The sequence below is a fragment of the Phaenicophaeus curvirostris genome, chromosome 2 (genome assembly GCF_032191515.1).
Source record: "Phaenicophaeus curvirostris isolate KB17595 chromosome 2, BPBGC_Pcur_1.0, whole genome shotgun sequence".
Classification (NCBI taxonomy): domain Eukaryota; kingdom Metazoa; phylum Chordata; class Aves; order Cuculiformes; family Cuculidae; genus Phaenicophaeus; species Phaenicophaeus curvirostris.
Window position 1 is genome coordinate 77,433,402 of NC_091393.1, and position 288,358 is coordinate 77,721,759.

At 41.2% G+C, this 288,358-nt stretch overlaps 2 protein-coding genes across 6 annotated transcripts; one reads left to right on the forward strand and one right to left on the reverse strand.

Annotated features, from left to right (window-relative positions):
- Positions 1 to 288: 288 nt before the first annotated feature.
- DAAM2 (dishevelled associated activator of morphogenesis 2) lies at positions 289 to 212,496 on the forward strand. Of its 2 annotated transcripts, XM_069852533.1 has the most exons (27): positions 370 to 504; positions 20,471 to 20,609; positions 87,160 to 87,362; positions 107,494 to 107,583; positions 128,129 to 128,203; positions 135,205 to 135,299; positions 141,865 to 142,198; positions 151,922 to 152,032; positions 153,025 to 153,128; positions 157,287 to 157,353; positions 158,269 to 158,386; positions 159,857 to 159,995; positions 161,464 to 161,522; positions 161,920 to 162,104; positions 163,041 to 163,358; positions 170,437 to 170,544; positions 173,287 to 173,319; positions 177,467 to 177,573; positions 186,301 to 186,385; positions 187,879 to 187,985; positions 188,655 to 188,743; positions 189,530 to 189,698; positions 191,305 to 191,412; positions 192,785 to 192,845; positions 197,347 to 197,478; positions 205,590 to 205,760; positions 207,681 to 212,496. In XM_069852533.1, exons 3-27 carry the CDS (start codon positions 87,189 to 87,191, stop codon positions 207,894 to 207,896), a joined length of 3,255 nt encoding a protein of 1,084 aa, XP_069708634.1. In that variant the 5' UTR covers positions 370 to 504; positions 20,471 to 20,609; positions 87,160 to 87,188; the 3' UTR covers positions 207,897 to 212,496. The 2 variants fall into 2 exon arrangements, with proteins under 2 accessions (XP_069708635.1, XP_069708634.1); XM_069852534.1 differs by lacking the exons at positions 370 to 504; positions 20,471 to 20,609 and adding an exon at positions 289 to 337.
- A 12,316-nt stretch (positions 212,497 to 224,812) lies between these two features.
- Positions 224,813 to 254,483, reverse strand: MOCS1 (molybdenum cofactor synthesis 1). 4 transcript variants are annotated; one of them, XM_069852548.1, is made up of 11 exons: positions 254,361 to 254,483; positions 244,936 to 245,068; positions 244,258 to 244,425; positions 240,413 to 240,577; positions 236,680 to 236,741; positions 235,271 to 235,382; positions 234,923 to 235,035; positions 234,127 to 234,237; positions 233,206 to 233,326; positions 232,174 to 232,221; positions 224,813 to 228,143 (listed from the first exon to the last, which is right to left on the reverse strand). In XM_069852548.1, exons 1-11 carry the CDS (start codon positions 254,481 to 254,483, stop codon positions 227,272 to 227,274), a joined length of 2,028 nt encoding a protein of 675 aa, XP_069708649.1. In that variant the 3' UTR covers positions 224,813 to 227,271. The 4 variants fall into 4 exon arrangements, with proteins under 4 accessions (XP_069708649.1, XP_069708650.1, XP_069708651.1 ...); XM_069852549.1 differs by lacking the exon at positions 254,361 to 254,483 and adding an exon at positions 249,608 to 249,646; XM_069852551.1 differs by lacking the exon at positions 254,361 to 254,483 and adding an exon at positions 249,608 to 249,646 and having other exon boundaries at positions 228,005 to 228,143; positions 232,159 to 232,221.
- Between the last annotated feature and the right edge of the window lie 33,875 nt (positions 254,484 to 288,358).

The following is a 288,358-nucleotide window of genomic DNA, read 5'->3' on the forward strand; positions in this document are numbered from 1 at the left end:
CTTATACAACCACATCTGTAGTTCCCCACCATTTCCTCCTTGACCCCCTTTGGAAGGGTTTTCTATCCAAAAGTGTAAAAATTACAAATTCCAAAAAAAATGTAATCTGGGCTCTACCTAGAGAAACTTTTAGATCGTTCATTCCATAAATAACTCTTAGTGGCTGTCTGACGTCAGAGGATTTGGAGAGAGAGGCTGGTCTGAAAGTGAAAACAGCAGCAGTTCCAGTCTCATTACAACAGCACAGCCAGCGAGAGGAGCAGCACAGACATTTCTCTATGTGGATTACGGGACTGCAGAGCCAGGAGGAACTGCGCAGAGACACGGGCACAACAGTGTAAGTGCAGCTGCTGCAGTAACTCTTCCTGTGTTCTTGCTTGTTTTCAAGAACATTCCCTGCAAGCACTGCTTGTCTTTCTTTTCTTTGTGTTCTCCTCTGAAGTATCCTGAAGCCAGCTTGGCAGAACGCAGGATTCAGCTTTAGCTTCATTGCTTCTCCCAAAGGTATGCGGAGGGGCTGACGGTGCAGGCTTTTGTGCTCTTCTGTATGTGGATAGGGGAGACAGGGAATGAGGGAGGTCAGAGGAGGAGAGAGAGGGAGGTAAGGCTATATCTCTGAAAGACTACAAAACTAAATGAAATTCAATTCCTTCATGTTCTGGTAGCAGGATAGCAAAATCCCAAGTAAACCCTAGGCAAAATCCAACTTCCTTAAGCAACTTGACAATGCAGGATTTCTTTTTTAACTCTTTAATCCCTTGTCATATTGCACAGCAAGCAGTTCCTCTATCCTTATGATGATGACAGACAACTGTCTTGCTCCCTGACAGTGAAGTCCTGTTCCACACTGTCTGCCAGGCTACTAAGAATAACAGATCCTATCACAAGTATGTGGTATTGCTTGCTAAATCTGACAAATTTAGCACCTTGAGCCTGTACTAGCTTGACACTGAGGACAGAAAGAACTCACTGCTTCTGCAGAGGAAAAAGGCAATCTCTCACATCCAAAAATTAGCTCTGACAGGGTTGTACATGAAAGAGGCAGTTACTACAAGGACAATCTCCCTGTGAAAAATGTTCAGAGGTGCTGCTACAGACACAGATGCAAGTCCTAAAGAAAGCTAGTGATTCTTAATAATTTATTTAGTTTATTTTTATTTTAATCTCAGCAGACCAGAGATTCCCAATCCTACTCCATATTCTCTAATAAGACCCATGACAGAAAGCTCATTTCTCCAGGCAGGTGGAAAAGTTGATGCCTCTTGTGTGAGACTGACATACTTAGCTAGCACTTGTAACTTTAGAAAGCTCTTTGTCAAAGAGAGGGTGCTTGGAGATGATGCCCTTGGACATAAACACAAAGCTAGGCTGAGAAGCAGGAGCTGTGTGAATTGCACAACATAATGCGCTGTGCTATTAGTAATTGGCTTCAGCCAACAAGCACTCACAGGAAAAGTTGTTGCGTTCAGTGCTCCCTAGGTTGAGTTGTTTTGGTACTGGAATAAGTCTGTAAATACTTTTTCTCCTGAGGGTGGCAGAGCATGTTGCTGGGGGAGGAGAAGGAAGTAAAGGAGGAAAGGTGAGGATTGGGAGGAGGAAGTTTTGCAGGAATCCCACCTTCAAAATGACATTGAGCAACTCTAGTTAGCTGTGCTTAAAGGAACTGCAGGTTGATTAATCACTGTGCTGGCTAACGTAATGGGGGTAGCCTTTACAGGGCAGGTGTTCAAGGTCTAATCCCCACTAAGGGATTCTGTGCCACACCAGGTAAAGCAACCTCGGCTGAGCTGAAGAAAAAGCAACCACACTGACTGCATGCGTAAGGAAGCATGTTTTCTCAGAGTCAGATCCTGCAGGGATAGATTGTGGTAATGAAGTCTCCAGACTTGGAAGGAATCAGTTTGGGATCTGGGCTGCTTTACCATGACATATCAGAATCTTTTCCCACTCCCCATTTATTTCTTATTAGATTTTGTTTCCAGTAGCCTAGCAGCTCCTTTTCCAAGAAAGTGCTTTATTTTCTTAGCAACAGCCTAATCACATTGGCTGGCAATGTGAAAGAAGAAAAATCCTTAAGAAACACAGTAACTTATTAAATATATGTATGTCCCAACAAAAGTTTGAGAGCTGTCACAGCCAAGATGAGTGTCTGGGAGTCACAGACACTTTTATGTGGTTCAGTAGTTCATCTGTCCCGAGTGCACTTGGCAATATGGAACTAATACGTACAGAACTGCTGAAAGCTGAGAGGGTGAGAAGAGGAAGTAAGAAAATAATTTGAGATTTGGGGTGTATTAAGATGACTACTTCCTTTCTGTCTCGTGAGTTCTGTCTCTGTCCTCCAGCTCAGCATCCCACTAGTGAGTGATGCTACCTGCAGGGGTCTGCAAATCTGGAAGTTCCCTGTGGGCTGTTAGTCATGATTCACGGTGAGAGCTGCACACTTTGTGAAAGGGTGAGAGGAGAAATGGGGAAGGAGATACAGATCTGGCAAGAGATAAGCTTAGTGTGAGAATGCATGTGTCATCACTCATCATTTTTGAGTTTAGATGAGGTTATAACAGCTAGGAAATTGCTAGTTCTTCTACTGGTGGACATGGACCCTGGAAGCAAGAGAAACAAATACAATATGATCAGGACAAATGTCTTTCCAGTTTTGCTTTGTGGAGCAGAATACAATTCCCTGTTGGAGCTTATGACAGTCACAGTGCAACCCTGAGGTTTTAGAAGTCTATATTATGTGTTACGAAGTGCAATCTCATGGTTTCACAGAGCTGAGTAAGCAAATTCTCTGGATATCCTAGTGGCCTTACCACACTGTATAACTTGTCTGTTGCTATCACTGCTGTTTATTTTAGCTGTACTCCTTATGTGTAATGAAGATCATTCTGTTCATCTTGCAATCAGTCAAAAACATTTTTCTTGCCATGTCCAGATGGAATGTGCACTGACTCTATTTTATTGGCAAGGAGGCACAGCAAAAGTTAACAGTACCTTGAAGGAATCTTCCAGATAATATGTTTTTGCTCCATCTGCCTTAGTTGACATAAAATTCCCTCAAGGTCCAGTGGAATCCTAGAAAGCCATCTGGTCCCTCCAGGCCAGCCATCTGACCTAGAGATTGAGCAATCAGGGGACACCATTTCCTGACACATTGGAGAAGGATGTGTGGGAGGTTTGACTTTCAGCACTTTAATTGCTGGGAATTTTCAAACCTGGGTCAGTCCTATGGAGATCTGACCCTTTCTCTCTTTCGTATCCCTGCAGCCCCCAGGCAAGCACAGCATGTTGTTAAACCAGAAGAAAGCTGACTGCTCTGATTTTCGTTGGATGAAAGAGTTTACATGTATTTTGCTGTGCTTTTTCTTGTGTTGATGATTGACATGTTGTGTCTCTTAGAGATTTTCAGTTTTACCAGTTGTGTTTCCTAATATCACACCCCTTCAAACTGACGCATTTGCAGAAAACTGGTAGTAGCAAGAATCAGTACATATACTAACATGGTAAATCTGATAATTTCTCATCTTACCGCAACTCCACTTAACTTCTGTTTGGCAGTACTCTGAGTCATTATCAAACTTGTTATCTTCCAAATTCTGTGAAGGTATTAAATTTCATAGTGGCATGTAAATTATTTAAACGGGATTTATTGGATTGGATTCACAGCTGGTGCAAACAGGTATGGGAGCTCCAGTGTAGCTATTACATATGTATCCAGCTGAGGATTTGGCCCAGTCTCTTCAGACTGGTAATGAGTTACCTGAGGCACAGACAGTGCAAGTCTTCTCTCATTTGTACTAGTGAAAGTTTTTTGTAGCACCATATTGTTCAAGAAACTTTCTTCAGGCTTTACTTATGAGTAAGTTCAAGTAGCATCAGAATTTGGTCCAGAGAAACTGAGGCCCAAGTTGTGCAAAGCAGCCTATAATTTTGGCTCTTTATTTTTAGTGTCTTTTTAAGGCACCAAGACACTAAAAAATTGAGACAGCCAAAATTATAAGCTACTTTTAAAATGCTGGTTGAGTGACTTGGGCAAATCTACACATTGGATTTCATTCGTCACATACTTTTTACAGCAGTGTAACTCTCTAAAGGTCAGTGGAGCTACTACTGTTTTACAGCAATAGAACTCACAGAGGAATGTGTCCCATGTTTCCAGAAGTTCCCATGGGCTTTGGTATGCCAGTCCTGTACTCATGTTCTGTTTTTTCTTGACATGTCCAGGCTCCGTCCCACTTTGATTTGCTGAGAACCACATAGCTGCATGCCCATGAAAACATTACATGCTGAGCAGTGCTATTGGTAGTGCATCCTCAACTTTCCTAGTGCTGGCTATTAAATCTGCACCTGATGATGGTCAAACAGGCTTTTCCCTCCCTGAGGCTTTGTGTCCAGTTTTGTGTGTAACCCAAAGTTCATGTTCCATGTTACATTTATATTTTCAATTAGTTTTCCACATGGTATTTTAACACTTGAGATTTTGGCTTCTCTGGTGATCTCTGTCATGTCAGGTAACGTTTTCTAGTACTAGGAATTTTCTACACTTGGGACAACATGAAGTAATAGATCTGAAGTCGAAAGGCTTTGCCAAGGAGCAGAAAGTTGGATCGCGGCTGGTGGTGGTGTCACTGAAGTTGTTGTGGAAGAAGGAGGCGCTTTCACCAATTAGTTTTGAGAACAGGAGGTGCTTTTCTCAGTTTGTTAGGAAAAAAAGGTGACACTTTCCCCAATTTGATATGAAAAAAGGAGATGCTTTCCCCAATTTGTTCTGAACAAAGGAGGTGCTTTAAGCAATTCAATATGAAAAAAAGGAGACGCTTTCCCCTGTTTGATGTGAAATGTGAGGTCTGACCATGACAAAGTCATAGTTTTTGGATTTAGTGGAAAAGTTATTCTGAGAGTATCACAGACTTATAGCAATGAAATGGTTTCTCTGGAGTTAGGAATTAGAGACATTTATGATGGAAAGAAGGAAGCAGATAAGAAAGAGAGGGGATCAGAAGGCTTGCTGGAATTCAGAGTGGGAGCTGGAGATCTAAAGGATGTGTTTAGACTGTGTGAAAATGGAAATAGAGGTAACCTTGAGGAACTGAAAAAATCTTTGGCAGCAAGAGAATAGGCTCCCTCCCTGAATAACAAGTGCTTGCTCACTTCCCAGTTTTGCTGGCTTCAAAGTAATAATCACTGAAGTTGATATTTTTGCTTTGAAGTTTGCATTTGTTTTTGTTGAAGAGTATTTTTTCTCTTCACTGTGTCCCAAGATTACTTAAATTCAGGCAATGCTTGTGCCAACCCAGCTCTTCTTTAAACTGGGGACAAAGCTGACTTGTGAGATCCAAGAACTCTATTCTGTCTCCTTGGTATATTATATTTTTTTAGAGACACATAAAGAAAGACTAATTTTTACTGTTACGACTCTTATTATTCAAGGCAGTGACCTAGTCTGATCTGGGAGGCTTTGTATTTTGTTTTCTGTTTGGAGGGTCAATGTTTTTAGCTGCTTAAACAATGAATTCCCAAGGGACAAAAATTTACACGCTGCCCTGTGCATCCATTGAAGAAAGTGGTCAGGCCCAATTTAACTTTAAGATCTGATCTGAAGATCTGTTCCCAGGGCACTTTCATAAATTAAGTACACAAACACACACACACACAAAAGAGGAGGAACCTTTCTGCTGAGGAGCACAGTCCACATTAGATTTCATTGTGAAGGAGTCATGCAAGGATACATTTCAAGGGTTTAATATCATATGGCAAGATTCCCTTCTCCCAAGAAAAAGCTGTGGGAAGAGATGAAAAGTCATGGAGGATGGGTCCACTGATAGCTATTAAAGATGATAATCTGGCTGTACTCCCATCTCCAAGTCCTAGACAACTAAAAGCATCGAGAAAGGGTAGGATCAGACTATATATGATATTTTTATATGCTTTCTCTAACCATCTGCAGCTGACCATTACTTGGAGATAGGATGCTGGTTTAGCTGGACTTCTGATCTGACTCTATGTGCTCATTTTATATTCCTGTGGTCTTCAAGGGAGAAACCACTGTGAAGATCCTCTGATGTTTCATCTATTCTGCGAGGAAGAAACAGTCATATCTGTAAGAGGAACTTAACCTGAATATTACAAACCTCCAGAAACTTATTCACATTTTAGAGTCCCTGTAAGTGTCAGTAATGCACATGAAGAAATTACACCTTCATTTTTACCACTTTCTGTGTCTTCTTGCCAGTGAAAAATTGATCAGTATCTTTACTTGTTCCCTTGTTCAAAAGTGAATTGAGAACAGTGACAATTTTTTTCCAGAAAGGATTTAATTTGCTGACCCCCTTCCAGTTACGGAGAAATGTCTGGCATTTTCTTTTGCATCTCAATATTTCTCTAAATCTGAAAATTACAAACAAACAGGCTTACTTTTCAAGAGTATAATTCCTGCAGATATTTTCTTGAATAATAAATATTTGGAGTGCTTCCATTTTCCAGGAAATCTCAGTGCTTAAAAAAAGTCAGGCAATTTTTAGGTGTTTCAGGCTGGTCTTGAAAAATCATTAATCTCTTTGCACACACTTGGTCCTGCACTGTCATCTGTTTTCTTTCAAATCTGCAGAAGGCTGTGACAGAAAAACATGGGAATTCCACATTGCTCTGCATTGGCCCGCCAATTCTGTGCCTTTCCTTGTCAGGCTGAAGGGAACAATCTTTTCAAGACAGAATGGAATTACTGTGGATCTGTATAGTCACCCTTGCCTCTGCTGATACGTTTGCAGATGTTTCCCAGATTCTTGCAGAGGTGTAACATGATTTCGCTCTAACATGGAGTTATTTTTTTTCCCCTGTGAATGTTACAGCAGTTCAGTCCCTCTGAAAACATGTAATCAATAAATCATTAGCCTACAATACAGTAACTTCTTTAGTTTCCACTAGGTTAAGATCAAACCCTGAATGCTGTAGGTACTGTATACTCATTAGCCAGATTGTTTCTGGTGGAGCTAGGACAAACTCAATGGGCTGTTCCTATTTAACCAGTAGAAGTTAAATGATAAGAATATTTTCTTGTATGCAATCATAGACTATACAAATATGTAAAGATAAGTCATGTATATATAGGTAGAAAAATTTAGAAATTTAATGTTTGCATTTAACACTTTCCTATGGAAAATGTCAAGAAATATACAAACATTAATGGACTTACCATTCGGGGAAGCTGAGGCACAGCTTTCTCAGATGCCTGCACCCTCTTGGGGACTTGTGCTATCATATAAATACTCTCACTGCAGATAGGTTAGAGACCTATTTTCTTTTAGCTATCTTTATGTCCTCTGAAGTGTTAGTTTAAAACAAATCTGTAGTAGTTTAACTAAAATATTACATCATCTTTATAATTATGTTGCATTTAGCCTCCTGCATGGTAGACAAGCCATATATTCATCAAAATCATACTCCTCCCAGAATGCAAGTGTATCACACTGCTGCAGAGTGTGTATTCCTCCCCTTTTTTCTGCCTCCTCCACATCAGTGTTGTGGCTTCCCAAGGCCTCAAGTTATAATCCTCAGTTTTTCTTCCTACTCTCCACCCTTTGTTTAGTTTTTTGCCTAAACTGAGAACATGAAAATTAGGTACTGCTGATAATGATCATAAGAAATCTGCCCTAATTATGTGAAATGCATTTATTTGTTAGGTTAAACAGCATACATCTGTAGAGAGGGTTTGCCAGAGCACCATTCTTCTTTACAGATGTTGTCAGGAATGGAGCCATCCAATAGTGCAGACAGTCTTGATTTTCTCACTGAGTCACTGACCATTATCTGGGATGCCTGGACAGTGAGTACCCTGCTTAAATCCATTTGGCAGAATCCTGACCCCCTCTAGGCAGGTGACCCCATCAGCATCTGCACAACAGATGAAAGATAGCACGATCTTGACCAAACACGAGGGGACTTTGGTCCTTTGCTACTTTTGCAGCCGTGTATACAGCGGGAACCAATTAAACTATGTTTCTAACAGCTGAATGCACAGAGAGACAGTTGGTTTTGTTCTCGCCTGTGTTCTCATCTGTCAGCATCCTCTTGCACTGCTATGTAGGGATAGAGTAATAACCATGCTAGGGCCCTGCCAATATGAACTGTCTTCCAGCTGTGCCCTACTGAGATATGAACTTGCCCTCACTGCTTGTTTCATACCTTTACTGCCCTGTGGGTCAGGCATCTCAATGAGTGAATCTCTCTGGCTCTGTTGCAGAGGCCCTGAAATGTGTTACCAATGACAGAAGTACAAAGCTTGACCTTAGCCTTTCATTGTCAGCAGGATTCAGGCAGTCTGTGTGAATGTTACAATGCCTTTGGCACTCACTATTACTAAGTTATAGGGAGAAAAACAGATGCATTTTCTAAATAGGTGAAATTTTCCTTGGGGGACCCTTGAATTGTTTTCCAGCTGTGTTTGAGCTTATCTAGAACAGCTTCATGTACCTGCTGGGGGACATGTGTTACGCTATAAGTGTCCTACTGTGCCCTTCATGATACATTTTATGTTTAAATAGACGCAAAATTTAGCAACCAATTCCTCACTGCCTCATCCCCTGCTTACTTACAGTGATGATGTTTACTATGTTCACATCTATTGGGACATCTCCAGAGGCCCATACACTTTCTGAGTTACACATCTGTCAGTGTAGCTAAGCTACTGTGAAATGGGAGCTTTACCTTAGAAAATACTGTAAATACATTTAAAGTTGACCTAATATAATAGATTAACATTTTCTTATAGTATCCCTATACTTTCAATAAAAAGCAGTTTAAGAATGAGGCTTCATCAGACTTGAGAGTCAATTTTTCAGTTACTGGCCTTGACATTTTGCAAAGTATATCAACAAGCAATTCAGATTGCAGATATATCAAAGTTTTATTTTTTCACACTGACCAAAAAACCATCATTTGTAGCTGTATGTATTATCCACAGAGCATGAATATTCAAGTAAGTGTGATCTAAATTATGATCTCTAGAATCAGATATCAGAGGTCAGGGATATGTCATTATACCGCTGTAAAACAAAATACCTCATTCGTCATTGCCAACGGCTTTAAACTAAGAGTGGAAATGTCTGCCTCATTTTCGACTGAAAAACTTATCCAAATCTGCTTCCCATTGGTCCCTTGAAAAGTCTTATGTATGACAGTATTGGAATAAAAGTGCTGTGGAGTCTGCTGGACTACATGTCTATTATGCAGTTGTCTCTGATTGTAGGAAACAGGACTTGATGACCTTGTAGTCCTATACGCCCATGAATGCACATGACCCAGAATCCAACTGACCACACTACAGGCTCTAGTGACGTTTGGGAGTGCAGCAGCAAATTAAAATGGAAGCAGATGGCTAAAAAAGTCCTCTCCGTGTTTTGCCTTGTCTTTTCTTTCAAGGATGTTGCCTGAAGTCTTTGATCCAAATAGCCTGCTGAGGAAATATGTCTCAGAGCTATAATGAAACAACACTAAGAACACTGTCTTCAGTTCTGGATACTCAATACTAAGTGGTTACATAGTGATGGGGAGAGATAGGCAACCTTCATTTTTCCTTTGAGCGGCCATTAGTCATGGTTTCTTGAGATTCTTTAGCTATTTCAGGAATAAACTTAATTCACAAAGAAGCTAGAGGAAGCTGGGCACTTTGGTACCTAATAGGGGAGAAACATCTCCAGAGAAATGGGAAATACTCTTTGACTTCCATCAGAAATTCTCCCATTGTTAATTTTGGACTTGCTTCTTCTGGCTGGCCGCTGCCATTAACTGCCATTAACTGTTCGTGTGACTCAGAGTATATGCTTTCAAGTGTGCTATCTATCTACCTATCTGTGTACCTACCTACCTGTTTGTTTGTTTGCTTGCTTGCTTGTAGTGGAACAGCTCAGGCTGCATGGATGTATAAGCTTTATTTTCTGTTTCCTGTTTAGGCTGTGTGACTCTTAAGTCCATGAGCTTTCCACATTCCTATATTTGTTGCAGTTGGGCTTTTAAACCTGAAGTTCTCACCAACATTTTGGAGGGACCATTTGTTTTGGGGGCTGGATTTTACCATTTCATGTGGTTCATACACACTGCATCTTGTGATGTTAATATGGTAGGGAATAACAGGCCCTGTAGCCACAGTGAAACTCCCTGAGAAATTAACTCATGAATGCCACAAAAGCAGTTCTCCTAGTTCTATGATACTTAGAAGCAGTCTAAAAAGTCTCCATGTAGAATAAGATGCCATCATTGATTTCTTTAGTATCTTTGCACTTCAGTTATGTTCCAAGTGTCCCATGAAGCTATAGGGTCACAGCAAATGATGTACTGCTCCTAGGCAAATGCACCCAGACTTGAATTTGTTCATCAGTCTTTGTGCATGATTCTTAAAACACCAAGATCACTTTTACATACTTACTGAACAGAGACACAGTAATCACTGCATTATATTAACGTCTGTATATCTGACACACCCAGTGATTTGTTTGCAGACTTTCCCACACCCTCAGAGTTGCCACTTCTTAGTTTGGGTCATTTTTACCATGGCTGTGTCAGATGTCATTTTCTCTGAACATACTTTTGGGTGTAGCTGATTGCAGCAGGGAAATAGGAAAACACAAGTCTGCCTTTTGCCGCTCACTTGAGTTGCATCATTACAAAGGATTAAACATTGAGGCAATTCATTAGGTGATCATTGTAGGTACCTTCCAACTGTTGTGTTTAGGGTTGTTTTTTTGTTGTTTGTTTTGTTTTGTTTTTACTATGGATCTTCTCTCCATATAGTTACAGTTGTACAGTTGTCCTTTTTTTTCCACCCTCTTTTCTCTACGCAGCACAGGAACACGACAGCCTTGTGAATCTAATATGCACCTAACTAGACCTCACCACACTGAACCACTGGGCCAATGCAGTCCTTTCATATTGCCATTTGGTATCAGCAGGAGGATGTTGTTGCATTTCTATTTCATCAGGCCTGTCTCGTATGTTGAAAAGTCTGTGTGACTGTGTTTAGTAGTGTTTTATGACTTGTTTGCCTTGCTTGAACTGTGTCAGCTATTGGAGGTCCTGTGCTGTAAAATGTGTCACAGAGCTGACTAAGTGGCCCCTTGTCCTGCCTGCTTTGCTAATTGTGCTGAGCCACATAGTATCTATTGGATATGCAGGCATGGAAGGTAAGGAAGAGTTTTGTTAACTCAGGGGAACAAATGAGTTGTAGATGAGAGCTATGCTGGTGGTTTGGCCAATAATTACAGGCTACAGAGTTAAACAGGTTCTAAATGCCAAACAGCCTCCACCTTGCTTAATACTTGGATAAGATACCAAAGTCTATATGAAGCAGTGCCAATCATTAGGAGGCATGTATCAATTTTGATTTGGGTTCAAGACCAAAATCTAAGGAATTTGATATTAAAGGATATGAGAATTTCTCACTTGTGTTCTGCTTAGCATTTTTTGAGTGCTAAACTATTCATCTTTGAGGAAAAGATTAAAGAGCTCAGACTACTGGGAAATATAACTTCCAGAATAACTTAACAATTTTTTTCAGTGCTTTATCTGGTTCAGGAAAATGTATAGTTCTCAGATACTTTTCATTAGGTGCCCTAAGAACAGGACTCAATCTAATATAGCTGGTTTTCATTTCAAGTTTGTCTTTGGGCTGCTTGCTTCTGACTCTACACAGACCCTTAATAAACTGTTCTCTTCCAAAAAATGTTAATATAGATGGTCCCTTAGAATCTGTGTCTGAGAGTTGTGTTACACTGGGCCAATTACAGGACCACATTTACAAAAATATTTGTTCGCTGGGTTAGCTTCAGGTTTTTTCTTCAAAATTTGTATGATTTATGATATGAATCAAACCACCTCAGCTCTAGCAGACATTGGCTTTGACATATAGGGCTTATTTTTTTCAGAATCATTCAGCATGCACATCACCAATTGTTGTGTGTGAGTTGTGGGTACAAAGACATTCAATGACTTTCCCAAGGTCACAGTGACAATCAGGATCAGCGCTCCACAGAGCAGTTCGTGGCTCCAAGTAAATAAACACACATGAAAACTAGTAGAAATTTGAGAGCTGTGCAAGGATCCTGTGTAGCTGCGCCTCCAAAAATGGGTCTTGTCTTTCTTAATAAGATTTAAACAGCTACATTTTCATAATTAAAGTTATCACTGCCTGTGCAATGACAGTATCTACGAGCTGAGTAGGAGCTATTGTCCACTACTGAAGTAATCTCTTCCATTGTATTGATTGTTTTTAAAATACCACAGCTTGGGAATTGCTTGGAATGTCCCTTCTTATGTTAGCTTGGCACTGACGTACCTGGTTGTAAAGTAACTATGAGGCAGTGATTCTTGGTTTTCTTTTCTGAGGCCTTAACCATGATTGGCCAAAGAGGTGGGTGAACAATGCAACAAGCCCTGATTTTTCATATACAGTGCAGTAAGTTTAAGGTTGCTTGGAAAACTCAACAGGTACAGAAAAAAACCATGTTGGAGTGGTGCCACAGCCTCATCCTTCTTTATAGTGTCAGCTGAATTGGCTAGGAAGTTCTGACTGCACCTTTTCCCAAAAAGCATAATTTCCCTGAGCTCTCATTAGCACACTCCAGTGATCAGGGTACACCATGCTGTGCAAAAATTTCACGTACTTCAGGGATAATGTAATCTAGGTTTTTGTATGAGGTCTAAGCATGATTTGACTAATGGCGATGTAAAGCTGAAATAGAAGCAAGGCTGGAGAAGTAGGCTAAATATTTTTCTCATTTAGCTGAGTTGTCTAAACACTGGGGACTAAGATGAGCTTATGCAGAGCATTCTAACATTAACTCTGAGTCAGGCATTATTATCCCTGTTTTAGAAGTTACAAAGTCAGAAACATGATTTGGCTTGCCCATACCCACACAGAAATGCACAGCTAGTGCATTACAGTTTGGTTACTCAGAAGCACACAGCTATGCAACAGGTATTACACTTCTTCCCACCTGTATTCGCTGTAAAGACTTCTTGCAAGGGATCAGATGCATACTCTGTTCTCTCGCTATCTTTCACAAGCATGGTTGTTCTCTTTTGGTATAATTTTCTTTTTTTATATAAAAGTCTTCATGAATAAATTAATGCTTTTCAATGTGTGTAGTTTCATGATCACTGTATAAATCCAGTTCCTTTAGTCTGAAAAAGTTTGTACCTGTGGAGCTTTCTGTTGTTGGCTCTCCTGGGCAAACTAGTAAATACCAGTGGAGAGTGAAAGAGGACAGTTGCAGATTTCTAGAAGTGTCTGAAGGAAATTTTCCTTTGTTTAGCAAAGCACAATGCTGAAAATGAGAGGACAATCAATTTAAATGAAACCCTGAGTTCTAAAAGGTTTAGAAACCTTCAGGTTGTTGCTGAGGTTGAGACTTAGGTTTCCTGTCTGTTGACAATTTATGAATGCCTTTGCCTCTCCCTAGATGTTGGGCATAACTGTTTGTGTAAACTTCCCTACGGCCTGAAGCAGAATCTGCAGCCCTTTCCTTTAAAGCCTTTGGAATTTACATAACCCTGCAATTGTAGCAATGCAAAATGTGGCTCTGGTTACAATAACAAGGGTTTAGGGAATGGAGGGAGAGATTGTAGAGGCAAAGGCATAAAAGCAAAACAAAACAAAACCATACATGCTGTTTTAATTTTCAGCAGCCACGTGAGAACTGTCCGGCAGTTCCTGGCTATAAATAAATCTCTGCCGTCATAGGAAGGCAAAACCCAGAACAGTTCACGTTTCTCCCAAATTTTCTTAAAGGTCATAAAAAATAAAGGAAAGGTAAATATTTCGAAAGCAGAGTGAGTACTTTCTGAGGAATGTCAAATTATTACTCAACGGGGTTGATACTTGCATCAAATAGTAAAATTTGGTATTAAACCTCTCTCTCTGCTCCATCTCCAACGGGTCTTTTGAGAAAACCACTTAGGACTGCATATGGATAATGTGCCAGGCAATGCTTCTTAAAGCCCCAGGGCTTACTAAATCCCTAGTCAGCTGAGGCAGGAACTTTCTTTGAGATGAATGAAGACTACACAGAAGCTTGCCTGTTGCTTCTTGTCAGATGTTACATCCTATTTCTGTTACATGTTGTGTTAGGAAGATGGGGACTTGGTGCCAGGGGTTTTCCACTTTCCCAGTAACTTGAGGTTAGAATTGTAACTTGCTCCTTTGAAGAGATGCAGAAGTAATGAAAATGCCCTTCAAGAGTTTTCTCCAGCTTTGAGACAGACATAACTTGAGAGACAGGCTGAATAGAAAGCTATGTAAGGTATCAAACATATGGGGTAGAGTTGTGAGGAGTTTCATTGCATTGGCTCTCCTACAAGGAGAGAAAAAAAAATCCACAACAAAACCCATTGCTTCCATGTTCGTGAAACAGAGAGTATCTATTTCTACAGCACATCTGCTTTCCAGAAATCATACCAATAGCAAAAGCTGAAAGAAGAACTTTCAGAAATATCCCTTTTATTCCTGGAACAGCTTTGAGGAGTAGGTCTGGCATCTAAAACCAAATTGTTTGCTGTAGCAAATGGGAACGGAATAGTGACAGGGTTCTAGTGGCATTGAAGCAGAAGAAAGTGGAGGACCAGCTTAATGATATGGACGTGATGAAAAAAAAGGCTTCCTTAATTTAAGGTTTCTATGTTCATATGACTGGTCTTGTATGTGGAAAAATGTTAAAGTTAGTGGAGGCTACTCAAAGAGGCAGCCTTTAAGTGAAAAACTAGGTTTAATGAGGACAGAAGATAAAGTCCATGGCAATAGCTTTTTTTCTGAATGATTTTTCTAATCCCTAAAGGTAAGTCTTATGAAATAGGTTTCTCTTGCAAACATTCAGGCATTGTGAAGGTTGAAAGCTTCAAAGGATTAACCACTGTCACTGTTTCTTCTATCACATGCTGCTTTTATGCAAGACTCAATACCAGGTCTCCAGAACCTGGTATGTATGAGATTTGGACATTTCTGTGAGTGACCTCTGCCATCAAATCTGAGATGTTATTTCTTCTCTTTTTTGAACAAACCTTGCTGTACCTTGCTAAACAGTATTAGTACCTCCTCCCTCTGCCATAAGGAAAATGGGGTGCTGTGGCAGTTGCAGTGCTAGGAACAACAGAGGATTCTGACTTCAAGAACAAACAGACAGAAGCTGGTGCAAATGTTTTGATAAGAAAGGAAAGTCAAGTCAGAGAAACAGAGAAAATGTAGTACGAGAGTACTATGCACATAGCAGGTAGCATGTGTTCCTGTCTTCACAACAAGACCTACCTGAAGGTAACACAAAAGCATTCGCTATTGGTTCTATTTGACTCACTGGGAAATCAGGCAAGAGAAAGAACTAAGCTGCAAAGTAGAAAGGCCAGATGCTAGATTTTCTTACTTTTGAGGAGTACAGTCAATGTGAACACCTGTGCTGTTGATAAAAGACGTTGTACCATGCAGTACCATTATTTGCACTACTCTTTTTCACTGCACAGTTTTGCTTTTCAAAGTCACTTCTAGATTCATAACTTTTCAAATTCACTACACAATTCAGCCGAGGACAGACAAATAGTAACATGCTTCCCAAGACAAACTTTTCCTGCCCTTTTGAAAAATTATTTCCATGAATTTTTTTCAGCAGCATCAAACAGTTAAGGAGTAAACTGGCTAGGGAATCTTAACATCAGGACTGCATGTCATTTGCAATGAATCTAGCCTCCTCCTACAGAGTTTCAGTCTCAAATTACAGGTCTTATTATGGATTGAACAGCTCAAGAAAAAGGAAAATTGATGTATTTTTCTAGGTCTCTGGATTAATTAGTAGAAATACCAGTGGCAGTACCACTGGCTGAAAATGTAAACAGAGTATTTTGATTGTCTCTATTAAAATGAGGAATGGGTTTTATAGACTTGTGAGACAAAGAAAGTGAGTGAATGAATGAATGAACACAACTATAAGGTGCTATAAAGTTTTTATTTCTGTGTGTTTTGGATGACTGCATTTTCGTAACTGGTTGAGCCATGAGTGAATGACTCAGCTCAACTCAGTAAAAAAGCCTCATGCTTACTTGGTATCATCAGAGTTTTTTATTTTTGCTACTTTACTTCAATGATTCACGTATTTATCAATTTTTCTCTTACTTTTATCTCTTCTAGATGGCATCAGCTATTGTGGAAACACTGTCACTAGTCAGGACAGGGTTTAGTTATGTGACCACATGTTGACATGCCCAAAATGTGCACAGAAGGCTTTTGAAAAATGTATAAGCATTGCTTCATTCATAGTGCGATGCTGTGTCACTGACAGATGCAGATATGAATGCAGAATGAAATAGCCAGGCTCCATACAAAAGCAGGGCTACAGAAATAAGCAGGCCTACTCGATAAGTGAGCTTTTAGTTATTACATATGGCTAAAAAATGATTTGTTCACCTGTTCAAAACCAGTTTCAGTTGATCAGCATGAAAAATTGTTACAGTTTCAAGTATGGTAGGGTAAGCTATGTTATTTTTAGGCTGGGGGATGAGAAGATGCAATGCACAACTAAGGACAGCTTTTTAGGGAATATGAGGATAGACTGAATCTTGAAGCTGTAACATAGGGAATGAAAGGAGATAACCTTTAACATTGAACTCTAAGGTAACCAGGATCATGTGAGAGTTTCTCCACATTAATGAGATGAAAAGGTTTAGTTGAAACTTCTTTCTGGGAAGGTAAATGTCCAAGTCTTGAAATGTGGCCTAATGTGTCAGTGTGGTGAAGTCCTAGGAAGCAAAACTGGAGGCTGGGAAAGAAATATTAATGCCAGCAAACTGGAAAAAACCTGCAGTTTGCAGGGAAACTAATTGATTTAAGTTGACCCTGAACTGTGATGTTGCTTTGAATGGGTGTGAGGCCTCCAAGAATATATTTGAATCTGTGAGTGTTCCCTGGAAAGCCTAGGAAGGATAAACTGCAGAGGAGGGGGAGCCTCACGTTGCTGTGAAGTGATTCTCCTGTATATGACATCATCTTCTTGACACTACCTCATTGTAGCAATGGACAATGACTGAATTGAAAGCTTGTGGGTCAGAATCAATGGGCAATACAACAAGAGTAATGCTTTGGTGGATGTCTATTATAAATAGCCTGATCAGAAGAATAAGTAACGAAGGCCTTCTTCAGGCAAATGGAAGAGCTTCAGCATCAGCTCAGTACCTGCTGGAAGGACAACAGATCAGGGCACAAGAAATCCAGGAGTTTTCTGGAGTGATCACAACTTCCTATAACAGATATTGGATGAACTAAAGGGAGAAGTTGCTTTACTGGACCTTGTATTTACAAACAAGGAAGAATGGGTTGGAGATGTGAAAGTCAAGGATAGCTTTGGCTGCAGTGACCATGGGATGGTAGAGTTCAGGATCCTGAGAGGAGGAAGCAAGACAAAAAGCAGGATCACAACCTTGAACTTCAGGAGAGCAGACTGTGTCCTGTTCAGCAACTTGCTTGAAAGAATCCCACAATACACAGCCCTGGCGAGAAAACAGGTCCAGGAGAGCCAACTGATTTTCAAGGATAACCTCCTCTGAGCTCAAGAGTAGGGCATCCTGATGGTCAGCAAATGAAACAAAGGTGTCAGGAGGCCTATGTGGATAAGCAAGGAGCTCTTGACTAAACTGAAACATAGAAAGGAAATGTACAAGGGGTGAGAGAAAGGTTAGTTCTCCTGAGAGGAATATAGAGACACTGTCTGAATGTGTGCAATGGCATAAGGAAAACCAAGGCCTATTTGGAGTCGAATCTGCTAAGGTACCTGAATGGCAACAAAAAGGGTGTCTAAAGGGAGACCGGCTGCAAGAGAAAAATATGGGAAGAAGTAGACCCACTGCTGAATGGTCTAAGGGACCTGGTGATAAAGGACACAGAAAAGGATGAAATACTCAAGCTTTCTTCCCTGTGGTTTTGACTGAAAGTACTCATCTTCAGAAATTCCAGGCCTCTTGAGACCAATGCCAGGTTATGGAGCACAGGAGACTTATCCTTGATGGGTGAGGATTGGGTAGGGAATATTTAAATAAACTGGACAAATAAACAAGTAAATCCCTGGAACATCATGGCATACACCCACAAATGATGAGGGAGCTGTCTAATGTCATTGTGAAACCACTCTTGATTAGCTGCTTTGAAAGATCATGGCCATTTGAAGAAGATCCTGAGGACTGGAAGAAAGAAATTGTCACTTTTATCTTCAAGAGGGACAAGGAAGAGGAGCTGGAGCACTACAAGATGGACCGCCTCATCTCAGTCCCTGGGAATGTGATGGAGTAAACAATCCTAGAAATCATTTCCAAATTCATGAAGGACAAAACAGTGACTGGAAGTAGTCAGCATGGATCTATAAGGAGAAATCATACCTGACCATCCTAATAGCCTTCTATGAAGAGACTGGCTTGGTAGATATGGGGAGAGCAGTAGATGCTATTTACTTTAGTAAGGCCTAGTGGAGGCATCTCAATAGGAATCATCACAAAAATTCAACAAAGGGAAATGCAATATCCTGTTCCTGGGAGGAATAACATCATGCACCAGTACAGGCTGGGGCCAACCAGCTGGCAAGCAGCTTTGTGAAAAAGGACCTGGAGTCCTGGTAGGCAATGAGTTGAACATGAGTCTGAAATGTACCCTTGTGGCAAAGAAGGCCAACAGCCCCTAGAAAAGCATTGCCAGCAAGTCAAGAGAGTGATCCTTCCTTTCTGATCAGCATTAGTGAGACACATCTCAAATGCTGTGTCCAGTTCTGGGGTTCCCTGGTGCAAGAGAGAGATGGACATATTAGAGAGAGTGCAACAAAGGGTCGCAGAAATTATTAAAGGGATGATACATCCAATGTGTGAGAAGAGACTGAGAGACTGGTGACTGTTTATTGGCGGCTTGAGGGGATCTTATCAACATGTATAAATAGTTGATGGTAGGAGGTGGAGCCAGATGTTTCTTAGTAGTGCCCAGTGGCAGTTCAAGAGTTTATGGGCACAAACTGAAATACAGTAAATTCCATTTAAACATGAGAATTTTTTTTTTTTTCCAGTGTGGATGTGATCAAATACTGGAACAGGTTGCTCAGAGAGGTTGTGGAGGCTCCATGTGTACAGATACTCAAAACCTGACCATATGGGGCCCCAGGCAGGCAGCCTCCTTTGAGCAATAGGTCTGGACCAAGTGATTGCCAGAGGTCTCTTCCAACTTCAGCTGTTCTGTGCTCTGTGATACATTATCTGGGTTTTTCCTCATGACTGAGTAAAAATAGCTTAAGAACTGTAATCGCAGCTGGCTCTTACTATTGGGATGTGCGGTACATCTTCTTAAAATAAGTTATGCTAGGACAAAAATCAGGAATTGTGGTGAAAGGTTGGAGAGGAGTAGTAGAATCACTTCCAGTGCTATATATTATTTGAGGTTGGGTAGTGGACTTCACTCTCTAATGTGGTATCTTTCACTAGTATCAAATTCTTAGAGATAAGGAAAAAAAATGAAAAAAAATAATGGCCTGAATTTACTCAGTGTTGATAGACCTGTGTTAAAGTTGATATTTTTAATTCAGTAGAGAATGGGGTTAATGGAGGGAAAACAAGGACCTGTATTTATCTTATCCCCAAAAGACTACAGTTTCTATGAATAATCTTAAGGCATCCATGGAGGAATTGACAACTTTAATGATATTTCTCTTGAAACAGCTTAGTTAAATGCCATGGGAAGTAAACAGTGAAAAGGTCACTTTAATGGTATTTCCTAAAATGACAGTACAACAGCATTTGTGGAATGTCCTGGAGCACAATCATTTGGCTTTAATAAAAAAAAAAATGAAAAAAATTGAGAAACAAGAAAATTAGCTGAATGATAAAAGTAAATAATTCATAACAGATTTCCTCCTAAATCCTGGAAGTCATCTGTCTAGAGCAGCTGATACAAATAATCTAATAGTTCTGTATCAGCTGAAAAATGACTTTGTATACGTTAATCACACACTGCAAATAAATTTGTTTCTTTATCAGTAATCACATATGATCCCTACTCAAAGTTCATGTGTAGAGTGACCAATCAAAAATTTGTCTACAATACAGACGCGCTCACTGTTGAAGATATAATGGTATGTGAGAGACCATATTAGGTTTGATTCTAGAGTGTATTAAGAGCACTGTTGAGTGCTTCAGCAAAGAAGCCTTTGAGTGTTTTCTTGCCTTTACATGTGCAAATAGTACCTACTTCCTGCATCTCCTACCACTTAGTGTTGAGCTTCAAATAATTCTGGTTAAAGACAAATTTAATCAGAACACAGGAAGACCCGCCCTGTACTGAAGTTAACAGAGACAACACAGGAACCTCTGTATATATTTTTTCTGCAATTTCTTTTAAAAGTGACAAAACTTGGAGATGCCTTTTATATTGATTAAAAGGTAAAAGGAACTATTTTTTTTGCAATTGTTTCTCCAGAGGACCATCTCTACACTCAAAACAGCTATACTAACTCATCGGAAGGTGGGCTCTTCCTACACAGTGAGGACCTGAACTGAACAGAGACCTACAGAGAGAGAGAGAGAAGAGCAAATCAGAAGCTACGTGCATCATCCAGGTTAGTTCTGATTTGCTTGTGGGCAATACGAGAAAAAAGGAATACCAGGGAACAAGGTTTTAGGTGTCTTCATTGTTCTCTTAAACTTGTGTAACGTTACTTACATTCACCAGGAAGATGAATCTTCCACCTATTGCAAGGTAGGTGGCTTTCAACTTTAGAGTCAGGTTACAGCACACAGGGTGTCATTGTCCCCAATTACAGACCAACCAGGTGTGTTTAGAAGCAACATATATCCTAATGGCATAAAAATTGTAACCTCCTATGTCATCTGTTCTCTTTACCCCATCACTATTTCAACAGAACAGAACTTGAAACCAAGCTGTGCTACTAGTGTTAGTCACAATGTTACTCAGTCTGCGGGCTAGCATATTAACTTAGTTTTGATTATAATTATAGTCTACATTAGAGGCATTGCTTGTAAGTTAGGAAATGTGGTTACTGGAAATGATACTTTAATAATGTTCTTCATTTTGTGCTGGTTTTGTTCTTCCTTTCTTTATTCTGTCCTCCATTCTTCCAAAGTAGCCACCAATTAGAAAATTTAACTTCAGTACCTTCCTCCTTAGTGCAATTTAGAAACCTTCAGGGCTTTAGTCTGTTACAAAGAGCTCGTGCATTCAATTTCTGCATGAAGCTTAATTACACCTACTGTCTCATTTCAACATCCATTCTATTTCTCTTGCAGTGTTTGCTACAATCACTCACAGAGAAAAAATACTGTGGAACCTTTTCTTCCCATGATATTCCCACTTTATAGGATCTGAAATGCTGTGAAGTCATGTGAACTGCCACACTGCAGTAGTACTTACATGAGTGCAACATAAGCATAAAGTGCAGCTGAATTAAGATGCCTTGTGCTTTACACTGTTGTAAATGAGTACACCAAGCAGCAGGGCAGTGGTGAATCAGTTGTAAGGGCTCAAGCTCAGTCATAGTTCTGCTGAATTGAGCATTAAGTTTCTCGTAGTTGTCCCCATAGGCATGATCCTGCCCCTTTGTGAGTATCCTAAATCGTTCCCACAGCTGTTAGAACCTCATAGACAGCCAGAACAAAAAATACAAATTCTAAACTTTGGATTCTGTTACAAGAAACAAACTATAAAGCTTTGCTCGCAGCTGAAGTTATCTAGCTGTGTATGAATATGTATTCAAGAGAAACACATTTACTCCCTATAATTTTAAAACGTTACCATTTTACATCTTTGAAGTCTTGTGGAAAGCTGACTGATTCATTCTTGATTAGCTAAATCCCTCCAGGTGATCAGTTTCTTCTCTGGCACATCAAGCAGTTCAGGAGCAAACAATAACTTTAGGAGCCCAGTCTCCATGCATGAAAATCTTGCATAGCATCAAGGCCATTACCTAGTTAAGTATGTGCTACTCTCTTGGCACATGCCAAGTCTCCTTCTGGCTCAGACTACCATGATGGAATTAAACCTCACAGAATCTGGGTGTGCCCTTCTTCATATCCCAGTCAAGGGCTTCACAGAGAGCACAGTATATTTATTTTATCTCCAGAGCAACACAGTCTTTCTGGTAATCACACATGTACTACTTAGCACCCCACTGAAGCATAGGTAACTGTGCATTCCCAGTGAACTGAACTGTCTTACCAAACACAACAAACATGGCTCACACCTTTCTCTTCCCCCGTGCTTACCCTCACAATCAAGTAGATTTCCGAGAGAGCAATTCAGCATCCTTTGACTAGAAATAAGGAGCAACCTTTCCAAAGGAACTTTGTCCCATTTCCAGGATTATAAGCATACAGGAATTCCTGTAAAGAAAGACAAATATTCTCCAGGAAATTGCGTGTCACAAAATAGGACAGATTCTGTGTGATGGAAGTTAAGTCCAGGAAAAATCAGGGTGGGTTAACAGTGGTGTAATGGAAGAAGAAAAAGCCTAGCAACAAAACATCAAAGCCCCAAAACCCAGCATAAAAAGCTTGGCCATCAAATACCAAAACTGAACGTCATTTGTAATTAATTGCTATAATAAGGACAGCTGCCTTCCTAATTGATTTCAGCTTCTTAGTAAGGGATCAGTGCTGCTAATTAGTTTGCATGTAAACTTCAGAAGATGCGAATAATCAGAGTTTAGCAAGCCACACCAACCATAACTAATCCTCCTAGTTCTTCTGCAAAGAATACACAGTAAACAAATATTGTCCCCTGCCCAGCACCATAGATGGAACCAGAACTTACTGCTTCAGCTACTTTTTTCCACTGAGATGGTACAAAGCACTCAGAAGCATGTAGAACTGGCAACCTTAAAGTCACTTTTGAAGAAAGTGAGTTTCCTAGGTAGAACAGGAGCAGTGTCATAGCTCTGTCACCAGTACTGCAAAGAAAAGAGGATATTTAGCTGGATCTCTCTCTTTGCTAAGCAGTTGTTTCAGGACCCAAGAGTAACCAGCTAAAACTTATAAACCCCCAGGCTGTTATAAGTCAGCATCAGAGTCTTAACATACCTTGATCAATTTATAGACCACAGAGTCACAAAGGCAGTATAAAGGCTGCCATTACTTCTTAAGTCTGGTTTTGTGCTAACCAGAAGTCAACCAGAGTACAGATCTGCCTAGACCCTGTATCAGAATAAGAAGTGGAAGTAGCCTTTCCCTTTCTGCATGCCTGCACATTTATAAATCCATAAACACATGCACACACAGATATGCACATGCATTATGATTCATGAAGTGGAATATGATCTTGTGGCATTAATATTTTTATTTTTTAATTAATAATGAACATTATTTCTGAAAGGAATAATCCATAACGCTACTTCTTTAAAGTTGAACGCACATTCTTAAACTGCTGTATAACACATTGAAGATGTATGTTAGGATTGAAATCTTTAATCTGAAATTTACAAATCCCCGAGTTGGAACATAGTTCCATCCTTATTCATCAGAAAGTCAGTGGGGGTGGACTCCTGCATTTAGATTTCATGGTGTGGTTTGAGCCCAAAGACAAAAATAGTTTTAGAAGAATTTTAGGAGAATTATGTTAACTAAAAGAACATAGATGTATGGCTGTATTGTATTGACTATATATGCCTCATTTCAGCCCTTTAGCAACAGGGGACAGAACTTCCTGTGGCTCTTTAATAAGTAAGGATCATGATGGTCCCATCACCACATTACATCCAATGTCAGTGTAGAGCAGTAATACTGCTCTGCATGCCATACTCAAGATATGCTCAAAACATTGCATGGTATTTTTGAGACTGGGAGTCATGCATAAACAATCTCTATAGGGAGGGTATGAAAGTCTTGCTAGTTGTGAGTGAGCAGAAGCCTTTGACCCTATAGTTGTACTGGGTGGTGGTGTCAGGCAAGGCATGCAGCCAGCCTCACAGAACCATGGTGTTTAATCTCATTGTCAGATGGAGCAGGCAGCCTGGCACTGGGTCTCCTCTCACAATGGGCACTTTTGTTGTTAGATTAATAAACCCATGTCCTTTTGTTTTGACAAGGGATCTAACAAACAGTTTATATCTCCAGAGGTGGAGCAACATCTCACAGAAGCTTTTGCTTCTGCGTTCTATAAGGAATCTGTTTTTAAGCAGCAAATAATCTATTTGTTTTTGTGTGTCCCTTTCCCCTTGTCTTTTCACTCATTACCGTTAAGGGCCCTTGTACACAGATAATACTACAGCTTTTTTGTTTTTGACCTTGGTCATCAGAGCCTAAAAATGCTTAATAGAAATAGGTGGGTGATTTCTTTCATGGTCTCATTCTTAAATTCAGAAAGGCCTGCCTTTGTAACAATGTTTATGCTGTCTTGAGATATAGGCCTTATGTGATACACTGTTCAGGAAGAGAAATATACCTTTTTTCTTTCTTGTAAACTCTGGGATGACTTCTGTTTTTGCTGTCCCTAATAAGATAAGGCACCAAAACAGCTCCTATTAACTGTCACCCCTGTGCAAGGGGATTGCTCTGCAGAGTCAAGCAGTTTTTTTCAAACTGCAACATTTTTCAGTTTTGACTGAGGTATCTGCAGTTCAGTATTTAATAATAAAAAGCTGGCTTCTCTGTCATCTTTCATCCTAGGCTGTTATTAATACAAGTATTGATTTATGTAATGCCAAAGTTTAATGTACTTTTTTGTTATTTGGGAAACAGTCACAGAAAAAATCAGTGATTTATCTAGTTTCATTTACTGCTCACTAAATATTGAAGCATACAGCAGAATTTGAATTCTATGTCCTTTATTTTATTTAATATATCACACATTTCTCCTACAGTCAGTAATAGAAACCAGGAGTTCTGCTGTAACCATTAGACAATGCACTGTCAATGGAACATCCACATGCTGCGGTGAGGGGGGAGGAGCTTTCATATGGGATTATGAGGAGTGTAAGGAACAACATATGTAAGGAACAGCAGATATTCTTTTTTTTTTTTTCTCTTAACATTTACGGTGGTTAGATCGTTCTGGTCCAGCAGCACAGGGCTTTTTCCTGCTTGGAACTTTCTGGTGTTTTGCATGTTCTTGTTTCATGTGTGCAGAGGAATAGAGCATCACTTTAACTCCTCTCAAGACCTGCTTTCTCTCCTTCATCAGTGTCTTTGCCATTCAAATCACCAAATCACTAAATGAAGAGGATTGGGGGAGGGGGATGGATGGACACACTAAGACAGGTATGTGACGCTTGCAAGGTAGAGATCATCTGCAGAAGTACTTGCCATGCCAAAGGAGGAAACAGGGAGTAAAGGGTCAGGGACTTGGAGGATGAGATGAAAAAAGTAGTAGGCAGAGATGTGAGAGAAGGTGAGGATTAAAGGTGAATGGAGGGAAGAATGGGTGGAAATATAAGATCTCTTCTACTGTGTATTGCATATAGTTTGCATGTGTAAATCATATAAAGGTGTCCTAGCCTTTATGCTGAGAAAGGCAGGAGCTAGTACAGCTCATGCTAGAGGAATACTGATGGTTCTCTGTTTTAATGCACTGCTAATAATGTTGAAGATTATAATTTAGTAATGTGGCTAAATGGCTATTCTGCTTACAGGGTAAAAGCCATGCATGCCAGTAGTTAGTGGATACTGAGGTTGTTTGTGAAGGACTATTACCATTAAAAGGGCAGGAGTAACCTTTTAATTTGTACCCATGACCAAAGAAACAGAGAGACATCAAATTGGCTTACTGGCTGTTTGTACCCATTCTGTACTTACTGTGTATTTGAAGGCAGAGAGGACAGAACAGTGGTGATATTGCATCATTTGATTTGGTTTGGCCTGCCAGTTTCAAAGTGATATTTTTCCATTGTAACTTGCTTTCTGTGTTGTGCTACTAAATACATACTCAATTGTGTATACGTGTTGATTGGTGTTGTCATCATGTGAGTTCAGTTATTCTAATGAAAACAAATGACTTACATGTATAGAGAGCAAACCATATATTTTCATGAGTTAAAAAAAAAAAAGCAAACAATGGAGAGGGAGATATTTTGCAGATGGTGTTACTATCTATGAATTTCAGCGTTAAATGGGGAATGCAGTTTCTTCTACTGCAGATAGCAACATACAGGAGGCAGACAGCTCCCGCATGTTAATCTAGTGATTGATATCAGATAAAGAATGATAGAATCGCCAGGTTGGAAAAGTCCCACCGGATCATTGAGTCCAACCATTCCTATCAAACACTAAACCACGCCCCTCTGCGCCTAGTCCACCAGTCCCTTAAACACCTCCAGGGAAGGTGACTCAACCCCTTCCCTGGGCAGCCTGTTCCAGTGCCCAATGACCCTTTCCGTGAAATATTTTTTCCTAATGTCCAGCCTGAACCTCCCCTGGTGGAGCTTGAGGCCATTCCCTCTCTCCTGTCCCCTGTCACTTGGGAAAAATGAACGTGAAGTCACAGAACGTGCTAGGAACAGTGGTTTCCATGAGATTAAAGGTATCTAGAGAATGATTGAAGAGTGAAAAATGGGAAATGAGGGCTTTCTGTTTGGTTAAGTCATAGCCTCCCCATTACAGCGAATGAAATCTCTTCAGGTGGAAGTGATGCCGAGCTGACGGGGAATATCCCTAATCCCAGCGCCGCTGCAGCGTGGGGAGCGAGGGGCTGGAGCGGAGGCTTCGCACCCACCGGGTGCCGCCCCCTCGGTCACAGCCGCTTACCTGGCGGAGGGCGCGAAGGGAGCAGCGATAAAACCCCGCCACACCTGAAAGCTTCGAGTGAGGAGCGTCGTTCCCGTTCCCGAAGCAGGCAGCGAAGCCGCCTGGTGTCGCGATGGTTATCTCCCGGGGTGGAGGCGGCCAGACCAGCCCTCCCGCCGCTCCGGCTCCAGACGCCACCCGGGGCGCTCCCGGTACCTCCCGGTTCGCTCCCCATCGCGGAGCTTGTCCCTTTAAGAACGCCCAGCAACAGTAGCGGGGGGGTGGGGGGGGGCCGGCCCTGCCTCCCGAAGCCTGCAGCGCTGGAGCAGGGGCTGGGGAATGGGAAGCAGTTCCTGCTCTGGGGCTGAGCGAGCGCACGCGGCAGCCGGAGCAGCGACAGCGGCAGCCGCTCCAGCTCCGCTCGCTCGGCAGCACCCGGGGCTCCCTGGCACGGGCTGTGGACCTTCCTGAGCACCGAGCTCAGCTGCTGGAAAAAGCAAATAGGAAAATACACAGCTGCATAAAATCGGTAAGTCAAACTAAAGTCGCATCCTCTTCCTCGAGCTGCAGTTTTCCAGTCTCTTAATTTGCAACGCTTTTCACAGGCCGTTTTCTTATTTTTTTTTTATTGTCTTCTAAGCAGAGCAGCTGGGAAGACGTGGAGGAAAAAATAAAAGTGTAAAAAAAAAAACCAAAACAAACCTTTGAGGATTTGTCAGTGTTTGCGCTTCTGTTTTGAAATCCTCCTTGCACACTGACGCTTTGCTGCAGGAACGGGGAAAGGGGAAATCAGCAAGTGCTTTTTTTGGGGAAAGAAAGCTTGTAAGAGTTGTAATTGGAGTATCTCTCGGAGATGATTAAAGAGGGAGATTTGAAAAAAAAACCAAAAAACACAACTTTCCAGAAGCTTGAAGTGACTTGTCATTAACTTTTCCAGAGTAAGAACAAATCTCGTGTTTAACAGACATAAAACGTAATGGGATGTGTGTAGGATGGTAACAATATTTTAACAACCGTGTTATCGGTGGAAATCCGCATGCCAAAGTATTGCCGAGCTGATGTTGTATGTGTTTGTTTAAATTTTACTAAATATTTGGGCAGCTCTGGAAGAGCAGAGGCATGAGGTGCTATTCTCTCTGAGTGTGATAGAGGGCGCTGCTGCTGCTGGCATCTGGCAACCCCCTGCCTGAAACAGTGAGCTGGTACAAACTTGAGTGAAAAAAAAAAAAAAAAAACGAGTGGGGAAAAGATGCTGTAAGCGATTAATAAGTAAATTGTTCTCCCACAATGGTGTGGGAGATGAGGAACTCTCATTCAGTGTTGATACAGTTGCAGACCGGAGTTAGACATCTGATGTGGGAGTGCATCCTTTGTATCCAGTATGGATGGGTAGCAAAGGCTGGAGACCTCCACGTTGTGTAATGAGACCTGTGAAGCCTAATGACTAAAATGCATGTTGTCAAGTAGTTTGGGGAAGGTGGAAAGGGATGTGCAGGCAGGCATGCACATTTCTTCATAGGAATCCTAATACCGCGTCTGGTACGAGAGGCTGATAATTGTCCCATAAAATGAAGAGTTAGAGAATACAGTAACAGACTGTCATTACCTCTATATATGTATACTTGCTTATGCATACCCTGGTGTGTATAATAATATTTTGCTGCTTTGTGGAACAGGAGTTTGGGTTTCCTTGAATCAAAGGCTTTGAAAGGAACCAAGGTATTATTTTAACTAGTGCAGTTCTGTTGTGAGTAGAGAAGTATCAGAGCTGTCAAGTTCCTGTCTAGTACAACCTCTATTAGAACTTGAGGTTTCTGTTGTGACCTGGGGCTTTGGTTGTGCCTTGAACAAGATGATGTCTGGCTGCTATTGCTGTTACTTACAAGTCACTTGGAGTGGAAAGATTTGTAGGTTTTGAGTCCTTAATGTGGGACTGCTGAGCAAAGCATATTCAAAGAACGGAGTGACCATATAGATGCACTCAGACTCCCAGTTATCACTGAAAAGTTTTGACTGCTACTACCTCTGCTGTATCAGTGGAGTATGTAAGCAGAAGTCAAACTTTCTTACCTGCAAGAGACAGTTAAACATTTGTTGTGAAGCAGTGCATCATTGAGATATTAGTAGTTTTTTCAGGAAAAAAAATTGTCCACTTCTTTATACTCCTTATAGTTCTTGGGACATCCAGGTATGAATGGCCCTTTGTAGTTATTTACTGGATCTGAGGAAAGATTCCCCTCTTCAGTTCATCTCTGAACTAGCAGGCACTTGTCAGATATTGGACTGCCGCTTCAGTAACTTATTGAGGAATGTTTTTCACTTTCCTTCCAGCAGACTACTTGATGGGATTACTCAACTGTTCCTGTGTGTTGAGCAGGACATACTGGACGCCTGGGTAGTGGAATAAGTTCATTGAGAATGATGGAGCTATCAGACATCCTGACACGCATTTGACCCTAGCAGATGCTTGTCTTGGTAGGGGGATAATTTATTCACTGAAAGTGCCTCCTCCACCATCAATGACCTTCAGCTAAGCTCTTATCAGTTACATCTCCCCATTTCATTTGTCAGCATCACGGGTTTATTATGGTAGTTGGAGTGATTTCAGTTCTGTTCTCCTACTTGCTTGTATTCAAAATTTAAATTTTCACTTCACAAAAGCTAAGTTTGTTGTGCCTGTTTTAATGTGTTGTTTGGAAATTCACTTTAATATGTCTTTTATTTTGGTCCTGAGTATTTTTCTTTGAGTGGCTTTATACCTAAGAGTCCACATTGTAAGTCTGTCTGTGGCTGATGCTGAGGTTGCACAGTTAACTCCTCTGTTTTCCAAAATATTAGCTTAATAAGATGTGTGTGTGATATTTGAAATGTGAAGAAATCCTCCACCTATATTTAAGCTGAATTAAAGAAACGAGAGCTTTGTTGAATAACTCTTGCTCATTAGAGACTGCTCTTTTTACCTGCCAGTAGATACTTAAGATGGTAGTGGTGCTATAAATTCTGTGCCTGCCACTGGACCACTTGCTTACACTGACAGTAACTTCTAGTGAGTGTAGCCAGAGCAAGACTCAATATTACTCAACAAATTACTGATGCTTTGGTTTCAAATATTATTAGTTTGGGTCAGTTTTACAAAGCTTCAGGTTCTCGTTAATTCATCTTTAAGCACCTTATCATAGTCTACTTTATGATGCCTACTGCAAAATCCTTTCTCCTTTCTGTTCCTGGCTTCATGTAGTGCAGGATGTTACCATAAATTATGAAGTCTTGTGATGCTCATGTAGTTGAGATGAATCTGGCTTTATTCTCTGTTGTAGGTAAAGTCTCTTTTTGCTTTATATAACAGAAGCAGGATCCCAACTTAAAACCTGTTTTATATCAAAGACTTAATGTGCTGATAGTGTAGGAACTTGCCTTGTTCTTTGATAATGGATTTCATAGACAATTTTTTATGCTTAACAGTGATAGATGTGGTTTAATGTCTGATTTATTTGCCTGTCTCTACCTTGGCAATCATTTGGAACACCACATTTTCCATTACACAAGGGATATGTTTATCAAGACAAGCGGAGACCTCTCAAGTTGCTGTCCTGTGCAACGTCAAAAAATCATGACTAGCAGAGAAGGTGAAGGGAAGTAAATAAGATTTAATAGCTCTGAAGATAGAGATGGAAAGGAATTACTGCAGGAATGTGTTGACCAAAGAATAATTTCAGTGGAGTAGATACCCACATACAGCTAGTCCTGACTCTTCCAGACAGGCTTCATCAGATCTGCCAATAATACTGTGCATGAGTATCCTCTAAGGAATTAATTTACTTCCATCTTCACATTTACACAACTGTCATCTTGTGTCTGAGACAGCTGGTAACTGACCCGTTCCTTTTTCTTATCTGTAATTCAAAAGTTCTTTTCTTAATCATATTTATCAGAATACTTGGAAACCTTCAATCTCTCTTTGATCTCAGTTCATTATTGAGAATTTATTTCTTAAATGTAAAAAAAATGAACAAGAAGTCTTTAAAAAACTCTTAAGAACTCTACCAGTTTAATTATACTTACAAAAACACAGCAGTGACCTAATATATCATTAAATAATCACGTTTAAATACTTCAATGACCTTGTCAGCCAGTGAATCAAAGCAATGGTGAAATCCCTTTTGTTCTGTTTGCTACACCCTGAAACCTATGAAATAATCTTCTGAGCACTTAGCAGAGGTATGTATCAAGTTGATGTGTTTTGGAGCATGAAATGGGCAAAAGAGGTAGGAATTTCTATGTTCTTAGGGACCAAAAAAGGCCCTGCTGAGATCCCTCTTTCCTTCTTTGTAATTAGACAAGTTCAAGAGGCCATGGATTGTAAAGATTACATATGAAAAAAAGACAAAGCGGCAGCTGGCAGTGCTGTTATTGAGTATAGGCTGCACTAATCAATGCCTTCTTTGGAAAGGATAAGTTTTATACTTGGGGCCATTGCTTACCACCTTGACAAATTGTCCTTTTGGGGTGAGATGAGAAGTAATGGATTCACAGTGCAACTGCTGACTTCTGAAGTGGAGCACAGAGCAAAAAATGGTTCTGAAGTTTTTATCTGCATCAATTTTATTTTCCTGCTCTCATGCATTGTTCTATTTGAGAAACTTGAGATGGTGAGCAGAAGGAATATCAAACACTGAACTGGTTCTAATGCATGTGGTATATAATGCAATATCCATGTGCAGCAGATAGACTAAGGGCACCCTTTGCAACTGCCCTTCCCATTTCTTTCACTTGTGCTTCACTCTTTTTTTAAACTGAGCATTCTGTCTTTTAGTAAATATGATGTGTTAGCGAGTTTGTGTGACTAGCTTTACAGCCTCTTTCTAGATGTATCAAGACCTGTGACTTTACCTTCATCTGTCTATTAACTGGCACGATCATGCAGCTGCATTTATTTGAGGAGGATCAGGTTTGTGACTACCTGAGGAACCTGAACATTTATAAGTCTATGGGACCTGATGAGATGCACCCCAGAGTCCTCAGGGAATTGGCAGATGTGGTTGCCAAGCCACTCTCAATGACATTAGAAAAGTCATGGCAATTAGGAGAAGTCCCTGGTGACTTGAAGGGTAACATTGTGCCCATTTTTAGAAGGGGTAGAAAAGACGACCCTGCAAACTACTGACCTGTCAGCCTCACCTCTGTGCCCTAGAAGATCATGGAACAGATCCACCCAGAAGCTATGCTAAAGCACATGGAGGACTTGGAGGTCATTAATGGCAGCCAGCATGGCTTTGCCAGGGCAAATCCTGTATGACCAACTTAGTGGCTTTTTATGATGAGGTGACCGCAGCAGTGGACATGGGTGAACTGATGGATATGATCTATCTAGACTTCTGTAAAGCCTTTGAAACAGTCCCCCACAACATCCTTCTCTCTAAACAGAAGAGATATGGATTTGATGGGTGGATGGTACGGTGGATAAGAAACTGGTTGGAGGGTCATATTCAGAGGGTAGTGGTCAACGACTCAAAGTCCAGATGGAGATCTGTGATTAATGGTGTCCCTCAGAGGTCCATACTGGGACCAGTCCTGTTTAATGTCTTCATTGATGATACTGACAGCGGAATTGAGTCCACCCTCAGCAAGTTTGCAGATGACACCAAGCTGAGTGGTGTAGTTGCCACATTGGAAGGAAGAGATGTCATCCAGAGGGACCTGGACAGGCTGGAGAAGTGGGCATGTGCAAATCTCATGAGGTTCAATAAGGCCAAGTGCAAGGTCCTACACCTGGGTGGGGGCAATCCCCATTTTCAGTACAGGATGGGGGATGATGTGATTGAGAGCTGCCCCGCAGAGAAGGACTTGGGGGTGCTGGTGGATGAGAAGCTCAACATGAGCCAACAGTGTGTGCTCGCAGCCCAGAAGGCCTGGGCTGCATCAAAAGAAGCGTGGCCAGCAGGTTGAGAGAGGCAATTCTGCCCCTGTATTCTTCTCTTGTGAGACCTCATCTGGAGTACTGTGTCCAGTTCTGGAATCCTCAACATAAGAAGGATATGGAACTGTTGGAACGGATCCAGAGGAGGGCTACAAAGATGATCAGAGGCTGGAGCATGTGCCATATGAGTACAGGCTGGGAGAGTTGGGGTTGTGCAGCCTGGAGAAGAGAAGGCTCCGGGGAGACCTTATAACAGCCTTCCAGTACCTGAAAGGTGTGTATGAGAAATCTGGGGAGGGACTGTTCACAAAGGCTTGTAGTGATAGGACTAGGGGGAATTGCTATAAACTGGAGAGGAGCAGATTTAGGGTAGACACAGATTTAGGGCCAGCACCCTCCTCTCCACAACCTCCTTTCAGATAGTCGTAGAGAGCAATGAGGTCTCCCATCAGCCTCCTCTTCTCCAGGCTAAACAACTCTAGCTCTCTGAACTGCTCGTTATAGGACTTCTTCTCCAGCCCCTTCACCAGCTTCATGACTCTTCTCTGGATTCGCTGCAGAGCCTCAACATCCTTCTTGTGGTGAGGGGTCCAGAACTGAACACAGTATTCAAGGAGTAGTCTCACCAGGGCTGAGTACAGAGGGAGAATAACCTCCCTGGACCTGCTGGTCACGCCGTTTCTGATACAAGCCAAGATGCCATTGGCCTTCTTGGCCACCTGGGCACACTGCTGGCTCATGTTCAGTCAGCTGTCAACCAACACCCCCAGGTCCCTCTCCTCCAGGCAGCTTTCTAGCCACAATTCTCCTAGTCTGTAGCACTGCATAGGGTTGTTGTACCCCAAGTGCAGGACCTGGCATTTGGCTTTAATAAACATCATCCCTTTGGTCTCAGCCCATCAGTTCAGCCTGTTCAGATCCCTTTGCAGAGCCTCCCAACCCTCCAGCAGATCAACACTTCCACCCAGCTTAGTGTCATCTGCAAACTTGCTAAGGGTGCACTCAATGCCTTTATCCAGGTCAATGATGAAGACATTGAACAGGGCTGGACCCAGCACTGAGCCCTGGGGAACCCCACTTGTCACTGGCCTCCAGCTGGATTTAACACCATTTACCACCACTCTCTGGGCCCGGCCGTCCAACCAGTTTTCCACCAAGGAGAGCATTCACCTCTCTAGTCCAGAGGCTGACAGTTTCCTAAGCAGAATGCTGTGAGAAACTGTGTCAAAGGCTTTGCTGAAGTCCAGGATGACCACATCCACAGCCTTTCCCTCATCCAGCAGCCGACTCACTTTGTCATAGAAGGTGATCAGGTTAGTCTGGCAAGACCTGCCTTTTGTGAACCCGTGTTGACTGGGCCTGATGACCCGGTTCTCTTGCATGTGCTTCATGATAGCACTCAAGATCACCTGTTCCGTGACTTTTCCTGGTACTGAGGTCAGACTGACAGGCCTGTAGTTCCCTGGATCCTCCCTGCGACCCTTCTTGTAGATGGGCACAACATCAGCCAGCCTCCAGTCCAGTGGGACTTCCCCAGTCTTCCAGGACTGTTGGAAGATGATGGAAAGGGGTTTGGCCAGCACACCCTCCAGCTCCTTTAATACCCTTGGATGAATCCCATCTGGCCCCGTAGACTTGTGGGTGTCTAGCTGGGCAAGCAAGTCTCTAACCGCGTCCTCATAGGTCATGGGAGCTTTGTTCTGCTCCTCTAACTTCTGGATGTGTACAGAGAGGGAACAGCTTTGCTTGATGTTAAAGACCGAGGCAAAGAAGGCATTAAGTACCTCATCCTTGTCCTCCTACCCCTGTCACTGTTGTTCTTTCTGCATGCAATAGGGACTGAATATTCTCCCTGGTCCTCTTTTTATTGTTAATGTATTTATAGAAAGATTTTTTGTTATCTTTCACAGACTTGGCCAATCTGTTTTCTAGTTGGGCCTTAGCCCTCCTGATTTTTTCTTTGCATGATCTCACTTCCTCCCTGTAGTCCGCCCAAGCTGCCTGTCTCTTCTGCCAAAGCTCATAGACATTCCTCTTCTTTTTGATATCTCTCAAGATCTTCCTACTCAACCAAGCTGTTTTAATTCCCCGCTGGCTCCTTTTCTGGAACATTGGGACGGCTTGTTCCTGAGCTGCTACGATTTCCTTTTTGAGGAGCACTCAGCCCTTGTGGTCTCCCTTGCCCGTAAGTACTATCTTCCATGGATCTTAATCAACCAGCCTTCTGAACTGTCCGAAGTTTGCCCTCTGGAAGTTTAATGTTACTGTTCTGCTAATCGTCCTCCTCACCTCACCTGGAACTGAAAATTCTATCATCTCATGATCACTTCCTGTCAGGCGTCCTCTAGCTGTCACATCCCCCACAAGGCCTTCTCTGTTGAAAAACAGCAGGTCCAGGAGGGCGCATTCTCTTGTTGGCCCGATCCAGTGGGATGTCCCTGCCCATGGCAGGGAGGTTAGAACTAGATGATTTTTTAGGGTCCCTTCCAACCCTAACTGTTCTATGATTCTATGATTTTGAAATCCATGGAAAGTACGTGGGGAAAATCTTGAACTGAATTTCTACAAGAGATTTTTTTTTCCAGCAGCTGATGAAACTCTGGCTTGTGCCGGATAAAAAGGTCTTGTGTTATCATTTTCAGTTAATTAAAAAAAAACAAACCAAAAATCCCTTACAGGGGCAGTTTTATGACTGCTACATATGTGCATGCAGATGTACACGCATGCCTGCACTAGTGCTTCACTCTCATGTTGACAGCAGGCTGAGCATTATACACTTTCAGGTGCAGAACTTGGTGATGCAAGCATGCAGGGGATGGATAGAGAATTTTGGTGTTTGGGTTTTTTGAGGGGGTTGGTTTGTTTGTTCTTTCTTTTTTAATGCATCTTATTATAGGTGAAACAGACCTAAAATAAAGTAAAAGCTTCAGAGTTTGCATAAAAATGGAATTTTTTTTGTCTTTTTTTGAGGAAAGCATGCAAAAGACTGAATTTTATCTGTGGTAGGCAAGCAAAACATTTTTGTGGCAATTTGATGCTTTAGTAAAGTGAACAGTAACTTTATTAAACGTGCCAGATTTGTGTGTGCTAAAAGGCAGGAAGCTGGGTTTGCTTGAATAGAAAGGTACACTGTCAGCTAGGGCTGAACTACCTCTTGGCAGCCACATCTATCAAGCGTAGATCCCAGTAAGCTGAAGGATTATTATCTTTCAAAATTTTGGGCAGTTTGATCGGTTAGTTGGATTTCTTTTGTTTTCACTTTAAGAAGGCACAATTAATTTAATTTGGATGTAAGCTGTGAAACTGACAGCCTTGGAAGACCAAAATCCCTTTGTTCATCCACAGAACAAGTGATGCCTTGAACTGTGGCTGAGTCAGCTTCTCCAGTGCTGCTCTCTAGCTGTGCATTTTGGTCCAGTCAGGGGACCACAAACAAAGTTCAGCATCTTTCTATTCAACTTCATTTTTTTAGGCCAGCATTGTCAGATTGCCAGCAAGGGGCTGGCTAGTTAGATTTGGGATGGTTTCTTCTGTAATCTGTTTAGGTTATAACCACAGAAGTCCTTATCATCCTTTTGTTTCAAGTGACAAATAATTCTGTGGCTAACTCGCTCATTTGTCAGGACAGCCTTGATCGATTCATTTCACACAAGCAACCATCAAATGGAAATGATTTTTTGTTAATTATCTGGAATGGATTCAGCTAAGTGACCTGGTGGAAGGGCATACTGTATTCCATTACCAGCCCTTTGAATCATTCAATTGCCTGACACGTTTTTTTCAGCGCTCCACTTGCGTTACACAAGCCCTGTGTTTTTTAGGGTCTGCATTCTTTGCCAGATTCAGAGGCCCTTTGGCAAGTTGCATGTGGGCTTTTGCCATAATCTCACCTAGAAGTCAAAGACTGAACTGCAGATGCTTCCTTTCAGACTGGAAGGTGGGACAGAGACTATGTATGATAGTGGCAGGGAGGTTGTAGTAGTACCTACCAGGATGTGTAGAAATTTTAAAACAGGTAAAACTTTTTGGCAGGCTTTGTATTTTTTTAAAAAAAAAAAAGGTACTGTTTTTGAACATTATACAAGCTTTGTATTTTCATGTTTGTACGTATGTTTTCTTCCCTTTTTCCTGAGATTTAAACAATAACTTGTTCATCATACTCCCTAGGGGGAAAAAAAAAAAGATATTTGATTTCTGTCTATAGAACATTTAGCCATAAAAATATATATTTGTACTGGAAGCTGTTTTTCAATATGTGCTGGTTATTTTTTAATTGCACATTACTCAGGTTATAGAGTGAAACTTGGCTGGGTAGTTCCAACTTCCTGTTTCTTGTTCACTTCGCTAACAGTTCTTTCATCGTCTAATACTGTACAGCATTTGGATTGGAAGCCCTTCAGGGATTTATTTATATTGAACAACTTTTTTTTTTTTTCCACTTAAGAAAATTCCTGAAAACAAATAATGAGTTCTGGAGAGGCTAGGTCATGCTTAAGGTGGCTGACTTGCAGGTGAAGTTAAAATGGAAAAATGAAAATATACTCCATCCAAGTTATTCTTGCCTGTTTCATTTATCTTTTCAAGACACCTTAGTTATCTGGAAAGATGGCATAGCTTTGACTTTGAGCACAACAGAGAGAGAAAAAGAAATTGTCACTGTCAGGGTTTGGAGAATTATGCTCAGGCTTTCTAGTTTGACTTCCTTCACGTGTCAGGACCCAGACAGTCAAAATAGCTCAGAGTTACATTTTCAGTTCCTCAGCCTGAGAACCAAGTGATATTAATACTCAGGCATCTAGTGTGCAAAATTCTTTAGGAAAATATATCATCTTGTACCTCAGCAATATTTGAACTCTCCTGAAATTCATCTCTTATCTTTACTCAGTGGTTAATAGGAGTCTTTCTGTATTTCAGAAAGATTTGCTAGTCTGCACAGGATGCTGCAAGGTGCTTTATTAAGAGAAACTTTTTTTCTTTTTAATGCCCTTGTATGTTTTAACATTATTGCTTAGGAAACTAGAGAAAAGATCATCAGGACTGGAGTTCTAGTACAGGATACTTGCAATATGGCTGTTTTTCCAATCCAGCCTTTTAAGTTGTGGGCTGGTTTGGTTTTTGTTTTCTTTTTTCCTTGTAAAAAATGACTTAATTTACAAACCACTCTGACTCTAGAATTGTTCTAGACCAACAGGGGATCACTGCATCGTTCTCCGCACTCAGAATTTCTAGTGGGACAGTAGTCACAGGGAGCCAGTGAGTTATCAAACAGGTCTAGTGACTCTTTGAGGACCACTTTGTATGTTTCACAGCTGAAAAAAAACAGTTTAACAAACCTGCAGCATCAATAGAACTTTCTGCATTAAAATCTTCTGTTCTCTCTCAAATGTGGGAGATCAGACCTGGTAAACAGTCTTGGTGTGTGGTGGAGTGAGGTAACTACTGCTATACGACAGTATCTATTAAATAATGTGTATTTAAGAATATGTATTTGGATGAGTAAGGGTATATGGACACATGTAGGTATAAGAGTCATCACTGCTTTGTAATTGTACAGTTTGAGGGGACTTAGATGGATCTGATTCTACACATGGCTACATGTGTGGAAGGGATATACATGAAGTTATCATGCTACTTGGTTTATTGAGCCCCTTATCCCAGTGTCTGAAACTGTGATTTGTTATGCTGTGATATGATCCAAAATAGAACCGCAACTCACTGTAGCGGGTTCTTTCAATCCCCTGGGAATGTTTGTCGGGCTTAAGTGCATAAAACTGAAATGTGTAATACAGTGTTGCAGCTTATAGATCAACAGTGACTCCATTTGTGGGAATGAATGAATACCTCATGTTTGATGAGCTATGGGGGAGTTCACAGATGACTTCTTATGTTACAGTACTATATTTTTCATGCTTTTTCAGCTTCATGTTTTTTTTTCTTCTGTGTGTAGAATAGGGTGGCAGTATCCTGAGTTTTAAAATACAGAAATAGAGAGTGAAAATTTCTCCCTCCTGACTCTTTTTTTTAATGGTTTCAGAGACTTCTTAGCAGTAGAATTTCAGTCAGGTCTAAAAAAGACAAATAATTGTATCTATTCTGATACACAGATTTCACAGCTATAAAACTTATTTGTTTAAGTGGTTATTTTTCTGAATTATTTACTGTTTTAATTGTCTCACTTTTCTACCCATTTTTTCAGTTCCTTTGACAGCTTTAGCCCCTGGATACAGGCCTGAGAAGGGAACTTCTCACAGTCTAATCTAGTGATTGTATGATAGGTGGGAGGGTTCACCTCCATGCTCTTCTTTACAAGCAATCATAGATAGATATATGGAACTTTATTTCTGATTCAGTCTTCCCTTATGATCAATTTTTTTAATTGAAGTCCCTACAAGTGGAGAAATTCCACTCAAAAAAAGCCCCGTAAATTTCCTCAGTAAAGAAAGCAGACTCACCATTATGATCTGTACCTTTCTGATATTCTGGTTCTGTTGTACCTCATCTTTGGATTTTATTTATTTATTTATTTCCTCTCTTGGCTCAGCAGAGGATGAGGTGTGCAGGGCTGGAAGAAGCCTCTTTAGTGACCGAGTACAGAATTTCTGTAATTGCAGGAAATGGTGTTGCAGGATTCCGTTCATAAATTTATCAATCTCTGTCTCAGAATTAAATGGATTTTGCTCCTGTTGTTTTCTGTTGGGAAGCCAGTCAAGAATCTCACTCCTCTGATGTTTAGAAATCTGCTTCTAATTTCCAAACTAGATTTGTTCATAGCCAGTTCATGCCCATTTGGTTTTGTTCCAGTGCTTCTTTAAGGGAAAAACTATTAAAGTTGTCTTACAATTCTCTTGTGATCTGAGAGAGTTTTTGACTTTCTCTCCCTCTGTTTTTCCCTTGGAAAGAAAGATAATTAAAACTGTGCTTCTCTTTGCAACGTTCCTCATTATCAGTGTCATCGTGGCTTGGTTCGATAAATTCTTGGGTTTTGAAAGCTTTTTAGTCTTTCTATTCAGTCTCAAACTGACAGAAGCAGGAAAAGGTGGCTATTCATGTTTTACTAGATAGACAAAAAATATCTGCGGCTTTCTGGTAGTTCTGGGGCCAGGAAGGTGAGATATGGAGAAGGAGAAAGTGGCCTGCATGTTTTGCATCTGTAAAGCTTTCACTGTGGACTTCTTAAAGAATGGCTTGGAACGGAGGATCTGGTGCCTGGACCGGGCAAAGGTGTTGATCCAGTTCTTTGATCCAGTTCAGCTCTCCCATCCCTTTGTAAAACCCTGACTGAAATGAGCCAGCTGATAAAACTTCTGGAGGGAACAGAGCTCACAAATGAGTTTTTGAGGGCAACTTTCCAGCTGTTTCCTCGGAAGGAATGAGGCAAGCGGCTCCCAGAGCCCCAGACGAATGCCTGGGATCATTCTTTGGAGCATGTGGAGAGTCCCTGAGAAGAGCTGAGAGTCCGAAGGCTGATGGAGAGATGAAGCCAAAGGCCTGTAGTGGGAAACTCCTGCTGTCAGGATCCCACGCTAAGCCACAGTTGAGGGCGGGCAGGGAAGGGAGAGAGCTGAGTAAGGTTTGCTGTGACCTCAATACATTCCCATGCAGCTTCCCTCTCTGGGCAGTGCTCAATGGCATAATTTACAAGATTCCTCAAATGCCCTTAAACTCAGTAGAAAAGAAATGTGTAATCCATTCAGTGTGCTACTGTACTTAATACTATACTTATCACCATGCTATTGATCTTGAAATTATATGATTTGGGTTGGATGTCTTTTATAAGACAGCTTTTTTTTTTTTTTTTTTTTTTTTTGAGCAGTGTATCAAAGAATCAAAGGTAGGATTTTGAGTGTTAGGGTTGAATTTTGTGGCAGAGGACAAGTGGTGGAGAGGAGAGAAAGCCAAAAAGATCTGGCTCCTGGATTAGAGCAGATGCTAGGTAGTAAGTTGGTAGATCAGATGGTATGAGAATACTAGGACTTACGTTTGGATCCATCAGCTTAAGGTGAATATAGTGCTGCTGAGCTTTTCTCGAGTTGGTGTCTGTATTTTTCTTTATATGTTATTTTTTTATTAACAAAGGTGTTTGCGATATATTTTTAAAATTCAGCAGGACACTAGCTGGGATAGCTCTTCCCAAGAAATTTTTCCTCTAAGCTCTGTTTTGCTGTCTCTGATGCTTCTGTGGTTAAGAGGCAAGTACACACACACATCTTACTGTATCATGCACTGCTTGTATTCCCTCTCTGCTAGGAGTTCACCAAGTAAGACAGCTCTGGAATCCTCCTGGAATGAAGGTGACTAAGACTGATGCAAAAGAATACTTGAGACGATGGCTGACTAAGTCACAGTGACTATTTCTCTCCTCCAACAGATCTATTTAAAGAGTCTTAATTGCTCGATGCATGAGGTGCTGGTGTTCGGATGACCATAAGTAAATAAATTTTATGTTGCCTTTGTTTGACTGTGTGCAAAGGAGCAGAACTAGCCTCTTTCTTTTTTCTTACATACTAATGATCTTCAGCAGGAAAAGTCTAAGCTTACAGGTAAAGTATGTCTTGAGTCAGTGCCAGCATAGGCTGAGTAGAGCTAGCTGGAGGTGCCCTGCACCTAGTAGATTTTTCAGAGCCCAGCATGCTCTTCTGTTTTATGACAAGGTCTTATAGTCACTCGTTGGTTCTTTGTTCATTTGTAAAATATGAATAGTAATGATTGGCCCTGCTTATGTAAGAAAATAGGCTGGTTGAAAATATTTCATTTTTTTTGACTTAGAGTATACCTTTATGCTCTGACTGCATTTTGCGATGATCTCCCTAGATGAAAAGGAAGTGACATTAACTGTATATACTGATACTTTTGTTCTCTCACTGGAAATGTGTGACAGAACTCGGAGAGGATGCCTGACTGGCCTCCCTATGTTACCCAGGCACTTACCTCCTGTGTAGGTAATGCAAGTTTTGTGCAGCTCCCATGGTTCAGTCCAGAAGGCACAGTGACGACTCTGAGCCCTGTGTGCAAGCAATGGGTGCTGAAGGAGATCTCGGGACACTAGAAGAGAGGATGGTCCTTATGCTGTTGGTGCTTGTTGAGTATTCTTGAGGACGAAGTTTAACCATCCACCCAAATATAGCTGCCTGGAGAGACTAATCAAACAGCAATGAACAGTCCCTTACTGTTTTCTCTTTTTGGCTCCTTACTTCTTGCACAAAACCTGAAGAAGATCATGACAAGCAGAGGTTTCTCAGAGTCCTAGTGGTGATTCTTGACAAGTTCCTTGGTCAGGATTCATTGTACTTTCACCTTCCAGAATCAGACTGGCAAAGCCAGAAATAAATGTGCTTTTATAAGGCAATATAATGTTCATAGAAGGGAACAAATGGCTGGTTTCAGCTTGTAGGAAAGACAGAATTCTTTATTTTTAATACCTTACACCCCAACAAATGTGATATTGAATACATTTTACAGGCTCAAACTTTGAGGGTTGATGCTGAGCATTCCTCCCATGTTTTTTTTTTAATTTCTTAGTAAATATATACATTTTTGATACACGGAACATACCGTGCATGGTACTGTAAGGGTCGCTTGCAAATGCAGCTCCATTATCTGTCAGCAGCTTACAGCTGTCAGTCATTCAGAAGGCCAAGGCAAACGACCAATTGGGCAACGCTTCCAGGAAGCCAGGAAGAAAACATGTACCTCAGAACTCCTAGGCATACAGCACCACTAATGATGGGGAAAAGGGAGTCTCCTTTCAGAAGTAATGCAATAAGTGGTTTATAGCAATGATATGAGGAAGAAGTGTAGTCTGGCTGGAGCAGAAGATACACTCTTTTGAATTTAAGAGCTCCCAATAGTGTTTTGTTGTTTGGTTGGGTTTTTTTTTGTGGATTTGTTTTGGGGTTTTTTTTTGGGGGGGGTGATGGTGGTTTTGGGGGTTTCTTTTTGACCATCTATCTTTTGGTATGTAGCCTTGATGTGGCCTTAACAAGAACTTGATGGTTTGTTTTGAAAGAATAACATCTTCATAGCATTCAATAGCATTCACTAAATAAAGAAATAGTGCTTTAAATTGAAAAGCTAGTTAAATAGGCTAGTTAGTAAAAAGAGTATTTAAAAGTTTCATTGTTAAAAAGACTTTCAGTTACAATGATGTTTTTAGTAGTGTTGTTTTTAGATTGTGTTGATTTGGGGTTTTTTTTGAAGGAGGAGCTGAAGGCTGGAGGTCTCTAATTAGCAGCCTGAGATCTAGTTTCCAGGTGATTTTTGTTGTTCTGTTTAATGGGATATATTTCTGTTCTGAATAAGGACTCTCTTCTAAAATACTTTGTCCATACCCTTCTTATCTTTCCCACTGTGTGTTTGAGATGTGTTCATTTGTGCACAGCTTGGTCACTTCTGACCTGGTTTTGTAACAACACCAAAGGTTTTCAGTGTTTGTAATGTAAAAGGCAGAACTGCCTTTGACATATTGAAAGCAGTCAATGCCTTGTCTGGAATCAGAATGGCCACAACTGTTATCAGGTATGCAGACAGATGGACCTTATGCAGGACTTTACTTAATGTATGCTATATAAAGATTATTCCTCTGAAACACAATTGAATTTCACAGGTAGGTGTGGAATGGACTGGTTCTGTTCATGGTGGCTAAGGAAAGAGCTGGCAGTCAAACAAAGCTGGCAAAAATACGCTTCTACTGCTAAGCTTTAGAGTTTTGCTGCTGACTTTGTTCTGACGATTTGTTATGCAAGACTGAAGTTTAGTTGTTCCAAGATGATTATCTTCTTGATCAGTTATGTGAGCCTGACATTCAGACTTTGCTTTTTGCTCAAAAATATTTCTATAAGGAACCATGAGCTTGCTGTATATACTTAATATGTAAGACTAAGATCTGAAATGTACATAGACAGCACTGTTAGCTTATGAAAATGGCTTTAGCCTGGGCACTGTTCTGATATTTTTTTTTGAAGTGGAAATATTGGTAATTCTGGAAATGAACATGTTGCCATTTCAATATTGTGCAGATAGGTACAATTTCCTTAATTAAGTTCTCTCATAGTCAGCATGTAGCTCTGCCTCTGATTTTTTTTTTTTCTTTTACTTATTACTAGGTCTTAATTTGAGAGATTCTCTTTTTTAAAGTGGTTTTAAATAGAGCTCAGCTTTCCTGAGGCAGGCTGCAGTGCCACTTTCTGAGAAATGTTTACTGAGTCTTTTCTTTATCAACATGAACTATACCCTGCCCAACCTGTTTGAACATAGTATGGTTCTGGGTGTGTTCTGTAACCAGAGAAGTGAAAATTGATGGTACTTTATTATTTCTTACAAATGAATAAATATCTCTCAGTGCCATCTCTGGGTCCAACTTGAAAAAAAAAAAATCTATCTTACCCCAGTTCTTTTGAACAGCCCAAAAGCACCTCTTCTTCCTTTCCTTGTTTTAACTTCAAACATAATTATAATTGAATTATGAACACCTTCTCTTATGCAGACAGCGAACATGATATTGTGATGAGTAACAGATGGTACTACAGTTTTACCTTTCTAGTGCAGCTTGCAGAAGAAGTGCATTACTGAACTGTCTAGTCATTCTTCAAGAGAATAGCAGAGGGACTTGGGAATCCTGACTTGCTGACTGTAGTTCTTGGCTTTTGGATAAGGTAGAAAGAGTACTGTTTATCAGGTAGAGTACAGAAGGGGTGACCTGGATTTCTGGTTCGTTATCCTCTGTGCTTGTCTGTGTGGTATGGAAGGCGGTGAGTGATTCTAAAGACTGTCTTGCTGCCTAACTTTGGTGAATCACTTAATTATTCTGGGTGGCACCTAGGCCTTGTCAGAGTTGGTCCCAGCTGAGAAATATTAGTGCTTTGATGTCCTACCCAGAATGCATTTGAATAACGAAGAGCTTCTGAGGGCATCACTTGAGTGGATGAGTTTACAAAACTTGATTTCAGCAGGCACTTGCAGTAGTAAACATTGGTATAACATAAACAGTAATCTTACTCTTGACTGTTAACTTTTAATCCTGAAGTATTTTGCAAACAACCAATTAATTTGGTGACCTGATACTTGTCAGTGAAATGATATTACTGTAACTGTACAGATGCAGCATAAGTTGGGTAGGGAGGCTATTCAAAGGGATCTGAATAGGCTGAACGGATGGACTGAGACCAATGGGATGAGGTTTAACAAGGCCAAATGCCGGGTCCTGCACTTGGGGCACAACAACCCTATGCAGTGCTACAGACTAGGAGAATTGTGGCTAGTAAGCTGCCCAGAGGAGAAGGACCTGAGGGTGTTGATTGACAGCAACTGAACATGAGCCAGCAGTGTGCCCAGGTGGCCAAGAAGACCAATGGCATCTTGGCTTGTATCAGAAACAGAGTGGCCAGCAGGACTAGGAAGGTTATTCTCCCTCTGTACTCGGCACTGGTGAGACCGCTCCTTGAATCCTGTGTTCGGTTCTGGGCCCCTCACCACAAGAAGGATGTTGAAGCTTTGGAGTGTGTCCAGAGAAGAGTCATGAAGCTGGTGAAGGGGCTGGAGAAGAAGTCCTACAAGGAGCAGCTGAGAGAGCTGGAGTTGTTTAGCCCGGGAAAGAGAAGGCTGAGGGGAGACCTCATTGCTCTCTACAACTACCTGAAAGGAGGTTGTAGAGAGGAAGGAGCTGGCCTCTCCTCCCAAGGTTGAGAGGGAATGGCCTCAAGCTCCTCCAGGGGAGGTTCAGGCTTGACATCAGAAAAAAAATTTTCATGGAAAGGGTCATTGGGCATTGGAACAGGCTGCCCAGGGAGGTGGTTGAGTCACCATCCCTGGAGGTGTTTAAAAGATGGGTGGATAAGGTGCTGAGGGGCATGGTTTAGTGATTGATAGAAATGGTTGGACTCGATGATCCTGGGGTCTTTTCCAACCTAGTGATTCTGTGAAGTTGATTCTGTGTCACGAGTGGTACAGTGCTGAATACCGTACAGTCTCCTCTTCTTTTCTTCCATATCTAACCACTAGCATAAATGGTAGCTGATGGTGAAATGAAGCTATGGAAAGCAGCAGCAACTTACTAGTGTGGTATTTTGTGCCCCTGCTTAGAACAGGAAATCCATGATGTATACAGACAGACCTGAGCAAATTGGGTCTGAGGAGCTTAGGTTTCAGTGGCAGTAAAATTGGTATCTTGAACCTGAGAATGCTAGGCATCGGTGTAAGTAATCTGACTTTTAAGCAGACTTAGAAAGTGCCCCTACAAAAGGCTCTGCTGTGGTCCTTCAGTACTGTTCTACCTGAGAAACCTATGTTAAAGTTAGAAGGCCATGGCTTCATGTGCCACAATCAGACCTTTCATTAAAGCCAGAAATAAACACAATTTCTTATATAGCAAATGGGTTTGAAAATACCTCACTGTCCTTTTTGGGGAACATAAGAAATATGTTTGTCTTCATGTTTCCTTGCTTTTACTCTTGATGAAGAGTTTGTTTTCTTCCTGTACCTCAGTTCTTCTGTACACCCATATCTGTGTGGCTCTTTTGTACCTTAAAGTTTCAAAGACATGAAGGGCTGTGGTCAGCTGTGGCATAACTCCTTTGCATTAGCCTAGTTAGCATTTACCAAAACCGACCTCTTCACCTGATTCCAGCTTTCTTAGCTTTTTTATTGACATAGCAGTAAATGCGTGGAGGAGGGTTAGAAGTTAAGTCACTAGAGGTCAGCAGAAGAAAGGGGTATTCTGTGTAAACTTCAGTGGTCTAGACTTAGACTGGCATTTGGAAAGCAACTAATCTGCTTGTTTAAAAATTCAGGTGCATAACTTTTTGTCAGTCTTGGTCTGTATAGGTGGTTCTTCAGGAAGCAGAATCTAGGATGCACTCATCTGGAGGTTAAGCCTCAATTGGCTTAACCAAATCCTCATTTGAGTGTTCATAGGCTCATAAAACACCCCAGGCTGGAAGGGACCTTGAAAAAAATAATCTGATTGAACCTTTCATAGAAAAGGGAACCTAGATAAGATTATCTAACGCCCTGTCCAATTGCATCTTCAAAACCTCCAGTGCTGGGAACTCTACTATATCCCTGGGGAGGTTGTTTCAGTGACTGATTGTTCTCACTGGAAAAAAATTTCTTTCTTATATCAGGATGAACAGGTCTTTTGTTTGTATTTAGTATCTGATTCTAGTAAACCTCAAGGATTAGAAGTATTTATGTTTTCTTCTTCTGAGTATCTTTATTCCCATGCAGATTTTATCTTCTTCTTTTTGTCTCCCAGTGCTAATATTTCCTTCAAAATAAAAAAACTTCCTAGAACGTTTACCAAACTCCTGGATGGTGAGAAGCTGCAATTTTCCCTTCCTCTCTCTTGCCCCTTGTTTTCTCTCTCCCACATGAGAGCAAAAATCATGAACAACATATAATACCACTAAGTCAAAGTGGAATGGTTTCAACAGTGTGCATCTCCCTTCCCTAAGCAGCGAAGGGTATTTTTGTGCCTGGATGGTTTGCAAACATTCCTCTGATCCAGAAACCTGGTGCCCTTATACAAGACTTCAAGTTCTTGGATGTTTTGTTATGTTGTTTGTCCACAATTCTTGCAGTACTTGCCACTAACGCTGAAAGCTTTGACCATCACTTTTACATGGAGCCTTCAAGTGCAAAGGTCTTAAGAAAAGGTTGCAACTTTACAGTTTTCACAGTAAGAACACACTAGTTACCTTTCTTTTTTTTTTTAATATGATTTTCATATCTTCTCCACTGAAGCTATTCCAAAGATGCTATCCTCTGTAGAAGTGGCATGGAAGTGATGACATTTCAGGGAGATGGGCATTAAAAATAGCATGACCCAGGGATCATTCCCCTTCTCCTATGGTATCAGAACCTGAAAAATTGTCTGGGTTCCATGCAGTCCACAGGCTTCAAAATAAAAGGCAGTTGTGCTTTTTAACTGAGCTTTGCTTAGAGAACAAAGCAAATTAAAATGCCTTGTATGTGATGGAGATCAATGCAGCATGTTGGAGAATCTGATAAAACTGTTCTTGTATTTGGAGTTGAACACGGTATCAAGGGACTGAGACTTTTTCCTCTCTGTACATGTGGTTAAGGGTATTTAGAAAAGAATACCTGTTGTTAATTTGTACTTTCATCTGAACGTTTTGGTGGTGCTTTTAACACTGATAATGAAGCAGAAGTTTCCAGTAGCAGGCCTGCAAGAGTGGCGTAAGTATTATTTGGTGCATTTTGTTTCTCAGTGTTTGAAGCAATGCATGCTGTTTCTTTTTGCTTTCAGTCTAAGCCTCCAAAGCCCACCAAAAAACAACCCACCAAAACTGTGTGGCTGGAAACAGTTTTGACTGATGAATGATTTACCAGATATTTAGTTGGTTTGACAATGAGAAGTCATAGCTTCAGGGAGCCTTTTCTTCCAAGCTTCCTCAGGGCATGCCAGCACAAGGCTTACGACGGATCAGTACTTGTCAGTGGTAGAGATCCATAACACTTGATTTCTGCTGAGAGTTTCTTGCTTTTTCAGAGTCAATAGGGATGACAAAGTCTTTGTCTCTTCCCACTGGACAAAATTTGTTAGCTGGAATAATTTCTTGTCCCTACGAAGCAAAACCAGCTTTTAATTCTCTGCCTGGAATTCCAGTGGTGTCTGCTGAATGCTGCTTTAATGCCTGAGGCTCCTGTCATACTGTTGGTGGATTAGAAGTTGGAGGGACAGAATGTGGATCCTGTGGCACATCTTTGGGAAACTGGAGAAGATAGGTTCTGAGGTTTTAGGGTCATTGAAAATTTTAGGTTGGTAGCAGCCCTGAGCAGGCAGAGTAGCTGTTCACGTTTTCCAATCCTTTGTTTCATTAGATGGTCTAGAATGCTCTAGGAAATAATTAATGTCTATGAAGGAAGGCATATCACAGTAAAGCACTGTTTGGGTTCCAACTGAAGCAGCCTAGTGGCTTAAAAGCATAGAGAAGCTATCCAAGAGCCACAACATTGCTTCAAAGCCTCAGTTGATGCTGTCACATACAGTGAAATGTACATAACCCTCCTGTTTTTATCAGAAATTACTGGATTACATTATGAATGTCAGAAATCCCAGGTTATTAATACAGTGCATGGGAATTGGACGACAGCCTGCAAAAGCCTCTGTCTTCATCCACAGTCATCAAATGACCTCACTGTGGTTTTGACTTTGCTGGTGTTCATAGGAACGCAGATTCCCAAGATTTCCCTTGGAAGATGGTTGTCTCGTGATTAAAGCATTTACATACCTTTCAGGGTCTCAGCCTTCGTGGTTTAAGCCAATTTTGGTAAACTGGCCATTTTTCCATCTTTAAAAAAGAAAAAGAAAGAAAAAAAAACTACACAAAACATTGGGTGTAAAAAAGAGCTGTTCCTGGAATATATTATGACTTCATGTCGGCATGAGATGCCAACATGCACATATATACATAGAGTGGAAGAGCAGCGAGAAAAATGGCTCTTGCAGCTTGGGTGGTATTTTCTACATGAGAAATATCACTCTTTTCTGACTGCCAAGTTATTATACTCAGGCTTTAAATCTGTGTTTTGTATACAGAGAAGAGGTAAGAACTGCATGTGTGTGAACTAGTGTTTCTGCCTTCATCCTGCCTGTTCAAGATGCGTGTGTCTGTGTATTTGAGCAGGCATGCATTTGTATGCTTTTGTCCTGGGAAATGTGAACACATGCTTATGCTTTTCATCACAGATCTGCAAGCTTCCTAGCATGATGCTGTGCATGCACGTCATTGTACAAACCCACAACCACATCCAACTTTCTCTTCTAAACAGTGGGAACAGACACTTTTTTATTTTGAGCAGAAATCGTGTATCTGGGATCTTAAACATAGTTTGATTTTTGATGATTTTGCTGTTTTTAAAAAACCTTACTCAGCTGCTGTGTTGTGAAAAGTGGCTGTGTGAGAATCTCCTGACTGTGAAATATGAGTTTGTTTTTTTTTTTTTGCTGATCAGCAGTGGGATTTTGTGACCTCCGGTTGATATCTGTACAGTACATCTTGTATGTGTGCATTAGTGAGACAGCACAGTGCCTCCAGGAAATGCATTCTTTTCCAGTGGGCCATATGGGTAGCTTTGCATTTTTATGATGAAGATGGGAAGATAAGGTTTGTTGCTGTTTTTTTTTTATTTCTCAATACTCTTTTATTACATATTGTCCCTGCATGTAGTTGAAGCATCTTAAAAGCATGCCTGAGATAAAGCAAAGCTAGCCCCTTAACCAGCATTTGCAACAGACTGCTAGATTTTTTGAGGCGACTCCCCTATTTAGAAGGACTAGTTTTTCAATCTTGGCTTTCAGTGTTAAAGACATTAATAGCAAACATACCAGCCTAGCCTCAACAGGTAGGGAGTTACAGACTGAAGCAGTTTTCAACCGTATCGATATGAGGCCAAAGCAAATATAAAAAACCTGAAGTAGTCTTGCATACAAATGCATGCAGGTACTTGTCCTGTGTTTCTGTTGTGCAGAGATATTAGGATATCAACAGGAAAATTATGGGCTTCTATTGCTTTAGATAAAGGAGTTAACTTGGCTACTTAATTCTTCCTACTCGAATTCAGGTGCTGGAGGGAGAGAAATGTTCATGTGCTAAGCCATTGTGTTTCATCAGGAAATGGGGAGTTTTTGTGGAACCTTGGACAATTTTCCTCAAACTCAGGGGAAGCAATTAGTACTGTAATAGTGTAGAAGGCTGTTTCTGGCATGTGGCTTACAGATATTGCCAACTGTTGCTTTTAACTGTTGCTTAAAGATAGACAAATGGACTAGTCGATAGCAGATCATAGAAAGGAGATCATGCTATAGCAGCATTGAGTGGAAAACATCTGAGATCTTTACTGCTGCTTCTGAAGTCTCCTTGCTTTACAACCACCACTTGCCTTAAGCACACACACGTATAATTTGGGGACCATTTTGTCCTTTGATTGTTATTTTAGCTCTACTTCATCTTCTTTTCTCAAATGCATTTTCCACAGAGGAAACTAACCCCAAACTAACAGTCAGGCTCTCAGTCTCCCACCTAAAGTTAACTGTGACTAAGAACTAAATAAGAACCTTTATTTCTGTATCCTTGCTTTCCTATCCATATCCCAAATGGTATTTTGCTCTCTTTCTCCTTACAGTGCTTAAATCTGACTATCCAGAAAAACTAGCTCTTCATGGCTGCATTTTCCCCCCTCCCCAATTTTATAAAGGGAATCTTTTCAAACTGTGCGTGAAATGAACACAGAAAACCAGAACTCCTAGTTCTCTAGGACATCCCTGTTTTCCTCATTGAGAGATTTTATTGCAGTTGATAATTCAGGACATTTCTTGAGACATATTCACAAGTTATTTGTACAGCCAAGTACAATGTTCCTCTTTGTGTTTTCTTTAACCCCTCCCTGGTTCCATTGTACCTTCTTTTCCTTCTGACTGTGTTGGGGCCCCTTATTTCAGGACCTTGCACTGGCAGCAAGTTCAACAGAAATTAATATTAAATTGGTACAGAAACAGCAGGGTTAGAAAATCTTGTTACAGTAGCAAAATGTAGCAGTTAAACAACTGTTGTGCCAATAAGGACTAAATAATCATTTCAGCTGGAATCTTGTGTCTAATGGAAGCCAATGCATACTCCCCTGCATTCCTTGCACAAGTAACTGGCTGGTTACAAGGGTAATTGTCCCTGCTTTCAACTTCTGATCAACTTACATATTGAAAAATAATGACTTTGGCAAGGAAAAGAGGAAACCACTATGCCGAGGAAAGGATGAGCTGAACTTCATGGTGCTACATCCTATTCATCCTATGCAAGTCACACAGTTTAAGATTCATATATTTCATACTTACTGGTAGACATAATGGTTCTGGTCCTGTGTCCTGGAGTCATTCTTCATAGTTCTAGTCTAAGGAAAGTATCTCTCTCTCTTACCTTTTTTTTTTTTTTTTTTGCAAGTAAAGAAAGGTGGTGGAGAGAACTTATTCTTCCTAACTCCTGTCAGATGTTGGTTACAAATACAGTTTTTCTTAGGTTCTTATGCTAGCTAAGACACGTGAGATGACACCGATACTTTTTTTCCCACTGTATACTTGTAGTGCATATAGAATTTCTTTGGCCCTGGAAATACTTGTCTGTGTAGAGATCACAAAGAGTTTGTACCATCTACGTTGGAGAAGCCTACTTGCTGTTTGTTAGAGAAGAAACTACATCATTGCTAAGTGAAATTTAATGAAGACTAGTACCAGAGTGCTTAGATTTGTTCAAAAGCAAAGTAGAGGAAGATACTATATCTTTCTCAGATCATTGAATTGGGATTATGATCAGCCTGGAAAATGAGAAGAATTGCCTGAACAGATCAAAAGAAAAGCTACTGGGTTCAAGCAGCGTTGATGGGAACAGAATAATGGCATCATAAAAATTAGTGAGAATTGTACCTGGTAGCTGGGTCTTAATGACTATAGGCAATTTCAAATAAGTTCTTGGCTCATTTACATCCTGCATCTCTTTGGAGGCCAAGCGCACCTTTTGAAATACTAAAAGTCTTGCTGAAGGCAGACATGTTTGTTCTTCTGTGACTGAACAAAGGATTTGGCCAGAGGCATCAAACTCAAAGCCATTTTTTTATTTTTGTGGAGGTGTAGAAGGTTTTTTGGTTGCCTCAGTCAGAAATACTCACTAGACTGGAAGGAAAATTTTATTTGAGCAAGATTCCAACATGTTTTCCTTACAACATTTGAAGGTCGCAGCTATCTTGACATGTTGAACTGCAGTTTGGTAATCTAACAGTAAGCTGGGTCTACCGGTGGATGTTTGCTAAGCTGTGGAGAGAAATCTTGTGGTGAAGCCTGTGTCCTGCAGATTCAAGGCTGTTTACATTTACACAAAGGCAGGAGACATTTTAGAAGCCCTGATGTGCAATGAAATTTGCTGTAGCCTAGTGTGCCACTGAAAGAATAGAAAAATATCAAAAAACCCTTCACAAAACCAAATAACCGTGACTTGACTGCTTGAAATCTGTTTTTTCTTTCACATTTAGACGCTGTAGTGACCTATGCTAAACGACTTAGTACTTTCTCTGTAACTGAGCAATCATACTGCACCATTATACGTATTACTGGGTGAAATTCTATAACCTGTTTCAGTGCTGGGCAGATTCTGGGCTTTGGGGAAGGATGTAAGAAAGGGCCTGCAGGGGCAAACATTCTTTGCTGTTGCTCAGTATAATGGAGGTCAGAGGGTGTGATTACTATTGTCCCTTTTGGACCCCCCTATGAAAAATGATGAAACAAAAGACTAACTTTCTGCATTACCTGCTTAATTTAAAGGAAACTGTGGTTCCAAAAATGGGGCTGATCTTGAAAGTAGGTTCTGTTAGTAGGTCTACAAATCCTGCTCTGTATAGTTGTAAATTTCTGATCCTTTCTCTTGATCTGTGAAATAGGGGAAAGGTAACTTCTTTAAGGCATGACCTGAGACTAGTAAATGCTAGCAAATGCTAGTAAAGCATTTACTGATTCCTTGGGTAAGTAGGGTCAAGTGGAAAACTTGATCCAGAGTTTGAGTGGTTTTCAAATGTGATTTGATGAAGTGTCTTTGGCTGTTAAGAGACATCTCCTGGCCTTTTGCATATGAAAGTCTACAAAAGAAAGAAAAAGAAGAAATTATACCATGCAGTGACAGCAGTTCCACCTCTGAGAGACAGTGAATGAGAGGTTATTGGGTGATATTCTGCCGGTGTGCTCTGCAAGAGGTTCTTGGTTTGATGTTTGTAATGGTCAATTCTGACCTTCGTCTTAGAGAAGTGTCTTTCCATTGGGTGCTGGTGTGTATGAGCAGTCTGTTTATCCATAAAGTATGAAGCTTAGAGCTGAGTTAGTGTATGAAACAAAATAATTTCCTGAACATTAATGAGAACTGGACTGCTAGCCTTTAGACTAGACTTGGAGAGGGAGGATGGGCTTTTGCAAGGAGATCTAATCTAGAAGGAGGAAGCACAGCCATTTTTATGTTCCTGTCTGTTCTCTGCCATCTGTATTACAGTACAGATTCTTGGAATGGAAGGCCTCATGGCATTAGCCCTTGTGTGTGGAGATATTGAAACCAATAAGCAGCAATGCCAGTCTTGTTTGGTGAAGTCAGTGCCTCGTGCTTTGTATGAATTGAATATGTTCTTCCCATTATCCACTCAGTCACTGTGATACCATTCTAGGTTGTCCAGTATTAGGAGTGTTTTGGGAAGGTATTGCTATATGCTAGTGATCATAATCAAAGGGTTCAAAGGAAAAAATCATCCCTTTGAGGTGGATGATGGCTGTAACTAGGAACGCAGAGCAAGCATGGCAGAATATATTTATTCTGACACTGTGTCTGGACTTGATGCCTGACTGTAGAATATGTTGCCAATGCCGATTTGACTATTATTCTTTGTAGCTAAGCTCCAATGAGGAGCAAAAGGAGAAGCTGCCACTGCTCCAAGGAACTTCCAGTGTTAACATGCTGAGGATCTGATCCTGGAGAATTTGTGGAAACAGTACTAGTTTATGAAGCAAAAGCACAACTGGAGTTGTCTTTTACGCAAGAGATGCTAACACTGTTCTGCCACTTGGAGGAGGAGAACTCTGGTGTTTCATGAGCCTTGTTCCTCAAACACTTTCTGTCTAAGATGACTGTCCTGATGCATAACTATTCCAACACACTGCTTTGGTGGAACAGAGGGTTTAGGTCCAAGGTCAACACTTGCTGGGATCCAGTTTCCTGGGGAAAATGTATGTCATTCAGTACTATAGGAAGGTGGAAGTGAATATTGTATCAATCTTGTTTCCCAGGGCTGAAGGCAGACATGCCACAAATTAATCCCTACCCTGTCTCTTCAAACACACAGTCCTTTGGCTGTAGAAGGACAAATGAAGCCTGAGTAGTTTTGCTCTGGAATGTGCAGCAGGGCAATGGCACTTCACCCAGGGATAGACTTAAGATACAATGCTGCCTCTGCTCCCTCCCCATGCTCTTTTGAAAGACATCCTCTCATCAGGTAAAGGTGATGGTCAGGGAAGACAGGGTGCAGGAAAGCAGTGAGGCTCTCTGCTTGTCTTTGAAGCTATACCTGTTCTGCTGGTGATATTGCATATTTGCTCTGCACTTGCCTGGTAGTTGTAAGATGTCTGCAGCAATAAGCTTTTGAGTTGTCTTAATATTTGTGATGGTCAATCCAGATTTTCAGTGGTGAGCATGAAAGCATATGATATGAAAGGCAATGAACTGATGTAATACTTCAACCTGCACTCCTGTAGAAGAATACACCAGAGGTGTGTGTGTGGGGGACACCTTGTGTAGGGTTGCTAGAAAGTAATTAAATATTATTTCTATTAGAAATCTTAGAGAAATACAAGTAAGGGAGCCAGATGTTGTTTTTGCTAACACTTGCTGAACAGCAGTGAATCCAGCTGCAGTTTTCTTAACACCATCTGCTATTGCATTTTCAGAAATAAGAGTTCTGGTCTACTATAGCTGTCACAGTACATGTAATCTAACTGAGAGGAAAAATATTTTGGTTTACTTGGTCATTGCTTAGAAGTCTGGTACACCTATATTTTTCTGTGTTTCTAGTCATGTGCCATCATATAGTGCTGGTTTTGGATGGCTTATTCTATTTGCTTTTCACCTCTGCAAAATCTCAGTTCATAAAACAAATTGAAGAAAGTTAACAAGGCATGCTTCTGACAGCTTTGTGATATGTTGCTATCTTGCATGTGGGGAATATGCATGGAGTCCTCCAAAGTTTTGTGTAGACACAGTCCACGTGCCTTGTGAAGACATAGGGGAATTATCTTATAAGCCTCGCTTTCCAAGAAAAGTAGTATCTAAGTTCAGGCTTAACTTCTGCCTTGCAGGCTTTATGTTCCTCTTGTAGCTTTCATCCTCATAATAGCTAAAGGAGATCATAACTGGAAGTTTTGATCTATAATTTTTAAACCATTCTGGGGTACAGCTAAAGGAGCTCTAGCATGATAACAGAGGGCAGAAAATAGCATCCAGTATGAATAACACATTATGGTTGTAACACAAGGTGTTTATTTTGAAATTGGGCCAAAATACTGATAGACATGGTCTTGGATGTACTCTGTTCAGATCCAGACAAACATGGTGCTAATCGGAAAATGTTGATAGGTGTTCTGTGTGCTACATAAAAATGTTTTTGACTCAGTCTTTATTTACTTTGCATGAATCTAGGAACTGTAAAATCTTTCCCTGCAATCTTAAAGAGTTGGGAGTGGATAGACTGGGATTAGTTGTTTAGGGAGCTGGAGAGAAGTGCACGTGGCTTTGGCACGTGTATGTAAGATGTATCTTGCAAGGCTGCTGGCCACAGGGGAATTTCTGTGGGTAAATAAGATTTCTGTCTGAAGGGCTGTCCATATGGCCCCTTTCACCAGCACTAATTCCACTTAGATTAACTGCATAGCACGAATATGGGTCAAAGCCTGGATTGTTGGGAGAATGAGTTCCTGCTTGCAAACTGCTTCCCGCAGAAGTACTTGTTGGCAGCTGAGATCATAGTGCTCACGCTCCTCACAATAACCCACTTTGAAATGTATTTAGAGAGGGGTCTTGGCAGCCTGCTTGCTGATTTTTCATACAAAGTGCAGGCCCTGGTTTGTAATCCCAGTCAGCCCATCAAGACATTTGCTGCTGGTCCATCATCTTCTCTGACTTCAGGTACCACAAGGCAAGGCATCTGCATTTGGACCATCGATACTAACTACTTCGGGTGCTATTTTTTTCCTTTACTATTAAGCAAGAGTAAAGGAGGTACTCTTTGAAGTAATGTATTATTTTCATATAGAAAAAACTGCTATGTTGTTTCTGTGAACACATGCCCTGGCTGCAAGCGGTAAAAGCAGATGGAGAGGTGGAAGGGGAAGAAAAAGAACAGTGGTGTCCCTGGATTGTATGTGTCTGTGGTTCCAGTGACATTGGCTTCTTGCTTTTCTTTCTCCTTTACCTATTGTATTGGTGGCAAGAGCCACTGCAGTCAGTTCCTCCTTAATCTGTGGCTAGTTTCATTGTCTACTATTATAACAGGATACCTTATTGGGGAAATATAATACTTTGCAATAAATGGCCTGCCTCATAAAGTGGAACAAAGCTACCAGGTGAACAAATTTTTTTTTTGTTTTTTTGTTGAAGTCTGAAGTGATTTTCAGAACCCAGTTTTTTTCTGATGCATTCCTAAGTTTTTCCCAAATTCACTCATATTATTCACAGAGAGAAATGCCTTTGACCCAGACCTGGAGGTGCTTTAAGTACCAGCTACATGAAGCAATTAGAAGTATAGGTTAGAGGCTAGAACCTTCCCACGCTGCAGTGAGTGCGGAGATAAGATCGTTTCAGTGCCATTAGCCCTCCTATGTTTGTTAACAGTCCCTTTCCCTCTGTATAGACCAATTTTTGAGACTTGACTGGGAAATGTGTATTAAGTTATCAGAACACAAAGCTCTGTCCCTTTGGATGCTGGCAGTAGACTATGGGGACACAGTAACAGCCACAGTTTTGATGTGAAGATGCTTATAGTTTGCTTAGTGTAGGAGGTTGACATGCCTGCTTCTGAGGCTAATACTCCAGTACCAAAATAGGAGAGATGGTGAAACAATTCAATGGAGCTTAAGGCCTTGTGCTAAAGAATGCAAGGCAGGTGTTCGCTTTATGCCCCTGCAACCAACTTGAGCTTGGACAACTCTTCCGGTCATATTCTGATTGTGTGTACAGTGCCTCCCCTCTCTGCCTTCGTAGAGTAAAACATTGAGTATTTGTTGAGCAGCTTAAAATGAAAGTGAACAGAGTGAAGGTGGATGTAGTTTCAGGTAGATAGTGAATCCCTTGCCTTTTTCTTGGCCATGTTGTTTTGTGACAGCGTGAAGCTTCTTCTCATCCTCTGCCCCTCTCCATTCAGTGACAAGACAGGGTGTCCACTGTGGAAGTGCACGGGCCCCAATGTGCTTTGATGTCCTACCTTCTAAGCAGTACAGATACAGAAGTCAACTTATCCGAGGAAGTTTTGTTTACTTATTTTAGTACATGCAAAAACAATAATAGTTGCCTGAGCTGCACACAGTCACACTTGCAAAGGGATTCTGGCAGTTGTGAGAAATCGGTTATAGAGAGTTGTTGTGAAAAACTGAGTGGTCTGCATGGATTAGACAATCAGTGGTCTTATAAAATAATGTATTTCCTATGCATAGTTGTAAAACACTTTGGGATTGTTAAAGGACAAATATTTTGGGGCTAGCTTTGTTTTGGAGTTTGGGTTTTTTTTTTTTTATGAAAGTGCACTTCTTTTGAAGCCTTCTACTGCTGTTTTGAGACCACCATACTAGGAACTTTCTTCAGTTTTTTCCCATCTCTTTCTACTTATGAATGCAGGAAGCACAAAATATTCTTCTGGCATTTAAGCTGCAGTTATTTTGAGTGGCTCCAAACAGAGGGAAATGTGTTTCTGCGGTAGTTGCTGTAGAGAAAGAATTTTGCTGCAATGTCTCTCCCCCACCACCCTTTGGTGGCTGCAGAAAAGAAGCCAGTGTTTGAGGCCCCGGCTCTGTGCATCTGCTGGATCAGTTTAAGGCTTATTTCTCCACCCCCTCCCTTTCCCCTCTTTCCATTAGCAAACTAGATATAAAACAGAAGCCATTGGATAAATAGGAAAAATGTGTAGCAGAGGAAGCCCTTGTGATTAGGGAGCTGTTAACCAGTTATTTCATGTCCGGCTTCCAGTGTATTTATAAAAATGATGCTATTCAGTGACACGTCAAATTACTATAAATGGCATTGGCTCAGTTGCTTTCTCATGGAAGCCAGTTTGCACTTTATTTTTAACTTGGTCCCACTGATTATTTTTAAATTTAGTGTACTATTTAAATGGTAGGCAAAGTGTGGGGAATATACATCAAATTTGCTCACACCCTGTCTTACCAGTGCACTACAAAATCCTGTAGAAGCACGCTTGGAAAGAGTGGATTGGTCAGTGTCTGTCCATCCACTGTTTGGCTGTTTTGTAGAGATGGCTGATTGATGTGATTAGTCACAGCCGCTGTGTTTCATTTTGTGATGTAGAAGCTTGACCATTACGAGCTGGCCCAAGACCCAGTAAGCAGCAGTCACCTGCATTTATAATGTCCTTGATGAGACTTCACTGTGTGGATGTGTTCTACATCAATGGCTTTGCAAATAGGAGACGTTAACGCACCATTACTCCCTACTTGCCTCCACCAGTGTGCTTGTGAACTTCAGGGAAAGGGAGAAAGAAAATTACAGCTCATGGAAAAGCACCAGGGTATTCTGAGTCTACAGTTCACAGTTCTTTGGACAAAGTGAGTCTTAAATCATGGTCCAAATGTGGTGAGAGTTAGGCTTCCATAAATTTCTTCTGGAGCAAGTTTTGCAGAACAGAAGTTCTGTGTTGCATTGTGGCCCCTAGGGCAGATTCTCAAAGCTGTTCATGTCATATCAAAGCATCTGGCAAGTCTAGTCCACTTGATGAATGGTAGCTAATAACTGCCACCCAGAAGTGGGGAAGGATAGTATTGCAAGCCTGGGGCATAGGTCTTATTGCTTTAAGGGGTAGATGGCAGTTCTCATGCCTGCTGGAGTTTCCAGTTCAATCCCAAACAGCAAACATTCATTCCAACAGCACAATCTTCTCGTTTCCTGTTATATTCCTTCAAAGAACAGTACCTGTACAAGTAGCTCTGCTGTGCATAAAATGGAAACCTGAAATCTAGATTAAACTAACCACTCAACTAAATATTGTTCAGCATACTGATTCTGCAGTGGGACAAGTAGAGTATACAAGCTTGATATATCTTTCCCTTCTTTATTTTCTCTGATTCCGAGAGATGCAATGCAGCATAGAAAGTGTCACTTCCAGAGCATTCAGCTTGTCCTTGGTAGCCATCCAGTTTGTGTGTACCAAGAGATCCTTCTTCATAATGTTTACATTTAGCATGCTGATTGGAATGGAGAAGAGAGCATTTGTTCGTACATTGTTGGGGTGAGAAATAGAAAGTCCTTAATCATACCACAGGACGGTCTAGTTGTTAACAGGCTGTTTTCTAGTCTGGAAACTTTATAACCTACTTAAATAAAAAGAAGTCTCTCTTGGCTGAGATTAAATAGCAGATGCATTTGTGATCTTTCCTCTGATTATTCAAGTATGGCTATTTAACTAAGTAGAATATAATTAAGAATAATTGCAATTAATTAATTTTGACCTATCTTTAGTTTTACTGCTACCATAGTGGACAACAGAACTTAGTCCTTACTACCACCTAACAAGGAAATGGCTTCGCCTTATCCATGTCTTAATTTTGTCACTTGCCTGATGGAGGGATCATTATGTTGCTTTGAAATTCTCTTTATTAAATAAGGAAAGTCCTTTTTGTAATCCAGTGTCCCTTTTCTTGCTTGCTTACTTGTTAAATCCCTTAATTTAGTAACTTTGCCATTGTAAAGACCCTTCCAGTGTGTTTGCTGCTTGCATGGATGACTTTCTAGTATTTCTGGTATTTAAGTTAGGTAGTGGAAGTGTAAAGAAGTGGAAAGAAGATAAAATAAAATGTTAGACTATACTTGGTTCAGCATCCTGCTTGCAGCCCAGCATGGTTGCAGTGGAATCCTGCTGATGGAATGTCCTGACATTATGGTGTTTATTTCCACCACAGCCCTGAAATGTAAACAGGACATTGTTGGATGCTAATCGAATGGACAGGAAATGACTGAGAATCCTCGACCCTTGGGCTATTGGTAAGACATTAGGAAGTGAATTTCACAGGAGTATTGGCACACAGCACCAGCAGCATACTGGATTACGCATCAGAGGGGATGTTTTCAGGAAGGGTATCTGACATATGTTTTGTTATGCCCCATAAACGTAACTCTAGTTTCAAAAGAAGTGCATCGATATATGCAGCAGCTTGCAGGAGGGGGCCCTGTATCATCCCTTGCTCTAGCCTTAAAGCCCAGAGGGTAGCATAGCCAGGGAAGTGTTGGTTTTAGTGTGTTGAAGGCCACTAGAAGGCCAGCTTTTCTTCCCTTAGACAGTGCTAAATAAATTAATGGCATGAGAAGAGTACTGAACTTCCTGTCATGGTTCCCTCCAGGAGGGAGGACATACAGCTTGCATAGGATGGTACCTGCTGTACTGTGTTTGGGGAAGTGTGAGACAAGCTATGATAAAGTTATTGCCATGTGCTGTGGGGCGCTTGAGACTCACATTACTGGAAAGACGGTTGCACTCTGCTTTTATCGTACTAGAAGACCTTGACTCTTCCAAGCAGCAGCTGCAAATGCCTCCTCTGTAATACCTCTTAGAGAAGCAAAGACAGAACTGTGTTGTAGTGAACATAAAGGAGGTCCTTATTGACATTGCTAAATGAATACAGACCCTCTAATTCACACTGGCTCTCCAGCTTCCAGACTGGCTGGCTACTGCCGATGCTGCCACACAAGGTCTCCCTGAGTCTTGGTCTGGCGTCTGTAGCAAGAAAAGGACTGGCTAAAGAGAAATTAATCATGTGTTCTGTACTGTGAGTGTTGTGCACTGTTGTTTTGGTTTTATTTTTATGCAGTAACTCCCCACACACTCTGGCTGTATTTTGCAGAGGGCATAATTTTATGGTAGGCATCTTCTGACTGTTTTCACAAGCATCTTGCTGGCACAGTTGCCAATGTTGATACCGTTTAAACAAAGTGCTTTGAATTGTGCCTCTCCTGTCCTGTTTGGGCTGGGTTTCCATCCAGATCTGAAATTGGAAGTTTATTACTTAGAACTGTTTTTTAAAGGTGAAAGTGACACCAGTTTCTTATTACTTACCAAGTCCTGAGGGCAGAGTTACACTCCTGACATTGCTGCAGGTGTTAATGATTTCATCAAGTCGAGAAGCAAAGAGCCCTGAACTCTGCTCTTGGCAGCTAGTAAGGAAGGGAAGCTAACTTTCAAATATTTTGGTTTTAAAGTTGTTTTTTTTTAATGGTGTTTACATTAGCAAACTGGAATTTGTGGGCCAGACTTACAATTAGAACTAAGAGAATTTGTTGGCTACTTGGTTCTTAGAAATCAAACAGATAGTAAAGCTTCAGTGAGCTGCTGAAACTGATTTGGCCAAGCACCTCTAAAGTTCCAAAAGAACAAGAATCTGAGTGGGCTTGCTGTGGGTGCAAGTCAAAGAGTTTAATTTGCTTGGTATGTTTTCTACGCCTCAAAATAATCAGGAAGGGATATTGTTATGCAGATCCCAAGATTTTTTTCTATGTTACTTTCAGTTGCATGCAAGTAGCTCAGAAACCTTGCCCTAAATCCGTAGAGATTCCAGGATGTGGGTTTTTTGTTTTTGGTTTTTTTTTTTTTTTTTAGAATAGCTACTGTCTTGTCTTGTGCAGGAAGATGGCATTGTGAACAAGGACCAGGATTTAAAATCAGAATTAACTGGCATTCCTTTGGGCTCTGCCACTTACTTGCTCTATGATCTTAAGCAGATCATCATTCTCTTCATACTTGTATTGTGATATTCTTGTGTTGTGCCAGGTTGCCATGAGACATAAGTTCTCTTTTAAACTTGAATAAATTTTGATCGAAGGGCTGTTTCTCAAGTGAGCATTGTACATGTGACAACTACTGCAGAGGTAGTAAATGGAAGGTTACAGAATTTAACGTTGATTAATCCTGGTTATTGATGGATGAGACTCCAAAGCTTATCCTGTAATTATTTATAGAGGTGCTTAAAAGATGACTTGTTGATCACCATTTATAATTAGCTATACAGACAACGTTTGGTGATACTATACTTCAGTCTAGTAAAAGTAAGTCAGGGCTGAGGCTCTGGGATTTGAAACTTGGCAAATCAAGCACTAATTTCTAAAATGAGAGAGAGTTTACTGAAGGTGCAGTAGATTTTCTACTGCTAGAAATATTTAAATCAAATGAGATGCCTATTGAAAAGCTATATTTAGCTTCTGGCAGGAATTACTTTATGGCAATCCTGTGGCCTGTGCTGTGCATGATGTCTGGCTAGCTGACTGGTACTACCCTTTCAGTTTATAGTTCAAAAGACTGTCTATCAGAGTTGAGAGTGTAAGTCTCAGTGAGGCCAGTGGAAACCAAATAAACCTGAAGCCAGAGTTTTACACTGCCTTCTTTCACATCCTTCAAACTTCCAGCCTGCCTGTTGCCCAGCCTGCCTTGTTGCCCAGCTAATATGTGGAAATATCCTCCTGCCCGGCTAATATGTGGAAATATCCTCCTGCGTGGCTTTTATCTTTTTATCACTGCATGGTGCCACTTAACTTGCTATGTTCTAATCAGCAGTACCCTCCACTTGTGCCTTAAAGTTGTGGTTGGTTTGTTTGCTTGTTTTTTTTACTTTTGCTCGTTTTTTTGAAGTGGAAGTTGAACAGTGAGAAGATTTGAACAGATCTAAAAGAGAGCATATTATGTTGTGGAGACGGCTGGACATTTCTGCTGTGCTGTATAATTGACATAGGGCATTGATATGTATTTGTATCTATGCTTTTTTAAAATTGTTTTCCCCTCTAAGCATTGTACCATTCAAAATTACTCAGCTCAGATCCTTGACTGCTGAGTTGCTGTCTTCGCTTTACACACTTGTCCAGCAAGTCAGGTAGAAAACTGCTTTTACTTTTCCCCGTGTATATTATTATCACAAGGCAACTAGTCAAGTGGTTCTTCTATGTTGTCTCCTCCTTGTTTATCTTCTTTACCTGTCTCCCACAGTTGTGCTGTACTACCTGTCTAGAGTTGATGAGGCAGCTGAGGGCTAAAGTAGAACTCCATATTCCTGACCAAACTAGTGGGTAAATGTTTGCTGTTGCTGAAGGACTGCAGCTGGTAATAGTCTACAGGTGTTCAATTTGGAGAGGATAACGACTTGGGTGCTCCTCAAAAAGGAAATCCTAGCACCACAGGAGTAAGCTGTCCCCATGTTCCGGAAAAGGAGCTGGCAGGGAAAAAAAAACCAGCTTGGTTAAGTAGGGAGATCTTGAGGGACATCAAAAAGAAGAGGAATGTCTATGAGCTTTGGAAGAACGGACAAGCGTCTTGGGTGGCCTACAGAGAGGAAGTGAGATCATGCAGAGGAAAAATCAGGAAGGCTAAGGCCCAAGTAGAACTCAGGTTGGGCAAGTCTGTGAAAGATAATAAAAAAGTCTTTCTATAAATACATTGATAATAAAAGGAAGACCCGGGAGAATATTCAGTCCCTACTGCATGCAAATGGAAAAACTGTGACAAAGGATGAGGACAAGGCTGAGGTACTTAATGCCTTCTTTGCCTCAGTCTTTAACAGTAAGGAAAGGTTTTCCCTGTGTGTACACACCCAGGAGTTAGGGGAGCAGAACAAAGTTCCTGTGATCCATGAGGAGATGGTTAGAGACTTGCTTACCCAGCTACACACACACAAAACTATGGGGCCAGATGGAATCCATTCAAGAATATTGCAGGAGCTGGTGGATGTGCTTGCCAAACCCCTTTCCATCATCTTCCAGTGGTCCTAGCTGACTGGGAGGGAGGATCCAGGAAACTACAGGCCTGTCAGTCTGACCTCAGTGCCAGGGAGAGTCATGGAACAGGTGATCTTGAGAGCTATCATGAAGCACATGCAAGAGGACTGGGTGATCAGGCCCAGTCAACATGGGTTCATGAAAGGCAGGTGTTGCCAAACTAACCTGATTGCCTTCTATGACAAAGTGACCTGCCTACTGGATGAGGAAAAGGCTGTGGATGTGGTCTTCCTGGACTTCAGGAAAGCCTTTGACACAGTTTCTCACAGTATTCTGCTTAGGAAACTGTCAGCCTCTGGCCTGGACAGGCGCACACTCTACTGGGTGGAAAACTGGTTGGATGGCCGGACCCAGAGAGTGGTGGGAAATGGCGTGAAATCCAGCTGGAGGCCAGTTACAAGTGGTGTCCCCAGGGCGCAGTGCTGGATCCAGCCCTGTTCAATGTCTTCATCATTGACCTGGATAAAAGCATTGAGTGCACCCTTAGTAAGTTTGCGGATGACACTAAGCTGGGTGGAAGTGTTGATCTGCTGGAGGATAGGGAGGCTCTGCAAATGGATCTGAACAGGCTGGACCACTGGGCAGAGTCCAATGGCATGAGGTTTAACAAGGCCAAATGCCGGGTCCTGCACTTGGGGCACAACAACCCTATGCAGTGCTACAGACTAAGAGAATTGTGGCTGGTAAGCTGCCCAGAGGAGAAGGACCTGGGGGTGTTGATTGACAGCAACTGAACATGAGCCAGCAGTGTGCCCAGGTGGCCAAGAAGACCAATGGCATCTTGGCTTGTATCCAAAATGATGTATCCACCATGTCCAGGGAGGTTATTCTCCCTCTGTACTCAGCACTGGTGAGACCGCTCCTCGAATCCTGTGTTCATTTCTGGGCCCCTCACCACCAGACGGATGTTGAGGCTCTGGAGCGAGTCCAGGGAAGAGTCATGAAGCTGGTGAAGGGGCTGGAGAACAAGTGTTATGAGGAGCAGTTCAGAGAGCTGGGGTTGTTCAGCCTGGAGAAGAGGAGGCTGAGGGGAGACCTCATTGCTCTCTACAACTACCTGAAAGGAGGTTGTGGAGAGGAGGGTGCTGGCCTCTTCTCCCAAGTGACAGGTGACTGGACAAGAGGGAATGGCCTCAAGCTCCTCCAGGGGAGATTTAGGCTAGACTTTAGGGAAAAATTTTTCACAGAAAGGGTCATTGGGCACTGGAACAGGCTGCCCAGGGAGGTGGTTGAGTCACGTTCCCTGGAGGTGTTTAAGGGATGAGTGGACGAGGTGCTGAGGGGCATATTTTAGTGGTTGGTAGGAATGGTTGGACTCTATGGTCCTGTAGGTCATTTCCAGCCTAGTGATTCTGTGTGATTCTGTGACTTGGCTGTTTGAGCGACTATTCTGAGAGCACAGACTAGATCCTGCTAAGTTTTCATCTCCCTTGCTGACACTGGTGGTTAGAGTTTCTAAAGAGATCAGTGTGTCTCATGCAAATTTTTCCATTAAGATTTTCCCATGAAAAGGTCTGTTTTCAGAATTACCAATTTTTGAAGGAAACAGTTTCTCAAACGTTTCCACATGCCTGTGAGAGCTGGGTATTTAAAAAAATGTGATAAATCACACCAGAAATGTATATTTATTTCTAATTGTTTTCTTTTTCCTTTTTTTTTTATGCTGCTGAATGCCATGTAACCAGTGGTGATAGATTTCTCTTAATTACTTTCTTTATTCTAGTTATTTCTCTTGGATTCGGTAGAAGGGGAAAAGATACTGGTGAAAGGGGAAGTATCTTAATTTTTTCTTTTCCTAAAAAAAAATAGCTCAAAAGACATTTAAAATTCCCAACACCAAAATAGCTTGCTTCTTTTCTAAATGATTTTTTTTTTTAAAGACTTCTTTCTCCTTTTGACCAGCTCTGTTTAATAAGCTGCACTCTTCTTTGGAATTTTGCCTCCAGTTTAGCTCTGAAATGGAGGCTGGATAGTTCTGTGAAAGTCTGCTTTTGATGAGAAGGGACAAGCTCTCTTTGAAATTAAATTCTAATTATTAAAATTCAAGTGTCGCATACATGCACAGTAAATGAAGTTTGCAGCTTATATGTGTAATCCTCTTATAAGTCGCATTGATGAAGGAGGCTAGGCTCTAGACCAGATTGATAAGATCAGTGCATTTAGAGAAAGGATATTCTGCATCTCCTCTGAATAGTAAAAATTTCCTTTTATGGCATGCAGTTGAACAGAAGAAAAATCAACTAATTGAAATGTCCTATTCAATTAATTCCTATTTTGATTGAATGTCCTGAAGGGCCACATACAACTTGGAGAGGCCAGGCGAGCTGCCTTTGCAGGCATCATTTCACGTAGGCCTTTAGAAAGAACTGTGTTGTACCAAATCCTTCTTACTCTTGAGGGACTAATTCCATGAGGCTAGAACTTGGACATGGCTGAATAAACTCAACTACTGCATGTATAGACCTGGCCTCAAGGGATATTGGGCCGTTTTGCTGGAAGCAATCTTACTCACAGCATCTCCTGAGTATAGTCTAGCAGGTGAGTATCCCGAAGAGACCAAGCAGCTACATGGTAAGGGTGTGTCTGAAGGGAGAGAATATCTGGCTCATAGTCCTTGGGAGCTGCATTGTTTTTCTGGCACAGATTTGCAAGTTGCCGTCTTTTAGGGTAACCTGAAATGTAAGGGTTACTTTTGGGGTTTTTTTCCCTTTTACATCTTTAGAAATAAAAATCTAGCTGTCTTGAGGGGAAGCCCTTCTGATTTTGAAATGCTTGTGGAAAAGAAGGCATCACCCCAGGGCTCTATTGGAGGCTCATCTGATAATCTGTGCAGCGTGGGAGGGTCGCAAGTCGGGCCACATGTATGCTCACTTGGTACATGATGTTTTGGTGAATGGGAGGGTGTTTGATTTCAGGATACCTATCGGGAGTGGCTTTATCTGCAGCACTGGTGCATTGGTGTGGCAGTGAATACGATTTCCTTCACGCTTGTTTGATGGGGGGGTGTGTGTGCAGCATCTGGTGTGTTTTGGAAGAGCCACAGATAAGAGAATAAAGTTAGAAGGTAATACAGAAAGGAGAATGTGAGGGACTGAACATGAGCTTCTTGCTGCTGGAAAGCTGTCATTTTCAGCATCATGGTCTCTTCAGCCAGGTTTATGTGGAGATAGTCCCTAATATATAAACTGTCAGATGTTTGGGGAGCTACGTGCTTCTGAGAAGGAAATCATTCAAATTCCTTATCTTCCACACAACAGGCTCCGGAGAATTCCTGCCTAGAAAGCCTGTACCCAGGCCTTAGGGAACAGAGCTTGACCTCTGGGAAAGGGTTTTTCTGGGGTTTTGCTTACAAAAACTGAATCCAGCTACTTCCTAAGCATTTGCCCTGAAAAGCTTCTGAAGGGCAAATACTAGATGGTGGTCATTAGCAGTCTTGCTGTGGCTAAAATTCCACAGAAATCAGTGGTTAATCATCCACTGACTTCAGTGCCAGCAGCTGAGGCGTACAGAGTGAACAATTCTGCAAAGCCCTAAACTTCTGGAGAATGCAAATCCAGACCCGAGGTAGTTTGTTGCTTGTTGGTTTTTTTTTCATTTGGATCATATCCGGTTACATTATTCCGAAGCAGCTGTAGGCTGTCACGTCTAGGGAATGTCTTAGAGGAAGCCAGTGCAATCGGTATGTCCTTACCTTAGCTGGTATGGGAACCAGCAGATGTGCAAGTTCATTGTGTTTGTTAATGGCACTACCTGTGTTAATGCAGGGACAATATGGACGTTGTGGATGGTATTAGAACTGTGAAACAGTGGCTTGATAAGCATTAGCAGTCAAGAATTTTTCTTTAAGCCTGCCTCTATTTGTCAAATCCTTTGGGGAACCACAGCTTTTAATTTTAATGGCAGTTTTGTCATTAACAAAATTTGACAGGCATTACCAGTCAAGAGCTTTTCTTTAAAGCTGCTTCTGTTGGTATTGAATTGTATGGGGAATCACAACTTTTAATGATAAAATTGTGTAGTCATTAACATTTGGTCTTGAGAAAGAATGGGGCAGATGCCTAATGCACTGGAGAGAAGACTACAGATATGAGGAGGTTTGGTTTTTTTTTCTTTAACTGATTGACACCTTGCCTGAATTTTTGTGGTATGACAGTCTATAATGATTTAAGGGAAAACGTACTGGTGTTTTTTTTCTGATGTAACCTCTTCAATGCATGGATCTTTTTTCTGCAGCTTGTTCTGGTCTGTCATTCAGATGTTGGCTCAAGAGAGAATTTCTGCAATATTCTCGTCATGCTACCAATCTAGATTTGTACAGTGAACCAAGTCCCTTAAATGCTTGCATAGAGCAGGGGCTTTGCTGGTAAGAGGACTTCTGAGACTTTACTTAAGGAAGGTGCGCTCTTTTCAGTGATGCCTAGCGACAGGAAGAGGCGATGAGCATAAACTGAAGCACAGAGAATTCTACCTTTTTTACTGTGTGCGTGGTTGAATGCTGGCACAAGTTACTCAGAGAAGTTGACTTCATCCTTGGAAATACCCAAAACCCAAATGGACACAGTCCTGGGCAGCTTGCTCTAGCTGACCCTGCTTGAGTGGGGGTGTTGGATTAGACAGTAGTGTGAGGCCCCTTCCAACCTCTACCACAGAGATCAATATTGCAGCATAAGAGCTAGCTACTTGCCTCGTTTAGCCTTATCTCAAAAGCAGAAGCAGGAGTCATGAGGATACATTGTCAAATCCAGTCTAGGAACCACTTCCTAGCACTTTCCCTTTCTTCAGCTCCACAACATGTGTGTCTTTTGGCTCTCGACCATATGAAAGTTTTCAGCATATGGCTTCTGGGGACGGAAAGTTGGGCCTTCCCTGGAAAAGATTCCTGGTAGTACATAGTGCTTCTAGATGTCTTCTTTAATCCCCTTTGCAGACCAAAACTATACCCTTTTCTTAAAGGGGATATTTTGACTCATCATTTCACATTTGCCTTTTCTGTCTCTCTTTTTCTCTACTGGTTGACAGGACTTGTTTAGCAACTTCTGAAGGAAAGATGCGCCATGGCTCATCCCACTGCTACTTGCTCCAAGAGTTGTTCAATCTGACTCTTAAAGAAAACCTGTCAGATCTTTCTTGTTAGTCTGGGGATTGTTCACTTTCAGTTTTACACTGCAGCATTTGCAAAGAAAGAAAATTCTTTTTATAAGTGCATGAAAGAAGCATTGTTCCTTGAGGAAGACACATAAATTTTCTTCACTGAGTGTGACGTCAATGTTTTCATTTTTTTGTTTTCCCTTCAACCATTTTTTCCTCCCTCTTCTTCCTTATGTTTAATATAGATTAGTTGCTAGTGCATAGGTAAAAAATGTGAACTTGTTACTTGTCTGCCTTTCAGAGATGGACAGAATAAAACATGTCATCTTAATATGGATTAAATATGGATTGAAGCATAAAATGGGACATTGCAGTCTTGTGATATGGGGTGTTTTGCATGTGAAGCCACTGTGGGATGTAATACTAGAGGGAGTCCTGACCTTTGTCTTATGTTACTTGGGATTTGAGGAGACCAAGATGCTCCAGCTATTCTGCTGAGCTTGTTACAAAACTCTCAAATTGCACCCTTACCACCTTTTTGATCTGGTAAGCCAAAGGGGTTAGTAACCTTTGCAGCTTCATACAGATCCCCTCCCCACAGTGTCTGGGAGACTACATTGAAGGACGGAGTGCTGTAGCATGGCCAAGCTAGGAGTGGACTCGGTCCAGGGTGATGTACATACACATCGTTATTCTTTTCTGCACTGGATAAATTGCGTTTTCTTCAGGAGTGCTGAGATACAGGTTGTATGGTCAAAGAAAAAGAGGCCTGGACCTTTGAGTGAGACTTAAATAAGGAAAATTTCAGTACTGTTACCCTAGTGAGGCTGTGTGTCTAAAATGCTGGAGGAGAGCCATAAAACAAACCAGCATAAAATAAACTTGCTGCACATGTTTTCATACTTACGTCCCCAGCTACTTTTGGTGTGTTTATCAAAGTGTTGTGGGCTTCTGGGTCTGTCTGGTGGTGGGAATGAGAACAAGGAAATTATATGGACCATAATAAAGCTTTGTTTTAGGCCCTCTGTCTTTAAATCTCCTTACTGAAGTACTTCCTTGGCTGGAAGAAGGTAGGAAAGAGATGTTGCAAAAACCTGTGCTCTCAATATGCTAGTAAAGCTGGTGAAATGGAATTTCTTCTAGCAGATTATTTCGGAGATGAATTGCAAATCCTTTTACTTTTGCTTTATCTAGAGGGGAGTATGTGAGCTACTGCAGAATATTTGCTCAGTGGCAGTCAGTGGAGACTGAAAAAGGGACCAGAAGTCTCAACTGAGGCTGTTTCATTGTTTTCAGATAGGGAAGGAAGGAAGACTTGCATGAAAGTTGTCAGTTTTTCTCTTTTAGAACTACATTGGGGGCTGGTTTCGTGAGCCTGGAAACACTTCTGCAGATGATGCCAAGCTGAGTGGTACAGTTGCCACACCAGAAGGGTGGGATGTCATCCAGAAGGACCTGGACGGGCTGCAGAAGTGGGCCTGTGAGAACCTCATGAGGTTCAATAAGGCCAAGTGCAAGGTCCTACACCTGGGTTGAGGCAATCCCTGATTTCAGTACAGGATGGGGGATGATGTGATTGAGAGCTGCCCTGCAGAGAAGGACTTGGGGGTGCTGGTGGATGAGAAGCTCTATATGAGCTGGCAATGCATGCTCACAGCCCAGAAGGCCAACCGTATCCTGGGCCACATCAAAAGAAGCGTGGCCAGCAGGTCGAGGGAGGTGATTCTGTCCCTCTCTTGTGAGACCTCACCTGGAGTACTGTGTCCAGTTCTGGGATCCTCAACATAAGAAGGATATGGAGCTGTTGGAACGGGTCCAGAGAAGGGCTATGAAGATGATCAGAGGGCTGGAGCACCTCCCATATGAGGACAGGCTGAGGGGGTTGGGGTTGTTCAGCCTGGAGAAGAGTAAGCTCTGAAGAGGTCTTCCAGTACCTGAAAGGTGCGTACAAGGAAGCTGGGGAGGGACTGTTCACAAAGGCTTGTAGTGATAGGATGAGGGGGAAGGACTATAAATTGGAGAGGGGCAGATATAGGCTAGGCATAAGGAAGAATTTCTTCGCCATGAGAGTGGTGAGGCACCTACCTGGGAACAGGTTGCCAAGGGGTAGTCATGGATGCCCCCTTGGGCAACCTGATCTAGTGGGATGTCCCTGCCCATGACCAAGAGGTTGGGACTAGGTGATCTTTAAGGTCCCTTCCAACCCTAACTATTCTATGATTTACTGCATCGAAACACCTTGCACTGAAAACCAGGGATATATGACCAAAGCAGTAAATGAACCTTAGTTTTTTTACTCATATTTCAGTAGTTGAGCTTAAATTATGTTTTCTACCAGCCAGAATAGGTAGACATTGTTTTACCATGTCTTGCATTGTGAATGCGTGTAGGTTACTTGTGGATGGCTGATGCTGATCAGCTTATGTGTTTGTTAAGCAGCTCCTGAATATCAGAGTACTGATGTTAGCTTATTTCCATAGGATTGTCTCAGAAAAGGGTAGGGTGGTGAGAAGCATTTTGTTTAATGGTCTCCAAAGCTATAGCTGGTGAAGAGAATATGCAAATAGAAGTATGAAAAGAACATAAAATGCTTCTATGAAACCAACAAAAAGACATTCAAAACATTAGTGCATCCCAATGTGTTCTTCACTGGGGAAGAAGCCTACATCTGAAATCACTTTTCTCTGTGTGTCTTGTGTTAGTTATCCTCTCCAGAGCAAGTGGTGCTTTTCTACTGCTGCTCTATGACCCACTGAAAATCTATGGGTGGGGAGGAACAGTGAACAAACTACATCTAGGCCTTTGCTGGCTGTGGTGATGGTGGTGCAGGATGAAGAGAGCTGAAGCTTACTGCAGTGCAGTCCATGATGCACAACTCTGCACTCTGGCACTGGCTGGTAAAGGTGCAGAGGCTCTTCTCAAGGCCCAGAAAGAAAGGGAAGCTTTGATTTTCTTCACAGCTTCAGAGCAGCTTCTGCTAACTTAAAAATCTTAATTGTTAAAAGAAGAAGGTTCCTCTATCAACTCTACTTCTGGCACCGTTGGATTTCCTTTCCCTTTTTTAATGATAGAAATTGCATGAGTGAATGCAGTTAAAAAGAGTTATTCATACTGGCCTGTACTGAAGTTTGTATTTGACTTGGAATATATTCCCCAGGAGTCAGGAAATAATGATTTGGATGCTGTACCTTGACTTTGCTAAAATCAGCTTAAAAGGCCTGTGGAGAAAATGAAATATTTTGGGGAACAGAAAAATAGACTTTCAGGTTCCCACCTGGCACAATTCCACTGAGCAACATTTCACCAGAATTGAGCTGAGCCTGAGTTATGTTTGGGAGAGTCGGTCTCTTGTTCTACCAAGGTAAGTGTTTCCATTTGAATTAATAGGAGTCTGTTATACCCATGGAGAGGAAACTATTTAGGGAATAAATGTTGCTCACTCTTCTGAGGAACGAAAGGCTCTTTTAAAGTCTCTATAACCTAATTCTAATAGTATATTCACCCTGAAATTACTGCCTTAATAAGACAAAGAGAATCTTGAGTATACCTTCAGATATCATTCTGAAGAGCAGAATAAAATGGTTTTATTTTTGCCTTTTTTTCCCCTTTGCCTGCTGACTTTGTGAGATTCCCTGGTGAAGGTCTGAAATAATTTGCTTTACAGAATGTAAGACCCTTAGTATCTGATAAGTAAGAGATTTCCTCTGGAGTGACCTCAGTCTAAATAATTGAAGAACTGAATACAAAGGCATGAATTTGTTTTCTTGACTGAACTATTGGCTGGTTGACCCACTGGCAATATCTCCACACCAAGATCCTTCCACAGCATGAGACTTGCTATAGTACTCCCACAGAGCGCAGCATCCTTCCAGCTAGAAAACTGGTCTTTCCTCTTGCCCTTTGCATTATTACCTGTGATTTCCCTATATTCAGTTATTTAGTTACTCAGACTCAAGTTTTGATCTGTAGAGACACTTCTTCCAACTTAGAGAAATTATTGCTTTTGTCCAGAGTGATCTGTTAGAAGGAGTAGTGAGATTTATTTCTGAGATATTGTCAGTTTTGGTTGTCTCATTCATTTGACAGAGAAAAAAATGCTTTTCAATATGGATCCAGTCCCAGTACTAAAGGGTTGATTTTTTTGTGTGTGTTTTTTTTTTTTTTTTCTTTTGGTCAATATTATATTTCATCCCCCTTTGCATGAAGGTGCTGTGACAATCAGTTCCTTGAAGGTCACTACTTCTATGAGCTGGTTTCTGGGAAACAGGTGAGATACTGGTCATCATACTGGGATTTGATGACTGAGAACTGCTCACCATGTAGTTGTACTATTGTGATTTAAATGGAGAGAAACTCATACTGTAGGAGTATTCCAGTAGATGCTGGAAACATCTCCTGCAATATTGATACGGATATGAAATGTTCTCTGGGAATTATGGAGAGTTAGTGCTGCTATTAGTAGACCCTGTAGGAGATGAATTGTTTCCTTACCATGCATGACCTCTTAAAAATGTAGAAAATTTTTGCCTGTGCTTGAAATCTCAGCATGAGCAGGATATTCTAAGACCTTGCGGACTCACTCCTGTGTAAAAAACTGTTTGGTTTTTTCTTGGAAACAGAATAACATTCTTTAAAACTATAATATTTCCCATACCAACTGTACTCCTGAGACTTGTTTTTCTTAATTTGTTTAATTCTGGACTTATCCCAGTGGATTATTTATTGCTAATAACACTGTAAACCCAGCACTAAATCACTTTGTGGGCAGTAGCCACCCTTTGTAGAGGCTGCGTTTGACCGATGTTAGGGTATGGACTGAACAAGCACTAGAGAAGAGGTCACCCTGAAGAGCATGTCAGTGGTGTGGGATCAGTGTTTGCATTCTGTATCTACTAGTTTATCTTCTTTTCAGAGATTTGGAGATGGAGCCTCTTCTCTATACTATTTTCTGTTTTAAGTGTTACCAGGAAATACTGTAGTGTGATGGACCCTTTAGTTGTAATATCAGTAGTTGGGGGGTGTGGGTGCAGAAGTGATTCACTAGTGTTAGTGCCATTTCCATTTCAAATTTATTGGTCCAACAGCCAGTAGTTAAAAATTAGTGATAGACTGACGGCTTGCATGTGAATTGTTGGGTTACATAACGTATCACTGCTTGGATTTGCCATACAGCCCAAATACACAGTTGGTTTGATATTTCAGAGCTTCTTCTATTTTGCAGTTCCCACTTATTTTGATGGGAGGGAAATGCAAAGTGTTGCATGAAACCTGGGAGTGCTTCTTTTTCACATGGGTTTCTGTGCAGGGGGAGGATCAAATGCTGCTGCTGCTTCATATTGGAAGGATTTTGGTACTGCTTGTCTGTGCCTTCTCTACAGCAAGTAGAAAATGAAGATAGGCCTTCTTGCTGTGGGAGATATTCTTGCATAATATGCACTTATTTTATAAATATCCCTGCCTGATCAGGGTAGCAGAGCCATGACCTGGACTTCTTGTAGGAGGCAATATGTGACTGCCCACTGTCTTTATTTGTATCATAAACTTAAGATATAAGAATCAAGATAAATTAATGATTTAGAGAAGCTTTAAATATACTTCCAAAGGGTAAGACAAAACAAACTGCAGAAGGTGATAATTTGGATAAAAACCTGTATTATCAATCAAATAAATCAATGCTGTACAGAATTTGAGAAAGCAAGCAGTGATATTGGCACATGTTCTGCAAAGACGTACATTGCAGGATGTAATAATGTTTGCAGCCCTAAGGGGATAAAAATGTTCCTTCTCTAATAGAGGGTAGACTTCTGTTCTATTTGTATACAGTGAGCCTCCTTTTTTGACTCACGTTTAAAGACTATGTACCCAGATCAAGTGTCTGTTTAGAAGCAGGGTTGTTTTTATTTTCCTGTAGTATGTAGATGTGGTGGGGAGCGGACAGTGTTATGTACTGCAGTCTGGTTATCTATGAAGTGTTCTCATATCTTTGTCACCCTGAAAAAGAAGGAGGGTTAAAGAAAGCACACCTTGACTGATGAACAAAAATGGTGACCTCGTATCAACAGACAAGGAGAGGAGAAGGCTGAGGTGCTCAACTTTTTTGCCTCAGTCTTCACTAGCGTCTGCTCTCCTCACCTCTTCTGGGTAAATGGACAAGAAGGGGCCCAGGGCAGTATAACCCTTCCCACTGCAGGGGAAGATCAGGTTTGTGACCACCTGAATATATGTAAGTCTATGGGACCTAACAAGATGCATCCCAGAGTCCTGAGGTAATTGGCTGATGTGGTAGCCAAGCCACTCTCTATGATATTTGAAAAGTCATGACAGTCAGGAGAAGTCCCTGGTTACTGGAAGAAGGGGAACATTGTGCTCATTTTTAAAAAGGGTAGAAAAGACGACCCTGGGAGCTATTGACCTGTCAGCCTTACCTCTGTGCCTGGGAAGACCATGAAATAGATGCTCCTAGAAGCTATGGATTTGATGGATGGACTGTTTGGTGGATAAGGAGTTGGTTGGATGGTTGCATTCAAAGAGTAGTGGTCAATGGCTCCATGACTAGCTGGAGATCTGTGCCAAGTAGGGTCCCTCTGGGATCTGTACTGGGACCAGTGCTGTTCAGTATTTTAATTGATGATATAGACAGTGAGATCAATTGCACCCTCAGAAAATTCGCAGATGACAGCAAGCTGACTGGTGCAGTTGTCACATCAGGAGGATGGGATGTCATCCAGAGGGACCTGGACAAGCTGGAGGAGTGGGCCTGTGTGAACCTCATGAGGTTCAACAAGTCTAACTGCAAGGTCCTACACTTGGGTCAGGGCAACCTGTGGTTTCAGTACAGGATAGGGGATGATGTGATTGAGAGCAGCCCTGTGGAAAAGGACTTGGGGGTGCTGGTCGATGAGAAGCTCGACATGAGCCAGCATTGTGCGCTCGTAGCCCAGAAGATCAACTGTAGCCTGGGCTGCATTGTAAGAAGCATGGCCAGCAGGTTGAGGGAGGTGATCCTCCCCTTCTCCCCTGCTCTTGTGAGACCCCACCTGGAGTATTGTATCCAGTTCTGGAATCCTCAACATAAGAAGGATACGGAACTGTTGGATTCGGTCCAGAAGGGAGCCACAAAGATAAGGGGGATGGAACACCTCTACTATGAGGACAGATTGAGAGAGTTGGGGTTGTTCAGCCTAGAGAAAAGACTCTGGGGAGATCCTATAGGGACTCTCCAGTACCTGAAAAGGGTGTACAAGAAAGCTGGAGAGGGCCTTCTTACAAAGGCATGTAGTGATAGGACTAGGGGGAACGGCTATGCAGAGGGGAATATTTAAACTAGATATAATGAGGAAATTCTTCATGATGAGGGTGGTGAGCCACAGGAACAGGTTGCCCAGGGCAGTTGCGGATGGCCCAGTCCCTGGAAGTGTTCAAGGCCAGGTTGGATGGGGCCTTGAGCAGCCTGGTCTAGTGATAGGTGTCCCTGCACATGGCAGTCGGGGTGGAATTAGATGATCTTTAAGATCCCTTCCAACCCAAACAATTCTATGATTCTAAGATGCAGATAGTTTGAGCTCAGAAGGCAAAAGAACTTGCTATATCTTCAGGCAGGCTATTGACTTGCTGTAGGTACTTAGAAGTCTGGAGATGACTACAGAAGCATCCACTCTTTGTAGCTTTTCTGCAGTTTTATTTGGGTATCTGAGAATACGTTTAAGCAAATGGCCTATTTTGGGGAATAACAGTGTCTTGGTCAGTTGCAGTTCTAGGAATTCTTCCCTGCATATACTTCAGTACTTACACTTGTCATAATCATGAACAGTAAAGGACTGTGACGTGGATGTGACCTCTGGTCATGAGAATCCAGGAAACTAGAACTAGCTATAGGCACCCCAGAGAAAGCAATGTAATAGACTTGATAGAGATTGGCACAGGCACCACACCCTTGTGTGCCGTGTGCTCTAAACCACAAGGACAGGAGACACATTGCTTTGTAGGGAAGATCCTCACATTTTGGTATTTTAAGTGAGTTCTCACTGTACCTCCTTTTACTGCACTCTTTGCAATGTACCGCTCGTGGCCAACAGCACCCACTGATCAGGCAAGAAAGGCGGCTGGGTTTTAGGTAGCACGCTCTTTGCAGATCCTCATAACTGATTACTACCTGTGTCTCTTGGAGTATCAACTCTGAGCAATTTGACCTAAGTATAAATGGGGCCTTGTTCACCCTAATTCCATGAAATGCGTAACAGCCCCCAAACCTAAAGCAGTAAGTCATGGCTCTGAAACCGCCTTTCAGTGTTGGTGTAAAGTCTCCTCCTGTAAATATTACAGCAGCCAGAAAATATATTTTATCTGGATGCCATGTAAAAATACACACAGAAAACAACCCCAAATCCTTGAGCAGCACTCTTTCCGAATATCCATTCTTCATGAAGACACGTTAGGTTAAAAGTTCAACTATTTCACTAAGTTGCTGGCTTTGAGTCCAAACCTGCTTGCATAATGTTGAACTTTGAGAACATTGAACCCACAGTATCCCTTGTCAGATTGTTGAACAAAAATAAAAAATACTGGAATGAAGTGCAGTATTTGACCTTTTCTTGACTTGATTTTCCAGGGTGAATTTGTTTGGCACCAGAGTGGCGACTGAGATTATAATCTGAGTAGTTAAAAAATAGGTATATAAAATCAGTGACTCTTTGATCCTGTCTATGACCTACAGAAATGGATCTCTATCTCTAAGATGGAGAAAGCAACAAAATCTCAAGACCTGTTCTCTTTCTGATGCGTGTACTGACTGTTTCTTCCATTTACTGAATCACTGAAGAAGCCTTTTAACTATCAGTGACTTTTCAGTATATAGAACCTAACCGAGAGCCTCCATCTTTGTTACTACAAACCTATAAATAATATAGAAATATATTGTACTTTTGCTGGGGCATTAAGTAGGAAAGTGACAGATCTGCAGCCTGGAACTTGGCTTTCTCAGGTTGCGTTGATGAATGCTAGTTTTGAAGAGATTCAGCACCCTCCATGAAAAACCATGTAAAAGTGGGCAGTTATTGTCTGTGTTGGATTTTTCCCCAATTGTACCCATTTGCTATAAAGACTGAATTGCTTTTTCCAATGAAAGAGCTTCAGGAAAATGTTACTGATGCAGGTAATTGATTTGCCTGCTATTAATGAAGACAGCACTTATGCACCATCTGTGGCTAGCTTCCAGTGGCTAATAACCAAGGCAAATTTCCAGTCAAGTGAGATTTAATGTCTTGATGGAGCCCTGAACTAAATATTAGAATGGAAATCAGTTTATGTGCTATGTTGACATCAGACCCCAGATGAAACATTCTTCTACTAATTGTCTAAATAGGAAATCAGCATTTCACATAGAAACGAGCTGGAGTTTGGGAAGATATAATTGGACCTTTACCATTTGTTTGTTTGTGTTGGAGCACACTGGTAGTTCTTACAGATTATTTCTCTCTCTCGGCAGAGGCACTCTAATGCCCTCAGCTGCTTATTTTGTCTGGAAAATTCAGGCACCCAGGATAATGATGACAACAACAGCAACATTTTGACTCCCAAATCCCCTGGCAAAATAGTTACATCATGTCTGGAAATACTTGGGCAATGACAGAATGGAAAAATTACAATGACTCAAACAAGACAGGGATGCTCTTAGTAATGGGATTTTGTGTGTTTATTCTTCTGAAGGTGATGGTTCTTAGGGCTAACAGGAGACTTGGGATTGACATCCCTTGTCACTAAACCCTACTCTTCCCAATAGGAATATTGCAGAGATTTCAAGTCCCTGGGGCAAGCTTTACTGCTAATCAGCCATACTAGTATTTCTGATCTTTTGGCATACGGGGTTGAGTGGGTCAGCTTCACTCTCTCTTTGGTGTCTTTCTTGAGGTGAAAAAAAGACTTGGCTCTGCGCTGTGCATGTCTTATCCTTGGGAGCTGATCTTCTGGATAGAACTGGCAAACATGACTGGTTAGAGCCAGTGTCAAACCAATGACATTAAAAGCATGTCATAAAATAGAAACATGTAGAAGGCATGAAACTTCATCTTCTTGTACAGCAGAATAGTTTTCTGCATTGGAACTGAAGGTTCAGTGTGCTGATTCCATCTGTCAATATGTATGTCTGCTTGACTGATGTCATCGTTATCTGTTTTATTTTCAGTGTATGAATTCTTATACTGAAGAGAGGCTTCATCTCTTGCTCCAGCTTCCAAGGCACTTTATCCTGTGAAAGTGCATCACAGCACTGTGTCCACCACCAAAAGAAAGTAAAGGAAGTTAAAAGTCTAATCTAGGCTCTGCTGTTTAGATCCCTGCCTTGCAGAAAAGACAGTTCCAGACCCACTCGGCTGGGTAGCACAGCAGCAACTTGGATTGTAGTCTTATACTCAACTCATAGCTCTGAGATTACAGTGTATTCTTGGCAAGTCCTAAAAATAACACTTGTAGCACCTGAATTCTTCCAAGAGTAAAATCTAGGCATTATAGAGAGTGTTTGAAAAGACATACTGCTCTCTTATTCTTAGATTATTCTTTTAATTGAGCCCTGTAGTGGCATCTGTAGGGTTTTTGGGATTCTTTCCCTATGTTTTATTTTATGTAGCATATTTCTCATAGGCTTTTACAGTCACAGCTATTTGAAGAACAGTGACATAACAAGCCAACCAATCTAGTGAAGGTAATCCTGTGGTAGGGGAAGTGATTGTATAAATTCCATTATTTCATAAAGCCTAAATTTATTCACACTGGATATGTGAATACTGCTAAATGCTGCTTCTACAGCAGCATCATTACTGGGGCGTGAGCCATCATGTCCTGGCCAGATTCCAGCCAGGTAATTACTTTTTTGCTGACCTACAGCGTTTATGACTTTGTATAGTACCATAAGTCTGCTTGGCACTGTACGATAACCAATTTAAGCATCTAACTAAGGCCCTACACTGGAAAACCTACAACCTCAGCACCACAGCTGAAACAATGGAATACAATACAACAAAAATAGAACATACACAAAGTTCAGTGCAGTCTTTACAGCCTGAGTCACGTGCTAGCTGTCGCTTCAGAAGCTTTTTTATTCCCCTCTTTAATATCTACTCTAAATAAGAGGGGAGTTTTGCAGAAGCCATTGCGAGTTTAAGAGTTGTCAAAAGATAGTAAGGATATTGTAACGGAGCTGTGAAAAAGTAGAGTGCAAAACCAAAGCTGGTAGAAAAGAAGGAAAGAGAGAACTAAAGCTATTACTGGAAAGTGTTGTGTCTTTCTTCGATAGAAAGGAACAGTGTAATCTTAAGTGAGGAATGTGACTAGAACAAATGTGATCCATGATGAGAAAGACAAGAAAATTAATCTTGATAACAGTTCAGAATTTCCGATTAAGAAGGAAGCAAAGAGTACCTGTAGATGTTACTGAAACTGCAGTGCTGCAACACTGGATAACCTCAAAGTAATAAGAGGAAGGGGAGAAGGAAAGAAAGAGGACACTCACTGCTGCATTCAAACCAAAAAGGTTGTTTATGTTTAGGGGGTATGCTGTCCCATTGGATCCACCACCATGGTGATTTGGATTGTTGGCAATCTCGCCTAAGTGTGTAATTGATTAAGTAGGACAGGAACCTGTAGAATAGCACTAAACAAAATGTTTTCTTGCCTCCAAATTTTTGTTTCGCTGGACATCTCTGCCTCTTCTCTTAGCCAAATACGTTGTAGATTTAGACACTGAGGACATGAAGGACATATGTATTCTGAATAAACAATTAAGTTGTGAATTTTACTTGATTTGTTTGCAGTTTGACCTGTGGTGTTCACATCACCATTCAGAAATGTTAAAATTGTGTAGATTTATTTGCATCTAAATGACATACAAGATTATAATTAAGACTCAACTTTTCATGCCTAGGAGGACAGCTTAGTTTTGACTCTGCAAGTTTTTGTGTGGAGTCACAGTTACAGTAAATGAATACATTTGTGAAAATAAAAATTTCTTAGCAGGTAAAAGAGTGACTGAATTGTTTGGTTGGCTCAGAGTACAGAAAATGATCAATCTGTACTTGATTAAAACGTGGAAAAAAGTGTAAAGAAATAACAAATGATTACTAGTCAGATTTGTGATACTGGCTCGAACTGCTTTGTTGCTTTCTCAACTTTGTAATTTGAATCTTCATTTGACTGTTCTCTTAAAATTGTTTTTCTATTAATACAGTTTGGATAGATTAAGGGAGTGGGAGGAACACAAGGAACCTGCTGGTGTATATTTTCTGTTTTCTTTAGTTGTTTGTTCTTTATTTTTGCTTGTGTTTTTTTGTGTAGTTCTTTCCCTTTATTCCCAGGTGAAGAAAGAGAAAGTGTTGTAAACTAATATTTCAGAAACGAAAGGCCTTATGGTTCCTTAGCTACTTTTTGTGTTGATAAGCTGGTATCAGGTGAGCAGTGTTGGATTTGTAGGCATTAACAGGCTGACATTAGTAGTCATTAGGCATCTAGCACATCCTGAGCATCCTCAGAGTATTAAATATAAACAGATTTTTGACAGATGTGTTGCATTAAGTAAGTTTGTGGGTATAGTAACACCTGACAGTCTTCAGATAGCCCTTGCCTTTTTCCTTATCTCAGGACCTGTTTATTTTTTTTCTAGGAAATAAAAAAAAAGAAAATTGAATAGGGTATTAATAATATATAATACTATGTATATGGCAGGAGACAATCTTTAGGTCTGTAAGATGCTTTGAAATTTCTCAACTGTATCAATTTTTATGGGGTGGTATGTAAAAGAGGCAGGAGATAGATGTCTGGGCTGACTTACAGTCCTTATACCACCCTGAGATCTGCACCTTTGTTTTGATGTGTTGTGGGAGAGAAAAACCCATGAACTGGCTTCAAAGCATGTAGCATGTTTCAAGCTGAGCTCTGTCCCCTGATGAAACTGTTAAGTGTGGGCCATAGCTCACAAGGGCTTACTGGTTGTCACTGCACAACAACCCGCCCAATTTTCAGGATTTTCCTTCCTTTGATCTGTTGGTTCATTTTGAGTCTGATGCCTTCCTGTTTAACATAGTAGGCAGGTGTGCTCTTCAGGGAGGACTAACCTTCCTGGAAGAAAGGTTTTAACTTTGTGGATTTTAAAGAGCTGGTTATTTTGTTGCTGTTTTGTGCCCTGAGGACTGGGAGATTCCTTAGCATGATAATAACCAAAGTAGTTGTGTTACTACTGCAGAGGCAAAACTTGGATTGCTTACCTGCCCCTTTTCCCCATTCCCCATCCTGCAGTTGCCTTATAGGCATCTGACATATGTGGGACATACATGGAAAATTCCCATGTTACTTGTAACATGCCTTGAAGATCACACTTTTGCTGTGTACTGGGGTAGCAATGTGGTCCAGGGAAATGAGCATAGGATCAATATGGAGCTTTTTAGCTTTACCCCATGTATGTATTTTGAGAATTTTGAGCATGATGCTTATTTTTCCCATCTCATCATCAGTAAGTGATTATTATTTAATAATTTTATTATTTAATAATTCATTAACATAGTAATTTAACTTCAGTTTGGGAGTGTAGGATGAGCTGGCTTATGTTCCAAACGAGTCCAAACTGAGGTTTCTTTTTACTTCTGGGATAATGCATCCCATTTATATGTTTACCCTGCCGTAGGGAAAGTTGCAGTTTTGTGGGGAAATAGAAGTGATTTACTTTGTTTCATCTCATGTTAGCCTAAACCAGCATGGACAGTGATTCTTCATCGTACATTTAGTCCCATGTTTCCTACGTGGGTGAGAGTTGTGGCAACATCCAGTGACATTCTGTGTCTCTTGGTGATCAGCGGAGATTCAGCTCAGGAAGTGAGTGCATCAGTGTTTTCCATTAATGCTTCCTTATATTTCAACCTGGTTTTGCAGGACTGTATTTGTTTAGTTAACCCACAGTTCTGTATCTTCCTTTGGTTTTTCCAAAGGTAGTGATACAAAAATAATTTTATCTGTTTTAGTTGTGCTCTGGCTGTTCACTGTGGTGAAGGGCAGGACAATGAGGTATAAACTATGATAATCAGCCCTTTTGCACAGGATAGCTGCTAGCATAGCAGTTGTTTCGGGTGTCTTACTGTTTGTGGAACATTGCTTGTTTAGGATATGTTTTCATGGAAATTATAATTTCTGAGATGAAAACGAAGAAAAGAGTGAGGCTGAGGAAACGATTTAGAACCTGCAATTGAAAGAGGATCCTTGTGAGCAGTTAGTGTGGATTCCATCCCATGTGGCTAAACCTTCTGATAAGACTTGGAAAAATTGCATCAACTTAATTATGTTTGGTCACTGGGCCAAATGGTTTAGAAATGAACACGTACACCCTGTCAGAGGAAGAGGACATTGTTATAATTAGACCTTGGGCAAAGTTCCAGACTGTGACTCCTGACCTGAGCCGAACCATAGATGGGGCTGGGAAGCAGGAGGGGGATTACTACAAGGAGCGGGTATGTGGTTAGCTGTTGAAATGATGGCAGCTTGTTTGCTTACTGGAAGAGGGTAAAACAGTACAACTGAGAAGAATTGTGGGAGGGAGTTATATGTAACAGTGGGATTCTCTCCAGAGAGATATTTCCCATTGATTCTCACTAGAGGTATTTATATACTTTGTTGCACATTTCATTTTTACAGTCATTTTACTTGCAAGAAGTTGAAAGGCAATTGAGCTTTTACTGAAATAAAAGAACTCCACCTTGTGTTATTGTAATAAATTTTTATGACAGCTTTGTTATCAACTACCACTCAGAATAATGAAAGATGTTCTTTTCATCTTCTCTGTTTCCTACCCCACCTCCACCCCATCCTCTGGGAGAATATTTTCCCAAGATTTGGTTCTTGTCAAAGAAAAGGCAAAAGAGAGAAAGCAAATGAAAACATTAATTTGGAGGCTATTAGAACATGTTTATTTTGTTTAAAACTATGTCCATCAACAAAAATCAAGGAATTGTAATTAGTTCTCAAATAGCATCAACAAGGCAACTTAAGTAAATGCCCCTCATCATCCTGTGGCTGGCAGCTTAATCTTTAAAGAGACAGTGCTCCGAAATATCATTCATTTATTCATTCACTGATTCAGTTCTAAAATATCTGTGCTGGATTCCTCTCTAGCAGCCCTCTGTCCTTATTTTAAAAACATCTAGACACCTCTGTTGTCTACAGTTACATGTTGCAGCAATACAAAAGAGCCATTTTACCCCTCTGTCAGTTTGAATTTCCTATGTACTGCTTATTAGATGGACCTGGTAAATGCCAGTGTTACGAGTATGAGTTGTGCAACAGAATGCTGCTTTGTGAAACTGAAGCAGTACGAGGTAATTTTTGTGTGAGCTTCGTGTGCTTTTGCAAAGTAGTAAAAGCTGAGTAGCTTTGCTGAACTTCTTGAGTATGGATCCCAAGGAACAGATGCTGATTTTGTAAGAACACAACAGGGACAAGGTCTAGCATGTGTATTTTTCAGCACTATGGATGAAGAAGTCCTGGAGACTAACAGTTAAACTCTTTGTTGAACCTGCTTATGAAGAAAGCTACGCAATGAAATGCCAGTATAGAACAACCTGTGGTGCCCTGACCAGGGCAGTGCTTACTCTGTAGAAAATGTTTGCCTTCATATCCATTCATGTAGTAGTAGTTTTCTGGTGAAGTACCTCTTTTGGAGGACTATTTACCAAGGTCTTGACCTGAGCTCATAATGGAAGATGTTACAGTACTATCACTTCAATGTCTCAGCCATTTTTTCCAAAAAGGATTTATTGTCCATGCCCCAGGGAATGCTGGTCTGTTGACAGTTGAGAAAGTCTGCAGGCAATGGTCCAATAGGTGGACACAACTGAATTGATGCAGATGTAGTTATATTGTATGTAAATCAGGTCTGTCTCATTGGTTTGAGTTCCTTCCAAAACAAAGTTTTGTCAAACTTAGGGGTTCTAACCTCATCCATGATGAGATTGCCATAAAGGATACTGGACTCAGAGTAGCCCCTGAGAAGATGGCTTATGGTGGACAAGTTCAGCTTCTTCTGAGACTCTCTTGCGAAATCTTTTAAGAACTGAATCTTTTAAGTCTCCACTACTGAGAGGAAACAAGTTTCTGTGCGCATCATTGTGCTAGATTTGAGGGCGTTTTGATTTTGCTGACTGAATTGGTGTCAGAGACTGATTCCAGTGTTAAGTTGAACTTTGGCATCTCCTAGCAAGAATCCAGTGTTCTTATGAATGTACTTTTGAAGCCAGCATTACCATGCCTTAATGAATTCTGTTGAGACAATACCACTTCTTGCAGAGTTGGCACAGAGAGCAGAAGAAAGTGAGCATGCCAGAAGACAGTCTTGTTACCAGCTCTCTTTCCTTTCAGCTGCATGACAGCTGCAGCTGATCCCCCTTCAGTGCATAAAAAAGGCAGTAGATAAAGTAATGCCAACAGAAAGTAGGGTAGGTGATACCTGCGAAGCATGGAGTGCCATGATGGTGGTGGTTTTGGTGGGTTATTTTTTATAGTTATTTCTTGCTTAGTTTTTTCTTAAGCGAGCATGAAAATTTCTACACAGAAAGCCCCTGGAGAGCTTCTGGCAGTGTGCAGTATATTAAGACCCGCCATGCAGCCACTGTCCTAAAGGTGTTTTTCTTAGTACAGCTACTTAATATCTATGAGCAGGCTCTTTCTGGCAAGGAAACAGAAGAGAGCCCTCTGGGGCAGGTTAGAGCAGCAGCTGTTCTGATGACAAAGCTCAGCTGTGCTGCTGCTGATACAGCATCCAGCATCCTGTGGTTTGGTTCACCTGCCGCTTCCCTCCCTGCTCCCCTGCCCCTTGCCCAGGGAGCCAAGCTTCATAACAGGCTTTAATTATTTACTTTCTAAGGATATGGCTTATTCTGCAGATTAAGTGAAAAAGTGAAGTCCTTAAAAAATATAACACAAATAATAAGCCCCTGAGCTGTCAAATAACAAGTCCCTTAAAAGGGCAAAATATGCAGCTCTCTGTGGACTGCACAGATCCCTCCTTTCAAACTGCTGGCAGGAAACTTCCTCTTTGGATGGGCTGCTCACAAATGGTGTTGTGTGGTGAAATCAGTCGCTTCCCAGCTCCTCCTTCAGGCCTCCTTTTGCTTCCCTTTACAATCCTGATACCAGAGCCCCTCAAGTCTGGGTGCTGTCAAGATGGGATCTGGCAACTCAAATATAAATCTGAAACACGTGCATTAGCATTGTGCACCTTCTTCCCTGGCTACCAAACAGTTACATGTGTTTAAAAAGTGATAGACAAAATGGTCTTACTGCAGTAGCTCTAGCCATAAAGGGATAAGTGAGTTTGTAGAGGTCTGGCCTCAAAGTGGAAGAAAATTGATTTCTGCTTCATTATTTCATTGTTTGTTTTATTTTGACCACATGGGATACCTTTGGAGGATTTTCCATTTATTCTGGGTAAAATCTTCAGTAAAAGATTTTTGCTTCTGCTACTTTTTTTTGCATTACTGTAGTAGTGAAAGAAAGGCCAATACTGGCGTTTAGTGGAGGCATTCAGCCTTGGCTAGTAGGTGTTCCCGATAAATCTACCTGCTGGGAAATCCTGCATTAAGTTTGTAAAACCTTTTGAGAAACTTCAGGAGAAGTAAATTGTATATTACCATAGAAGAACATGTTAATAACATATTAAAGCTTAGCTGTGTTGTCTAGCTTGAGTGTTTATTTTGCTCTTTTGTGTCTCAGATCATTCTGCCCTCTTCCAGCTGTTAGACCAGAGACCACCGTTGTAACTGCAGAGAGCTTAACAGATCCAACAGTGTCCTATTTATCATTTAATGTCTGGTTTTTTATTTTTTTTCCCCATTCCTGTAGAACATGATCAGAAGATAGCATCATACATCATGACCATGGCCCCCCGGAAGAGGAATCGTCATGCGTTGGGGTTTCTTTGCTGTTTTGGGGGTAGCGACCTGCCTGAAATCAACCTTAAGGACAATAACCCCCTCCAGTTTCTTGAGTTTTCTGTTCCAATTCCACCAGCCGAAGAGCTCAATGCCAGATTCTCTGAACTTGTGGTAAGTTTCTACTGGAAGATTGATAAATTTTAAGGTGCAGATGAGCTCCTCCCTTCAAAGGAGGAGTAGAGAGACTTGGAAGGACCTATTAAGGGTGGGATTTTTTTTTTTCTTTTTTTCATTCTTTTGTGACTCATTTCTTGGTGAGAGAGAGGTGGCAATGACAGGAAGGATGACAGTGACACTGTGTATAAGTACAACAAAATGCTTAAATATACTGATTTATTCTCACAGTACTATGCAACTTTCCAGGTCCTGGATTTGGCATATTAGAAAGAACCTTATAAGTTCTCTAGAGAGCAAATCCCTGACAGTCAATTTCTTGTTAATAACTTTGGGATAAGATCTGCTGTATAATATAATATAGTGGAAAATCTTAGGTTTTCCAGGTCTGTAAAACAAGGACTATGCTGTTCTGTTGATCAGTAACATACTGATGGTGAGGTGTAAGAATCAAGTGATCATGCTAATGATGTTTCATCTGCCAGCTGCCTTTGAACCTTGAAATGGTGCTGTTGTAGCAACAGAAAAACAGGAAGGGAAGCAGTTATTTCAGATGAACTTTGTTGTTTGCTTTAGTGGTAAATGTTGTGGATTCCAGTAGCAGGCAATTGCTATTCATGCCTGGCATCAGGCAACTTTGCTGTCTTTGCCCTCTTGTTCAGCTCACGTGCAAAACACAGACAAGGTTGTGTTAGGGCTGTGTTGTTTTGCAGTCTTGTGATGTAAAGGATGCCCGTTTGATGCAGTTGATGATAAGCTGTCTCATTACCATTTTAAAATCGAAGATTATGTAAAGTGAGGTATCAGTAAGTGTATATAGGCCCGAGTAGGGCCACTGGGATTAGTAATCAAACAGAAAATATTGGATCTCAGAATTGGGGGAATTTGCTGATAATCTTTCTGCGTTACACTTACAACGTTAGCCTAGTAAGTTGTTGTCCCTTACCATGACTTCAAAGTGCTATAGCAATGAAAATAACCGTATAATTTGGCTATGCAAATGGAATTTAACATATGGACAACTATAGTATGTCATACTAGACAAAGGGACAGCTATAGTTTGTCAGTTCAGTAGTCCGTCAACTTAGCCCAGACTTCTGTTTCAAGATAGGGCCAAAGGAGATGCCTAGGGAAGAATATAAAATGTGGCCAAAGGATGGTCTTTTCTAGAATACTTCCCAACCCTCTAAAAAATTTCAGCTCAAGGACTTTATCAGCGAAAGTTGCTTTTTGTGTATGTAGTAAATTAGTAAATTAGTATGGATTTCTTTTTCGTTGCATGTCTCCACCTTCCCTTGCTCTTGTAACAATCTTTTAGCATTTATATTCTATGGCAGGGGTATGGGAAGGAGTCTATACAGTTTGCAGCTGCTTTCAGAAGAATAATATGTGCAGCAGAAGAGAGTCTACTTGCTTGTGACTACGTAGACGATGAACCTTCTCTTACAGAGGTATCTCACAAAATCGTGGTCCGTATATAGGTCAGTTTGGTTTTTGTGAAACTACTTTAATTTCTTTCAGTAAGTGCAGTGTACTAATTGTGGAGAATACTGCTTGCTGACAGGTATATCTCATGAGTAAGAGTGTAATCTGTCCTGCTGTCCATTTATTTCTTGATGCTGCTTAAGTATTGGTTTTCATATGCAAAACTTTAATAGCTGTATCAAAGTTCGCCTCTCTCCAATTCCAGGATCCATTGAAGCATTCAATCCAGCCTTCCTGAACACATTGCAAACAGATATGCTTTGCTCCTGAGCTCAACTTGCTAAATCTTTAACTTGTTTACCTTTGGAGTTATAGTGAATAGACCTGCTTTAGTTGCTGTTGGGCTTTTGCTTACTGAGAAAGGTGTCGGTTTCGATGAGGAGTTTGAGAGTTCATGCTGGTATTGAGGGTGCCTTTAGGTTTTTGTTTTATGCCTGGCAAATACCAGTGTTCCATGTACTTGTGGCAAAATAGTTCATAACTGCCTTATGGAAGTCTATTAAACAGTATGATTTATAGTGTTTTCGGTGCAATATTTCATGACAAGTATACGTGATGATCTGTAAAAAATTTTGGCTTCAGAAGTTTGAGAGTTGTTGGTCTGTGCTATAATTTATTAAACATGCCGACAGTCTGTAACTGGCATGTACATTTCAGACAAATGAAGCCATTGAAATGAAAGTAGATTATATTCATGTTCTTATATTTAATAATAGTACCCTAGCCATCATTACATGAGAAGTGAACTAGGAGAGAAAATTGCTGTTTTTCAGAAGATTGATGGTATATATCACACATTTTTGTAGAACGCTCAAATAGGATGGTTTTGCATGCCCATAGGAGTTTCTGGGTAGGTAGGTAACATGGGAGCAGTAAGGGTTAGATTTAGGGATCTCTCACTTTATACACGAGAAAACCTGGGGTGGAAACTGGGCTGGCAGAATGCAGAATTTGCCTAGAAGGGCTAGTTAGTCCACAGATCCGGATTAATGCATGTTCTATGAGACACTAAAATAAAACAGGCTACATCTCTATTGACAGCTCAGATAAGATATTAATTGGATTAGAAAGATTCAGTCTGTAAATGGACCAGTGTAAATCAGCGACCTGGAAGTGCCTGAGAGGGCTCTGTGCTGTGTACTATCCTGCCCACTGCTTATCTGTTAGGGTCTAGTCTGGGTGCACTTGTACTATATAAAAAACAGATTTGAGTGTAAAGCCTTTTGACACAAATCCCCAAGTGAAATGATGACACCAATATCAACTGAGATCTGTAACGCAAATGCTCTTCTTACTAGCTCCCTGAAGCAGACCCAGGGGGGTATAGCCTCATCTTGCCATCTGCTCTGCAAAGGATATAATGAAATATTGGTGTGCTTGAGCGAATTTTTAAAAGCGTTATTTTTCCCCTTACTGCAGTTAAAATCTGGGGCATTTTCCCACATAAGAGTTAATGACAAGAAGAGCTAAGCCTAGCTGTGCTGGAAAAGCCCTCCCTTGTGATGAATTTTCCAGTCCAATAAATATTCTGTATGTTTCTACCTGCCTTTCTGAGGAAAATGGGTGTTTTGAGGTCCGGAAGTATGTCATCTCTTGTTCTTGCAGTCCTTAAGTGAATTTGGAGATGTCCATTTTGCAAAAGGACGATTAGGAATGTGTTGGGATCCTTTATTTTTGATGGAGCTACAAGACCTCTCCAGAGCTTGCAAACTCAATTGTGTGGAGTGCAGGCTAAGGCAATATGTTTACTCTGTTTGGGGGATGCACCCAAACCAACCAACTGAGTAACGGCAACTGCCTAACTGGACTCTGACCAAGGCAGTGGTTGTCAAATGACAAGTTGATGATGGTTTCAGCTGAAATGTCTGCTCTCGATGCTGCTCAACCAGAAAAACAAATCTAATATGGATCCCAGGCATTTGTCTTACTTGAAGCCGGATGCTGTGTTTTGACCTTGTCTCCTCAATTAGAAAATTCAAACAAAGGGTTACTTTTGGTATGGGCCAAATTCAGTCATTAGTTATTTCATTGGGAACATGTGCAGGGAGTAGGTCTGAATGAAGACAATGGCTCAGGGTGATTTGGTCTGAATTTGTTTAGTCTAAGACAGGAAAAGATGTACTAGGTCTCAGGCTGTCTGCTGGTAGTTACTGCCTTTGGACTAATGCAGTGGTGAAAGTATAAGTAAGGCCTTATCAGAAGTGTATATGCACAAGCACAAAGCAAACAAATACTTGTGACCACATGCTTTACCTCTAAAAAGACAACTTCTGTGCACCCAGATGAAAGAAGGCAGAACGCCTGGCTTTAGTGTCTTGTCAATGAGCAGGCAAGGAAGAGAAACCCTACTGTGTACAGTGTGTAAAGTGGTCCTGTACCTCATAAATTGTAAAACTGGCCCTACTTGACCATCAAGGCTTCTACTTTTTTTGCAAGTCTCTCTTAGTTGGCACTGTGTGTACTTTCATGTAGTAAAGTGCTACTGCAGTTGGTGGTCTGTTTAGCAGACACCAAGCTGGTTTTGTGCCTGCTGGCAAAAATGGCTATGCTAAGCACATGTGTTTTACCCTGTACAGATTTATTGACTGAACAGGAACTGCAGAAGAATCTGGAAGAATTATTGCAAGGCAAATGGGAAATAATTTTTTTCATGAAACAACTTCTCCATGTCCTTGCTCATTTTTGTTAGCAGAGAGTGGTGTGTTCTTATCACAGTGGATTCTTATTCTTTTCCTTAGCATTAGAGTCCTGGGCAGCTCTTGTTGGCTAATGAAGGTGCGCTGCTTGACACTAAAGATTTTGCAATCTAGATCTCTTACATCAGCGACCTCATCGCAGATGTGGACTTGGACCACGCCAAGAAGGGTAACTTAAATGCTGGAAATTTAGGAAAGAAAGAAAATGTAAATAACATTAGTGCAGAGGAAAGAGCAGTGTAAAGATCTTATGCTTTTGCTGTTTCTCCTTTTGTTTCTTTTGTTAGTGGCTTTATTGAGATGGTATTGAGATGAACATGGTATTTGAGAAGGTGGAGTTCAAGATCATCTATTTTAGGATGAAAGATCCATGAGGAAGAAGGCTTTTCCTTTTATGCCTACAAACATAGCTACTAAGTTACATTATTTAAAGTCAAGGAGCAACATAAATCCTAATTAACTCTTTATTTGAAAACTTTAGAAATACCCAACATGTCTTTGGGCCTGTCTTTATGCTTCTCATCCATTGAAATGACAGCTCCATATGAGGTCCCATCATTCTTTATTTGCTGGAAGAGGTAGGTAGCTGCTTGGGTGAGGCAACATACACTCTTCTCTCTCTCCTTCTGTCTCTGAAGAGATCCATTTTTCTGACCCTGCTGTGAAACTCTACTCTCTTGTAGAGAAGATGCACATGGAACTGCTGTGTGTTCTGGAACAGTGAGGGCACTGGAAATCAAGAACATATTTTCCCTTCAAGTATTGCCTGAGTGCAATGAAACAAAATGAAGATGGAACCAAGTGCTGAATGAAGGGGTCTTGTCCTTCTCTCAGGACCAAGCACCTTCAGCATTTTTAGCCCGTGCTGGGAACCACAGTTGAAACCTTAACTTTGGGTTTTGTCTGTGGTGTTCTGTAACACAAGCCACAAGAACATGTAACCGTGTCTCTTACTGACATAACCCTAAATTAAACTCTTAGTCTCTCACCTTGTCACCTCTGATCTCATAATATTTAGTAATGGCTTCCATGGCATCACAGTTGGCCTAATTTCTGCATTAAAGATGATCTAGCCTGGGAATCTACCTGGAAGGAATGGCAGTGACTATGAGAAGAGAGAAGATAAGGATTATGTTAATGCCTTCTTCTTCAGTCTTCTTGGAATAAGAGCTGTTTAGAGAAACTCTTATAGGAGGAATTGTGGCAAGAAAGTCCAAACAGTAGAGGCAGCATCCTGCTGAATACTATGACAATTTCTGTAACTGTGACTAGAACTTTTAATGCCTTATGCCACCTGAGGAAGGAGGATATCTAGAATACGATGACTGTTTCTTTTGCTTCTGTCTTTTTTCTTTCCCCTCTCCTACCTCATGGGTCTCACTTGTTTTTTCTGCCCATTTAGCTAATTCCTTTCTAACTACATCAGTATCTTCATCTTATCCTGAAACAGAACTATGGCATTAGTATGGTATTTGCTGCTGTCGCATATTTTGCTGCGCTCTCTTAATTTCTCAACTCTCTAGGCTAGTAGTTGCCAGCACTTTAGTGTCAGAATGCTGAAGAATATAAAAAGAGTTGGTTGGTCTACTCTGAGCAAATGAACCATCTGCATGACTTGTATCTTTGTTAGCCTTGTCAGGACAGAGACATAGGAACAGTGGTGTCACCAGGGACTCATTTCTGGTAGCATTTGATGAAGTGATCAAAAAAGAAGGTTTGAGAAAACTCTGCTCTTTCCTTACTGTGTGGCACATCTCCGTATCTGTCCCTTCTCTACCTTCACAAAGAATAAAATTCAGTGATTATGATCTCTCTTCACAAAGGAGGGAAAGTTGAGGAGAAAAGAGAGAAAAAGGTGTTTTATTTTGAAGGAGGCTAAGGTACAACATGGAAGTATGAGAATTCATTTATTTATTTGCCCTGATTATTTATTTTGAACTATGCAGTTTCTGAGCAAGCCATCAATTTGGCAAACACTGGATAACACGTCTTCATCCAGAGACACAGGGAGATGAGATCCAAACCTATATAATTGTAGTAGTGGTTCCCACTGCAAACAGCTGACTTGGAAGTAGCAAGCTTCCTTCATGTTTCATTCTCTCTTGCAGGCCATTTAATGTAATGGATAAAACATAAACCTCAGATGAAAACTAGGCTTCACCACGTTGAATAAGTACTCCCATAAATCACCAGTCCCACTTGAGCTTGCCAAATCCTAGCTGTGGAAGTGTTTGTGAGGTCCCTTTTTGTGTCTGCAACCTGCAAGAGTATTTATTGCATAAAAAGCACAAGAAATGCCTCACTGTGGGCTTTCACATGACTATAGGCAATATATGTCAATGTATGTAGGCACAAGATGGCATCAGCTGCTTTTCTCTGTTTGTTGGCCGGCCTGGAGAGCAAAGTTCTCTCTCTCCCCTAGCTCCCCTGTTACACTTCTGGGGAACAGAATTGCCTGTTCTGTCTCTTGGCGTTCAGTGTGGAACACCACCTTCTCAGAAAAGTATCCTCCATGTCTGAAGATTTAGTCCTTAGTTTCTCACTGAAAATCTGTGGCTTCAAGACATGTGTTTTAGGTCCTCACTTCAAACCCCAAACACACGGTTGGTGTGTATCGATAATAGTATTTAAATTCAGGCATATTGCCAAGATTTGAGTATTTCAGTTTCAAGTTATCAGACTTTTGATTCATTTTATGCTCTTCCTAGATTCCTTTGAATACAGGGATTTAAATTCTGTGTCACTTGTCCTGCAGGTAAATCAGTTTCAGACTGCACCTCTGACATGCCTGTGGCTTTGAGTTTTTTATCAATGCAAAGTTCTCCACAACTATCATTTAGAAGTGCCTTCATGCTGTTTTCCCCATTAGATGAAGTTCTTTTATTCCTTGTGCCCATCCTCTCTGTGTGTTTCTCTAATGAATAATTGTGCCTAAGCAGTCAGGAAGGTTGTGTAGTGCCAAATGAAATCAAGATCCAGAGAGGTCCTTCAATTTTATTTGCATATGATGAGCTCTGCGTCCAGCAAACTAGAAGGCTTTGCTGGCCTTGGCTCAGTGGAGACTCCTCCACCCCAGTTATTGCTTCCTTTCTTGCATTTAATGAGAATCCATCTGTGGAAGCTGGAAGAAAATACTAGTCATGAGAATAAGCTGGACTTTTCATGACCAGAGGCTCATGTTCATGAAGAAGGCTTAGTATCACCATCTGAGCAGAAGATGCTCTCTCTGAAGGCAGAATAAAACAGAACTTTGAGGCAGCACATAGCTCTCCTCACTGATGGGGGCCAGGCCACAAAACCTTTCCTTTCTCTTGGGTTAGTTTACAGTTGTCAGATTAACATTTTTCATGCACTCAGATGCACTTGTCTTCTGTTATAATAATGGCAAAAGTACTGAGTGGTTTAAGATTTCTGAAGCAATTAGGGAGCTGAGGCCTGGGAGACAAAAGCTCTTCATGGCATCATAGTCTGTCGAGTTATCTGCAGCTGTTCTTTCATTTCCACCACAATTCCTCAGTCCAAGATTATATGTACCCAGGAAGCCTTTTTTCTTTTTAATTGTTGATATCCAGGACACCTTTTTTTTTCTTCATGCTCTTCAAAGAGAGATTTTTTCTTGTTGTGTGCCTGATGTGCAACACTATGATGTGGGGAGCACAAGGTACCACCACAGGTGAGCCTGGGTGGATGGAGTAGCACCTTTTTAGGGTGCAAGGTTTTCAGATCCGTAGTTTCCTGACACCTTCCCCCACACTGGGTAAAGGGGAGCTTTTGGTGCCATTAAATACAGGAGATGAGTGGCCCTTCTGCTTACCCCTTCAGCAGCAGCTGGGAGCAGCACACGAAAGGCAAGTGTCAGGAGGTACTTTTGTTGTCACTTACAGCACCAGGCTGCCTCCACAGCTGCTCTGTCTTTTGGTGGTTTTGTTTTTTTTTTTTCCCCAGAAGAAGTACAGACAGATGTTTTCATCCACCTGGCGCTGGGACACCACTGACCAAGAGCTTTTAATGCTAGGTACCTTGTTTTCTGCAAATGGAAAAGTCTGTAAGATTGCTGGAAGGAACATGTATCTCAAGAGCATTATGTCTTTTTCCTAGGTAGCTCTGCCAGCTTTTACAACTCATTCCATGCCTTTGAGAGTTTGTTTCTTTGTTGTGAGACAGGGCATAGTAATGCTTTTTAAAACAGTTTTAGTACGGAATTGTAGCCAGATTTGAAAAGTGCCAAAAAGATGCGGCATGTGTAGGTTTTAGGCAGTTTGGGAGTCATCCACTGGCAAAATGTATTGAAGATCTTGGGAACAAACCTCTGCTGCTGCCTCCTGTCATAGATATTGCCTTGCTCTTATCTACTTGTTCATTTTTAGGGAGACTCTCATACAAGACTCCATAACTTTACTGGTCAAACTCTCCTATCTTTTACATGTGGACCCAGTGCTGTATGCAAAAGGGCCATAATAAACATCTGTATATTCTAGGTATGTCTATATTAGAAACATTTGGGCAGCTTCTCACTTTGCAGTTTCCCATCATTTATTGGCCACATGAAGGGAAAGGCTGCTGAGACTGAAAGCACAAACGCCTTTTGAAAAGAACTTAGCAATGTGCACAACAATGTTATGCAATGGTTTACTAGGTAGAGATTTGAAGAATAACTTCTGTAAAGGAAATTGTAAGGAGAAAGCATATTGCAGTTTCCCGATTTGGAAGGTATCCAGGGAGATCCCCGAGTCATGGAAAATCCATTGAGATTGCTTCAGTGGCTGTGTTTCAGCATTGTATCTTGTACAGGGAGTAACAGCTGGATGAGTTTGCCGGTCAGTGTAAAGTTGTTGGCTTCTGTGTTAATGATGTGAGAGAATTTTTGGATTTCAAATGCTTAGCAAGATAGTAAATGCAATTATGATTTACTCTTAGGAGATGAGGTTGTTCTGCAAGGCAAATGCTCATCTTTTTCTTGTTACTCTTGCTGTATTTTGAGAACGTTTCTGATAAATTCTTTCTTAGAAATATTTAGGGGAAAAACACCGACTGCTGTTTTCTTAAGTCTAGTGATATCAGTGCAGTAGTTGTTGTTCTGATTATCAGAATACTTAAGCAATGAGACAGGACAGGATGTGAGTGAATAACCCAATATAGTGTCATGCCTTTAATTCAGTGTTTGACTGTGGAAATGCTTGAGTTGTGTGAGTGAAGAGCATTGTGGAATTGCCCTCCTCCTCACTTCAGAGAAGATTTGAGGCTTCTGTTATGTGGGTGTTCCTCCAGCTGGTCTGGACTGTTTAGTAGTAAATACAGCACATTTGCATTTATTGAAGCATAAGTTAACAACTGGTCAAATGGGGACTGATAGACTGCTCATTCTATTCTATGTCTGAAGTCCGTGCTCTAGACTGTAGAATAAGCCTAAGTTCTAGGCTGCCTGGCTGACAGATTTAGCTACTATTACAATTAAAACCAGCTAATTTGATTCATATTTTGCAATGGTGTAAATCCTGAGTAAGTCCCACCAATTAAGTTGAGTTATGGACATTTTGGTCTCTTGTTTGCACAACTGAATCTGGGGTAATTATTCAGAGTGCAAAAGAAAATCTGAACTAATGCCAGACATGGTGTAGATTTATTGGAGTTTCTCTGAATTTACCCTGCATTTTAGTTTGAGCATGTGTGTCTGAACTGTACAAGCAAAGCTCAATAGGAAGTTAATTTTGCTCATTATGTTCTTAACTGACCTCTCAGTTCCTCCTGCCCTTTTACGTAATATTTTATCTGAGATTTCAAGGTCAGCCAAGCTCTGACGTCCCTTGTTTTCCTCCATACAGGCATATAGCAGATAGGATGCACACAAGAGGGTAAAGCTAGGACGACAGGAGTAGGTGCCACAGACACCCCTGGAAATGCAGCTTGCTTTTGGCACAGGGCTACAGCAGCAATTCCCAGCCTGCATTTTGAGGACTGAGCCAGCAGGGCTGTGTTTGGGCAGGAAGCGATCAGAGAGGTGTGTGCCTGTGTGCTTTGGCACAGTCTAGGCTGTGAATTGCTCCAGCCTAGAAACCTCCTCTGAACTCATTAGTATTAAAACAGAACAGAGGAGACTTTGTAGGGAGGGAGAGGGTGGGGAAGCCGGAAAGGTAGCAGTTTATATGGCGGTTTCCTAATAACCTTTCCCACACCTACCTTTCCATACAGAGTCTCATCTAAAGGACCTTGGCATGAAAAACAAACCCTGGTATAAGGAGGGAGAAGGGCGGGGGAAATGAGGGGAGGAGAGGGAAAGGAAATGAGGGGCAGGGAATGGGCACTGCTGAAACAGCGGATTTTACTGTTGTTTAGTGTTATATATGGTGATTCTAGAAGCTCTGAGAGAGAGGTATTTGAAATACTGTGTATAATCAGAAAGTGGAGGCAAAAGTGGTACTTGCCCTCTAGCAATCTAGCAGAGTGAAAAGTTGTGTCAAGGAGAGGTTTAATGGCTTCAGTTCTCTTTGGTGTTTTTCATTTTATTCACTGGATAGTGGAATAGAGAGCATACTATTAATTTCCAGATGTCGCTAGGCTCTAAACACTGTAAATATGTTAAGAGACAAGCTTAAAAAAAATGGATAAATTATGTGAAAAGGTATGGGATTCAGTGGGGACAGGTAAAACATGCTCCTTTTAGCAGCAAGTCTCAATGGGAAGCGGACAGGTGGGTACACTTCTTCAGAGAATAAATTAGGGATTATAGGGGATCACAGGTTAACATAAGTCATGCAGGTTTTGATTTTTTTTTTTTAATTAAGAAAAGAAAAACTAATTGTTTTCATGAAATATATGGCCAGGAATGCAGTCAGGAGGATGCATGAAGTAATCATTGCACTTGGCATTGCTAAGATCTCAGCTGGAACACTGTCCCCACTTTTGTATAGTGCACTTCAAGAAAGACGTACTTTGACCAGGGTGAGCCCGGAAGTCAATTAGAAGAGGAATTAGAGGTCCGGAGAACATGACCTCTAGGAAAGACTGAAAGAGCTGGACTTGTTTAGCCTCAAGAAAGAACACTGAAGAGGGACATTACAACAGCCTTTAATAGGCTTGAAAACTGTTATCAAAAGGTCTGTTACGAAGAGGAAATAAAAAATCCGCTCACCATGCCTGTGGTTGATAGGGCTGGAAGCAATAGGCTTAAATTGCAGTAGCAGGGATTTAGATTAGACATGAGCATGACTATTCAGTTTTTATCCCTGTCCCTCTCAATGGTCTCATTCCAATACAGTGACATGGACAGACAGCCCATCTTAACAGAAAAAGCAGTGATGATAGTCAACTGTTTGTATTATTGTCCTCATGTGCCTGTCCATATCCATGGAATATCCCTCTTGCTCTACCAATACAGCAGCTCTGCATATATGCAAATGTGTATCTTAAGTCTTGATCTCTCTCTAAACATCAGTGTGTATTGTTGCATAAACAGATCTTGGGTTTCCTCATTCTTTCTCTTTCTATTTGGCCCAGCAAATTGTTGTCTTGTGAATGTGATTTGCCTGTGAAGGGCAGAAAAATGAACAACACATGCTTCTAGTGGCCTTTGAAAGAGGACTGCTAGCATGGGACTTGCTGACTATGTGTACTTGTATGCTGTCAAGTCACAGAGAGCTTTGGGGACTAGGAGAAAGACAGGATTTCTCTCTCCTCCAGGAAGGAAAGAAGCAATCAACCAATGATTATCAAAGAATAAAGGAAGCGGTACTGCGGGGGATGTGTGTTTGGGGAGCTGGGGGGATGTTACTTGACTTCGTGTGAGATAAATTTCTCTTCCAAAAAGCAGTGCCCTTGATGAATTAAATTCTTATTTCGCTGCTGAACCTTAAGAGTGAGTAACTTGGCAGGATAGAAGAGAAGTGCATCTTCCAGTACATAAACATCAATTGCTGTCTTCTACTGTTATAACTAAGAATAGAGAGATTTGGGCCCATAGTACTGAAGGGGTGTTAAAGCTGCAATTTTTTTTCAGAAAGCAAGAAGGAAAAAGAGTGTTATGGAGTTGTAGCCTTTTGTTGGTCTGCTGCTCTTCTTTAAAGTCAGATCTGTGGCAGTAGCTGAAGTGTATACATTGCTTTCTATGCCAACAGGCTGTGTGAGCAATTTGCTGTGTGAGCAATTTCATCATGCACAAATGCAATGATAACACATTGTAGGTATTGACAGATATTTTAAGTCTTATGTATATAATTCTTATGTATGTAAGGTGTGAGTGGCATATACACGAGCTACGTGTACACAAATGCATGGAAACCAAATGATGTTTCCCAGTGATCCACCTAATGCTTGTCAGTTGGGAAATGAATCAAAATGTTACTCTACAGCCTCATATGGTGTGTTATTTCTGTGTGCTTTACAAAGCCTGCTTTGAATTCCAAGTGTTAAGATGAGGTGGAAGAGCTTGAGGGGTGGGAAGGGTTTGTTTTAGGGATTATTTTGCCTTTTCTTTGGTTATCAGTAGATTCAGGAGATGTCTATCAGGTGCCCAAGTGGGAACTTTTAACCAGTGTGCTGCATCTGAAGATGTGGGTGGTAGTGTTGTTGCCTATTGAAAGAGCATATGCTATCAAGTTTTGCTGTGGGTGCATCCATGTAATTGTCAAGCACAGCCCCGAGAAGGTAGGGATGGAAACTGCTTCTCGTGTAGCAAAGGAGTCTCTGCTTCGCTCTTCTTGACACCTGGTTCAGTTGCACTCTGACATTTGCAGTTGCATGTTAGATAAAGCTTGTGAAATGTTCCTTGTATTTAGGGAGCTGTGTTGAACTTTACTTTTTTTTTTTTTTTTGCACTGCTCGTTACTCCAGTTTGTGCATGAATATAGGCAGTTTGTGCAGTCAAATGAACATCATTCACTGACTCTTTGGACAGCCAGTCTTTCACAATCCCTTATTGATCTCCTAGGTATTGGAAATGTGCACTCTTCCAGCAGGCTGCCTCTTACATGTCAGCCTGCTGAGCTGGATTGAAAAAACCAATGGAAGGAAAACTGTAGGGGAACAATCCTATACTGTCCCCTGGAGGTGGACACAGTGATTAAATGAGGATTTATCTTGTCTGTTTCAAGAATTTGCTCTGAAGCAGCTTTTTGGGTCTGAAGCTTCCTTTGGGCCTGTGATGAGAGTATTTTCCCACTCCTCCCTGACCTCGTGGGCAGAGGCACAGCTCAAATGTGAGCCGCTAGGCTGACCTGTTTGTTATTTGCCAACAGAACTTGTCACAGGCAGCATCAATAGAAAAATAAAGGTACCTGAGACTGTTAGTGTAGAAGTGCAACTTACAGATGATTTAAGTCCTGTGTCAGCAATGTGGTCATACTCTGTTCACTTGTTAAAACTATAATAGTTATGCGAGACTGGGTTCTCTATAGTGTGCCACTGACAACCTCCTCCTTGATCTCTTTCCACTGCTTCACTGCTTCCCCTTCCTCTATAGGCCCAGCCGTGTCAGTGCCATGTATCTCATTTTGAGTTGTATTTCAGCACTGATTAAACCACGAATTGTTCCCTCAGTGATTACACACGAACATGAACCTTCTTGGAGCCAGCCCATGGGTGCAATCCCATGGCGTGTCACAATCACTGTTTACTTTATATAAGATTTAAATAAATTCATCGAGGGCATAAGGCAGTCAGCTATGCTGTGCAACTTGGGAGCATCAGTGGAACTGGAAAACAGCCCTTTTGGGAGCGTGGTGACAGACATCTGTATAAATGACCTCGGGGAATCTGAGGCAACAGGTATCATACAGGACAGGGAATTTGTTATAGTGGAAACAGCATATTACACTTGATTGTGATTTGGATGGGTTTGCTTCTGAGAGACTGAGAGAAAATGATAGATGAGGTGGATAAGAGGGAGTACGTTTGTGCATGATTGGCGGGGGGAAAAAAGGTCGAGGAGAATGAGGATATTATGGGTGGGGAAATAAAAGGTAGGTGTGTGCAAGAGAAGGGAAAAAAGGAATGGGTATGTGAACAGGAAGCAAGATGAAAGTGGTCCGTTTAACTAAAGTTCATACAGTGCAAGGTCATATTGTAAAAATCAATGTACCGTTGGGACCTTAATATTTGAGGTGAGTATGCCATCAAGTTATTTGAATAAGTCATCAAATCATGGAGGCTTTTTAGAGTGTGTAAAGGCATCTTAATATTATTATTTTCTCACTTTTGTTCCCTATTGGATAACTCACAAAGAACCATTAAAGATTGTGCTGGTGTGACTGAGCAAAAGGAAAACTTTAGAGCTGCACAAAGAAATATTTGCAAATATCGCTGTTATCTCCATCTTGAAAGGGACATTAACTCACCTGCATCACATAATTGGCCAGTTTTTTTGATGCGGGGAAGTGTCTGACCATCTACAGAGTTTGCTCTGTGACTTTGTACTTGCAGGGCTTTTGTGCAGCTCTCTGAAGTGTTTGGTGTTGGTCACAGGTTAGATAACTGCTGGTCTCATCTGATCTGGTAGTTCTTAAGTTTCCAGTTTTAGTTTAAGTGGGTAGAATAAAGTTTAAACTTTCTGGGGTGCTTTGCCAGTTTGTGCCATCTGAGGATTTGGTCCTATTTGTACCCGTTGATGCTGAGAACTGGTTGTCCTTTTGCTTAACTACGCATCCACCGCTGTTAAAGGAATCAGGCAGTCACAGTAGACATCTCTGAAGAGCAGAAGTGATGAAATCTGTTTGCAGATATATTGCGTCTTAGGGTTGGATTCTGTGGTGTAAAATAAAGATTGATTTTATGCCAGAGCTGTTCCCTGTGGGGATGGTAAAAGGATTTCATTCTTTATTAATTCTTTAGTTATTGCCTGAATACACTTACATGCAGAAGTAAAGATTTTCAAAAAATGAGAATAAACTTTTAGATGTCATTAACTTCTCACAATTGTGAAAGAAGATGTTAAATGTGAAATACAGGGCTGGGATGGATTCTCATAGAAAAGTTGTGCTTTCAAGAACACTGTAAGAGATACTGTGGACTACAGACAAAATTTAATAGTGTAACTCAGCTATCTGTAGATGACATTGTAAGAAATTGATGAAACAAATATCCAACTAAACATAGGAAAATAAACACAATCTTCTGTCCCGCCTGACAAAATAAAGTATTATGTTCATATTAATGAAATTGTTGCCTGTAGTAAATTCAGAATTCTGTGCTTCATTATGTTGGAAATGCTATGCACAATTCATTAAACTTGTATGAAGACAAACCAAACAAAAACCAGAAAAATACCCCCAAAACCCAATCCTACTAGCCTCTGAAGTTTGGCTTCTTGGTTAGTCTGAGTTGTTGGGTTTTGTCTTTTGCAAAATGAAGCAGCTGTCTGACATTAAGCTGCTCCATGGTGTTCAGGAGTTCTGGCAGCCAGTGGAAATGGGACAAGTAGAATGAGAAACTGGAACTGAGGAAATATCCTATGAAGGTCCTGATATCCTTGGAGAACCAAGTCTGGGACTCTTGCTCTCCAGCATTCTGACTTGAAACCAAGAGTTGCTGGAGCCCTGAAACCCTGATACTCTGTGTGCTCAGAGTCTTAAGGTTTCCATCCTACCCCTTTTGTGGCTTCAGCATATGTTTTTGAAAATGATGGTCTCATCATGTCTGTCAGTATCTTACTAAGTTTGTCTTTCAAACTGTTTTCAGTTTTACCTCTTTAAATTCCAATATTACTATGGACTGTATAAGTCTTCTTGCAAGGCCAGGTGAAGTTAACTGGTGAAGGAGTAGCTATCCTGTGACTCTGTTTCACTTTTCCACTGATGACTGAATGGTGAAGATGTGATGCACGTTTCAGTACAGAGATGTTAGTAGATATTAAAGGCTCTCCTTTAGAGAGGCAGGCATGTTGGTAGGCATTAAAGGTTCTCCTTTTGTGGTTCTCCACGATAACACTTGTCTACATTCCCCAAAAAATTACTTTTTCTCTATATTAATTTAATTTCATCTCACTAAGAGAAGTGTTGCCAGTCTAGGTGAGGAATGCTTTTCTATCAAGCTCTTCTGGACCTTTGAGTGGTATCATTGTCAAGCTGGTGGCTACTCAGCATCAAATCCAGCTTTCACACTTCAACGAATGTTCTTAAAAACAAGGAACGTAATGTGGTTTTAAATCCCACAAAGTACTGTTTTTATGTTTCCTCCCCATTCCTCCTCCTTGTTCCCTTTCTTTCTCTCTGTCTCTTATTTCCTTGGGTTGTAGCCATTTTGAATGGAAGCCATCTTCCCTTTTGGCCTTAGAACTGGACTGGAAATGTTTGAACCTCAAATCGAGCTCCAGTACATTTTAAATGTTTTATTATTGAAATTCAGTCTGCGTAAGAAAAAAAAAATGCCCACATGAAAGTGAAATTGACTTGAATGTATCCCTCTCTCAGTAAATAAAATAAAATAGGAAATAGATAAAAGAGAGAAATGTAAGGAATATTAACTGGAGGTACTTTACTTCTCCCTGAGGCCAGCCTGGAAAATGTATTTTTAATCTGTGCTTCATGAGAGCACAAGTATTTTTAAAAGCCAGGAGCCCCATTGTGCAGGGTCATGTTGGCAAGAATTACTGGAACTAAGCTGCCTATACAAGGCATAGAAGAGGGGTTACTACATTTCTGCTACGAAGCTGGCACAGGTGATGGAGGAGCATGTTTTCCCTCTTTATTCTGACTAACTCTCTTTTCTTGCCCTTTACATTTGCTCCCTGGGTGTTTAGTCACATCAGCTTCCTTACCCTGGCTCCAGCCCCAGTCTTGATGATTGCATTCAGAGTTTGTAGTTCTTCTCCTTTCCTGCCAGCCTTTGTAGTTCCTTTCTCGTTCAATAGCTGCTTGCTTTCACTAAGCTAACTCTAGAGTTTGAAGTTCCTTATACTAGCAGATTTGCCTTTTTCATTGGGTTAGAATGACCTATTCATGGAGCAAATTACCCTTGTGAAATTTATTCTTTCTGTTGGTCCTCAAGCTTCCCTTCAAAGCAGCGAGTTTCCTTATCTGTTGTTAGGATCCTGAGTTAGAATAGGAAAACGGTCTTCTTGATCCATGATTGTCTTTCTTAGCTAGATCCAGGGGTTTCCTGTGCAGTCACTGTGCAATCTTCTAATCATCTTCTATAGAGGGAGGATGGGGATGGGAAAGGTAAGACAATATGGAGTGTTCCAAGAAGAAGGGTTCATATACCTTGTTTTTTGCAGGGATCTCTTTGTTCTGTATAGGGTGGGATTTGATTAACGCCATAGGTAGAGGGGGATATGTAGGCCTTTTCTGTGCCTTCCACTCGTTTCTTCCTGTCAGTGAAGGAGCACACCTGTGGAAGACAAACTTCAGGAAAGGGTGTTGAAGAGCTTGACTGCTGCTTTGAAATCTGGAAAAGGTGCCCTTTTCAATGCTGAATATTTATGCTTGCTACCTGCCCATCAACCTGGAGGTTAGAACCAAGTCTTTTGCCTCCTAGTGAAGGCAAACATTAGCTGTTTCAAAAGGAAGGGTAATCCATCCTGCATGTGTTGTTTTCCAGTCAGGTGTGTTTGCATCTGCCTCTGGTGATTGTTATGCCTGGAACTCTGAGCAGTTTCCTTGGTACTATGTTACCTGAGGTAATGTGATGGCTTCTAATGTTCTTCTGGCTTTATCTACCCTCTACAACAAAGTAAGGTGTGGATGTACTTTGTTTCCACTGGATCTTCCACCCTTTCAAAATACATTTCTAGGCTCTTGTTCTGAAAAGAATGGCGTTTTATTGGGCTGCAGAGTTACATGACTGGAAGTTATATGTTCTTATTGCCCCATTGAGGGCAGAGTGCTCTTTGTGTCCCTGATACTGCCAGTGTCCATGGTAGTGTCTAGAAGCTGCTAAGTAGCAGCATCCTGCCTTCTGGGTGGTTTTAGTCAATAGGAGTGTTCTTTTGATGAAATGGTTGTCTTGAATAATATTGTTTGAGATCATCATTCAGTTTTGTGCACAGTTTCTGGGAAGAGGTTTTGCTGCTTGTCTGATCTGCTACTGGACTCCAGAAAGAGTAGTATGCATCAGAAAACCAAGCCAGTTGCTTTTTTTATTTAAAAAAAAAAAAAACAAAAAACCCAAAACCCCCAAAAAACAAGTCTAAGATCATTAAGTGTATCAATAAAAAAATCATAATTTTTCTAAGACTTTAGCTGAGCCCAGCCAGCTCATTTCAGATGTGTATATTCTGGCCTCTTTGGTGGTTCTTCCAAACCTGGCATTTCTGATTCCCTGTCTGCCCCTCCTTTCCCTCCCACATGCTTGACCTCCAACAGCATTCCTTTGCTTAAGACCTTACATGTAGTTTCACTCTCCCTCTCCCCTCAAGAATGTGATCCTGGCCTGAGCTTTCTAATTGTGTGTAGCAAGGATAAAACTCCTTGCCTCGCTTGGCTGCCCCCCTTGTTTGGAAACTCACCCTAAACATTTCCACATGGTTTGCACTCTTTTTGCACAGCTAAAGGGTTTTGGTTTTTTTTCCTTTAAACTTTCTGTTGTTTAAAAAACCCCTCCAGCTTCTTCTACCTTGGGCTCCTGGCACTGACCTTGCCTTGTTACTGTTTGCATTTCTTTTGTACCTTTTTGCAGCTGAAATCTCTGTGGGCTTCTAAATCTGTCAGCAACCGCTACCAGGCTCAGTGTGCAATTCAGCTCACTGTTTTCACAAGTTTCCCAGCCCTGAATGCTTTCCAAATGAGCCATTGTTGGGCTGAGTTAAAGAGGTATTGTCTCTGCTTGGACTAGCTTAGCGTGGGTGCCAGAATCTGCATGTGCAGCGTTCTTTGTGTTGCAATGTCATCTTGATATTGGACTCCTGGACACTTCCTTCTCCATACACTTTCAAATATACAGGAAGATGAAAACTCTGCCAAAACTGATTCATTGAAATGTTATTGGAAGCCTGTCGATATATTACTGAAACTCTCATTTAGACATCTTCATTTGTCTCTAGCCATGCAGGCTGCTTTCTAGGAAGACCACTCTTATTTGTTTAATTCCCATTAGCACCTGAAGCTGGTGGCTGTGATTGTAGCTCTGAATAAACAGGAAGCAAGTGGCAGTCTCTGCTTTGATGATTTTAGAAATATGTTGTATAGGAAGAGAGTCTATTGTTATCCACCTGTTACAGAAAAGAAACCAAAGCTAGGGAATTTGATGATGTACCCAGGCAGAGCTTATGACAGAGTTGGGAGTCAGTTCCATATCCTGGATTATCCTTCAGCATTATCCTTCATTTTACAAATGTAAAATTGGCTATTCTCTAAAAGGGTATGTTCCACTGAACATAGTTTTCTTAGCAGAGACTGAATTTGCTGATCTGTTCAACCTGATGTAACTTTGTGTGAAGATATGTCCTTTCGAAATGCTGGTTGTCTTTTGCCAGGCATTGTGTGGTTCAGAGGAAAAACATCTGGACAAACATTTCAACCTGTAGGTTACTGTTGACATTATTGCCACTAGACAACTGTCTCATAACCTTTCTTTAAAAGAGACCATCATTTCACTGTTTTCCTTTGGAAGACCAAGCTGATCCTGCAGGCCAGGAAAAGGGTCTTGAATTTTTAGCCTTTCTCTAAGAGTTGTAAAGAGTGTCTGTGTCACATAAGTGATTGCTTTGAGTTTTTCACTTCATGACTTTCATGTGATCTTTTCCATGCTTTGACTAATCATTAATAATGTAAGTTTGACATGGAAGTTGTTCAGGCTGCCTCTCACCATAGGTTTTGCTCTGACAGGGAGAACTTACAGTACTAAGGTAAAAACTCTGAAACCAATAATTTTGGAGTCTTTGGGAGCCACTAAGTCCTCTGCCTTTTGATTGAAGGCTAATTCAAACACCTGGTCCAGATTCTGCTCAGCCTATTAGAAGTTATCAATGCAGCTGTTGATTGCTTAAATTATTTCCTGTTTTTCTTTTTCACAATCTCCAGGATGAGTTGGATCTCACAGACAAGAACAGAGAGGCTATGTTTGCACTCCCTCCAGAGAAGAAATGGCAAATTTACTGCAGCAAAAAGAAGGTACTACTGCTGTTCTGATTAAAGTAGCTTATCAATAAACTCTGTGTGCATGTGCATAGTTACTGCTGTATATCTAGATTTTATCTATATGTTTATCTTCTGTTTACTTAAGAACAAGTGGCATAAGGATTTTTATCATCATGAATATTGCACAACTTTCTTATAAGGAGTTTATGCATGTGTGATTTCTGAAAAGAATGTTAGCAAGTTAAAATTATATGTTGTCCCATTTTGAATCCTTTACATGTTTGGTTTTGGATTTTTGGTTTGGTTTTGTCTTTTTTTTGAGCTGAAAGAAAAACTGTCATGGAAATGTTTTAAGGAAGTTTTAGAAAACTTTTATAAGTTGCTTAGAATAGAAAATGTATTACTGAAATCTTTTAGAATGTCTTAAAATATCAGTAAAGAATATAATAATAGTGATGTCTTAAAACTTGGCAGTTCAAGGTCTGGAAAATGAAGTAGACCTGTGTAACACTTCTTCATTCAAGTTCTTTAGATTTCTGACCAACAAGTGACAGGGACAGTAAATCAGAGTCTGATGTATCACAGTTTTATGGGCAGACCGATAGTCAAGAGAACTTACAAGTTGTATCCCTGTTGTGAAACTTTTGAAAGTGGAATTTGTGCAGGAGTGATGTGATAGAGATGTTTTGCCGCTCAAGGAAGGAAACTAAGTCAGAAACAGATAGCCACAATAGCATGTGTTCATTAACAGTAAATAGTAGGGGAAAAATGGTGTAGTGAGCTTGTTGGTTTATTTCCTAAATGTACAAGTCATGCTATGAAAGCATCAGTCTTTTTTTGCAGACTTCTGTGTAACAGAAGTTGAAAGAGAACATTTAAATTTTAATACTGAAGATGGCATTTAGAAACATTGGTGATGATCCTTCTGAGGTTATGTTTACTTCCTTTCTTTCCTTGGGGTTGGGAATGGGAATTAGCTTTCTTACCATGTAATTAAAGAAAACCTCAGTCAAAGTAATCAGATGGGCGTTTTGTATGTGTGTACTTTTGAATGAAATGCATCACACAGGGAACTTAATAGCAACAAATTAGTTACAGTGCCTCTGAGCTAGCAATAATTCAGGAAGTACATAAGAGCAGTCGAGGCTCAGTTGTGTTTGGTGCTCTCTCCGCTTGCAAGTAGAGGGAAGGTGCAAGCTGCTGTGATTAATGGCTACTTTGCATTTTTGCTGGCCAGCTCAGCTGGCTTTTTCAACTCTAATGGGAGAGGATCTATTTGTAGCCGTCTTAGAGAAGCACACATTCCACCTCCCAGACCAGCCTTGGCAGGAAGATTAGGGCTTTAATGTATTAATATATTGGTTGGATTCACTACATTATACTTCCCCTCCCTCTACTTTTTGTAAAAAAGCAGTGGAGTTGATATAAGAATCCTGAAGACCTCCAGAGTTAAAGGAGCTGCATAATGGAAAACCTTTATAATGCATTTATAGTGCGGCCTCAGTTAGCTGAACTCCAGCTGTCCTAAATGATGTGCTAACTGGAACAGGATACTATTGCCAGATGCCTTTTCATTATGTTGTAGATACTTTCAGTTACTTGAAACCTTAACTGTCCAATGTTATTCATCATTTCCCTTATAGACAGTTGGATGGTCTGTGATGACACATCTTTCTCTCTAGCAGACTACCTTAATCCACCTATCATCATTGTTTTACAGTGACAGAGGAGCTTGTTGCAGGCTTCCCTTAAGAGGAAGGCTGTCTTTTCCCTGAAGACTTTGAAATCTAATTTTAGCCATAAAATCCCAATTCCTCACTTGGCAGAACACTATCAGCCATCCAGGACAAGCCCCTGGAGAGCTGATTCTGGGCCCTCTGAGTTTCCTGAGGGCTCTGTGCTTTGTAATATTGCAAGTGAAAATACTGCGAACTGGAATGTCAGAAGTACAGGTTGAGGACACTGTTCACAATCATTAGTCTCAGATGCCTTTTCTAGTCTGAAAGTAATGGAAGGTCAGAGCTTCTTGATTTGCTCCAAAGATGGTGAGATTAGTGGACTGCCTTGAGTAAACAAATGTAACTTGCCAAAATGAGGATCAGTCGTTGTTGTAGGCACACTGTAAGTTTATCTTGGCAGTTAGACTTTAGATATAATCTTCTATGGTAGTTGTTCCCAATGTGGTAGCAGAAAGTCACTTGTATCAAAAACCTCCTTCCACCTGTTTCTGATACCAGCCCTTTCTAAAGAAATGGGGAAAGACATGTATGTTTGTGCAGTAAAAGTTATGTCAGGGGCACAGCCTACCAGTTGACATTCTGTGGTATTCAAATGAGATTTGATTCTAGACTGAAATGTCATGATTGTGGGTAGTATCTACAGAGGAGTGTTTACATGGTATCATACAGTCAGGCTTGCTTTGGTCACTTTTGGCCATTCTAGTTTCGTATCTTGAAACTAAATCCCCAATAATTTGGTCTAAAGGAGTGGCTTCAGCTAGCAGCTATAGCGAATTTATGTTTCACATTCATTTGTGGAGTAGCTGTTTGCAAGGAATAAGACTGCTCTGTTGGAACATGTTCATGTGATTTCAGCCTCAGCTGTCTCCTTACCTTGCCATCAATCAGTACAGAGCACACAATGAGAGATGCAGTTGTCTTAATCTGCATCAGAAATATCATTAATCAGTGATGGCAACCTGATTCTCTACCCAGAACACTACTACATGTTTTAGAATGCCTCTTTCTGTGTGGTATTGAGCTTCGCCTGATACCATATTGAGTTATAAGTAAAGCCATATGTAGACAGAATGCAAATGATGACATCTTCCCCAATTTCAGGTGCTTTGTTCTGGTTTTGTTTAGGATAATCTTAATGTGTCACCATCAGCTGAAATTTAGGCTTACATAAAACACATAATTCACTGCTGTAATTCCTTTGTGCAAAATTATTTTAAAATTTCCTACTAGTTATATGTTTTGTAGAAGTTAGATCAAGCATTGGACCATGCTTTCAGATGTATTTGTTTGTAAACAGTAAAATTTCTGATGCTAAGGTTTAGAAAGCTGCTGTTATTCAGTGCTATATTACCAGCAGCTGGTACTAAAGTATGAAATCTCATTTAATACTGATAACGTAATACAATAAATAATTATATAGAAAGAAAAGTTGTTAGCTCAATAATAATTCACCTGTAAATAAGCTGGTATTGGGGTTCTAAAAGGTGCAAGTAATTCAGGTATTGTACTGCTTTGGCATCACTTTGGATGCAGTCTCCATTTTTAAGGATGTCTTTTTATGCAGGGAATAGCTTATTGCCTTCTGTACAATCCTTTAAGCTCTTAGACTTATTGCTACTGGAAAGCTAGTAAAGATGTTTTCTTTTTATTGCCTTTCCTGCCTCAAGAGACTAATTTGTAAGCCTTCAGTTGGCCAGATTTTAGTAGAAGGCACACACATTTTGCAGCTAAACAAGTTAGAGTTGTTTTGTTTTGTTTTTACTTCTGTGTTTCTTTGAGGGAAAAACTGATAATGAATCTCTTTCCAAAGTACAAGCAAACTGGACTAGTTGTATCATACAGCTTCTCTCCAAATAAACACAAAACACACAAAAAGCTCAATTCTAATGACTATGTTGAGCTCTACTAGATATTTTGGAGTTATTTTGTACTGCTCTGATTTTAATTGTACCTTAGAATAACTACCTTGAGTTGATTGTGCTTTACCTACTCAAATGAGACTATTCAAACTCAAGTAGTGAAGTAATAATCAGCGCACTGCAGCTTACCAGAAAGAGGCATTTATGTAATCTAAAAAAAGAATACATGCTTATAATCCATAAAAGGATTATACTTTTTTCTGTTATGGGAAACAGATCTAGAGAAAGGTTTCTCAAGAACAACAAAATAGGCTTTAAAAGTTCTGAGGAAAATTTATTTGAACCATACGTTAGAACAGCTAAAATGCAGTAAGCAGAATTTTCTTAGGACTCCATCCTCTGCAATTTTTTTTTTAATATCTGTCAACTACATATTTCATCTACCCAATGAATTAAAAAAACTAGTAAACTGAATTTGAGCATAGGAGTCAGGAAACTAGTTTCTAAAAGATTTTGATCTAAGTTGTTGCATAATTTCAAAGAACTTGTTGTTATTATGTTTATAAAAAAGGCATTTCTCTCCACCTGAAAGAAAGAGTAGCAAAGTTAGGGAAATTTGTGACAATGTTCTGTCTCCCCCTTTTCCGTCTGTCCCTTTTCCATTTCCAAGATACAATCTTAAAAATCTGAATATATTTTCAGTTTAAGCACTGCTCATTCTTTTTTTTTTTGTGTTACACCTGTCTGTCTTCTGAGGTATTCTTATAGGAATGGATTTTGTGGTGAAGTCTCCATACTTGGGAAAGCTCACAGCAAGAACAAGAAGGGTTGAGCGGAAGGCACTTTAGGGCATTACACAATTGCTGAGGAGTCTATATCCTTAAGACTGAGGTGACAGGTCAGTCCTGAAACCATTGAAGCTGCAGTCCAATTGCAGTGTGTCCCAGATAATCTTCTAGAGAATTCACCCTATACCTTAGATTCATCCTTCTGTTAAAACTATGTTTAACGAAATCATTTGTGTAATATAAATTCATATATAGGTGTAAGTATTAAAGAAAAAAAAAAAAGGGAAATCTGCCAGAGCTGATTTTGCAGTTTTTGATATAATTACCTTAGTTTACCAGGAATGAAGCAGAAGATGGATGTAAATATAAAATCTGGAATCCTCTTTGTCCTTGGGAAAACTTTCTGAAGTGGGTGAACGTTCCTGCACCTGCTGTTTGTTCTTGGGTTGCTCTGTTCTGGGTTTTTTGCACTATAAAGTGTAATTTTAGATTGGTTAAGAAGAAGCAATAGCAGCTATTCCTCAGCTGAAGTGGCAAGTGAATTTAGGGCTTCATATGGAGACTCTAGGAACAGGAAGCCACATTACAGTAGTTGCATTTAGATAGGAGTTCCTCAATTCTTTCTGTAGAGGTGCATCATTTCTTCAGGTTCCTGCTTTAAAGTAGGAGATATACAAGGAAGTATTCAGAGAAAGATAGATATTCCCTAAAGAAGAGAGAAAATGCATCTTCATCTGGTCTTGTTTAGTGATACAATATACTAGATGAAGTTCTCACCAATGTGTTGTCCAATTGTGAGGTTTTGGTTTTATATTGTCTGATCCAAGCTATGAAAATCCCTTTGGGGTTCATCCTTTCTGTGTGAAGAGTGCCCAAGGCCATAGTTGTCTCATCATAAATGAAGTGGGTGGTTTGGAATTGAATTGTTTTCAATTCTATCTTCTTGCAGTATTTTTTTATCCTCTTTGACGTACTCTTTGAGTCTGTTATTGATTTGGAGTATTAAATGGTTTGGGTTATGGATTTTTGCTGCAAGGCGCATTTAATGTGTCCTTATAAGTTCCTGTCTTTAGAATTGTTATTCCACATGCTGTATCTGGGAGCAGTAGACATGAACATACAAAATGTTTTGCGACCGTATTAGAGAAGCCTTTTATAAGGAATCTTAGTTTGACACAGCTTGGATGTGTCTTCATAAAATGTTTTTTTCCCCAGCTTTGCATGAAGCATTTAGGAGGAGTGTGGGTAGGTGCTTCTACTCTCTCTTCCCCTGCAAAGTCTGAAAAATGCACAGTAACTCTTACAGCATGTGTGATAACCTAAAAGCAAAAGCAGTTGGTAGATAGGAGGCTGAGGGAGTTCTGTGAGCCTTAGAGTACTTAAGTGCAAGTGTATGGCTGGCTAAACAATGTGGCTATCTGATGACTACAGGGCAAAGCCTGTCCTGGACATTGGAGATGGAGAATTTGACTTTATCTGAAGTCTTTTTGGTGCATTGGAAAACTGTTTCAACTGTTTCTCTTCCTACTGATGCTCCTGTGGCAGGAGTTCAGCTCTTCAGTCAGCATTTTAATTTAACACTGTATTCAAGCATTGACAATGATGTGAACAACCTGTTCTAAGTTTGAAATTACCTCTGCTTTGAGGAGGTCTCATCTGCGCAAGGCCCGAAGTTGTGTGATTCTCTGAACTGACCATAAACAAAACTAGGAAAACAGCTGTAGGGCGCTATAACGAAAGTAAGGCTCTGTGCAACATACTGTCTCCTGTATTATTGCTATGAGACCAACTCCTGCTGTAGCAGAAGCTGTTATTTTGTTCCCTCCCAGTGCCTGGGATCCATGGTTGCTTTTGGTCTGAGTGACTGCATGACTGACTAAGCTCAGGAGACTGTGGGTGAAAGTCTGAACTGTGGAATTTCTCAAATGTATTCTCGGACTATAGACTTGCTTTCAGTTAGCCTATGGCTCAGTGGAACTGTCATAACACTGGTAAATCACAGTGGGAGGACATTGCCCTTTCGCAAACCGCACATTCCTGCAGTTGGATGTTTGGAAAATGCCAGCAATTGTGGAGTTAACTTGCTTTTTTCCCACCAGCATCTGTTCCTTTTTCTCTTAAGAGAGTGACTTCATGCTCAGATGTTTGGGATGATTTCTTAGCTTGATGCTGACATTGGGTCATTCCAGTATCTTTAGTCTATGTATGGAAGACAGGCACACAGCTTCAAAAATTCCTCAGTTATAAATGCAAGTAGGCTTTAGAGTGGTAAATTCGGAAACTGTGACCTATGTCAAGCATAGGGTATAATGGAAAACCGTGACATGAAGCAAGTGTCACTAAAGCAACAAATGCACACATATCCTGATCGGTGTACTTGTGTCTGTTCAGTGTGAAAGAGCTGTTTTATTAATGGTACCTGTTAATGTGTGCTGTAGACTGAAGTAGTAGTTCCCAAATTTGGGCAACATGGTTAATACAGTGTAAAATAAAGCCTAAAATAATACACATTTCCTTCTACATACTTTAGTGCAAAGAATATGTTCTTGCTGAAAGACTAATACTTGAAATTCATATAAGGCACTATCTCATTCTTTCATGGTTCCAGATTATGAATTTAGGCTTTTTTCTCATCATACATAAGTATAAATTTGTTGATGTTGACCGCAGTATTCCTTGTGTAGGTCCACGTTCCTGGAAAGAAACATTAGCCATTTTGTGTGGTTTATCATTAATTTCCTGTAATTGTGTCTTCATGATATTTTTCCCTCCTTAAAAATGTCTTTCTTTTTTCATGGAGTCACTCTTGTAGTGGTTTATAGGATGAATTTGGTGTCGAGGAGACAAACATACTTGCAGAATTCAGCTGATCTATCATTATTACAGCTTGGAATTCTGATACCTAAAAGATCACATTGTAACAGATGTAAGAGAAGATAAGGAGTTTTTCCAAATCATTCGTTTTATTTGGTTTATATTTTTCATGCTGCAGTACTAACAGTTACAGACTCATTTATTTGTCATGGTATAAGAGGTTATTTGGGGTCAAGGCCTTGAAATAATGTATTTATTTGTGTATAATCAAAAAACCCCTTCTCTTCCCTGCCCCCACGGGAACAGCATGGAATATTTTTAGTTTCTTCTTCCTTCACCCTCTCTCTCTTCAACTAGAAAGGTTAACTGTTGCTTAAAAAAATGCCTTCCCAGCTTCTTTGTTCAGACTGCTAAAGACATAAATGCCGTAAACTTGCCATGGTATTTACTACAGCTATTTTGTGTATGTAGAATTTGGGTGTCCATCTTGCGCTACTGCATTTTTCAGGTGTACTTATTAGAGCTTCAGCTGAAGTTAGAACTCAACACTTCTCAAAAATCTGGCCCAGAATAGTCCCAAGTTTGTACAGTGATAGTTGGAAAATTGTCATCATCATGCCTAATGCTGTGCTTCACATTTGGCTTGTATTCTATGGGAGCTTGGGAGAGCTCAGTGGGAGCAGATTTGACCCTACCATGGAAAAAAAAAAAAAAAAGAAAAGAAAAAAAAAAAGAAAACATTTATCCAGCTGTCATCCTACTAAAACAAAAATAATCGTGAGCAATCCGGTTCTGCTGTATGTGAAGTACATGTAAATGCCAATTGTGTGATTTAGTTGCTGCTACTGGATTATATTCTGTTCTTTTCTGTGCGCTTGCTAAATTTTTGGGTCTTCACAATCCAAGTATGAGTCAATCCTGCTGACAATATGCAATAATAATAATAATAAAATATTGTGTACAATGCGGTTCTCATGATTCAGATTAGTCTTGGGCAGATAACCAAGAGCAAAGAATATGTAAATAGCTAGCATATTTCTCCTATACCTAAGAAGCAGATTTGGCTGACAGCCATGAAGAGAAAGAAAGAAATTTCCTTGTGCTCTTCTGGAGAACAGTTTAGTTTTCATTGCAGTGAGATGTGACAGTTTCAGCTACACACCTGAATTGAAGGTGAAAATTACATTTTCTTCCATGATTTTCAGTCATCTGTTGAAGGGAACTTGGCATCCCAAACATTTTGCAGATATAATGGGCAAGAGAAATGAAAGCTAGGAGGAAGGAAACAGTTTTACCTGAGTTTAAGGGGGGAGATAAATGAAGCAACCAAATGATACACTCAAATTTTAGCAGCTTAAAAGCCACGAGTCTTTCGGTTTGTATTTATCCCTGTGTTCATCTGTCCAACAGCTCCAAACTTCACTGTTTTTCCAATAATGACTGAGACTAAAGGAAGGCAACAAATAGAAAAAAATGTGGCTACTCTTACTGTCTAACTCTCATTCCTCTTTGTAAAAGGCCCAGAGCAGAAGTGTCACTGGAAGAACAGACATATTGTCCACATTCTCCATAATGCTGGGACAGTGAAGAAAGACCTTTTAGAGTTTGTCATAAACAAATTCTGTGTGTGCTTGTAGAGGGACTTGTCCTAGGTAGCTGTGCTGGCTCTAGGTAGGTGTGTCCTAGATAGTTCCTTGTGTCTTTGAGCACAGTTAGTGACATTTCATTCCTATCATCTGGCAGCATGCAGGGTAATTGCCGTTAATGGTAGTTGAATTCCTTTTATTTAGAAAAGATTGTAGATTGTTGCTTGCTGGGGATAGAGTAGGACAAAAAGATAGACTTCCAGTGCAAGCATGTGGCAAACAGGAGTCTCTGTTATGCAGGATGGGTTCTTTTGTGGCTTTTCACATTGCCTAAAGAATTCAAGGAGGAGGAGGAAAGGAAGTGAGGAAAGAGAACATCCAAATGATAATAAATACTATCAGGGTGGGGATAGAGTTGAAAAGTGTGCTGTTGGAAAGGGAGCAATGTAGACAGAATTGGTGAGGAAAAAGTCTCTTTCTATATCCACAACATGTTGACTGTAAGCTGAACAGGGTTAATGTGAAAATGGAAATGTACACAGAATACTCACACATAACACAGAGTTAAAAGTGGTAGGGACAATGTAGAGCATGGATATTAATGAAACAATAAAGTATGTCCTGCTACTGCATAGAATTTTTGGTATAGTGACAGATTGTTGGCTTTACCTGCCACAGTAATTACTGCAGTCATTGACACTGTCCTCAAGCTTGTTGAAGGTTTGTGGCGAGAGAGCTGTGGCTCAGGAGTACAGTCTAAGTCCACGGCCGTGCACCTGTCTTCATGAGAAATTAATTTTCTCCTGAAGACCTGAGTAGAATGATCATGAACTGACCTCCTGGCTGGTAGGATCCTCCATGTGGGCACTTCCATTCACCTCCAAAAAAGGCATACTGAAAGGGCTGATGGAAGGTAGGCTCCTGAGAACTTCTTCATTGGAAGTCCAGGGAATTGCCTAATTTGTCAGTTCATTATTTAGATTATACACCTAGGAGCTGCAAAATATCATTGGTCGATGTGGACCTTGTGAAAAGTAGAGCATATAAGAGGTTTAAACATGTGTATGGAATTCAGTTAATAGGGCAGAATGATTTTTAGGCAGCAGGAGAGTCAGGAGAACATATGCAACGAGATAGCAACTTCCATGACAAAGGTAAAACATTCAATAGAGGAACAATGCGTAATACTGGTAGACTTCAATTTTGCAAGTGAGCTTGGTGTCCTGAGGACTGGAGGCGCTGGATAATTCAGGGTGGCTTCAACTATTAATTTAAGTATTTTTTTAAATACAGGGACAAGTTGTCCTTTTGATGGTTGTACTATAGCCATCTATTGATGTCTGGTGATGGTGGGATCTCTATCCTGCAGGGCGAAATATATTTGAGGACAGACAAGCACACTAATATGATCCCTGAATGCTAGGAGGAGGCTGATACAGCCAACGTTGGCAGCAAGTTTGTGTCTGTCTGCATTGAGGGAAATGCTAAAAAGCCAACAGAAAAGAAAAAAGAAGAAATGTTCTTAAAATTAAAAGCATACTATGTATACCTGCTGTATTTTAAAGTTCATGAAAATGAGGCAGTCTCCATCAGTGTTCTATACCAAGTCTTGTGCTAGTTATTGTTGTCATGAAACTTGATCTTGGTTTAAACACTGCAGTTAAACAGTTCATTAAAATCAGTGGTTGAGACTTCTGAGGTTTCAGAAAAAAAGAATTCTTACCTTCAGCTTATAACACTTTGGCAACCTTTATGCCTGCCAGGTATGCTATTGCAGTCCATTTTAATCATAGAATCATAGGATGGTTTGGGTTGGGAGGGACCTTAAAGATCATCTAGTTCCAAACCCCTGCCATGGGCAGGGACACCTCCCAGTAGATCAGGCTGCTCAAGGCCACATCCAGCCTGGCCTTGAACAACTCCAGGTATGGGGCAGCCACAGCTTCTCTGGGCAACCTGTTCCAGTGCCTCACCACTCTCATTGTGAAGAATTTCTTCTTAATGTGTAATCTATGTGTTCCCCCCTTCAGTTTAAAGCCTGTTACTACATGCCCTTGTAAACAGTCCCTCCCCAGCTTTCTTCTATGCCCTCGTTCAGGTACTGGAAGGTCGCTACGAGGTTTCCCTGGAGTCTTCTCTTTTCCAGGCTGAACAATTCCAACTCTCTCAGCCTGTCCTCACAGCTGAGGTGCTTTAGACCTCTAATCATCTTTGTGGCCCTCCTCTGGACCCAATCTAACAGTTCCATATCCTGTCTAGTTGAGGGTTCTGGAACTGGACACAGTACTCCAGGTGGGCTTTCACAAGAGCAGGGTAGAGGGGGAGGATCCCCTCCCTTGACCTGCTGGCCAGGCTTCTTTTGATGCAACCCAGGAAACGGTTGGCCTTCTGGGCTGCGGGTGCACATTGCTGGCTTGTGTCGAGTTTCTTATCAATCAGCACCCCAAGCTTCTAGGAGGATCTGTTTGATGATTTCCCAGGCACAGAGGTGAAGCTGACAGGTTGGTAGTTTCCAGGGTCATCTTTTCTGCCCTTTTTAAAAATGGGCACAATGTTGCCCTTCTTCCAGTCAGCAGGGACTTATCCTGACTGCCATGACTTTTCAGATGTCATGGAGAGTGGCTTGCTCACCACATCAGGCAGTTCTCTCAGGACTCTGGGATGCATCTCTTCAGGTCCCATAGACTTACATATATTCAGGTTCCTGAGGTGGTCATGAACCTGATCTTCCCCTACAGCTGAAGGGACTTTGCTCACCCTGGTCCCCATCTTGTTGTGTCCATTCACCCAGGAGGAGAGAGGAGAGCAGTTGGCAGTGAAGACTGAGGCAAAAAAGTTGTTGAGTACCTTAGCCTTCTCCTTGTCTGTTGATGCAAGGTCACCAGTTTTGTTCATCAGTTGCATATGCTTTCTTTAACACTTTTTCTCTGGTTGATGTGCCTGTAGAAGCTCTTCTTGTTAGTCTTCGCTTCCCGTGCCAAGTTCGGCGTCAGCTGTGCCCTGGTCTTCCTGACCCCATCCATACACAACTAGGCAGCTTCCCTATGCTCTTTCCAGCTTCCCTGTCCCTGATTGCACTACCTGTGCAGTTGCCTCTTGCTCTTCAGTTTGACCTGCAAGTCTCGACTCAGTTATGCCATTCTCTTCCCTTCCCTTCCTGATTTCCTACATCTGGGGACTGAGCGCTCTTGTGCTTTATGGAAAGCATCCTTAAATATTTGCCAGCTCTGTTCTGCTCCCTTGTCCTAGAGGACAGTTTTGTGGAGAGTCCTAATTCCTCGAAGAGCTGGAAGTCTGCTTCCCTAAAATTTGGGATTGTGACTATACTTCTCGCCTGTCCCATATCCCTCAGGACCTTTGACTCGAACAATGCTTGATCCCTGCAGTCCAGGCTGCCATTTGTCTTGACATCACTGATAAGCTCACTTGCATTGGTGACCATCAAGTCCAGTATTTCATCACATTGTGCAGGGGATGTGATACTAACAACCTTTCTGCCTGCCAGGTATGGTATCCCAGTCCATTTTAAGTCAGAAACTATCTGCCTGTATGTATGCATGCAGTGGTTCTGACATGTTTTCTGGAAGTCAAAAAAATCAAAGCATGGCCTCCATCCACAATAGGATGATACGAATTAGAATTAACAAATTTGAAGTGGTTTTGAGTGTTAAATGAGGTTGGAAATGACATCATGTGTATACAATGTACAATTCTGAAGTTGCTGTATCAATGGGTTCCTGGGAAGCAAAAAAGAAGTAATGAATGGAATAAGCAGTTCAAATCAAAACATAGTTAACTTCATTGGAAAGTATTTCAGGCTGTTATGAGGCAAACCATCTTTCAAAAATGATTGATAGTCCATTTTAACTTCTAGAGGCTGGTAGATTTCAGCAGCATTGATGCTTCTGTCAGTATTATGAAATGATTTCTAGGAAGGAATCCTTCATAAGTGTATCCTGTTCTCACTTTTATGCTTTTAGACTTTGTTATATTTTATGATAGTGAGTTTCATAGTTTTACAGTATAAGTAATTTTGTGGTATAAATAATAATATGAAGACTTTGATTCTTCTTTTGAAAGGCTGGTTAGTGACCAGCATCATAGGTCATTGTTAAGTCTACCAAGTTCCTGGCAGCAGGACAGAGATCAGGTTAAATGATGGGAAAAAAAACCCAAACAAAAACCAACATAAAAACCCAGTCAAAAATTAAAAAGGACAAAGCCACATGACAAACTATGGTCTATTATGTAAACTATGTCATAATCCAGTGAACTGGAAGCATGTATGCCTATACTTGACTTTTAAGAGGAACAATTGGAGCTTCTCAGTTGCAGCTAGTAGTTAACGAATATTCCCTTTTAATAAGTTGTACAGTAGATTCCTTTTATGACAGAAGGTATATTACCTGTGCATCAATAGCTTAATTCCACAGAGAGAAGTATGTTTGTTTTTCTCACTCTAAATAAATTATGCTTAAAACACTTGGATACAGATCCCTCTCCCAAAGCCTGAGAAGATTTGTATAAATCCTAGTCATAAAGCCTCAGAAATGGAGCTGTGACCACATCTGTCTAGTGAATGGCTCAGTCCTATGATCTGCCCTATTTCAAAATTAGCATCTCTTGGGACATGGTTGGTTTTTTGGAGGCATAAACGGTCTGAAAGGCTTAGATGTATTTTAGCTCCACTTCTGAATTAGTATTTCATCCCACTGCAGGTCAAAAACATTGTGTCTTCTAATAAAATTGTTTTATTTATGCAACTTTGGCTGCTCTGAACTGAGACATAGCCAATATGCGATAGTGTGCTAATGAGCAGGTAAGTGTTCATTTGAAAGCTGAACTTCTCATTAAAGCTAAGAAAAGTCAGTTGCAGGAAAAAAAGAACAGTGGTGATTTGGTTGAGAGTACAGTATCACTTCAGGGTGAATTGATTCTTGGTTGTGCCACAGACTTCCTGTGTATCTGAGAGCTGTGTAATTGTCTGCATCCCATTTTCCCTGTTTCTGCTTATGTCACTGAAAGAGAGACTGAAAAACCCGATATGCTAATTTCTTTAAGGGCTTCTGACACTGTAGCGTGCAAAGTGTTACAACATAGTATTGTATTCAACATTAACAGCAGATGTTGCAATAAGTTGAGTCTTTTTAAACAAGCATCTGAAAGGAGAAGAGTAGCACTTGTTGGAAATCAAGCACAAGCGATAACCATCTTGCGCCATGCAAGCAAACAAAACCCCTAACTTGTTTATGGAGGCCAGAAGATTTATGGGGAGAACAAGGATCAAGTACCTCACTGTGAAGCAGAACATGGACGTGAATCTGAATCCTGCACATCTCAGATGAGCATTTTACCAGCTAAGTTGTTGTTCTGAAGAGTGCGGCAGGTCTTCATCCAGAAGCAGAGAATATTTATCCAGCGAAGCTTTCATCTCAATTTGTATAAGGCATGTTGAAAATGAAAATTTCAGTGAACTAGCATTAACAAAAAATTCACTGAAAAAGCCTCATTTATTTCTAATCAGGGTCCCAGTTCACATTGCCTTTTAATGGGAAATACGGGAAAAAAAGCTATGGGGACTTACTCAGTATGACAAATAACATATTTCACTTTTAAGAAAAAGTTATTGGTTTCTTTTAATGACTTGAACTCAATGATTTATACTTTCTGAACTACGTGTGATGGTGCTGACGCTTCACATCAGGGAAAATAAACCTGTCTTTCAGCTCTGTGATGTACTAGAATGATACATGCAGGCTGTTGAGAGGAGGAACCATGCTAAACTTAATGTGGCTTTTGCAAGAATATGCAGTTTTTGTGACCTAATGATAAACTTAGGCATGCAGTGTCTGGGCATGATACAGTGAATAACGTGGAACAGGAATTTATATTACAGTAGCTTCATCTCGTATTCTTCATCTGTGCTTGCATGCTGTTTTTATTGATACAGAGAGGAGCTCGATGAATGGTATCATAGTTCCTAGCCCAAGAAAGATTTTAAACCCATGTTTTGCAGCATTTTATTCCCGTTCTGTTCTGAACAGTACAAAGCAGTAAGGTCAACTGTCTGCCGTTCTGAAGAAATGAGTTTGAGAAGGAAGTCATCTTGCCAATGAACAGATGTCATCCCAATACTACCCATGCTTGTCACATGACCTCCATAGCATATAGTGTAGTTCGTGATGCATCTGTTAAAAGAGGAAGTATTATTTCATTTTGTGTGTTGGAATGCTTTATGAGTAGTCAGCCCTGGCAATTTATTATCGTGATATATGTACAGGTAGTGGCAAAGTCCATGTAATGATTGGACGGCTGGGGATGCCGAGCATCTGCTGGTCCCAGGGAGCTGAGATTTGTCTACAATGTATAAAACCAACTTGATATAAATGACAGTGTAAAGAGAATGCTGGATTCAGTGTCAATGCCTGTGTCTGTTCCGAATTGTTCCAATGATTTCATGGATGAGTTTTAATTATCATATCATCATACATGTCTCCCTTCCTCCATCTGCCGGAAAGAAGTCTTACAAAGCTTCTGATTTTGTGGATACATTTATTAATGATTTGATGTGCTCAGATTTTCAGGACATGCTCTAGAGAACGGTTCAACATAGTCTGGGATCCATTTGGTGCAGAGTAAAATACCCATATGCTATCCCTGGAAGCTGAAACCCAGTGCTTGCCACTGAAGAGCCTCAGTGCAGGCAGTTACTGTTCAGGGTTTCCCTGTGCTGTTTCTTTCAAAATGGAAACTCTTGAAAGAAACACCCATCATATAAATAGTGCCTTTCAATTTTGTGATCTGCACTGCCATGAATATCTGACATTTACACATCATTTCTGTAACACTAGTGTTTGGTACTTCATTGTAGAATGTTTCTCAACAAAGGCAGTGTTCTATAATTATTGATTCTGTCTGTTATGTCAGTCTTTGTATCACAAATGCTTGTCCTGCTGACATGGCAGCCCACTAAAAGTCTCTAGAGAACAGCTCACCCAGTAGATCAGGTCTCCCAGGATTCACAAAAAGGCTTTCGGGGTCAGCCGAGCTGTGCACACAATGCTTTGCTTTATATGTTTCATTTTGATCCATTCAGATGGTCCAAATATTTGCAGAACTCCTTTAAGTTCTGTTTGGGATGAAGTCATAAGTTCCACTTTCCACCGAGGCATGGAGCCTGTCCAAATTAGTGTCAAAGCATATATAATACCTTGGCTATATTGCAGGCTTGTATAGTATCAGGATCCTGTTTTCACAGTGGTTACATAGTTGTTACTTCATTGAAGAATGATATGGCCCCTTAGAAGTCCACAAGCTGACGTCTGTTTTTTAATGTAATATTTACACTATTCAAGGAGCTAAATGAAGCCTTTGCTTTAATAGATTCCTTTGGCTAATGTTTTCCCTTATACAGACGAGTTATTGTTTCCCTCTTTTCATACCTATGTGGCTTTGTATATTAGAGCTTCGTTTTTCGTTTGGCTTTTTTTTAAAAAAAAAAATCACTTTTCTGTGTATCCTGGAGCAAGGGAAAGGTTTTCCTCATTATCATCAACTTGTTTTGCAGTTTTCTGTCAGGTTTTATTTGAGGGTCAAAATCCTGAAGTCATTAAAAACAAACAAAAATAAAAGGCACACTTTTATTGCTCCCTTACACCCTACAGCCTGAATTGTTTTCTATTTTTGACTTATCTTCCCCTCTCTGAGAAGATGGTATAGCAATTTCTTACTATTGGCAGAACTCGTGTAATCTGGGCAATGAAATGGGATTTTTCTCCCAATGGCTTTGATGCTACAGGGGTGAATTTGTCTCTGGTTTGAAAATGTTTCCCAGGTGATTGCTATAAAAAACACTTAAATTAGATGGACATTTCTGCTTAATATGCATCTGGGCTGAAAAAAACTTCAGAAAGTGAGGATTGCATAGTGGAGTATCTTCTAGAACTTTTTTAACCTAAGCAATGTATAACTTCAGTCTGAGACAGTTCAGGAAAGAAGCTTACGCTTGCTGTGTTCCACTGAAACCAATTTTCTTCTGATTTCCATTAAAACCAAAACATAACAGTTACAAACTCGGAGTTCAGGTTTATTTGTAGTGGACGGATAGTAGTTGAAAGCAGGATACACCAAGGACCTTATCTCACTTGCCAAGCTAACCATATACAGAGATATAATTTAGGGGATTATGGCCACCTTATTCTTGGTTCTGATACTGAAACTTCTAATAGTTTGGGTAGGAAACTATTCAGAATTCTGATATTTTTTTTTTTTTACTGTAGCTGGCCTGATGCTTTTCAGCCTCCATATCTAAACACGACAACTAGAAAGTTTAACTGTGGTATCCCAGCTTTTATACTTTTTTTTTTCCTTAAATTTCAAGGAGAAAAATTATTATAGCTTATTTTGGGATATAAAGGACGGATCCAGGCATATTTCTTTCTTTTCTTGGTGTTCAGAATGGTTGCAGAACTTAAGAAACATATGTATTCCCTGTTGTGGCAAAATTCTTATTGCCTATACACTGCAAACTATTATAGCTTTCACTTGGACTTTTATAATTCTATACAGAGAAAAAATTAAGAAGGGCATATAAACGTATCTTGCACTTCAGATTGGTGCCTCAACTTAGTTTCCTGTAGAACGACCTTATTTCATTACCTTTGAATTACCTCCTCACCTCCATTGTTCTTTTTGTGGATGATAGGTTATCTTATAAAAATAATACTGTATTTGTCTATTGCATGTTTTAATTTATTTTTCCATCAGCAAGGTCATATTTTGACTTCCAAACAAGAGTTTAATGTTCTGCAAGTGTGAAACCATTGTCAGTGTTATGATTGCCACTGCATAATCTACACAGAAAAGGGGTAGAAAAAGTCAGGCAGTATACCGATAACATGTAGTGTGGTGATTCTAACTGGGTATTGGTTGGTAGCTGCATGTTTCCATAATGTCCCATTTGGCATGGTTTGGGGTCCATCAGATTCCTGCTGATTGTGGCCTGGAAAGGGAAAAGAAAAGTACGAAAAATCAGCCAAACTTCTCAATTTCAGAAAGTTGGCCTTTATTATGGTTACCATTTATTATTGTAAGGTGGTGGGTGCTTAGCAGCTGTGGATGTGATTAGTATCTCTTGCTGCTTTGTCAGCTTCCCATACTTTTGTGGTAGTCTACTGTATGATGCTTTTTAAATTTTTTCTGTTCTTCTTTATTGTTCAATTGGATGCAAGAGTTGAATAAATAGTTGTGATCTGTCTAGAATGTGTCTGTACTGCAGTCATTTGCTCGATGGGGACTAAACTGTTTTGTCACTATCATGAATGGAGATACTACTTTAGTTTGCATGCTGAAAAAAAGTGGAATGAAGACAGGGGAAGGAAAGATCCAAGTCTCACTCATGATTTGATTTTTAATTCTAAACATAAAGATTTTGATTTGTGTGGAATTGTTACAATGTGTTGGTATGTAGCCTGGAAGGAACTTTTCAGGTAGCAAGGTGTTTTCTGAATGTGTCTCAGCAGGAAGCATGTAGAGCTATTTCTCATCTCTAAAACAAACAGCTGTGGAATAGCTAAGTACTCTGATCCCATAGACCTGTGCATTTAATATTGTTCTGTATGTGCTCCAGAGTATCTTTTCTAGAATGAGTAAACATTCATGTACAGAAAGCATTGATATGATCCATAGTCTTCATACATCTGGTTCAACAAGGGCAAGTACAAGGTCCTGCACATCGGTTGGGGCAACCCCCAGTATCAGTGTAGGCTGGCGGATGAAGCGACATATAAGGAAGAGAGTTTTTACAATGAGGGTGGTGAAATACTAGAACAGGTTGCTCGGAGGGGTGGTAGATAACCTGTCCCTGCAATCGTACAGAGTCAAGCTGGATGAGGCTCTAAGCAACCTGCTCTAGGTGAAAATTTCCCTGTTTATTGCAGGGCAATTAGGCCAGATGACCTTTAAGGATGCCTTCTAACCCAAAATATTCTACAGTCTTTGGACATCCTTAGGATGAATCAAGTGGTTCAATTTTATCATACGCTAGGAGTCATATTTATGAATTATTGGTAGTTTATAAAGGGAGATTTTTAGGATTCTAGAAACCAATCCTCATTTTGCTAGTAACTGTTATACCTATCTAGAAATAGACCAATTAGAATGAAATCTCATTTCCATTGAACAGCCAAGAAACAAGAAAGAATAGGTTCTTGAGTAGGGGTAGAAGTTGATCTTAGTTGAGCTTAGTCTAGTGAAGGCGAATTCAGGTAGATTATTGGTGAGGTAGGGATAGAAGGGATTAATACTGCTCCTGCTATAATTGAAGAGATGCTCTTCTGTTCCTTCACACATGAGTCGGCAATGTGCGCTCGCAGCCCAGGCAGCCAACTGTATCCTGGGCTGCATCAAAAGAAGCGTGGCGAGCAGGACAAGGGCGCTGATTCTGCTCCTCTATTCCTCTCTTGTGAGACCTCATCTGGAGTACTGTGTCCAGTCCTGGAATCCTCAACATAACAAGGATATGGAACTGTTGGAACGGGTCCAGAGGAGGGCTACAAAGATGATCTGAGGGCTGGAGCACCTTCCATATGAGGACAGGCTGAGAGAGTTGGGCTTGCTGAGCCTGGAGAGGAGAAAGCTCTGAGGAGATCTTATAGCAACCTTCTAGTATCTGAAAGGGGCATACAGGAAAGCTGGAGAGGGACTATTCATAAAGGCTTGTGGTGATAGGACAAGGTGGAACGAGTATAAACTGGAGAGGGGGAGATTTAGGCTAGACATTCAGAAGAATTTCTTCACTGTGAGAGTGGTGAGGCACTGGAACAGGTTGCCGGGGTAGTTGTGGATTCCCCCTCCCTGGAGGTGTTCAAGGCCAGGTTGGATGGGCCCTTGGGCAAGCTGATCTAGTGGGATTCCCTGCCCATGGCAGGGGTGTTGGGACTAGATGATCTTTAAGGTCCCTTCCAACCCTAACTATTCTATGATTCTGTGTTCTGAGCTTGTGCTTAACTTTTTCGAACAGCATAGAATAGAATATTTCAGTTGGATGGAACTTACAATGATCATTTAGTCTAACGGCCTGACCACTTCAGAGCTCACCAGAAGCTAAAACATGTTATTAAGGGCATTGTCCAAATGCTTTTTAAGGCTGACAGGCTTGGAGCATCAACCACCTCTCTCGAAAGCCTGTTCCAGGGTTTGACCACCCTCTTGGTAAAAAATGCTTCCTGATATCCAATCTAAACCTCTCTTTGGTTTACCATGTCAAAATGAAACAATCCTTTGGCTTCTTTTCAGTTTTTTGACTTTTTTTTTTTTTTTCCTCTCTCCTTAGTAGATGTTAAACCCCTTTGTTGTTGAATCCCACTATTGCTGTAATAGCAGAAGGGCAAAATATTTTATAAGATCTGTCATTATAAAGCTACAAGACGTAAACCTGTTATCTGTAAATGTGCTATCCTTCTTGAAAACATACACGTTTAAGGGACTGAGGTTTGCTCTTAGATGCCAAAGATAACCGCGTCTCTATCAAACTTTGTTATTCTTTGTTTAATACTTTAACAGAAGGAGATTCTTTTTATCTGACACACCATGATGACAGTGCTAACATTACACTTTTAGAAATGTTTGTAATAAATGCCAAACATCTATTATTTGCCTTATACAAGAATATGAGGGGAGAGGAGGGAGATAAAACAATAAAGGACAGTGCAGTGAAGAATCCCAGGTGTTCTACAGTGACATTTCATCCTGTAAGGGATCCTTGTGTAAAGTTGTTTAACTTTCTGTTTTAGGAACAAGAAGATCCTAACAAGCTTGCTACCAGCTGGCCAGATTACTACATTGACCGCATCAATTCCATGGCAGCAGTAAGTTTCCTCTCCTGTAAAGCACAGAATTTTTCCTAATATAAAGATCTGTTTTTTTAGGAAGAAGTCCCCAAAGGAGAAGAACGTTAGCCCAAATGCATGAATAATTTAAAATACAACTTCTTTCAGAAGATAAGTGTGAGTGAAGATAAGATAAGAGTGAGCCCTGCTCTAGCAGAAGAATAGGTTATAAAGCACTATGAGCAATTCCTGGTTTTATTTCCACAATATTGAGCATGGAAAGATATCAGATTAGATTCTGGAATGAAAATTCAGAGCTAGGATAATGAGATTGACGATTTTAAATTACTTACATGCCAGCAATGAAGCCTATCCCAAAGTAGGGCCCTATTCCTTAGATCTCTTCTCATTGGCACTCGTCCTGAAAAGGAGAGACAAAAATGGCTGTGTGCCTTTTTTGAATTCCTGAACAATACAGCTGGCTTTAAACTGTAGTAGACCATAATGATCTTGAAGAGATTGTCATGTTCTTGAGTGTTGCTGGAGCACAAATGTAGTTCAGCTATTACTCCTATTTTGGAAACTTAGAGGAATGTTAAAGCTAGCTTTCAGCACATGCATACACTCATACTTGTTTCTTGGCAGGGATAACCAGTATGAAGCAGTGACAATCAAAAGCACCTTTTTTCCAAAATTATACTTCCAACTGCAGTTAGCCTTTTTGGAGGCTTGTGAGTTGTTTGGGCCAAGTAGAGGTACAATAATTTAGTTCATCAAGAAGTATCTTAAGCACAACCTGTAAGCAAGGATTATATGAAATCCTGGACAAGAGGGAACCAAGGCCCCTGTTGATCCCTTCAAAATGAACGAATAAGAGAATATTTGATGAATCAGAAAAGCAACTATTTGAAAACTAGGTAAAGGGTTTTTTTTGTTGTGTGGTTTTGAATTGATTTCTAACCAATCTACAAAATAACACGGGGTTTATTAATTTAGTAGAAGAATTAAAGAAAAGGTAGTTATTTATGTAAGGTAATGCACGCTAGATAAATAGAGAAACATAAGGCTGTAACACCTTAGACATCAGACAGAAGCCAGTAAGATATCTGAGCAAAACTTTCTTCAACTGTCATTGGTCAATAGCTGTATAGTACATCTCTTCCTGTGAAGCATTCAGTAGAGCTTGTCACCAGCAGAAGCGGAACCCTTATAGTGTATATGGTGTCTGCTGATCTCCTTTGACATGGTAGATCTTATATTTTTAAATTTGATCCTTTTACTGAATTTATAGTCAAATTTTGCTTCCAGCTGTACATGTGCAATGTCTACTTGTTTGCTTTTGGCAGCTGTGCAGAAGTGATGATAGAATTCTGTTCTAGAATCTTGGGTAGCACACTTTACTTGTTTACTTACACTTTTATGTTTGTTTTCTACAGACTCCTCTGCACCTTTTGTATTATGGTTATAAGCTATAAAATAAATTCATAAAAATTATGGCTTAATGGATGCTAAGTGTCCATACTAATGCATTTCTCATGGTGAAATATATCTTCCTCGGTAAAAAAAAATAATGAAGATTTACAAGTTATTATAGCTCACTGTAAGAAAATAAAAGGAAGGCTGCTTTCTGCTGTCAGTCATGAAGAAAAAAATTATCACCTTCCTTCCTGTCAGATTTTCTTGGGGCAGAAAAATGGAATAGAAAGAATATGGACTTGTTTTGAGAAGAGAAATCGAGCTTTTGTGACTAGCATGGCACTATGCTTTGGTTTCCTGACTGAACAAATTTGCTCTACAAGGGCCATTAAGGAAAAAAAATAAGTAATGTAAATTGCAATGTAACTGAGCCAAATACTCACAGTATGATTTGATCCAGGGCTCTCTAAAAGTTTTTCCATTGATTTCAGTGGCTTTTGAATTAGTCTTTAAATGATCTTGATGTAAGCCTGGAGTGAATATATGCACACCACTATTGTAAATCTGGAGCAATTCCGTGGAATGAGACTACATTTTGACCTATGTTTCTAATTTTAACATATTTTAAGAGCACCAATAAACACCAGCCCTGGTAATGGTTGCATGCCTAGCACTGGATGATTGATAACCTTATACTTGGCTTTAAGCCTCATGATTTACTCTTGTGCTTGAAGTGTTAAGAAGACACACTGGAGTTAAACCCCTTGCTTCTGATTTACCATTCAGTTGCTTTGCTTTTAGGCAGGTGAAATTTAGTTGACTTGATTTCATAGGAATTGTATCAGCGGAAAACTGGAGTAATACAGATGAGAACCAGTTCCAACACACTTTAAAATACATGTTCTATTCGTTATTATTTAGACCTCTGAGGTTCTTAACTTCCAAGTGGTTATTTTGGGTCCCTTATAATTTCAATTCTAAATTTAGTGGTGGTGGGTTGTTTTTATTTTAACCGCATCCAAGTAGAGTTGGCTCAGAAGTGATGAAAGAAAAACGTGTTTCATGTTGCTTCCTGATACTGTCTAGTCTATTTCAGTTTGTGTCTCTTGGGTACTCTCAGATACTGCAATATTTTAATTAGAAATACTGCAAGAAGTATTTGAGTTGAAATGGTAGCAGTAATCACAGAAGTGTTAGTTTAAAATACTTTAAGTCCTGCTTTTAAATAAAATTTAGGTTTTACATCTCCTGTGAAATAACTGCGTAAGAATCTTTTTGCATGCAGTTTTCACATCTTTTTCTATATTCTTTTGATAAATTATGAAGTTCTTTTTTATATATTGACTTGTCAAAAAAGTTCTTCTACCTGCTGATAAAATGGAAATGGCACATTTATCCTCCTGATATCGGTAAGTATCTTTCTGTGGATTTCAGCAGACCAAGGACTCTGTGCTCAGGGTTCATTTTCTCAGAAGACCTGCTACAGTCTTAGCCATCATATCTGCACCTCACAGACTATCCTTGAGAGTAGTATGGTGATTCCTGACGTGTTTGTCATTCCCTACTTGTAATTTTAGACCACTGTGCTAGGAAGCACTTTAGGTCACAAATTCCTGATCCAGTTCAAAAAGCCACACATTTTAGGTACGGTTCTGTTGCTATGACTGTTTAGTTTTTAGTAGTTTTTATTCACAATTCTTACAAGAGCATGACAGTAAAACTGGATCTCTTTACCAATCTGTAGTGTGCAATTCATATGGAGGGACTGCCCCATCCTTCAGGTAGCCTGACTGGAAGGAAAGGGCCAAGTAGATCATTGGCAGAGTGTGTTCTACCAGCCTTTAAGAGAAAGGGACAGCTGCTAACAAGGTCTAATTTAGAAAGAGTAGCCTCCAAATTTGGCAAGTCCTCTGATGTCTACATGCTATAGGTAATACTGGTGATTGTGGACAGGTTGCACACCCACAATCAGAGACTATTTCTATTACCAAGGTCACTGTCATCATCTGCTGATGCATCAACACACAAAACTGCTTTTCTTATAAATACAGAAGCTGTCCTGTTAATATCAGATATAAAATAATCTCCCTGTGCTCATCTTGCCCTCTTCACCCATCGATACTGTCTGTTTGGCAGCACAAATAAACACAGCCCTCACTTTACTGAGGAGAAAGACTTCTGACGGTACTGTGTTGCTTTTATGAGCTTGGCTGTTTATGCATTTCACAAAGAGACTTTCAGATGAAAACTGACTTTGCAGAATGAAGACTTTGCAGATCCAGCTTTTCTAGAGAGGTGGCTCAGTTGAGAGTGTGAGACAGCGGTCAAGATTAATAAATACAGCTGCAACCAGGCCCTTTTCATTGACTCAGAACGCAATTATTCAGGGCAGAGATGATTCACAGGATGTGAAAAATACATATATTTCAGCAGAATTCCGTAGATAGATGATAACTCTCTCCCCATCTGGGTTAGGTGACATCTAAGTTACTTTAAAATTATTTGCCTAAAAAAAAATCAGGGTTTTTGTTTAAATTGCATTTATTCATAGTTATGATTCATAGTTTATTCTCTTAGATCAGTCTTAATTTAGTTAGAGATGTGGTGTACCTTAAATTTCAGCTGACTTCTTTTCTTTGAAGAAATATTTTAAAGTGGTATTGTTCAGGTGTGTCATAAGAGACGTGCAATATAATGTTTTTAATAAAATTTTAATTTTATTTTTACTTCTATTTGTTTATGATCTGGATATGATTTCAATAACGATAACAGTTTGTTAGTTATGATTTTAGATAAGATCTAAAGAAAGAGCTTGGACTATAATGAAAAACCAGAATATTCAGGTAGCTTAGCTTATTTACTTCTTTTGGTTTTCATTTCACTTGTGTGAGACTGTTAAGTAGAACTAAGTCCTCCATACAGTACTGCTGCTGCTAGTTCATGTCTTTTTTTATTCTTTTTCCTTTTTTTCTTTCTCACATGTACTGTCATTATAGTCCTGTGTTTCCCTTCCCAGTAATTTAGGGAAATGATTAGCCATTAGGGTAAGGTGTAGGAATTAGCGTATACTTTTAATAAAGCAGAATGATTTAATCTTAAATGGAGGCAAATTTTTAAAAGTAATTTCTTGGACTACTTGAAATTTTACACATAAAATTGTGTGTGATATATTTTTCAACAAATTTGTCTTTTTTTTTTTTTTTCCTTTCAAATAGGCAAATCAAATACATAGATGCTATACTTTGAGGTGAGACACTTAATCTGGAAAACTTGAATTATGTAAAACCTGCTTTTAAAAGAGAGACTTATGTATACTACCTTTAGGGGCCAGATAAGGACCTGGAACTGTTTTGCTTCCTCTTCCTAGTGTGTTTGGTAACTGATAGCAACTAGTTGCATCCTCGGCACAGGAGACGTTAATTCTCTAGTGCAGTTTGTAGTTCAGTAAAGCAATTCATCAATCAGCTACATTAATGGAATCCAGCCTCAAGTAATGACAGTCCCCTCCCCTCTGTCTCCCAGGGACAGTTACATTTTCTATAACACTTGTCGAGAAATCTATTTCATAATGCAAACACGTGACCAGTCTATTATTGGAAGAAGGCATGAGCATTTTAGTTCCTGGCCATGCATAGGAGTAAGGAAGGGCTTTTGGCTGCCTGCAGCTTTAGAAAGTTTTCTATAGTCACCCTCTGTTGTAAAGACAGGATTATTCGTATTTGTTTCATTTGGAAATGGGCCTTTTTCACTCTAAATGAAATACTGTTGAGCACCTTCTTACCATCTATTTGTTTCCCCCTCATGATACTCAGAGGAGAAATTAAGCAGTTGGGGTAATGGAAGCCTTACAAAGGAGCACTTATGGGCCAAAGGAAAGATGACCAGATGGGCTGTCACCCAAGAAAATACAAATGAAGCCCCAAATCACACCCCAGGACTCTGCCACTGAGATTCCATAATGCCTGTTCAGGATTTTTGTTTATTTTTCAAAGAGGAGGATCATATATGGCTTGGCTTAAGCATTTCAATTTATGTTTCTGGCTGTCGGGTGATGCTGGCAAAAGATAAAACATCATCAGCTCATTTTCCATCAGTAGCACTCTGTCATTCCATTAGGGCAGGAAATAGCTTGCTCTGTTACTGAGTGAATTTGACTTTAGTGTGGATCAGAGCAGGGACCCCTAGAGTTAAACACATCTCCCTATGCCAGCTGTTCATCATAAGACAGCAATGGCATGTAGCCAAGTGACCACCCTCAGGATCTGACATGTGTTGGCACCACATGCTTTGCAAAGGTAAGCAACATGGGAACCTTTCCAAGGGAAGTGAGGTGTTAGTGGTGGAGGAATGTGTTAAAGGAAGTTTCAGTGAGAGGAACGTTTTCTTTGGTGCTTGCTAAACAGTAAAATAAAGACTTAAATATTTTGCTGTAATGGACCATAATTGTAGCTACTCGGATTCCACCACAGAGAGGTATATCACATCCCTGATAGATGATATTAGTTTAATCAGGTTGTTCATTTGAGAAGGTGTTCAGAGCTGCTTTCCAGATACCACTGAGTGATATCCCCTAGAAGTCCTGCCAATAAGAGAGGCATTTATCCTCTCTATTTTAGAAGTAAAGTGACCAAGAAGGCATAGCTGTAGTCATAAGAATTTCCAGACTTGAGTCTCGACTTTTTAAGTAAAACAACACATTGAAGTGAGCTTGGTGTGGTATATGTGAAGGGCACTGCAGAGTCTTGCTTCACATCACAAGGTTGCAATGGTAGTGTAGATCTGGAACCCTGATTTCCTGATGTACTACCTCTTCTAATGTCATTGTCTGACTATGAATACTTGTTTATTGCCTATATGCCACTCATTGTCTCTCGTTCTAATTTACAGTGACCCACAGCATCTTCCATTCCAGGTGACTGCAAGCACTAGTTATCTGAAGTTGCATACTGTGGGAAAATCTAGTGCTTCAGTTTACTTGTTAAAAAACAGAGACAGGGATTTTATGATGCTGCAGCTTTTTGCAATAGATGTTCCTAATTAGCAAGGACAATGTGTATAGAGGAAATCAGTATCTTAAACCAGGTGATATACTTTTGGTTGTAGAGCAAGGTTAAACTTGTATGTACACAAACTGTAATTCAGGGTACGTGCAGGCTGTTTAGTTACTTGAAGAAAAAGTTCTATGCTTTGAAACCTGACACACACATTTGGGTTTCTTTTCTCTTTTTTTCTCCCCCCACCCCAATTCCTCAAGCTATGTCAGTCTAATAAAAGATATTACTTCTCCCTACAAACTTTGCCTCACGTATCCATAGATCACCACAGCAGATCATTGTTCCAAATTAGGTACAGTTTTCTGAGGGCATACTCTCAAGTATGATTTTTGGGGGGGTAATCTGAGAACACTATTTTAGCCAGTGTGGCAGAGTGGTATGCTGCTGCAAGTCCTCATGAGCAGCCTCATCTGGATTCAGTTTTGTAGCTGAGGCACTCCTTTCCTGGTGAGAGGTCGGCAGGCACCTCTATATGGGTTGATAGGATAGTTGTTTTTCATAATTCCTGGCCCGTTGCTTAGCTTCCAGGCAGCCCAAGCTTTCCTGATTGTCATCTTCTTTTTTGAACAGATGCAGACTCTGTATGCTTTTGATGAAGAAGAAACAGAAATGAAAAATAAAATAGTTGAAGACCTGAAGACAGCTCTGCGGACTCAGCCCATGAGGTAATGTTGTTCGTCTTTCATCACAATTCACTGCCTCCCTATGGTCAGATGTGACACAAGAAAGAGTGGCTAGGACAGAAACCTCATTATCTCACTTTACACAAGCCTCTCTGATATTTCAGACAATCCACGGAGAGCCCCTACAGTCCATAATCTGAATGTGTCTAGTTGGGAGGGGCACGCTAATGCTGAAGCGTGCAGTTTCAGGAAAATAAAAGACAAGGTTTGGTCTGGAAAGAAACAGTGGCAGATCTGTGCAAACACAGGTAATGTCTATGAAGATCAGATTTTAGATTTCATAGCCCCTTGAACATCCTATGTAATTTGATTCATGTTGGGCAGCATCTCAGCCTCTACTCTGAACTTTGAGTTCAGGCTTCCCCTTATCTTTAGTAATGTGAACTGTTTGGTACAAAGTAGCTAATCCATCTGACATCACCTGGTTTGGCATTCTTCCTGTCCTATGTGTAACTGTCACATAGAGAAATGTTAAGAGACTTTATTGTGTAGTGTGTCTTTGAAGGTAAGGTTATCTTTGTTTTTCTGGGAACAAAGCTGTGAACAATAGCAAACTAACTGGCATAGAAAACTTTTCCATTTAATATTTAAAAGAGCATTGTGCAGAAGCAATAACTGATGTAGATATGATCTCAGGAAACAGTTGGTCAAAAAGGTTCTAATTGTCTTTGTATTGGGCCCAAAATAGGCAAAATGTGTTTGCATCTGCACTAAATAATAATTTCAGAGAGCTTCAGAACTGCCTAATCAAACAGGGGTTCTTTTGCTGGGGGGACCTAAGCAAACCAAACAAATTAAATAGAAACAGTCCAAGAAATTTTCTCAAAGAATTTGCATTGCAACTACTTCTGACTTGAAGTAAAGATATTTCTGGGACTTCTTGCAGCACTAAGTGATAAGTGATGATTGTGCTTCTCCCATTCATGATGTTTAAGCAGTTGACTGGATTCAGCTTCTCAGCTCATGGCAAGTATGAGGTAGAGTGCATCAGCTTAAATCTCAGTGTTGTACCTCCTGTTGTGATAGGCTGTAGGAGAGCACAAAGCCAGATTCTGATGCTCCTCTGAAGCATAAAGATTCATCAGGCTTTGGTAACTATAGCAAGTGGGTAGGGTAAGTGCTTTTAACATGAAAGTAGAGAAACAGAAGCCTCTATTGAGACCTAGCCCAAGGGGGTAAGTGACTGTTTGATCCCGTCTATTGCTACCCTAAACCAGATAACATGATAAAATAAAGCTGGACTTCATGTTAAAATGGAAGCTAACACAAGTGCCAAACTCCCATCTCTCACAAGGATTTAAAACCAAGGTCCTGTGCTGTTGAGACTTGATGTGCTGACTCTGTTACGTTTATATGGAGCTGGTTTGGTGCTTCTTCTGTGACAGTGATAGCTTTAATTGAGCATAGTCACAGCAGCAAGGCCTCTCTGCTATGTCCAGCTGAAGTACTTTGCTGGTGACCATAAGTTGCTCTGCTTTGTTATTTGAATAGGACAGCCTGGCCTCGTTGTTCAGAGCAAGGCAAAAAAGAAAACCAAAGAGAAATGTCTTTTGCTCAAAACCTTGCACGACTTTCTTGCTTAGACCTATATTGCTTCTGCTAGATCCCCTTGACAACTGCATGTTGCTTCATCTGTTTATAATAACCCTAACAAGCTTCAGTAAGAGCATCTCTGAGCTGCCCTATAAAGTGTTCTCTTCTAAATCGCTGGCGATAGTTATGGGGCTTTTTTTTAAAAAAAAAAGTTAAGCCAAGCCAAATTTTGAGTTAAGTCCTATGTCTCAACTAATTTCCAGCAACTCAATTCGTTAGCTGCCAAATGGGCTGCATGCCAATGCCTGATCAACCAGCCAATTTCTCCTTGATGGAAAGGTTGCAGTAGAGAGGCCCTCAGCTCCATCAGGTCCCTCTCATAAGCAGTACTATACGTAAGCCTTCAAAATACTAGTCTTTCTAGTTGAATTTGGACACCAAATCCTGTTTTCCTTGCCACTTCTGTTCTTCAGGCCTCTGATGAAAATAGAAACCTAAATTCACACAGGATGGACTGTCTGGAATCCATTTGTGATGGTAGGATACACAGGGGCTCTGACAGCTTACCAATATGCTCCTCTGTTTGAATTCTCTGATCTAGATGAATCAAAAGAAGAAAAATGCATGTGTTTGGCTCTTGTGTTTTATTTTACTGTAGAACCGTGCCTCTACTAGCACAAAATGCAGGGTAATGGTACTAAACTATGCTTCTGTTCCAATTCACCACTTCTAACAGCCACAAAAACTGAAGCAGACCCACCCAAACTCAAGTTCCTCTGCTCTTTGGAGGAAAGGTGATAGAAGCACCCCTGGGCACCTAGTTGGACCTTTTTGAGAAAGTGCATTTTGTTCTGGTATTTAGGAAATAATAAAGCCAGGTTATGTCCCAGCGTACAGGAACAACCCCAGCCTTAGCGAACAAAAAAACCACATCTGCATCTTGTAAGGAAACACATTTTCTTTTAGGTTTGTAAGACCTTATGAGTATAAACGAGTGTGATGACTAACTGTTGGACAGAACAGAAGCAGTAAGAAAAGAGCTTTTCTTTTGGTATTTTAATGCCCAAAAATGGAGGTTCAGAAGTGCAGTAAAAGTAAAAACTTAGAAGAGACTGGAAGAAAAAATAATGTCTTGGAACCTCAGGAAGATACTTGCTTTAGTCTGAATCATCACTAGCTCCCTTTGCTGTCTGCTTTTCTTTTGTTTAGCTCAGATTTACCTCCTATTGGTTTCGTGTGATTTAGTCATGTTGCAGTCAAGTGCGTACTGGACATGATCATTTATGCATCCAGCTAGCAAAACTCATTATGCTGAATTTTTCAAGAGTTAGTAGTTGTCAGGATTATGTGTACCCCCCGATTCAAATACTGATGCTGCAGGAAAGTGTAGATTGGGCTGTTAACTGGGTGGGAACATCCTGCTCTCTGCATACCCACAGCATACAGTCTTTGTCTTTCCTGAGCTAGATCAAGTCTCACAGGGAGGCTGTTCCCCCTACACTTGGAATCCATCAGTGGGTTGTTACCTCTTGGGCTGCACCACATATGTATTTGGATGAAAGGTTTGTTGTTAGAGCAAGCTAACTCATTCTGATCAGCACTCTCTAAAACTTGAAAGGGTAAGAGGCGCCCTGCCTTTTAAAGTGTGCCAAACTGGTCAAATGAGAGTCTGAGGTGAAGTTAGGTTTTAATTTGCCTGTTTAGCACCTATTAAGACACACTCTGCTTTATTTACACTTGAATTTTTTAATGTGTTAATCAGAATGCATTGGCAAATATGCTTAACTTTACACCTTTCAGTCTAAAACAAGACTTATTCTGCAGCGCACAGGACACAAAGGATGGCAGTTAGTTGCTGCATGTATGTTGTGAGGAAGAAGGTACTTTATTTTTGAGTTGGGTTTCCCTTTGCACATACACAAACACACATGTCTCTGCTTACAGACACACAGATGCACAAACACCATACAGCATGAGGATTATGTTTCTCGGTCTGTTAAATAAACTCTTCTTTTTCTCTCCTATACAGATATTTACACACATAACTTCCCACATGCATGCTCACACTGAGCAAATTATCATACCGAGAGTGTCTCTTGTCTCAGAAACTGTTGTCACAGTTGTTTTATCTTCCTCTTGCATGATTTCCTTTTCTGGAGATTAGTGAACAAAGTGTTTTGGAAAAGGAAGGTGAAAATCATCATTTGATTCTTGATTCTGATGTCAGTTGAAATGAGAAGGTACTACATTTTGCTTCCTATTGAGTAATGCAGCTTGCTGTTTGCTCTTTGGACTAGGAAAATCCCGACATTGTTTTAAATTATTTCATTAATCAAGATTTGTGACACACCATTTTCCTGCGCATGCCTCCTTTTTGGAGTGACCTCATCCAAATAGTCCTAGAAAAATTACTCTTCTAGTGAATTTAGTAAGGGAATGTACTTAATTGGGACAATGTGACTTTTGTGCATTTACCATTTTTTTTTCACATGGTAATCAGAGTAGGCTAAAATACATGAAGTTTGTAGTGCCTTTTATGTCTTGTCATAAGACCAGGTGTTCCATCTGAAAGTATGTTTAAGGGACTCTTTGTTCAGCTACTTCATTGAGATGTTTTCTTTTGCCAGTAGAGCTCTGTATCCTCAGGAAGAATTTTAAGTCTTCCTTCAGCCCCAGAAATGAAAAGAACAGCAGAACTGCTTATTTTTTTCTTTTCCTTTTTTTGCCCTAAAACATGGAGGGAATAGCTAAGATATAGGATGTATTTGGAGAACTGAATTTTGAAAGTGATGAGGAGAAGGAGAATTTAAACTAGTTCCTCCACAGCAGAGGCAAAGAGCAACTCTGCTCTTTAGGCCCAGGTTTAGAATGATGCTCCTAAGTCATTGGCATTACATTGCTTGGTAACAAATTGAGTTTGTGCTTAATTTGGTTTCAAATATATCCTTAACAGCAACTCTTTTAGCCATGAATGCACTTATTTCAACCGTCTGTTGCATGCTAGCAGCTAAATGCATTACAGAAACTGAATTAAGTTTTAATCTGCCCATAATCACTTTAAATAACAAACTTGCCAAATTCCTGATGCGCAATATTGATCCCAAACTCTCCTGGAGATAGAGGTGTTTTTTCCCCTGTGATTTTTCAGGTTAAACAAGATGCATCCAAAGAATATGCAATCAGACCTGTGTGAAACTTGGCAGATTGTCTTACCAGGGTTCAACTAAACCTTGTTTTCATTTTTGGTGCACACGTGTTCCTGTGAATGCTTGCTTTTATTCTTATATTCATTTTGAAATTCAGGTTTGAACAGAACCCTAACCTCAGACTGAAACTCCATTGAAAGCACCAGGGTTTGCTATCTTTGTGGTCAAGCTACTGACCCAAATAAACCGAAAGTTTGCAAATCTATCAGCATAGTAAGCATAACTCACGTAGGCCCTGTAAATTCCCTTGTGATGTGAAGACTGTACATATTATTGTATTGAGTCCATATTATCCAGGAGATACATAAGTATTGCTCAGGTTTGTCTTGCTGGTGCAGACACATTAACAGAGGTCAGTGAAATGTGGAGAGTTTTTCAGTGTGGTGCTTCTATTACCAATGCGTGTTAGGAACATCTCACTTAAGGACACATCAGGGAATTCAAGAGGGAGAAAGAGTGCCTGGGTAAAAGCACAATGACACAGACTTTTGGTATTCTTAGTTTGTTATACCAGTGTCAATTGTTTAATAGCCTTTTCATCTGGAGTCTTTATTATTTTATTTAGACTATGGACATGGGCATATTATTGTTGGTGTATACTTTGGTAGACTGAAAATTCAAATGTAGTTCGCATGGTTTTTTTATCCAGACATTCTGAGAAAGCACACCTACCTGGACAACATATAGAGGCAGGAGATAAACAAAGTGATCTAGAGAAATTACCTGCAGCCTTTTTCATATCCTTGAATCCTCATTTTTAAGGCTGGGAACTTTAAACGAAACATTGCTAGAATGATGGGTTTGTGTTGATTATAAAAGTCCATCATTATCTAACTTGACACTTTTGGGTTTTTTTAACCCTCATTTTCAATAGAGCCTTAAACTGTTCCAAGAACTTTCTGCTATATTGTTTTCATCCTTGCTTTCCATAATCTTAACCTGAAGAAAGTCAAATTTTATCATAGAATACAGTAGAAACAAAATTCTTGTGATGTCAGTTGTCAAAATAAACCTGTTCAGCTGTAAGTCTAATCTATGTGTCATTTGGTAACAGATTAATTCTGTATTGTCTCTATTTATATTGTTTTTATTGTACATTTTGCTACGGCAAGGTGACAAGGGACCTGCTCCATCCTCTTAAAACTAAAAATCAAACCAAAAACATGCAGGCAAGGCCATTATCAAAGCTTTGCCTTTTATTGAACAACATGTCCCTTTAAAATATGGTATGTTCTTATACATATATCACAGGTTCAGGTGTGAAGTCATTACAGCTGACAGACACAGTGGTAATGTGTTCGCCTTTGTGAGTGTACCTGCTTCTGTAGGTGGCAGCCTATAAGAAGCATTGGCTAAAAGTTTTACCTTAGTGTAAAAATTGTTTTCGAGATTATCTGAACCCATAATTAGAAGCGTGGTGATGATTCTGTATGGAAAAGTATCTTGTGTGTATTAGCATGTATATAAGATGTAGCGATTTGAAAGAATCTGTTCAGCCTTGAAAATGCAGCAGCTACTGAGGTGGACTACAGTAGGAATTTGGTGGTAACTGCAACGAAGGAACAAATAGTTGGGTCATAAAGTGCTAGAATATAATCACCCTGAAACTATGTGAGATATAAATATTAGTTAGTCTATTTTGTTTGAGTTTTGGTTTGGTTTTTTTTACTGAAATACCTGGGAATTACTCTGAACTTTAAGCTAAAAATCAGCCAGCTTTTATAGGTGCAGGGTTGAATAATATGGAATCTTTTGAATAAACTGCCTTTAGTCTACTTTCCTTATTTTCCCTGTCTGATTTTTTTCAGGTTTGTGACCAGGTTTATTGAGCTGGATGGTCTGAGCTGTTTGCTGAACTTCCTGAAGAGCATGGACTATGAGACCTCAGAGAGCCGTATACACACATCCGTTATAGGGTGTATCAAGGCACTGATGAACAACTCCCAAGGACGGGCTCATGTCCTGGCTCATCCAGAGAGCATCAATATCATCTCCCAGAGCTTAAGGACTGAGAACATCAAGACTAAGATTGCCGTGCTGGAGATTCTAGGGGCTGTCTGCTTGGTACCAGATGGTCACAAGAAAGTCTTGCAAGCCATGCTTCACTACCAAGTCTATGCTGCAGAAAGAACAAGATTCCAGGTACAAGGAAGAAACTTTGCCAGAAATAGCCAGTGTGATGTATCTTTGCAGAGAGCAATTATTACACTGCATATATCGTGAACTTGTTCGGTAGTATAATAAAAAGGCAATATTTCTCGCTTTGTTTTAAGTAGGGCACTTCCTCAAATAGATTATCAGCATCTATATGTATATATTAAGACCTGATTGCTTGTCATTATTGCTAGTTCAATATCTTCTATATTTTACCTGAAAATGCGGGTTCGCTACCTTAAATGGGGGTTCGCTAATCTGTTCATGCTCTAACCTAATGGCCTTTCTGGGGTGGTGATCATTTGTTCTACCACAGAAGCCAAAGCCAAGAATGCTAGGAGCCTCTGCCCTGAAAAGTCCTTAATTTAGTAAGAAAAGAGGTGTGGATTAAATAATACACAGTGGGGGCACTTAAACTGCCACTTAACAATCAGTTTGTGAATCATCACCACTTAGCAATTGTTGGCTCAGATAACTCCCATTCAGAACACAAAAAGAAAACTCAATCTCCCAAGACCTTAAGGTAGGTCAGTAGATAGTTTACAGGCTTTTATTGTGGATAGTGCTGGCTGCTATTAGAATGTTCCTCTTCCTAATGAACTGTATACCTGTACAAAAAGATATAACAGCATTTGTTGCTGTGTGTGAAGCAGTAGCTCCTAAACTTTGAGGTAACCTCATCCATTTACTGTTCTTTCATAGATGAAATAATAAGGGTGGTATTGGACCAACAAGCACTGGACCCTGGTTTCTGTCAGCCGTTGTCTCCTGCCTCCTCCTTAGCTAATGCATCAGTGGATTTTGGGCTGTAATGAGCTTACGGCTCTAAAAGTGAATGGGGAAAGACTCTGTGCTCAAGAACACTAGCTTCCAGTGTTTGTTGTTAGGACTGAATGCACTACGAGATTGACTAACTGTTACTTAGACCTGGGAATGGAATGCAGGAAATCTTCACTTGTTAAGTGGCATTGGCAGGTCCACCCCTCTGTCTTGCTTGTCTGTTCATACTCAGTATGTAACTTCAATATGCAAAATGACATGTATGATGTATGACTCCAGAATTGACAGGCCTTTTGATCTCAGTTGAAAGCTCTTAAAGCTATTTCAATACAGAAAATAGCAATTACCATATAAGTTGGAAGGGGAAGAGATTATAGCTGCAGTCATGAGAGTTATGTCACTATTCTTTGATATGGGAGTAGGATGACAGTGACTGATGTGGAAGCAGAAAAGTAAGGTATGGACAGAGTTATGATGTGCAGGTTAGCAATTAGCTGAAATAAAGAAGCCTTCCTGAATTAATTTGACATTCATGTATACCTGGGAGACAGCTGCGGATAACCTTAGATGCTTGTCAAAAAGCTTTACTTCCACAGCCTCCACAACACTTACAGTCATGTGTTAATTTATCTTTACTTGACCAACTGGCTGTGCTTAACAAGCCCATATGGGGGATAGATGCTGAGTTTACTGAATGTCTCCTTCGTGGGCTCTCTCTCTCTCTTTTCGTATTGGATTAAAATTTACTGAATCACTGAAATAAGTCATTGCTGGGCAAAGTGTGGTAGCACAGGGCTTGTACAGCTGAGTTTTTGATGAATCTGGTGTAACGATTTGCAGATGCTTACCAGCTCTTATATTCGTGAAAGAGGACTTTGCATAAATGCTTGTTTTTTTCCAAATGCTTTTCCATTGGGGAAAAAATGAAAGATAAATGGATACCGTCTCTTTTTTCATTCTTAAACAAAGCAACATGCCATCCCTCACTCCCTGAAACATTAAAATGATTTAGTAGAAGGGACATGTTCTTGTTTGCAGTTTCCAACACTTGTGTCTAGATGCTGGAGTGGGATTTTCCACTACACTCAGCAATAGCTTGAGTTTAATTTTGAGAATGTAAGAGTTTGTCCAAAGACATTCTTCATCCATCTTCAGTCATTCTCTTTGAACAGGGAGACTGGGGATTTTTTAAATGCTCATGAAACAAATGTGATCATTGTCATCATTACAGTTTAGTGGAAGATTCTCTGATGGTTCTACAACTTGTCAGCTGGGAGTCTGTCTCGGTTTGCCTGACCTCTTTGTCTTTTGCCTTCCCACACCTGTGTCTCAGAACAGTCTTGCAGATCATTATCAAGAGAAGTATCCACTGTAATTTGACTATGGGAGGCTACTTTAAGAAAAGGATGAACTGACAGTGCTTATCCTATACATTTATTGTAAACTTCAAAGATATGGTATACTATGAAAGCCAGTGGAAATGTTTTTTCTTTATCTTAGTCAGGAATGTATTATTTGTAACCCAAACTTAGCAAAGATCTAAAGAGATTCTTTAGATTTTAAACTGAACTCTTTGGGGGGTGTGCTTCCTGTAGCTTGAGCAACTAGCAGCATCACTCAGTGTATTGAAGTGTGCAAACAGTTTAGAGCTTGCAGCTCTACATTGATTTTGACTGGCCATACCTAATCCCTGCTATTTTTAAATGATTCCCTATAGCTGGGGATTTGGCAGAACCAAGAAACAAGAATTCTTTCTGTAAAAAGTAATAAAAAAATGAACTAAACTATAGTAACAGGACAAACATACTTTGAATGTACAGAGAAGTTGTTCATTCCTTTGAATTCTAATGGTAGGAAAAAAGGAAAGCTGCTAACTTTCCAGAACTATGCTGAACTCACTTTCATTGGAATGTCCATTAAATAACTTAGACGTAATGCTGACTTCTGACAAAATCAGTGCAATTGTTGTTCTTCCTTAAGTTGCCTTCCTGACAACAGTAGTTGATAATATTCTTCATCCCTTTCAGCCACCTCACTGTCAGTTTATCCCTCCTGATTTGAGAAAGCTGGCACTTAATATACTATGTGTTCAGATTTATTTTACCCTCTTGCAGGCTGCAGTAAATTGAAATGTCCCACCATCTCCATAGTGCTCATCAGTACAGATAATATGTATTTTGAGGAATCAGGAAGTAAATGTAAGAAACACTACTTTTCCCCAACACAAATTGTTTTCTTTTTGTTTTTCACCTTCTTGCAGAGGAATGTCATGGTGATGAATAAAAATTTGGGGTGCATGGTTCTGTTTCCACTCCTTTTTGTAAAAAGGAGGAAGAGAGGTTCGGCATTATTTACTGTCAGCCATCTAAAATTTGAGCTCATGCAGAACTTGCTGCTGACAATTTTAGATTGGAACACGAATTATTTCCAATATACACGTGCTTAAGCATGGTAGAGTGATGTTTGGACTTGATGATCTTAAAGGTCTTCTCCAACTGAGAACATTCTGTGATTCCATGACCCAGTGCCAGTGAATTAGCAAAGAACAAATCTGCAACTTAACATGTGGTTCTTACTAAACTTGCATGGGCTCTATCCTGCTATAGCTCCTCCTATTTGAATAGGAAACTCACAGTTGTATATTAGTGTATCGAAAGTAAAAGTCCAAATTACAGTGAGATTCCCAAATGACAAATACTTGTGATTCCAATTAATTTAACTAAATTACACCAAGTTGTACCAACTGAAGCTGATCAAACTGTGCTGAAATATTTTGGGTAGGGTGTCTATGCTTTTGGATGTGCTCATTTTCCATTAACTTCAATTAAAAAAAAAACCAAACAAAAAGTAATAAAACTTTTATGAGTGTGAAAGACTGTCTCCTTAACAAAATTCCATATTTTGCTCTGAGTAGAAACTGTGGTGCAAAATATTACTTCTTTCTAAATTGACAGCATTTCATCTACTGACTGCAATTATCAGCCTAATCCTCAGCTTCATGGAAGAGTCACTTTAAAGCTATGGGAGATTCTTCAATACATACTTACTCTTCTTTGAGAGTTCAGTCTTCACTTGAATGCCCTTTAGTACTACAACTTCACCCTATAATCTCTGCTATTCAGTGTGTTCACAGGCCTATTTCAATCATCTTGGTATTGACACTTGCAACAGGATTCTATACTTCGTGCTTGTATCTGAATTTATATTGTAGCTATTCCTATTTTCTCGCATTTGCTGCAGCTTCTTGCCTGGGATGATCCCTTTGCCTAATTTAATCTTTGACCCTTCTTTTATGCTTCCATTCTACCTGGAATAACTCTTCCTTTAATGTCCAGCAGGCAGTTTGCAGTTCCTCTTTTAAAATATTCCTTGAAACCTGTCCTCTTCAGAATAGTATTCCATCTTTACTCAAATACCACAATAATTTAAAAGCATGCCTTCAATCTCCTTCCTGAGGCAATCTGGAAAAGCTCTGTCTTTTCTTCATCCAATTTTTGTTTGAAATATGCTTCCTTGCCGACAAATTCTACTCTGACCCTTAAAGAAGAGAGAGGAAAGAAAACACTAGAAAGCCAGACAATAAACCCTCAAAGTAGAAATGTGGAATTAGGAGGACGAGCCCTTGGTGTACTTGCTGTGATTCTTTTCCATCTGATGTATTCAAAATCTATACTAGGGTAATTCTGTCACTGGCTCGTGTGACACTGAAAATGTTACTTTATCTTAAATTTCATAGATGCTTTTCTTGTGAAGATGAGGGTTTATAAAATACTATGAAAACTGAGAAATAAGAGTCTCTAATTTCAGTCTTGCTTATGTCTCTGTTATCCTACTTTTGACTGGTTTGTTTTGTGAAAGGGGCACAATCTTACTCTTCCCTAAACTGCTGCCTTTCTGTTGATTGTTATGCTTGCTGCTTCTCCTCATTTCTTCTGTGGAGTGAATGCATTGTCTTACGATGTTGTACTTTTTAACATGCCACAAAATTAGCAAGTCAAACTAATGTTGCAAAGTCATAATGCTGTACTGACCCAGAAAAGTATATCCTTTGGTGCCCTTCCAGCCTAGTTCCAAGACACGCATCTGGCTGGGGGTGTTTCTCCCCCCACTCCCTCTGGGGAGAAATAATTTTCCTTTTAGCCTTGAGAGAACCTAGGTGTTAGATACTGTCTGAAAGGAGCAGATTTCAGTTGCCAATGAAAATATTAAGTGGGCTGTTTTGGGCCAAACTCTCTTGTTTTCTTCTTTAAATGCTACTAAAAATGTTGAAGCTTGAGGTGGAGAAATGAAGGAAGCTTGACATTGTAAGCTGAAAAGGTAGAGGTTAGAAGCATTCCTTCCAGAGCTTCCGTGCCTGATTTGTGTGAAACACCGTCAGTAAAGACCATAATCTGTAGGGAGAAATCTAATCAATTTGGAATTGTAGTAGAGGAGCTAGCAAGGAACAAATTAAAATCCTGTATTCCCACTTGATCTCCTTCTTTCCCTCAGGGCTCATCCAAAGACTTTTGAGGTTTGCTGCAGATTGAATGAAACCCTACTGGATGTCAGTGATGAGGAATAATGGGATTAAGTGAGGAAAGTTTTGCTTAAATAGTAGGAAAAACCTTTACAACCATAAGATCAATTGGGCCGCAGAGCCAGCTGCCAAGAGGTGTGGTGAAATCTTTTTCACAGGAAATGTTCGAGTGAAGACTTGAACCACAGCCATTTGCAAAGGGTTGGAGATATTGGAGTTCGGCCACAATGTGTGGTTGTAGACTGATCTTTAGGAATTGCATGAACTTACAGTGTTTCATTCAAGAGCTGAGCAAACTCATGAAGATGTGCTGCTCTTCAATTAGCTTTTAGTGCAACCCAGAGTTTTTTGGTTTATTGATTTGAATTTTGCTTGGCCCCCACTGCATTGTTCTCCTAGTCCAGCCTTCTGAAATGACGAATAGAAAACTTTTCTTAATATCCTTCACCCTGTCTGGATGCTGTATCTCATGCATTGTTGCATAGATTCTAGCACATTCATAAAAGTCTGTGAGAACTCATAGTAGAAATGAAGCCTCTGAAGAAACCCAACAACACCATCCTTAGTTTTAATGCTTTTATAGAAACGATAAATTAAATTATTCCAGGAACACACATGCTTTGGATTTCAGTGTCAAATCTGAGAGTAGCAGAACTAAATTCTGTTATTTATTTAATTTCTGCTTATTTGTCAAGATGAAGAGATGCTTTTGTTGGTGAATTTAAAGACTTCTTAAATAGTTTTTTATTGTCATTGTCAGAGATAGGATGCTGGACTGGACTGACCATCAGTCTGACTCAGTAGGGTATTTCACATATTTTTATGTAAGAATGATTCCTATTTCTTACAAAATGGTAGAAGGGTTGGTATTTGGTGGTAATATAACTACTGGGAAATCATGGATGTGACATTTGCGAGTGCCAGCTAGGTAATTTAGAAGATGCAAGGAAAAGAAGTTTATGAAATTGAGCTTGCTTAGCAGTGAACGTACTGTGCTCAGAAATACGAACAACTTCTGACCTGCTATACACTGCTACTGACAGATTTTTACACAAAAATGAGCAAAGAATTTGCATGAAGCCAGGGGGTATTCTTTCCCCAGGGAATGCACAGGAGGATATTACCTCTGTTTCTTGAGACATATCTCCATGGTGATGTCTGTTTTTTACAGGAAACAAGATAGACCTTTGAAACTGATGACTAGCACAGGAAAAATTTTGCTATAAAAGAACACTTTGAGTAGCCAGGGACAGAAGACTAACTAAAGGAAAACTACCTTCCTTACTCAGCATCACAGCTTCAAAGTATTATTCAGATGGATCTGATGAGCTGATCTTTTGTCTTCTTCTCCCTTTATGGCCAAAAGTTCTTGGGAAAAGTACAAAGAATTCTATCTTTTCTAATGCATCAGCAGAACAAATATATGAGTGTAGGGCATTTATTATTAATGCTGGAATGAGACACATAGAATTGAGCTGGCAGATCTCAAGTGGAATTTATTATTCTGCCATTAAGGAAAGTCATCCTTGGAATTACAAACTGATCAGAGAAGATCACAGAATCACAGAATCACAGAATCACAGAATCACAGAATAACCAGGTTGGAAGAGACCCACCGGATCACCGAGTCCAACCGTTCCTACCAAACACTAAACCATATCCCTCAGCACCTCGTCCACCCGTGCCTTAAACGCCTCCAGGGAAGGTGACTCAACCACCTCCCTGGGCAGCCTGTTCCAGTGCCCAATGACCCTTTCTGTAAAGAATTTTTTCCTAACGTCTAGCCTAAACCTCCCCTGGCGGAGCTTGAAGCCATTCCCTCTTGTCCTGTCCCCTGTCACTTGGGAGAAGAGGCCAGCACCCTCCTCTCTACAACGTCCTTTCAGGTAGTTGTAGAGAGCAATGAGGTCACCCCTCAGCCTCCTCTTCTCCAGGCTAAACAACCCCAGCTCTCTCAGCCGCTCCTCATAAGGCCTGTTCTCCAGCCCTTTCACCAGCTTTGTTGCTCTCCTCTGGACTCTCTCCAGAGCCTCAACATCCTTCTTGTGGTGAGGGGCCCAGAACTGAACACAGTATTCGAGGAGCGGTCTCACCAGTGCCGAGTACAGAGGGAGGATAACCTCCCTGGACCTGCTGGTCACGCCGTTTCTGATACAAGCCAAGATGCCATTGGCCTTCTTGGCCACCTGGGCACACTGCTGGCTCATATTCAGTCGGCTGTCAACCAACACCCCCAGGTCCCTCTCCTCCAGGCAGCTTTCTAGACAGACTTCTCCCAGTCTGTAGCACTGCATAGGGTTGTTGTGCCCCAAGTGCAGGACCCGGCATTTGGCCTTGTTAAACCTCATGCCATTGGACTCTGCCCAGCGGTCCAGCCTGTTCAGATCCCTTTCCAGAGCCTCCCGACCCTCCAGCAGATCGACACTTCCACCCAGCTTAGTGTCGTCCGCAAACTTGCTCAGGGTGCACTCGATGCCTTCATCCAGATCATTGATGAAGACATTAAACAGGGCTGGACCCAGCACCGAGCCCTGGGGAACCCCACTTGTCACTGGCCTCCAGCTGGATTTCACACCATTTACCACCACTCTCTGGGCCCGGCCATCCAACCAGTTTTCCACCCAGGAGAGTGTGTGCCTGTCCAGCCCAGAGGCTGACAGTTTCTCAAGCAGAACGCTGTGAGAAACTGTGTCAAAGGCTTTGCTGAAGTCCAGGAAGACCACATCCACAGCCTTTCCCTCATCCAGTAGCCGGGTCACTTTGTCATAGAAGGCGATCAGGTTAGTCTGGCAAGACCTGCCTTTTGTGAACCCATGTTGACTGGGCCTGATCACCCGGTTCTCTTGCATGTGCTTCATGATAGCACTCAAGATCACCTGTTCCATGACTTTCCCTGGCACTGAGGTCAGACTGACAGGCCTGTAGTTTCCTGGGTCCTCCCTGCGGCCCTTTTTGTAGATGGGCACAACATCAGCCAGCCTCCAGTCCAGTGGGACTTCCCCAGTCTTCCAGGACTGTTGGAAGATGATGGAGGACTGTTGGAAGATGATGGAAGGACTGTTGGAAGATGATGGAAAGATCCTGAAGAGAAGATTCATGGTCATCATCACAAAGCTAAAAGTAGCATTGCTTTCAGGCCTGAACAATTTCTACATATCTCTTTGGTAAATGTTCAAGTAGAATTAAAATTAACTAGAACATGTAAGGCATAAGCTACCAATGTTATTTGTCTAGTATTTTTTTCTTTGTTTTCTGATGTTTATGAGATTGTGGTAAAGTGTCTATGTGTTTTTAGAGACTAGACCAAAAGCATTTCTGTGCTAAACAGCATCTGAATGCTAAATATCCTGACTGTTCCATTAATAGGGAGACATACAGTCTCTGGGAAGACCTTATAGCAGCCTTTCAATACGTAGAGAGAGCTTATAAGACAGAGAAGGATTTTTTACCAGGGCCTGTAGTGTCAGGGCAAGGGGTAATGTTTTTAAACTGAAAGAGGCTAGAGTTAGGTTGGACAAAAGGAAGAGGTTTTTTACCGTGAGAGTGGTGAGACACTGGAAGAGGTTGTCCAGAGAAGTTGTGGATACCTCATCTCTGGAAGTGTTCAGGGTCAGACTGGATGCAGCTTTGAGCAACTTGATCTGGTTGAAAGGTGTCCCTGCCCATTGCAGGAGGGTTGGACCAGATGATCTTTAAAAGTAATTTCCAATGCAAATTAGTCTATGATTCTGTAACAAGGAAAATGGAACTTGACTGCACTTCCAGTTGATCTTTTGAGCTGTATGCATATGGGATATTCCTGATATTTGTAAATCCCTAAAAGGAACTTGCCAAAAGCCAGATAATTATCTGTTTCATGTGAAATGGTTGTGAGTGAAAGTACAAGGAGAAATCTTCCAAGGTTCAGGTAGAAGTTTTATGCCTCAAAATACAGCCTCTCTTTAGAATTCTCGCCCCTTGTATACATAGGTGCAATCCACCCTACTGAGATCCAAGAAAATAATGAAAAGTATTTGAGTGATGTGTGTATAAAAGAGGTGTTAATCTCATTTTTCTGCATGTGTAAACTCCCTTTCATATTCACCATACAGTTAACTGATGAAGAAGGTCATCATTCTGCTGCTTTCTTAGATCACGTTGGCAGGAACTATACCAGATATCTGCTTTTTCTCAAATAATAGCTTGGTTTTTTAAAAAGAAAAACTTCGAAAAAAAAGTGGATCAAGTGGGCATTTTATTCCTATTGCTGTTCTACATTTGTTTATTGTGGCATTTCCAAAATTGCTAACAACCTTGTCTGAAAAAAAAATTCTTTAAGAACTTATATAGAAAATCAAAACAAGACTGCGTACATATTATATGAACAATATGTAAAATTATATCTTCTAACTCAGCCTGCTGTTCTGTTTCAGACATTGTTGAATGAGCTAGATCGAAGTATGGGGCGATACAGAGATGAAGTAAATCTCAAAACAGCCATCATGTCCTTTATCAATGCTGTTCTGAATGCTGGTGCTGGTGAGGTAAGTCACTGCCCTGAAAACTCCTCCTAAAACGTTATGCTTGAATTAATTTACCTTGGAAATTGCAAGTCAATTAAATCATAAATCATGTGTTGTGTGAATATAGTTTGTGGAAAATAATGTTTAATCATTAGTATCAGTCTAATAATATCTTCCATATTATTTAATTCCTTGCCTCTGTTAATGAAACATAGACTGCTTGCACTGAAATGACTGCTTCAGAAAATGTTTGTTTGGTATCTGTAAAGAACTGCAAAGCATGTACCTCTTGATTTCAGTTTTTTAGAAGACATTTTGTTTTACATTCAGAAATGTTTTGAAATGTTGTTTTGACTCAAAGCCAAACTCGAACTTTTTAATTTAAGAATGTCAAAGGAGGACATTTCAGAAAAGATGGTTGTTTTTCTTTCATTACCAAGACTTTTTTTTTATTCTAGAAGATAATTTAAAACTGATTTTCTTCCATGAGAAGTGTTACTTTAGTTACATTGGCTTTTCCTTTTTTTGGTTAAACCACAACAGACAACAGGCTTACGTGAGCTTGGTCTGGCATTGCATTTGTCTCCATCTGCAGCAGTCTTGTAACATGGTACTGAAGAGGTGTCAAGTTTGCCAGAGAATATGGTGATTTTATGACAAATAAACATAAAAACTAGGAGGAAGACTGCATAATGTTTATCTGTAAGCAGTAGGCAGACTCTAATGCACTAGCGGGACAAATACTAATAACTTTTTGGGGTTTGTGGAACTACAAGGCGTGGGCTTCCCTTCTAAGTGTGCATGGAGAACTCATTTTAAGTAAATGAGGGATGTGTTTTTAAGTAAAACAGAGGCAAAAGCATTAGGTTTTTTACTTACTTTACTGGAATTAATCATGCTGTGACGTTGGTGTCAGGTATTAAGAAGGGAAGAACTGAGGGTTTAAGTAATTTTTTTGTAATATGATTGAAGTTTTTGGAGCCTAGTAACTTGGTTCTCCCCTTCTTTTTAAGGACAATTTGGAGTTCCGATTACACCTACGATATGAGTTTTTAATGCTGGGAATTCAACCTGTCATTGACAAGTTAAGAGGACATGAGAATGCCACACTGGACAGGTAAGAAATGTTTTCTAGGAACAGTTACAGATCAACAGAAAGAGTTCTTTGAAACGCTTCTCCGTTTGGGCTTCAGATCTAAGCACAAAGCACTGGCTCCCTTTAAAGACAAAAAGGAGATTTGTCCTTAAAATTATAACCAGCAGATGAAGTAGGAAACATACATACTAAATTGGCAGTGGCTGATGCAATTTGCTCCCGAATTGCTTTTCTTCTAATCTGGGAGTGGCATTAAGAATGGGGAAAAAAAAATAAAATTCTAATCCTTTTCTCTTGTCACAATACTGGAACAGAACCCTGTCCTGATAGAAGGTAGGAGGGAGGGATGCCAGCAGTTGGTTGACTACATTGAGACTGACTGTGTGTGGTCAAAATGCAGGTTCTGAGTTTCCAAGGTTTTTTTCTTTAAGCAATTTTTGTGACCTAGCTTGTATCACACCCACCCAAACAGTGACACTGGCACAACCTGTGATGGGCAAAGGGGTAGAGATGCAAGGGGGCAAGAGAGAAGAATGAGTAGCATCTTCAAACAGCCTGGCTACTGTACAAAATGTAACACTGAATGGCACCTTCAAGTTAATGTGTTAAAAATTATATAGATAATAAGTGCTTTCTCCACTAGCAATTCTATCATTTGCCACAGTAAATGAAACTACTAATGACTTTAAATGAAATCTTTCACAAAGCCACATGCTGAAATAAATTTGGAGTAAACAATCTGAACAATTTGACTGAGACACTTGAAGAAGCTAAAAGGCTGATGAACCAATGAGGAGCCGGGTAAAACACATTTGCTTAACAGAATGAAGCATTTTAAGGTGTAGGAGCAGACAGCCGTGGGAGCCTACCTTCTCCTGTGATCACATTAAGCTTTGTGGAGAGGCATTGACCTGCTGATGTGCTGCTCTCCTTTATTGTCTACTACTCCATCCCCTTCCTAAAGAGCAGGGCTGATGTTTCATAGGTGGGAGTGCAGAGTGTGCCAAAGCACAGGCCTATGCCTGCAGATTTCAAGCCACCGTTTTCTCAAACATCCACTGTTAGCAGCTGCTATAGGGTAACAGATACATTACTGGGAGCAAATGTAATGTGCCTAATATTCTGCATAAGCACCAGCTTAGCACCAGCAGCCAATCATACACAGTGGCCTCACATGTTTGCGTGGGTAGAGGCATATACCTGTGTATTAATGTCACAAAAAAGCACACACACTTGTACTTGTCTACAGTTTGCTACAGAGATAGAACCAATAATGCTACTTTTGATCTACAACATTATAACCAAAAGAATGTGTTCTATAGGCAACAGGACTGCTCTGTTCCTTTGGTCAGTAACCAGAAGTGTTCAGGAGATGCTTAGGGGCATTTCTGGATATAGAATCATAAAATAGAATAACCAGATTGGAAGAGACCCACTGGATCATTGAGTCCAACCATTCCTATCAAACACGAAACCATGCCCCTCAGCACCTCGTCCACCCGTACCTTAAACACCTCCAGGGAAGGTGAATCAACCACCACCCTGGGTAGCCTGTTCCAGTGCCCAATGACCCTTTCTGTGAAAAATATTTTCCTAATGCCCAGGCTAAATCTCCCCTGGCGGAGCTTGAGGCCATTTCCTCTTGTCCTGACCCCTGTCATTTGGGAGAAGAGTCCAGCACCCTCCTCTCTACAACCTCCTTTCAGGTAGTTATAGAGAGCAATGAGGTCTCCCCTCAGCCTCCTCTTCTCCAGGCTGAACAACCCCAGCTCTCTCAGCCGCTCCTCGCTCCTCGTAAGACCTGTTCTCCAGCCCCTTCACCAGCTTTGTTGCTCTTCTCTGGACTTGTTCCAGAGCCTCAACATCCATCCTTCTTGTGGTGAGGGGCCCAGAACTGAACACAGGATTCAAGGAGCGGTCTCACCAGGGCTGAGTACAGAGGGAGAATAACCTCCCTGGACCTGCTGGTCACGCCGTTTCTGATACAAGCCAAGATGCCATTGGCCTTCTTGGCCACCTGGGCACACTGCTGGCTCATGTTCAGTCGGCTGTCAACCAACACCCCCAGGTCCCTCTCCTCCAGGCAGCTTTCTAGAAAGACTTCTCCTAGTCTGTAGCACTGCATAGGGTTGTTGTGCCCCAAGTGCAGGACCCGGCATTTGGCCTTGTTAAACCTCATGCCGTTGGACTCAGCCCAGTGGTCCAGCCTGTTCAGATCCCTTTCCAGAGCCTCCCTACCCTCCAGCAGATCGACACTTCCACCCAGCTTAGTGTCATCTGCAAACTTGCTAAGGGTGCACTCGATGCCTTCATCCAGGTCATTGATAAAGACATTGAATAGGGCTGGACCCAGCACTGAGCCCTGGGGAACCCCACTTGTCACTGGCCTCCAGCTGGATTTAACACCATTTGCCACCACTCTCTGGGCCCGGTCGTCCAACCAGTTTTCTACCCAGGAGAGTGTGCGCCTCTCCAGTCCAGAGGCTGACAGTTTCTCAAGCAGAATGCTGTGAGAAACTGTGTCAAAGGCTTTGCTGAAGTCCAGGAAGACCACATCCACAGCCTTTCCCTCATCCAGCAGCCGAGTCACTTTGTCATAGAAAGGCAATCAGGTTAGTTTGGCAAGACCTGCCTTTTGTGAACCCATGTTGACTGGGCCTGATCACCCGGTTCTCTTGCATGTGCTTCATGATAGCACTCAAGATCACCTGTTCCATGACTTTCCCGGCACTGAGGTCAGACTGACAGGCCTGTAGTTCCCTGGATCCTCCCTGCGACCCTTCTTGCAGATGGGCACAACATCAGCCAGCCTCCAGTCCAGTGGAACTTCCCCAGTCTTCCAGGACTGTTGGAAGATGATGAAAAGGGGTTTGGCCAGCACATCCGCCAGCTCCTTCAATACCCTTGGATGAATCCCATCCGGCCTCATAGACTTGTGGGTGTCTAGTCGGGCTAGCAAGGCTCTGACCACCTCCTCTTGGATCATGGGAGCCTCATTTTGCTTCTCTGGCTCCTGGGTTTGTACACAGATGGAACAACTTTCTTTACAATTAAAGACTGAGGCAAAGAAGGCATTAATTACCTCAGCCTTTTCCTCATCCCTTGTCACTGTTGTTCCTTCTGCGTCCAATAGGGACTGTATAGTCTCCCTAGTCCTCCTTTTATTATTTATATATTTATAGAAAGATTTTTTGTTATCTTTCACAGACTTTGCCAATCTGATTTCTAGTTGAGCTTTAGCCCTTCTGATTTTTTCTCTACACAATCTCACTTCCTTCCTGTAGTCCACCCAATAGGCCTGTCCCCTTTTCCAGAGCCCATAAACGTTTCTCTTCTTCTTGATATCACTCAAGGTCTCCCTGTTCAACCAAGCTGTTTTTTTCCCCTGCTGGCTTTTTTTCCGGAACATAGGGATGGCTTTCTCCTGAGCTGCTAGGATTTCCATTTTGAAGAGCTCCCAGCCCTCATGGGCTCCCTTGCCCTTAAGTACTGTCTCCCATGAGGCTTTGCCAACCAGCCTTCTGAAGTTACAGCGATGAGAATGGTAACAGAATTTTGTGAGGATCATAGATGCCTGGATTACATAGGTGAATGTGCCACAGCCTTTCTTCACATCATCTGCTGTGCTCTAGTCTCCATATGAGAGAAATCCAGATGCCATAGTCAAGTGTATCTCTCACCAGCTCCCTCAGATCTCACTAGAGGCATGCTGTTGTACTAATCAATATGCAAATCTTTACAGATGTGAGCTCTACTGTTTAATTTACTGAATACATATCTGCTCCACTGTGTAGAAGAAATAACTTGTTAATGGTCTAATGTCTGGTTAACAAGTATGGCATGGACTTTTTAGAAACATGTTATCACTGCAGGCATTGCATTCATTAGAAATAGAATATCCCTTTCTTATTTCATGTTTATTTTTAGCAGACGTAGCTCAACACAGTGACTTATCACAAGGATTAGAGCATGTATACTTAAGCCAGCCATTCCTGACCCCCCTAATTGGCCTTGCATACCTGTCCCAACACTTCATGTACGAAAGGCCTGCCACTTTCCAAGAGTTCTAGATGGAAATAAGGTGTTGCTGCTTCTGTAATGACGCCATTTACTTTAAGTCTGAATTACGCCATGGACATTGGCAGGTTTTGTTTGTTTCGTTTTTCTGTTTTCTCTTAGGCACTTAGATTTCTTTGAGATGGTTAGAAATGAAGATGACCTGGAACTTGCCAAGCGGTTTGACCTGGTAAGTTTTCCTCAGAAGTACCTGAACTTGCCAAAGCTGAACATCCAGTTCAGGTGCTTGGTCCAACTTCCCTTTGCATTCCCTGAAAATAGTGATTGATTTTGGTCCTGAGAGTGTTTTCACTGTTTCACTTGTTTTCACTGTTTCTCATTTGTCAAATAGGGAGTCTGTGATGTGTGAACAATGAAAACAATGATCACAGGTCTTCTGCCAAGTATCTTAGACAAAGACTACATTTGTTTGGCTGAAGGTTCAGGAGTTGAGGAGGTTCTCGACTCTGCTCTCATATTCTCAGTCATGATGATCCAGATGCATTCTAGTTTCAGACATCCCCTTTACAGGACTACGGGTGAAGCTTGGGCTCTTATGATATTTTCCCTAAGATTTCAGGAAGCTCTCCTGAATACCGTCACCTCAGATCCTGTGTAGAGTAGTTTAGACTGAGTGGATTTAAAGATGAGTGTAAAACAAGGACAGTTTCCACAACATCTAGCAACAGTAAGAGGCTGTAGGGTCCAGAATAGTTATAGTATCTTCTTTCTTCATGACCAGCTCTTGCTGCATACTGATACAGAACAACCAGCCTTTTTCTGCTTAGCTTCTACTATTTATGTACCACTTTCTAGGACCCAAATGCTTTGCTTGCTCCAGAACGACTCTTGGTGGCTTTGCATGCCTTCTAACTTTCTAGCATTTTACTTTGAGGATCATTCCTATACTGGAATGGGGATTGTAATGCTGGTCTCAAAAACCCATACACCTACTCCTCACTGGAACTTGCGCCTGGATACTGCAGAAGACTGCAAAGATCCAGTTGCTGGAAATTGCCTCTCTCTCGATCAGATCTTTCACGGTTAGTCAGGCTTTTTACTGTTTTTCTCTTACTTGTTCTTTCATTAACTTCTCTTACTTCAGATCCATATTGATACAAAGAGTGCCTCTCAGATGTTTGAGTTGATCAAGAAGAGACTGAAGCACACAGACGCCTATCCCTATTTATTATCCATTCTCCAGCACTGCTTGCAGATGCCATGTGAGTACATCATAATTTTCCAGAACAAGGGGTATTGAAGAACTAGGTGAAGCTTTGATGTAGGTTTAGGGTCACAGGTACCAGGACACACACTGCCCTTGTCTTCCATTCAGAACTTGGCAGGGGCCAAAGGACTTAGTATCTTACACTGACTCTATGCAGTAGATTTTTGTTGCAATACTTAAAGCAGCAGCTTGGCCTCTCTGCACTTGCAAATAAAATTAAGTAACTGAAATATTCTAGTCATTGTCAGGGCCCTTAATGATTTTAAATTAGCAGTTTTAAAAAAGAAAGAGCCCTTGTTCTCCTGATCAAGGAAATCTCAGAAAGAGATATCATTTGGAATATTAACACAATGCACTGAGGAATTTCACTTTTTAAGTAATACAGTACTGAAAGCTGTTCCACAGTAAGTCTTCAGACTGCTATGTCATGGTAGTGCATCAATGGAGAACTTCTGAATTCAAAACCTGCCCTCTATTTTCAATAGAAGTGACAGGAATCTTATTGTTAACTGTAATAAAATAATTCAGTTATGCTTCCAGAGTGTAGTAGCTGAGCAAAGGCATAGCAATATCACTAAAGAACTGCCTGCCTTGATCCTCCTAGGTGCTGATCTTCATTACTTTCAGCCATACTTAAGAAGTCAAACTGAGAAGGGATTTTTCAGAAAGTAATGTGGTATATTTTCAGGAACTCATTAAATTTAAGTACTGCCATGCACAAATTTTAGCAATTGTTTGTCCCTGTGGTTTCCTTAATATTACTCTTTAAGAGAATAATTGAGCTTTAGGTATTGATCTGGATTTCTGGTAGCAGAAGTGCAAAATCCTGTTAGGCCAGGACAGGATTGTACTGGAGAAGTTTTAAAGAATCCAGAGGTCTAAGTTATGTAACTCAGGGAGCTGAGGTGGACTTTATGTTGCTTTGGCTCTTCTGAGATCCATGGAATCAGTCCCTTTGGTTCAATTTCTGTTCTTCCTCTCCATGCTTTTTGGTCATATTTGTGTGATTTTTTTTTTTTGTACCAGTTGAGTTTCAATGACTGCAGATAACTGAGCATGCAGATAGAGCATGTGATTGTTTTTATAGTGCCTGATAATGATGCTACCTAGGTACCAAAAAAACCTCCCAACCTCAAATCCTGGAAAATATTGAGTAACAGCTACCACAAAGGAATCAATTCTGTTAGGCGTTTGAAGTGCAAGTTAGAGCTCATCTGTCAAAAGGGTTTGCACATTCTGAATGTGCAAACCCGGAGAATTACCCATGCCTATTATGCACTTTTCCGGTATGCCAGGTGTTTGTAAATAATCTGCTAACAACAGTTAAGGGTTAGGCTTTGCATTCTATAATTTGCTACATAAGTTTGAGATAGAAGGTGGAAGGGAAGGAATGCAGTCTGTTGGCAGGTCTGTGCTCTTTGGCATGGAAATGTTAGTTCTCATGAGTTGGTCTTTTTCCATACAGATAAGAGGAACGGAGGAAACTTCCAGCAATGGCAGCTGCTGGATAGAATACTCCAACAAATTGTTCTTCAGGATGAACGAGGAGATGATCCAGATATAGCTCCATTGGAAAACTTCAATGTCAAAAATATCATTAAAATGTAAGCTGCATTATTGTTGTTTATTTCTGTTATGCAGGTATAAATACATGATAAGTAAACGGGTGATCAGGCAATAAAATATATCTGAAAAGTATTTTATTTTAACTTACAGCTTCTCATTTTTTTGTTAGTCTTCTAAATAATTTCCTTCTAATGACACCTTAACCAGACAGTATTTTCTTGTGAAGGCCTTGCCTTTGGCTTCTAATTTCTCTTAAATAGTAATCCAGTTAGAAGAACATAAAAAATACCCATGATATTATAACAAGGCTTTCTCATGTGACCTTTTTCGTTCAGAATGTTAATGAAAACTTTCATCGATATTGAAAAAAAAAAAGGAAAAGGGGGGGAGGGGTCATGTCTGCTTAGATCTCATTCCTCACTAATGAGCACATAGTTTAGAAAGTTTTCAAATAGTGGAACGCAGTCCCTCAACTAGCACACATAACTTTTTACCTCTTCATAAAATGTCTGCATGCTCTCACCCACAGACTTGGCTGAGGGCACTACCATTATTTTTTCCCATAGGGCGCATCATTTGAGAAGTCTAGCTACATGAGCTGGCTCTCATCTCAACTTCCCTGTTCTCAGTCCTTTTTTAGCCAAACTTTTGGACTCTTCATCCCATCCATCTGCCTCTGCAGGTAATTCATGGCCCATTACCCTTCTGAATTATTCACTGAAAAGAGCATTTTATAGAACATAAGCCTTTTATGAAACCAAATTCTCTTGTACTAAAAATCTTACAGTCCCTTGTGTTACAGGCATAAGCCACAATCAAGAGTGATTTCTTGTCGTGGAAAAATACACTGGTGTTGATCTCTTTCTGTCTGTCTGGAGATCAGATTTCAATGTAGACTCTGTGCCCTGTGATCTTCACTTTCAACTTTCATTGCTACTCCCCATTCTGCATATCTAATCAATCCCCAGCATGCCCTGCATATTTTTGTCAGTAACAGGAAAAAGCTGTGCCAATATGAGATATGAGTATTGCCTTGTTACTTATGTATTATTACCCAAAAGATAAGCATCCTCTGTCCTCATAAGAAAGGAGAAATGGAACCACAGAAAGTAGAAAAAAAGGTGGCAATCTAGTCTTGTATTAACGGTGGGATGATTTTAACCCACAGTGGTTGTGATTATTTTAGTGATAACCTCTCTTTTTCAAAATAAATAGACGTAGTGCTTTGAGAACATTATCTGAAGAAAGAAGCACATCAGGACTTTTTTTCCCAGGCATTCCTTTACCCATTTTCAGGACTTTGAGCAGCAAGCCATCACATTTATAACGTTAGCTGTTGGCTACAGTAAGGATAAAGATCTGGAACCAGAATGACCACTGGTATGATCCTGTATAAACATCTAAATTCACCAGGTTGCCATTTGCTGTTCACTGCACATAATGGCCACTCGCCTTTCGGCCTGAGTAGCTCAGAACAAGATTAAATGATGTGATTTCATCTTTCAGGCTGGTCAATGAAAATGAAGTCAAGCAGTGGAGGGACCAGGCAGAGAAGTTTCGGAAAGGTGAGCACAGACTATACTTGGGTAGGCAAAGGAGGAGGTAAGACTGATCCTGATACAGGCACAGAGCAGCAAACAGCAGAGCTGGGCGCAGCTTTTCCTTTTGTGGAGAAACTTTGCTTTGTTCTCTCCAATATATTTTGTCTCATGGTGATCAGTTTGTTTCTTAGGATGGGGCTTCCCTCAGTCCTCACATGAAGTCATTTTACAGTCTAAGCAAAACTTGGACATTGCTGAAGATCATGGTCATGACATTCAGACTATTTTTTTTTTCTTACTCTCATTATATATCCCCAGCTGAGCTGACAGATTTGTCAACTTTGTTTCAGCATAACCTGCGTCTCTTTGGGGACTGTTGATAAGCTTTATTTCATCAGCTTTGCTTTCCTGTTCCCTCTAGATCACGCTGAGCTGATGAGCAGGCTAGAGAAGAAGGAGCGGGAATGTGAGACTAAGACCCAGGAGAAAGATGAAATGATGAAGACGCTGAACAAAATGAAGGACAAGCTACAGAAGGAATCCTTGGAGCTGCGCCAGACCCGGGACCAAATGAATGACCTGATGGCTCAACTTAATGAGTTCTCGGTATGAGGCTGTGACTCTTCCCAATCTTGTTTAAAGCCTGTGAACTCGTGAATGATGAGCAAAAGCACTTAAGTCAAAAACTTTCTATTGTCAGTACAGAGAGTCTGTCTATCCAGCTACAAAGATGAGTACTTAGAAGCTGCTCAGCTTTTAACTGAGACTGAAATCCCTGAGGTTGTGGATAGAATTGATAATGCATGAGCTGCTCCATTCCTTCTTCTCTGCCACCTTCCTTGCGGGAGCTGCTGAGGCATCCATGTCCTCCTTCATCCATAATTTTTACTACTAAGTTGGGTGGTCCTGACTTTTATTTCATTGGAATAGAAAGAAATCTCCTAGATATGAAAGTAAATTTAGTGAAGAAACAGGGTTCCTGTCATGCTTCAAGAGCATCTGTACTGCCTTCGAGTTCTGCAGAAGTAATATTTGCAGTTGCTTCTTCCTGCTTGGTGTTCCTTCTGTTCCAGCAGTGTGCCTAAGCTTCAGCTCACCTGGACATGGCCCTGAGAAGTCAGACACTGCAGGTCTCTCCTCCCCTTTCCCACTTTGCATTAGTGGGGCCTAATGACAGGTATTCAGTATTTCAAATCCTAGGGTTCAAAACCAAGGAGTTCAGAAGTCATAAGATTTAACTTTTCTCTTTTTTCATACACAAGGAGAAAATAAAACATTTTGGCTTCTTTTACTAGCTTTCTGTTTTTCTGAGCCATTCATGGTTCCTTTTTTCAAGCTCTTCTCCACAGCTCCAAGGGCTTGAAACTTTCCTTTAAATGAAAGCTGAGATTCCTCCCTTTATTGCATGGCTTTGAGTGCAGGAGGCTTTAAAGAAAACATCAAATATTTTGAGACTTGTAATAAAATCACATCAGTTGGCAACATGGAGTTATTGTGCCTTTTAAAATGTTTGCTTTCTTTTCTGTGTTTTTTATTTTCCAGCAAGGGGGCAGCATCTCCTTCCCACCCCCACCACCTCCCCCTCCAGGTGGCCCATTAGCTTTGTCCTCTTCTCAAATGTCTGAGAATTTGCCTCCGCTGCCACCTCCTCTGCCTTTCTCCAGCTGCCCCCCTCCTCCTGCTCCACCACCTCCTCCTGGAGGACCTCCTCCCCCACCAGGTGCACCACCTTTCTTCAGCACGGGGATACCACTGCCTTCAACAACCACCTTCAGCAGCAGTGGCACCAGCCTGAAGAAGAAATCAATCCCGCAGCCTTCACACCCACTGAAATCCTTTAACTGGGCTAAGCTGAGTGAGGTAAGGTGTTGCAGTACTTTCAGCAATTAATTTAATTCCTAAATGTAACTCAGTATTGATTTATACCATTAACTGTCTTGCTTGAGGGAGACTTCCCAGTTCTCCACCAGTGCAGCATATTTCTTGTGATGAACAAGGTGCTGGTTAGTCTGAGTTTCAGTAGATCCAGGCATGCTATCATTTAGGCAAAGCTATGGTGGGACTGAATATATAAGCCAGAGCTGGTCATCTCTGGGACTGGCAGGCCAGAGCTGCCCTTACTTGCACATCGGGGAGAACGATGGCCAAAGCCAATGTGAGCAAAACATGGTGAGAACCAGCTCCAAAACCAGCCTCCTGTACCCTGGCAGGAGCTGTCACCAAGAAGAGAAAGGTGACCTAATTCACGGTGAAAAGCGAAGCTGCCTTTCTCCTTGCATGGTTACAACTCTGTCTCTTGACAATAAAACTTCAAAATGGCAATAAAAAGAGAGGACTAGAATTATTCCTGTTGCACTCATTTTCTACTACCTTGGCTGTCTTTCCTTCCTCTCCACTTCTCTCTCTTCCTTCTCTCTCTCTCTTTCCCCCCCCCCCCCCTTTTTTTTTAGCTCTTATTTTTTTATAACTGATTTAGAAAGAAAAAAAATGTCTGTGTTGAGTTTGGATGGCTGCCTAGAAACCCAGGTTCTCTTTTAGACTGAAACTCACCCAGGGCCCAACTCTGGCATTTGGAATGAGTGTCCAGGGACCCCTGGAATGCCACAAGAATTCTCTTCCCCCCCCTCCTTTTCTTTAAAATAAAGTGAAGTGAAATATTTGCTGCACCGTCTGTGCTTGTCTGTCAGGGCCATGTGGGGGGTGTGGGAGAGAATGTAAGGATGGGGATTTATTTTCCTTTGCAGAACATGGAACTTAGTGTTCTGAAGAAGAGAAATAATAACTAATATATGTATATATGAATGTATATGAAAAAGAGAGTCACAGGTGTTTCTGTTTAGTGTACAGTGACTGTAGGCTTATCCTGCCCTCTGGTTAGGAGTGAATGCAGCTGTGCTAATAAAATTGAAGACCTGGGTGGTGAGGTGGGTAAAAGATGCTATTTTGAAGAAAGCAGAATAGTTGGGAAAAAGGGGCATAAGAGTGGTGGGGGTTTCATTTTGGAGTGTTTGCCAGTGCTATATTTTTAAGTAGTAAGGTCTCTGCAAAACTGCAGAGGTTGTGGTGCAGTCACAGGTGGTTAGCTGTTATTTGGAGTGCACTGTTATGGAATTATTTTGTTTCATTGGCTGCTAGAAGAGGCAATATGTTTTGTCCATCACATTATCCTAGATTCCCTGCCTCAGTACCAGACACTTTCTTTCTGTTCACGTGGATGTGAATCCTCTGAATGAAAAGTCATGGGTAGGTTGGATGGCCTTGTCTTGGTTTTTATTACCATTGAAGCGCTTCTGCATTGTTCTCCTGGTTCATTCTAGTGCTTAACTTCCAGTTTACATGAATATAAGTTTTCCCCATGAAAATATTTTGAGGAAAAATACATCTGACACTATGTATATGTTTTTGGTTTTTAAAAGACCAGTCTATTTAGCAAAGAGCACAGGCACGTCTGCACCACAATACAACACTGTGTGGTGACACCATGTTGGAAACACAGCTGTACACAAACTTACGGCTGCAGCCAGCTCATAGATGTTATCCAGCTCTTAGGTATCTCCACATGCTACTTAGACCATCCTTCTCAAAGCAATTAGTACAGAGTCTGTATCCTAAGCAGGCTTAGGACTTTGAGGGTGCTGGTTGATGAGAAGCTTGACATGAGCCAGCAATGTTTGCTCACAGCCCAGAAGGCCAACCGTATCCTGGGATGCATCAAAAGAAGCGTGGCCAGCAGGTTGAGGGAAGTGATTCTGCTCCTCTATTACTCTCTTGTGAGACCTCATTTTGAGAACTCTGTCCAGTTCTGTAATCCTCAACATAAGAAGGATATGGAACCATTGGAATGGGTCCAGAGAAGGTCTACAAGGATAATCAGAGGGCTGGAGCACCTCCCATAGGAGGACAGGCTGAGAGGGTTGGGGTTGTTCAGCGTGGAGAAGAGAACGCTCCGTGGAGATCTTATAGTGACCTTGAAGTACCTTAAAGGGCTACAGGAAAGTTGGAGAGAGACTGTTCATAAATGCTTGTGATGATAGGAATAGGGGGAATGAGTATAAATGGGAGAGGGGCAGATTTAGACTAGACATAAGGAAGAATTTCTTCACCACGAGAGTGGTGAGACACTGGAACGGATTGCCAAGGGTAGTTGTGGATGCTCCCTCCCTGGAGGTGTTCAAGGCCAGATTCGATGAGGTCTTGGGTAACCTGCTCTAGTGGGATGTTCCTGCCCATGTGATAAACTTTTTCAGTAGTGGAATCAAAGCTGTTCTCTAGGGCAACTTGTATGACACCTTTTCTCCAAGTGCTGATATTGTCTTTGGAAAGAAAGGACTAAGCTGTTGGATGCTACAAGAATGATCAAATATTTTGAAACTTAGCAGCTGACAATAACAGATTGTCCACAGTTCCCATGGGCACCATGAAAAAAGGTTTGACTGGAAAGTATTTATGCTTCTAACAAGGAAACTCCAACACACGCTAATTTCCTTTGCAAATGAAAGATTTTACACTAGTTTTGATGTGAGATGATGATCAGTGGCAAAGCCATTTATATGCATGGATGGGCTGAATTCTGGTGAAGTCCTTCCACATCACAGCTCCATTCATACAGTACTGAAGCATCGTCTGTGAATTCCATTCATACAGCATTACAGTACTGCTGGTGCCAAGGATCTCTGTTTTTTAAGAAAAAGATATTGCAATGTAACCACTGTAATGTCCTGGAAAGATTCCTTTCTTTGTTTCTGGACAACAAGTGGAGTTTGCTCTCCCACTCTGAATTTTACACAATACCCAAGGTCAAACGGGGACCAGACATGTATAGTTAATCCAAATGATGGACTGGTTTCAAGCACACTGGAAGCATGGATTAATATAATTCATGTTCTAATAATGTAAACATATTGATTTTAAATTATCAGAGTAAATCAAGTCAGTCTTCAACTGCGCTGCTTGCTGTCTCATGGCTGGAGAAGCAGCTTCCCAATAAGAGTCAGGCTGGTAATGACTCAAGTCAGTGATCTGAAATGATCCTCCTTTAGCCAGCCCTAAATAAACTTGGGTGGGTGAAATTGTCTCAGAATGAAGGTATTTTTTCTACATACCACATAGGATTTAAAAAAAACCACCAACATTACTACCCCACCCCACCCCACCCCCCCCCCCCCCCGAAAAAAAATCACATAAACAGAAAATGTTAATTTTGATACTGACTTTTTTAAAAAAACTGTTTCTGTAATGTTGTTCATTATTCTAATTTCTGGAGCTTTCTTCCTAAAAGCAGCCTGAGGATCGTGACAAAAAATGATGCATAACTGGTGCCAGAGATTAATGGAAAGATTTCTACAAAATCTTTGTGAAGCTACTCAGGATAGCCTTGGTGGTGCCTAGTTCTACAGAGAGATTAAACAGCTGTCTTAATTAACAAACATGACAGAAATACAATTTTTGCTCCTAGTGTATATTTCTTTCACTGAGGAAAGGATCTGATATCAACAGAAAAATCTGAAAAATGCACTCTGTTCGTATCATTTTTTTTCAGATTCATAATGGAATTATGAATAAGAATTTTAAGTTTCTTTGCTTTTTGATGGTTAATATATTACAATTATTAATGTATAAATAAGCAGGATTGCCTGCTGCAGTATTCACAGGACCCTGATATTTTCTGTAATTTCTCTGGACCTGCAGGACAAATGAAAGGCTTTCCCAAAGTACTGTAAGTTTTCACTCATTCTTTGAGGTATTTGAGGCATAATGGACTTTGGTGGCCTGCAGAGTATCAGTATTTATCTTTCAGGGTAAATAAAATCCTCTGTTAGATGTAGCCTGATATGACTTGTAGTTCCATGTAACACTTGGTAGGTCTTTCAACAAATTTGACTTCATTACAAATATGGAATGGCACAAGTGCTGCATCGATAGCAAGCAAAGTACGAAATGCAACAGACTAAAAACTCAGCTTGATGGAGCAAATGCCTTGTTAATATTTGTTCGGATGATGTTTCCTTATGTAGTATGTACCACCATTTTGCCGGAGGACATTGGGAAATGTAGTTCATAGGATTTGCTTCTGAAGAGGTGCAAAACAGAGGAACCACAGATCTTGGAAGACTTGTAGGATGAATAAATAAATACAAGGAGGAAAGTATATTACAGGTGAAGTGAATCTCTCCTTTTGTTTCTTTCCTTTTTTTTCTTTTCTTTCTTAAGGTAAGGAGAGAATAAAAGGAAAGAAATAAAGCTTTTCTTTTTAAATTATTATTTAGGAACCATAAATATTTTTTATGGTGCTGAGGGAATAATTTATCACAGCAACCACATTGTGCAGGTCTGTTTCTCTTAAAATGCTCAGTCTCTCTGGCTGATGACAAGAAACTATCAGCCAGTTAATCCATAACTGAGTCGCAAGAGCTCGGTCTAGGAAATTATCTGGCAGCAAGATGAAATTTCTAAAGGGCAGAGCCTAAGGTAGAAAGAGAAGGGACAGCCCCATTGCAAATGTTTTGTATAGCAGAGATTGTTTATACCTCTGCCTGCCTCTTCTTTTCTTTGACTAGATTAGCCCGTTTGGTTTTTAGGCACTAAAATTAGGTTGTTTGTGTCAAAGCTCTGTTTGTACACACCACTGCAATAGGTGCTGCTTTAGAATTTATCTTTCTGCTGTAAGTAGCTAACAAATCATCTTGTACAGGACCAGATTCGACCTAGGTCTTAGAATAAATCTGAATTAAAATGAGAATAATTTTCCCTTCCTTGGGTTGTTTTTATGGGAAAGTATGGATGAGAACTACTGTCTACAATCCCTTTGTGAGTCTTAGAACTGCCTGTTCTGGTACCTCTGCAAGCCATTCAGATCAGCCTGTTACATAGCATGTTTTCACTGTTCTTGCCATGTGTAGGGAAAATTCATTCCCATGAGAGTTCTGGAGCTGGACAGGTAGATGGGCAAGACTCTCGTGAGTAGTTGCCTTGAGTCACATCCAGCCCTCTGCCAAACACAGCATATAGCTTTTTGGCATCCTTGCAGCTCTGTGCCAGTGATGACTCCAAGGACTGCTTCTGAAGTCATGTCATGTCCATGGGCTCCTGTCAACAAATATTCTTCATTTTCATTGTTTGATGAATCAGACTGTAACAGCGAGGAACTCTGAGAATTGCTCTGTTGTTCAAATACATCCCTCAGGATTTATAATTCACGGTTTATAAAGGCAGCCTGGACACTGCATGAGAATGAACACTTCCTGGATGCATTTGGCTGAGATTGGCAGTAGAGTCCAGGGTTAGGATAAAGTGAAAATTAACTTTATCACCTATTCCTTTGTCTGGGATGAGTCTCCCAAACTCTTTCCTACTATGGAAGCAAGAGCCACTGATTGCAAAGAATGATACAATGAAACTGGAAAGCCTGTTCAGGATCGGGTGCTTCTTCCATCTTGTATATGCTTTCACTGTAACCAGCACTGCAAACACCCCTTCTTGCCCTCAGGCACTCACAGGCTGCCTCTGGAGAGAGGGTGTTGGTTTTTCCTCCCATGCCTGCCCTGCCAGGAATTTCCTCCAGAACACTTCACACTTTTCATCCTCCCATCAGGAGTTTTTCCTTACTCCTTTTGAGCCTTGTGGCTTAGCACGTTTTCCTCATTTCTTCGACTATGAATGGGAAGTAGAGCCTGTTCCTAATTAGTTCTGATAATGAAGTGTTAATGCACTTTACTATGTAGGTAGAACTCGGGTACTTTAGAGCTGGAGCCTGCGTGAGGGTTTCGCTGCCCTTGCCTGCTGTTCCTGGCTTTCACTGCATCACTTCTGTTGGCTCTTCATCAATTGGGATTTGCTTAGATCTCTTTTCTTTTTAATCAACACATTCCTTACTCTTCCAGTTAATGAAGTACAGCAAATGTACACTTCATTAACTAAATGAACTGAAAGACTGTGTTGTTAGGTGTGAAGACCAAGTTTTCCTTTACTGAAGAGGTAATTGCCTAAACTTTGTTCTACACAACATGTATCTTAACAGTCAGTAGGAGGGAGAAGGAAGTTCAGTCTTTGTGTCCTCTTTGCCAGCAAGGACATCTGTCCTGAAATGTCAGCAGGAGACCCTAAGGCCTTTTCATAGTTTAGGATGACTGCTGATTTGCTAATTGATATCATACAGGAATTATTTGGTCCAGGGTTGGTGGACAGCAAAGTTTGAGGAGTTCTGCCTGTCTCCCTCCATGATAATCATCTCTCAGGCAGGTAGGATCCCTTGGCATCCAGGATAAAGTATCACTTGGGTTGTGAGCATTTCCAGTTAGTGTGGATGATGCTCTTTCAGAGATCTAGGTATAGTTTGCATCTATCTGAGTCAATAAAGAACTCATGTAGATGGAGAAGCTCATGTAATAAGAAACAGCTATACTTCAAAGATTCAGAGCCTTAAAAGTAAAGTAAAACAAAATTTTAAACTACTTTCTCAGGCAGTCAGAATGAGAATCACACATTCTCTGGGGTTTACAACAGAACCTGGCACAATTTACAGAACGGAAGATGTGTCTGGGGTTTTGTCATGCATCAGTGCCCTTCCTAAGCTTTTTCCTCATGACGGTAACACTTCTTTTATCATGACCACAATCATTGTGTTAGACAGATGGCCACTCTGAAGAGGAAACTTCATGAATGTTGCTTGAGATGTGGTCTCCTAGTTTTGGAATGTGCCCTTTCATCAGCAGCTTGCTGTTATGAAAAATACAGAATACTGAGTGATGTGTATTTTGGTTTTTTAAACATACTAATTTTTTCTCCTTTAACTCTTGAAACAAAGTGTGCTCTCTAAAATGACATTAATAGCACATAGGAAGATGTCCAGTGATTGGGAAAGAATGATCTGTACAAATGGGATTGGATGTTCTTAGCCAAAAGCTTTGTCATCTCATTAAAATGTGACCGTTTCTTTCAGGAGAGGATCCATGGCACAATCTGGAATGAGATTGATGATTTAAAGGCATTCAAGGTGCTGGATCTAGAAGATTTTGAAAAGATGTTCTCAGCATATCAGAGGCACCAGGTAGGGGGGAACACTTCCACAACTTGTTTTCTTGAATTTCTGGAGAATGAAAGAACACATGACAGTGATCTGAGCCCTTGTCCACTTGTGGTCAGGCTGCATCATTCGCTGCTTTGCTATTGTTCAAAAAAATCACAAGACCAAAAGAAACGGGGAAGGCATTTTGGGCAGAGTTTAACCTTTTGTTTTTGGCACACTTCATACTAATTGGCAGCTCTCAGAGGCAAAAGCTCCCAAAAGGTAACAATCTCTTTGATCTCAGCAGCCACTGGCTTCCAAAAGCTCCTAAGCTTTATATTTGTGCTTGATATCCATCTTACTCTTTCTCTCTCTCATCCAGAGAAAAGGTCTGTAGTTGCCTGAGTACTGAACAAGGTGACTGAATGAGCTGTCTTTTGCTTTGTCGATTTTTTTTTTTTTAATAGCCAACTGACCTAACTGGCTAGATGACAGAAAATGTCTGAATTGAGGATTATAAAACAAACAGAATACTTTTAAACCAGCCATTTATTAGAATGCCCTTTCTCCCTCTTCTCTTTTTCTTGGAAAGCAAGTTATCTTCAATCTATCTCTCTCTGCTGTATGAGATTTATCAGGAGAGGGGTTGTACTTGCACTCCCTGAACTCCCCCAGCTTTCCTTTGCATTTGGAATATATTAGTAGAAATTCAATCTTTTGTACACTTCAGAACTGGATCATTGCTGTGAAGTTTTTAGGAAAAGATACAGACATAATTGCCATAAATAGCCTTTATGGTTAAGCCTTACAGTGATGATGACTACTTTATCACCATTATGATTAATTTATTTAGTACCTTAAAATTAACAAACTATTAGTCTTTGGACTTTTCATCTGTTCATTCTCTCATTTTTATGTCTAATCCAATGAATAACTCATATCTCACAGCCACCTGGATAAGCATTCCAACTCAAACTGTGAAGAATGTGATATTACCTATTGCACGATGAGATTTCATTTCTCATTCTGGTCTTGCAAATAGATGTTGCTGTTTCAGTGGTTTCCTTTCTCTTTCTGTGAACCCACTTCCCTGAAACAAGAACTTAGTTCACAGACAGAAAGAAAGGTACATGAAACGTCAGTGCTGTTACAAAATTGGATTTAGACCCTGTGCCAAAAGCTTAGAACTATGGAGGTGAGCTACCAGCTGTCTTGCAAGTAGCCGGACTGTCATATGTGTGTATTAGTAAACAGTTCAGTATCAAGGTACCATTCCAGTGTTTAAGGTGCAAACATTGCAGCTTCCTCACTAGAAATGTCCATGCAAAGCCTTGCTTCATTTGGACCCCAAAATCCTGGTCTGCTGACTCTCAGTTAGAATCATAATAGTTACTGCTGTGTTACCAATCACTGAAGAGCAGCCTGGCCTATTAAACTGTAAACTAAATTGACCCTTACCCCTGCCCACTGGGATGGAGCCATCATCTCAGAGTGACCTCCATGGGTCTCAGAACAGTTATCTTTCATCATCATGAAATACGCATTATGACAGCATTTTCAGACACTAGAGTATCACTTATGTAAGCTATTATTTTTTTTAGTTAGGTCTGTTGCTGCCTTACCAGCTCTTGTTGCGGCTTTGGTGTCATATCCCTGCAAAAATATTCCATTATTATTACTTTGCATGATACTTTCTTTTTCATGCATACTCACTCCAGTGTGAACTGAATTCCAGTGAACAAATCCTCATTGCTTTTTCTTTTCTTTTTATTTTATTTTTTTTTTAAGACCAAGCAACCAAGATTGCTTTAGAATCAAAATCTTATGAGAACGTAGTCTCTCCTCCTCTTTTATTTTTGTAATTACTCCACTCTGGTCATGTATGTATTTAACCTGAGTTTGTGACTTCTAAACTTCATCCAAATGTCTGTAATTAAATGTCGATGAAAAAAACTGCCCTTTTGTATCTGAAATATTGAATGAGTACAGATAAAGACATCTCTTTCTTTGTTATTATTAACATGATACTTTTTCCAGTTTAATTTACATTAAGCAGCTTTTTTTCTCTCCTTTTTTTTTTAATGACAAATGGTCTCTTCTCCTCTCTTTAAGTGTGTTGGATTTGGTGACTATGAAGGAAAGCAGAATTGTCCAATGCTGCACTGAGAATTCTAACAGTTGTCTTTTGACCTTGCTCTAATCTTACTGCATAATGTTGACCTTTTGATTTAATATATCTGGTGTTTTCCTGGACTGTGGAATATGTTGTGAAATTGTTGGGGTGTGTCACCCAGTAGCACTGTAAAGCTTCTTTAGTGGTTACAGAATGCTTTCAAAATGCTTGGCTATAGGTTGTTACAGGATATAATGTGCTGTTAAAACAAGTTGTTGCTAATAAACTGCCTGTGCATCAGGAGAGGAGAACTGACCCTCAAGTTTTAACCTTGGCAGTTCTTCCACTAAGGTTCTGGACTAGATTTTTAAAGGTATTTAAGCATTCTCCTAGGTAATATTTCAAGAAGCAAGAGATTTATGCTTTGGAGACTGAATTTATTCTTTTCAGAAAAGACCTAGAACTCTTAGCTTCCCAACATCTACCAATTTAAAATAAGCAAAGAAGTGCTGAAATACCACTGAGCCATCTGAGTCAGTGTTACTTGCTAAGCCTTTTGTTCTCTTAGAAAACAGTGTGTGTTCAGCTGCCTTGTTAAACTTGGTATCTTTCTCTGTGACTAATTTTTTGCGTGTTTCCTTCTTTGCTATTTGTGGCTGCTGCCTGCATAGGACCTGCTAACTAACCCCTCCTCCTGTAAGCAGGTGAGTATTATTTTCTGCCTCCTGGTCCTCTTGCAGTGTGTGGGAAGCTGAAGTCCTGCACCATGCCATTAATGGGGTCATGACTCTCATGCTACTCCTTCATATGCCTTTGCACCCCTTGCACCTCTGCTTTCTGTGAGGGGAAGAGGGTAAAAAAATTATTTTACTTGTATTAGCTCTGCAATAGCTATAACCTCATTGTGTTTTCTGCTGGTGTCTGTAGTCTCCTTTTTGATGATCCTGAGGAAGATGACAGGGACAAAGCAGAATGTGCACGTGAATTCTTACTTAACCAAAGTAATAGTCTTTGTAGTGGAGAACAAAAGGGGCTCTCAGGGCACCTTCACTCCCACTGTTCCCATTTTAATCTTTCTTTCTATGGAACCGGCAGGTGCTTTGGTAGGGCAGAAGAATTTGTGCCAGGTGAGGAGCAGAAGGGTTAGACGTGAGGAACGCCTGCTTCACTACAGACTGCTGAAGCCTTCAGAGAGCTCAGGGAAAGATGGAAATGGTGTTTAGACAAAGTAGAGGTAGCAGACTGCTCACATGTCTTCAAGCAGGCCTGTCAGTCTGACCGCAGTGCCGGGGAAAAGTCATGGAACAGGTGATCTTGAGTGCTATCATGAAGCACATGCAAGAGAACTGGGTGATCAGGCCCAGTCAACATGGGTTCATGAAAGGCAGGTCTTGCCAAACTAACCTGATCGCCTTCTATGACAAAGTGACTCGGCTGCTGGATGAGGGGAAGGCTGTGGATGTATCTTCCTGGACTTCAGCAAAGCCTTTGACACAGTTTCTCACAGCATTCTGCTTGAAAAACTGTCAGCCTCTGGCCTGGACAGGCGCACACTCTCCTGGGTAGAAAACTGGTTGGATGGCCGGGCCCAGAGGGTGGTGGTAAATGGTGTGAAATCCAGCTGGAGACCAGTGACAAGTGGGGTTCCCCAGGGCTCAGTGCTGGGTCCAGCCCTGTTCAATGTCTTTATCAATGACCTGGATGAAGACATCGAGTGCACCCTTAGCAAGTTTACGGATGACACTAAGCTGGGTGGAAGTGTCGATCTGCGGGAGGGTAGGGAGGCTCTGGAAAGGGATCTGAACAGGCTGGACCACTGGGCAGAGTCCAATGGCATGAGGTTTAACAAGGCCAAGTGCCGGGTCCTGCACTTGGGGCACAACAACCCTGTGCAGTGCTACAAACTAGGAGGAGTCTGTCTAGAAAGCTGCCTGGACGAGAAAGACCTGGGAGTGTTGATTGACAACCGACTGAACATGAGCCAGCAGTGTGCCCAGGTGGCCAAGAAGGCCAATGGCGTCTTGGCTTGTGTCAGAAACGGTGTGACCAGCAGGTCCAGGGTGGTTATTCTCCCTCTGTACTCGGCACTGGTGAGACCGCTCCTTGAATCCTGTGTTCAGTTCTGGGCCCCTCACCACAAGAAGGATGTTGAGGCTCTGGAACGAGTCCAAAGAAGAGCAACAAAGCTGGTGAGGGGGCTGGAGAACAAGTCTTACGAGGGGCGGCTGAGAGAGCTGGGGTTGTTTAGCCTTGAGATGAGGAGGCTGAGAGGAGACCTCTTTGCTCTTTATAACTACCTGAAAGGAGGTTGTAGAGAGGAGGGTGCTGGCCTCTTCTCCCAAGTGACAGGGGACAGGACAAGAGGGAATGGCCTCAAGCTCCACCAGGGGAGGTTTAGGCTGAACATTAGGAAAAAAATTTTCACAGAAAGGGTCATTGGGCACTGGAACAGGCTACCCAGGGAGGTAGTTGATTCACCTTCCCTGGAGGTGTTTAAGGTACGGGTGAACAAGGTGCTGAGGGGCATGGTTTAGTATTTGATAGGAATGGTTGGACTAGATGATCCGGTAGGGTCTTTTCCAACCTGGTGATTCTATGATTCTATGTCATCATAAGTGTTTCTAGTGGCTTCAGAAGAAAGTCGTCCTCACCATGAGTGCTCAAGGAACTGTACTTGGAAAGTTTGGTCAGGACCTCTGCAATTGAGTGAGGCTAGTACATGGCTCTGGGCCGTTCACTGTCTGTCATCATGGCAGTGCATACTGTGGAGCAAATCAATGTGGTAGAAACAGTTGCTTAGAAGTATTGATAATTAGTGGAACCTAGGGTGCTGCTGTGGTACCAGACCACAAATTCTGCAGCTAACCAAAATCAAGGTGTATTTGAAACAGGGCACCAATACGATGAACACATTCCACATATCTATTCATCCCAGCAATGAAATTTCAGTTGATGTTTGAATTTACAATTAAAATCTTAAATCTAAAATGCACGTTGAAGCATATAACATAATGTTATCCCAGATGGAAAGTTGGTAAAGATGGATGGGATAAAACTTAGGCGTCTTGCCTGTCGGGTTGACAGCAGCTCCAGGTAGTCTTGCTTTGTGTGCTTGTCTTGTCTCACAAAAGCTGGTTACTACTGCCCTCTTGCTCCTTTTTTTCTGCGTCTGAGAAAATTCACATAGTCCATATGCAATCTGTTTTCCTTCAACTAATCTTGCAATCTGGTTTCAGTAAAACCTGAGGCTTCATCTGCTTTTGCTTACACACAACTCCAAGTATTTATAAATATCTCTCTCCTTAGTAAGAGCTGAACAAAACATATTTTTAGATGAGGCTAGGCCGCTCCTTATGACCTAGGAGTGGACCGTATCTGAACAGTTCAAATTATTCATCTGTGTTGAACCTTGTGGGTTGGGGAATTGGAAATAACATGGAGACTATTATACCAATCCCTGCTATGTGGCTTTAGGGGAAGCCGTCTGGACCCCCACCCCACGTATAGCGCCAAACCCTGAAAAATTTGGGTTTTGCCATGGTATTGATGCTGGTTAATGCTACAACCAGGTGTCTGCAAACATTAGCTAGTGAGGGACAGTGAAGCTTTTAAAAATCAAGTGCACAGACCAAAAAGTACATGCCTTACCTTCAGCAGCTGCCTGTCTCCCTGTTCCTCTGTCTTCCTCCCAGCATACTGAGGCAACTCAGGAAAAATATGGCATCTCTACATGCCAGATTATACTGGGGATGCATGGCTTTTTGGCAGTGTTAGTTATTCTCTCAGAAACAATAAACTTGCCCAATGCCCAATTTTTCCTTTTTTTTCAGAAACACTAGTTGATGTATCGAGTAACATTGCCATTTTTTTCTGCCAAGCTAGACACTTTGTGTACACACAGCAGAACTATTTGGTGCTTGTCTTCAGCTGGTGCATTGTACCTGCCTGTGAATGGCACAACTCACTATATAAATCTATGATTTACATGTAACTCTCAAATAGTTGGCTGTCAAAATCTTGTGGAGTGGATTAGTCCCAGGGTACTGGGATAAATGGACCTTTTGCTCTGACTCAGTATGCTTGTTGTTATATCCTAAGAAAGAAGTCACGTTGCTAACTTGATGGGTGCATTCAAAGCTATATCATGCTGGTAAATCTCAAGGCATGACAATATGGGTATCATGGAAGGGTATTTTTGAAGAGTTTCCAGCAGCACCTAGCTGGGAAAATAGAAACCGTCCTGTTTCCAATTCCCTCTTCTCTGTTGGTAACTAGAGATCTGCTATCCAGAATTAACACTTTTTGTCATTACCTCTACTTCCCTTTAAGGAATAGTATTAAAAGATACTCAAAGTAACTACAGTAACCCAATCTCTGGAAGTGAAGCAAATCTCATGATTGTGGTGTTTAAGCAGGACAAGAAGACAGAGACTTTTGGATGATTAGACTGGGTTTGCAAATATATTTTGGATGGGGATGGATATTCTGGATTTTTTTCCCAATTATGGGGTTAGCAATAGGGATATACAGAGAACTTTGTAAAATGGTGATTTCTGTATAATTAAAGGTAATAATTAATTAACTGTTGCTAGAGTGGGTCTAATAGGTGAGAATCAGGTCCAGTATTTGCAATCAAAGATGATCTTGTAGGTGTTAATGGATGATTTCTGTTTGTATAGTGGTACAGGATCTACCTACTTATGCTCTGCCCTTCTTGTCTCCTTTTCTCTCCATGTGGGTGGATTTTCCCAGGTTGGAATGGGTTTTGGTCATTATATTCAGCTAAGGCTATCAGTCATGGGTGAGAAACATAATGCTGATTGTTTTCCCTTCCTTTTGAATTATTTGCAGAAAGAGATGGGTTCAACAGAAGACCTTTATCTTTCCACACGGAAGGTGAAAGAGCTGTCTGTGATTGATGGCCGGAGGGCCCAGAATTGTGTTATTCTCCTTTCCAAGTAAGTGTGCTAAGCCTAAACTCATAGGATATGCCGTGGTCAATGTAGAGGCAAGAGGAAATGGAATTAGACGAACGGAAATGTTTCTTTTCCCAACAGTCCTGCTGTCTAATACCTGCAGAGATTTGGAGAAAAGTCTCCTGTAGTGTCATACAAACACACGTGTCTCTGAAGAGTTAGCTCACTTAATAAATATATGCACACGCATATTTTCTGTATGAAACAGATAGATACCAGGATGTATCTGAAGACTCATCACTAGAAAACTATTAATACTCATAAACCGATGAAAGTAGCTCTTTGGTAGTGCTTGCACTCCACACTTAGGTGATGTATCCCCAATGCTCTGTGTACGTCATTTGTTCTGTATGGGGTTTTTTTGTAAATGTTGCTCTGAGCCTCTCCCTGGAATACAGAAGAGCTGAGAGTGGTGTTAATCTTTGTTACTTTTGTCTCTTAGTGAGAAGAGCGGTAAATGTAAAAAGAGATACTCAAGAATTAAGTCTTGTATTTGAAAGTTAGGTTTTAGAAGCCAGGAGTTGCCTTTGCATGCTCCTGCAATGACTCTAATGCCTTCTCGTGCTCTGACATCAGAGCCTTTTTAATGCTTTCCATGCCTTTCTACCAACATGAGTACTGATCTGGATGTCTGTCTCTAAACATTAAATTTGTGCAGACACTTATCCACCCGAGTAAGTTGCCTTTCCTGCCAGAGAAGGGACAGCAGGGCTGGAGATAGATCTTGGGAAAGCTGTGGAAATATTGAGCAATAAAAGTGCCTCACTGATCAGTAGGAAAACGTGGGTTCATATGGATGTGATTGCTTGTCTGCTCTAGCAAGCTAACAGTTAAAAGCAAAGTTGCAGCCAGACCACCAGGATCAGTGTGAGTTCTTTCCATTGCTTAGTGAAACCCATGGAGGCTCTCATTATGCCACTTACGTGGTGTTATCCTGTACATCATCAGGACCCTCACCATCCAAACCAGGAATGAGGGGAGGCTTACATTTCTCTCTGCAGCATTTGCCAACACATGTCTTTGCTGGTGTTGGCAGCTGACTGCAGGCCAGGGCAGAGGATTGGGGAGGCATAAGCGGGGACAGGATTTTCATACTGTTTGACAGGCCAGCTAAAGCATATCTGGAGTTCAGATTAACTCATGTAAGCACATGGAATATTTCCTAGAAGTGATGTGCAAGCAGCTGGGCTGAGGATAATCCAGGAAGGTGGGCCATGACTTAGTATGACACTAGATAATTATTCTATCTCCAAAACCAAAGCAGTGTGGATGGCAGCAGTACATGTTTTTCACCATTCATCTCTTTTGCCATGCAAGTCTGGCCCATTCTTACCTGGAAGGAATCCTCTCTAAACGATGAGAAAGGACAGTATTTGTGATTCGTCTTCCCTTCTGCTGCCTCCAGTGAAGCGGCATTGAAGCATGAACCTTGCACTTCAGGGTACACAGCATGTGTTTTCTCTAGGTGTGCCATGAAGCCAGTCCACCTCAAGCTGGTCGTCTGGACTCAAAACAGAGATGAAAAGCTGTATTTTTGACTGTCAGCTTCTCCACTAGGAAACATCCTGATCTTACTGTTAGCAGACCTGTCATGAATGACAGAGATTTGGAGACTTTGCTCACTGTCCCTAAGGAACCTGCCAGTTTACATTGTGCCCTGTTAAGTTTGCTGTGCTACGCTGTGGGAAATGCCAGTCACCACAGCTATCACTGGTTTAGACCATTTGATGTTTGTAGCAGATAGTGTTACACCCAGGATATCAGAAGTATCTTACAGCTTGGCCTGGGATTGCTACTCCTCTTCAAACTTCCCTTTTAAAGGCAACTAGAAAAGTAAACATTTTGGGGAATTAAAATGTCATCTCTACATTCATGCCTTTTTCTATTCTTTGTGCTTATATGGTTCTGTTACTAAAGAGAGCAATTGGGAGGATTGGCTGCAGGCAATAACTGAAAGGGGTTTATGACCCCTTTACAGGTTTTTTCATTACCCCATTTCTTCAGGGTTTAACCTAACGGAGGGAGAGACGCTCCCAGCCCAGCCATTCCTGTTTGCTGCCATGCCCTTGCTGCTCCCATAGCGCACCTTTCATATATGTGTGTGGGGGGGTGTGCATGCATATGCAACAAGAGGGGATTTAAAATTGGTGACAAACAAAGAGAGTTTGTAAAACCCTGAGCTTCAGCCCTAGCTTTCAGGTTGCCACAGTATCTGCCAACAGCTGTTTCTAATTGACTGTTACTGTGCATATATCCCTGTAGTTTATTCCCCCTTTGTTTACACTTAACTGTCCTGTCCTTTAAAGTAAAATAGCTGCATGGGTTGGATTTTCTTTCCCTCCACTACTCAAATGTTTTTGTTTTACTAACACTGTGTTAGAAGGGGTCAGGCAGAGCTCATATTTCATATGGTCTAGCAAGCCAAAACCTAGCTAAAGTGAGAAATAGATGTCTCTTGCTTTCTTTTGCAGAGAGACTGCAGCATGGTTAGACTGAAAAGAGAAGAAAATTTAATTGCTAGCTGATTTTTTGCTGACAGTTAACAGATTTGTAAGCCTTCACCCCATTCTCATCTCTATTTTCATTTTTAAAAGCCCTATGTCAACTACTTGATAGCAGCATCTTCCAGTTTTCCTGTAGTGGAAGGGTATAATTGTCCTTGTTTAATGGAGTCTGGTGGATACAAAGCAAAGCTCTGTCCCATAGGCCAACTGTAAAGGTTTGAATAGGCACAAGATCAGTTTATCTCACAGTATTTCCAGTAGGCCATAATTCAACTAGGATATGGAACCATCTGTCTGTGGTGAGTCCAGACGCCCATCGGCTTCAAATCTGGCTTTCTTAATGGTGTTTCCAACATACAGTTATTTCTGTCACACTGGAAATCTGCTATTCCCCATGAATTTCCTGATGTCTTCAGCTTCCACCAGACTGAAGATTTACTGTCAGACTTGTGTGGTCTGGAAGAGTCATCCCAGATCCCTGTTTTTCCCTGCTTTCATCTAGCAGCTGGAAATTTCTCTGACCTCTCTCACCAGTATAGCTTCTCTCTGCTTCCATTACTTTAGTAACAGGTAGTATTTTCACTGCTCTATTGTTTTTGTTGTAGCATGTCTTTAAATGTTCTTGCAGAACATGCCTAAGACATTCATCTCTTGCTGTCTTGCTCTGTGAAATGCTCTGGAGAGGTCCAATCCTATGAAACATGTTGCTCAGAAGAAGGCTGAATGTATACTTATGGAACTCCTTTTGTGCAAATTATTTTGCATTCCAGTAAAATCATTATGTTAGTGTTCTTCGGAGATGTTTGTTATTCCTTTGGCCCAGTTAGTCAGCAGTAACCCTCTCAAGAGGCTGGAAACAGTAGGAGTGCTAGCAAAACATCATAGAACCAGTAGCAGCAGAAGGCAGAAGCTGACTACACAAAAATAGTTTTACATATGAATATGACAGTAGATAGATACTAGCAGGCAGTTTCACCAAATGTGTGTAGCTTTCGTGATTGTTAATTCAAATATCTATTAATAAGGATGAAGAAAAGGGACTTGTGCAGTATTTCCAACCAGAATACTAAAGAGACTGAGTATTTTTCTCATGCAGCTGTGCCTCCTCAGTGCTTTTAAACCTTTTCAGTTCAGACATTAACAGGACAAGCTATTCAGCCAATGTCAGTCTCCGTGTACTGCCCCTTCCATCCTCCTGTCCCCATGTGCCTTTCTGCCATATGGCTATACAGTATTCACCCCTATTTCAAGCTAGATTCCAAGCAGTATCATATTTTGGGGTACAGATCTTGATATAGAAACAGCTCATGCGATTCAGCAGTGTGCTGCTTTTTAAAACACTAGGCAATAAACAGTGCCTCCTAGGTTCCCAGAGACATTTTCCATTTTTAAGTTAAGGTCTGCAATAAATGGCTTTACCTGCTATTCCAAGTATGGTAATCTCCATAGTTAAACTGAGCATGTCAGTTGGTGCCATTCTATCACAGATCACAACCTGGAACTAGCAAGCAGGGTTGTAACAAAAGATGAACCGCTGCCTCACCAATACGTCACTGTAATTTGGGTATTCCCAAGTGTGACCCTGTATTGGTCTGCTTGCCCACCCCCAGATCCATCTTGGTAAGAAACTGAAATGATCTGGATGAAAAGTAGCTTGGTGACTCATGATCTTTTGCTGAGGGAGAAAAGGAAAATAAAAGGAAAAGAAAGGGATAGTAAAACAAAAGAGAAAAGAAAAACCTGTTTCTTTATGCATTTGGCAGAATTCTTTCACAGTTAAGTGCTGAAGACACTGGTGTTTTTTTTCCTAACATGTTGATATAATGGTATAAGATGTGCCTGGTGAAATGTCCCAGCTGTTTTCCCCAAATGTTAAGGCACAGTCTTCTTCATTGATGAGATGAATTGGCAGCTGAAATATGAGGACATGAAAAGAGTAACTGCATCTTTTTTTCTTCTGGGTGAATATGTCATTAGATCAGCCTGACTCCTGAATGCTTCTTCTGAAAGAAGGATAACTGTTTTCCTGCTTTTACTGAGTAGTGACAGTGAGTATTCCCAAAACGTAGATATTTAACAGTCTGAAGCTTGGCAGTTGTACAGGACCTTAGAAGAGCTCAGAAATTAGAGAAGGCTTATGTCTCAGTCGCAGACTTAGGTGTGAATTGAGTAGTAGCCTGTGCAAAATGAGTTGTGGAGATGGAGCAGGCTGCAGTCAGTAGAAGCTAAAATCTGGTGAGCTATACAAACTAGGCTTAGGATGCAGCTAAATATCAGTCAGTGCTTCTCACTGTCTCAGCTGCTACTGCTGCCATCTTTTGGAAGTACTATGGTTCAGTTCAGTTTGAGGAAATAGCCTTGATACATGATAATTAGTCCAAGTCTTCTGCAAGGTAAAAGGAAGAGTGAGATTTTGATCTCTGTAGTATGGGAGCTTAATGTAGCTGTAAGAAAACTCTGGGTTCTCTGTTAGTAGGCATACATGCTTCTTTCTTCAAAGCTAAGCAGGATCTTAGGAACAAGCCCATGAAGTAACTCACTTTTTCCTCTGAGGGGGCGAGATGGTTAATGACCGACAAGTATTCTGCTTTGATCTATGGGAGGGAGGAATGAAGGAGGGAGGTTACTGTGAGTTAAATCAATGGGTATATTTAAGAAGTAAAAATGAGCAAGCACTGGATGTCTGTAAGGGAAGTTGATATAAAACTGCAGTATGTCTCCCAGGCATGTTCAGAGTCAGGCTGCTGGCTTTCTCCAAGAGAACAAAACAATAAACCACTTGATGTCTGCAAGTGAAGCTGGTGTTAAATCAGCCGAGGTGTCCTGGGGAGATTAATGATGAATTACTCTGCAGAGTCAATAGAGATTATTTATGAAGCCGGAGGGGATAGAGGGAGGCAGGCTAAGTACCATATCAGAAGTTATTTGGTACTTGTTGAGCTTTAACATTGCTTGAAGATGACTCAAGCAGTTGGACTTCCATATGCTGCCACCAGATGTATGGGTGATGGAAGAAGGAGGGAGTATTCTCAGTAAAGATTCTTTTCCTTCCTCGTATGTCCATGTCAGGCTGCTGTTGAACAAAAAGACTCAGTATCTGCACTACGGATGAATTGCTGCGACTAAGGAAAAGAGCACTGTATTTACTTCAGGTCATATTTACTTCCTGAGTTTTGATGACAGGATTCATGATTTGGTGAAGTGTAAGGCAGAGAGAATACAGCTTTAATCATATGCTGTTATGAATTGAGTTGTCTGCAGCAGCTGGAGGAAGAGTGCCTGCATCTGCTATGCTTGTAAGAAAGTCATTTCAGACTTTCAATAGATGCTGAAATGCAGTTTCTATAGTGTAAAATTTTGGCCCATAATTCCACTTTAATTTGCTGTCTGTCCCACATGAGTTTTAGGTTTTGAGGGATGCCTCTATTCAGTTCTAAATGGAAAGATTTTACACATCTGCTTTAGGTTCCTCTTTAATCATTTCACCTGTTTCTGTTTAAAAGCAACACATCTGTTTCATATTATTGCTGGCCATCTTTAAGATCTACTGCGTAGCTGGGCATGAGTTTTGAAAATCCAAGAAGAATCAATTAACAATTCTTTGGCCAGTTATTCAGCCAGTTTTTAAGTGAGAAGGTCCCTGTTTTGTGCTTTTGATGCTTACATCTCTTGAAATGCAGCCTGCCCCAGAAGAGGAACAAGCCCATTTTGGAAGACTAGGATTGTTTTGCTGTAAATATTTCTGTACTTGTAATTGGATTGATAATAATCTAGGATGCACACCTGCAGACACCGTGACCCCATTACAGGCCTGTAAGTGACTAAGTTAAACTGCTTCTCAGCAGGAGGCTGGCAAGCCTTCTGCTTCTTTCTACTGTGGGCTAATCCATTCCAGCCAGATGTTTTTCTGCTGATGGCAGGGCACAGAATCATCCAAGAAATATAAGTGTTTGTATAACTGTCTGTCCTTGGGGCTCTCAATTATTTTTGAACAGAAGATGCTTAGAGTGTATTTAGTGCTGATGAATGGCAGCAAACAGAGGAGCTTGGAGTCTGAAGTCCTTGGGCTCTTGAACAGAACAACAAGATCAGCAATAATAAGTGCTACAACTTCTGTTGTGTTGACATAGCTCGTCTGTCTGTTCATCCTATTTTCTGCATCCCCAGACACACACAAAGGTATTCATACTGTGTAATAGGGTGGTCAGTGTAGCAATTGCTCGAGTTAAGTGCATGGAAAATCATGAAACTGACCCTCATTCTTTTTATCTTCTGTGAAAGTAGCAACAAAAAAACCCTCCACCCTGGAGTTCATGAGTGGGCTTATTGCGTCTCCTCTGACAGATTGTGTGCCTGTATTATAAGACACAGCTCATCTTCAGGCTCCGGATTCAGGAAAACATAAAGGTGCTCTCTAAAGGGAAAAAAACCCAACAAAATGCAGCCCTTTAAAAACTGCAGGCACTCAATTGTCTAGGCATGTGCCTATGTGTCTGCTAGGAGCCAGGACCACACCCAACAATACGTTTCTTATCTCTCAGTGGTCATAGGGTTTGATCAGTTAAGGGTCACACAATCATGAACTTTATAATTCATAATTATTAAAACAAAAGAAACCCTTCAGTTTTCTGAATGAGACTGTAGGACTTTATACGGAACCCCATGTACTGAGGTTTGCTGTTTTGATCCTGAGTCAAACTGATGACTTAGATTAAAAAGTTTGCAGCCTTTTCATTGTAAAATTTCCATCCTTATATCTAATCTAAGCGTGGCCCAATTAAATAACTTTTCTGGAAACTTGAGTAACTTTATCTTACTCAGCTGGTATAAGTTTGCCCTCCTTCTCAAAAGCAGACAGGATGACCAGCTAGGAACAGAGTGAGTGCACTTAGTCCAGAGGTGTAATATTTAAAAGATTTTGAATGTCTGCTGATTCATATTTTAGTTTCCAGCTGTTGGTTATATTGGGCAATATTAAAATGCTTTAAGTTTCTTAGATTCAGTAATATTTCCTGTCTGTAAAAATAAAACTTTCTTTTGCTTTTACCTAGTTCCAAAAATATGATTCTAACCAAATGGCAATAGCATTGTGAAATTTCAACATGTAATTTCTTAGCACTGAAAACAGAAACATTCTGCCTCATGGTTCAGCCTGTGTCTCATTTATATTTGCATTTTCTCTTTCTGCTATTAATTAATTATATTGATTGTAGAAGGTCCGTGGAGACTTCAGACTCACTCCTCAAATATTTCTTTTCACCCTTTCCTGTTTCAGTCCCAAAACTGAGATTTTCTTATGGATAGCTTTTCCTTTATGGTTCATTTGGTCCTCCCCTCCTCTCCTGAAATGACTGATAAGTGTGTCGTGGGTTAGGGGTGGTAGGGTAGAATTTGTCACTTTTGCATTTCTTCTTTGACATCTGCACTGAGAACCACCAAGTTTATTTCATGTAATTTAACAACCTCTCAATAATCAAAACTTTTGACCTCTCCTGGTCTGCCCTGGATTTCAAGTGGAGACCTTGAGAGGCTTTTTTTGTAGCTTCTATGTTTTGTTGTAATGGTGACTATTATTCATTGCACGCAAATGAGCATGAGTAGATGGGAAGGAGAGTGTAATTTTAATAGCTCAGATAATATTAATAAGCTCTTCTTTTCAAAGCTTCTTTCATATTGGACATGAAACATGGATATGTAGATGCTGTTAATTCCTTCTTCAGCTGTGGCTGCTGACAGAGTTTCCTTAAAAAAAAAAAACCTGTTCCCAGATGTGTAGGAAAAAGATCAGTCCCATTACTTGTTACTCTGGGAGGTGCTTAATATTCACAAACTGGGACGTTATATGGACTCACAGTCACTTAGTATTCACGTGGATCTGAAGTGTTTTACTATAGCAAAAGAACTTGATGAAGGAGCTGTGTGTTATGGGGGAAGCTGGAAGCCCTTCTGATCTATTGCTCTTAATCATTATCTAATTTTGGATGTGTATATGGTTAGCTGAAGAGGATAAAAATATGATATATAGAATCTCTTTCTTTGGAAATCTTTCTTTCATCTTACTGAATAGTCTAGAGTAGCTTCACAGTAGAGCTTCCCATGGTTCTTTTGTGCCTTTTTTAGTGCAGCTTTTCACGCTTCCTACTTTCTGAACTGTTGGAGTCACTTAAATTTTGCACTAATGGTAGCATGTTGGTACTGTTGAAAGGCTGAAGTTGTCTAATGAAGAAATCAGACAAGCTATCTTGAAGATGGATGAACAAGAAGACCTAGCGAAAGACATGCTTGAACAGGTGAGAAAGGTTTCAGTCCAGATAGCTTACTCTTAAGTCCTTCACTACATTTTCACTTAAAGTAAGTGGATATATGTACTGATTCTGCTGGTATATCTGCAGATCTGAACTTGGCCTATCATGGCAGTGAAGCAGCACATGGGAGCATGAGAAAAAGATTTTTTTCCAGTGTTGTCAGATATACCTCCCTCATGTAACTTCGTCTGTATCAGGCTGATTTTGTAACAGTTTTCTTGATGCAAAATATGCATGATTACAGTTGGTATGATATTTCCTTTCACATCTTCTCTTCTCACCTGTGACATTCCCATCTCTTCTGTATATTACGGATTATTTTTTGTTGTTTTTCTTCTTTTCTTTCTTTCCTTCCTCTTATTCTCAGTTTCCCTTCTATGCCTGCAGCTTATCCATTAAGAAATGCTGTGAATCAGGCCATGTAGGTCAATGGTTAGAGCCAGGACTAGAAGAGATCTCTCATTCTAACTAGAATGGTTAGAAAGGGAGTCAGGGACTTTTCTGTCCCCTGCAGTTAGTTCACTATGTAGCTTGTGAGGAAAAAACCCCTCAATTAAACCACCATTGTCCAATATCCCCCATTTATAGGGAGTGAAAGATGATACTTTGACTAAAAATGCCTATGATAAAATTCCTTAGGAGTGCACAGAATGTTGTAATTCTGAACTGCCTAACAAATCTGATTCCTTCTTTGTGTGCAGTCACAGTATTTAATTGTGCACAAAAAGTGTTTCTATTTTGGAAATTTATATCCTAATTACCATACTATCTGAATGCTCTCAGTTGCTCTAGAAGTCACTGTAAGCAAACTGCTTGATACGCCTTGTGAGCAGTTTTTGTAGGTGTGCCCTTTAACTGCGTGCATGGCAATATTTATAACCATACTAAAGCACAAGTACCACCAGATATGTCAAAAATCTGTCAAAGTATGAGCTTTTAAGGTCAGCATATGAATAGCAGCCAGTGTCAGACATATCCACTTGCTTAGCTATTGTTTATTGTTTCAGCAGAGCAGGGCGGACCCAAGAGAGAGATAGATGAGGCTTTGTATGTACTCTAGGATAGGCACTATGGGCAGTTCACACTGTGTGTGACACATCCTGCTCTTGTTTGCATCAGTCTAAACTCCAAGTAATGCTGTGGGAATCAAAATTCTCTCTGTACATCTCTTTGGGTGAGTTGCAGTAGCACTTGGCCTTTAGGATTTAGAGATGGGAAATTCCCCATAGAATTAAAAAGCTAGGGTCATTGAGGGATAAAGGCAGAACAGCAAGCACAGGCTTAAAAAGGTCAGTTTTGTAGCCACAGCTGCACTTTTTTGAAGTTACAGTCAGATGGCTGAGTCAATATAATGCTTCCCCATGGTATCAGGGAAGTCTGAGGTCACTGCCTCTCCATCAGGGTTTGTGCCCCACTGTCCCTCTCTCCTTTTCCCTGCATCTCTCATCTCAATGTTTGGTTTGTCTTTGTCACTGTAGCTGCTGAAATTTGTTCCTGAAAAGAGTGATACCGACCTGTTGGAGGAGCATAAACATGAAATTGAGCGCATGGCCCGGGCAGATCGTTTCCTCTTTGAAATGAGCAGGTCTGTTTGATACATTATGGGAAAGTTCATGGAGGGCTTCTTGGAAGCAGCTGTAATTGTTGTGGAGAATGGATCATCTGGCACTGAGCGGGAACGTGCAAGAGATTGTGGGAGAGATTTCTGTTCATTACACAGACTTTTTATTGACAATAAGCACTCTCCGTGCTGTCATTTAAGAACCAGTCCCCTGCTGACTAACAGAAATCTGCATTCTCTGCCTAATGTTGTTCACACCAAAAGGAATTCAGATCCAGCTATATCAGATATAGTGTAGCCAGGAATCAGGATTTCATACAGATCCCTTCTTCCGTTCAGCTATCTCATCTCCTTATCCTCTGACCTTTCTCGTTTGCTACACCGCCAGTTAGGATTAACGACTTGTTCTGCCAATTGAGATGCAGCTGGCATCTACTGTTACTCTTATGTTTTCAGAGTAATGGGAATTCTTCCAGCTCCTTTTCAGATGTGATCAAAACATACGTTGAGGTCCTCCATTTTCATAACAAGGTTGATTATGTAGTGTTAGATATTTGAACTACGTCCATAATCATGTGCATAGTCCTCGTCAGACTCAACATCCAACCCTTAAGATTATGTAGGCAGCATATTGGCCTGGGCTTCGTAATACAGTTCCAGTTCAGTGTTGGCTTTCCTCTACCCTTCATGCAGAATTGACCACTACCAGCAGCGGCTGCAAGCATTATTCTTCAAGAAGAAATTTCCAGAGAGACTGGCAGAAGCAAAACCAAAAGTGGAAGGTATGGTTAAAGCTTTTGCTCAGAGTTGGGTAGAGAGGCAGGGAAGGTCCAGATAGGCTTGTCTTCAGAGGAGGTGCTGTTATATGCATGGTATGGTTGTAGAGCCAGTGAGTCCAAGGCATGTCAAGTGTTAACAAATGAATTCTCTCTGACACTCTTGTATGCATTGACTTAATTAGTCAGTTTCATCATTACTATATTGTGAATATGACCTGATAGATGTGACAGTGCTACCAGGCTGTGCTGAGCTGCCAAAAGCTTTCATAGCTTCTATGTGCAGATCAGCCTTCCCTTCTCACCTTCAAGTCCTTGCACCTTCATCTTCATGGAGCAGTTAGAGATGTCTTTGGATGGTGGTATTCTGGAAATGTGTAACTTACAAGGAGGGGAGTGGTATATGGCTTCTGTGCCACATCCATGTGGCACAACACATCACAGAGAAGAGGTGAGTGTGCTTTACTCTGCATTTTTTGTAATTGCTCAAGACTTGCCCCTCTTTTTGCTGGCTGTATTTTAGAGTGTGAGGTCCAGAACAGCCATGCATCTGGGTTCAGAGGAGCATCCTGCAGGCTAGAGGAGGTTCGTCTTCCTTCCTCTTGTCCTGCTTCTGGTCATGTAATTGCCAGAAGAGCAGTACACACTCAGACTCTGTTGCAGCGTTTACCGGGCAATTGTCAGATGGGCATTTTATGGTACTTCAAATTGTAGGCCCAAGCATGTTAAAGACAGCCACTGTGCTGTTGATTGATGTGCTGTGACCTGTTAATTTTTTTTTCTCTTTTCAAGCTATTCTTCTGGCATCCAAAGAACTCATTCGAAGCAAGCGTTTGAGGCAACTCCTGGAGGTAGTTCTGGCCTTTGGGAATTATATGAACAAGGGCCAAAGGGGAAGTGCTTATGGCTTCAAAGTCTCCAGCCTCAACAAAATTGCAGACACCAAATCCAGCATAGACAGGTAGGCTAGAAGGCCGTATATATACACGAATTAGTTACTGTGTCTCTGCCTCTTTTATCATTGTAATGAAAGTGGGGGTCACGTAGACCATTTAAAATAAGTCGTCTTTGGCATTTAAGTAGTGCTTTTCACTCTAGAAGATCCTGCAGCACCTGAGGCCAGCTATTAACACAGCACGCAAATTCTGCTGTTTCTTTGGATAATGCACATATGTTGTTGGATTGTATTTCGACAACACTGGGCAAAGATGACAAAAAGTTGTATTTCACAAATAACTGAAATAAACTGGTGGGGGGGGGAGGGGGCACATTTCTATGGAATTTTCTCTACCTACACCAGTAATGGAATCAAAAGGAATGGCTGAGAGAGACTAAGCCTGGTTTTATCTAGAGAAGTTAAGGAAAACGGCTTATTTTGGGAAGGTGGAGCTTACTGTTTACGGACACAAGCTGCAGGTCTTTATAGTGCTACCCCTTGTTTTGACTCGTATTCCCTTACTTTTTCTGGAAATTAATCCAGCTGTAACTGGATAGACAACACCACTTTTGGACTTCAGTAACGCTAAGGTTTTCTTTGGAGATCTATACTGGCTCTTGCTAACTTGCACCTTCCTTGACTTGTGAGACCTGCTGAGACCATAATTGAGGTGAAATGACTTCAGGCTGTGGCAGAATTAATAATGGCAGCAAGAAGCCATAGGAAATGCATCCCTACCTAATAGAGTTTGAACTAACAGAGTTCTATTTTGTCTACCACAATGCCCTTTCCATATTCCAAAGCTAATGCTTGTGTAGCTAGTGTTGAACATGTTTTGCTCTAACGTAGCTTGGCTTGATTTTTCCATATATTAAATATCCTGTGCAGATTCTGTTCTCTCACCATTTCCCAGCTCCCAGGCTCTAGTCCGTGTGAAGTGGTGGCCATCTGCTGTCTTACTGTCAGTTAACCACATAACACTGGCCTCAAGTAGCTGTTATGGCTGGCTGTTCTCTCTGTGTTCAAAATTCATCATTTACTTTACAAATTTTATTAAACCTTCTGCATCTCTCATTTTTATCCACTCCCACTTCAGCTGTCATTGCTTTTGCACTAGTGAACCTGACCAATACTCGTAAAGTATAGCTGTTATGTTACTGTAGGAGTTATCTTTGCAGCTTCTTCAGTCTTCAAAAACTAGTTCCTCTTCATAGTTATTAACTCTTTCCTGCATTGCCTCTGAGAGCAACTCACTTTTCCCTTACAAGTTAACATCACTTTCAGTACTAGGAGTGGTTTATTCTCTGAAGTATCTGGGGACAAACATATTGTGTTAAACAATTATCTTTTCTGTTACACCATCTACACAGCTGGATGGAAGCATACTGGTGCTTCCAGAATGAATCAAGACACAATATATTTCTTGAGGTTTTAGGAAGGATGGTTCATAAAGGGCTAATTCATTTCAGTCTGTGACACTTTTCTTTAACTAACAGGGCTGCTAACTACTGATATATTGGGTTTTTTGTTCATTCAAGTACATTTCCTACCCAAATATTTTTCACTGATTTGTTATAATCTTTACACAATTCTCCCTTCTTATTTTTTTTCTTTTTTTTTTTTTTTTAAGGAACATTACACTGTTGCACTACTTAATTATGATCTTTGAAAAGAATTATCCAGATATCCTAGATATTCAGTCTGAATTGCAGCACCTTCCAGAAGCAGCAAAAGTCAAGTAAGTCCAGTGCTATTGCTTGTCCCAGAGCTGGAGTTCCCGGTGACTTTTTCTAAACTCATGGCCAGCCTTACAGCTAATATGACTGTGCTCACTTCCTTGATGGTATTCAGCTGTACCTCAGCAGAGAATTTTGGTCCAAAAACATTTGTAGGTAACTAAACTGACAGCTTTACTCATATACGCCTGTATCTACTTTATTTCTCAATCAGACATTGTAACTATACTGGTAGTTGTTTATAATTCACTAACTGTATTCTATGATTGTTATTTAAGTTGCATGCTATTTTTTCTGGATAACTGAAGATCTGTTTCTAAGGTAGAGTCAGTTAGGCACAGAGGCCATTTTCAAGAAGGTCATTCAGACTTTTGCACAAATCAGTCCTGCACAGGAATGTGGAGAGCATCATGCTTTCTGCACAAATTTCAGTGCTGTTTTTTCTGTTTCTGTTGGTGTTTGTGGAAAATGAAAACACAAGCCATCCTCCAAAATACTATAAATCTTTTTCTTTCCAAAGTACTGTTCAAAAAAACAGGGATCTGCTCCAGCTAATGAAAGACAGGTAAAAAATAAATGTAGGTTCACACTTAAAGGTGTTTTTAAGATTTTAGTGCTGATTTTGAGATATAAACTACTAGTCACCAAATACGTGGAGAGGATAGCTGTTGAGTCGCTAATAGATACTAACTAGTTACCCGAATATGAAAAGTCTTTTTTTTTTACACAAGTCCTAGAAAACACTCTTCTTTGTATATGATAAGCAGAAATTCAGCTCAAAACTTGTGTCTACGGAAGCATGTATTAACATTGACAAGGAAGTTATATGCTCAGTTACAAGGTAAGCTTGCAAGGACTACAATATGGTAGAAATGCAGATGGGGAAAAAAACAGTGTTTGGATTGTGAGTAAGACAAAAATCACATGCAAATGAACAGCTAATGGGATTTAGTAGTAAAGTGCGTCAAGAATCATACGTAGAGATAATCTGAGACCCCAGTAATGTGTGTGCTAAAGCTTTATGCCAGCCGATTATTGCAAGCTGGCCATGTCGCATACACTCTTTGGTGGAGGGTCATGCTCATCTCACAAGGTAAGTGTTCTGAGGGCAAGCACCCTCTTCTTCCTAGGAAAATCCTGATCTTCAATGTGACCACAGGTGCACAGGGTTTGCCTCATCTTACATCTCATACAAAAAGTAGCACAGAGCATTAGCAGACCCCCTTCCCCTCATTTCTAATCATCTGGCATGGCTGGTGCCAGAGGCCGGATACCAGGCTTGATGAGCCAAGGGTTTGTCCTGCTGCAATTTCCCATATTCCTGTGTAACACTGCTCTTTTGTTTTATCTGCTCTATGTCTGTCTCCTGTGCAGCCTGGTAGAGCTGGAGAAGGAAGTCAATAACATAAAGACTGGATTGAAAGCTGTTGAAGCTGTAAGTATCTGAATGTCCCCAAAGTGCCACGCTTAAAATATCTCACTTAGAATCAGGAGTACTATATATTTTATAATAAAAGAAAGTGGGCTTGATTTTTCCGTTCCTTCCCATTCCATTCCAGAATGCATTAACCAAGAAAAAACAAATAAAACTTCTCATGTGGAGCTCCTGCTGATGTTCTTAGCAGACTTAAGCCTTATGAAAAGGGTGTTTGATCTCAGCCTGGAAAGTAAAAGGACAGTTTGACAAATGGCATGAAAGAACTAAAAATTCTTGCTTTGTCTTACCAAGGGATGGCTGGCTGATGAGCAAATGTTTCACTGGCTCTTGGGGTGGTAGTAGAAAGGTAGTACATTATTGTATGCAACCCTAACCTAAGCACTCCTTGGGGAGGTAAAGGAAAAGATAGACTAGTTAAAGATGAGGGAATTGAGCTGGAAGAAAAAACAACAAGGGTGCTTTTTTCCCCTGCTACTAGTGAAAGGCTTTTAAGCTGGACTTAGGTTTCCTTTATTCAATTTATACATACATAGTGCAGAGCCTTCCACCTCAACAGAGAACAGTGCAAAATGGATGCATTTTATGTACTGAATTATAAGGGTTAAAAATGAGGGATGGGCCTAAATGCTCTCTGGAGTCACAAGTTCGTGTGTCACAAGCTGTGGGTCTCCTACCTGGAAACCTGCTCTAGTTAACATGTAGGATTTGTTCCTGGGGAAAGATTTCAACCTTCCTCAGGCAAGAGAGAACAGAGCAGGACACTATATTCAGTGGCACGAGGTAGGAACTCTCATATTTGCCTCTTGCTTATTCCATTGACATTTTTTTTATGGCTTTGAACAGCCCCATGTATTTTTCTCCTTTCTATGAAATGGCAGCTACAAATACCTACCTCTCAAAAGTGCTGATGCAAGAAGTGGCAAGTTATGTATTTGCACAGCAGTTAAAAATGTAAAGATTAAAGGGTATTGTCTCTGTCCCTCTCTGTCACTCTGTTGTCACTGTCCCTTAATGTCTCCCGTCATCTGCACAGACAAATGTATTCTGTCTGTAAGAGCATTGTTCTCTCTTTGCCAAGTATAGGAACAAAATGTTGTGTTCAGGGTGATGCTGGCATTTCTTTTCTGTTGGATAAACTAAAGCCAGGATAGAGCCAAGAGACAAGGCAGAGGTCTTCAGAACTCAAGAAGGTCCCTGCTGTGCTTAGCTGTTCTTTTCCCTTTCAAATGGGGCTTTATTAGCCACACTTTTCATTGTCTTCAGGAAATTCACCTGTCTTTTTCAACTCATGTCAGTTTTATACTAGTGGAGCATTCCAGATGAGGAGCATTCTGCACTGGGACTGCTGGCAAAGGGACCAGTTGTTGGGAATTTGCATTGGGTGGTTTCTGTGCAAGGATTATCTATCTATAAGGGCTAACACAGGACCCTCCAGTTCTTCTCATCCACTATGAGACAGACAGTGATGACTGTTTTTCTTTCACCTGGTCTGAGTTTGGTTTGGCTCTGGTGGCAGAGGAAGGGATCCTTGTTCTATCAGCATCCCCGAGGCTGTCTGGCTGTCTCTAGCAGTTCATTGTGTAATTAGCCGATGATCCTCCCATGAAAAAGCAAGATTTCCAAGCCTTATTTCTGGATTGTTGGGGTAAGCGAGAACACAGCAATGAGAAGACATACTGCTGGATACATGGAATGCAGTGTTTGGGATTCAACAACACCTTTAAAAGGAAGGCTAGCATGGACTTTGTGACATGGAGAGGTGCGCTTTGGGCTGGGACAGAGAATTCCTTACATTGAAATGTCAGTACCTACTTCTGTTTTGCTTTTCGTGATTGGGTTATTTGTCCAGTTGTGTTTACAGCCAACTCTTCTCCTTTTTCCCATACATGGATTCCATGGGCAACCTCCTCTTCCCGTGCAACAACCATCATCTTCCCTTCTAAGACTTCTCCCTGCTGTGGTATTTTCATCTGGGGCTGCCAGCACCTCTGTCTGCTTGCTCAATTTGTGGTTTTCTAGCATGCAAAAAGCAGCACTATAGCAACAATAGAAGATCACTGTCAGGTGGAAGGGGGAGGAGGGGAAGGTGTGATTCTTGACTCCATTCCAGTGTGTTCTCACCACAGCCTTGGCTCCAGTGACTGAGAAGTTTCTTCAAGGCCCCTTAAGAATAGAAAGCTAAAAATAGTTTAACAGTCAGATGTTCTTAAAGGTACTACTGACCCTTTGCCTTCCTGGACTTGCAGCTTTTCATGAAAATAAGACTTATTCCTTTGTTGAGACACCTGCAGCTATTGCCTTTGCATAAGGTGCTTCCAGAAGGACAGCTAAGTAGTTATTTGTCTTCTACAAATCAGGAAATTAATTCTGTCAGCAGAGCCCTTTTCTTACACAGCGAGGAGATGACAACCACCGCTTCAAAAACCACTGCCATGGCTGAATCATTTAATTTCTCTAGAGAACCAGCAGCCCACCCCACCAGGGGCAGTGCTAGCTTCTGCAACAGAGCTGTTATGGCTAGTGTGGACCATTTTTAGAAGATACAGAGGAGTTTCTTTTTCTCTGGCATTTCTCCTGGGCTGATTACATAGTCATGCTGGTTACTTGTATGGGATTTTTTTTTTTTTTTTTTTTTTTTATTTTGGAAGAGTTATTCTGCAGGGAAGAACTGAATTTGAAATTCAAAGACAGACCACCTAATCTTAATTTCACTTTGAAAAACATTGCTCTCTAGTGATAGTCCCAAATGCCATAACTTTCAACTGTGAGTAAGTTGACAGAACTGTTATACTTGCTTGGTTAGGGAAAAGGGAGGGAGTAGATAGAGTAACTTTCAGCTAAATAGTAGCTTAAAAATTAGAATGGGAAAGAATGGCTGAACAAAATATGTATAATTTTAGAAGCATGTGAAGTAATGTTTCCTGTACTTGTAAGGTCCAATTCAAAGTGACTGTAACATAAAGACAGTTCATTGCAAAGTGGTGTTAACTGAGTAATGCTCCCAGGACCGTCCCTTGTGTTGTATTAGGAAAACCAGTGGAGGAGAGGATGTAATGTAAAATGGGAAGTTGCACTTCTTTACTGTGTCTTTTCTCTGGCCACCTGCTTGTTGCTTTTCTTGCCCCTTTTCTGCTTAGTGGTCTTTCCTTGTAGTGGTTACATTGTCTTTCCAACTCACACCAAACCAGAAGATATATCACATGTGATTTTAGATTGTTGATGGTCAGAGTCATTCTTAGCGTTCAGCAGCACGTGGAGCAAATCCAGAGGAGTTCCTCAGTGTAGATGATTATAAACCTATCTATTTGGCTCTGTGAACCAGTATTTTGATGACCAGTAACAGGAAGCACAAAAATGCGTGTAGCTAGAGTTAGAGCCAGAACAAAAATATTTTTTTCTGAAGGGAACAGAGGGTCAGATTGTAACTTGACCTGCTGTTTCATGCTGCTTTCTCTACAGAGAGAGTAAGACTTTATCATTTCTACTTATACAGCTGAGAATAAAGATGAGGCCCAGATTACCATCTCATTGTCCCCATGAGACTGTCAAACTGTATACAAGCCAAGTACAGGCATTGGACACTGCCAGTCTTGCTCTTAACTTAATCATTTTGAGGAGCTCTATAGCTCTTTCAGTGCCATAAGCATAGTGAATAGAGAAAGGGAAGAGACAGCATAGGTAATCTTAGCCTAAAACTTAAAAACTTGAGCCAGAAACAAAGGATCTTACTTTTTTTTATTTCTTTCTGTAGGTAGCAGACAAGTAAAGCTTAGGTTCCTATAGGATAATGTCTTTTTTTTCCTTTGTTTCCCCCCTCCCCCCCCCCCATGATTCTTGTTATCACAATAGCCCCGGTTTATAACTCTTGGGTTTTATGATATCCAAGCTAATGCTTACTGGTTGTAAGGTGGTAGCAAATGTTGTACCTGATGTATTTCTGCTTAATCTTCAGTGGGAGAACCAGTTTTAATGGTTTTTGCTGTCTACCTTGTGCTTTTCAGAGAACTAAAGGGGAGAGTCGAAGGCACTATATAGTTTTTTCACACATGTACAGATTTCCCCAGGTGTACAGCATTTTGAACCACCCTGGGAAGAGAAGATGGAGGGAAACTCACTATTAAAAATTCCAAATTCACTTACTACACAGTTCAAATTCTCTATTATTTGTCACTCTGCTTAGGAAAAAAAATGCAGCAATTTGTGTACTTGATGCAAAAATTGTGAAGTTGCTTTAGAAATTCAACGTGTTGGTGGCTTTCTTGGGAGTGGTGGCTGTTTGAGGATATAAGGAACTGTCACCAAAACCTTCCTTCTTCCTACTTTAACCTTCCTTCTCATGCTGAAAAGGCAAAACCTTTGACTTAGTGAGAAACTGGTTTTGGAGTTACAACTCTGGATGAATGTTGAGTATGTGTGGAGTGGGAGAAGAGGATACTCTTTCTTCTCAGCAAGGAAGGTTTGACACTTGCCTGTCTATATGTCTTACATCTTCTTTCAGGAACTTGATTATCAGAAGAGACGCATGCGGGAACCAGGGGACAGGTTTGTTCCTGTCATGAGCGATTTCATCACTGTGGCCAGTTTCAGCTTCTCAGAGTTAGAAGACCTTCTCAATGAAACGAGAGACAAGGTATGAATACATTTTGAAGTGTGTGGGGTTTCACTGGCTCAGTCAAAAGCATGAATCAAAATAGAAGCAATTTCAAATGCTGGGACTGTATTGAAAACTCTAGTAGACACTGAAAGTGGTTTAAGCTGAAGTTTCTGACTTTTCCTAGTCTAGTTTATAGTAATTCAGAATATATTTTGGAATTAAAAGAAAGGTCAGTGCTTTTGCCCACTTCTTACTAATCTTTCTTAACATTATCTATGTGGCATAGAATTGCCACGATGATGTCTGTACCAGGGTACCACACCCAACTGTGTTGCTGAAAGGAGTATCTTTTAAGCAACCTCTCAAAAAGAGGTCATTGGTTACTGTGACTTCATATCTTTTACCTTCTGCTTCTGACTTTATCCCACTCTATTTGTTTAGCTGGGGACGTTTGTGCTTCATTTCTTTCCTTTTAAAATGCACCTCTGGGTAGTTTGGTAACCCTGAATACCTGATCTTTTCCGGTTGTGCCTCTCTGTTACTGCTTGTGTTTCAGTGCAAGGATAGAAATCCCAAACATACATAGTTTGGCCGACGTTCTTGGATCTTCTTCTCACACAGCCAGCACCATGTGTGTTATTCTTCAGGTGCTGCTGTGATCGTTTTGTCTTTTCACTCTCTGCACCTCAATTAGCAGATTTGTACAACTTGTTCCTTGCTGATTATTGGAGCTGACATTAATCCCTCTGTCTCTCAGCTAAATGAGAAAGAATTTTTATGACAAGATCGTAAGCATATGAAAATGTTTGGAGAAGAGCAAGGTCTAAAGTAAATTATGTGTAATGGCAAATCTGCCTTTATTGGCTGGGATGTTAAAAGTGCTTGGCTTTATGAAGCAAATGCATTATTTCTTTTGGACTGAATTGTTTCCACTGGTGGTATCAGTCCTTGCAGCATTAAGGGACCTATTTTATTAATGAAACCTGTGCCATTAGGTTTTGGTAAGCTTTAGATTTGCAAGGCTAGGCAGAACACAGGCTGAGGAACTGAACAGTAAGGCTCCTCACTCATCCAGTTGCTCTGCATTGATATGATTCTGTAATTCAAAAGTATTTCCTTTGCAGTGGAGATAAAATTTATAATACTGACTTGCAGCTGTGAACACCAGGGGCTACTTGTCAGCTAGAGCTAGCTGCCCTAGCAAACGCCAGTGAGGTGGTAGTTATTATGGTACTCAGAAGGCAAAGCTGGGCAGTCCAAAACTTGTTAATGTTGTAAGGAAATTTTGAGGAGAATCATATGCCTATTTTTTTAATTGTCATGTTGCGTCAGAAGATTCAGACTGCTTCCAACATAGTAATGTTCACACTATACAGGCTTTATAATCACAAAACCAATATTTTACATTCCATGCTTCCACTAGATTTACTGAGAAAAGTTTAGTTTTCTATGGTTTGGGGGCTTCTGTTTTATAACTGGGTAAAATTTTCATCTACGTTATAGTTGGCTCACATTTCTGGAAGTGATTTCACTCTGTCCTTGGCTTAGACTGCCCACTTCTGGTTTGGTGTTATAGATGGTGGTGGTCCTTTCTTTTGGCACACTCGGACAAAAGCCCAATGTAGATTCTTTTCAAAGTCAGTCAAGGGTTAAAAACCAGCAAGTGGTACATGTCTTGCACAGCAATGCAACATTTATTGATCAGGCACTTGCACAAAAAATGCTGTTCTTTCGCTTTAAGAATAACCAGAGAATCTCCCGGCAGACGGACCAATATGTCTGGAAGTTGCATGGTTTTTTAGACATAGCCAACATAAAGCACTCAATGTAGAGAGATGTTTTTCTTTTAATGACTATAACATGCTTAGAAAATGTTTCTCTACCTTCTCCTCACACACCCTCACTACGTTTGAACACATGCCATTCCAACTTCTGCTCAACCCATGGCTTTGGTTCTTCCACTGGTGAAAAGCTGCTTTTGGACTCCTAAAAGGGAACTGCCTGTCCTTACCAGTGCTGAGCTATTTCTCATGTTTGCCTTGTATTATTTTTCCCCTCTCTTCTTCCTCTTTTCCCCCTTTTTCTTAAGAAAGAAAACGAAGAGGAAAAAAAAGGGGGTGGGGAGGGAGAAGAAAGCTAGAAATTTTCAACAAACCAGATGTGCTTATAACATCTTCCAACCTCAATGGGCTCTCTGTGTTTGTTGAATCACAAGCTTTTTTCTTACCATGGAAACCTACTATAACTAGCCAACTGAAGGAAGAGAGGGACCAAGACATCTGATTATCCTGTTCTTTCTTTTTTTGATTTCTCAAAGCAAATTGAAAAAAAGGTAGTGGGAGAGGGAGGACTTTTAAAAATAACCTCATGAGCCCAGGAAGAGTTAGTCTGCTTCAGAGATTTATTACTAATAATGAAACCCTAGTTTTAACAGCTGGAGTTGGATATCCTTCTAAATATAGAGTTGGCTAATTGATTGCCATGAGTTAATCAAAACCATGTTTCCTCAGCTGGGATTTAAAACAATACATATTATCTTTTCAAACCTGGGAGTTTTTTAGTTTTTCTAAATGTTTTTAGTATTAGCAAAAGTAACTTCTTAAAGGAATAAAATTATGGAAACAATCCATTACTAAGGTGTGGTGCTGACCTTCTCTGTAGAGGATATTTTTAACAATCCCATGTAGTACTTTTTTGGCCTTATTGCTTAAACAGGACTGATTACAGTTAGTGGCTATGGGGAGAAAGTAATATTTTAAAGTTAAAGGGCCAGTTGTCAGATGCAGGCATCCATGTTTACAGTTATAAGGCTTTCTCTGCTCTTATCTTCATGCAGTAAACAGATGGCTTGGTTAAGAATTGATTGAAAACTTAGACTGACTCTTTAAACAGCCTCCTTAGCACAGCTGGTTCTTGTTCTTTTTGTGTTTTTCTCACTTTCAATACCACTTTATAAGGGAATATATAGATAAGATCAAGGGATAATGTTTTCTGCCATTTCCTGTAAACTGGAACATGGGGGCAGGAGAAAGTGAAATTCTGCCCTGGAATCCTCCACCAGTTTTTACGTGTTCGGATAGATGAAAATTTGACTTTTTCACATCAGAATGAACAGAATGGAGTTGAATTTTATTTGTGATTTTTTTTCCCCCTGTTTCCTATGGGGAAAGAATGAAAATGCCAAGGCAGAGGAACAGTGACTTCCCATGGCACGAACCTTTGAAAAGGTGACATTTGCCCTATATGAAGACTTATAACATACTTAAATGTTGACTAGTACGAACTTAGATCTCTAGGCTGCTTCATAACTGTTCTACTTTGTGCTTGCTCTATAACAACCCTATTTTTAAAATGTTTTGGATCTTCCTAGAAGAAAAAAAATCTGTTTAGTCAGGTTTTGCCATTTCTTTGATGAATAGCAAACTTAAGTTTCTCTAGAAGCAGAAAGGCCACTGCCTGGGCAAGGCTGATGAGGAGGGTAGGAACAGTATCCATTCCCAGTATTTGTCATGACAGCTTCTCTCAAGCAGGGGATATATATTTATCATCGTGGAGACTGGAGTTCAGACTCTGCACATGTAATTAGTAAGCTCAGCACACATAGTAACTGTTTTGAAGAGCAGAAGGGCAGAGGAAGCCAAAATCTATTTAAGAAATTAGTAATTAATGGCAGAATGTGATTAAGCATATGGAAATACTATAGTTCAAGTGCCAGTTACAGGCTAGCCACATCAGTCAGTCATTTTTTGGGGACTGGTATTTTCTGTCAACCACTGGGGCTAATGAAGAAGGAAAAGATCAGGACAGTCAAGAAAGCCAAGATGGGATGTGTTAGAAAGGGCATGGACTGACACCATAGCCTGCTCTCAGAAACAGCCATTTGTTAAATAAATTATGTATGCGTTATACCCTGGCTTAGAACTGCGGATGCTTCAGGGCAGGTTGGCATCTAATGTATCAGAAATGTTTATAGCACCTGTATCTTGATTTTGGGGCTGCCAAAGTCACTTTCAGAATCCTGGGATAATCCTGTAAGAACGTTTAGGCACAAGGAGAGCTGGGCCCAGCACTATTTGAAATTGGCCAGACTCTGAACCTGTCCCATAAAGAAAATAGTCATTTATTTGATCTGACTTGGTACAAGATTGGAGTCTTCTTAACAGCAAATTCAAGATTACTTTTCTGGGAAAGATGGTTCCTGTGGCATGGCTACATGGTATAATTCATTTCTACTTTATCTTCTCTTGTAATAGGCAGCAGAAAACTTTTTTTGTGACTGGTTTTGCTCCTCCTTATGGAGCCCCATTCCTGCCATTTCCAGAGCTCTTCTGCCACTGTTTAACATTTTGTTGGCAAGCACAGCAGAGAGTGTGCGCACTGCTGTCCCGCTTTCACTCTCCTTGCTAAAATGGCTTTTTAAAATAAACAACTGTCTAAATGATTTGCTTTGGCAAGGGGATGAATTCAGTGGAAAGTTTGGCAGAGGAAGCAGAGCTGGCACTGAGCTTGTGGACCTGTTATATCATGGAGCCTTAGGGGCCCTTATGATGTAGAAGTGAATTTTGTCATGAAAAGAAGAGATACCATCCTGTATTACAGTGGAAAACCTGCTGAAATACAGCTTTCCATCTTGCTTTTGCTCATGTCATCTGTCCCCAAGTGACTTCAGGAATAAGGAAGTTTCAGCCCTCATTCCATGATACTACAGCACATTGCAAAAATTCTGGGAATTCTTGCATGCATGAGGACTTCACTACAGATTTCATAATTGTGCACGGTGGCTGGTACTGTTTGACAGGCAACCAGCCCATGAAGCAGTGGAGTAATTTGTACAGGGTAACACAAAAGGTGCAGCAGGGAGCAGAAGAGAGGACTGGAGTCTGGAACCCCTCGGTCTGCATCATTCTGCCTCTTATGCCCTGAGTAAGGCAAGCAGTGTCGTTTTAGCCACTGTGCACAAGTAGGAGCTTGGGCTCCATTCCAGGTTTAGGGAGGCTGCCTCCAGCATCTTGCTGCCCTTCGACATAGCACTGGTGCTTTGAAAAAGCACATGTGATCACAGAACAAGAGTTACAGGGAAACAGAAGTTAAACAGAGGAGTCTGTCAATTTAAACAGTGAAAAGGTAGTGTGGCTCTCTTTACAGTATTGAAATTGATGTAGTGCCCTATAGATGTGAACAACTGATATTTTTTTTTGTCATTTTGTATATCAGGCTAGTGGAGCAACACTTTCTGTTCTGTAGTGAATGCAGAAAGGAAGGTTCAGAGAGGGAGCACGAGTTCCCAAGCAACATCTTGGGCAGAGCTGGCAGCCAAGGCTGGATCTCCTGACTTGCCTTCTTCTGCTCAGTCAGCTTTTTTCCAGAAGTGGTAGAGAAAGAAGGAAAATGTTTATTTCAGTGAACCACAGGTTTTTCTTTCATAGTTATTTTGGTACATCTTGCTCACAGAATTTTTCTTTTTATCTTTCACTGCTTTACAGAGAGTGACTGTGACCTACTAAGCCATGTTACAGGGCACCAAAGACGGGCTGCTTTCAGCCTCCTCCTTGTTGCAGCTTGGAGACCACAACACCTTATACTTATGAGTGTTTCTGGAAGGCTCCCAGGCTGCTGGATCTTTCCAGCACAGCAACACTGTTCCTTCTCTGAGTGGCAGTGAGGAGGCAGTGGCAAAAGCCTTTCTGCCAGTGTGACGAGAACTAGCTGGTGCTTGTTGCTGGGTGACAGGCCACGTACAGAACATTTGCAGACAACAACACCCTCTAACGGAGGCTCCTGTGTATGTAGGATTCAAGAGCTCCAGGCAAGGACCCCACCTCCTTTTCAACCCTCAGCATCCCCAAGAGAACAGGGCGTTCATGGGTAACAATAAGCTCGATTCCTGTGTGCCCCCTCACATTTGCTGTGCACAGGAGGAATGCAGGGTTCAGAGGCAGCGCATTGCTAGGTACAATAGCCATCTCCTGTGGTCTGCCCCTTGACTTCAGGCTTCACAGGAGGTGGACAAGCCTTCATTCTAGCTGGCAGCTCTAGCCGCCACTCTTAATTTCTGCCTTATTTTCAGTTTTCACAGGAGTTAAGTGGGAAGAGATTTCAGGTAGCACATCTCCTGTGAGCAATGAGCTTCAGGCACTCAATGTGTTCAAACGACATGGCAATGCCTGTGCTGAATTCTTTCTCTGGCACATCTGCTCCCCTGGCTGATGGGTGTGCTGGAGCAGACAAGCCAACAAAATATAGCACATGGTGATGCTTTCTCTCCTTCTGCAGTATTGACAGCCTGTATTCTCTCTGCTGAAGAGCTAGTGCTGCTCTATGTGGATTAATGGAAGACTTCTGCACTTTCCTATTAATCAAGCAGACTATGTGTACATTACATACAGAGAAAATACGTATATACAGAGAGGGGTAGGGAGAGGAAGTAGGTGTGCATACTTGTGTGTATGTGTTAAAAACTAAAGGAGTTAAAACACAGAAGTATTTTGTTGCTTTTTCCATACTCTGAAGTCCCTCCATGACTTGCTGCTGTAGTGCTTCCTACAACTCCTGCCGTGTTTGGTAGCTCAAAGCAACTTTCATTTTTTCCAACACTTTTTTTATTATTATTATTCTCCAGATACTTTGGGTTTCTTTGTTTGTTTCTGGCTGAGAACACAGCCTTTTTAAAGAAAAAAGAAGCTATTGCTTCAAACTGCTTTGTGGGCCTGGCAGGAAAACCAGAGGAGGATAGATGCCGAATCTCTCAGGCTGTGCCAGAAGGAAGCTGCTTTCCTTGGAGATTTTTTCCCCCTGCAGTTGACTGGGAGACGTTGTTTATGCTTCACCTGGTACAGGGCCAGAAGGATTTATAAGACCTTCTTCCAAGCTAACTTTGTGCTTTGTGTTGGAGCTTGAACTGTTCTTATTGTTTTTTCCATTCTGCAAGAACACCCACCTAAAAGAAGGGAAGTTGGGCTGTGTTAGTATGAGCTGAATACATTCACAAGAGATTTTGAGGGCAGTCCACAGCCTGGGAGAGTCTGAGTTTGGTTTGGTAAATCCTGAGGTCTGTAAGGGTGCTCTACTGCTCGGGGGTGGTGTGTTAAAGTGCAAGGAAGGAATACTATGGGATCTGTGCATCAGACCTCCAGTGCCACCAGGAACTCATTGCTGGTGCTGCCTGTTGCATTACAGAGGTGTGTGAGTGATGGTGGTTGGACAATGACACGGCTTTTGGATGTGTACTCTTATACTGGACTTAGTGGATGTGTGTGCACATGCTGTTGACAGACTATATGTGCACGCACTGAGTGCAGTTTGTTTAGTACAGACGCATGCTTGTATGAGAGCAAAGAACAGAGTACAACTACTGCAGGACTGATGTCCAAGAGCATATCCCAATCAGAACTGCCCTGTGACTGAAGTCCTGCCAGTTGGCTGACTCCACTTGCATCCTGCAGCCTCAACATTTGCCTTTTAAAATAAAAGCCACTTGTGATGTTTTCGCTCTCTTTTAAGTCTGCCTGGGAGCCCTGGCTGCTTTCCTTGCCCCTCTCTCTTGTCATGTCTGTCCATAGTCTCTTCTCTCTCAGGCAACATGCTGACTTAGAGGACTCCAGAGTGATGGATGGCATAGCAAGACTCCTGAGAGGACGGACTGTAAAGTTATTGGAAAAGAACCCCCTCTAGCTCCAGCCATTTTAAAAGTGGACTTGAGGCATAGGTGGAAGGGAAAAGAATGGGCTAAACTTACTTGTTTGGTAGTTAGAGTGGACTAAAACTAGTTTCTCCAGCTAGCTCACTGTCTTCTGTGCCCCTGCTGTCCCACAGCTGCAGCTAAGATGTGGCCAGACAGTCATCCTCTGAAATTACTCCATCACCCTCAGATACTGAACATGGGTTTTTTTGTATAAGCGGACAGCTGGTGATCTCCAGCACTGTTGCCCCATGTTGCCCAAAGTATATCCAGGAGAGCAGATTCTTCAGGGACAGAGGCACCTGCCTTGAAGGGAGGCACTTCTGTTGCCAGAGGTAGTTTCTGCTCTCACCACATGAATGTTCAAGAGGTATTGAATTACATGTGCGATTACTCATAAGCTTTCCACACTGTCTTCACCAAACTGCCTGCCTAATCGTTGTTCTTGTGTTTTCTGCCCTCTTGACAGTACGCCAAGGCACTGAAGCATTTTGGAGAGAGTGAGGGCAAGATGCAGCCAGATGAATTTTTTGGCATCTTCGACACTTTCTTACAGTCATTTGCAGAGGCCAAACAAGACCTGGAGAATATGAGGAAGAAAAAGGAAGAAGAGGAGCGCAGGGCACGCATGGAGGCCATGGTGAGGGACTGGGCACAGGAAGGAGTTTCCTTCCATCCCCTTTTCATGTCTCAAGAGAAAGGTTGAGAGAGTGAATTCCAGTGTTTGTGTCTTGTCTATATCCTTCTCCCTGTCACCTCTGTTTGGTGCTGTTCTCGTTCTCTTTGCAAATGATGCCATTTTTCCTGCTGACCATCCTGTCAGATCTCTGTACTATTTGGCTTTTGGGTTCAGATGCCGAATTTAGCCCTGCCTGTTATGCCCTGTCACTTCTCAGGATGGTGCTCCCCCTGCCCAGTGCTAGACTACCCTGCTTTTGTGCTGCAGACTCTGTGCAAAAGTTCTGGGAGCCAGATATCCCTTGGTCCTGCCAGCTGGTCAGCTTCCACTTAGACTCCATCACCAGCTGCTGGCATGCCTGTTGCCTGACAGGATACAGTGACACAGCGGATGCCCTGGCGCCTGCAGTCCACTCAGGCAGTATCTCCTTCTGGCCAGCCTTAGTGCCTTGATTACTGGGCCACATCTGGCCTTGACGTGGCAAGAAAGCTTTTGTGCATCATTGATTTTGCTGCTGGGACACAGACATGTTTGTCCCCAGGGGTTCATGTGAACCAGCCTCCCCCTCTAACCTCAGCTTTTCCTGAGGTCTGAGGACTGCTCAGCAGTCCCCTGTCTCCTTCCCCCCTGCCAGTATTTAACTCTGGCTGCCACCGTGGCCCCAGGTCTCACTGTGGGGAGTTGCTGCTTTAAAAGTTTGCTGAGCCAAATGCACCAGTTCGTGCCTTTCAGAAGAGGAGAGAGGTAAAACAACAGGATGCCAGCAGTTTTTCTGTTGAACATGGATAAAATGCCAGGGATTAGGCTCAAATTTCCTCTCAGTCAGCCTGTAAAGTGCAGAAGTCTGCTCTTAAAGCACTAGGACAGTTTTTTGGGCCTAATATGCCACAAGAGAGGTTGCAGTTTGCTTATGGAGAGATTCTTCCTGCAATGTGAGGCTAGTGCCTAGAGTGAGTGACCTGCTTTGGTGCATATATCCCTTGCTCCCTCTAATCTTGGAGCTGAACAGTGGGGAGGGATAACCAAGCTCCCTGGAGCTGCTCTAGGGAGACCAAGGGCATCATATTGACAGGTGGATCTATCCAATGGTTTTCAAAATCAGTAGTTCTGTTTGAGTGCTCTTTGTGTTTGTAATGTTTCTCTTTCCAGAGTTGAGGCAACGTGCCTTCCTCTTCCCATCACTGCAACACACTGCCTCCATCTAAACATAAGCTGTCTGGTAGACAGAGTTTCTGTTGATGTTTTGATATATCACACAATTTTCATTCTCCAGTGTGTTTAGCGTGTGGCTTTCTGGGGTTTTTCCTTCTTTTCCTCCTTCTGCAGGACTGCAGCCTTTCTGCCTGTCAGTTTAACTAGCTATGCCTCAAGCACAAAGCTGCTTGTGACTGTTGTAGTAACAGTTTGTATAGACACATCCAAACTAACTTTAAACTCACTAGGCTAGGAACTGTCAGCATATTAGGTACTGCCACACTAAGATCATTGAAAGTCTGGTCCCAGAAGCTGGGTAATTACCTATACCAGCATAACTTGTAGACTGTCATCTGGCACAGCTACTTTGCTGGCACTGCCTGAATGTAAAATAGCAGCAGCATAGACAGATCCCATGTGTACTCTTTGCTCCAGGGTAGAAGTGCTTTGTGAGGCAAACGTACGATGCTACTCATTCCTCAGCTCTCCTGCTTTCTGCTTGCCTGTGAAGAAGACAAGCCCAGTATGGTCGCCTGTTGCCCTTGGCACAGGTGATGGCCTTGTGGATAAGATCGTAATCTTTTTGCCCTAAACTACACTGGCACATCTTAGCTGCCTCTTGGCAGTGTAGCTAGTGGTCTAATGTCTCTGTTAAGTAATCCTAAAACTCTGTGTCTTTCTTCACAGCTAAAAGAGCAGAGGGAGAAAGAGAGGCGACAAAAGAAAGCAAAAGCTGGAAGCATATCTGAAGAGGGTGGGGAGTTTGATGACCTGGTGTCCGCTTTAAGGTCGGGTGAAGTCTTCGACAAAGACTTATCGAAGCTCAAGCGTAACCGCAAGCGTTCGGGCAACCAAGGCTTAGAGACAAGCCGGGAGCGGGTGGTGACAAAGCTAAATTATTAATTACAAGGGGAAGAAAAATAATCAACCAAAAGAAGATCATGAAAAAGTGCAAAACAAGGAAAATGAATGTGTGCAACAGTGCCTGTCTGACAGCTGCCCCAAAGGATTTCTTTGGTCTATGGCTAGAGACATTACCTTTCCATGATCAGCTTGCCTCTCATCCCTCTTCTGTGCTCCTAATTTGAACCATTATGAAAGTGCCTCTAGGGACCCAGCAGGGCCGATGACTGGGCAATGCAATGCTGACAGATTTTCTTCTGGGAATTTATTGTGTCATCAAAGGCCTCATGATGATGACAGAAAGTACTTGGGCTTTGCAAACTGCGTCACAGCTGGAGAAAGATAATTTTTCTGTGTGCCAAAGTGAAAATTAGTCACGATCTCCATCTTGTTGATAATAAGCAAGACTAATTTCAGAGCAGCTCTGTAAACACCTGTCACTTCTTCAAAATCTTGTCAAATGTGGCTCTCATGGTTTCCAATTCCCCTCCAAAATTGGATTTTATAAACCATTGATTAGCACCTGAAAAATGCTTTTGATCTCATGATCCGTATAATATTTTTGTGGCCTACACTGTCCAAAGCAAGATGCTCAGATGGAAGTAATCTGGTTCTGGAACAAACTAAAATTCAACACTCAGATCAACGTAAAATTCTTCACAAAAGTCTTTTGGATTCTGCTTTTCTAGAAGCAATTTTCTAGATTTTGTTGATGGTTGAGCTTCGAAGCTATGAAATGCATCTTCTAGGAAAGAAACTCTGGCTTTTCTTTAGAAGCCATTGCCACGTTGGGATTACAAGTATATGACTGTGGAGCCTGTTGTCATTGCTGGAGGGTGGGAGGGAAACAGAACTTTTCTTACCTGTTTGTGCAAGATTTCTTAATGCAGCCCGATGTAAATTGGGAGCTTCCTAGTATCATCCACAGGTCACAGATAGCAAAAAGCAAATGATAGCAAAAAGAACTGTGATTTTTTTCTTTCCACTTGATGCTAGCTGTGATTGCTGTTGGCATGAACTTGTCTTTCTGTCTAGCAGGCAGACCTTCACTGCACACCCCCTGCTCTTATTTAGGGGAATTGTGTAACTCAGCAAGATATGAGTGTTGTCAAAAGAGGTTGGAGCCCACAGTCTTTTTCATTTTGAAGGGATCGCTTGGGATGAACCAAGAGGGTCTCATAATGACAACTGAGAATTTTTCCAGGAATTACAGTATTGTGTAAGCTGAGCAGGCTTTGGAGATGGGTTAATTCATAAGACAAAAAAAATTATATTGAAGCTACGTGTATAAAGCACACAGTGCAAAAGCAAAGAACCCCAAGAAGAGACTTGAATTCTGTGTGTCTTCATGGCTCTTGGAAAGGGATCAGATTGTGTAGGCTGTCATGGGCCTTTTTTCTGTTGTTGTTGTCTTTTGAATCTTGTCTTCCTTTTTTATTATCTTCCCTGGAGAAGAAAAAGTAGTAAAGAAAGAAATGGCGATGGATTCTTCCTCCTAGACAGGAAGAGAGGACATTTGAAAAAAGGGACCCACCATCTACAAACTATGCATCAATAATCAACAGCACAAAATGTCAAGGAATCCCAGGGAACTGAGAAAAGCTCTATTTGTCACTTTAATATTTTGGTTTGATTTTTCTCTGAATGTCACTCAACCTCAGGCTCTGTATTGAGTCTGCAGAACAGAACTTCCTCTGCTGTGCACGCTGCCTGATCAGTATTACACACTACCAATACTGGAGAAGCAAACTGTGGTGGTTTTCTGAACACTTTGAGAGTAAAATAATTATGTAAACTATGGAAAGAAGCAATAGAGTCAGAATTGCTAAACTCTAATATTTCATTGTTTACTGAATCCTGAGTCTCTCACCCCAGAACTTCCCTATTTACGACATTCCAGACTGCCGCGCCTCTGTATAATACTCATCGTAAAGAGCTGGTATCTTACAAGAGCTGGGTGCATTCTCCTCCCTTAATATCCTGCTCCCCTTCTGGGATTAGCTATTAACAGCAATGCCTATTACAGCGGACACAAGCACCTTGTAGAAGAAAGACTGTATTTCATATAGGTTTCTGAAAGTTTAAGAAAAAAATCTCACTTTTTAAAGCATTTTTATTTTAAATTACAAAATGGATTTTTAGAAATGTCTGTTGTAAATTATATTAACAAGCTCCTTGCTGCTCCCTGAGGTAGACATGCTATATCCCAGCCCTTTTTGTTTGTCTTGTTTTGAAGCATGCCATATAAACTATGCCAGGTAAGCCATATGAGAGGTGGTAATATGTGCCAAATTGGTATACAGTTGAGTTTAGGTTTGAGTAATCCCTGAATTTCAGAGATGATGCTTTTAGGGATTAGAACATTGTAGGGTTTTTTTCCCTTCTCTGTTCTTCCTGGGTTTAGGACTTGCCCAGAAATTCAGGTGTAGTGCCAAGGTCAGTCCTGGTGCAAGATGATGTGACTCATGGCTCTGTCCAATTTACGGCTGCTTGCTCGCTTCCCAGGTACTTGTTTGATAAGGCAGACTGTCAGCATTACAGTGCTGTCAGAGAAGAAGCACCTCAGGGCAAAACCCTTAAATATAAATACAGCATTCCCCCTGCCCTGGTATTTGTGCTGTGCTTTTTGAAACTGAAGTCACTTTGCCAGGCCACAAATGTAGCAAAAGCAGGGAGAGTAATAAACCCTTTGTCCATTTGTGTACACAGTTCAACCCCGATTTAAAGAGATACAGTATGATGGTACGCAGCACTCTGGCCATGCTGACAGAGTCAAAGAAATCTGCTGTAGTTTTGCCACCTCGTTGACTCATACACAAATAAGGACTCCTATGCAACTCCTGTAAATCCTGTGGGATACTTACTCAGGTGGACAGAAAGCTCATAGTCATGCCCCTGATTCATTGCAGCTCAACGTTCTCAGTACTCTGGTGCCCCAAACTCCTGTTTTGAATCTGTTATGATGGCTGAAGGCTTTGTTCAGTGTGCTGGACAGTCCCCCGTGGCTTTTGACTCCATGGTGAATGTTCATAAAGAGGGTTTGGGGAAGGCTCAGTTACACACTGAAGCAAGTAGTGATTTCACTTAAGTGGTAACAAGTGGAAAGACCCATTAATAGGTCTGCTGTGTTAGATGGGGCTGGCTACACAGAAGGTAAGGAAAAAATTGGTTCAGCTCTAGGGCCTGGCATCAGATTCTTGCCAAAGCCTAGTTTGTCCTTTCTTCTCCTCTCGGGAATTGTAAGTGCATCTATTCTCTGTGTTTCATCAGTGGTTATGGTAGGGTTACTGTGTGCTGAAGGGGATGAGACAAGGTTATTCCTTTTCCTTTAGCGCCAGCAGAGCCTAAGCAGATATAGTAAGCAGTTGTGAGGTATAATATTAAGGCATAACCTCTTCGTTGCACTGATAGCTGGAGAAGAACTAGGGTCAACTGTTGTCCTTGCACCTGTGCCTAGCACAAGCATTTTAAGTGAAATCACTCTTATCCTTGAAAATAAGTGGAAGAGTAAGAGAGGCAAGAAAGGAGTAAAATTGAGGGCTTGTTCTGTTCTACTCTTCCTGCAAAAATATAGTCATTGCCAACTTTATGGTGAAGTTCTTTACGCCCTGAAGAGGAGATACTTTCGAACTCTCCAGACCTTGTCCCTGGAGGTCCAGTGCTCACTCACTTCTGTGTGTCTGTGTTGTTCTTAAGCAGATTGCATTAGGATGACCCCAGAAAAGACTTTAGAACTCCCTCCACCTCCCACTCCCTTTGGTCTGGGTCATTCTTCTCAGGTGGTCGTGTCTCTGGAAAAGCTACAAAGTAAAGTGACTTCAGGGCAGCAAGGTTCTTTCCATGTCCTGCAGCACAGCTATCATTCAGGCACTGGTTCCCTACAAGAGCAGGAGCGGTACTAGTGTTCAGGAGTGAGGGATTCTCCATTAGGGAGATGACCTAGGAGTCCTTCAGAAGCATCTCTGTAATGTGTTTGCAATGTCTGAGGAAGGGAAGGAATCATTAGAGGCCCTGGTGAGAGACTGTGGAGCAGGCATTTCCGTTATGGCCAGCCCCAGTGGCTGAATTTTTCCTCTTTAGGAAAGCTCACACTCTGAGCTGGGCTGCATGGGAGAAGCTTGAGACAGGAGTTTTTGTGAGGGAACAGGAGATCAGTTGTACAGTTCATGGTGTACATGATATATACAGTTTTGTTTCTGGGTTGGTTTTGTTTGTGTTTTTGTTTGGGGGTTACATGATTTTTTAAAAAAAGGTTTTAGGAATCTGTAAGGGGAACCTGTAAATCTGACACCTCTATTTATTTTGCCTTATTTTAGTTTGCTATGTTTGTATGTATACACTGCATTACAGCAAAGACTATTGAGACCGTGCCAGGGCATTACATTGGCAAGACAGCTGGGTTGGCTATTGTGCAGCAAGCAGAACTGTGCAACATGATGTGTGTGAACAGTCTTTGTGTGAGAAGCAAAGGACGAAAACACTGTTCTTTTGCTGTTGTCATAATCACTCTGCCCATGGTGATACTAGTTCTGGGTAAATGTATTTTAAAGCATGTAGTGATCTGACGCAGGTTGGTTATTTTGGAACACTTTCTATAAAAGCTGTTTATTTCTCATCATGAATCATGGTGAAAGGATTGAGAAGAGTTAAACTGCACTGTTGCTCGTTCAAAATTCACCCTTCCACACAAATTCTGACCATAATACCAGAGAAGCTTGGATAGATGGATGAAAGTGGTTTATGCTCTGTAACTTCTCACCAGTACTAACACATTGGTGAGATGAGCAGGGACAGTTCTCCTTCCTATCTTCAAGGACAAGGAAGAATAGCTTCTACATCCCCTCTCTCCTCCTCTGTCCCACCTCCACGCATTGTCCAGGGTAAACAAAGTCTTTTTACTGGTTGGTGTTTCACCTGTAGGTCTCTAGCAATCACCAGGTATTTGGCTATAGCTTCTTGGCTTCTATACTTGACATAGCAGTTTTGGGGTTGCCTGCCATCCAAACAAGTAGACTCCGTTGGGTATATTAGCTTCTGCTATCAAAGGTTGAAGAGACTAACCTGGGTAATACAATTTGGCCAACTGAAAATATAAAATTTTTATATGTCTGCGTGTGTGTTTATATATATACAAAAGCTAGCTGCTGCTCTAAGTAGTAGTTTTGATAACCACAATCCCCTGAAGATGGCTAGATTTTCCTCACTGTGCCTGCTGAGAAAGATGCCATTAGTCTGGCATGGTGTTTTGGCACCTTGTTTCATGGGAGAGTCAGGATGCTCAATAGATCTTCCAAACCAGAGTCTTCTCTTCTGTTCCTGGTGATATTGTAGTAAGAAGATCCAGTGTGAGCAGTATAAGAGCAATTCAAAGCAGCATCTGGATCAAAACTTTTTAGGCAGTTTTGGCTGTTTAGAAGACATTCCACAGAGCTCATGGAGGTCTTGGTCCTTTCTTGTATCCACCACTAGGATCTGTCACCCAAGTGATCTAGGAAAGTCTCTATGACAAGCCATTTCCTCCACTTCACACAATGAAGCCCTTAAATAGGCTCTTTAAAAACGTTTGCCATTTTTAGGAGAATTGTAAGGGGATGTCAGGTACCTGAGCCACTCTGTGCTCAACATTTCCACTCCAAGCCATCCTCATTTTTCAGCCATTCTCCTCCCCTGCAGGCCTGTTCAGCTTGAAACTCACAGGTCACTTTGGGAGGTGCCCCTGCCCACTAAGTTAGAAAGTACAGTGCAGCTTACTCAAGTGGGAGGTTGTGTGCTGCTGTAATGCCTTGGCGTATCCTCATTTCTTAGTCAGTTTAAGACTATAAGTGAATTATATGTACAAATCCTGTAGTGTCCTTTTTATCTGTATCTTTTTATAAGAATATACTGTAATACTAAAAAACAAAAGCAAAAAAAATTAAAGATATATTGCCCCCACTACGTCTCAGTACATTTCTTCATAGCTGCGTTTTTTGTGCAGACTTAAGGGTGAGTTGGAGTTGGGTGCACTTTTTTTGCTAAGCTCTGGGTCTTTCTCGTTGGTTGAGTGAGTTACATTCAGCTCTTTAGGTGATGAAGTCACCTGAAGAGCTGGTGAGAAACTTCACAGTTTGTTCTGGGGGAGCAAGCAACATGGTAGAATACAAGCACGTTGTCCTCACACATTGCAATTATAAAGAACTAACTGTGGAACCAGCAGGTTGCCATATCCAAAGGTCCTATTGAAATAAAACACTCTTTCATTGCTCTTTCAGAACAACACAGGGAACACGGGAGTTCACTTCAAAAAAAAGTCAAAGGGAAGAAGGGAATGCAAGGCTGCAGTGTTGGCCATAAGCTCACGTACTTAACTGAGCAACATCCTGACTTCAAGAGCTTGACTCAGTGGAGGGAGGGGGCAGGAGAGGGTTCTTCAAAGGAAGGAGTTAAATAAGGCCAGGAAAACCATCATCAGGAGTGAAGCTTTCAGGGATGTGGGAGGGAGGAGAAGTTAAATGCAAAACAGCAGGGCAAGCAAGAGTCACACAAGGGCTAGGGCTAATTTGTGGGTGAATCAAGGGACATGCCCAGGAATTCCTTGAAGATCCAGGCTGTACCTTGTGTTCATCTTAGATGCAATGTGTGCAGCTGTTTCTTTGTTAAAGAAAATAGCCTGCTGGGAAAATACATCATTAGGCCACAATTTTTCATGTTTTAACTGTGAGCACCTGAGAAGCTCATGCCTACTTTCCAGTGGGAGCCTTGCTGGCTGTGCAGCACATTCCTGCAGTACATGGATTCCTAGGGACCCCAAACAATGCTAGAGCTGCTGGTTTGGGCCTCCAGACGGGAACGGCTGTGGCTGTGGCAATGAGAAAAAGAGATCAGGGGATAATTGCCTGCACAGACTGAGGAGCACCAGGCAGCAGTTGGAAGTCTGAGTGCTCTGTGGGGAGGTTCTTGGTTTATATTTGTTAACAGGCCTCTCAGTTTCTCTGTTTTCGTCTATTTGGTTCAGGCTTGGCTAGAAGTCTGGCTGTGAGGTTCTTGCTTTACAGATGCAAGGGGATGTTTCTGAAATCCATGCGGCCCATGAGTGGCCAAGGCAGGATGGAAATGCAAGGCCTTTCCCCTTGTCTTTTCTACCAGCTGGGTTTTAGTAGAGGAGGCCAAACCACTGCTTTTCCTCTTATTAGAGGTGAAACTCAGTGGCATTTGGATTCTGTGTGTTTTGAACAACCAGAGAGGTATCCTGCCTGAATTCTAACAAGAAGGGCTGGTGTTCTGCCATGCAAGATGGGTTCAGCGCAGAAGCCTCCTTCCATCTTCCTGTTTGACATCTTCCCTATGGTCATGGACCTCCTTGTCCTTGTCATCACTGCGCAGAAGCAAGGTAAGTGCCTCATGGCTTTTTTTTCCAAGCTAAATTAGTTTTCATGTTTAGCTGCCTTGAATGATTAGGAGTCAGGAAATAGGAGCTCTTTGCTCTTGCTGGGAAGGGCTGAGGATTTACTATTTTTTCCTTTTTTTCGCCTTTGGTTTCTGTTTAAACAAAGATGATTTTTATCTCTGCTATAGCACATATGGAACTTTCTGGGAGAAATCTGCTTGGCCTTTGGGAACACATTTCTACTGCTAGGAAATGTAATAATTAAAAACTTCAAAACTTTCATTTTCAACATTGTTGTGCTAGATTTTGTTTGCTTCATGTTTCTGTAGATAATGGGCTTCTTGCTGTTTTTTTCTGAGACATAGTTGCTGTTTATCTCTGGTTTGGTCAGACTCTCATGAGGAGGTAGAGTCCTTTCTCTTGTTTGTTTGCTTTTTTATTTTTTTTGTTTGTTTGTTTTATTTGTTCTAGTCCTCTCCCTAACCTTCCCCTTTCAGTTTCAGCAGATTGCTTAGAGAAGATGAGAGTGATACTGTTTTTAGAGCCATGTAACTCTGGTAAAATGTTGCTTTATATCTATTTTCTGAGGTCTGCTGTTCTGTACCAGCCCCAGTCTGGCACACTGAGTTTTCATATACAACAGTGATATAAGGGTGCATTAAGAAAGCAAAACGGCTTTCTCATGTGTGCCTTGGAGAGGGAGTAGAGCAAAGGAATGAAGCAGAGTACAATGTCAGTTTGGTTTTAATCTTTTTGTTTGTTTCCTTGCAAGGTATGTTTCTGCTGCTTTTTTTCTTTTGGAAAAAAAAAAAAGAAAAAGAAAAACTAAAGTGCCTTTGAAAGGAAATCATAGAATCGTTTGAGTTATAAGGGACCTTAAAGACCGTCTAGTTCCAACCCTGCTGCCTTGGGCAGGGACACCTCCCACCACCCAGGCTGCTCAAGACCCTGTCCAACCTGGCCTTGAACACCTTCAGGGATGGGGCAGCCACAGCTTCCCTGGGCAACCTGTGCCAGTGTTTCATTGCTGTCTGTGGACAGTGTCTGAGGAGGGGAAAATGCAGCTAAAATTCTTCCAGAGGGTAAACCTTTAGTTTTCAAGGACAAGTATTTGTCCTGTTCTCAGAGAGCTGAGCTCCCTTCTTCCTTCCTACACTTAATTAATGAGGAGGAGTCATCTGCCTAAAAACCACTTTCCAGCCATGATCAAAGCATGAAAAATGCCACAAATGTATTGAGGAGTTCCAGCTTGTTTATGGCTTTTGCAGTTGGGCTGGATGCTGGCTCGGGGTGAGACCTCTAGCCCACGACCGGGAGTGCCAGCAGCTCCCACAGTGCATAGGCTAAGGAAACCCGTTATGGAATGGGAAGGCCTTTGGGATTTCCCACTGTGTGTGGTCACTTGGGGCAGGGAAAGGGGTGTCAGACATCCCCTAGCACCTGGCCTGCCCAGGCAAACAGAGCACCTCAATGCCTAGTCTCATACACAGCCTTTGCAGTCCCTCTTTTGGGTGATTTGTTGCCAGGTCTCTTGAGCAGAGTTGCCTTATGTTTCTGCAGGCCTAGAGCTTGGAAGATATTTGGCTAAATATCAGTAATTTGCTGGCACATGACCTCATTTCTATCTCCCACATACCAGTTTTCTAGAGATGCCATGTGAGGTAGTTACTAGTATCTGTAGACTCCTATTTTTTTTTCTTTCTTTTTAAAAGTTAACATTTACAGTGGGCAATAATTGTGCTGCTGCCTCTCTCATTCCAAGTTGATGTTTGTTCCCACTTGGTCTTGGAGAATCATGATGTCAGTTGGACAGTTTGCAGTGAGCTGAGGGTTTGCCTTGGGAGAGCTGCTGTATCTTTCCTCCTATGACAGCGTTGAACCCTGAGGGTCCAAAAAGGGTCTCTAATGCTATGGCTATTTTAATGTGGGAACCCAGGAAGCATTATTTGCCCACCTTGTTTGAGATCTGGGGAACAGTTGCACTAAGCCAATTTCTTGCAGGGTTCATGGAAGGACAATATGTCTATATATTAGCTAAATAAAATAACAACCAAGGGAGGAGGACAAATGGCGAAAAGGACTTCATAATTTATTGCACAGTGCAAGATGTGGAAAAAGGCTTTTGTCTGGCAGAAAGGTCTATGACCAACAGCGGTTGGGTCTGTCACATTCTACCAAGACATTTGCCATCCTCTCCTTTTTGGAGATACAATTCAGAGCAGTTTCACCAAAGACTGAGGCCACTGCTAACCAGGGAAAGTGCAAGTCATGTAGAGGTGGCAGGGCTCTGGGAGCAGGGCACACATTAGCCCTGGACGTCCCTCCTCATTGGGCAGATGGGGAAGCAAGTGCATTACAGACTACATGATATTGTTGCCTGTCCCTGCATGGAGGAGGGCTCTTTTCTCTGTGTTCCTTATGAAGGTTTTAAAAGATTGGGAGGGGAAACTGTGATTGTCAGATTTCTTGAGATAATAGGATCTTAGGCCTGAGTGATCTGGGAAATGGATACTTGTCTGTCTGTAAGTAAATGTCTGCCTTTACAGGGTATCTGCAGGGGTAAAGCTTGTATTTTAACATCTACTAAATTATCAGGAGTGTTGTAAGAATTTGTTTGGATGCCCCATGAGAGAGTAGCTGAGTACTTGCCTCTGGTGAGCCCACAGTTCATGCCCCTGGTGGCATAGCTCTTGCTCATCCAGGGAGCACATGTTAAGTGTGTAATGTGCCCATTTAAAATGACAGTAAATCTTCCCTTGCTCTGGTCCCTGAAAGCTTCTCCCTAAGTGGAGAGGAGGCTCCTTTTTTTGCAGCTGGATAGCTGAAGATGCCTCTAGTGTCCTGGGGACAGGCAGCCTTTTGCCACAGAAGCAGCTCCAGCACTGAAGCAATATGATATTTGGATTAGCACTAGCTGTGGCCTCAGCAATACTGATCTTGTGCCAGCTCCTGGGGTGTCAGTGCTGGGATGCATCAGCAAGCAAATCTTGGACTTGCACCAGGGTCAGAGACTCCAAATCGCACCTTTTCCAATAGCTGCAATCTTGTCCTTGTCAGGCAGCTGCCAGTTGTCTGTTCCTGATTAATCCTCTCCCACGGGAATTCCGACCAACACGCCCCAAGAGAGGATGGGAATAGGAAGGGGATAAAACCAATATTGAGGCAAGCTTGCTTTCTAATTTTTAACCCATGCTGCCACCCTAATCCAGACAAGAAGGTAGCAGGATTTTGGATGGGAGTCAGTAGACCTGACTTACAGTGCTGTGCAGCACCATAGGCAAATGGATACAATCACAGAAATAACTGAGCTTTGATGAGTGTCAGGCTCTTTCCCAAGAGCTTCTCACAGGAGTGGTGGCCAGCTCTTTTTCCTTCTTGCTCCTGCCTGCCCTTTCCCTCAGCTCTGCAATGTTCTTTGCTGCTCCTGAACACCTCTTGCAGTCGTTAGAACAGGATCTGGGGTGTCTCCAGAGCCAGTGGAGGTTTTCCTTTGGGAGGCAGAAGTGAAATCTTCATCTAACTGTTGGGAAAAAATGACAGTCAAAGCCATGTCTGCTAAAAGCAACCTTGTCAGTCTGGTGGCAAACGCTACCTTCTCCAGATGCACATCAGATATGAAGAACACTCCAGCTTGCAAATCTCTCCCAGGTGCTCATTGCCGAGCACACAGAACAATGCAAAAGCTGGCTTACTGTCTCTTATCTGCAAACAATAATTTGAGTGACTTACCAAGTGTGACACATTGGTCTGGCCCACATCCCCGTGGTCAGGTCCTCCTGGACCACAGTCCAGGCTTATAGTGGTGGGACTGTCCTCTCTCTCCTGCCTTGGCTGGAGCAAGTTTTTTGGGATGCCAAGGACAGTCACTTTGCTTGTAGCTGGGGGAGCAGCAGCTTCTGGCTGTGCCCAGGGTAGGGCATGGTCCTCCAGCCATGGACGAACTGGTGCACTTACCTGTGGGCAGCAGCTGCACAGGAACCACCTGCTTCAGCAGCTTTTTCACCATTTCCCTGTTAACCATCAGTTCCATCAGTCGTTCCCGTCTTCCATTGCTGGTTCTGGGTCTGGTACAGACTTCTTTGCCAACTTTGTCCAACATCTGCATGAGCTGCAGAGCAGTGAGGTATGGGGCTGAAATCTACCATTCTTCCCATTGCCCTCACGGATCTGCCTCACTATTCCTGGGAGCTTTTCTTCCCAAGCACTTCCAAGGTGTTCCTAGCCCTGATGGGGGCTAGGGCTCCACCAGTGGCTGACCAGTCCATTGGAGAGCTTCAGCTGCATATGTGTGGAGGTCTTTTGTCTAAGGAATGAGGCTAAATCTAGGCCAGTATAAACCCCCTGAACAGCAGCTCCAGAAGCAGCTTCTCTGATAAGCTGATGCAGTTGTTCCTGAGTTGAGCTACTTGCTGATGTGGAGGCAGACTCTGTGCATGTGCATCAGGCAGGGGAACAGGTGAGAGGGGTATGTCTGAGTGGGAAATTCTTGCTGGTTGTATGTGAGGTTGAAGGAACACTTGGGTTTTCCCCTGCCCTTCTATAAACATTTTTTGTGAAAACAGATTTCTTAACTTAGGTTACAACAAGGAGAACTAAATTAGCTTCACTGTAAGGAGGAAGCTACTGGTGACACATGAACAAGAAATCAATCTTGGCTAGGTTAGACAGGAGATGAGGCTCAGGAATGCAGCCTGTCACCACAAACTATGTTAAAGGACTTCTGGCCACACTCAAAGTTGTTGGGTGCCTGGTGGGATGTCTGATCTCCTGCAGTGGGGTGAGGGCTTTCCCAGGGCTCCTGAGGAAGGAAATGCAATCACTGCTATTAAACCCTCATCCCCTGTCATAGGAAATGGTGGCACTCTTGCTTTTGTGTAAGGTGCTTGGTCCAAGCCTGGTTTCCCCAAAAGTGGCCTCCCTCTTGGCTGAGGACACAGGAGGCATTTTGCCAGGCTCTCCTGCAGCTTGGTGAGGGTGGGGAGTCCAGGACATGGGGAACCCTGTTCCTACTGCCGGCAGGAGCACCAGAGTGTTTGCTCGCTTGTCCCAACTCCAAGCATCTGGGTTTAATTTTAGAAACACAGTGCTATCTTGGGGCATCTTTTTCCACAGAATGCAAGCCTTTAAGTAAATAAATAACAGCTTTGTGGAGGTGGAATGACAGCCTGTAACCACACTGCAAAACACTCACCAAGCAAGCAAGCAGAGCCCTGTTTCACTTGCATGCGGAACTACTTTGCACAGATACAGTGGCTGCACCACCACCCTCCCCTCCTTCAGCCCCCTCTGGAGATGGCTATGTGCATTGATTAAAAAGAGATAAAAACACTGTGGAATACCAGCCTTGGAGAGTTGGAAATTAAACCCTCCCCCTCTAGCCACTGGGGTTCAGCTAGAGTTCTCTGGCATGGGTATGTAAGTTATAGCTTACTGGTGAGGGGCTAAGGGTTACTGGTGATGCCTTTGCTGCCTCTGGGACACCCCAGAGGGATGTCTGAGACATCCTGAGTGAGCCAGGAGGGTAATATCAGGCTATAAAAGATGAATGCAAGAAACTTGTATTTAAATACCCCTTCTAGTCTGAGAACTTTCTGCATGTGGTTGCTTACAGCTGAATGTCCTGGGTGTGTCCATCAAAGCCTGTTTGCTGGATGGAAAATCCCATTAAGCCATTATGCCAGAGCAAAAGCCCATTTTCACTGCTCAGGTCCAGCAGCTCCAAGATGCCTGCATGGCAGCTGTTGCATAAGCTGCTGGTAATCCTTTCCCCCTGAGTCAGCAAGGCAAGCTATTCTGAAGCTCCCAAAATGGGCAAGACTTTACCTTGGTCTTTCCTCTAATGTAGGGACTTCAGAGATGCACCTAAATCTGCAAGATGGAACAATCTCAGAATCACCCAGACTGCTGGCTCCTGATTTAGCTTGTCTCCTACTGCACATTTCCACTGCTGCCGGTGGCTAAGATTACAGGACACTGTGCTTATAAGGAAATCGGGTCAGGAGCACCTATCTTTGGTGCAGTAGTAGTTGGCAGTAACATTTCTGGGTGCTTCCTCAAAGCCAAAGGGATGGCTAGACTGTGCCTAATTGCAGAGGTATGAGTGAGCGCTGGCAACCGCCTTTGTAGTGAGTGGGTTTGAAACTGGTGTTTGTGGCTTGCAGAAAGCATCATGTAGCATCCCAGTGCCAAGGAGCTTTTGTTCTGTCCTTTCTCTCATAAGAAGACAAAGCTCCTCCTGTCCTTATTCCTGTAGCCTCCAGCAGGAGTATTTCTGGGGAAAACTGATAAGTTCTACATGTTTGTTTGGGGCTGGTTGTAGTGTTTGGATTCACTGCAGGGCCTGGATATTGCGAGCTGCCCTTGGCCTTGCTGGTGGCTTGTCTTCCCTGTGGGCTGCAAGGGCAGGAAGATTTTCCTTGTTGTGTGGTTCTGCCTGCTCCTCCTTTGCAAACTACCTGGCTAAGTCATCTCATTTCCTCCTCGGCCTCAACCTGCTGCTTCCACTAATACCATAGGTCTCAAGGGAATTTTTTTTGTATACCCTAGTGAAGGCCCTCTCCTGTGGGGCCAGGCAAGCTCTGCCCCTGTTTTCTGTAATCCTGGGATCAGGGCGGCCTTGGCAGCAGTTTGTCTTTTCCACTGATCTCAATTAAGATGCAGTCTTGGCAGGACAAAGCCTTTCAAGCTGCCAGCTGTAATAGGAGAGATGAGGCTTCACGGGCAGCAGAAATTATTCCCTTCCTTCAGCTCAGCTCATTTCTTGGATCTGGGCAGAGGATGGCCCCAGGAGCTGATCTGTAGAAGCCAAATGAGGCACACAGAGCTAAAACATTTCCATTCAGCACCAGGCGTAGTGTGGGGAAGTGCAGCTTTCCGAAGCACAGAGACTGTGGGTGGCAGCAGAAGGGGATGGGATGAGGTGGAAGGGGAAGTTGCAGCCCCACACACTGCCTCGAGATAGGAGCAATTCCAGCCTTGCTGGAACTCTGCACATGAGGAGGCTCAAGTGCTGAAATGACCCCATTAACGACCAGTTCATTAATGCTTTGGAAAGTGGGAGTAATGGCAAATCAGAGCTGCACAGCTGAAACCCCTCTCTCCCAGGCCTGCAGGAGTAGATGCTATCAGCCAGGTCTCTGCCTGGTGCCACACTACGTAGCTCTGCTGATGTTAGTGGAGCTTTGCCACAACTTGCACCATCTGGTAACTGGCCTGAGGCTCTACTAATAGAGCACCTGTGTATCTAATGGCATGTGTTATTTTTCCAAGCATAATATTAACACAACTCTACAGATGCTCGACCCTTCTGCTGTCTCCTCCTCTTCCTCCTCTGCCCCCTATCACTCCTGTCACACTGCACCCATGCTGCCTTTGACATTGGAACTAGAAACTTTGCTTTTGCTGGCCCTGGAAGTATCATCAGTGTAGAAGACAATTTCTGTTGCATTTATTTAAAGACTAAATCTCTGCAGAAACAGCTTAGTCTTACTGAGAGTTTCTGGTTTTGAGCAGGTTCTACAGAATTGGAGGATAAGCCCTATATTCTCTCTGTTGATGAAACAATTGTCTCTGCAATAATGTTGCTAATTTGGAGTACTGGAAGCAACCCTTAAGTAATAATGAAATGTGAAGTTTTTCTCCATGGAGCAAGTGTTGTGTGGATGGCACTTCGGAGAGTCACAGACATCTTGCCTGATGGCCATGACCATGCTGTTATGGTCAGGTTGTGAACACAAAACAGAGCAATGCCCAGTTTGTTACACAGCTCCGCTCAGAGCAAGGCTCGGCAATGCCTTGGGGAAACTAGCCTTTCTGGTAAACTTCCACTCAGCTGCACTTCACCACTGTTATTCTGAGTACCTTTTGCTCCCAGGAACAAACAGGGCAGATACAGAAATAGAGATGCTAAATTGAAAGCATTCTAAACGTGGCACTGACAGTGTGGAGGGACAGAGGAAAGTAGAGGTAGCTGGGTTTGTGTCTCAGCTACTACTGTATAAGCTTGTGGCTAAAAAGAGAACCAGCAATTATGACAGGGTGCACTGGGCTCACCTAAAGCCCTTCAGGACCAGCCTATGGAAAAGGATTCGATCAGTCCACCCTGAGCCTTTCCCAGGAGCATGCCAGGTTGTGGCTTTGCAGTTGTCATATGTACTGGCTTTTGAGATCTAAGTTTAGGCTTAACACCAAGTCTCAAAAAATCAAAAGCTTAGCCCACTGAAACCAGTGACTCCTTCAAATGTTTTTGAGTAATTCCCATTTGGAAAAAGAGGTCCTTTCCTAAGCTGCATCTTCCCTTTGTGCTCCACTCTTCTTCGCCCAGCACTTTCTGAAAGCATTGCTCCCTTTGACATAGATTTCATCCCTTTAAGAATACTTGGTGACTAACTTCTGCTGGCTCCTCATTTCTATGCCACATCCCATTTTTTCCAGGGCAGTCTGAGGGTGGGGTAACTTGCCTCAGGATGTGGCAGTGAAGGCAAGACAAGGCTGAGCAGCCACAAAAGACACTGGCTGGATTAGCAGTGAACAGACAATAACAAACAACTGGGACATCAGCTGGGACAACTGAGAGTTTTTAGCAGCAAAAACTGTACTGCACAAGCATTGTGAGGGCTGCCACAATCTGCAATATTTGCTTTGCATTCGTGTTGTGATTGGCATGCAGAGCTAGCGGTATGACTTGAGCACTTATGGCACCCTTCATGAGGAGGTGATGGGTTTGGTGCCTTACACTGTATTTTTTGTCTTTAAAAACGTGGCTCCAAATTAGAAAACAGCTCCTAGGAAAAGCATGTAAAGCTTTCTGCTATTGTCCCAGGATCAGCAGCATTTGGAGGCTGTACCTGGAGAAAGCTGTACTGCACATGTACTTCTGGCAGCACAGCTTCTGTCTCTGCCCTCTTGCAGAACACATGAACTGTACGGGGGTCCTTGGCTTCCTGTGGAGCTTCAGCATGTGGCTGGCTATAGTGAACAGCTCAATTGACTAAACTTCCTCAGGTAGGAACAGACCTTTCTCAACAGTACAAGTGGTGATAGCTTTCCTAGAAGCACAGACAGATTAGAAGGGGAAATTCTCTTAGACTTGTTCCTAATTCAGGAGGGACAGACTTCTATACAGGCACTTCCCCTGGATCTCAGTTTCGGCACACGGTCACTTGGACTAAGAGGGAGAGCCCTGGAGGCCCCCGGTTCCTTATGGTACTCTGTAACACAAAGCAGTGCTGTTATACACATCCACTGACTCAGAACAGGCATGTGGAAAAGCTGGGATAATGATGAGAGATGATAAATATTGATGCTGAACCTATAGGATTACTCAGTTTAATAACAGCCAGATAAAGATGACTTTCATTCAACACAAAAAAAGATTCCTTACAGTAATACGTTATTGTGACTGATCCCTTGCTAACTGCCAATTAATCATTGCAGCTTACAAAGTGTCTTGTTGCTTGTCCCAGGTTAACTGTTCCTAGAAGCTTATGGATTAAAACACAGGTGTTCCTTTGAATGAATAAAAAAGGTATTCAAAGTAATGCAAAACATACTCAATTACAAGTAGTATTTATTAAAAATGCAGTGGACACAAAAAAGGCAAGCCTTCAAAAAGTAGTCACATTTCATCAACATATGCTACACCATTGTCCCCCCATCACCACTAAAACATACAGTACTATCAGCTCACTTCTGTTGCAAAATGTTCTGTTTAGTCATTCTTGGCTCATTAACTATAAATATGCATAGTTTCAAGACTTGATAATGTAACATGGGCAAAAAATGGCATCAAAGTCAGTTTGCTCAACACTTCCAGACACTCTTAACCCAAGAAGTAGTGAAATGTGTGTAAGAAAGTAGTAAGATGTGCGTTACATTCGTGCATGTGCTCTCTAGTCCTTTGTAGGGTCTTGAGTTCTTTGTGTGAGCTTTACAGCATGACAACAAACTTCTCAGAAGCCAAAGAATCATATGCCCCAAAGCATCATTTTATTACTACTGCATATGCCTATTTTCCTTTTAGTTTTAAAATATCTAGAGACAGGGTGAAGGCACAGAGGGCAGGGTGTGTTGTGCAGGGTACAGGGGCACACTTCCTTTTCCTGGCAATTTGTTTCCACGCTGAGGTAGGGAAACAGTTGCACTATTGGTACAGCAGCTCCACAGATGAAAAAGGTCTCTTGTATTTGCAGGGCCAGCTGGCATTAGTGCTCAGTACAGCTGTGCTAGGTACACTTCTGGAAAGGTGCAGGAGTGTCCATACTATTAACTTAGACAGATCAATGATAACAAGGGAATTGAGATTATAACACTGAATGTAGGTGTGCGTATGTTTATAGGTTTGGGCACCAAGTTTTCTTGGCTCCTTCCCCTTTCAGCTGTAGCTGCTATGTCAGTCGTTGTATGTATCTTATCTCGGTGACAATGAATTCATTTTTAGTGGAAATAGTGCCTTCTGTAGTAACTAGTATATGAGATTTGCAAAGGATAAGCAAAGACATTTGTGGTAAAACCTCTTACTTCCTCATGTTAGACCTGTGCTTACTTTAAGTGAGCAGGATGTGCGTGACAGCGTGGTGTGTGCTTTACTGATGCTCATAGTAATTTAACCTTATTTCATGAGAAGTAGCTACTTGCAGTTTAAGATTCTTTTTCAGTATCTTCTTTGACCTTATTAGAGCTGTCTTCAACTCTATGCGTATGGAGAGGGAGCACCCTGAATCACATAAAACTTGACATTAGCCATAAGCACTAGAAAACAAGTAAACCAAAGTTGAAAATACCCTGTTCACAGAATTTAAATTAACGTTTTAAAAGGATCCACCAGTATTAACAAAACAATATCAAGTCATTTCTTATCTAGGATAGTCAAATATCAAAGCTATTTAATGCTACATGACAGTGGCCACTGTACATTTCTGGGGACACTTAAGTGCTCTGAGGCCAACAGATTTCATGAATGCAAACTAGAGAAACATGCAAAACACTCTGGCTGAGGCAACAGTAATTAAATTACTCTTCAAAATGGCTACTATTCCTAAATGCTGTTTCATCTGTCAGTACTATGCAGGCTGCTTGTTACTAGGAGTTGCAGTAAAAGACTGAAAAACTGAGTCTTCTGGGGTTTTGTGTGTTATCCACTTCTAAAGTCAGGCAGAACACATGCCTACTTCTGTGCATTGCATAATTAAACTCTTAAGCATGCAGGCACAAGGCCTCAATGTATTTGAGTGCTAAGGTCAAAATGCTGGAACATGCTTCTAACATTGTGAAATGTATCTTTCAGATCAGCAAAATAATTCAAACTCAGACACCCACTGTTTCTACATCATATTTTACAGAGTGCTGGGCAGCTGCCATCTTTTTCTTTCTTTTGAAAAAGGTACGTGGATATTTTCCCACTTTCAGGCAAAAGAAGCAGTAGCAATGCAACGGGATGAAAGCTGCCCCTCGGACCCTGGCTGTTCCACAGTTATAATCTCGGCTTGTGAACCTTACTATAGAGCAACGTTCTTCTGTCACCTTCTAAATTCAACTAAGAGGGTGAGGCAGCCAGAGAGACAGATTCAATTCTGAAATCTTAATCCTTGATTTAAAAATAGTTGCCAAATAACTGCACTTTCAGCACTTGCTTCATTTCTAGAGCTCAGAGTTCACGGTGTGATGACAGTGGTATGAAAGTTTCACAGCAAGAAGAAAAAAGAAACCAAGCAAACTTCTGTGGTATAACTACGAATCTTTGCTCAAGCCCATGTTGAGGCCATGGAAATGAAGGTATTAGCAGAGTGGAGCCCATCCTCTAGAAAACACAGAGTTATCAACAGGAATAAGTGGCTCCACCATGCACCCAGCAGTAAGCTGAGGGACTAAGGCAGAGCTGTGGAGTTGCAGGGCTGTTGAATGGTACATTTGCTGATGTCTCCAAGACTACTATCTGAGCAAAAGCAAGTTCCTCAAGAGGCTAAACATGAACAGTGGTAGCCTGGAGGGCTATAGGTGTCTAGCTACTATTTAGATCCTTGAGAAGTCTCCCCTCTGCCCACCTGTCTTACTAAGCAACTTCACCTCTTCAATGACAATATCATGAGTAACTGCTTTGCACATGTCATACACAGTCAGGGCAGCCAGGCTGGCAGCTGTCAGGGCTTCCATCTCCACACCTGTCCTCCCCCAGGTCTGACATGAGCTGTGAATCACCACTGCATATCTGGCCTCATCCAGGCTCAGAGACACTTCAACATGGTTAAGGGGGATGTTGTGACACAACGGGATCAACTGGCTAGTCAGCTTGGCTCCCTGAATTCCTGCAATCTGGGCTACTGCCAGCACATCCCCTTTTTTCACCTGGTTCTGCCTCACCATCCCAAATGCCTTCTTACCCAGGCGGACCACAGCAGCAGCAACAGCACTTCTTCTTGAATCTGGCTTCCCTCCAACATCTACCATTGTGGCCTGTCCTTCCTCATCAGTGTGAGTCAGATTGTCAGAGGAACGAGGTACCTCGGTGCAAGATACTGAACCCTCGGTACAGAATTCAGATCCTGAACTTGCCTCTTTGGACTGACAGTCCACAGAAACTTGGCTAACAGGAGAAGCCTCAAGGCACTTTGTGTCAAATGTGGAGCTTGGGTCCTTCTGGAAGACACAGCAGCCTCTGAGTTGAGTTTGCAGAATTCCTGTCATCATGTGCCACTGTTGCTCTGGGTGAGATCCTGGCAGGCAAAGCTGTCCTGTAAGCTTCTTTTTCATTAATGCTTTTACCATTTGCTTGGGTAAACTTGCTTTCAAAGTCAGCCAATGGCTAGATGTGTGGCCCCATTGTTTTGGATTTGGAGGATTTTGTAGGGCATCTCGGCAGAGTAGGCATGATATCAATGCAGGTTCTGCTGGGGGAAGAAAAAATAAGTGACATGAGAACAACTTACTAACTGGAAAGCTAAGCTAAGTCTGCAGTAGCAGAGAATCCTGTCAGAGAACTGTTTAGAACTTTCTGTATTGCAAACACCTACTTTTCTTCTCAAGCTCTTTCTCTTCTCTCTCACATCAGTTCCCTGTATTTGCTGGTTTGTTATTACAAATGCCATGACTAAAACTATTTGTTTCAAGGTCCCTGACAAGAAGAAACAACTTGCTTTCAGAATGTATCAACACCTATTGAGAAAGGGCAGTCAGAAAAGCAAGTCACAGAATCTAAGCATATATTTGAGACTGTCTCAGCACTATTCATCTTTTGAAAGCCTGGTGGGGTTTATTAGGAAATTCTTGCACTCAGATTGTCAACTCCACTTTTCCAAACACCTTCCTCCCAGCACAGGCAGCTGCATTTCCTGCTTTCATCTCCTTCTGCAGGGAAGGGTCATGTTAGCATTTGGTGACAGCAGGGACCAGACGCACTGCATTTGAAACTGCACTGTCTACAACCTCAGAGGGTGGGTCTCAGATGGGAACCTCTCTTATTACTGCCAGCTCTTACCATGTTAATGACAACTGAAGTTTAAGCACTGGAAAAACCACGCTCCCCTCATTGACAGGTAGACATTAAATCTAGTCAGAAGTATGTTCCAAGCAGGCAGAGAAGTAGTAAGCCATCCTGCCTCTTTTCACCATTTAATCCCTTGGTTTTGGCATTTGCACAGGGCTAAATGTCAGGTGTCAAGCAGCAGCAGTCTTTTTCACGTAGAAGTGATTTGTTTTGTAAGGAAAGAGAAAACATATAGCATAGAGGTAAGTGGCTAAGCCCTACTTTAATAGCCTCATTGATAAGCATGTTTCTCTTTTTCTGGAGCTCCCATTCTCTTTACACTGAGAAACTTGGAATTAAGTTTTGCTCAATAAATTCCTTTGGTAGGTCTGGTATTCAGGGACTCTCTTACTCATGAGTGTTTTCAGACTACTCACAGGCAAAACAAAGCAGCTTCCTGGCCTTTCTGCACCCTACTGAGCTACTTCTGCTGCCCTGACCTACAGGTATCACCTTGGACCGCCCACATGACAAGAGACACTGAGGACAATCCATTGGTTGTGCCTCCCTGTCATCTTTTTTAAGAAAACAAACCAACCCCTCTCTTCCTTGTTGGTGCCAGCCTCTGCTATAACAAGACAGATGCACTTAATACCTTTTTCTTTTTTCATCTAGAGTACCCTCCAAACATTGATCTGAAAGTGCCCATTACTGAAGCTTGAATCAACCACATATTTAATTACATCTTTTCAAAAATCACTACAATAATCTAAATTCAGGCAACAGTCCTTTGTGATCAACAGCTGATAGCCTATCCACTAAAATTAAGATTTCTGCAAGTGTAGTGGTAACATGTTTACCCTCAGAGAAAGGGGATTAAATTGACATAAATGCTTTGAATGCAACACAGCTCTGCTGTATAAGAACACAGAAAACTATGCTATCTCTTCTTTCTTTCCCTCTCTTCATATAGCAAGGTCTAACTTGAATATTCCTTTTAAAATCTAGGAACTCAAGTTCTGGATTCCTAGATTAGCTTTAAAGCTGATGCTAAGCCCCTAGCAAGGTGTATCATCTTCAGGACAAGCTGGACTGCAAAGGCAGACAAATACTTCCACAGGATAAAATACTCACGGGTGGCAGCAGGGAAGAGAAATACTGTTAGCTTAAGTAGAGATGTGAAAAGACAGCAACAGCCAGTAACGCATGCAAACATCTTTGCTTTTCCTAACAACATATATTTTCTTCAAGTTGTATTTAGCCATCTCTATATTCACCCAAATTGCTCATATACCTACAACAAAATAAATAGTTTTTCTACAGCCCTATATATAACACAACTGAAACCATCTGACAAACTGCATGTCCTTATGTTCTCTTACTGCACCTGAAGTTTAATTGTGTTAGCTTCCAACTAGCACAGTCTCAGGGGAGGAAGAAGGCAGGAGATACTTAAATAAAGGAGGAAATTCCCACAACCGAAGTGAACCTATGGGGAAAACAACCTGCCAAAAGGAATATTTTGATTAAGGAAAATAAGATACAAAGCATATAGCAAAGATTAGACAACAGCAGCACAGGGAAGAATCCAGGTTTTGCTTACTGGGACTAGCAAACACAATTAGTGATTTCCGCAGCAATCATTAAGTTTCATTAAATTAATTCCATACACCTCCCACACCACGGACTGTTTGCATGCCAGTATTATTTGAAGTTTGTAAGTAATTCAAAACACAATTAGGAAATCTCCTAATGATTCCCCATGTGTTACAGTGAGATACTCTCATCTCCAGTCTCTCCACTGATGCAGTGACTGCCAGCACTTAGTCTTGAAGGGACATGGAACAGCTGGAAGGAGGGCCTGAACAGGCTGCCTTCTTTTAGTGCATATGTCAGACAGTATTAACCACTTTTCAAAATGAAACTTGATGGATCTAACCTGTAGACATCCAGACATTTCCATGAATGCTAACTTTGGAGCGTGGGGATTCTTTCAAAGGCATCTTGAAAAATTATATAGGTCCCTGTGAGCTGTCAGGAGTTTAATATGGTATTTTTCGTCTTTAAAAAAAAAAAAAAAAAACAAACCAGAAAAATTTTTCCTCATGCAGCTAGTCAATACACACTTTAGACAAAGTTTCCCCTTTCCCTGGAATAGAGTGCAGCAGAGGGCAAATACTTCCAGAAAAGCAAAAGCAAATTGCTTGCACCCAATTCTGTTCACTTTAAAACTCAACAGGGAAAATGATGACCCTCTAAAGGCAGGCATTGGGTGAAAAATATTTCCAGTGAAATTCTATGTTACAAGACCTCTCTAGATCCTACTTCCTAATAAAAGCAATTGAAGCACAAACGCTAGGGTCTTTGTTTAAAAAAAAGAGCACTTCTTATACCACCTGTAGCAAAGACCTGCATGTTAATGCATGTTACCCTCCCCAGGGGTACCTGTTTTAAGCTGCACAGCAGCTAACCTGCTCCAGAGCATCAGTGAAAGGATGTGAGTTTGCGTTTGAAACATATGTTCATCTCTTCTACCCTTTCTGCATTTTTCCCTTGTTTTTCATAAGGAACAACAGAAAAATTTCCAATTAATCTCACAATGCTAACTCTTGCAAGCATTTCTTAAGTTTAAGGAAGAGAAAAGGTATTTTGGAAGGTAGCTATCTGACGAAACAGGGAAACATAGGCACAGATAAGGTTTAATCCGCACTGAAGGAGATGTGAAAAACCAGTAAGAGAACATCAACAGTGCCACATCACTCATGAACAAAGCTTCAAGAGGAGAGAAAAGTTAGCAAACAACTTCAATAGACACAAGGAGAAGAAAGGCTCCTAGTCTATAAGGCCAGGCAGACACCAGCTACTCCAGATTTCATGGCTATGTTCTGAGACTTTGCAGCAATAAGAGGACATTTCAAAAGAATGATGCCCCAAGTTTCAGATTCTGAAGTAAAAAAGTAGTGAGATGGAAAAAACTGCACTTCTGTCAGGTTAGTGGCTCTCTATAATAGAAGTTAAATTGAATTTCTTAATCCAGGGACAAAAATCCATCCTGCATCCTTTACATTTATACAGTAATCTGGTCAATTTCATAAAACTCACCCTAAACTGCCTTATAAGTTACTTTATTATTCTTGTCCAGTACAAATTGAAGCAGAGAGGAAATAAGATAGGATAGCTAATGAAACATTTGGAAAATATGATAAAATTTTAAAATCAGAGAAAACAAAACAATGCTGTCAATCAGAAGACTGAATAAGGCTTGGTATGGACATTAAACCTTTCCTCCTCTTCCACATCAGCATGTTAACCAGAACTGCCATTTCTTTGCCTAAGCCTAAGCCAGCACCAAACACAAGTTAAGACTTAAAATCTCAATCCACTCTTCTCCCCCAAATACAAAACCCAAACAAAATCACTGTATGTTTATTACGTACTGATTTGTCACCCACCAATCAGGATCATTGGCCGGTTCTTCATCTGGGAAATGTTAAACATGCCTAGAAATAAAATAAAAAAACACACAAAATCTAAAAAGCTAGGATTTTTAAGTCAGTCATGCATCTGTTTTATATATTTAGCTTTCTGTTCTTCACAGTACAAACTTCATGATAGTAATTACATGGTAGTATTTAAAACCATAGCTGCTGCAGTCTCCAAGCATCCAGCTGCTATATGTCTAACTGTAGAACCCTTTCTCAGAAAGCCTTCCATAATCTAAAAGAATCTGCAAGAGAACAAAAAGGCCAAAGTATATTTTTTAGTGTAAAGGGGACTATTCCATGCTCACAAAGCCACTTCGTGTGCAAGAGGTCAGCATTCCCAGCTGCAGGCAGATTACAAAAATAAGGTTAGGTTCAGATGTGACTGAAACACAGTTTATATCAATATAAATTCAGAAAAGACTAATACAGCCCAAGGATATGACTACATCATCATGGACCTTGTGTCATGAACTTATGCAGAGCACTAGATGAGTGACTACAAATTTCTGCATACTCAAAGAGAGATCTGTCAGTTCCAGAAATGTGTGAATGCATTTGGACTGACAACTCAATTTAAATTTAATACTTATTTTACAGCAAATTAATTTTAAGAAAAATGGGATCTAGTACAACTCCATCAATTTTTGCTTAGCTTTATGCTTTGCTGTTGTTATTGTGAGCATTGGTATCTGCATCTTTTTGAAGACAAAAGACAGTCTGAAAGACTTTTAGATGGTCTGGATTCTAGCTTACATAGAAGGTTAAAAGATTCAAAACAGACATCCAGATTTTGGAGTTAACAGTAGGACTGGTGTGCTACCAGCTTTCTACCAGACAATACTCTTATCAGATGAGAAAGTTCTTCCCCTAGCTAATGCAGCTTCATTCAAAAAGTTTTTCCTACTTTCTTTCTCCTGGCAGGTCAATGCATTCCACAGCTGCACCAGGACATTGTTTTCCCTAGTCACTGCCGTTATTTCTCAGGTACAACAATCATACCAGCATGCTGTTTCTTTTTCCTGCCCACTGCTGCTCCAATGATTTGAACCAACTCTTCCTCTGAGGCACCTGACCGTAGGTGATCTCTCAAGGACACTTCTGAATTCCCAAAAAGGCACACCTGCAGACAACCCAAGGGAATAAAAGAGGAGAAATGAGAAAGAATATAATAGCTTTTTACAAGTTATTTCATACAAATCTCAAAGTAAAAAGTTTTGAAGAGGCCTATCCTATTGAAAAAAGAGAACATTTATGGAGATTGTCTTGTTTATCTCTCTTCCTGTACACACATAGACAGCCTGGGACCTTTATGTAACTTAACCCCATTAGGCCTTCAGGCTTCCTTGGTCATCTGACATTACACAGCAGCACAGCTATTGTTAATATCAGGTGACAATGCCCAAGTGCCAATTTTTAATTGAAAACTTTAATTTTCCTTCAGCAACTGCCAGCTTCAATGTGGCAGGAAATGGTTGTCCCTACCCCTTCTACAGCTGTTGAGCAAACATACAGGCTTCCCTTGAAGGAGAAGAGTTGCAAGATGATGTTTGGTGAAACAAGACAGGATCCTTGTGAAACACAAAAGCCAAGCCCTCACAGCTGCTTGGATGCTTTTTCAATGCAAAATCTGCTTGTCATATGTTAAAGATGATTTTGAATCAAAATGTTTATATTTAATGGCCTTGCAACCATGCTTTACAACAACTGAAGTTAACTATGTTACCAAAACAGAGAAACTAAAAAAGTGATGTAGTATTTCCCTAACAGCACCACAAGATTGAACAAGAATATATAAAGGCCAGATAAACAAGAGTTAGCTGGTAATAAATGTGTCTTTCCATCCCAGCTACTTTTAAGGGAAGAATTTAAACACTACTTTGACTGCACAAGAAGCAAAGAGAATTCTATCTCAGTATGAACCTTTAAGTTCCCATCTGCTGTTATCCTCAGCCGATTGCAGGACCCGCAGAAGTGCTCAGACATGGAGGTGATAAAGCTGATTTGTCCCTGGAAATGTGGCACCTTATAACTCTAAAGAAAATGCAGAGGATAAAAAAAAAAAATTCAAATATTAGACTCCTTATTTTTATAGCTCCACTTGCCCAAAGACCAGAAGGCATTTCAACACAGATTTTCAGATTTTCTTCAGTTCTAAGGTCATATGAGAGAAAAAATGCAAAGTCAACTATGTCAGGGATTCCAGATTATTTTGTTCCGGGAAATTCACAAACTTGTTAAAAGTTTGCTCTTGTAGTTATCAACTGACAGGTGATGCCAGTAGGCACATTCTTACTCAGGCAGCCAGGAGCCATAGATTCATATGGGCTAGAAATCCTCTAGGTAACACTGCACACTCTAAAGCAATGCTGTTATTTCACTGAATAACTGTTTCAACAGGCTTGCTAATGTCTAGACACAGACAGACACAGACTGACAAAAGTTTCAAAAGCTGTAAACACAGGACACAAGCCTGCCATTCTTTATATTTCACCAAGGCAGTAGTAAAGACACTGTTTCTAAATGTGAAGAGATTATGACTGGTGTTTAGCAAGACTTAAACCACATGCAGGCAGCTTGACCAAAATCCTAGAGTTCCTACACTGAGTATTTTTTTAATTTGCTTGTCAAATATAAATGCTAAACTGGGGAGCATTTGGGGATTTTAGGGCAGGGAATGAACGGTGGTACATTTCACATGTTCTTTGTCTAACCTCACCTTGGCTGTACTGGAAGCTTCACAGGGCAATTTCTCCAATTCAGGCCATCGCTGTTTAATTGTATCAAGCATTTCTTTGTAGCTCACCATCTTCTTGAAATTCCATTTATTGCCTAAAATTAACAAAACCCGCATAATTAATCCTGCTACTAATCCTTCTCCAGCTTATCCAGGGGAGACAAACAAGCTGCAAAAGATACAATGCAACTTAAGGCAATCCCTAATTCCCAAAAAGAGCTCACCAAAACTTCCAGAGGCAAGCCCACAGGATGAATAACCACCAAACAGGTTCATCTATGTCCAAGGTACACACTGTGCCATGAAGAATCTCAAGGCAGCACTGCTTACCATCAAAGGGCATGTATTCTATGAACCGCACATCAAGGGGCAGATCCTTTGTGAAATCCACAAAAGCCAGCAGTTCATCTTCATTGAAACCTCTCATCACCACACAGTTTACCTGCAGGAAAAGCAGACACGATTAGTGAGCAGAGTATGACTTTCTTCCCTCTTTCACAAGGTTTCATAGTACTTGTGGAAGGCAAACTAGATAGAAATAAACTTTTTTTGAAAATAAAAATGAAGACAAGATGTCACAATTGCAGTGATAAAAATGACCATTGCTACCAAACTTGCCTGTAAGATCTTGCATCTTATCTGACTAAAGTTGTTAAAGTTGCCTTGATAAATGGAAAACCAATAAAAGCTAGGTAAGAAAGACACTGTCTTACACGCCTAAGGTATGGCAGTTTTTACTGTCTAAAATAATAGTTCCAATCCCCAGTCCTACCTTGTATGGCTTCTGTAAAAGTACTGTCACACTACCTTCCATAGCGTTCTTTATGACAGATCACAGACAAATCCCCCAGACCAGGAAGTGTTCACAGCACACTCCACAGGGTACAGGATGGCTACTGCTGCCTTCCTCCATGAAGAGGTTAAAACTGAGTGTTCTGCACGTTCCTCATGAATAACACTTGTATCAGAGCCTCAGGTCTTCTGTGCTTTATCTGAAGAACAGATAGCTGTGCAGTTGCTGAAACATTCTCTGTTAGCAACCCAGGCTTGTACATCTGAGCATCATGTGTCACAATTCTTAATATATTTCAGGAAAGACTAAAACCTAGTTTAATTCCAAGTGTTTTTTTTATAGCTCTATAGCCAAAACCACTCATATATACTAGATCTTCCAAAACACTGGTGAAACTGAAGGGAATCACAGCTGCATAGCTGCAAACAGCTGAGTTAGGGTGAAGTTTCACATTACAGCTGAGTTGGCTTATCTGCACCCCCAAAGCAGGACTCCCTTTGCCTTACTTTCACATTGGCTCTCATCAGAGACTGCTGTAAGCAGCTGAAGGAGATAAATCAGGAGAAAATTAATGTCCTTCTGCAGGGTAGTTTTCTGCCTGCTAACTCCTTTGGCCAAGTTCACAGCTGGGTCAGACAAGTGCCAATTCAGGAGGAGTTGGAAGAAGCAGAGAATAAGACCATCCTGTAGCCTGCACCTAGGCAACTGATAGGCTATGTGGCAGTATGAAGTGCTACCCTCAGCTGCACAAGGAGATGATACGAATTTCTCCCAGTACCTCTTGATGTGATCTTCAGTCTACTAAAATTTTTCTTCAGTTTTACCAGAAGTTATTCACAGTGGGGGAGAGAGGGGAATAAGAAATTCCTCACCAGGTGAGCTGTATCTTTTATCCCAATTTATGGTAAAACATAAAAGTTTCAGAGTAAATAAACACTGACTTTACCTTAACAGGACAGTAGCCAAGTTCAGTGGCTTTGTGGATTCCTTCCATTACCTTGTGAAAGCCTGAGATATAAAAAGAATAAAAGTTTGTCTTGTTCAAAAACAGAATGGAAAAGGAGGTTTTGTCAAAGTGAACTCAGGTATAAGACACCAAACACTACATGAGACTAAGCTCCTTCTTCCAAAGCTGTAGTCTTCAACAGAAGATTCTTTATATATGTTAGCAAAAGGGCAGTATATTCCAGAAGTTTGTGCTGACTATTTCTGTACTATTCCTAGTCATACATTTTTCTGTGTAGGTCCACCACCTGCCTTTCCCTCTTATCTACTGGAAACTCAGATTCTCTGGTGAAGAGATTATACTTCGATTAATCTTTAAGTGCTTTACCAGAAATAAGCACTATTTCAACACCATTCTATGCATACTTAGTATTGGATGCATTTAAAATCAGAAGAATAAAGAAGTGACGTGAAACTTCTACTTAAGTGCTTCTGGCTGGTAAAGGCGTTATAAAACACGGACACAGGATAGCAGAAGATGCTAACTGTTCTGTAAGCCAGTCCTAATGCTAGTCTCGAATACTGCAAGAGGTAAAGAGCAAGGAGAAGACAGTGAAATAACTCTTGCAAGCAACTGTTACAGTTATGACTTGTCACCCTCTATTTGTTTTACATGTGCTCAAGAAGTTTGCAGCACTGGTGGCAGCTTTCAGTCCCATTAAGCAAGTTGCAGGCTGAATGTGGCAACAGGCAATGATACGCTGCTATAAGCACATCCCAAAGGCATAAGGGGAATCAAAAAGCTCTGCAACAGCTCAGAAAACCTTATGAAGGACTTCAGGACTGCAGAAAGGTGAAAATGAACTTAGCTAAGAAGGCCAGGAAACAATCACTAGCAAGAGGCAGATCAAATACTCCACGTTTGAACACTCACAAGCTTGGGCTCCTTTTGCTCTAGATGTATGGAACAGGATTACAGCTTGCAAGGCATCTAACTTAGTATTGTACCCAATTCTGCCTCTACCTCCCACCACAGTAGCATGAGTACAGTTCAGAACAACTATAAAAAAATCTCTACAAACAAAACCCATAAGCTATTCTAATTAACAACTATGAGCTTGTTTCTCCTGAAACATTTGGGGTACAAGGTGATTACTTAAAATAAAAGTCTGTAAATATATTTTATATTTTTATGTTTATGTTTTCCCTTTCTTCTTTATGGAAAGCTGTTAGGAGTTCATCTGTATTGCAATACTTAGTAAAATATCCACTCTAGATCAAAGTTTTTGGAAATGGAACAACAAAAAGAATAAAACCAAAACACTTCAAAACATTAGAGCAGAAACAAATACTAGATATCATTCTGTCAGAAAATATTGCCAAGCCTCAGAAGTTCTCTGAGACTGTTTGACCCTCTTCCTCTTCCACTCAATGATAACTTTCAATATTTTAATCATTTAACATTTCTTCTGAAATCATCAATTTAGCCCACTTTAACACAGAACCATCCAAAACAATCATATGGGGAACAACACCTCACAACATTTAATTCTTAAAAGAAGAAAGGCTTCAAGGCCATGTTTAATGATTCAATTATAGTACAACATTATCTTATTTTCCTTGTACCAGATAAAAAGGAGAAGAAAGGTTGTGAAAGAGGTTAGACTGGCTACGTGCAGGGAAGTATTTTTCACTTTTTCATCCCTTAGAATGTAGTAGATGGGTAGTAGAAATTTTATGGTCCTCTAATGTGCTTTCATTCATCAGTGAAATTTCTGATCATCTCACAGTCATCCCCTCTATCTCAAGCATCTGGGAATGCAGGTGTAATGCAGGTGACATGCACCAAAGATACAAAATTCCAGCCTTTTCTTAAAACCCCGGAATAAGTTTCCAGAGGAGCATAAATATTGATTCCAAGTTTCTTGAGTTCCTGGTTAGCTTGATAATTGGATGCCACCTTTACTTTCCACGGAATTTGCCAGCCTGTAGGAATCTAAGACCAGGAATCCCTCTCACCTTAACAGAGCTATATCTTGTCGCCTCTGGAACTGACACAGGAGACAGGGTAGCACAGTAGGGCAGGCACTTTATTCTCTGCTCATTCCATACTTGGAAATCTCCTATTAAATAAAAAACCCTCAAAAACAATAAAGTATTTGTACATAATTTCAGCCCTTAACAAAAGAAAAACTCAATTTAGTGTTACTATTTTCACCTGGTGTTCATTTAAAAAAATTCTGTATCATTTGGATACTTAGTTCTCCTTAAAGATACTGAGTCATACAATCTTCCCTTTTCATTTTTTATGCCGTTCAGCTGAGCAATTCCTCTCTTTGTGGTTAAAGACCTTTTTTTTTTAAAGGCGGAAAAGGGGAAGAAAAAACGTTTATAAATAAAAATTACCCTCATTCTCCAATAACTTTCAGTTTACTTTATAAGCAGCACATTCCTAACAGCTTCCAATCAGATATGAAGACCTGTGGCCATATAATTCAGGAGGCTAGAGAATCAGGATCGTTCATTCAGTAACAAAGGAAGGGGTTATTTCCAGTGAATGTCACAAACCAGGTAATATTTAAATGCAGAGAGCAGAAGAAAAGAGCATCATCAATGCTTATTTGTGATTAGATACTCCCAGATGATTCTCTGGAAGCCAACTGTGCCATGACACGATCAGATTAATGCAATGGCATACACTAGGAGGATAATGCTTCAGTCAGTTTTATGACAGGGACAAATTTCTGCACCATCATGTAGAAACCTGAAGAAGTGCTCACAGAGACTGTAGACAAGGGCACCTTTCTGCACTTGCCAACAGAACTTTGACCTGATAGCAGAGCAATTCAAACGCTGAAATTACTTCTCACAGCAGCCCAGATTTTTACATCCCTTGCTCTAAATTTATCTTACATTGCTGCACCATCTAGTGGCTACTTGGACATTTTGTCTGTATTCAAAGTGGACAAACTGCCACAGTTAAATGACTGGACAGAAGCAGAATGATAGAACATGAAATCGGTCTTAGGTTGGAAGGAAGCACAGCCATGAAGCTGAACTTCATGATGAACTTTAGGATTCCTTTAAACAACATTCTATAACACTGGGAACATTCAAGCATTTTTGAAACTTTGCTTGGAATTACTAGCTCAATCAGAGAGAAGTTATAAAGCTAGCGCCCCTTCTCAAATGACCTCAGGCGTGGTTATGTTTATTCCTATTAAAAAGAGGTGGAAGTAGGGAACATCACTAATCAGAAGTGAGACCACTGCTAACATGCCTCAAACACAGCTTCCAGAAACTGCTGCTATTCGTGACAAGAAGTTCATATCTTGTGGCATCTTAGTCCCCAGCCACTACAGCACAAACATCTGGTTTTTGAACAGTATTAAAGAACAGCACGAGACCAATGCAATATTTGGAGAGTCCTCTTGACATCCATGACTAACCAGTAAACAGCCAGTTACTGGAAGCGGTAGTCAGAGTCCCATTGACTGTGGTGAGCTGAGCATCATCTACTTCACCAGCTCCAACTTAAAGGGCTCTTTCTGCCTAAGGGTTGTAGGAAGAAGGAAAGAGTCACTATTTAATAAGCTAGTATAGACTACTTTTCCTAGCATCAGAAGGCTAGCAACCTTCTCCCCTCCCAAAGTAACTGAGTGTGAAAGACATACCAAGAAAGTCACAACATTACTGCAAGTACTAATACAATTACTTAGAAGACAAGCCTGTACCTTTCCTTCGGACAATGAACTCAAATTTGGCTGGGACCAAAGTATCTAGGCTGATGTTAATAGCATTCAGTCCTGCCTCCTTCAGTCGGGGCAACAATCTGGTTAAATTGATCCCGTTGGTTGTTATGGCAATAGTTTTCAGCCCTTCTAGCTTGTACAGTTGACCTAGGAAAATAAAAAGTAAAAAGAAAAGTTTAAAGTAAGTAATTCAATTGTAAGTTACACAGAAAACCCAGAAGATTTGTGAAACAAACCAAAAAATATCACTGAAGGTATGAGGAAAACACAAACACTTCAGTGCTTTGGCCTTCTTCCAACTGTATTGGTTTAAGAGACCCATTTTAGCACAAATCCATTTCAAAAGGTATGAAAGACAGTAGTTTATTGCAAGCAAAATTCACTATAAAGAACACTGAAATACATGCTTATTCTGTTCTCTGCTTCCTACAGTGAAGAGCTACGTTATTGTTGGAAGAAGTACTCTGGTTTTGTTTATCTCTTTTTCCTGAATCTAGTGCTGCAAACTGAATTCTGTCTTGTGCAATAGTAATAAGCAGTAAGCCATACCTTTCACACACGACACCTGAACTAGCTGTGTTTATCTAGCAACATTTATCCTACTATGCTTTATGAAAAAGCAGTTCTAACCCAGAGGTAGCTGCCACCAGCAGTGAATATAAACTCCTGAAAACAATACCACATATACTCCTGACTAAACAGAAAATGGCCAACATATTAGAACGTTAAAGAGAACCTACAGCAACCATATCCAAGGGACAAAACACTTGCACTTGACAAATGAAATATTTCCATTACCCACAGTGGTAGCCCAGTTAACTCAGGAGAACTTAGGCAAGACACTAAAAATTGGCTAACAGAAGAAAACCACATCAGAAACAGTTAATGTCATGAAGTTAAGATTCAAAAAATAGCTGCCTCCTCATAAACCAAATGCAGAAATCCTCAGCATACCAGAGGGTAGGCTTTCAAACCTCCAGTTATCAGTACAATAACAAATAGGAAAAAGCCCTCATAAACCTCTTGCAGAAGGAGAGCCAGGGCAAAGTAATTTTCTTATTTTCCCTCTTCCCTTCTTTCATAGCCTCTACCCTAATTAGCTGAGAAATATTTGAAGAATCCCTTCTCTCGAAGCAGCTTTAATTACAGTACAAATATTTTACAGTCCCTTTCCCCCCTCCCTGTTTTACCTCCACTTGTTCATGTTGATTAGGGCTTCTGCTTTATCTCATTTCCCAGCCATTCTCAAAATATTCACCCTAAGCTGGGCCCAAAACTCTGGAATGGGACAAGCTGCGTCACACCAGAGACACTGAATTTTACAGCAGCAGCATTTTGCAACATGATTAAGAGCTGCATAAAGACATTTGGAACCTAAGGTTGTAATGAAAGAGCAAGCTTTAATAAGTACTAGATTTCTCTGGCATTCACCTCTGAAAATCCTCCCCACTGACCAGGAATAACCTCTTCCTAGAGGATGAGTGCTACTGGCCCAAGTTTGCCAAAGGTTATTTAACACTAGCTACCATTAGCAGCCTAGTCTTTGTGAGAGCATAGGAGAGACACTGCAGCCAGAGGATAGTGCAGGAACACAACTATTTTTACTAAAATTTACAGCCTCAGAATGTACAAAATGCTCAGTCTCCTAAAAACAGGAAGAGACTAGCTGCCACACAGGCTTCATTGCTAGAATTGTAAAATGCATAAATGTGTTGAATAAAACCAAAGCCACACTGCAGCCTAAACCAAAAAAATTTAAGAAGTAGCATCAGCTGATTAGGCCAGTTAGTGCAGGCAGCAGGTGTTTTCAATGCATCTTCTTCATCATCAGACAGGACAGGATACAAGATGAGGCACTGGAAATATACTAATACATGGAACCACCTGTAATAACAGATGGAAGTCAGCTTTCAGAGACAGAGACTTAACACTAATACCAAGACGTTAAAAAGGACCAATTAGTATACTCTAACTTATTTGTGCAAGCTAAGAAGTGGAACATTTGCAGTTGCTTAGTTCCTTGGCTTGTTGACCTTTAAATTCAAAGGGGATTAAAGAGATTTCATAACTCTGTACTTGCTTTGTACTGGTATCAAGTCTGTTTGATGACCTTTGGTCACCGCTTTAGCAACAATTAGCACAAGCAAAGGCAAATGATAAAACCTTCAAGTAGTAAAGGAAACAGAACAGATGCTATAATTCAACAGCATGAAGCTACAAGTTTATGTGTCAGGCTCAAGCCATCAAGTAAACCCTTTTAAATTCACTTTTTCTTTTAGGATCAGGAGCATCTTCTGAAACAGAGCAGTTTCTTACATGTTCTCCTACAGCTGTTGCTTCAATTGGACTTCTGACTGAGTCCAGAAAAGGCACATGCATCTCCTAATACATGAATAAACAAGTCTAACCAGCACCACTTCACTCTTGAAATGTGTATGTTGCAGTGACAAGTCATCCAACTGCCCATCCCCCACCTCATGGAGAGAAGATTCTACATTCCACCATCAGCTGCTTCAGAAAAGTCTCAAATGCATTTTCAGCAGTCCCCAGGATGTGATTTAGCTTTCAGCAACTGTTAGTTGCCAAGTCACAGTTTATGTATATGCATGCGTTAAAAGAAGATTTGTAATAATCTAAAGAACTGTAGCAGGTCTCTGAATAACTCTGTCTCCTACAGTAGCTACAAATCACATCTGTTCATTGAAACCACAAAAAAGTTTGAACTTGAATATTAGAAAAATTTAGTAATAGCAATCGAGCAGTAACATTTTTGAGCTTTATTGGTATTTCACAGACCATTTATAGTCAAGAGTAAAGTTTGCTGAAAACAAATCTAAGTGAAGTCTCAGTCCTATTTAGCACCTGAGATATCGCAGCCAGCTTCTATAAACCATCTAGAAATTCAGATAAACTCTATCCCAGCCCAAACCGGTATATTGTGCTAAGATGGCTTTAATAACAATTCCTAAGTCAATGTATGCAGAAGACATTTTGGGGCATTTTTTCGCTTCAACGTGTCTTCCCATAGTCATTATTCATGGTCTATTCAGATTTGAGACTTTTATCTTGATCCCAAATTTGCGCACCATAAAGCAATACCAAAGTCTGAACAGACAAAATGTCTTTACAGTCTTAATATGCTAGTTTTAATATGTCTTAGAAAAAAAGGGTCAGGCTAATAGAAACCCATGAGAGAACGAACTAATGCAACAGGACAATCATCTTAACATCCATTACCTTAACCCCTAAAATCACTTCTCTTGTCAGCCATTAAAATGATCACTATGAATCTCTCAAAGTTCAGCTGTGAACAAGAACAGAGGCAGAATAACAAAAAGTACACTGGTTCAAAAAGATTGATCTCCCTCTCTTAGCCACAGAAATAAGCCTTTGAGAATTCTATCACTGCAGTAAAACAAACACACACAAAAGAGCTTTCTATCCTTCTTATATCAATTCTTTAGAATTGCAGCAATATGATAATTACTTTGCAGAGACCTGGCTACTCAATTTACACCCTTAACATCAGAGTAGCTTTGTTGAGTAGAAGAAGCCATCAGCTACCGCTGATAAATCCAGAAGGTGCACGTGCTAGGAAATAAAGTTCTGTGCTGAACTGATGATGTTGATGATTTCAACTCATTTTCATGCCAATATAATACGCTGACCTGTAAAACATATTCACAACGTTGTGAAAAAGACAATGTTATTTCATGTATAATTATTCTTCAGGTTTTTGGACTGTATTAGTAGACAATTTTAGGCATAGTTCTTGGATCAATATATAGCAAGTCCTTTGAAAAACAGTGTATTTATTGCGAACTCACCCACAATATCAACAACATCAGGTCGGATTAGTGGCTCTCCTCCTGTCAGTCGAATCTTCTCTACACCTTCTTTCACAAACAGTCTGGCTAAACTGATTATCTCCTGAGCAGTGAGTAGTTCTGATTTAGGGGTCAGCTGAACACCTTCCTCTGGCATGCAATACTGACCTGAAACAAAGAATACAGAAATACATGGGAAAAAATAATCAACACCAGTTAACGTAATGTTGATAAGAAAAATGTGCCAAGTGCAATAGATGTCAAATGACACTGCTTTTCTGAAATAAAGATTATACACCAAATCTAAATTCCTTCAAAGGAAACCCTGGACTCATTAGAAGGGTGTCAAAATTACAACTGATCCACTTTGAAGGAAAAGCTAATCTTATTTCTATCTTATCTGCATTCTGAGATGTAATTGTGCAAACGTCTAGGTATGAGCTCTCATGCTGAACATACACTTTGAGTATGGCAGGCTTGATCTTCCTTCCCCATCTCATCAGCAGCTCAGCCCCAAATCAGTTTCTAACTATCCTTTACCATTACTTTGTGAAGACAAAAACCAGCACAGGGCCAACACAGCAATAAGTACCCTAGCACAATTCTTGGCCTTTGCACAGTGTTTTTCAGCCTAATGATTTATAAGAGCTTTCTGCAAGGAAGCAAGCAGACACTTACACCTGAGGTTGCATTTCTCAGTCAAAGAAATTCGCAAGTAGTTGTGCTGACGCCCAAAGCTGTCCGTCAAAAAAGCAGAGAAGGGTGCAGCATGTTCCAGGAGAAAGCGTCCTCTTACTGAGCTTTGCAATTCCTGTAAGGAAAACAAGCACGTGCTAAATATTTCAATAGTTAACACCACTACCAAAGTGTTGCATAAATATTAACTTTGAACTCAACTGATAATTATTATTCTATTTTTCCCCACAAAGACAGCAGAACAAGGAAAACCCATGACTTGTCTTTATGGTCAAAACTAGCCATTCAGTGATTAATTTTCACACTCTGCTTAATTCCTTGGAACTGTACTACTATTTTCCCTGTGCAATTTAAGATACAGCCACTTTGCCACAGGTGTTTCGGGCCTTTTTGTCACAGGTACTTCGGGTTTTTTGTGCAGAATAGGAGGTGGCTTATTTCAATTGCCTGTGTCTTAACTTGCCAGAATCAACAATCCAAAATCACCAAATCACATTACAGCGCTCAGAAAAATGAAATCATATAAAAGGGTCCCTGCACCTCAGCACAAGGGAACTAAAAGTTGATGTTGTCGCCAGTGAATGTTGTCTCCCGTGACTTCAACAAGGTTTTTTACACTGTCTCCCATAATATCCTCATAGGTAAGCTCAGGAAGCGCAGGTTAGATGGGTGGACAGTGAGGTGGATTGAGAACTGGGTGGATGGCAGAGCTCAGAGGGTTGTGACTGGTGGTGTGGACTCTAGTCGGAGGCCTGTAGCAAGCAGCATTCCCCCCCAGGAGTCAGTACTAGGCCCAGTCTTGTTTGACATATTCATCAATGACTTGGATGAGGGGACAGCGTACCTTCAGCAAGTTTGCTGATGATACAAAACCGGGACATGTGGCTGATACACCAGAAGGCTGTGCTGCCATTCAGTGAGACCTGGACAAGTTGGAGTTGGGCAGAGAAGAAGCTACGTTCAACAACGACAAGTCTGGGGTTCTGCACCTCAGGAGGAAAAACACCCTGCACCTAAAAGGTCAGGGGTTCCCTTGCTGGAAAGCAGCTCTGTGGAGAAAGACCTGGGAGTCCTGGTGAACTTAACCATGAGCCAGTAATGTGCTGTCATGGCCAAGATGGCCAATGGTGTCCTGGGGTGCATTAAGAAGAGTGCAGCTAGTAGGTCAAGGAAGGCTATCCTCCCCCTATTCTACCCTTGTGAGGCCCCATCTGGGCTCCCCAGTTCAAGAAAGATAAGGAACTACTGGAGAGAGTCCAGCGGAGGGCTACAAAGATGCTTAAGGGACTGAAGCATCTCTCTTACGAGGAAAGGCTGACTGACCTGGGTCTGTTTAACATGCTTATAAATATCTAAAGGATTGGTGTCAAGAGGATGGGGCCAGAATCTTTTTAGTGGTACCCAGTGAAAGGACAAGGGGCAATGCATACAAACTGGAGCACAGGAAGTTCCACCTGAACATGAGGAAAAACATCTTTACAGAGAGCATGACAAAGCACTGGAATAGGCTGCCCAGAGAGATTGTGGGATCTCCTTCTCTGGAGATATTAAACACCCACTTGGACACCTTCCTGTGCAACCTGCTCTAGGAGAATCTGCTGTAGCAGGGTTATTTGACTAGATGACCTCCAGAGGTCTCTTCCAACCTTGACCAATCTGTGATTCCACGATGAAATCTGCATCTCTGCTTGTGTCCCTACCAACTTGCATGTGCAACACAAAACGTCTTGTTAATATCAAAACCAAATAATTGCTGTGTACAATTAAAGTTCACATCTATTTTGAGAACATTTCTGACATGATCTTCTTGCCCAAATCCATAGAACTGAATACCTCCAAAAGGCTTGTCTCAGATAAAAATGATAAATAATCTAGGGAAAGGTGTAACTGGAAATTTATCATCCCGAATACTCTACCTGTTCAAGTTTGCATAAAAAGATCCAGAATTTTAACAATGTCTTTATTAGCTGCCATGAGTGAATATCAAAAGTGATTTCTACTTAAAAATTGTACACACAATGTAACATATTCTAAAGCTACACAGTTTTTGGGAAGTACTGAGTATTTGCCCTGCAAAATGAGTACCAAACACTTTAGGTATCAAATGAAATACGCCAAATCAGGAGCTGCTACTGGAAACAAATACAGTTGAAGTTCATAGGAAGCATCTTTAAAATATCACTACCGTGAGCACCAGAACACTGTAGTTTATAACAAGGTCTATATGCATGTTACATCTCCTTTTCTACACCTGTAAAGCACAGCTAAAACCACTCTGCTGCTTTGGGAAAATATTTCAATATCTTCAGTGAAACACACAGTAACTGAACCAATTCTTATCATGGTACTACAGAAAAGCAAAAGTTCACCAACATACTTTAATTAGCTGGCATACACTCAGTTGAGACATTACATACAAACGCCCACAAACAGTGTTATCCAAACTCTGCCTAGTCTAGTGTCTTTTCATCTACAAGATCATAGTTAAATTAACATTTTATAGGAAATTAATTTAAGAACTCTGGCAGAGGCCAGCTGAATAATATTAAGAAATAAAACAGAATCAGAATAATTAAAGGAAATGCCTTCACTGTGGCTTTGTTAGTTAACCACATGCACATACTTAACCAGCTAAGAAAGCTGGAAGAAAGGTAAAGGAATCCTGTATGCACAGTGAACTTCATCTCCAGTGAAAGAGCACATACAAAACCATTTCTGGACACGCAGTGTTCACCAAGTTAAAGTGAGAGAGGGAAAAAAAAATCAGCTGCAGAATTGTATGTCAAGTCAAAATCATGCTTACTAGTCCTGATAGGCTGCAGCAGGCAAAGGATTAAATAAAATTTTTGACATAAAAATTCAAGATGTAGAATGAGGAGCTGGAAAAAATGACACATTTGCCAGTACTGAAACTACTTAACTGAGGAATAGTCATGAATTGCAATGAGTGAAAAACAGACCTGTGATACCTCCACACATACTAAAATTGGCATGTATGGGATGGTGCAAAGGGACTCTATGATCCTGTGGGTCTTTTTCCAACCTAGTGATTCTGTGACCACACAGAAACACACATAACCTCAGCCGTCATCCCCCCCCCCGGCTCTGGTGATCACTTAATCACTATAGGACTTAATCCTGCATAGTATTTTGAAACAGCCCTTGCAAGAAGCCTGGAAATGGTCAGCTAAAATGTTGAACAACTCAGATATGCTTCCCCAAAAGAAGAAGAAAAAAAAAGAATTTTATTCTGAAAGCATATGTAAGAAAGATTTGGGGTAGGTGGAAAACTGAGAGGGCACCCTCAATGACCGGATCAGCCAGACAGCAAAGGTTATCTGGGGAGAGGCCCAGCTTTTCCCATCAGCAGCTGCAGAAATTTTGATTCCAGCTGTGCTAACACTACAGCTGTTGAAAAGCTTACAAGCAGAAGCAGTCTTTCTTGCCAGGAAGTATTTCTGCTAGCTTTTAAACAATCTGCTACACTTCTTGTTCCAAACAGTTTTGTGGTTAGATAAGATGATCTCCAAGAACATCACTGGTTAGTGGTTGGGGGTGGGAGTGGTAGAGAAGGTAAAGGAGACACAAAGCGGCCATTTAAAAGCACAGAAAGCATCTGCTTATTCCTGATAAACCAGCAGTACTAATTTCCATGTAACTGCTTTCCTGCCAGAAGGAAGCAATCTCTTTCAGTTTCAGTTTCGTGGCAGTGGCCACAACAGCAGAGGGATGAGGGGAACACCTCGAGCCCTCCCCAGAGCCAGCCTGCCCTCCCTGCAGCAGCACAGGGGCCAGTTGCAACCCCTCTGCAGCAACGCATGCTCCCTACACTTACACACATTCTTCCACCTCCCTCTTCTCCAATGTGCACAGGCAGAATGAGTCATCCAGTTTTTAATCATCCTGCATAGCACTAGTTTCCCCAAGAAATCCCAGTTTGGGAGCTTGCTTTGGTGGAAATGCTGGCTCTGTTGCACTTGTGAGAGTTTCTCAGCACACAAGGCAAATTAAGTCGAAGAGCCCAACTAAATATCCAAACTTCATTTCTACTTCTTCCCCAGTTAGAAAACTCAGCCCTGAACAGACCAAATCTGGTGATATTTTAAATACTGCCAAATTCAAAAAACCCCACAACACAAGAATTTTTTTCCTGAAAACTGCATTGCTTTCTGTCCTGGTTGAATTTCTGACCGTCTCCTTCCTATTATTTTGAAGTATTCACATTTGAGAGGGAAAGCACTCCCCCATGGTTATAAATATTATTTTAGCCCTTCTTGTATGAGCACTCCTCTCCTGTTTCTTTCTCAATAACTCATTGCCCCTTTCTCACTGTCAGGTCTCCTTACCCACTCCACTCGAAGACAGAAGAGTTTGAACATCCTGCCTCCCCATTTTAGAGCGTGCATAACAGGAAGGGAAAGAAGTGAAAAGTTGCTCCCTGACAAAAAGGAGGGAAGAGACAGAGACTTTAGTGATTGTATGTAATAGATACCAAAGCTGTATACTCTCAAGGACGATAACATACTTAAAGTAATTTCCTCTTTCCAGGAATGAGCCATCATTGGAGTGGGACGCAGGAGAACGGTTCTGCTCCTGGTCTGCAATCCACCTGCACAGTTCTTACAGGCAAGGAAGCTAAAGTAAGAGGACTTACTGGAGCAGTAATACTGTCTTTCATTAATGACTCTAAAGTGAACTGTCAAGAATGGGCACTCAGCAGGCAGTTAGCATCAATAGCATCAACTTTAGGAAACAACTAGATTTTGCGCTCTTGCTGTAAAATAGCGTGTGTCGTCATAGGGAAAAGAAAAGTTTTCCAGAGCTACTACAGCTTCTTTCCAATGACTTCTTGTGGCGTAGAGAGATGGGTTTGTCTGGGAGGGAAGAATGACCTGAGATGGAATTTTTAAGCTGTTTATTCTTTTTCTGTCCAGTCTGATGTCAGCGAGGAGGAATTAGGAGACACCCATGAGAAGTTCAGTAGAATTAGCTTGAGCTTCAGTGGGAGTGGATCCTGTATTACCAAAACTGCCACTGCACCCAGCGCTGCATTCCACTCATTTTTATCAGTTCCACAGGCAAGGACAAACATCAGAGATGGAAAATCAGCTGCCTTCCTGGTAACTCATGGCATCCTCTCAGGTAGTTGTATAAGTGGAATTTTCCAAAGGAAGAGAATAGGGTGAGTTTGGACCTTGTCACTTGCAGCCTATGTGAGAGCTATCACAGCAAGCAGAAAGCAAAAGCTGCCTGCTACTATTCTCAGGCTACACAGAAAGGGTTATTCAGTTCCACGAAGTTGGAAAAGAGGAGTGGTTGTCGGTATTTTAACACATCAATGCTCAACCACATAACTTTTTCACTCAAAAGGGATGGTTATAATCCTCAAGTCCCCACTCCCCTCTCTCCACAGCTGACAGGAGACACTTCTGAACATCAGAAGAGTATGTCCCATCACACAGCGTGCTTCATCTGATCTGTGGAAAAAATAAAATTAAAAAAAAAAAATCACTCTCAGGGCTGTCAATCCCATGTTCTATACCAGTACTGAAAGAATGAGAGCTTAAAAGACTATACCTAGCAGCTACATTTTGACAAGCTGTCAACCCTTCAGACCTGCCAATTTACCTGTGCCTTCCAGGAGAACACAGCAAAATTGGAAGCTGTCACCAAAGGTATTAATAACCATCAGGAACACCACAAACTGACAGATACTGTAAAGGTTCAGTTAAACACAAGGGAGAATAGAGCTCTTATGTATTTATCCAGATTAGGATTGAGTACTGTACTTGCTTTACCCTTCTACCTTCACCATATCCACAGTGATTTGTGCACTATGAAACAGCAAGGCTTGCAAACACTTCTGCACAGGCCTCAGGGACCCCACAACCTGTGTACATATGACACATTAGCACTGCTCCTGCACCTACTGGCTCCTTCAGGCCCTGGAGTCTTTTCACGTTGGTGCACTAGTGCTCCATCTCAGTGTAGTACTGCTGCACTAGCATCATGGACACAACTCAGCAAAAGCCCTTCTGTTTCCTGCCTCAAGGTGACAAACCACCCTTGTTCAACCTGGGAATTAGACAACCACAAAGGCTGAAATGGGTCTAAGCAGGTCAAGTGCCAGAATGAGGTCTGAGCTGAGAAGTCCAAGTCAAATGTTTTTCTGAGTTCTCCACAGCTGCTGCCCAACACTTGACCCCAAGCAGCATGCCACAGTTCGGGTTACTAGCACAGAGTGTGCTGCTTGGAGACTTTGATCAGCTACCCACAAAATGGAGCTCCAGGACACAGAGTTTCAGACGTGACTGGCCAAGAACAGAGGCCATTCGAGGTTTTTCCTAGACAAGCTAGGCTCTCCCCTTCATTGCAGTGGTGAAGACTTCATTGAGGCCACAGAAAATTTCAGGTGGTTATGTTTGAAATACAGGATCCACAGGAACAGATGGAGGAAGCTGAAAGGGAACTTTGTACCAGAATGTCAAAGACCTTTACTGGAAGTGATAAATCTGAAAAAAAAAGCTAATTTCCTCAATGTTATTGTGCGCAAGCCTCACTACCTTAAGAGTCCTCTCATTTTCCTCCTTTGTTCCAAAAACCCAGGAATTTTGCATGTAAATTTCCAACTTACAATAAACACACACACAAAAAGTACAAATTGCTTTTTTTACTGTACTGGAACATACACAATTTTGTAGCAGAAATATGTAAGCCTACTTTTTTTTATTCAGTAATAAAATTCGTACATGTATCCTCATGTGCACAAGACAACAGGTGGCTTCCCTTTGTTAACTATCAATTAGTGAAGAAATCCTTGTATACAACGAACCATGAAAATGCCTCTTTCAGAGTGTCTGTTGCTACCTGCCCTTATCTAGTCTTGGAAAAAAAACTCTGGGCACACATCCAAGACTGATAACTATATCTTAATGGGTAGATGAGGTGTTCAGGGACATGGTTTCGGGGCAGATAGGAATGGTTGATCCAAGAGGTCTTTTCCAACCTGGTGATTCTATGATCTTAAATACTAACATACAAACAGGCTCAAACGTGTGTAGTAACCAGTCTACTAGTAGCCTGATCAAGTTCTGGGTTTTATTTGTAAACAATTTAGGATCAGCTCCCCAGGTATATCGCATTTCACCTTCAAAGCTGACATAAACTTTTATAGCCTCAGATTTGACCAGTCAGGTTATCTGGTCAATAAAATCTCACTTCTACTTCACACAAATTCAAGAGTTTCTGCTGGAGGGTGTGACTACCGAACATTCATATAAGACGTTATTACAGATAGCAGATACGGGACACTGAGACAGCACGGACTCAGACTGAACATAAGCTCACCACACAACACCAGTACAACAGCAGTACCAACCCCACTGTTTATAACCTAGTCCAAAGACTTGGGACGGATGGATTTGGATGCAACCTTTCAGTTGTCTCCTGAAGCTCCCAAGTTACAGTCCTTTCTTCCACAGCTGGAAGGACCATTTTAAAAGGCGATGAAGTACAAACAGCACAGCATTTCTCCCCTTTGCATGCCCTGCGCCTAACTAAAATCTCATAAACTAAACAGAAATCATGAAACATCTTCAGTTCCAACCCAGAAGACAGTAGAGCTGTATTCACAATTGTTTTGAATGTCTGAACACCCAAACCCCACATTTCACTGCCCCCTACTGCCGTTACGCTAGTTGCTCCTCTCTACACATGAATCCCCAGAGACACCAAGAACAGAAATAAGCAATGGGTGTGTTATCACTGTACAACTGTACAGTTGTTGGCACTGTCTTTGCTTTTGCATTGGCTTGCTTCTCAGGCCCCACAGGGTGTTGGTGTGTGCCCCATTGTACTTGACACAGTTATTATGCCACAAACAAATCACCCACATCATTTTTCTAGCCACAATGGCTTTCATCCCCTAAGGGCGCAGGGCTTTCAGAGGTAGATGTTGTAACTCAGCCCTCTCACAAGTATTCCTCAATGTATGTTAGAACTGCTCGATTAATAGAAAATAGTTAAATTCTGGTCAGAATTATTTTTATTAAAAAGTACTTGGTTTAGAAAAAAACAAAAGATGCTCAATAACCTTTCGAGATTCCTGAGCCAAGTAAGCATTCAATATGGCAACACAAAAATCCATATGACTTTCTGTAAATAAGTAAGCGGTAGCGAATGCATTGAATTCTGGTGACATAAAGACTGTCACCAGTAGCTTTAACTTATTTTCTGCTTGTTAAAGCCAGTCATGCAATTGCAAGTAAATCAATAAGTCATGTCCCAGCTGGGATTCCTCTGAGTGTCATGCCCTATATCTATCAGACAGTTACAGAACCTGTGCCTGCCTGTGCATCTTTTCCTCTTGCATTTGGACGCAAAGAGACCAAATCTATCTGGGGGATCGAACATTGAACTAGGAGGAGCTAGATCTGGACAACACCTGTGCTGATTTCATGCCAGTGACAAAACAAACAGACTCACTGCCAAGGTTGCATGACTGCTCCAAGCACAACCACTGTAAGCTGCCAAGCCACTCAATTTTGACCCAGGCAGAACAAATGCCATTGTGCAATCTGTTCTTTCACTGGGAAGGAACACAGAAATGGCTCAGTCCAAGAGACCAAATGTCCTATTTACTTACAAGAGGGCTGGGGAGGAACAGTTTACAAAGCCGTGTAATGATAGGACTAAGGGCAATGGGTACAAAATGGAGAGGGACAGATTTAGACTAGACATAAAGAGGAACCCGCTCACGACGGAGGCGGTGAGGCACTGGAACAGGTTGTCCAGGGAAGCTGTGGCTGCCCCATCCCTGCAGGTGTTCAAGGCCAGGTTGGACAAGGCTTGGAGCAGCCTGGTCTGGTGGGAGGTGTCCCTGTCCACGGCAGGGGGGTGGAACTAGATGATCGTTAAGGCCCCTTCCAACCCAGACTATTCTATGAGTCTATTCCATGATTACTTTTGAAGCAAGGGTGACACTTCGAGAAAGTAAGGACACAAAAGTGTATATCTTAATGCGTTTTGCTGACTGTCCCGCACCACATAATCATTTCCACCACCTGCAAATCACCTGTCGGGCTGAGACAGGTTACAAAATCACGTATTTCTGCTAGAGGCAGCGTTTCGGCGCCGTCCAGCCCAGCGGACCCCACAATGACGGCGGCAGCCGAACTCTCGCACTGCGGCTCCCCTCGGGAACCCCACCGGGCGAAGCTCGGGCTACCACCAGCGCCCCTCCGCGAACTACGTCCTCCTTCATTCTAAGCGCAAGGCACCGGCGGGGGACTCCAGAATCCCGAACCCTCGTGGGCGGCGACACCCGCGTCCTCCCTTCGCGCCCCCCCACCCTCGACCCCGAGCCGCCTCGCGCCCTCCGCGTCGCACCCCTCCGCGCGCCGCCTCACCTGAGCCGCGGCGGAGGGAGCCCGCGCCGGCGCCCCGGTACTGCACGCGCGGAGCGGGGCTGCCCCCAGCGCCCCCCGCAGGAGCGCGGAGCCGCCGCGACGCCCCCAGCCCGCGGCCGCCATGGGGCTGGCCGGCACCCAGCCCGAGGGGGGTCACACGGAGGAGGGCGGGGCGTGTGTGTGGGGGGGTGGTGAGGGAGGCAGCCAATCAGAGCGGCCCCGGCCGCCGCGGTCCACGACGGGAGTTGTATTCCATTCCCTCACTCCCTCCTTCGTGTAGGGGCAGCGGCCTGGGGGCGAGGGTGTCCGCACAAGGAATGGCTGCAGCCATGGTCCTGCCTCTGTCTTCAGCAGAATATGTAAAACATTGCCAGAAGATGGGCTTGGGAACTAAATGGGACACAGTGGGTCTTAGTGTGGAGAAGAGAAAGCTCCAAGGAGACCTTACAGCAACCTTCCAGTATCTGAAGGGCCTACAATAAAGCTGGGGAGGGACTGTTTACAAAGGCTTATGGTAATAGGACTAGGGGCAATGGGTATAAACTGGAGAGCGGCAGATTTAGACTAGTTGTAAAGAAGAATTTCTTCACAATGAAGGTGGTGAGGAACTGGGACAGGTTGCCCAGGGAAGGTGTGGCTGCCCCATCTCTGGAGGTGTTCAAGGCCAGGTTGGATGGGGCCTTGGGCAGCCTGGTGTAGTGGGATGTGTCCCTGCTTATAGCAGGGGGTTGGAACTGGGTGATCTTTAAGGTCCCTTCCAACCAAAACTACTCTATGATTCTACGGCACACAAAAACATAATTCCCACCATAATATAGTTTCCCCTACATTTCCAGTGTTTCACAGACGAGGGCCTTTATGGCAAGATGTCCAGTGGCCCACCGCCCACCTCCTCTGGGTAGTGGGTCAGCAGCTTGTGTTCACCCATTGCTAGGCTGAACTTGAGGCTCTTATCCCAAACTTGTTTCACACATGAAAGAAGGGCTTGGGTGTGCAAAATTTTCCTGGATCACCCTCCCTGAATCAACTCAGCTACTCTTCCAAAATACTTGTATTTCTCTAAATGACTTCTGCTGCTCTTAGCCTCATAACTGTGCAGCTATTGTATTGCTGTAGCTGTTAGGAGTACAACTCACACCCTTCTACAGCAGGCTGCTTCTGTAATAACTCCTCCAATTTAAATAATTTTGTTTTCTGTTACCAAATTGCTGTGTCAGAGGTATTGGTTGCAAAAACATTAATGATTTTCTGCACAGCCCTAGTCTTTCAGTATTTGACCTGTGCAGTACTTGTTGATGTGTGAGAAATGGCCTTATAATTGCTTGTGTCAGCCGTTATTTCAAGACATAGTTTTATGTGCTGTTACAGATTCAAATGTTTAGTCAGGTTGTACTTAAGTCTTTGCTCTGTAGCAAAACACCTTCTTCTGTCTAATTCAGTTTTAAGTTGAATTTAAACTTTATTCGGTGTTTAGGCTGGATAGAACCTAACAGGAAAAAGTAAACGGAGCCTTGAATGTCCTAGAATGTCACCAAACATCTATTCTGGAGCCATTTTCATCAGTATGATGTCAAGGTAACATAGACACTGATCAAAACTATAGGGAAGATAGCAAGGCAAAATACTGGCTTTAATTACAGTTTTCAAAGGATGCAGGAGCAAGCTTGATGTTCACATTTAGTGTAGCCTGATGAAGCATCACTTCTCCCTGTAGAACTGTAATAACTGTAATTAAAGAATTTCCTGAAGTTAGTTGAACAGCAAGTGATAACAGAAAATGTTTTAGCTTCATATTCAATGTAGTAATTGTTCAATTCCGTGAATCTGTCAATTGCAAAAAGAAAAAAAAATAGATATAAAGTGAATAAAAATAAAAAATGTTACAACCTCAGAAAGAGAAAAAATATATAATTTGCTTAATCAAAATTTAAAAAAATCCATGAGGTCTCTAATATCACCAGTAAATGTTCCTACCTAGAAAGAAGGGTCTGTTTTATTTTCCTTAAAAACTATGTTAAGCCTGACTTACATCTATAATCCCATTGAATACGATGGGGCTGATCATATTAGGAAACTTAAGAAATGGAAGGTCTTTGCATACTTGAAGCCTTTTATTCTTCCAGTTTTATCAGATTGTACAAATGTAGTAATATCTCATTAAACCAGCATAAAATCAGCTCTTACCACCTCCTAAGGCAACCACTTACGCTGAGAAGTAGCTAATGGTGGTTGACAGAGACACTTACCTGGAGTTAAATGAAACCATAAAATAAATGTAATCAAATAAGTTCATCTTAGATGATTCAGTTTTAAATTTCCTGGGATACAGTCATGTCATGCAATATCATAGGTCATGCAAAATAAGGCTTATTCTCCTCATCCTCTCCTCTTCTTATAAGGGTCACCACTATAGACAGCATGGACCTGAGTTTTGGATTTGAGTTCTGTGACAAATGTTTAAGTCATGGGGTGGAATGTAAAGCCCAACGTTGCTTCTTTCTTTGCCTTAAACATTGAGCGACAAAGCTGGTGAGGGGGCTGGAGAACAGGCCTTATGAGGAACGGCTGAGAGAGCTGGGGTTGTTTAGCCTGGAGACGAGGAGGCTGAGGGGAGACCTCATTGCTCTCTATAACTACCTCAAAGGAGGTTGTGCAAAGGAGGGTGCTGGCCTCTTCTCCCAAGTGACGGGGGACAGGACAAGAGGGAATGGCCTCGAGCTCTGCCAGGGGAGGTTTAGGCTGAACATTAGGAAAAAATATTTCAGGGAAAGGGTCATTGGGCACTGGAACAGGCTGCCCAGGGAGGTGGTTGATTCACCTTCCCTGGAGGTGTTTAAGGGATGGGTGGACGAGGTGCTGGGGGGCATGGTTTAGTGTTTGATAGGAATGGTTGGACTCAATGATCCGGTGGGTCTTTTCCAACCTGGTTATTCTATGATTCTATGATTCTATGATTTTGTCTGAAGGCTGGCCATTTGTTGATTTGGTTTGTGGCACCAGCGATGAGTAGTGGAAGTGGTGCAGTAGCAGACCTCCCCAAGGATGGAGCTTGGGATGTTGCCTGAAGGCCTTGTCTGTGGCACCGGGTTCAGTGGAGGGGAGGTGCAGGAGTAAGCACCACTCCCCCTTGCCGGGCTGAGCCCAAGGTCCGGAGCTGGCTGCTACAGGTGGAGTTGATGCAGCAGCAGGTGCCCTCACCTTCCTCCACCCACTGGACTGTGCGGGCCAGACCCTCCCAAAAGACACCCCAACACATGCTGGTGGGGGTTGGACTGGCCTTATAAAAGAACACAAAAGGAGCCATGGGGGGGCTCACTCTCACTCCCATGCTCTCTCTCACTCTCCTTCTTGACCATCACTTTGAATGGACCAGCCTGGACCACAAAGGCTGGAAGAAGCTGCTGCAGCAACCACGTGTTCCCAAGGAACTGCTTCTGCCATCAATCTGGTGATTTCATTCCTTTTCCCTTCTCTCACTCTCATTCTCCTTCTTTTTGTCTCCCTCCCATTACCTTATGGTGTGCATGTCGGATTGGATCCGAGGGACCTTGGCTGCGTACAGGGATCAGATTGTGATCTAAACAGTTTGGGATTTGTTGCGTTGGTTTTGGGAAGTCGCACCCCCATATCACAGCTGTGCACCTGAATATTTTGGCCTGTTTATGTTTGTTTGAGCCAGAATAAATATAGCTTTTGATTTTCGTCCTGAGAGTGACCTTGTTGGCCTCTGTATTGCCATACAGATAAACAAAACCTCCTCCTAACCGCAAACAGGCCTGGGCGCGAGTGTGCGACTCGTGGATCTGTGACAGGACCCATGCCCTTGCATTGGTAACTGAAGTTGCATGTGACGTTCTACCATGGCAAAATAACAGCTAGCTATATCTAGCTGCAGAAACCACTGCTACTCTAGTGAAGCTCAAGATAGTTACTCAAGGCAATTTTAGGATCCACAGAAACTCTCGCCACTGGTCTTTATGCAGATACTTTCATTTGGCACAGAGCAATTCTGTAGTCCATATTCCAAAGAAATTTCCTGACCTTCCTGCTGCTGCTTTCTTTTCTGACTTTTAGGGAGCCTAGATCAGCCATGTCTTATTTAGCTGTTTATTTGTTTCAGGATTTTTCTGAAATCTTGTTTAATGTCTTACAGATCTCTTTCAGCATTCTTGCACATTCAGATGCTAACTTTCCTCAAGAGACTGCACTGTGCCATTCGTAAAAGACTGTGTGCCTGCTGAGGAGCATTACGGTCCCACATGGGCAATTACACTCTCACAAGGGCAGCATCCAATCCATGTACCAGAATCCTCTGTGAACCTATCTGAGAACAATATGAAAACAGAAAGTGCTGGACTGCTTCCAGTACCGTTCATGCTTCAGGTAAGCACTGGACAAAATTTTAATGATATGTTAATAATGAAGTAATGATAAGAATTAAAAAGGTTCCAGAGAGAGCACAGCATGTGAGCCGGATGGATCTGCCAAAGCAAATCATGATTGCCTCATTGTCCAAACCAGGCATCCGTTAAGAGTTTCTCAACCTCTTTCTGAAACTTTGGGCTACATGCCTGAAACAAAAACAGGGCAAAGTGGAACACCTGATCCTGTCCTCACAAGGGGGCTGTAACACAGCCAAGGCTTGCGTTGCAACTGCAGTTAAGAAAGACTGTGGGAGCACCTAGTCTAGGGCAAGCAAGGGAAAGCCTCTATGTCCAGCTTCCTGCAAACTAAGCATGAAATAACTGCTGTACTCTGAGAAGACACACTGATTGTTTTGTCTGTTTCTTGTAAGAGCAGAACATTATCCCTCTCTGCATTTGTTAACAGTGAGCAATATAGACATTCCTTTAAATAAACTACCCTGAGGACAGAGAGTGACTGTTGAACTTCAGGGCATATGCAAGGCGTGAATGACTAGCTTAGGACATCTCAGAGTTGCTTGCAAGTGTCATAGCATTTTTCAGTTCGGAGCGCACCACTGTAAAACTATTCTTATCTACACTTGAGAAATTCTAGGAAGCTGATACAGCAGAGGCTTCTATTGTAGTTTGCTTTCCTCATTAGAAGGAGGCATGAGCATCTTCCTGGTGTTTCTTCCTGGTAGCTGGCACAAAATAAAATCCACAGTTCTCTAGGGCATACTGCTCCCATGGAATTAAAAAGCATATGTCTAACAACGCACAGAGTTACAAATAGGGATTTTGTAAATAACCAGCCAGGGCTGCCACAAGAACAACGGTCTCTCACAGATATAGAAGACCAGAACAGGACCAGCCATTGTAATGAAAATAGACTGAAAATCATTGCATTGGAACCAGATGGGCTGGCTATAAAGAAGGTGTCAATGTTGTCTTCTCCTATCACTTCTTAGTTTTTGTATGCTGGAGAAAACTTCTTCATCCTTATCTTATTACCCTCTTTCTTTGTTGTATTTTCTTTGTTGTCATCTAGTTTTTCTGCTCACAACAATTAGAAAAGAAAAAAAATGTTAATTTAATGTTACTAAACCCACAGTTGTGAAGTTGTTTTTGCATTATCTGTTTGAGCAGTTTCTTGCAGTATCTAGAGTAACAGGTTGTAGAATACCAAAAAATCCGACTGACCCTAGGCATTAAAGTTAAGTCTATATTTTCTCTTCCATAGTTCTGCACAGCCACACTACAGAAAGGGTATTAAGAAAGGCATGAAAACCGGACATCAATATAAACAGAAAAAGGAAAAAAAAGGAAAGAAGAAAAGAAGAAGGGAAGGTAAAATTGGAGGGAAAGGAGAGGAAAAGGAGGGAGAATGGAAGGAAGGAAGAAAAGAGGGAAGGCATGAAAAAAGGAGAGAGGAAGGTAGGGAGAGATGAATGAAGGAAGACAGGAGGTAGGAAGAGAGGAAGCAAGGAAGATGGGAGGTAAGGAGAGAGGAAGGAAGGAAGGAAGGAAGGAAGGAAGGAAGGAAGGAAGGAAGGGAGGGAGGGAGGGAGGGAGGGAGGGAGGGAGGGAGGGAGGGAGGAAGGAAGGAAGGAAGGAAGGAAGGAAGGAAGGAAGGAAGGAAGGAAGGAAGGAAGGAAGGAAGGAAGGAAGGAAGGAAGGAAGGAAGGAAGGAAGGAAGGAAGGAAGGAAGGAAGGAGAAAGTTTTTCTGTGTACTTAATTTATGTACAACCATACTGTTCTCTTTTGGCTTCCTTGAGGAACAGGAGCACTTTGAGTCCTCCTGGTTTTTTATTTAGAAGTTCTGTGCATGGCAGTTGCTGAGCTTGTTTATTTGGAGCAGGATTATGCCCTTTACTCAATGTTCCACACTTTATGCAATGTTCCTAGTGAAAAAGATGTTTATGGACTAACCAAAACAGCTTTGCTGATCTAACTGTTCTGAGAACTGACAGAAAAATTAATATAGTGGCACAGAACAACCCCATATAATGTGGTTGACATGGACATAACCAGAGGAAAGTTTAGACAAAGTTTTACATTGTCTCAGCTTATTCTCCATGGGTTTATTCTGCTTTAGGCAGCTCCAGTTGCAGGTTTGGGATTAATCTGTTAGCATGCCTACATTTTTTCATATTTGACTGAATTCAACGACATGGTAGAAGGAGGCACCTGAGTGTTATGGAACACTGGGAGATTTCTTTTTCCTTCCCCATAGATGACCTGGACTCCCAGCACTCTCCCCTCTGCTCCCATGAGTCACTCCCATGTCCCATGTCTCTTTTCCATGTTAAAGAAATCCTACTTAACTTTAAAGAGTAAAATTAATTATATTGGTGGTATGTGATGGTACTTTACTTATTGGCACCATTGAGTCAATGGGAACATTCACAGACCTGGGAATTTAGCTGTATTTTGGACAAAGCAAATCATGGTCTTTCTTCTTCTTTGAAGCACAGATCCAGTTTTTGGTCTTCATCTACTCTAAGAGAAGGAGTAACGCCTTCCCTGCTCCAGGGGAGTTAGCCCCTGTATTTGGAGCAACGATTAATTTAATTAAACAACTTGACCTGCAATCTTATGAAATATGATGAGCATTTCCCATTTAATTTCATTTGAAGCAAGAAATTTCATCAATAACAACAGAAAACTTTCTCCACGTCCCAACAAAACGTTAAGTAATAATATACATTTTCAAGACTATTTTGTGCTGGAACAGTTTGATGTGATTTGTAAACTGATTGAGCTCTGTCAAAGCTCTAAATTATACCTGTCTTGTCCATTTCAAAACTAGGTGGTAGTGTTTATAGCTGAGTTCTTAGTCTCTGTAGCATAGGGTTTATTTTCTGCTTATGAAACCAGCTGACTTTCTATGTGTTAAACATCCCCTCAAGGAAAGTAAAACTGTAACAAACAGCACTCTGAGAAAGTTAATTTGTATCCAAAAAGCTTTATCAAGTTAGAAAGTCACAAAGCAGAAAACAGAACAAAATAAAATAAAATAATAAAATCTTCAGGATCTCTTTGTGGGCTGTTGGCATTTTGTTTAGTAGATGCTTATATCAAAGGCTATATTTTTTTCAGATACTGTTAAGTCACTTCCAGATTTAGCATCCGTGACATACTTCTTTATCAGTTCAGATCCCTCAGGCACTTCAGTTCTGTTCACAGAATCACAGAATGACTTGAGTTTAGAGGGACCCAAGTCCTCATTGAGTCCAACTCCTATTCCTGCATAGGACAACTCTTGCAAATCACAATAAAGAATTGTGATTAAGCAAACTGAATTTAACGGAATATTTTTCTCTTTCACATCTTTGGCTGTCATCAAAGAAAGACAGAAATTGTCCGTTTGCACATTCATTTTGTTCTCTCATCTGCTCTTCCTAATGTTTTCCATGTTGTCAATTTCTAAGCTGTGTTTCCAAAAAAGATGAAAATGTGATGATGCCTTCAGAGAACTTTATTTGAAATTTTGTTCAGAGGATCATTACTTAGTTGTGTTGTCACTCAGGTGATGGAAAAGTAGGCCTGAGATGCTTTCTTTGGAGGAGAAGAAAATTCTGCTCTCCTGGTCCTGCCACTCACATTCACATCAATGATTACAGATAGTCTGTAAGGTAGCAGAAAATCAAGCCCTTGAGAAGCAGCTATCTGAAAAACGGCACTCAATCTACCCTCAGAGGAGCCGTCAGGCTGGAGCTTTCAAAGGTTATGACAACTATGCCCGCTATGTTTGAGAGATCATAGTCTTTATTTTCTGCATTAGCTGCTCTTCTAAAGCTTTTCACTCATTGCAATAGTAATTGCATAGACCTTGCGACTGGCTAACCATTGGGCTTCTGAAATATTCTATTGTGGGGAAATGAGAATGGGTTATTTGTTTCACTGGAAAAAAGGAATGTGGGACACAGTACTGGCCTTGTACTTTCTCGTGGATAAGGATGTATTCATTAGGATCTCAGCCTTGGAAGTCAGGTCTCCTGACCTATTTATTTCAACTTCAGCTGCTGTAAAGAAAGGTAATTATAAAATAAACATGGAGGTGGAATAGGGTGATTTGATGCTGACCTCAATGTGTTTTGTGTTGCTGCTGTTAAAAAGTTTGTTTCTTCCTCTGAGAGAAGAAAATAACTATCTTGGTGAAATCTTCCTATTCCAAAAGCCATTGAACAACATTTGTCAGTAACAGCCTGCCAGTCTCCATCATGCTGCTGTGCAAGTCCTTCATCTCCACATAGAATCATAGAATCATAGAATAACCAGGTTGGAAGAGACCCACCGGATCATTGAGTCCAACCATTCCTATCAAACACTAAACCATGCCCCTCAGCACCTCGTTCACCCATGCCTTAAAACACCTCCAGGGAAGGTGAATCAACCACCTCCCTGGGCAGTCTGTTCCAGTGCCCAATGACCCTTTCTGTGAAGAAATTTTTCCTAATGTTCAGCCTAAATCTCCCCTGGTGGAGCTTGAGGCCATTCCCTCTTGTCCTGTCCCCTGTCACTTGGGAGAAGAGGCCAGCACCCTCCTCTCTACAACCTCCTTTGAGGTAGTTATAGAGAGCAGTGAGGTCTCCCTTCAGCCTCCTCTTCTCCAGGCTAAACAACCCCAGCTCTCTCAGCCGCTCCTCGCAAGACTTGTTCTCCAGCCCCTTCACCAGCTTTGTTGCTCTTCTACATGCAACACTTGTGATACCCATGAGGAAGGCTGAGCGCTTTGGTTAAACACAGAATAGCAGAATAGTAAGAGAAAAAGAAGCATGAAACAAGGACATAGCAGTCAAGTGGGGCTTAGATATCTGATTTTAGTGTTTACCATAAAATTCAGATATAGCTGAAAATAGCACCTACAATCACAAAGCCTGGAGCCAAACACTCTTAAAATCTTCATGAACTTAAGTTTTTAGAATGATTTTGCACCTTTTCAATTAAACAGTATAATTGTTTCATTAAACTTCTAGTGTGCTTTAACAAGTGATTTTGCCCTCCACATTACTCCAGCTGTTTCTGCAGTGCGACATAGTACCTTCTGAAAAGCTGTGAGAGTATTTAAGACAGGAAGGGAAGAGGTGAAAGAAAGGCTGTCAGCTCCAAGATGTAGAGGGAAATAGATGACATTACTGGTGTGTAATTTTGGATGTCCTCCACTGTCCTCTACCCTGTTGGATAATGGTATTCAGTAGGGAAGCTGTCGTAGGGCAAGGGGCCTATGATGTTGTTGCCATCACGGAAACGTGGTGGGACGACTCATGTAACTGGAGTACGGCTATGGTGGGGTATAAGCTTTTCAGGTGGGACAGGAAGGGTAGGAGAGGAGGCGGGGTAGCCCTCTTTGTAAGGGAGGACTTGGACTCCATTGAGATGGATTGTGGCCATCAGGCGGTTGAGTGCCTGTGGGTCAAAATCAGAGGAGCCCACCAGAAGGTAGATTTTGTGATGGGAGTCTGTTACAGACCACCCAGCCAAGGAGAAGCAGCTGATGAGCTCTTCTATAAACAGCTGCGGTCAATCTCTAGATCGATGCCTCTTGTTCTTGTGGGAGACTTCAATCTGCCTGATATCTGCTGGGTGTACAACACAGCAGAAAGGAAGCAGTCTAGGAGGTTCCTGGAGTGCGTAGGAGACAACTTCCTCGCACAGCTGGTGAATGAACCAACAAGGGAGGGTGCCCTCCTGGACCTCCTGTTGGTGAACAGAGAAGGCCTTGTAGGGGATGTGGCAGTAGGTGGACGCCTAGGACTAAGTGACCATGAGATGATAGGGTTTTCTGTTCTAGGTGAGGTGAAGAGGGTGGTTAGCAAGACGGTAGCATTAAATTTCCAGAGGGCAGACTTTGATCTCTTCAGAAGGCTGGTTGGCGAAGTCTCATGGGAGACAGTACTCAAGGGCAAGGGAGCCCAGGAGGGCTGGGAGCTCTTCAAAAGGGTGATCCTAGCAGCTCAGGAGAAAGCCATCCCTGTGGTCCGGAAAAAAAAGCCGGCAGGGGAGAAAGCCAGCTTGGTTGAATAGAGAGATCTTGAGTGATATCAAGAAGAAGAGAAATGTTTATGGGCTCTGGAAGAAGGGACAGGCCTCTTGGGTGAACTACAGGAGGGAAGTGAGATTGTGTAGGGAAAAAATCAGAAGGGCTAAGGCTCAGCTAGAAATTGAATTGGCCAAGTCTGTGAAAGATAACAAAAAATATTTCTACAAATATATAAATAATAAAAGGAGGACTAGGGAGACCATACAGTCCCTATTGGACGCAGAAGGAACAACAGTGACAGGGGATGAGGAAAAGGCTGAGGTACTTAATGCCTTCTTTGCCTCAGTCTTTAATTGTAAGGAGGGTCGTTCCCTCTGTGTACTAACCCAGGAGCTAGAGGAGCATAATGAGGCTCCTGTGATCCAAGAGGAGGTGGTCAGAGCCTTGCTAGCCCGACTGGACACCCACAAGTCTATGGGGCCGGACGGGATTCACCCTAGGGTACTGAAGGAGCTGGCGGATGTGCTGGCCAAACCCCTTTCCATCATCTTCCAACAGTCCTGGAAGACTGGGGAAGTTCCACTGGACTGGAGGCTGGCTGATGTTGTGCCCATCTACAAGAAGGGTCGCAGGGAGGATCCAGGGAACTACAGGCCTGTCAGTCTGACCTCAGTGCCAGGGAAAGTCATGGAGCAGGTGATCTTGAGTGCTATCATGAAGCACATGCAAGAGAACTGAGTGATCAGGCCCAGTCAACATGGGTTCACAAAAGGCAGGTCTTGCCAGACTAACCTGATCGCCTTCTATGACAAAGTGACTCGGCTGCTGGATGAGGGAAAGGCTGTGGATGTGGTCTTCCTGGACTTCAGCAAAGCCTTTGACGCAGTTTCTCACAGCATTCTGCTTAGGAAACTGTCAGCCTCTGGCCTGGACAGGCGCACACTCTCCTGGGTGGAAAACTGGTTGGATGGCCGGGCCCAGAGAGTGGTGGTAAATGGTGTGAAATCCAGCTGGAGGCCAGTGACAAGTGGGGTTCCCCAGGGCTCAGTGCTGGGTCCAGCCCTGTTCAATGTCTTTATCAATGACCTGGATGAAGGCATTGAGGGCACCCTTAGCAAGTTTGCGGACGACACTAAGCTGGGTGGAAGTGTTGATCTGCTGGAGGATAGGGAGGCTCTGCAAAGGGATCTGAACAGACTGGACCACTGGGCTGAGTCCAATGGCATGAGGTTTAACAAGGCCAAATGCCGAGTCCTGCACTTGGGGCACAGCAACCCTATGCAGACTAGGAGAAGTCTTTCTAGAAAGCTGCCTGGAGGAGAGGGACCTGGGGGTGTTGGTTGACAACCGACTGAATATGAGCCAGCAGTGTGCCCAGGTGGCCAAGAAGGCCAAGGGCATCTTGGCTTGTATCAGAAACAGCGTGACCAGCAGGTCCAGGGAGGTTATTCTCCCTCTGTACTCGGCACTGGTGAGACCGCTCCTCGAATCCTGTGTTCAGTTCTGGGCCCCTCACCATAAGAAGGATGTTGAGGCTCTGGAGAGAGTCCAGAGAAGAGCAACAAAGCTGGTGAAGGGGCTGGAGAACAGGCCTTATGAGGAGCGGCTGAGAGAGCTGGGGTTGCTTAGCCTGGAGAAGAGGAGGCTGAGGGGTGGCCTCATTGCTCTCTACAACTACCTGAAAGGAGGTTGTAGAGAGGAGGGTGCTGGCCTCTTCTTCCAAGTGACGGGGGACAGGACAAGAGGGAATGGCCTCAAGGTCCGCCAGGGGAGGTTTAGGCTGGACATTAGGAAAAAATTCTTTACAGAAAGGGTCATTGGGCACTGGAACAGGCTGCCCGGGGAGGTGGTTGAGTCACCTTCCCTGGAGGTGTTTAAGGCACGGGTGGATGAGGTGCTGAGGGATATGGTTTAGTGTTTGATAGGAACGGTTGGACTCGATGATCCGGTGGGTCTCTTCCAACCTGGTTATTCTGTGATTCTGTGATTCTGTTTGCTTAGTTTTCCTGCCATATTTTTTTAATTATTTCAACAATATGGAAAATAAAACAAAATAACATAGAGCTTTTTCTCAGAAAATTCCTGTAAAAAATTAAACTTCAGAAAAATTTTCAATGGAACATGTAACTCTTGGGAAAAGGCAGTTCATCAGCCATTTTATCCACAATTTCAGGTAAACAAACCATTTAAAGACTCACACTATCTGTTAATACGATTCATGTTTGAAGAGGAACACAGTCCTTCTTTAAATAGAAAATATAATCCAAGCAGTTGTTGCGTCGTTGACCTCTGCCTTGTACAATAATTTGCAATCATCTTGCATGGTTAAATGACTGCATGACTGAACAAGGCCCCACAGTACTGAGCCCTTTGATCCAGTTTTACTACAACTCAAATAGAGAAAAAAGTTTGTCCTTGGATTAATAGGAAGGATATGACCCTAGTCCTCCTAATTTATTTATGATTAGGATATTAATTCAGTCTTGAGGAAGCTTACAAAGACTTTATTCAATTCATATGCAGACTGAGAGCCTGGAGAATGAGAATGTACAGACATTAATTCTAAGAACAGATATATTACAACAGAGGTAAGACCAAAACAAAAGCCACCAGTATTTCAGACTTCCTCTGCTTATCTTCTCACATGACTCCAATTTATTGTGATTACTGGAGTGTTACACTGCCTCCTAGCACCTCTGTTTTCTCCCTTTCAGATTGCTATGACCTTCAACAATCACAGGGTACATGTCAGAGAGAAAAAAGAAAGCATGGAAGAGGAAAGCTTGGTGGAAATTTTCCCCAAGAAATTTAGTAGGACAGTAAGGGACTTGGGGGATCATTGAGATGAGTCCATTTCTGTTGCAAATGGCCATGTCACAAACTTGCACCTGAGAAGCTACTTTAGACCCAAGGAGCTCTTTTGACTATAAACCATCTTTTAAGTTTCACCTGAAAAAAAACTTGTTGATCATTTATGCACAAGTTGGTCTCTATCTTATTTAGCTCTTTTCCTGGCTTTCTGTTCATGTGTAACCCTTCTCAGAGCAGATGAAGCACACCTGTTTTACATTTATCTTATTGGATGTGTTGTTGGGGTGAGCAGGGAAATGGGAAGCCTTTCTCTATGCTTGTTCTGCTGTAATTCATTTTGCTCCTGGGCAATTCAGTATGTTCTTACTATTCTTTAGGTGCTTGAGCCAGATAATCATTACTGGTTTTTGGCAAAATCATTCCTAGAGACCCTCAGCTACAGAAGAGTGCTGTAAAGTCCTGGTGCCATTAGACATGACACATGTTTATCATCTTTCTAAATGGACCAGTATTAAGAAGGAAGAAAATCCCTTTCTTCACCGGTGTGGTTGGCTGGAGATACATTCTGAGATAGATCCTTCCAGCAACTAAAGTCTGAACTATGCTCTATATATTAAAATTAATACTTTATCAATACTTTGGCTTCTGGAAATTTCTTTCCTAATATGATCCCAAGGTGTATTTGTCTTTTTGGAGACCGTATCATGTTGGTGGTAATAGACACATTATGACTAAGTAGTAAAGGTAGGATCTTCAGCCATTTCATCACTAACAAATGGGCATTGATTTATGATGAAAATGCATGACCTTCTGTTTTGTGTTTAATTTCATCTCATTTCTATTGTTCAGGGCCTCATGGTAATCTATTTTTTTCTATCTGTTGTTCAATACCTCCACTGATCACTGCGAAGCACATGCAACAAATTTCATCAGAGCAGCAGACTTCTGAGCAAACATCATTAGTGAAAATATTTGACCAGAAGACAGATCCTGGAGAACACACGTCTCTTTGTAGCCCTTCTCTTTCAGAAACATGTTCTTTCTGATTTTGAGATAGTGCTTAACTAGCTGAGGTCAAAATAAAGACTAGTTGTTGTCTGAATCACACCACTACTCCTTTCTTAAATAGAAAATAAAACATCCTATCCTCAAATCTTGTGGAATCATTTAAGACTAGGTAGCTTTTTAAACAACCTTGCCACCAGGCTTCAGTCAGCTATTTCCCTGACGAGTATGTACCTTCCATACCTATACACTCATTCATATTAATGGTTTTGTTCTTACTGCACTTGCAATAATAATGTGGATGTAGAACAGAAAACAAGATATTATTTACTATTTGCTCATTTGTCAGTTGTCTTTAGTCCATACCATCTCCATGCAAAGCAGCAGCATTTAATTTATCAGTTTTTATTTCTATTTCTATAAATAAGCAACATTTTACCATTTGTTTTTGTAAACACTGCAAGCTGACACACATTGAGGTTTGCCAACTCATTTTGTTCTGCTTTTGGACTTCCAAAGTGTAAGTTTGGAGGTTTTCCTCCTCACCCCCTCTCATTCCCAATATTATTGTCAGAAGTAATTCTTGTCTTCAAAGCTCATTCTTGCAGATTTTTCCCCTGACTGGGATGTAAATGACAGGCAGGATTAATTAACCCAGATGCCACTGTTGTCTGGATAAGGGCCATCCAAATTCATCAGAAGGACTCATATCGTGTGAGGTATTGCAGGAGTAGGTACAAAAGGAAGGTAGCAGCTATCCCGGGGGAAATCTCTTCCTGTTTTTTTTTAGAACAGGAAGAAATCCCATTACTTTTCGGTAACTTAAATGCTTGTGCTGCAGCTGATCTCTTTTATCTCTCAAAGTTTGTCCTATTAAACTAAATAACTAGGGACTTTGATTTTAAATCAATCCACAAATGATCAGTGTATGCAGTTATTGGATTATTTTGTAATATCCTCCATCATACCAAAACCAAGTCTAAACAGCAACAATCATTATTTGTCTAGGCACTTGTTGGGAAAAAAAAAATTTCTTTGTGAGGCTGAACCTCAAATACTGTGTTCAGTTCTAGGCCCCTCACCACAAGAAGGATGTTGAGGCTCTGGAGCGAGTCCAGAGGAGAGCAACAAAGCTGGTGAAGGTGCTGGAGAACAAGTGTTATGAGGAGCAGATGAGAGAGCTGGGGTTGCTTAGCCTTGAGAAGAGGAGGCTGAGGGGAGGCCTCATTGCTCTCTATAACTACCTGAAAAGAGGTTGTAAAGAGGAGAGAGCTGGCCTCTTCTCCCAAGTGACAGGGGACAGGACAAGAGGGAATGGCCTCAAGCTCTGCCAGGGGAGGTTCAGACTGGATATCAGTAAAAAACTTCACAGAAAAGGTCATCAGGCACTGGAACAGGCTGTCCAGGGAGGTGGTTGGGTCACCTTCCCTGGAGGTATTTAAAAGACAGGTGGATGAGATGCTCAGGGACATGGTTTAGTGGTAGATATGAATGATTTGACTCAATGATCCAGGACGTCTTTTCCAACCTGGTGATTCTGTGATTCCATGGTTCTATGATTCATTTGACCAAGAAATATCTAGAACAAACTAAGATTTGATACCTGTTACTCTTTTCTTTGGGGCGTTTACTATGACTTCCTGTGCAGTTTCTGCCTCTAGGTAAGTTAAAAAATTATAGGATGTCTTCTGGACTCTCATGGCCAAGTACCTTTTTTTTTGTGGTTTTTTTTTTGGGGAGGGATTTTGTTTATTTGTTTGTTTTTAATTAGTTGAGGTGCTGGTGAAGCAGTGTGGAAAGGGATGAAATGCCAAGTACTTCCTGACAATGTAGATTGCAAGAAAAAGGAGGGAAGGATGTGACACATTTCTCCTTACCCTTTTCTTCAGCAGTGGACCTTGCTTTTAGATTACTCTGGCACCGTGCTTCTCCTGCCTGAGGAGACAGAAGTCCACCATTCTTGCTATGCTGTAGTCAAAATACACCTGAATGGGGCACCATCAGTCCATCTCTGTGCTTTGCGTGGAAGAATTAGCTTTTGAGCCAGAGGGAACCCCCCCCCTGAAAAATTAGCATTTACATTAGCATTACAGCTAAGTCATTCCCTTCTGTTTGGAGAGCAACATGACCACCATTTGCCACTCTAATGAACATTTAATAATTATAATTATGTTCAGTAGGCAATGACATGATTCTCAAGATGATGCCCACTGCACGTAGAATTATATTAAGACTTGTCTGCTAGATAGGATTGGATGTCAGCTGTCTATGTTTATCAGACTTTTTCTGCCTCCCACTTTTCATTTGGGAAAAGATAGGAAGCATTGTATTAGGGTTACTGAATCAGACCCTGTAAGTAAAACTACTATTTTCTGAATTCTCTTTCTCTTGTTGAGAAAACAAAACATACAAGAATCATGCAACAACCTCCAGCCATACAACAGAATCAGGTGTTTATGTTCTGGATGAGGGTGGGATAGCAAGTGTGTATGGCAAGGGAGGTCTAAATGACAGAAACACCTTTTCATGCACCTTCACTAAATATTTAAGTGTTGAAATTCCCCTTGAGATGCTTTCCCCTTTCAGATTTGCTTGGCTGTAATTCTTGTTCATACATTTTACTTAGATTTATATGAGAAATACCACTAAGGTCCGTTAAACCCAGGGTTTTAAGGACTCTTCTTACTTTTATGCAAGGCTGTTTTTGACATAGGTCTGTTACCAATTCATCTATGTTATCCACAGACAGTGCTGCTGACACAACCAGGAGACTAATTTCAGAATGAATGTGTACAATATTAACAAGAAAATTTTCTGGTGCTTACTAAGTGGCTATACCCTGCTCAGTTGTACTGAATAATGGATAGGATTTGGTATAAAAAGTGCTATATGAAGATTCTTTGATGTGCATTGGAAAGGAGGGTAGGGCAGAAAAGTTGTGAATGAATAACAACACTGGGCATAATTTCCTATTTCTCTATAATAGTGAAGGTTTTGCAATAGCTTGTTTGCTTATTAGCAGTTATCTTCACTTGTTTAGTGTGAAAGTGTGAGACTCTAAGAACAGTGACTATATTCCTAAGCCTTTCCCCTGAAATTATTTCAAAAAAATTCTGAAGAACAGGAAGATTTTGTGACTTATTTCACTGAATAACAGAATGGTTGGGGTTGGAAGGGACCTCTGGAGATCATCTAATCCAACCCCCCTGCTAAAGCAGGTTCACCTAGAGCAGGTTGCACAGGAATGTGTCCAGGTGAGGTTTGATTATCTCCAGAGAAGGAGACTAATTTACTCTTAATGTCCAGGAAACTTCAACAGCAGGGCTTAGGAAACTGGACCTGTTGGGGTGCAATCTTACATTAAGAAGGATGCAATAACTTCACTAAGCTTTTGAAAAGCTTTTATGTATAGTGCAGTTAGGGAAACTCAGAAATTGGCACCTAACATTTCAGTTCAATGGAAATGATGAAAGTAGTGTTGCGTCTCTGGTTCAAAGAGCTCATCTTGTCATATTGCAAAAATGGCCTTTCAGCGTGCTTAATAAAAATCTCATAACTCTCTGGTTAATTGCTATTAAAAATCTTTCTTGGGGAGAAAGTTTACATCTTTCCTCATGTCTGTCATGGCATTCTTTGAGGCCTGGAACATGAGATTTAAGGTGCTGGTATTACAATCTCTTTTTTTGACTGCTTTTCGTCCTTCAGCTTCTAAAATAAATCTTCTGAGGTACCAACAAGAGGACATTCATGAAGGATCCAGCTGCATGCTGAGAAAGAACATGTCCAGCTGCGCTCTAGCTGTGAATCTGGCTTTTCTGCAGAGCCTTTGATAATGATACAGAAATAAAATTCATAGAAGACCCATTTGGTAAATTTCAAATACTACTTCTTTTATGCCAAGGTTTCTGGGAAATGTATCAAGAGCAATGAAGATAGTAATATATCTTGATGTGCCTCCAGCCTGCTCTGTGGAGTTGGCTAAGTAACAGGGTGTTTGATTTTGTTTAATGGCTGTAAGAAATGTCCCAGAAAATAAAAGGAAGGTACATTGGTTTAGATCAACATAGAAATGAGTATCTATTTAAAGACAGTAGGCAAAATACCATTTTGTATAGAGTAAAAATGTTTCTTTTGACATCCCTGTTAAAGAAACTCTTTCATATCTGTGTTTATCATTTTAATTAAGCTTCAAAATCTATAAGTATTTTTTTTAAAAAATACATTTTTTTCATGTTTTTGAGAAGGTGCAGAAAAGAAGATGACATTTGAAAAGCTTGATATTTCTTAACCCTTCCTGGGAATTTGAAACTACTGAGCTTGATCCAAAGAAGCAAATAGTTTTAGTTTCCACAGAACAGTTCAGTTTGGTATACTTATTTGTCAATAATTATTTTGAAACTGTAGTTGCGATTCCTACGGTAAAATAAACATTTTTTGTGGTTGATATAAGATTCCTAATTATCTTTTTCTGTTTGGGGTGATAATACAGTTTTGTGATTGAATAGAAAAATAACTTCAACATATGTTCTGGTTCAGAAGGAAGAAATGAGAATTAGGACCACAGCTCAGATGAGCAGTCATACTTAGAAGTGAGCCCTAGACAGCTGAGTCCTTTCCACCAAGTCACTGCAGATAACTAAGCATTAATGTGCCCTCAGTGAGATAAGCCAGCAGATGCAGAAGACTTGGAACAGGTCTGGGGAACCATAAATCAGATGATAGGTTTATAGCAAATACTTAGCCCACTTCTTACCTGAGTACTAGCTGAATTAAAACGGCGGATTTTGAAATAAAAAATAAAAAAAACAAATGTTTGCAGCTAGGTGGTGCCATAGTCTCATGCAATCCCAACCAAATTTACAGTTCTTTATAAGAGGTCTTCCATTCTACAGAAGCAGGCTGTGAACTAGGAGTCAGAAACTGCTTCAGATAGTCTATTTTGCTGTTTCTAGTACTGCAGGAATAACAGTCACTTCAGAATTATTTCCCATCCCATGACACATCCTAAATCAAGTAGGAATTACAGTAAGGCATCTTCATGAAGCAGTAGAATTGAAATAGTAACAGAGATCTTCAGTGTCAGAGGAAAAGATATTTTTCCTGACAAATACTAAAACTGTCTGAGTTCTTCATCAACTTCATGCATACGAGTGCTACACAAAAAATAAGATCTGTTTAAAATATGTGGCAGATTGTCTTGCTTGAACTGGAATTGAACAATGTGAAATCCTAGGAGAAATTACAGACAATGATAATTTGCTTTAATACTTGGAGTCATTACCTTGTGAAGTAAATGCCCTAGTGATCCCCTCCTGAATACTATATTCAGAATATTTTGTTTACCCTTAGTAGTTATCCAGCTCTTTGAGTTACTTTTCCTTGACTCCCTAACCTCCTCAGAAATAGCAAATATTTTGTTCAGAATCTCGCACAGAAATATAACATAGCTGGTGGAAACAGCAAGCTAAATATGTTTATAAGATTTATTTTCCAGTTTATGCATTTTGTTCTCCTTTAGAGATGGAGGGCTGTGATCCTTCCTCCTTTTTGTACTTCTGCTTTTCTCTCTCCCTCCTCCTGAGTCTCCACACCAAGTAGAACTGTATCATAAGAAGAAAACCAGTTTATCTTACTCCAGTTTCATTCCTTAGTGTTCAGTACTGTCTTTACACTCCAGTAAGTGCAAGTTGTATATCTTGCAGCAAGAGGGCTGTTGTGTTTATTCTGTGCTCTTTATTTATTTGTACCTTGATTATATAGTTCTTTCTTATAGTGACATTTGCAGTGAAAATTTATACAGAGGAATTGTTCGGAAAATTGTTACCTACTGCTTATCTGTACCACAACTTGTTTATTTTTATGCCTTTACCAGTCAACACTCTCTGAATGTAAAGAAATGACTAACGCCATTACAGACTGCATTATTATCGTCACAGGGAACCTGTGGCAGACAGGCAAGCAATAGGAATGAGGAATATTTCTGCTATTGCTTCTCCTAACCACACTTGCAAGCTAATGTATGACAATCAGCTTCCTTGATGCCTTAGTCAGTGAAGGCCAAATCCAGTGGGTTCTCTGGAGGCACTGTTCATACAAACCTGCCGATGCAGTTCCTCACATGCTGCAGTAGGATGAGATACACATATATGTGCTGTGACAGGTAGCCCTGCCTCTCTTTTCTATAGTAGGTATGTGAGGATGGCCTCAAACACAGCAAAAACATATACTTCATCAGCATGCTAGCATCCTGCCAGGTCTGTTTATGCAAGCACCCACCTTCGAGGTGGCAGGCTGATGAAGTGTTAAACAGAGCACATATTGAACCATTCGTGCCGCCTCTTTGTCATTGTGTAGCCGGTTATCCATCAGAGGATAGTGCTTTGGTTTTCAGCAGAACTGTTTTCCCACCATTGTCATACAACCAGACGCTGGTCAAATGCCTGGGTCATGGGTTATGCCTAGTCTTTCATAATGCAATGCTCTGCACAGGCTTTTGTCAGCTGGTTTCAAAGAATTAATTGTACATGTAGAGCTGTAAGTCATGTACTTGTACATGTACAGCATGTAAGTACATGTACGGAGTAAGTTCAAGGTGCTCAGGAACAAATGGGCTATGATAGTTATCTTCTTTTCTGTTTTCCTTCAAAAATACAGAAATAAAGGGAAAAAGAAAAAAGATCATGGAATTCTGCTGGTGATGTGTCCTGTTAGTGACCTTCCTTGCTGCTCTTAGTATGATATTAAATTAATTTTGTCTCAACTTTAGTGGAGCTAGCCAAATGAATTGAGCCATTTCAGCATAGGAATAGACAGTACTCATTTCCCTGCTGCAGTGCAAACATTTGAGATATTTGAGGGGAGACCTTATTGCTCTGTACAACTACCTGAAAGGAGGTTGTGCAGAGAAGGGAGCTGTCGTCTTCTCCCAAGTGACAGGGGACAGGACAAGAGGGAATGGCCTCAAGCTCTGCCAGGGGAATTTCAGGCTTGACATCAGGAAAAAAAACTTCACGGAAAGGGTCATTGGGCACTGGAACAGGCTGCCCAGGGAGGTGGTTGAGTCACATTCCCTGAAAGCGTTTAAAAGATGGATGGATGAGGTGCTGAGGGGCATGGTTTAGTGACTGATGGGAATAGTTGGACTTGATGATCTAGTGGGTCTTCTCCAACCTGGCGATTCTATGATCCTGTAATCTGTAAATACTAGGAAGACTTCAGAGCTAACATGTAGATGCCTAAGATGGGATACAGTGCTTCTATAGACAATAATTCAAACACTAATTGGAAAATAGATCTCCTAAATAAAGCAAGAGTGGCCTGCATAACTGAATGCCAGACTTGTTTTCCTCAGCATAAATGGTTCAGTGCATGACAGGTGTGACTTGCTGTACTCCATCCAGCATTTGAGAGTACCACAAACTGTGCAACATAAACAGAATTCAGATTTATGAGTTCTTTGTATTGCATCTTGTCTCTTGCAACACAGAGGCAGCTGTCAAGATGACCAAGGAACTGTTACAAACAGGTAAACTAACTAAAGGCAAAACACCACAGACTGTTATTTCTAGGCTGCAGAAATACAGTAAGAATAGGCAACATCCAGGTGTAGCACATGATATCATACCTGTCATGTCTTCCTTTGCCTTAAAGGATAAATGTTTGAAGTCAGCAATAATGAAGTCATTGAAAAGCTTCAGAGAACGACTGCTAAACAGGTAGACACAGTTGAATCAATTATGTGTCAATAGTCTTTCAAAAGACCAACAAAATTCTGCAAAAGTCAGTTCCTGCCTGAGGGAAGGTGTTCAAACATATAAAAACAAACAAAAAAAGTGACCCCAAACAAACAGCTATGGAAAAATCTAGAAATTACTTGCATGATAGTGTTCATAAAAAGTGATAACTGTTTAATTTGTATGGACTGGTTCTCTGCCTCCTCTAAAATCTTTCTATAGCCATAGCAAATGTTCTTCTGCTTTTCCAGCACACCTTTCCAGAGGCTATGAAATTATTTATCTTAAATAAATCTTTTGTATTTCCCTTCCTACTATAACCCTGGGTTTCCAATGAACTGTGCAAAACCTTCAGGGAATTCTATACATAAATTTTGTAAAAGTATTCAGAAGTTCCCTCCATACATGTTTTATTAATTTCAACTCTCAACTACTTCAGTGCAAAACATTTCTCTACCACCATGTGAGAGCTGAAAACTTGTCTGTATCTTTCCATCTCATCAGCTGAAAAATATTTCCTAATTGCCTTCCCTGCCTAGTTTTTAATTTCTCCATCCTTCTACTAAACTTAAATACATAAAGTACTTTGGGATTACATTTACATCAAAAGCATTCCTCAGGAAACCTCTGTATTACGTTCATGTTCTGTTCATCACTCACCTACTCCAATTGGAACTACATTACTGAATTTTGCCTTCCTTTCAAAACACGAGGAGTTAAAGAAAGAGAACCTGCTTTTTAAAGCGCATATATTTGTGTCTTTTCAACAAGACACTTCACATTATTTGGATGGTTTCTCCTGTTTATCACAAAGGTTTGCATCAACTGGAAATGAAAACAACATCAAGCTCAAATGGACTGAGGTGGTGACAAAAATTGAAAGAGATACAGAAACCTGTCAAAGACAGTAATAAATAAAGTGCCATTTTTATCACCTATCATTTGAATGACTCTGCTAGAAGTCTATTATATTTTCTGTTCCCAGGTCCTTATTAGAAATTCTTTTAAAGAGAAAATCAAAAGTTTTGAATGCTCCTTCTTTTTTTTTTTATTTTTTTATTTATTTCTACTCTCCTCCCCCTCTACAGACTACATGAAAGCCATTTCCAGCATCACAGTTTTGTATATGACCTTCCCTTCTGCCCCCACATGTGCATCATGTTATGTTTAATTCCCTGGCATCTGTACACCTCAAAGTGCAATAATAAGTCAATGTTTTATTTATAAGTGTGGCAAATGCATATACCATTATATTATCTCAGCTGGGCTAGTTAATTTCATTTCACCTAATTTCTTATATAGCTGAAGTTTTATTTCCATCTACCCTCCAATTTTGACAGCTGCCTCTAGTAATATTCTCTTTTGCTGTAATTCTCCTCTGGGTACATATGAGTCCATAATAAGCTTATCAGAAGCAGTTGTTTGTGTTCCTATTGTCATTTGTCTCCTGCTGGCATTTTACTTTTAAAAAAGGGGAATGGTCAGTGTGGTTTCAGCTTTGTACAGCACAGGGAAGTTTGCAAGCTACCCTGTACTACATCTTCCATCTTTGTCTTGCAGCACTTTGTTGTTTGAGTACAAGATTTTCTGTTACGGTTGTCAAACACATCTTGTGATTTATATTTTTCTGTTCTGTGATAGTACTTCTGTAACTCTTATCATCTGAAAAAAAACCCCCATATGCTCTTTTAACTTTCCCCTCCTGTTGATTACAATTATCAACTTTATTTTGGAGGTGGAGAACTGAGGGAGAATGGAGAGGAATATCCCTTTAAACCCAGGGAAGCAAATAAAGCAGATTTTTTATCAAATGTCTTGATCATGGTCCTATTTTCTTCATGATGGAAACGTGGGCCATCAAGAAGGCAGTACACAGAATTTCAAAAAAGATATTTTTGGCAAGCTGCTGTCAGTAATGGGATGATCAGCAAAAGAAGTAGGAGAAATAAAAACTGCAAATTAGGGAAAGGGAAAGCCTGCTAATAGCCAGGATTTTTAGTTAAATGGAGGAATGTCACGAGGAATGTCACAAGGAATGACTAGCTGACATAGCAGTAGGAATAAGCCAGATTTAAAGAGAAAACAAAGAGATGCAAGTGGAATATATAAATACAATCTGTAAGTTAATAATTAGAGGGAAGAGAAAAAACTCAGCTTTGATGGTCAGAAATGGGATATATGATAGTTTCTTACAGAATTTATTTTAAGTTTGGAGTATTTCCTTTTTTCTGTGTTAGTGTGCCTCACGGTTTACATGTTATTTGTCTCCAGATAGATGGCTGACACTTCGAATGATACACATCAGAGAATTTATTTCACTCCTGAGTATTCTAGGAGTTACCATCAGCTGACTTAAAATTCCCCTGCCAAAGCATGCTCTCACCTAACAGAACTCCAAATGAGTATCAGTAGTGTTGTTTGTTGCATATTTAACATACATTATCTGTCACCACAATATTCAGACTGGGACTGTGTGATGAAATATGTCAGCCTCATGTCTCTAATCCATGTAATTTAAAGTAAAAAATAAATTGAAAGAATGAAGCAGAGAAAATATTTTTAGCTGAGTACTATTTATTCTGTTCTATAGTAATTGCTCCCTGCCTTTGTTAATTAAGTGACTAATTTTTAATACTGCTGTTGAACTCCTGCTGCTTAATGCTCTATGTGACCAGGATCTAGCTTGTGTTAGTCATTGAATTCCACAGTTTAGAAGTGACAAAAATTCAACAACATTCACCCCCTCAAATAAACTCTTATTAATGTATTCATGTATGTAATAAGAGAGGGGAACAAGCTTGATTCCTGTGAAAATTCAATGAAGTCAATGGAATGACTTCAGTATAAAACCAGTATGCAACCTGAACAGGACCTCAGAGTACCAACAATGATTATTTCCTCCTCATATCAAAATCCCGGACTACACTGCACTCCTATTTCCTGACCTCTTGGTCTAGTTTCCTAAGGGTAAGTCCAGTGATGTCAGTAGTGTTTAATACCAGTTGTTAACACACAGCAACTTGCAAAACTGAGTTAGAGAGCATCATATTAACTTCAAAATATAGTTTACAAAGGCTTCAGTGGGCACATACATTTGAAACAAAAATTCACAGAACCCCTTTTCCAAAAAAGGAAATAAAGCAGCCCTAGACTTCCCATGATTCACTGATTCAGTGAATGAAGTCTGCTAAGGTTGTTTTCTTTAACCTGTCCACTGCAGGAAGGGAAAACACATATTTCTTTTGGATTCTGAACAGAATATGCATTTCTCCAATACCTATCACAGAATTTCAAAAAGGACATGTTTGTGTCATTAGGTCCTAGGTTATCCTTGCACACTGGGACTTTCTCAGGCTATGATATAAGCAGAAGATGTTGAAGACAGAATATTACTAGAAGCAAGTGAGCAGGCTTTGCTTTAGCTGAATTATGGTGATATATCTGTCTCCACGTTTTGTCATCTTTCACATATCTTGAATAAAGCAGCACTGGCCTTGAGAAATGCCTGTTTATCCTGCAAGATAACAATGCTTTGAATTGCTATACAAACTGACATCTAAGGCTTTCAAAGAGCTTTACAAATGTTAATCCATTAAGTATCAGTGTAAGGCATTCCCATGAGGCAGGTGTTTTTAATTACCTCCATTTTACAGAGCAGAAGTAAGCAAGGCATAGAGAGATCTAACCAGCTTATTTGTAAGGTAATAGCAAATCACAGCACACTCAGGTAGAGAACCTCCTACAAAGCTCTCTCCCTTTCAGCACTTTCAATAATTTTTGTGTCTTAAAAAAGAAGAGAGCAAGAATTGCACTTATAGGAAGCGGATGAACTAGTTAGATTTTGGCATGAGATTACACCACAGAAGAACTGGACAGGCTCTTTGCCTCATGGGTTGTTAGACTGCTGCCCTGGATTGTCATTAGGCCACTGGAAAAAAAAAAAGAATAAAAAATAAAAATAAAGAAAGCAGTATCTACTGCTAAATGATTTCCCTAGAGAATAATGTAGGAGTAGGCCTTCCCTCTTCATGTGAACTTAGTAGCATGTAAGTTTGGAGCCAGTCCATTCACCTGACATCGAGCCATCTAGAAAGACTGGCATCTCTCTAGGTTCTGCTGTGAGGACCTTTTAAGCGATCTTTTTTTGACACAGTTGTACAACTTCATGATCCCACTGTTACAATCCCACTGTCTCCATGCTATTAGCAGGAGTTCCATGTATTCCAAAGGAGGCAAAAAGTATCAGAAGGTGACACACATTGCTATTTCTGCTTTTACAAGAAAGAAGACAAAACATTTTTGATGAAGAAATGCATTTTGTGTATCCTCTCCTAATAGAGACATTGTAGGGCTCCTTTCCTCCAGTATTTGTTTTCATATTGTTATGGAAAAGTAGATGCTCACATGTGTAAAAATAACCTTTTCTCCTTCTCCAAGGAGTAAGAAATCGCCCTACAGAGCACCTATTTGAACATTCAGTAACACTTTTTCCGCCCTGAACTTCTCACTCAGCTGTGTGCAGTAGATAAAAAGCTGTTGCTTATTTGAAATGATTGGAAATTGATTAACAGAGTACTCAAGCTGGAGTTACAAGGAGAGGGCAATAAATCAATAATAAGGTTATGCACAAGTCTTCCTCGCATAATTATAGAATCATAGAATGACCAGGTTGGAAGAGACCCACTGGATCATCGAGTCCAACCATTCCTATCAAACACTAAACTATGCCCCTCAGTGCCTCGTCCACCCATGCCTTAAACACCTCCAGGGAAGGTGACTCAGCCACCTCTCTGGGCAGCCTGTTCCAGTGCCCGATGACCCTTTCCCTGAAATATTTTTTCCTAATGTTCAGCCTAAATCTCCTCTGGCTGAGCTTGAGGCCATTTCCTCTTGTCCTGTCCCCTGTCACTTGGGAGAAGAGGCCAGCTCCCTCCTCTCCACAACCTCCTTTCAGGTAGTTATAGAGAGCAATGAGGTCGCCCCTCAGCCTCCTCTTCTCCAGGCTAAACAACCCCAGCTCTCTCAGCCGTTCCTCATAAGGCCTATTCTCCAGCCCCTTCACCAGCTTTGTTGCTCTTCTCTGGACTTGCTCCAGAGCCTGAACAGACATAGATAGTTAAAGGTAGGAGTACTCCTACCCATGAGAGTAGTGTATTCTTGTCCAGTGATCTTACCAGGGGCTCCTTTTATTTTTTGTTTTTGTTAAGCATCCTGGAGCAGGGACACAAAACCTCTTCTCAATTTTCATCCCAACAGGGACATTCAGCATTTAAACACACCTCTTAATAATGTTATTCTGTATAATAATTCTGAATAATCTTATCCTTTAATATATTTATCATTATCCTAAATCTCTGTCTTACACAAGTAGCTATCCTGTGACTGAATCACTAAACACTGCATAAATACAACAAGGTTTTTTTTTTAGGTCTGTGGCATGATGCGCATTCTCAACTACTCAGTATACTTTCACTTTTAAACTTAAGTCAAGCGTTCTGATTTGCATAACACTGCTGTGTCTCTGCCATCATCATTTGCCATCAACCTGAAAGATATCTATCTTACACAGATTACAGAGTCCATCTCTCACATCTCATGTAAAGATGGTAACGTGGTAAAAAGCAGTCTACTGAGAACAACATTTATATGGAATACTATTTTTAAAAATTACTTGCTGGAAAAGAAAATCTTTGAACACTTGGGATTTCAAGGATGCCTTGTTGTTGTGCATTGTGCCAGAGAAGAAACACATCTTTGACCTGTCAGGTCCAAGAACAAATAGCCTGTAAGAGAAGTTGCACTAACTGCTGGTAATAATGCAGCTCTTGCAGAATTAGCCATTACTACTCACCTTTACTTTGCCTACCCTTTTCATCCTATGCATTTTGATCTTCCTTGCCAAAACCTAGAATTAGTAACAAACCATTTAGATATCTTTTCTTTGGCAACAGCAAATGCCAAGCAGCACAGCATTTGTGTGTTTCTGGACAAACAATAACCAACAGCATTCCAACCAATAGCTAGAATCCAATGTACATTAGCCATGACTTCTTGTGCATGGAAACAAATTTTCTGTTACTGCATACTGTATTTGCTAACAAGCTCCAAACATGTTTACTTATTAGACTATCATTGCCTGACAATCACATTGATCATATATTTGTCGTAAGTCTACCCTGTTAGCTGTAGAGGTCTTCTGACACATAAATGCAATTTTTGAAAATTGTGCGTATATGCTGATTGTGACTCTAACCTTGGTCAGGTGAACTACAGGCATCTCATTTTTGCTGGTGTTACTGAATTCATAGTAGATCTCTCCAGCAGCTGACAGCTTCCCTGCTAGTTGCCATGCATAATTTTCATGATCAGTTCAGCCCAGGTCTGCAATATATGTCAGAGGGCTGCTGAGAAAAATGGCATGCAACTGAAGAACTGAAGTGTACCGTAATGGAGACACAAGGAGACTGGACTAAAATTCTGTGTACTGCCATCATTCTGCCACTTTCTATCTTTACAATGCAAAGTTGCAGCCTTAATAGAGTGCTTTTAACTTCTTATAGCATGTAGATCTAATCTATAATCAAGACAGAAGCATACTTGTTCTTTCCCAGCTATGTCATTTAAATCAAACAGCTTGTGCTTTTTCTTGTATCACAAAAAAATAGAGTAACAGCTCAAGTGTGGGGAGTTCTGGAGAGGCCTTTGAGGGAGGTGATGGACATAGAAGTGACACTTGGTTTCCCTTTATTTGTTTGTTCTCCCTGCTCATCTCTGTCCTGTGTTATTACCTTGTACTAAAATGTCTGTTTCTACACATGAACTGTCTTTCCTTTCACCTCAGAATTTTAATTTGGACCCAGGGCTCTGTTTTATATATTTACTCAATGCTTGTCACAACAAAGCTCTGACCTTAGCTGGGCCCTCTGGAAACTTAAATTTTAACTGTTACCTGCAACATGTAGAGTTTAGAAAGCAGCCCTTTGTAGTCTAGTTTTAGGCCTTACAAATAATACTCTTAGAAAAGTGCCTAATAGTCTATAAAATGATCACAGTTAGCCAAGCTATTTGCACCTGCATGGACAAGAATAAAGATTTGAACACTGTATATGTGGCTTTTGCAGCTGCACTTCATCTCCTGTGCTTCTGTATTCAGAGACAGCTCTTGTGGGAGTAAGCAGCATTTCCACATTGTAAACGCTCTATTTTTAATACATGCCATTAATCATGCAAGGAAAACTGAGGCAGAAATCTACTTTTGGCTTTGTATACCATTAATCACAAGGATAGTCCTCCATTTTTACTGCCCTGTTAGGATTGGTCTGTTCTATTGCAGTCTGTGAAGAGATGCAGAGGACAATTACATGCCTGCATTCCACCAGCCTGCCTGGTACCTGTCACTGTTATATGACGGTGATGATAGTTGGCCAGCGGCACAACACAGAGCTCTTAAAAGACTGAACTTTTGTGACTAAGGCCAAAGGCTCATAGCTGACCGAGGTTGGAATAGGTGACACCTCTTCCCTTCTAGCACTCCTTATCACCTCCTCACTTTTTAATGCTGTCAGTCCAGACCCAAACCACTAGCATGAAGATGCAGTTTTCTCTGTGAACCGCTAGATGCCCTGAAATCTCTTCAGTTCAACATTTCTTTCAGCAACTAAAACTGTTACTACAGAGAAGAGAGGAACAGCATCTCAACTAAGCCATATGAACAATAGCTTATTTGCTGGTGGGGAATATTTTCCAGATTAAAGTAATGTCTGCTTTATAGATGTATTCAGTTCAAGCACTGAAAAGAAAAGCAGTATTCATATTAGAGAATTTATCAATATCTCTGTTGAAAGAGGTTGAAAGATGGTTCCTTGGGGCCATGCTGATAGAAGTGAAGAAATTAATATTACAGAGATGGAAATCTGTCAATTGCCTCGAGTAATAGACATTTCTGCAGAAACTGAGCATCTCTGGCAAAAGTATCCTCAAAAACACAGAGCACAATAAGAGGCAGTCAAGTTCTGGTATTATTGCACAGTAGTAAAAGCTAAAGTAATGCCACTAATCTCAGTGGAGTGATTCTACTTTACATCAGTGCTAAATGAAAACAGAATATGACTCCTCGGGTACTAGAGATACACAGATACAGCAAAGCTCTTAAGTACATGCTAGCCTTTGATTTCTTGCAGGAAGGCCCTTGCTGACTATTGTAAGAGTACCCTTCTACTTAAGCATGCATGGGATTTGCTCTGACATGACCAAAGCCTTCAACATGTAGCAGCACTGACTGTGAAAGGACTGTCATTCAGCAGGCAGGGTCTGCCTTGCCAAACTGCCACATCTAGATGATCAGTAGCTACCATGCAGCATGTTTATCCTGCAGCTGAGGCATACCTGAGTTATATATATGCTTTTTTAAAGCATGAATTCATCCTTGATCTACTCAATAGGCACCCTGAGGAAGATTTTAGTGAGATGGACATCAGCTATTTCTCAGGACATTTAAAGATTGTAGATAAATATTGTTATATGCATCTTCATCTAAGGTTAGTGTGTTCTGTCTGAGCTCGTGTAGGCTGACAGCTTCTTTGACTTCCTTTGAGTTTTCCCATGATCTGACAACTCTGTTTAATGAAGGGGTGTTCATAGTACAGATGCTTCTATGCAAACATTTCAGCAGTTTTTACATACTAAGAAAATACTGGAAGGCTTGTTTTTAAAAAAGTGTGATTTTCAGCGCTCCATTCTGCTGCTCAAAGCATATTAGTACTACAGGTGGAAAAACAGCAAAGCTATCTGGACTCCTACTTTTTAGATTTCAGTGCTACATGACCCTGCTACGTTCATATACCTGCAAAAGATCGCCTCGCTTTATTCTCTGGGTTCACTGAAGAGCTCTGTGAAACAGCTTGGGGGATCCCCACTATAGAAGAAAATTCTGCTGATAAAATAAGTAAAACTGCTCTCAACTGAACACTTGTTCCCCATTTCTACAAAAGCAATCATCATATTATAGGAAGCAGCTTTGTCTCCTGCTCTAAAATAGGATGTTGAGGCAGGCTTACCTGAACCAAGCTTTATGGCACCAACTCTCCTTCTCTCTGTTTTTTTTTTTTTCTGGTATTAGAATGCATTTGCACTAGGCTGCAGCTTCAAGGGCTTGCAAGTCCCCCATTTTCTAGGGAAATCCAACAATAATAGATTTAGTTAAGACAATCTCAGCCAGGCACAATGTTGTTGTATAATCACTGTAATCAGGCTTATATTTGTGAGTTTAAACATTATGTGTCCACCTACCTGAAATCTGACCTTTCTGAGTGTGAGGGGTGAAAGCAACTTAGTGACCTGAAGACTGCATTTTTTCCAGCATGACTCAGAATGTGCTGTCTTTTTGAGAAATGTTATATTGAAATTGGACTTAACAGAGAGTGATTAGCTAATTTAAGTTGCTTTGGATGCACAGATGTTGTCTTTTTACTAAAGTGTTCTTATGTCCTGAATATGAATACATTAAAAAGCTTGTTAGGTTGAGGCCTTATACTTTTCACATACAGAGACTGAATAAATTCTATTTCATGGAATCATAGAATCATTTAGTTTGGAACAATTCAGTCCAGCTTTAAAACCAACACTGTCGAGCCAGCACTAAACCATGTCCCTAAGCACCACATCTACACATCTTTTAAATACCTCCAGGGATGGTGACTCAACCATTTCCCTGGACAGCCAGTTCCAATGCTTGACAACCCTGTCAGGGAGGGAGTTTTTCCTGATATTCAATCTAAACCTTCCCTGGCACAACTTGAGGACATTTCCTCTTGTCCAATCACTTCTTATTGGGAGAAGAGGCTGACATCCACCTTGCTACAACCTCCTTTCAGGTTATTGTATAGAGTGATAAGCCTCCTTTTCTCCAGACTAAACAACCTTAGTCCCCTCAAATGCTCCTTATAAGAACTGTGCTCTAGACCCTTCATGGACTTCCTTGCTCTTCTTTGAATGCATTGATTTCCTCATACTCACTTTTCCTCCCTCCAGCTTTTTCCTTCAGCTTTACTAGTGTGGTCTTTCCCCCCAGAAGCTACAAAGTAGAGGCAGTTTTGTGCTCTGTAAACTGAACCATCATCAAGAACCACAGATAGGGTTTTAAGCCCCAGATGCCATCTACCTTTTAGCTGAAGTCTTAGTAGTTCCAGCCAAAAAAAAAAAAAGCAAAGAAAGAAACACCTTTTTTTCCAGACATCCCCACCCGTGTGGCACTGTAGAAAAATCACATTCTTGTTTTTGTGTGAACTACTTCATAAAATCTTTTCCTGTTTTTAGTGGGCTACATAGGTTATTTAATACTGATGCAGTGGTAATGTCTAAGTAACCTATGCTGCATTAAGCATCTCATCCATCTTTTATTTCCTTAGCCAAGCATAGCACAGCCCTTACACCTTCTGGATGGCAAAAGCTCAGTGCAGAGAACAATGCTACCTCTTTTTCTGGTCACTACAAAAAGGAAGCAATTAATCTTTAAACAAGTGTGTGAAAAGCATTCTTGGAGATTTTGAAAGAGAGGATCCCAAATATTTTCACAAAAAGTGGTTTTAATGTGGGTACGAGAAGGTAGGATGAGGACAAAAACAGTAAGAGGAAGTGCTTTAGCAGAACAGCAAGAAATGAGAATGTAAGTTTATGGGATGGTTACCAAGGGATGTGATGGAGACTCTGTTACGTGGGCCATTTGAAAAAACAGACTAGACAGAGTGCTACTGATTATACTCCATAGAGCCATCCTGTCTCAGCAGGGAGCCTGACTAATACCTGGTTAATAGCCTGGTTTTCTAAATGTATTGCGTGGCTATTTCTAGCATTGACTTTTGGAAGACTTCTGGGTGTCAAGTTCTTCAAGAAAATAACAGGTTATTGATCATCGATAACCTCATTCCCATTTTTGTGGCCATGAAAGCTGTGTTGGATTTTAGTCATGCAGCGCGTGAAAGATTCATGACTTTTCATGGCTGCAGTACTCTTTTTGAAGGGCTGTTTTCCTGCTGGCTTTTGCATTTATAATATCTGAGGTAAAATAAAGTGCACCAGCAGAAGCACCTGGTACCACCTGCCTCATCCGTATGGTGTTTGAGCTGCCATCTGCAGCTGCCTGGGGCTGGTGAAGCCATGAATGGAAGAGGTGGGTGCATTGCAGAGCCAAGCTGCCCCATGGAGTGGAGAGCAGCAGGGCTACTTTAGTTCTGCAAGATTTGCTCTGTCTCTCGTGGGCAGGGAATGGCACAGGCTGCAGGCATTGGGATGCCAGTACTCCAGTTAAATATTTAAATTTTATTTACTAGAACAACAGCGGAAGCTGCAGTTATGTTTTATAGGGAAAAGTTATTTCCAGCATGCAGGTTAATTTTTAATTTGTCAGTTTTTTTTCCTATGCTTTTCTCCTCCCTTAGCTATTGTCCCTCTCAAACCTCCATTTTTAATTCCCTTTTAATTTGATTGAGTTACAGAGCAAAAGGAGGAGAGCTGGAGGTAAAAAGCAGCTGACTAAACTCTTGCTCCCCTGCAGAGAAAGGGATTTATTTTACATAAATCCTCTGCACCAGACCCTACAACTTTATGAACACTACTACACAACTCCTCTTTGCACACATGGTCTCAAGCTCCATGTGGGTTAATCAACATTACTTCCCACCTGCATGGCAGCAAAAAAAAAAAAAAAAAAATCTGCAACACTGTAATAAATTAAAAACATTATAAATAGGCCAATTTCTCAGCTATCTAAAATATGTGCTGCTAGTGCCCTGTATGGCAATATATATACACCGAGAGCAGGATTTATGATGGTTTGCTATGTACTTTAAATATCACGTAAACCAGTCAATTTCATTTTGTTACAGCCTAAATCTATCTTGGCAGCTCCTGCTACAGCCTAATTCCTGTTGTAATACAGGACACTGAAAATGGTGCAGCCTGTTTACTAAATGGATTTAATAAGAGCTTTTGGTAAGGGCAATGTTTTTTAGTTGCTTTCTTTTAAATGTCAGTAGGTGATACAAGGCTTTAGAATTTGGTTA

What these genes read in the sequence shown, in the direction of transcription:
- DAAM2 (XM_069852534.1), top strand. Translation starts at nt 87,189, where the DNA reads ATGACCATGGCCCCCCGGAAGAGGAATCGTCATGCGTTGGGGTTTCTT. An exon ending in TGAATGCTGGTGCTGGTGAG is followed by an intron (nt 152,033 to 153,024) that starts GTAAGTCACTGC and finishes CTTCTTTTTAAG; the next exon opens with GACAATTTGGAGTTCCGATT. An exon ending in TTCCTCTTTGAAATGAGCAG is followed by an intron (nt 187,986 to 188,654) that starts GTCTGTTTGATA and finishes CCCTTCATGCAG; the next exon opens with AATTGACCACTACCAGCAGC.
- MOCS1 (XM_069852548.1), bottom strand. Translation starts at nt 254,483, where the DNA reads ATGGCGGCCGCGGGCTGGGGGCGTCGCGGCGGCTCCGCGCTCCTGCGG. An exon ending in GTTCATTGTCCGAAGGAAAG is followed by an intron (nt 236,742 to 240,412) that starts GTACAGGCTTGT and finishes TTTATATCTCAG; the next exon opens with GCTTTCACAAGGTAATGGAA. An exon ending in CAGCAGATGGGAACTTAAAG is followed by an intron (nt 233,327 to 234,126) that starts GTTCATACTGAG and finishes GGTTGTCTGCAG; the next exon opens with GTGTGCCTTTTTGGGAATTC.